We start from the raw sequence: 288,358 nt of genomic DNA, 5'->3' as shown, positions 1-288,358 counted from the left end.
AGTATAAGAGAGCCGATTTGCATAGCTCAATCTCTTAAATTCAGCATTGCTGATAATTGACATGTTGATAACTACAGAGTTTCTGCAGCTCAAACACTAGGTGTTGCAAGTCCTTTATTAGGAAGTGGCACACACCATGTCCCACACTATGTAATAAATACACACAGGAGCACCCTGTGTAATTATCTTAATGTATTGGCATGGATCTGTGCATGGTTTGTGCTCAGATTCCTGGCAACTGTTCCCTTCTGTCATTTCCCTTGCCATGAAGGCTCTCCAAGAAGCCCTTGAGTTCCCTAAAAATCTTTGCCTGCCATTCCCTTCACATCCTGGTGATTCTAGCATCCTACCATAAAAAGTCTGCCAAGAAAACATTGTGATGCAACGTCCCTCCATGGGTCAGTAATGACTCGGTGCTTGCACTCTGTACCTTTATTACAGAGCCCCGTGGTGCAGAGTGGTAAGCTGCAGTACTGCAGCCCAAGCTCTGCTCACGACCTGACTTCAATCCTGGCGGAAGCCGGGTTCAGGTAGCTGGCTCAAGGGTGACTCAGCCTTCCATCCTTCCTAGGTTGGTAAAATGAGTACCCAGTTTCCTGGGGGTAAAGTGTAGATGACTTGGGAAGGCAATGGCAAACCACCCCATAACAAAGTCTTCCAAGAAAACATCGTGATGTGACGTCCCCCCATGGGTCAGTAATGACTTGGTGCTTGCACAGGGGACTACCTTTACCTTTTACCTTACCTACCATGCCAGTAGACCTTAACAACAAGATTTCATTTTCTTTTTAAAAGAGCCATATGCAGGCCTTTACTCTAAAACATAGGAAGTAATCATAAAGAAAAGTGACCCTTGGCATGTGCTGAGTGTGTTCCTTGCATACTAACTAATCACACACAGATGTCTATAACAGAGATGAGCTTTCAGCTTTGAGATGAAGGAGTTCAGGCAGCCTTGATACCTTAAATTTTTCATTCATTTTTTAAAAAGAGAATGAATTAACTGCCCTTCAATAACAACAGTAACAACAACAACATTTGATTTATATACCGCCCTTTAGGACAACTTAACGCCCCCTCAGAGCTGTTTACAAAGTTGTTTTATATTATTCTCACAACAATCACCCTGTGAGGTGGGTGGGGCTGAGAGCGCTCCAAGAGACCTGTGACTGGCCCAAGGTCACCCAGCTGCCTTCAAGCAGAGGAGAGGGGAATCAAACCCGATTCTCCAGATTAGAGTCCTGCTGCTCTTAACCACTACACCAAACTGGCTCTCAGTCTGGCAATACTCATCCAATGCAGCCCTAAGATTGCCAACTTTCAGATGGTGGCTGGAGACATCCCAGAAGCACAACTGATCTCCAGGCTATAGAGATCAGTTCGCCTGGAGAAAATGGCTTCTTTGGAAGGTGGACTCTATAGCGTTACACCCAGATGAGGTCCCTTGCCAAACTCCACTGTCCCCAGGCTCCACCCCCCCACACCAAATCTCCAGGAGTATCCCAATCCAGAGCCAGCAACCCTAGCAGCCCTGGAACCCAGCTCTCTTGGGTGGAATGTGTGTGCCATGAGGGCTTGAGAATGCCCCTCTTAGCCATACGGAGTAGGAACAAAGCTGGCAAGGAGGCAAAGCATTGTGCAACAGAGTGGAGACTGCATCCAGGCCTCTGCAAGCCACTGTCAGTAGCACCTCAGCCCAACCCCTCTGTGTTGCCCCCCCAAATCCAACAGGCCTCTCACTCTGTGCTAGGGTTGCCAGCCTCCAGGCTGGAGATCTCCCTGAATTACAACTGGTCTCCAGGCCAGAGAGATCAGTTCACCTGGAGAAAATGCCTACTTTTGGGGTGGACTCTATGGAATTATGCCATGCCAAGGTCCTTTTCCTCCCCAAACCCCACTTTCTCCAGGTTTCTCCAGGTTTCACCCCTCCAGATCTCCAGGAATTTCCTAACTTGGAGCTGGCAACCCTGATTATATTGGTCTCCAGGTGATAGAGTTCAGTTCCCTGGAGAAAATGACTACTTTGGAGGGTGGATTCTATGGCATTGTACCCTGCTGAGGCCCCTCCCCACGCCCTGCACTCTCCAGGCTCCACCCCTCCAAATCTCCAGGAATTTCTTAACCTGGAGTTGGCAACCTTGCTCTGCTGCTGTTCTCATCTGTCCTCCCACCCCCATTCCTCTCACCCCACTTTCTAAGTTTCAGTTTGGTGTGCAACTGGCGCTGGGGGCCAGGCTGTCAGCTGGCATGTGGTCGTGGATGACCCCTGCTGTGGCAGCCTAGCTTGCTGGAGCACAGCGAACTAGCAGATCTGATAGCTGCCCGGAGCGCTTGGCGCAAGCTGGGGAACTGCGCTAAATATAGGCTTCTTGGGAACAGACTGCAGAGAGAAAGAGTAAAAAAAGAAAATGCTGTTTCAGTTTGTGTCATCACTGTTGCTGGTGATTGTAGGCCAGCCTCATAGTGCCCCCCACCCCACATGTGTCCATTTCATGCTTTGGAAACCAACCTTGAGCTTAGTTTGTCTGCTTCGCAACCTGGTTTCCATTTACGAAGTTGAGGGAAGCGTGATATGATGGAGAAGAAAGGAGCTTCTGAGCATGTGCAGAGTGTAGGTTTTAAAGAAAAAGTCATGCAGAGGCTCATCGGAGCTGGTCATGTTTCTTTTTTGGATCTCTATCTAAAAGGCAGTCAATCCCACATGCTGTGTGTGAAGTTATCCGGCATGCTGCTCTTCAGCCTTCAAGAGCACAAACACACACTGGGCTCAGCTGTAGATGGAAATCAGCCGATCCAGGCGGTGAAGAGTTGAAGGCTATGAATAGCTTGCTGCTTTCAGACAGCCACCCAAAGGAGCAAATTCAAAGGGGCTGCCATTTGGCAGTGGCCATTTTGTGCCTCTGACAGTTTGTGATGGGGTTGGGAGTGGCCTCAGACTATTGGGGAAAGCAAGAATTTAGATGCAAGTAGTCTGATACTTCTAAAGCTTTTTGATGCCTATATATCTATTGCTGAACTCAAATCTAGATCTGGAAAGGCAGGACACTGAAAGTACTATCCTAAGTACATCTACTCAGAAGTAAGTCCCATTGTTTCAGTGTGCCTGACTGTGGTCACAGAGCAACGAACCATGTCAAATACAGAAAATGCAGGGAAATTGTCCATTGGCTCATCGAACAGGATGAATTGGGTGAAAGTGGGAGGGAAATGTAGGTTGAAACCTCTTCTCTGTATTGATTGGATGCAAGAGCTCTGGTTTCATAATATTAACCTGAAAACACAGTCACCCCTGGCTAAGTTGCTGAAGCATTCAGAAATGTTTCTGTTGTTTGATGATAAAGATGATGATGACGACGACGTTAACTTGTGAGACTAAGAGAGTCTCACCACACGAGACAAAATACACTCGAACTACACGGGTAATTCAAGTGTATTTTGTAATTCGAGTGTATTTGAGTGTAATTTGAGTGTAATTCGAGTGTCTTTTGTCTCGTGTGGTTTGACCCTAAGGAACCTGGTGGAAGGAAGTGGTGAACAGAATGGAGAAAGCAACACCACAATGTTAAAGGAAATGTGTTTTGAAACAGAACATGGCATGAATAGGACTGTGTGTGTGCATGGTGCGTATGGGAGTATGAGCATGGCTGAGGTTGTATGTGAGAGAGAGCTAATGGTGGATCAACATGGTCGATACTAAAAACCAAAAACTCCTATGTGAATTTCTGTGAATTATTTTATGAACTAATCTTTATGAAAACAATTTTCATAACATTAAAATGTGCCACCATACACCATCAATTTGAAGTGGGTCTGCTTCTTAGGAACATTTCGTGCTTATAAACAAGAGTGCTTTAACATTTTCCTTTATATCTCTGCAAGTCAAAGAGCTAAAGGTGCTTTCTTTTTAAAATAAAGTTGCAAATAAAGGTCCTGATTCACTGGTCTTGCTCCATGTAGTTACAAGCCCCATTTTGTATTAAGCCTAACCTTAATAAAGAGTTCCAAAAAGATCAGCAACCACCTACACCTTGTAAAACTGGAACCTAATCCTTGACCAAGAAATTCTGCCAGCTGTGCCCTGGGGTTGGCAGGTTGCAACCCAGCATCTTCTGAAATGTTAAGTGATCCTTGTGGGGGCACACACCTCTCAGACAATTGTGCTAACCAAGTAATAACTGTGGGTGTTTTTTCTAGGGGCTCCAGTATAAAACACCCACAGTTATTACTTGGTTAGCTTTTACAAGCAAGCGAGGCTTGGCCTTAACTTGTGTTTCCTTTAAAGTTTTGGCTAACAGACCCATAAAAGAGTGTAGGAAAACCATACCAAAGAAATTATTTCATCCGCATCTTCTTACAGTCTCTCAATGTCTTGTGTTTTCCATCTGTATTTAAAGTGTGCATAATAAGGGCACACAGAGAAACATTCTTGATTCTTCATACCCCTGTGGCTCTCTTCCTCAGGAGATGTAGAAAACTCTGGACTTTAACACTTTCAGTAGTGCTGTAAAGCCAAAACAGATGTTGGCAGGGGGGGGGATACACATTTGCCCAGATCCTCATTCTGCCATCCTCTGCTTGGCTTTTGCAGCGAAATACAAACTGCTAACACTAAAAGCTTTTGTGCAAAGTTTTGGCAAGTGCCTTTTTTTTTTTTTTTGCAAAGGGAAAAACAGATCTTGGAGCAGAAGAGAACTTGCAAGAGCCTGATAAGGTAAGATAGGATCATATACCTTTTTTTTAAAATCAGGCCCCTTGTTAATTTGGCCTCTGTGGACCATTGATGACTTCAGTAGGGTTGGCATCCAAGGGGAACCAAGATGGAAATGCAGTGATTCAACACTTCCCATGGTCTTTATAGGTGTTACTCTCTAGGGGATAGTGAAGAAGCAGGAGTTGCAGCATCCTCTTTAAGCAGCACGTCTCTGTCTGTATTTACAGAAGCCTCCGTTCACTGAATATCAAACAAACACTAAAACTTGCGGTCCTGAAACCCAAATTGTGAACATTCCTAAAATGAAAACTCAGACATTATTTATACTTTGTAATAACATGGCTGTGATAAATCATGTTTAACGAATCTGTTGAAATGCACTCCTTGTACTCAGCATCTACAGAACTAGTAAATCTGAGCTGGGGCGACCTCTGCTAGGCCAGGTAGCATAGTTTTACAATTATTTATTAACGCTGTATCTAATAGAAAATTAGATGGCTGTGCTGATGAGGAAAGCTGCAAAGCCAGGCAGAAGGGGTTTCTTTATACCGTGGAGATTCTCCAGGTATGCAGAAAAATATGATTTGGCAAATTAGCTAAAAGAAAAAAACACACAGTCATACGATAACTTGATGTGGACTGAGTATGCTAATTGATTGTGGAATTTTGGAGGCAGCTGAAAGTCAGTTAAAAAGTCCTTTAACTTTGTGCACATATGTAAAATTTCCAAAGACTGTCCAGAAGGTGCAGTTGGTACAGACAGCTAGATTGGAGAGTGTTGACTGCAGTGGGTTGTAGGAACCATATCACTCCAGTCATATTCCATCTGCACTGGCTCCCAGTTTGCTTCTGGGCCCAATTCATGGTGTTGGTACTGACCTTTAAAGCCCTACATGGTTTGGGGCTGGCATACCTTAAGGACTGCCTTCTCCCATATGAATATACCTGTTAGTTCCCGTTATCTTTGGAGACTCGGCTTCAGGTACCCCCGCCATCTAAGCTAGACAGCTGGCAACCTGAGAAAATACCTTCTTATGATGGTTGTTGTGGGTTTTCCGGGCTGTATTGCCGTGGTCTTGGCATTGCAGTTCCTGACGTTTCGCCAGCAGCTGTGGCTGGCATCTTCAGAGGTGTAGCACCAAAAGACAGAGATCTCTCAGTGTCACAGTGTGGAAAAGATGTTGGCAGGTCATTTGTATCTACTCAGGAGGGGTGGGGTTGAGCTGAGTCATCCTGTAAGAGTTTCCCAGGGTGTGGAATGCTAATGGCGGGAGGCTTCACTGTATCCTGAGGAGGTTCTTTTGCATATGGATTGGGGCTTGATGTGCTAATCTTCTCTGCAGGGCTATTGTCGAGTATAGAGTGTTTTGTTAGCCTAGTGTTTTTCAGAACTGGAAACCATGCTCTGTTCATTCTTAAGGTTTCTTCTTTCCTGTTGAAGTTTTGCTTATGCTTGTGAATTTCAATGGCTTCCCTGTGCAGTCTGACAAAGTAGTTGGAAGTGTTGTCCAGAATTTTGGTGTCCTGGAATAAGATACTGTGCCCTGTTTGAGTTAGGCTATGTTCAGCCACTGCTGATTTTTCAGGTTGTCCAAGTCTGCAGTGTCTTTCATGTTCTTTTATTCTTGTCTGGATGCTACACTTTGTGGTCCCGATGTAAACTTGTCCACAGCTGCAGGGTATACGGTATACTCCTGCAGAGGTGAGGGGGTCTCTACTGTCTTTTGCTGATCGTAGCATCTGTTGTATTTTTCGGGTGGGTCTGAATACTGCTTGGAGGTTATGCTTTTTCATAAGCTTTCCCATCTGATCAGTAATTCCTTTGATATATGGCAAAAACACTTTTCCTGTAGGAGACTGTTTTTCCTTGGTTGTTTGATTCATCCTGGGTTTGATTGCTCTTCGGATTACATTTCTGGAGTAGCCATTTGCCTGAAGTGTATGGTTTAGATGATTAATTTCCTCATTGAGAAAGTGCGGCTCACGTGAAGTGGGCTATAAATTTTCACAAAGAAATAACAATGGAGGCGTGGGAATACCTGTGGAAAACGACTTTGAAGATTACGACATGTACAAGTATTAAAGAGAATGTCTACAAAATGATTTATCATTGGTACTTGACACCAAAGAAAATTGCGCTAGGAAATATTAACATGTCGAATAAATGCTGGAAATGTAAAAAACATGAAGGATCATTATATCACATGTGGTGGACTTGTGAGGTAGCGAAGCAATACTGGGCTGATATAATTGAAGTAATTAATGAGGTTTTGCAAACCCAAATAAATAAGAACCCAGAATTGCTGCTACTGAACTTGGGAATGGAAGATGTTCCAATGCAGTATAGAACATTGTTATTTTATATGATTACAGCAGCAAGACTTTTATATGTGCAGAAATGGAAAGTACAAGAAATACCAACTACAGAAGATTGGATTTACAAATTGCTGTACATGGCTGAGATGGACAAAATGACAAGAAAACTTAAAGATCTTGATCCAGGACAATTTAATGCAGATTGGGAGAAATTGAAACAATATCTAGAAAAAAAATGGGACGTGAAAGGGGAACTGTGGCAGTTCGAGAATTACTGAAATGTAATAGAACAAGAGAGAAGTGACTTTACCGGGAAAGGGGGAATTTAATTATTAAAATCTAAGCTACCATTGGGGTTATGATAAAATTAAAAATTATAGAGTATGAAATAATAGATGTTTTACTATGGATATATAAGATTAAGCTAGTTAGATATTATTTACAATATATAGCTTAAGTAAAGAGTATATAATGGATATTTGAGTATAACAGTTACCTTATAGACTTAAAGTATGCTTAGAATAAGAAATAGTAAAAGATGGGTGTGTAATAGAATATTAGAGTCTAAGCTAATATCAGAATCAGGATGATTGTGGAAAGTAAAGAGTTAAAGTAAACGGAAAGTAAACGGATACAATGTTATATTTTTAATATCTTGATTGCTAATATATATTATTATGCTAGCATTATCTTATGTAGAATATATGGTTTAAATGAGGTATTTAAAGGGAAACTTCTATTATAGAGATATTCCTAGTAGAGATTTAACAAGCTTAGAGAAAAGAGTATTAAGTGTGTTTAATAGAATATATGAGAAACTAATTAATTAAGTAATAAGATAGACTAAGGGTTGGAAAACTGTTGGAAGTCAACTAAAAAGGGGGGAGGAAAGGGAGGGGGTTAGAAATAGACTTACAAGGGGGTAATGTATGTGTTGAATGATATTATAATCTAATCCAATAAAAAATTTTATTAAAAAAAAAGAGAGAGAAAGTGCGGCTCACATATCCGTCTTGCGCGATCCACTAATGTTTTCATTATGCCTCTTTTCTGTCGGGGGTGGTGATTGGAGTTTTTGTGTAAGTACCGATCAGTGTGAGTTGGTTTCCTGTAGACCTTGCGACCTAACTGAAAGTTTGCTTTGCGGATGACCAAGGTATCCAGAAATGGGAGTTTTCCCTCGATTTCTTTCTCCATTGTGAATTGTATGTTCCGGTGGATGTTGTTGAGATGATTCAAAAACCCCATCAATTCTTCCTCCCCATGGCTCCAAATGATAAATGTATCATCCACAAACCGGAACCATACACTAGGTTTGTGCGGTGCTGATTCTAGAGCTGTTTTTTCAAAATGTTCCATGTAGAAGTTTGCTATAACTGGGCTGAGCGGGCTCCCCATGGCCACCCCATCCATCTGTTCATAGAATTCGTTATCCCATTGGAAAGTAACTGGTTGTCAGACAATGATGGAATAAGGCTGTTACATCCTCTGGGAAAATCTGATTGATAAGTGCAATAGTGTCTTTTACTGGAACCTTGGTAAACAGGGATACAACATCAAAACTGACAAGTATGTCTTGTGGATTGAGTTTCAGAGAACTGATTTTGTTGATGAAATCTGCTGAATCTTTGATGTAAGACGAGGTTTCATATGAGACGAGCTAATTCATATGTTGGTGACTACCAATGGCACTCACAATGGGTCGGAGTGGGACTGAATCCTTATGTATTTTAGGGAGTCCATATAGTCTGGGTGGCTGTGCTTCTGTCTTGCATAGTTTTCTGTGCGTGTCAGGATGTAGTGAGGAATTCTTGATCAGCGCATATCAATCAGATTTTCCCAGAGGATGTAACAGCCTTATTCCATCATTGTCTGACAACCAGTCTTTTAGTCTTTGGTTTTAGAAAGCTGGTGTTTTTGAGCAAATAGGAAGAAAGTATTTGAAAATGTCTGTATTAAATCACTGCTGGGGTTAGGGCAGAGCTGCTAGAACTTGCTCAGAAAAGAATCTGAGAACTAAGCAGAAAAGATTTGGTATCTGAGTGCTTTGTTAACAAAGCAACTTGACAAACTGGAGGGGAAACAGGAGAGAAGAGGATGACGTGACTGATTTCAGAACCTCCGGGGATGATGTTATGAGAAAGGATTTTAAAAACTAAAAACGTCTGGTGTGGCACATGGGTGAAGACATGAAAACATTCCATGTGGTTAAATGTCAAAGGAGGAAAGAAAACAGACTATGTAAATAATTATCTTAATTAATTAGATGTAAGGGCTTCATTCGAGCCAACTTCAGTGTCAGGGGGCCTCTTTTCAATGTTAAGACAATCTCCTGGAGGCTATAATAAGAGTGCTCTAGAACATATGCAGAATGCTTTCTCTCTCCATCCACATTCCTCATACATCTAGCTTCTAGTAACAATGCCAGAGGGGTAGTTACGTTAATCTGTTCTAGCAGAGGCAATCTTGTGGCACCTAAAGACTAATAAAATTTTATTTCAGCACAAATTGTTGTGGACTAGAGCTCACTTCTTCAGATGCTATGAGTAGATCCACTCATTGCATCTTTTTTTTAACTTTGAGAGTTTTTATAAATTAAAGATTTAATACAAGAAACGATAACACTCATTGCATCTGAAGAACTCGACTTCGTTTATTAGTTACTGAATGTAAGCGCCTCCTTTGCCCCCAATGAAGACCTCATTTTATCCTCACAGCAACAACCCTTTGAGGTACATTATGCTGACAGTAGATGACTGGTCCAAGGTCACTCAAGGCAGTGTAGGGATTCAAACTAAGGTTGCCAACCTCCAGGTGGGTACTGGGGATCTCCTTGAATTACAACCCATCTCCAGGCTACAGGAGAAAAGGGCAGTTTTGGAGGATGGACTCTATGGCATTATACCCCTCTAAGGTCTCTTCCCTTCATCTCTAAACCTTCCCCAGGCTCTAATCCCACAGTTCCAGGAATTTTCCAACCCAGAGTTGGCAACCCTAATTCAAACCTGGGTTTTCCAGATCTTAGTCCACAACTCTACGCACTACACTGTGCTGGCTCTCTAGTTCACTAAAGGTTATGCTGGAATAAAATCTTGTTAGGCTAAAGACTTGCAGTTGATTTCCAGGGCTTCCAAGTGATTCCCTCCAGGCAAGTGTGACCCCAGAAAAAAGGTTATTTTAAAAACAACAATAGCAACAAGAACTGTGCTCTTCTAAACTGATTAGTGTTCCACTCAGAGTGGTGAAGAAAGTCAGTGTTATTATTATCCTCCCAATATAGCTGGGCAGCTGGAGTTGAGAAAGTATTGTTCACAGCAGATGTGTAGGTTAGAAACAGGTGATGTTCTGGGTACGCTGATGGGGCTAACAAGAGGATGCAGAAAATGTTTGAATGTAACATGCAAGGAACACAGCAGACGTGACAACAACCACAAAGTCTGTAAAACTTAAAATGCATGCACAGCTAGGGTTGCCAGCTCAGGAGTGGGGGCGAAGCCTGAGGAGGGTACCTCAATAGTGCATAATGCCATAGAGTTCACCTTCCAAAACAGCCATTTTCAGCCATTAACCCTTCGGTCCTCCCACCTTGTTTTTCCTAATTGAAATTATGCTTTTTAGGAAAAATCTGTGTTTTCCAGCACACTGATCATACCTGAGAAACATAGGCTATTAATGGATGCTTTTAACTGAGGCATAGAATCGCACAATTTCTGATATTTCCTCATCACCTGGGACAATCTGTGCTAATGCCACCCAAATATAGGAAAGGAGCATGCAAAATTCCAGTACTTGCCGGGTACTAATCTGTTGGCCGGGAATATTTCATGGCATGCACTGTTACAGATACCCAAGCAAATCATAGTAGGCAGTAGGCATTCTATGGAGAAATGTTAGCGTTTTAAGGCTATGTAAAATTCCTCAAGTTGGCGCAGTTGCATTGCCTGCCAATACTGCAAATTCTTTCTGTGCAGCTGGCATTTTTGATGCACAATATTATCTAATATCTTCCATTTTAACTGTAAGGTGTAAATGATGTTTCAGCTTTCCTTTTGGATACTGACCATTAATTCAACTTGATTGCACCATATTGGATGATGACTGGAATGTGCAAATCGCCCTCTCCAAGCAGTTCAGTTATACAAGGAACACCAGGGTATGCACGAGGAAGATATAAAAATGCCCTGAGTATCGTGACAGGAGACTGCACATATTTTAAAGCCTCCTGCCAGGATTTTTAAAAAAATACTTTCATCTCTATTATTTAACAGTACAATTACAAAAAAAAGTTTGCATTTGGTATCAGTGGTGTGAAAGAAGTGAGTGCTTATGTTAAAACTTTAGCTGGAATGCAAGCAGTTTTCCAATTTGCAACCAATTTGTATCTTGCACAAGAATGCTGAGGTTCTTTGGGAAGAATTTAAATTTTTAAAAAGTTTAAACGACATTGGCAATAAGCAACAGTACTGGGACAAGAGGACTGTCACCTCCCTCCCTCTTGTGGTGTGTGTTTGGGATATTCAGACCCGACTGAAACGAAATCACAAATTTCGTATATGTGATCGGTCTGGAGCGGCTTTGCTAGCCGCATCCACTGTGGAGCACAGAGGTTGCAATTTGCACGATGCGCACGGTGCTTATGGTCCACTGAAACAAATACCATCGCAAATCACTTTTTCCCTCCTGAATAGCAAAAATTATTTTTTTTTTGCTCTCTTCGTCAGTGGGGCAGCATGAGGGTGGGTTGCATCCTGCGCGCGTGCGTTGCAGGGAAGGTCCTTCGCAACCCCCCTCCTGCTGGCGGAGCGAGAGGAAGGCAGGGGGAGGGGTCCTTGGCGGTGGTCGCCACTCCGCCTCCGCCGCCACGGGGGCGCCCGAGCCGGAAGACGCCCCTCGCCCGCCCCAACCCCCAGGTGGGGAAAGGCGCGAGGAGAGGCGGTGAGTCGGTGGGCGGGAGAGAGGGGGTCCCATTTGTGACCCTTGGGAGGTGAATCGCTCCTGGAGGAGGGCAGGGACGGTGTGGCTCCCTTGGCGCGCTTCAGAGGCGTCCAAAGGGGGGGGGTGCCGTCTATGGGTCCGTCTGTGGCCATTTGGACGGGGGTGTGGACGCGCGAAAGGCGGGCGACGGGAGACTCCCGCCCGATTCTCCCCTCTGGGCGCAGCGAGGGCGGCACCGGGCAGGGCTCGGCTCGTCCGCCCTGGCATAAGGCAGCGCGGGAAGGGGAGGGTCGTTCTCGTGGGCACCCACAGCGAACTCTTCCAGGGGCCCTCAGCGAGGGGGAGGTGGTCTGGGCGCACAGAGTTGCCAGGGAAGACAATCTCAAATCTGAGGGAGAAACCGGGTCAAAAGTGCTATATTTAGCACATTTTCCGCCTGCCCTTCTGCCTGAGAGCTCGGGGCAGAGTCGGCAGTTGCACTCTGCCCTCTCAACAACCCTGTGAGGTGGGTTAGGCTGCGAGGGAGTGATGGCCCAAGGTCACCCAGCAGAATGTAGTTTCGCATCTGGGTCTCCTAGATGTTAGTCTGGTGCTCTAACCACTACACTAGGCTGACTGTTTGCCCCATTTTTATCTCAGCCTTGCCACAAGGACCTCAGAGTGACTTAGGTGGCCCTCTCCTCACCATCACGACAACTCTGCAAGGTGAGTGGGGATTTGAACCCAGGTCTTCCCAGTCCTAGCAAAGGATCTTTACATAAGGAAGAAGAAGGTTGCTAGGATCACTGAGTCCAGTAAGTACTGCCCACTGGATACTTCATGAGTGCCCACAGGCAGGGCATATAGCCAGGAGCTGCCCTCACAGTTCTTTACCTCCAACACTCAATATTCAGTGACAGTTTAGCACCTATCCTATGCAGGTTTACGCAAAAATTTCACTCGAATACACTCAAATTACAAAATACACTTGAATTACCAGTGTAAATCGAGTGTATGTTGTCTCGTGTGATGAGACCCGTAGTCAGGTTAGCATGTAGGCTTTCAGTTGACCTTGGTAGATGTTTCTCTGCCCGCTGGTTGGTATCTTCAGTATTTGGAAGGTAGGGGAAGTGGTACTTACCTCTGCCAATTTCTAACTATGTGTATAGAAGTTCGTTAGTAATAATCCATAGCCCCCCACCCAATAGTACCTTTCATAAATTTTAGAATGCTGCAATATTAACATACATAGCAATTAACTGCATCACATAAGCAGAATGGTACTGCCATAGGCGTTAATTTGCTGTTCACATGTGTAACCTGCCATGATTGGTTGCTGATTCTTAGCACATATCCATGTGGGTTTACGCTTGGGTAGGATTATTACACATGATGTACACCCAGAGTAAATCTTGGAGGGTGCCAGAATTCAAAATCATATTGATGGATGTGAATGGAAATTTTAAAAGGAAGCCCTTTGAATTGGAAAATTGCTTGTTGAGTAATTCCTTCCCTCAGTTTCAGACTTACACATTATTTCAAACTAATCTAAAATTGTCAGTGAATGAATTGGGGGCATTAAACAGGATAGAATATGTGGAGTTTGTTTTCTGTAGCAGTACAGCTATACTGCCCCCCCCCCCAGTAGATTTGGCATCATATAGCTTGATCTGTTAAGCTGTTTTTAGGCTTCAATTTTTTTGCAGATTTTTGGCAGAGTGATAAATATTTTAATTTGGAAGTCAAGCCTGTCTTTCCATCGTAGTAAATATAAGCCTTTGTTTCAGTGGACTTATTTCCCTCCAACTGTCTACTGCTGTGCTTCTTTTAGGATAGCTGCTGTAAGAACTTAGAGGAGACATTCATTTAATTACAGGGGAGGAGGGGGAATAAAAAAAATGAATGGCATTTTTTTAATTCAACGGATTTTAATAAAATAGTCGGCTTGCCCAGTAGGGTAGGGGAGATTGGGAGGCCACAGCTGCAAAGGTATTGGACCACACATTTCATGTTCTTGTTGTTCATACAGCTCAGCCATGAAAGGAGAATCTCGTGTCTCCCTGCTGAACAGTGCATCGTAATAGGGGGAGGAGAAAAGGGCTGTACCGGGTTGTCTCAAACAATAGCAGGCTTGGAGCGTCTTTCTTCGGCTGTCAAAACTTGTTTTCTCATGGATGCCAATGGTGTTTGGTCTTTGCCAGAATGTATGTTGCCCCAATGATTATTTTGCCAAGTTCGGCAACATTATCATGACTATCATCGTTCTTCGTTACCTTTTTTTGTCCCACATCTCTTGATGTCTCCTCCCGTTAAGTTGGTTTTCTCCCGTCCTGGAAATCACTGGGAATTGTAAGTATTTGTGTTGCTATTCATGCACAGCCTCTTAAAAATGAAAAGGAGCATCAGTTTCTTGGGGGAAACTTTAAAGTCATTAGAATGAGTTCTCGTTTCCAAAACAGAGGAGAGATTTTGAGGAAGGAAAAACTGTAATTAGTTTGGTTTCTCAGGCAGTGTGCAGAAGGCTGCGCTGAACATTTCTGTTTGGAACTTTCTGGTATAAAACCATTAATTTCTCGTATAAAACAATTGAGGGTTGGACAAGGGGATCAAGCTAAGCAAACAAAGCAGGATATTTCTTGCAGGGCACAACTTTTGGAAGAAAGGAACTGCTCAGTTTCAGCAGATAAATATTCTGAACATCATCACCTTCATTTCAGGCTTCTGAATTGCAGGTGATTAGAAATTTTGGATGAGATCCTGACATTTTGCTGTCATTCCTAAGTTTGAAAGCTTTCTGGACTCTACTTAGCATAGAAAAAGGGTTTCAAGGAAATTGAACATTGTGGAAGCTTACCTGTTAAATTGTAAAGTATATGTATTTGCTGCTCTGTTAGGGCAGGTAAATAGGATCCAAAGCCAAGCTGGGCTCTTTCCTGGGTATCAGAGCCTGTCTGTCTGTCTGTTCCTCCCTCCCTCCCTCTAACAGGCTTCTGACTAGTCTGCGTGCTTAACTGTGCCTCCAGATAAAATAATTTGTGGGTTTTCCAAGTGCACTGTGCAAATGTCTGTGTATACACATGCAGACAACACAATCAAAATTTACATGTTAAATGTAGGAGGGAAAAGCAGCCAAACTGCAGTTTCCCCTAACACATTTGCTGTACTTCTCAGAGTCTGAAATGAGAACGACAGGAAGTTCTTTCAGACCAACAAATGACTGGCTGTGGATTGCATTGAGTTTAACATTTGATGTTCAATGTGCAACTTAAATGTTTAGGTTATATATTGTGTAGGTTATGTCCTTTCTAAAACTGTGCACTGTACGTATGTTTAGTGCTCCAGGCTTTCAGGTTAACACTTGGTTTGTAGTTCTAGAAAATGTTTCCAGTCCCTCCTGGTCTATAAGGTATTGCCTTTTGGTTGCTAATTGTTGTGTTGATAATTCTGAAACTATTATTTTGTGCCGGCCATGCTCTGAACACAGCACGTGGTGTGTAAATACTTATTTCTCCCTTCTTGGCAGAAAGGCTTTTATTTTGGCATTCTACTTAGGGGAGTGGGGAGCCTTCTTCTGGGATAGGAGGTTATTCCTCTGGTGGAGGAGGCTTTTCCTTTGGGGAAAATGCTCCATTTACTGGAGGAAAGCATCAGATGTAGTTGTGAAGAGTGGCAGAATACTACCCAGTTTTTCCCAAGTGTGTCATCAGTAAAAAGATGGGATCGTCTTACATTTGCATACAAGTTACAATGTCCAGTAATAATATTTTTTTAGTGTATAACATTTTTAAGGAGGCAGTTTTACATTTAGGGTACTCTTCCTTTTGAGTAAATGTGGTATTTACAAGGACGACTAAGCAGGTCAGTTTCATCTGAAAGCGTGAAATATCTTCAGATGTTGTCTTCTGCATTGCATGGAAGACATCATTTGAGTGGGATCCCACTGAAGATTTCCACGTGTGTAACAGGCCCTGTAAAGTGGTTGTACTAAAATTGGTCCTTGCTGTGCTTGTGTTAAGGGGAAGTGAATCTTTCCCCCACAGCCTTTCCCACAGGTGCAAGACAAAGTGCAGGTTTTTTCTTTCCAAGCAATTTTAAAACCAGTTTAAACAAAATCATGGGAACCATCCGTCATACCTTCCATTGCTTCATACTCACATTATCATTTCATTAAAAAATGATATTAAAGCAGTATAGCTGTTGTACTACTGCTTGCGCAAGCAGAACTACACTCAATACATTTTCTTTTCCAGTCATGCATCACTGGGCCCAACTCTGTAGTTTAATGTTGTTATCTCAGCAGAAATTTAAAAAATGTATAGATCTGTATGTATGAAATACACTTGGGACCCTGCACGCACAATAGTCACATACACTCAAAATCCACCTGTGACTGTGAGACCTTGGAAGTTTATTGTTTATAAAATAGGAATAAGGACCCGCTTCGCAGGGTTGTTATGGCAGCATATTTGGTTTTATAATCTCAGTGATAGCTATTAGTGTAGAAGTTAGTATGTAAATTTAAATCACTCATACATTTTATTTTACAATCTTTATTTGATTTATAGAAGGTATTTGAGGTGTTCTCAGGCCAAGATAAATTAACAATAAAGAGCTACAAAGCCCAGTCTTAATTACATATACTTGGAAGTAAATCCTCCTTGATTTAAAGGGAATTTATTCCAAGGTAAGCAGTGTACAGTGCTGCAGTTCTGCATCTCCATCCTATGTATGCCATTAAGTTTGCCAGGGTTTGCTCCCAGGGTCATGTACAGAGGGTGGTCACCATACTGCCCAAATAGTACTTGGGATTTCAGCCATGAAGCTCAGTTCTCTCCATGTTTATTCAGAAGAAAGTTGCACTGTGCGGCAGTATGTCTTGCTTCCAAGCAAGGATGCCTACGATTGCAGCCTTCATCTTAAAATTCTAAGGAAGGCTCAGTGAATACAAACTTAACACTGCAGTTATGCATGTCCCTGTAATATTCTGTAGCAGAATACTAATCTTTTATATTTGAGTATGTGGAAAGAAGTGTATGGTTTATGTGTTCTTGTGTGAGTAAAGCAGGTGGATGGTGGCTGTGCTGTTTTGATTTCCTTGAGTGCAAAGTTAGGAAATACATCTGAGCTTTGCAGAATAATTTCAGTTCATGGTTTCTTGGATAGTTTTGTAACAGGGACCCATCAAAATTTGCTGTTTAACAATTTGTTGATTAAATTTGTATCATTCCTGTTCTGGCAAGAGTACTTTATACCTTTTCATGTTACTAATCCCTGTTGGTTTGAGGAAGGCAATGCAGGCAGTTCATGGCAAACTGCAGCTACCAAGTCTAGAATACTTGTGACCCTGGGAATGAAGTGAATGGGCTTCAAAATTTTGTATGCCTGGTTGACACGTAGTAGTTACAATATGGGTAGACCAGTAGTACTCATGAGATACTCTGTGTGTGTGTTATGTGCTGTCAGGTCACCTCCAAACTATGTCGATCCTATGAAGGAAAGACCTCCAAAACATCCTATCATTAACAGACTTGCTCAGATCTTGCAAACTGGAGGACGTGGCTTCTTTTATTGAGTCAAGCCATCTCATTTTAGGTCTTCCTCTTTTCCTACTGCCTTCCACTTTTCCTAGCATTATTGACTTTTCCTGAGAATCTTGTCTTCTCATGATGTGACCAAAGTATGATAGCCCCAGTTTTGTCATTTTAGCTTCTAGGGAGAATTCAGGCTTAATTTGATCTAGTGCCCACTTACTTGTCTTTTTGGCTGTCCGTGGTAAACGCGCAAAACTCTCCTCCAGCACCACATTTCAAATGAATCAATTTTCTTCCTGTCAGCTTTCTTCACTGTCTAACTTTCACAATCATACATTGTAATGTAGAATACCATCGTTTGGATTATCTTGATCTTGGTACACTTTTAAAAATTCAAATGTACAAAAACTCCATAGTGCTAGAGATGAAAACTTTACCAACTGGCGCCATAGTGGTATGTACTTGATTTCTTCGACAAGAGGCTTGTGTCTTAACCACAGCAGCGGAAAGGTGGTGGGTACTGCAGTTGGGGAAAGTGGCATGGTTTGCCATTTAATTGTTGGATCGAGGGACAGTGGCATGGTTTGCCATTTAATTGTTGGATCGAGGGACAGTGGCATGGTTTGCCATTTAATTGTTGGATCGAGGGACAGTGGCATGGTTTGCCATTTAATTGTTGGATCGAGGGACAGTGGCATGGTTTGCCATTTAATTGTTGGATCGAGGGACAGTGGCATGGTTTGCCATTTAATTGTTGGATCGAGGGATAGTGGCATGGTTTGCCATTTAATTGTTGGCTCGAAGAGACTTGCTGCTTGTATGACTGGGATGATCCCCTGAATGCTAGATTTTTGATACTGCATTTCCCTTTTTTAAAAAAGTCTTCCTTTCCTTAATCTTGTGGGACTCACCTCTTGCAAAGCTACCATGTTTGAGAGTCTGACACTCCTCATTCACTTTTGTGCATCTGGCTGTGCCTACACAGATTTTTCAAATTCAACTGGATTACATTTGAGAATTCCTGTGAAGGGAATCACCTTCTTCCTCATGTCAGTTAAAGATCTGTACAGTTTCAACAAAGGTGGTTTCTTTCCCACAGTTCATGCTGAGTCTTAGCAGAATTTGTTGCTGAATGAAGCTTTGACAGTCATTTGCATAAATGACTACATAGGATTTTGTATTAAGTGAAGACTTGGGGAATAGACTGTTAGTGGCCAGGGGAACATGCAAAGCAGCTTGTGGAATTGATTGGCACACCATGTTTGGTGGGAATTGAGTATATATGGTGTCACAGAAAAGGTGAGTATGAGGGGGATAGATCTGGCAGAAGCCAGGTGCTATGACAGACATCATTTTCAGAGACAGAATATTGCACAGATACCTAAGGCTAGTGAGCATTTCCCCCACCTCTCCCAGCAACAGCCTGTGATACAGAGTAGAGAGTGGGCAAACACAGCAATATGACATGGGTAAGTGATACGACGTTAGATACATGTGCTATGTCTTGGAGGGCCAGAACCTGATGTACATCTGCAGTTTTCAGCAGTAGCCCCATGTTTTTTATGCGAATTTCTGCCCTAAGACAGTGATTGGGTTTAAATCTTGCCTCTGACAAACCAGTGAGCCTCCACCTGTATCATTTTAGTTTATTAAGTGGGTGGCTTCTGCCAAAAGCATCAGAACCGGGCATTTGGTAAAGGCTTGAATTTGGACTTTCTCTGAGATATGCAGATAAAGATGACTTTTTCAGTTAACTGAAAAGGTTGTGGGGGGGTTCACATTTATTTAACTGCATTGCCCTAGTTCCAGACAGGCCCCCAGCTTTCAGGTAAATAGTAGCAGTCTGATAATGCTGAGGTAATGTGTGTGAAGCAGGGCTTTATTTCAGCCGGAACACTGTGGAACGACGTTCCGGCACCTCTTAAAAATAACCACGTGACTGGTGGGCCCAAAACGGCCAGGAATGGGCTGCTGCTGGGTAGGGGAGGGTTCCCCCATGCGGTAACAGCCCGTTCCAGGCTGATTCAGGCCCAATCCTGGCTGTTTTGGGCCCGTTTCAGCCTAATTCAGGCCCAAAACAGCTAGGATCAGGCCGCTGCGGGCAGGGGAGGGTTCTCCTGCATGGCAGCGGCCGTTCCATGCTGATTTAGACCTGAAACAGCCAGGATCCGGCTGCTGCCGGGCAGGGGAGTGCTCTCCTGTGCAGTGGCAGCACGCTTCAGGCCAATTTGGGCCCGAATTGGGACCCCTGTAGAGCGCGGGAGTGCTCCTGGTGGCCACGGCCTGCATGATGGCATCACTTCGTGGAAGTGACGTCATCATGTGGTCCTGGTACCCAGTGAGTTCCACCTCCTCTTTTCCCAGAACAAAAGCCCTGTGTTACTTGGAAGTAAACATGCAGAGGATCAGTGATGCTAGCACTGTCCTGACCCCTGCCTTCCCTTCCATTAGGCTGGGCATCCTTAATCCTCACTATGTTGTATGGGAAAGCAAGTTCCTTTTATTTTATTTTAATATTTATTAGCTGCCTTTCCTTTTGATAGTAAGGGTTTCCCAAGGAGTGAATGGCCCCTTGTTTATGAATGGCATGAACCCACTTGGGCAAGCACTGCTGCATCTTCCTTCTGGGAAGCAACTTGGTCTCTTACCCTTTCCCTATGAATGGCTCATTATCCCAGGCCGCCGCCTCCTCTTGATGCCCCCCCCCCTTGTTTCCAGAGGCTGCCTCATTAATAAGAATGGCATGTTGACGTTCTGTTATGGTGACTCCACAGTGCGGAATGTCGGAAGGCCATCTCATGCTCCCAACTTTGTGTCATTTTAACATGAAAAGATAATGAACAGTATTGGCATGTATCCAACTGTACAGCTTGAAGACTTAAGGGTGCTTAAGACTTTGCAAGAGAACGTGGCAGTTTCTGCCAATTTCCCCCCCTTCCTCTGCAGACTTTGTTGAGGGCCTGCTGGGTTGGGGTGGGAGCACAGTGAGATATAGTGGAAGGGGAAAGTGGGACAGTCCACAAAGGTTGTGGGTAATTACATGCACATGCTTACCAGGAAATGCAAACTGTGGCATTCTAAAGAGCTGTTTTGCTTAGGCTATAGTTCTTAAATAGGACATAGTTCTTAAATACCAGCTTTTGACATTTGTATTTTGAATTTCAAAGTAATGAACTTGGAGTATATGATTCACCAAGAACAAAATGAAACTGGATCCCTGTTACAGGAAAGGAAATATTTAAAGTTCTTCAAAGACATTGCATGATAGTTATTTCTTGAGGCTCCAGTATCTGTCCCATGACCTACAGGAGATGCCCAGCTACTGCCCTTACGTATTTCTCACCCCGCTACCGTGTCTGCTGAAGCAGAGTGATGACTACATTCAAGTTGCAGCCAATGAAATGGGGGTGGTGGAATGGTGAATAGGACGGATGTGACTAGAGCTGTAACATTCAGTTGATTCATCGGATTTATAAAGTAAAAAAAAAAACTTTTGAATGACTAAAAACTGCCCCAAATTAATCAGACACAGGAATATTAGTTTTCTGAAAAACAAACCTGGGGGGAAATAGTTGGGATTTTGTTGTTTTTACTGTTTTGAAAAGCAGTCATTTGGAAGGAAATTGAAAGATGTGCAGTACTTATTTTCTTATGGAACACAAACTTATATTACTGCTTTAGAAATGTAAAACACATCATTTGAAGATGTGCCACGTTAACCGATTGGCTGGGATTTACTTTGAACCTGGACATACAATCCAGAACCTGTTTGGCTTATAAATTGGCCCAGATTATCAGTGTTTTAATTTAAAAAAAACCAGGTTTCTAAGTGGCCTAGATCTGGAGAGAAAAAGCAAAACATGAATACTGTTGTCTGCTTATTTTATGTAGTGGGAAACGGCCTGTTCTGCCTTCCCTTTTTCTAGCCAATGACAGAAGTCTTGTCTGTGATTGACAGGACATACTTTGCTTTCCTATTGCCTTGAGCCACTTCTTCTGTGCTTGCCATAATAGAGGGCCTGCAGCAGCAGCTGATAGCTCTGTCGGTGTTTTCTGTTTCCTAGTTTTTAACTACCTTCTATAAGTAAGTTTCAAGTGGGTAGCCATGTTGGTCTGTAGTAGAAGAGCAAAATTTGGGTAGTATCTTAAAGACCTACTAGATTTCCAGGGGAGCTTTTGAGAATCAAATCTCCCTTCGTCAGGAAGCTCTTGAAAGCTCAGACCCTGGAAATCTAGTTGGACTTCAAGGGGCTACTGGGCCTGAATTTTGCTCTTCTAGAAGTAGTAAGTTTAAGGTAAAGTATATCCTCGCCTGCCTTTTTGTGAATTTACAAATTATTCCAATAAAGAGCAGTAATGTAATAAAAAATGTAAAAGGGCAGGGCTGATAAATCCCTCCAAGCCCTATCTATAATGCTGAGAATGGCAGAAAAACAAAGTGAACATATGTTCAAAACTGGAAGATAATTTTAGATTGTACACTAGCAACTCTAAAGAAGACAAATTAGGTAGTATTGCCTAGTGGATGGGATGTGTACTTAGTCCATTCTGCTGTAATGCAGTGGTTAAGTGGTTGGGTTGCGAATCAGCATTCTACTGGTTTAAATCCCTCTAGTGTCATAAGCTCAGCAGGTAGCTTTGACTAAGCCACTCCTTTCAGGCCCAGCTCCTCAGCTGTATTGTGGGAATGATAATGACACTTACTGTGTTCACCACTCTGAGTGGGCCCTAATCTGTCTAGAAGACCAGTATATAAGCACACTATTGTTGTCAATAGTAGAAATTGGAGAGAATTTAACTTATCTAAAAATCTTAATAAAGCTACATGATGGGGAGGGGCAGGATTCAATAATACTCCAAATGCTTACAAAAAACTTTGAGATCTAGACTAAACTTTCTTGCACAGTAGTTGTATATTGGCAGTTCTCCATCAAAAATACTTCAAAGGATGAACATCGTTGCCATTATGAGATAATCTTCCTTATATGGATTGTCAGCTTATGTTTTGCTTGGGTCTCCAAACAGAAAGCATATTCAGGTTCTGCAAACTTGTGTTGGAGATGAAGCAGTTGTGGGCAAGGAATCTGACATCTCTTCTTGGGATGATATATTAATCTTGAGTTTTGTAGTCATTTTTTTAATCATTTGTGTAGAGAAATTCTTAAACTCAGTATCACTTCCTGTTGTTGGAAGGAGAGATAGAAAAGCCATGGGAGGGGGAACTCCAAAATCTTGGGAAAAATTGAAATATATCTGATACTTGCTTTCCCATCAAACCTAGCAACACAACTCAAAAAGCATTATTTGTATTTATAGATTTTAAAAGGGTAAATGCCTTTCCCCCCCTACAAGTAAAATTGCAAATATACTTAGTACTAAAGTGAGAGACTAGCAGACAGCTGCAACCTAAGCTGTTTTAGCACATTTCACTTATTCTAAAAGAAAAATCTTTCATAGTTTCCCCTCACAACACTTACCAAAAATTCCCAAAAAGTTCTGCATAAGTAAATCCTTGTCATAAAAATAATTCTACTCATTTTGAAGTAAAGATACTTACTGCAAGTTTTTTTCAGTGCTCCCTATAATTTCTCAGAAAAAAAAACAGGAAGCAATTTTTTCCTTTCCCCTTGTTTTTTTGGGGGGGTCTTCCCGTCTCTAATGGGGGATATTTGAAATATTTAAGGCTAAAGAAGTGAGGTCTGCCTCATGAAAGCTCATACTGGATTAAATGTTGTTAGTCTTTAAGGCGGCAGTGGACTTGCTTTTTGTTTTGCTGCAGTAAACTAACCAGCTACCCTGCTGCAATATGATGCTCTCTTACTTGGAAGCTAGTCCTATTTAAATGATATAATTTACTTCTGAGTAAGTTCCAATGGGATTTTAAGGATGAGGCCCTATTTTTATTAGAACACTATCAAGTAGGGTTTGTGTGTGTTTAATTGTCAAGGGTGCAAGTTTTGGAAGAAAACTTCCCATAACTTCCTACACAGGAACTAAATGTAGACCCATGTTCTGCTGGAGCCACTGAACCAGATCCCAGAGGATCCAGCTTTGTTTCTACCAATCAAGGGAGAGAGCCTGACATGAATAAAGATAGATTAACTTTAACCCTTCCAGATCTTCAAAGCAACTAGTAGACAACGCAACAGTTAGTGTGCGTGATGGGCTATCAGGATTTAGGGACCTTCAGTATGGGCAACCCTAATCCATTGTGATGTTGTTAGCGTATAACATTGTACTCATTGGCATATTTGTGAAATTTAAAAGTATAATTGTCTTGCTTACGTTCAGATGACACTACAAATATCCCCAATATGAAAGAGTGAGAGCACTGTTGGCTGCTTTGCTTTCTGCTATTGAGATTTGGGTCTTGACTATCAGGAAAGTGGGGAAAAATAAAACCCGAAAATAGAAAGCATGAATTTTGTAGTAAACAAAAGAAGTTGTATTATTTGGACTTAGAAACTGCCTCAATGCAGCAATAATTGTAGGGGCTATTAGCAGATTTGGATATTGAGTTAATCTTAACCCTCTAATAGTGCATTACTATCTTGCATGCAGTATGCCATATTAAATGTGGGCAAAATTAGACTCTTTTAAACAATAAACAATATATGATATAGATAAGCACAGGAGTTATCATTACCTTATGCTGTTGTAGATTGTTTTTCATTACAACCATACTATGCAGTTTCTAGAAAGTACTTTGAGTGAACGCAACCTTGTCTTAAAAAGTATTTAACTCATTCTAAAAGAGAAAATATTTCATAGTAATTTCGTTCAGCGTTCCCCAAAATATCTAATTTTCCTACAGGAAAAAAGTGAAATAAACGTGTTTGGGCTTAATTTTTTTAAACAAAATGCAAATATACACTGTAGTAGAGTACATCGTCTTGATAGGTACATCCCTCCTCTCTTACTCGGATGAGAATGCCTTTTTGAAGATAGATTGCAGCAGCACATGTATGCATCAACTAAAAATAGTTGCATCCAGATTAAATTAGCAGTTTTTCACTGATTCCTCCATCCTGCTGCAGACCCTTTTCATATCGTTCCTTAGGATCCTCTCTATCCCAGGAGCAGCATTTCATGGAGATCAGTGAGCTGCTGGAAGAGGGGAGGGAGAGGCAGGAAAATTCCGTTCTTCCATTGGAAAATGTAGTCCAGATCCAACCTAAAGTATCCTTTGCTTTCAAAACTGTTTTTCATAAGTAACTGGTGCAGAGCGGATTGATCTCTCATTTAAATCTCCCTGTTTCTTTCATTGGATGATTGATAGCCTCAGGGCTTATTTTCAGGGGGAACGCGGGGGAATGGAGTTCCGGCACCTCTTGAAGATACTCGGCAATAGTGCTTGAAAATAATATGATTTAAAAGAATCCCGTGTGTTTCTTCCTCATTTCCCTCTTAAGAGTTCTACCACCTTTTTTCCCAGAAAAAAAACCCTGGATAGCCCTATGTTCCAAGCCTTTGGGCAGCTCCCAGTCCCCTGCAATGTTGTCCATGGTAGACCCTCGGGCGCATCTCCTGGTAAATAACCAGTTTAAATCGATGTTCCGTTGCTTTAAAAGAAAGCACACAGCTTTTCCTGTTTCAGTTGTAAGCATTGCTTTTTTTCTGGCAGTAGTTGCTCACAAACACAGTTTATGTTCTTTGTGTGGCTTGTAGCTTGCCACACCCCAATTTGATCTCTCACTGTGGCTTTCACTCCAACCTTGTCACTTTGAGCTATCCAAAATTCTGCTGCTCACAAGCACATTCCTGAGATTTTTTTTCTCATTACATCTCAGTTGCGAGGTGTGACATATAGTGGCTTCATGAGGCTCTTAATGGCTAGGAAAACAGAGCAAACGGAAGGGCTGAAGCTCCTGTTCTCCATATGTGCTACAGTCCTAATCTGAATTGCACCTGCACGCACCTGGGAAGCATGCACATCCCAGTGCATGTGTGATCCAAAGTCCTAGTGGTGGCCACAAGGATTTCATAATGTGTGAATTGGCAAGAAATTATCTGAACCTGTAATGCAAATTAGTTGAAAGGGAACGGACCTTTGGACACTTACCGTGAAGGGTCCTTCTCCTCTGAGTGCAGGAGGACATCTTGGGTTGTTTCCTTTTGCCCAATCAGGGAGGCAGGAAGTCAAAAAAAAATAGCTCTTCCTCTTCCTCTTGGAGCCTAGGAACGCCCCCTTGTTCCAGTTCTGGTGACTCCACAAAGCAGTAGAAGAAAAAACTATCAAATACTAGAACTTTCAAGAAGAAAAAACTTGCACCCGACCCGAAAAAGGAAAAACTTAGTCGGTGTGCAGAACTATGTTAAGTAAAAAACAGTGAGAAAAAACGACTGCGGCATGTTGAGAGTAGAAGGAGAGACAGGAAATTCCAGCCAGAAAGGTGTTGTTTATAAGGAAGTATCAGAGAGGAGTAACAGGAGACGGGGGAGCCTGGGAGGGGCAAGATGTCCTCCTGCACTCAGAGGAGAAGGACCCTTCACGGTAAGTGTCCAAAGGTCCGTTCTCCCTCTGAGGCGGAGGACATCTTGGGTACTCCCAAAGCAGTTAGTCTTCTCCGGGTGGGAGAGGCTCCCCGTCGAACATCACGTGCTGGAGAACTCTCCTTCCGAAGGCAGCGTCCGCTGAATTGAAAATGTTCATTTTGTAGTGTCTGACAAATGTGGAAATTGATGACCAGGTGGCTGCCTTGCAAACCTCTTCCACGGAGGCGTCCTTGAGGAATGCTGCGTTAGTTGCCGCGCTTCTCGCCGAATGAGCAGTAATTCCCTGAGGCATGTCTCTGTTGCACGCCTTGTACGCTTCCGTGATGCAGGACCGAATGTTCCTCCCAATGGCTGCCGAGGACATCTTCTTCCCTTGGTTGGGAGGAGAAATATTGATGAAGAGCGAGTCGGAACACCTGATAGATTCAGTACTAGATAGGTACGACTTGAGGACTCTACGAACGTCGAGGGTATGCCAGTCCCTTTCCTTAGGATGAGAAGGGTTAGGGCAGAAAGATGGCAGATTGATCTCCTGAGCCCTATGGAATCTGGAACAGGATTTGGGAACAAAGGTGGGGTCAGTCCTGAGAACCACTTTATCCCGGTGAAAAATGCACAGGTTGGGCTTGATTGACAGAGCCCCCAGTTCCGAGATCCGCCTCGCTGATGTGACAGCTACCAGGAAAATAGTCTTGATGGTTAGCCATCTCAAGGAAATTGAATGGAGAGGTTCAAACGGGGGCCTGGTTAAGGCCGATAAGACAACGTGAAGCCTCCAAGTAGGGAAACGATGAACAACTGGGGGGCTTAGCAAGGTCGCACCCCTGAGGAAGCGTTGGATGTGCGGATGCCGGGAGAGTCGACAACCTTCCAGGACAGGAAAGACCGAAGACAGAGCCGCTACCTGCTTGCGGAGAGTGGCCGGCTTGAGTCCAGCTTCCAGGCCCTGCTGGAGAAAGTCCAGAATCATAACGATGGACGGGCGCAGAGGGTTAACCTTCTTCCTCCTAGCCCAGCGAGCGAAGGCCTTCCAGGTGGTGTTATATAGCCTAATAGTTGATTTCTTCCTAGACGCCAGGAGGGTAAGGATCACCTGCGGAGGGTACCTCAATCTGGTAAGGTACTGCCTCTCAATCTCCACGCGGTCAGACACATCCATTCTGGATGGGGATGCCACACCGGGCCCTGATGCAGAAGATCTGGTACCGTTGGTAGCTGCATCGGAGGGGAAATCGTCAGTGCCTGTATCGTGGAGAACCAGGGTCTCCGAGGCCACCATGGAGCCACTAGGATTACCTCCGCTTGACGTTCTGCTATCCGCCGTAGAAATTTGGGAAGAACCGGGATCGGTGGAAAGGCGTACAGTAGCCCCTTGGGCCACCGAGTAGAGAGAGCGTCTATCCCTTCTGCCTGGGGGTACAGGAACCTGGAGAGAAACCTCGGAACTTGACAGTTCGCAGGAGTGGCAAACAGGTCCATGATCGGTGTCCCGAAACGTTCCGCAATCATATGGAAAACCTCCTTCTTGAGTGCCCACTCTCCTGGGTGGATGGACTGCCTGCTGAGCCAGTCCGCTTGAATGTTGGTCACGCCCCTGATGTGTTCGGCTTGCAGAGAGAGGAGATTGGCTTCCGCCCAGTGTAAGATCTTCATGGCCTCTCTGTGCAGCTTGGGGGACCGGGTGCCCCCCTGATGGTTGATATACGCCTTGGCTGAGACGTTGTCGGTCCGTACCAGAACATCCTTGCCGACGAGGTCTTGGCTGAAGAAAGCGAGAGCAAGGCGAATGGCTCTGACTTCCAGGAGATTGATTGGCAGGACAGTCTCTTCCGGAGACCACGTACCCTGAGCAGGTCGGTTTTCCAGAACTGCCCCCCAGCCGGTGAGACTGGCATCGGTGAATAGTTGCAGCCTGGGAGGATTGAGGAACGACTTCCCCCACCGCAGGTTGGGTGCTGAGGTCCACCATCTGAGGCTGGACTTGACCTTCAAGGGCACTGTGAGTTGTCGATCGCATCTTAGTGCAATAAGAGATTGGAACGGTAGGCCACTGGCAGGATGTACGCCGCACTTTACTGGGGGGGGGGAAGGAGGCAGGGAGGAAGACTGGCTTGTTGCCTCGGGAGGGGGCTGGCACCAATGAAAAATCTCTTCCCGCATGGTCTGTAGGAAGGACATGAACTCGCCTCTCAGGAGGGAACCGAGGTCGCCCTGTACATTACCCGTCCCATGGGCTCCGGTGCCGATCGACTGCAGAGGCCACGTCACTGTAGAAGGGCCTGCAGGGCACTCTCCCGGCTGGAGGTTGGCGACCGCGGCACTGGGAGCCGCGCGGGAATCGGCGCGGGTGCCATCTTGGTTTCCCGCCAAAACCGCGGCTGCATCTAACGGGCTGCTGGTGGCCTGCTCGACTGGCCCTGATGCCTGGGAGTCCTTCTGCTTGCGTCGCGATTTTTTTGAAGAAGTACGCGGCTTTGCAGCCGGAAAGGTGCCGGGATGCCGTTCAAGCCTGGGCGGCAAGACGGTACCGGGTACAGCAGCCGATTCTGCCGCCGATGCGGCCGTTGGTGAGCTTCCCTCCTCACCCTCCATAAAGCTATCTTCGGAGTCCCTGGACTCCATCGTCTTGATAGACTTGGGCCCAGAGAAAAAAAGAGTTGAAGAGGGGGGGAGGAATAGAGATAAGAAAGGTAGAGTAGAGAAGAATAAGAGAGGAAGAGGGAAGGAAAAAACTAGAGCTAGGACAAAGAAGACAAAAAAGACAGGACTGTGGGCTGACAGAGAAAACTGTAGCCACAACTGCTCTCCCTGGAGGCAGGAAAGAACTGGAACAACGGGGCGTTCCTAGGCTCCAAGAGGAAGAGGAAGAGCTATTTTTTTTTTACTTCCTGCCTCCCTGATTGGGCAAAAGGAAACAACCCAAGATGTCCTCCGCCTCAGAGGGAGAATGAATGGGTAGCGACCTTGCACCTCTGGCCTTTGGTGCCTGAAGTTTTTTTTTTTTTAAGAAAGGGAAAGGAAAAGTAATAGTTGTGGAGTGTAGAATTCCTATCCAGTTCTAGTATGTGAAATTGAGCAGTGCAGTTGTGGCATACATAGACAGGAGACTAGAAGGGCCATTAATTGCTTTGTGGGTTTCTGATACAAATAGCCGTATTGGTATGCAGGAGAAGAGCAAGTTTTGAGTCTCTTAGCACCTTGAAAGACAAACAAGATTTCCAGCTCCTTTTGGGACTCTTTCAAAAGCTTATGCCCTGAAAAATCTTGTTGGTCTTTAAGGTGCCACTGTACTCCATTCTTGTTCTGAGACAAGTTGAGGTATTCTTACTAAGCTGTAAATAAATAGGTTGGCCTGTGTAGGGTGAGGGTAGTGACTGCATCTATGGATACTGAGATGCAATGGAACATTTGAATCAGATGAGTTGGTGCAAGGGGCATTTTCCTGTGGAGTCACTGGGCTGCAAAGTGTTTTATTTGCTTCAACTCAAACAGATGCTTCAATATGCTTGCAGAAGGAGCCTTTGTTCTTGTGATGCTTTAATGGAGGCAGTTTTCTCATCCCTGGGGTTTAGCTTACCAACACTTTCTGTTGGTTTGCTGCTCATACACCAGTCAAGAGTTGACAGGCTGCAGTTGCAGACCCTTGAACCAGGCAGAGATGGGGTTGTTTGTGAGGGGGGGGGGGCGGAAATCAGCAGTAGATCTCTAAAGTAAATTTAATGTTCTTTAAAGTGTCCCTGAGCAAAAAAAAAAAAAGGGGGGGGGGAACCCTCTTCATTATTGAAATAGGAGTTGGGTTGAAATGTTGGGTATTTAGTTTAGATAAAAACGATTTAATGGTGCAGTCCTAAACAGAATTACATCTTTCTAAATCCATTGAACTTGTGGTGACTCTGTTTATAATTACATTGTAATTATGACATGGTGTCGAGAGTGGATAGAGAGACTACTGACTGTCTCCTATCAGTGGAATTTGAGGTGTCACAGTAAAACTGACTGGCAGTAGATTCAGCACAGAGCCCACACAGAACAAACAGTTATGTCACGGACTTTTGAGTTAGATGACGAAGAGATAATCTTCCTGTGTTTGCATGCAGACAAGCTGAGAAGGGCCTCATATGATTGTGGATAAGCTAGATGATGTCACTTATGCCATATCTATGGAGAAGTCAACAAAAAGACCAAGGTTGTTCATATGAACATGTTGAAACTGTATGTTAACGGAAAAGATGGTGCTGAATGTAACCAAGAGGAGAGAAGGCGATGAGGAATCAGATGAAAGTTTAGTGGATGTTTTGGCTTACTTTTCCAAACCGGTGCAGTGGGAGGAACTGAAGTGGCCAGCAGATATGTCACCACAGGACAGGGAGGGAATCTGGCATTTTACATTCGTTTGAGGATGTTATTAGGAAGAACCGGGGAGAACGGATGTATCCAAGTACGGATGGGCCTGATGTGCATTCGGTACAGAGTAAATGGTAAGGTGCTGGGAGACATACAGAAAGAGGTGGAAGGTATGTTGAGGCTCTTCTTGAGCACATGGGTGGTTCCTGGTTTTGTGTGTGTGTGTGGCCAAATCAGACAGTTCAATTAGGTTCAATGTGGACTGTAGGAAACTCAGTAGTATCACAAAGCTGGATGCCCAGGGCAGATACACATGCTTGGTTCTGGCAGGATGATGTCCACAGTGGATCTTTGTAAGGGTTATTGGCAGATGAAATTAGAGCTGGAGACAAGGGCTAAATCGGCCCTCTTTACTCCGGGTAGTCTCTATGAGTTTACTGTGTTGCCATTTGGACTTAGAAAAACACCTACATCCTTTCAGAGGTTGGCTAATAACTTTTTGAGTGGCATGTCAGAATTTGTGGTGTCTTATATTGATGATCTTTTGCAAAGACTTAAATTTAGAGCATTTAGCGGAAGTGTTGGGTGCCATCCAGGGGGTGGGTCTCACCATCAAACTGACCACTCATCTCTACTACAGTGGTTGAAAACAATGAAGAATTCAATCAGCAAAATTAAAGGTGGTTTTGGAAGATTCAGGAGTTCGACATAAAAAGTGAAAACATTGCTGGGTGCAACAGTGTGATTGCAGACTTCGTTTCCAGGAGGGACATAAACTCTTAAAGAGAATGAACTCCTCTGTGTGGTTATGTGACTGATGACTTGCATGTAGATTCTCTAATGTATGGTATGTATTTTATAAATGTCTTATGACATTTATACAGAGCAACCTGCTGTAAAAGGGCATTCCTCTGCTAGAATCTTGGGAGGGGGAGATGTGGAGAAATGTTTTTATTTGTAGGTTTGGACTGCTCCAGAACTTTCAAACTTGTAGTTTCCTCCTCAGCTGGCAGGAGATGGGGGGAGGGAGCCAAATGCTTTCTATCCGGGATCTTTAGTTATGCAGATGTCCCACCCAGCTGAAGACAAAGGAGTGGCCAGAAGAATTTCTGTTAATAGCTTAACTTGGAAGTCTAAAGTACAAGAAAGCTTTCTTTTTAGGGGGTCCCTTTGACCTGCCCAGGCAATAGGCAAAGGGAAAGGATGTCCTCCTGGCACAGGGAGGAGGCTTTCTTTGGCTGACTTGAGCTGGAAGCTGAAGGAGCTGGGAGCTGGCCTGTTGCTGGTGACAGCCATTGACCATGTGGTGGCTAGAGGCCCAAACCATGAAAGGTATGAGCACTTCTCAGTAAGCCGGAACATTCTAAGATAGAGAGCTTGCTTTAAAAGAAGATCTAAGGTAGGTGTGTACCAAAGGAGGGAGAGAGAAATTGCGTTTTTACACATTTCTTTTGAGATTCCTTGCTTGCTTTAGCGCTGTGCTTAAAAGTGTGAGCGTGAATATTTTTCTTTTTTAATAAATGTTTTTAATTATTAAATACATTTAATTCTTAAACGCTGGTCTCTGTACCACATAGACTTCCACTGCTCAACCATGGGAAGATGATAGTCTGTTGGCAACTTTCTGATTCCCCAGTGGTGCACCACCACCCCCCGCGCCAAAAAAGAGCAGCAAGCAGTTCCTGCAGTAACCAGGTACTGGGTAGCAGGAGACTGGGCGCAAGGCAGGGCTCAGAGTGGCAAGCCTGCACAGGGGAGCAAGGAGTCTTGGTCCTCTGTGAGGGCAGTTCCCACAAAGGCTAAGTGGTGGCAACTGGTACAAGAGAAAAGGAGCAAAAACTTATCTGAGGGTTGGGGGAGCACCAGATGGGTGGCACATGCCAGGTGGAGGCTTAGACTGTCACTGGTTAATCCCAGACACCCCAGAGGGCATAAAGGGGCAGTGCTCACAGGTCATTGGAACTGTTCTGCCACACTGAAAAGGGGAATTTTGATTCTTGAAAAGTTACACCCTGAAAATCTTGTTGGTCTCTAAGATGCTACTGGTTTCAAATCCTGCTATTTGATTTATAATAATCATTGCCACAAGATGTGGTGATAGTACTATTAGCCCTGATAACTCAGTGTTCCTGGATGTCAGGAAGGGGGGCAAACAGCAGGGGAGAGCTGCTTTTAGGCATTTTCATACCCTTCTTGGGGGCTTCTCAGAAGAATCTGACTGGTCCCTGCTGGAAACAGGGTGTTGTATCATGGGCATCTTTGTCTTCCTGTACGGTTAGGGTGTTTCCTTTTCCTGCACAGGTTACTTGCCCCAAGTTTGATGCTGTTGAGAAGCGGGGTTTCCCCCCTACTTTTCCACAGCATCATCATGCATTTGTGCACCTCCTGAGTTTTCCCAGCTTTTTTCTGATCTTTCTTAAACCTGTTCTGCTTCAGAATTTTGGGAAAGGTACAGCAAAGCCTATGTTGCTACCATCTGGGTGGAAAAGTTCAGATCTTCCTGGCTCCACCCACACAGCATCCATTTCCCCTCTACTGCAGAAGTTTCTTTTTTAATCAGTAATTTAATAGCATTATATCAATATTCATTATACCAAAATATGCATCAGGTTCTCTGAATTCCCAGCTTTCATTAAAAATTACATCTCTGTCCCCTTACCTTGCAGAGATATATGGATATAAGTATTTCTCCACAACAAAATGGGCTCAAGACTTACTTTTTTTAAAAAAACACACACATCAGAGCTGGGAATTCAGAGAACCTGATCCATATTTTGTTATAACTGTATATCAATATAATACGATTAAATCACGATTTTAAAAAACCTACTGGGGAAACTTGTTGTGTGGAAGCCTTGTCACCATTGCTCTGTATTAGTAGCCACAGCAAAGAAATTACACAAGCCTGCTCCCTTAAACCAATCTGTGTGTCAGCTTTAGAGGTGTGCATGAACCGAAATATGAACCAAAGTTCGTGACGAACCGGGCCAGTTCATGGTTCACGAACTGGTGGTTCATGAGAACGCATTTTTGACGAACCATGACGAACTTTAGAGCAGTTTGTTTGGCTTGTGGTTTGTCACTTCCGGGGGCCCCCTTGACAGTCAGAGATGCCAACCTCACAGGGAGTCTTCAGCAGGCTCTCCTCCAGCCACCCTCCAAATTTGGCGAAGATTGGATTTTGGATGTCCAAGTTATATACCCCCAAAGCGGCTGCCCCCAGGCAAGTTCCATTGTCAATTGACTTGCATTGGCTCCATTGAAATACATTGCAGCACCAAAAAGTTGCCATGAAAACATGAGATGGAGTTACAGAATCTTCCTCTGAGGACAGTCTCTGGGAGCAGAAAAAGTGCTCTGGGTCTGGAATGATGGCCACCAGAGTGGAATGACTTACATCGGCTCCATTGAAATACATTGCAGCACCAAAAAGTTGCAATGAAAACAGGGGATGGAGTTACCGCGATCCCTGCTTGCACTACTTGTTCAGTAGTTCCCTCTGATGAAACACCCTATCCTCACTCCAGTACTGACACTGTTGCTTGAGTGAGCGTGTAAAATGTTGATTGGAATCACAGCCAGTTCAGAGATCTTGTGAATATAGTACAGAACATAGACATAGGGCCATACTTGTGAGGATACAGCACTTAGGCCACATGCTCATGCTCTGGTTTCCACTGGGAGGTGGCAAGTGAGTTTGTGTTTATTTAGATACTGAAACACTGCTTTTCTCCCTTTGGGGCCTGTAAGTGTCCCCTTCTTCATTTTACCCTCACAACAATCACCCCGTAAGGTAGGTTAGGCTGCGAGAGCATGATTGGCACACAAACACCTGCCAGCTTAACGGCAGAGCATGGTGTCAGATCAGCCAGATTTCTCTCTGAGACTCTAAACACAGTCAGGAACTAAATCCATGCAATCCCTTTTATTGGGACATAAAACATTGTGCAAGCTTTCAAGCTCACCAGATTAAATGCACATACCCCTTCACCCTTATGTGCCTAGGACAGATCTGCATTTAAACGAAGTAGTCTTCCACTAGCACGTCTAAGTTTGACCTTTTGGTTTTAAAAGACAGTTCCTGGACTATACAACGTCAGGGTGCAGATAGGCAGTTCTGTGTTTAAATGTTCCTCAAGTAAAACCTTCCCAGCGTATAAAAACCCTAACATGTCCAGAAATAGGGTTCAGCCTGGTCTTGTCTTGGATGTTTCTATATGCTGGGAGAGTTCTTTTCTAGTGCTGTTCAGACACACAGTAGTCTGCTGGCAGTGTGAAGCATTATTGGCCATGAAATTTTACTACACTCTGTTCACTTTACCACACTGCCTTTGCACTATTTCTTACAGCACAGTGCAGTCTGGGTTGGAAGGTTGGTGGTTGTTGTCTTTTGGGGGATGCTTCCAGGCGTGGGTGCAGAAACGTGCCACAGCAACATCTGCAAGCAGTGTAGGTGAGAACAGCACCTACACAGCCCTGTTCTCACCTGCTCCTCTCCTCCCGTTCTTATACCTGCACAAAAGTGCAGACATCAGGGTGCCTGCGCCAGGCCTCCTGAGGTCTGGAATCTCTCCTTTCCCTACGGAGCCATATTGCAACACACTAATATTGTTTGTCAGGAAGATGGGGGAAAGGTCTTTAAAAGCATGGGGAGTCGCACAGTGGTGAGCTGCTCAGTGCTGTTTTAAAAATGGAGCTTGTCTTGAAACACTGCCCCGCCCAATCACAGCTATAGGTGCAGACGTACATTTCTAGCCGTTCCTTGTGGGAATATAAGAGGAAAGGAATATCTCTGCAATGCAAGGGGCTAAAGGCATTTAAAAAAACCAAGAGCTGGGGATTCAGAGAAACTAGTAGATAGATTGTTATGATATTATACTACAAGCGGAGGACCTGCACAGAGTGTGGGGGCATTGCATTTTCCCTCCCCCACTATTTCCTATTCCTTCTCTGAAAACCCCCATAGCCTCTCTCCTTTTCCTGCTTCCTTTTCTGCTTCTTAACAACCAGCCAGCCTGCCTTTATCTGCTCCCCTCTCCAGCTTTCCTTCCTTTCCTCCCCTGGCAGCACCTCCTTGGGAAAACTGTGCAGTGCTGGCTGCCGGGTCAGGTCCAGATGCGAAATGGGAAACCCACAGGAGTTGCAGCAGACACCTCACTTTCTCATGTATCCCTCTTGTGGCATTTTGCCCCCTTTATGTGACCTATATATTGCTGCTTGCATCATTTCCTTAGTCTTCCCTTAGCTTTTCACTGTCACCTTCTCTCTTAATTTAACTTATAGGCAGGCTTAATTATAGAAATTAGTATGACAGAACAGTCAGCACATGGGGGTGGCTGTGAGGTAAAAAAGAGATCCTATATGCTAGATGAAACATGCTTGCTTAATTGGAAATAGTGTTTATTAGTATGTATGCCTAATGGTTACAGAGTATTTATAAGCATATTGGTTTCAGAATAAGTTCATAAGCTTGGTGGTTTCAAAATAGGTATAGATCCTTAAATGTTATTCACAGATTGAGCCACAAAGTCTAATTTTCCACACAGTTGCCACTTAGGCTAAAAGTAATAGAATCAGTCAAAAAGCCTTATTTCCCTCAGTTGCCAGTTAGACTGAGTTCATCCAAAAAGGTAGAACACAGAGACTTCTTCCCTCAGTTCTTCACTCATGGAATAAAAGAATAACTGCCTGCTCTCACCACTCAGACTTCCACACAGATTCACTGAACTAGACAGAATGAACACTTTCCCTCATAACTGTGATTGAAACCTGCGGATCACTTCACCCCCTTGGGTACAGCTACCATCCAGTAACAGCAGGCTTTATTTATTCGTCCAGTCACCCTCCTTCTTACTTCTGAGGCCTGCATTTTAGTAACAATTATTCAGAACCCTCACATTAGCCAGCAGAAACAAAACACAAACTATGGCAAAACATTACACCGCACCCCACCCTTTTTCCTCTGGCAACTTCCGTATCCTCTCCTTTTCTCCTTCCCACCCACCAGCCAGCAAACTTTCTATCTTTCATCTTCAGCTATATTAATTATTTACATTTCTACCCTGCCTTCCTCAACAGTGGGGACCCAAAGCAGCTAACATCATTCTCCTTTCCTCCATTTTATCCTCACAACAACTCTTGTGAGGTAGGTTAGGCTGAGAGAGCATGACTGCCCCAAGGTCACCTAGCAAGCTTCTGTGGGAATTGGAAACTGAGTCTCCCAGAGCCTAGCCTGAAACTAACCAGTACACCACGCTGGCTTTAATGGAGTGGCTCTTATTAAGTAGCAAGCAGCCAGGCCTGTGTGAGTCACATGGTAGCAAGTTGCCTGGTGGTTGTTGCCAGGCCTGGCCCCGATAAATCCTCCCTCAAAGGCCAAAACAGCCCTGGAAAGGGCCCTACTCCATCTTTTCCTGACAGCAACCAAGGGAGGCTGGCAATACTGTTGTATTTGCTTAGCAATGGCCACTGAGGTCATTTGTTCTTAAAGCTATAGATGCTTTAGGGTGTGAGGTGTTTTTCAGGTTTGTAGAAAGATCTGTCTTCTCTGTTGATGGCTCCGGAGTTAAGTATCCACAGATTAGGCTGTATTGAGAATTAGATACATTGATAGCAATATTCAGTTGCTGATATTTGTGTTGAAAAGCCTTCTGGTTGTTGATAGGAATGGCTGCTTTGGGAGATTGGGTCAGAGGAAATGGCTCCAGTGTGGATAGGCCTGAGAAGATCCCCAACTTTCCCTTCCACATGGGTTCCACCCTGGCTTTGCTGTGATCTTCCTAAAACATCACAGCGAAACAGATTTGAGAGAGATTGCAGAAAAAACAAAAATCTGGGAGGTGCAACAAAGGACTATAATACTGTTTGGGAGGGAACCCCACTTCCCACTAACAACCAAGTTAGAACAAACAACCTCTGTGTGAGTGGTTAGAGATTTGTGATGCACTTTGCCATTTGATAGATAATGTATATTGGAGATAGTACTTTTTCCATGTCTCTAAGCACTGGCTTAATGCCTCTGTAGGAAGGTTCATTTTGCAGTTTTGACAGCTGCCAGATCTGTCCCAAGAGCCATCTTTGTGTTGTAGCAACATAATTGCCGGTGGCTTGAGTCCAACCATCCATGCATGGAATGTAGAAAAACTCCATTCTTGTAGTTGCTTCTGACCCCTGGAAGAATCATCCCTGAGGTCGTGGGAGAAACAGTTATGTGGGCTGGAGAAAGAAGGCACAAGAGGTTGAAATCTCTCCTCCCTTTTCCACATATGTAGCTCTGCTGCGGGGGTGGGGGTGTCTCCTTGTTGCTCCTCTTTTCAGCCCTCTATCCCACATGGCAATTCCTTTGTATGGGTCCTGTGACCCCAGGAATGATTTTTCAGGGAAGAGGCTGCAAGGAACATAGAGAAACACAGGAAAATTATTGGGTGCCAACCATACATGGCTAGCTGGATCTCAGCCAGTGTTCTCAACAGGGCTGAACTAGACACACATTTGTATTGCTGATATAATGTGCCTTTGAGCTGGATTTTATTAGTGTTACTCCATTTTGAATGCTGGCTCATACCTTGTGAGGAGGCTCCATTGCATTTGCAGTGGCAATGAGAGCAAAAAAAGGCAGTTGTCCCCATGTGGAAACAACCTTCATGATTGTAGGGAGAGGGTTGTCAGTAATATGGCATCCTGCTACACTGGAGGTGCTGGATTGAGCAGGGTTGTATCTTATCACCATGTGTTTCTGGGACACCTGTTTAGGACACAGCATGCACATCTGGGACACACATGGCCTCTGCAGCCACAATGCAGGCTTGTAAACAGCCGGTTGCCTCTTGAAAGTAAAGATCGTTTCTAGGGAATTAAGTAAGGAACTTTGGTGAACTGGAAGAGTTCCATCTTCCCTTGTGTGGGTTGAAGAGAGCCACTTCCTTTTTTCCTTCTGGGCCACACCATGTGCTGCTTGCAAATGATACAGGTGTGTGCCCGCAAGTGGGCTAATAAAAAGTGTTGTGGATTTGTTTGCATAGTTTTCACAGTGGTTGTTGTCATGGGCAATAGTTTCAAAAGTGGAGAGGCCCTCATCCCAAGGTTGGAGAATGTGAGGTAAGAGCCCTTTGGAGCTTGATGGCCTGAAAGGGTTCAGACGGGGTGGGTGGGTTGCAGTTTCCGTTCAGATTTAATGTTTAACATGGGGGGAAATGCTGGAGGGTGTTGCTTTTTGCTCAGTTATACATATCAGACATAGTTTGAAATCCTTGAGTTAGTTGTGGGAAGAGGAGGATTCCACGCTGTCCCTTTCCTCAGGTTTCAGAGGGGGACAAACCAAAGAGATAGAAAGATAGAGAGGTCAGGGCACTCTGTTTACTGTTTACTGCTCTGACTGTCCTTTGATATATAGATTGCTATTCTCAGGATTTCCTCATCCTGACTTCCTCCCTCTCGCTTCTCTTCCTGGCATTGTTCCAGGCGCCGCCTCTCTCTCCGCTTCTCCTCTCTCCATCTTGGCAGCATGGATGCAGGCCTTGCTCTGCCATCCATGTCCATCCTTAGACTAGATAGGTAGTTAGGATCTGTCTCTCCTCCTTTCCTATCAGAGTATGGAGTTCCTACAATAAAGAACTCTTATTTCTTTTCTAAATACAAGCAAGTGTATGCTTTGTTATTTATTCTCCTGCACAGACAGCAAAACCAGCTCAAAACTACCTATAATCATGCTTCCTATGCCAAACAAAACTCTGCTAATGGCCCAAGCATGGAATCCTTTAATTAGGTTTCTGGGGCCTACATACAATTTATTTATCAGTAGTTTCATGTGAGCAAAGGAAAGCTACAACTCAGTCCCTCCCCCCACCCCATCATTCAGTCCATGTACTGTGCCCCCCTGACTTTTCCTTCTAAGGGTGAAAAAAGACAAATGCCAAATGCTTTTTGTGGCTAGTTCTAGCCTTTCAGCATGTTCAATACAAACATTTTTCAGTCCCAGGAAAAGCTCTTAGAAGCCTGGCTTTGCACATGTTCAGTGGGGTTCAGGCTGAAGGCGGGGAAAGCTGCTTAGGGAGCCTTGTGCAGCACTTGTGCCCCTCCCATCTCTGGGGCAGTTTTGCAGCTGTGTTTGCAAATTAATTTTAATGAGATAAAGGAGGAAATGCATGTACAGCAAGCCATATCTATACTATGTTCAGATACTGTTATTTAAAAGGCAGGTAACCCTGCCTGAAGCATTAGAGAAGGGGGCAACCTTCTGTCTATTGAAAGATAATGTCTGTTAGGCAAGTTGGGAAGCCAGGATTGCAGGTTGAAGCAGCTGCTATGACCCAGTGACACCTGGCTTTAGCCTAAGGTACGGTGTAGTCCTGTGAACAGAGGCTGTGCTGCTTGGTGTAGTGGTTAGTGTACTGGACTAGGAACTGGGAGCTCCGGTCTGAATCCCCACTCTGCCATGAAAATTGGCTAGATGACCTCAGGCCAATCAAACACTCTTAACCTACCCTGCCCACGTAACAGTTGTTGCAAGAATAAAATGGAGGAGGGAAGAATGGTGTTGAAAGCCACTTTGGGGCCCTATTGGGCAGACAAGTGTGGAAATAATAACTGTGAGCACAGCCCTGCCCTCTTGGTCCTCTGTAAATCACCACTGTGTTAAGCGACCTGGCTCTTTCAATCATAAGCTGCAACTGTCATTGAAAGGGAAGGCTTCCAAAATTAAATGTCACATTGGCTGCTTTTTTCTCCTTGGTACCTAGAGGGCACAGAAAGATTCCCTTGAATTACTAGTGCTGGACATGCAATTTGGGGGGGGGGGTTGTTTTTGTTTTCTAACAATCTATGTGGTTGGATTTTCTCTAAGAGCAAATACAACTAAGTTGACATCTTCATTATTTTGACAGCCCACAAACATCATAGCGGCCCTCCCATCCCCTAGATATTTGGCTGTCTTGATTATATACAGCACAGATCTAATAATTTCACACTCATTTTTATACTCTTGAGGAAAGGTTGAGAAGGGGATTTCACTGTGTCTTGTTAAAATGCTCAGGCTAGGCAAACAGAGTAAAGAAAGCATCTCTGGAGAAGCTGCCTTCAGATCCACACAGATGTCCATAGCGGTTTTTAAAACTCTCTTTATGTTTCCAGCCTATTGCATGAGACGGGCAAAGTCCCCTGTTACTTGGGAAACATTTGCCAAAAAAGAAGAGTAGAGTAGATTGAGATTCTCACTACACTGTTATATAAGAGCACCCAGATGTTCAGAAAAGTTATTCATGTAGAACTGGCATTTTTTGAATTAGAATTTAGTAGAACAGATTTAGAAGCAAGAAGTTTGAATTGCAAATTATTTGGGGGTCTCCCAAATGTGAATAACTGGGTCTTTAAGACACAGAAGTTGACAGTTCTTGACTGCTGTGAAGCTGTGGACTGCTTTCTGCTTCTGTATTAGCCCTTCTCGCATAGGCTGTCTCCTTTGGCTGGCATTGGTTCTCTGGATGAAAGAGAGTGTGCAGTTCTGTGCTTCATTTTCCTGAAGACTTTTAAAGACAAAATAATGTATTTAAAGGAGGACATGGCATTGGGGGAGGGGGTCTGTTTATATCTTTTCCCTCATACTTTTCCCCCCTGAAAAATGTCGCCACTCCCAGTCCCAACTGCTTTTTCCCATGCTGGGAAAAAAATGTGTACCCATCATTTCTCCACAACCAGTTGGGGTGTGGGAGGACAATTTTAGTTAGGAAAATTGTCTGAGGGGAAGGAATTAAATACCCTTTCTCCGCACACAAACGTGACTGATGAGTGCTGAGCCAGTGAGCTCTCCAGGCATTTCTGCCTCATTGTGGATACAAGTTCTAGACTTTTCCTCCAAAGGTTTGATGGATAGCTGAGTTCTGTTAAAATTGGAGGCCCACTTGCTCACCGCTGAAAGGTTAACTATTAATGGAATAGGAAGCATATCACCTGTCCTCAGTGTAGACTGCCTATTTAAAGTTCTATGGAGTTACTTCTCTGGAGATGTTTTCTGACTGGAGTTAGGCAAGTCTGGAGCCCTGATCCACACAGGGATTTAGGGATTACATTTACCCCCTAGCTTCCTCCTCAGGGCAGCATGCATAGGTCTCCCTCCTATTTTATTTTTATAACAATACTGTGCATAGGGTTGCCACCTTTTAAATTGATCCCTCCAGCCGTCCCTGTAACATGAGTTTAACCTGCAGCCAATTATCCGGCAATGATATTCAGCTCTCTGCCAGAGCAGAGTCCTGCCCCTGCCCTCTGCTCTTGCTCTTTTGTATTTGTGGCAAAAGTGCAGTTCAGCAGCAGTCAGCACCTCCCAGACCAACCCCCCCCCCTTTGCCCCATTACTTTCTCTTTCCCTGTTGAGAAAGTTGTGTGCAAGTTGCAACATCTAGAAAGGAGAAATTAATCAAATGTTTAGGCTTTTCTCTGCCAATGAAAACTTTGGATTTTGCATGCAGACTGTATTTTTTTGTTCAGATTTTAAGTTCATTCCACCAATACTGCTCAATATTGAGACCCAGTTTGGTGTTGTGGTTAAGAGCGGTAGGACTCTAAGGGGGGGAACTCTGGAGAACCGGGTTTGAGTTCCCCCTTCTCCACTTGAAGCCAGTTGGGTGACCTTGGGTCAGTTACAGCTTCTAGGAGCTCTCTCAGTCCCATCCACCTCATGGGGTGACTGTTGTGGGGATAATAACACACTTTGTAAACCACTCTGAATGGGCATTAAGTTGTCTTGAAGAGTAGTATACAAATTGAATGTTGTTGTTCTTATTATTAAAAGTAAAATATATATATATATTTATAAAATAACTGAGCCAAACTAACATAAACAATGAAGCATTTCCTGCAAATTAATAATTTCAATTGAGCTAGCAAGTTTTTACTATCCACAATGCTGCCATAATTGGAGGTTGGGGGGAGGAATGTGGCTCAATGGTAGCACATACCTTGTGCATGTAAAAGGTCCCAGGTTCATATTCCATACCTTCAAAAATATGGCCAGTCTTCTATACCTCTGTTTATGATTTTTTTATGAATGGATAAGAGTAGTGTTAGCAGCTCTTCAAGGGAAGAAATTATAATGAATGTTCTATTGGCAAACCTTGAGAACAGGTAACAGTGGTATTTTTCAAGACTCATTTTTGTTCCAGGGCAGAGCATCGAAATGGATGGTGTTTCCTAAAAGGAAGTGACACTGTCTGTTGGGCGCATACAAACACAGCCAGAATGAATGAACCTAATTGAATTGGGAAGAGGTAATCAGATGTGGCTGCTGCTGGAATGTCTCCCTTCCTTGCTGCCAGCATTAGAAAATTGCTCGTTTATTAGTTCTGCAAAATGCACTTACGAGAGCCCTTGCTCTTTTAAAGACTCTGTGTCCTCCCCTCCCTTTGCCCAATATGGACTGCATTTATTTTCAGTTTGTTACCTGTGTGAACAGAGAGGCTCAGTACAGAAGGCATTTCCCTAAGGTATTGATCCTTCTTTTCACAACAGTTAGGCTCAGAGATGCTGCTGATGTACACAGCCAAGGCAGCTCTGTGGTTGTGTCAAAGGCTGTTGGGTCTTGGATATTCTCTGGAATCAGCTGCTGGTGCTGGGGGGAGATACATGCCGACTTCTCCCATTAGAGAGATCCAGGGGAGGATCCATCCCTGAAGTTAGCATGGAGTTCTTCCCAACACATGGAGCCATCTCACAAGCATAAATCTTACAGATGCTGCAGGCCATGCAGCTGCCTTTTTACAGGCAAGCCGAGTTCGTAGAGACAAAAACTGCCACCTGTCTGTGACCCTCTTGGGAGATTCCCTTTTTCTTGAATCTCACATGGGCACAATTTTTGGTTTTTTAAATTGCTGAAATGGAGGTCGTTAGATCTCTCAGCAGCCACTGTTGGGAGTTCTGCAGTGTCTGCTGCACCTTGCTTGTTTGTAGCACTACTGAAATGTTCAGGAAGCCAGAGCCAGACCTCCTGCACACAGGAAAACAGCAGGTCAAAGAGGAAGGCTAGACAGGATCCTCCTCCCTAGGCTCGTTGGCCATCTGTGTGCCGCGAGGATTTTTACCTTCAAATATTATGCTCCCCTCCCCATGCACGTACTTCCAGGAGAGGCTTTGCCGTTGTTTCTGGTGATTGCCTAAACTGGCCCTTTATTTTTTGTTCTTTTCTGGAGACTTCTGACTTCCAAAATGGTGGTTTGCAAAATGGGTGCAACTGAAGCTGGTGGTTGTGCCGGCTTCTTCCCCATGCCCTCTGAAAAGCTGTTGCCATTTTCAGTGGCAGTACCCATACTGGATATAGATCCTGGTTTAGCTGCCCTTTGATGTGGTAGACTAGACTGGCTTAGGGGCTGATGTATGAATTAGAAGTCCCTGATTCAAATCTATGAACTTAGAAGTTACTTTCTCCAGCTCCCTGTATAATTTTGTTTATTTCTTGCTAAAACCTTTGTAAACCCAACGTTTCCATTATTCTCAAAGGCTTATTATATAGCACTAACTGTACTGTTGCAAAAATTTAAAACATATCCATAAGCGTTCAAACACAGACAACAGTCTGCCTAATATAGACAATTCCTCAAAACAATACAGTGGCAATCCCCACCCCACACCCACGTATCATCCATTATAAAATACCCATCGTTGAAGCCCTCCAAAGCCAGACATGCGTTGAACTCCTCTTAACCCTCTTCCGGGAGATTATTCCAGAGGAAAAGACTGAAGCCATGGCAGAGGACATAATAGATTCAAAGGAACTATCAGAAGAGGGCTCTGAGAAGATAAGAGGTGGCACACAGGTTTGTACTTGGAGAGATAGACCGCCAAATATGTGGGGTACCCCAAAAGTTGAAGATTGCATAACCTCTTTAAGGAGCTCGTTTCTCTGTAGAAATAATCTTAGAATTGGGATGCTGCCCACATAAATATAACATTTTACCTAATAGGGTGTATTAGCCTGTTTCCTACAAGATATTTTTGTCTTTTTAAAAGTACATGTGACTTCCTCTGAGCTCTATGGGAGATAAAGAGTCCAGGCTGAGGGAAGATTGGTCTTTGTGTGCCCATGTTTGGATTGTTTGTGGAGTGATGTTTTCCCTACATGTTTAAGGCATATCTAACTTCTTTAAATGAATGGACATGTTTCATTGAGGATAGGGCTGTTGACTGCTGTGATTTTTGTTTGCTACATATTATTATCCCCTTCCTCTACTGATTGGGGAGGCATATGTCTTTCCCCAGACCCTTATTCCTGTGTAGGAGGTTAGTCTAAGAGAGCATGGCCAAACCAGCGCTCTCCTTCCCCACGAGAGCTTGATGGCTAAGGCCAGAGGGGTATACCAGAGGTGCAATACCCTCTGCAGTGGCATTCCAGAGAAGAAGTAGATCCAGCTCAGAAGTTGAAACTTAGCACCACTGATGAGGAAGTAGGCCTTGGTTTCTCTCTTCCTTGGCCCTGTAACAGCTGATCGTGCAAATGAGCACATGCCTGGGGCTGAGCTTGTCTGTAAGGACCATGGATTTTTTATGTGTATAAGAGATAAGACAGAATTAACTCCATGTTTCTATACTTTTGGCAGTTAGCAGCCTTGGTGGAGGGGGAGGATGTGTGTTTATATTTCCCACTTTTACCTGGTCCCTGTTACAATTTGTGGGGGAGGAGGAAAGAGTATGTGGTACCTATACCTTCGGTGGAGCAAATTAGTAATGCATGTGTCTTTATGTATGTGTGTGCACGCTTGTGTGCTCACAGGCTGTTAAAGATTGGGAGAAACCTCAGGGTAGGAAGGATTTAAGTTGTGACCACATGGCTAAACCCCCTCCAGAGATGCTCTTAATGGGGGCAGGGGATGGACAGGAAGTCCTGTTAACAGTTTTCCCACATCATGTGTCTATGTTGAGAAATTTAAAAACAGACTCACCTGCACATATTTCCCCTCAATTATGTACACATCAAGAACGCAGGATGTAGACAGCTTTTAAAAGCTACTGGGCATATATTGCATATATTGTCATGATCTGTTACTGAGGCTTTTTCCAAACACAAAAACAGTTTTTGGTTTCTTAAAGCCTTGTAGGGTGGTGGGAAATTAATCAGTATTCGTTTTGGTTTTATCAAGATATTAAAAGTCCTCTTCTTTCCCCTCACTCCTTTTTTACTTTAGATTATAATTGCTGACCACCATGAGCTGGAGTTTCTTGACACGGCTACTAGAGGAAATCCACAACCACTCCACATTTGTTGGGAAGATCTGGCTGACCGTGCTGATTGTCTTCCGCATTGTTCTCACAGCTGTGGGAGGGGACTCCATCTACTACGACGAGCAAAGCAAGTTTGTGTGCAACACGGAACAGCCAGGTTGCGAGAACGTTTGTTACGATGCTTTCGCCCCACTTTCGCATGTGCGGTTCTGGGTCTTTCAGATCATCCTTGTTTCCACCCCCTCAGTGTTGTACCTGGGCTATGCCATTCACAAAATTGCCCGGATGGTGGACCATGGTGACCTGGAGAGGAAGATCCGAAGCAAGCCTTTCCCAATGCGCTGGAGGCAGCACCGAGGTTTAGAAGAGGCAGAGGATGACCACGAGGAGGATCCCATGATGTACCCGGAGATTGAGCTAGAGAGCGAACGGGAGAACAAGGAAAATCCACCCCCAATCAAAATGAAGCATGATGGCAGGAAGCGGATTCGAGAGGATGGGCTCATGAAAATTTACATATTGCAGCTCCTGAGCAGGACTATGTTTGAAATTGGCTTCCTTATAGGCCAATATTTCCTCTATGGTTTTGAAGTCAGCCCAGAGTTCATTTGTAGCAGGAACCCATGTCCGCACAAAATAGATTGCTTCATTTCAAGGCCTACAGAAAAAACCATCTTCCTGCTAATCATGTATGGTGTGAGCTGTTTATGTTTACTTTTGAATTTCTGGGAAATGCTCCACTTGGGCTTTGGCACCATCCGAGACACGCTAAACAATAAGCGGAAGGAGCTGGAAGACTCGGGAACCTACAGTTATCCATTCACTTGGAATACGCCATCCGCCCCTCCGGGCTATAACATTGCAGTGAAACCCGACCAGATTCAGTATACGGAACTGTCTAATGCCAAAATGGCCTACAAGCAGAACAAGGCCAACATTGCACAAGAACGGCAGTATGGTAGCAATGAAGAGAACATTCCCGCTGACCTGGAGAACCTCCAGCGAGAAATAAAAGTTGCTCAGGAACGCTTAGACCTTGCCATCCAAGCATACAATAACCAGAACAATCCCTCCTGTTCCAAGGAGAAGAAGGCCAAAGCCAGCTCCAACAAGAGCAGTGGTAGCAGCAAATCCGGGGAGGGAAAAACCTCCGTCTGGATTTGATGCTACCCTCCTGGGATTTAATGACTTGCTACTTTCCCCCTGTAGTTTATGGTTACGCAGAAACTTGTCGCATAAAGACTTTGTTAAATAAATATTTGGTTTTGTTTAACTTCAGGGACGATTTTGGCTGCCAATCCAGGGTGCAGGGTGGGGGGAGTATTTATGCTCACATCTTGATGTTTCTAGAACATTTATACTTGTTTCTTCCAGGTCAAGAGAAGACCCTGGTTTATTTTTTAAAAAATGGTTTACACTGTATGTACAGAATTATGGTACATTTTATTATGCACAATTTTTGTATTTGTACATTGGGGCTCTCCTGTTACACTTTTTATATTAAAAGCAAACGAAATAGGTAACTTCAGGAATTTTTGTTAAACTTTTCCCTTACGTTATGCACAATTTTTGTATTTGTACATTGGAGCTCTCCTGTTACACTTTTTATATTAAAAGCAAACAAAATAGGTAGCTTCAGGAATTTTTGTTAAACATTTCCCTTACATTTTGAACATGAAAAATAATTTGCTTCTTTTAGGTTTGCTTCAAAAAATGCAAGTTTTCTGTTATTTGGCGGACTTTTGGCCTGATCCAGCAAGGTGCTTTTTAAGGACTGTCACTATAACCATGCTCAGGCTGCATCTGCATGACAAGTATTCCCCATGTGGATTTTATTGCCACTGTGAATGCAGAGGTCCTAGCAGGGGCAGCAGAACATCCACACAATTGGTTGAGCAGTAAATTCCCACCTGGCTGTAGCCATCTTGTAGCGCCTCACTCCTTTCAAGGCAGTCTTCAGAAAAAACTGTACTTTTCCCTTTATTGCAAAAGACTAGAAACTTCTAAAAAATGAAAGCTGGGTATAGATCACAGCAGTAGATCTATACATTACTGTGCTGTGATGTGATAGCAATTACAGGTTTTTCCCCAAAAGCAATGGTCCGCTAGTGAAAACGGCAGCCATGAAGGCTGACAGATTGTGTCAGTGTGGGTGGGACCTTGGACTACATTCTTCAAAAATAGTCACAGCAAATAAGGTTTGCAAAAGATCAAAGCAAAGCAGGTGAAAACATGGAAAGCGAATGCGGAAAAAAGAAAGTGCTCCATTTCGAAAGCAAAGGTGGAGAAAATTGTTCATTTGGAAGCAGGCTTGGTTTTCTCCACTTCCAAGTCTGTTTATTTCTGTGATTTTTAGACAGATGGGGAGGGAAGTGGCTTGCAGGTTTTTGAAGCACTATGAAAACCTGGGGGTTTTTTTAGTGTGAGATCCTATAGGTGAAAATGACACTACCATACCGCCTTCATATGCATGGTCTATCATTTTGTTGTAACTGTTTCTTCACTGATGCTTAAACAGAAATGATACATATAGGCCAGAGAGGCTCCTCCACTATAAGTACAGAAACAACAAGGCAGAACACTCTGCAATTGGAGGTCCAAGAATCATACAACAAAGTGAAATGTAATGGAAGTCATTTGCATATTTACTGACTTTCATTACATTTCACTTTGTTGTATGATTCTTGGACCTCCAATTGCAGAGTGTTCTGCCTTGTTGTTTCTAAATGGAAATGATTACATAGTCTTCCCTCTACTCTTAAAAATCAGTTTCATGCTCTCTTAGAACAATATGGATTTGGGGAGTGGGGGTGGAATTGTTTTGTTTTTGTTTGGCTTTGGCATTCCATTTAAATGTATACTTAGACAATAGGGGAGGCAGAGCTTACAACCTTCGATGGCATCTTTTTGGCAAGGGCAAGCGAGAGCCCTGGGGAGAGGTTGATGTAGTGTGTACACTTGTTTGGATAATAATATTTATGATGAATCCTGGCCTCGGCTGAGCTGGTCTCACCCCCCTGTCTTGTTGAAGGGGCGCGGCTGTATTCCTCAGAAAGGTTTTATGATTTCCTCTAAGTTATGGAAGTCAGGCTGACAAGGCTGAAATTCCTGTTTTTATTTTATTTATTCCAAGGTGTCCAACAGCTTGCCTTGCTCAAAAAGTGTCTCAAGGCAACTCAAGTATATTAAACTGAAAAATAAAATTAGTAATTGTGTAATTTTCAGTGACACAAGTCCCTCTCCAGAACTTAAAAATCCAGCATTTTGAAGCGGTCCTGAAATGGACACTCTGGGACAGTCTTCTGCAGGCTACACAGGTGCCCCTTAGGTGGGATTCATTCAGGCAGGAGTGCCACACTGTTGGGAGCCATTACTGAGAATGCTTTGCTCTGTACTCTACTAGACATGACCAAATGAGGAGATGCTCCATGAAGCAGAACTCTCTCAGAGTTAATTGGGCAGAGTCATATGGGGAGAAACCACCTTGAGCATTTTTTAAAAAAAATGATGGTCCTTGTTTGTGCAAGTCTACCAGGACTATTTCATTTTTTTATATAAGGCAGCCTCATTTTGTAGGGAAAAGGGTAGCAGAAAATTGGACAAATATCATGGATTGTTAAATGCTAGGAACATACGTTCAGCCAGCCCGAGAGTCTCCCTAGCTAGCAGCATGCCGGGTAAACTGATCCTCAGATCATTGCTCGGTTTATTCAGGAACCTTTTAATGAGCTTTTTTCAACTGAACAGAATTCAGACAAGTCCAGGTAGTCAGCATTCCAGATCTTGACATATAAAGGGACCAGATCTGTTACAAAAGCATTGTGCTGTAAATCCAGGGGAGAGGGGAGAAGCAATTCAGCACATGCCATGTTTATACCTTTTGTGACCCTTATTCATAGGCAGTCGCAAAGAACTGTGTACAGGAAGCCTGTTAGAAGTTTTAAAGAACTAAACTCTGTCAAAATTCAGTGCAAGTGATCAACAAAGAATCTGTATAAGAAAGCTCATCTGCATAACTGAATATGTACAAGTTAATAACACTTATTGGCATGTAGATTAATCCATGAACAGCCAAACACTGGCTGTTGTGAGGTCTCACAGTAAGTAATAAATATATACAGGGCAATACCCTGTGCAATTGTTTTCAGTGCACCGGTATAAATTTGTGCATGGTTTGCACTTGTATTTTTGGCAGCATCTCTCGTTTCCCTTTCTGGAAAGCATCACCAGGAAGCTCTTGAGTCCCATAAAAATCTTTGCCTGCCATTCGTTTCACAATCTGGCCCTTCTAGCATCTCTCCTACCCCTCCAATAGTCCTTAACTGAAATATTTCATTTTCTTTTTTTAAAAAGCCACATCTGGCTCTAGAGCCGTATGTCACTGACATGATTAGATATATGAGGCTACATTTTCCTGATTGCATCACAAGAATGTAATCCCATCACAAACCCGTACTATTCTGAGACATGGAGGGTTGTGTTGCTCTGGTTACATGCTCATGCAGAGGCCCATGCACATGGGATTCAGTAGATCGGCCTCTGGCATACATCGCTTGGTGTACCCTAGTTCGATGGCTCTGAGGTCAAATTTGCATGCATAGGAGATGTATCTGGATTTACCTCTTTCATCCTTGTGTGTCTGTGTGCCTTTACATAACAAACTTACTTCACATACAGTGATGGGTGGATGGGTTCACGTTGCTCAAGTGGTTTTTACACTTCCAGAGAATTGGGGGGGGGGGCTTCTCTAGGGGAAAAATACAGCAGTAAAGCTTGCCTATTCATTCATTTAATTTATTAATTTATTTTATTTATGTCATTTACAGCCCACCTTTCTCACTGAAGACTCGAGGTGGATTACATAGTGAGAACAGCAGTCAAGAAGAACAAGGACATTTCAGTAAACAATGTCATAGAGTAAATAAATGCAAGTTCACAAATATATAACATTGACAAAAATCTAATACAAAGTTGAAGAAATGCTGAAACAGAACATAAGAAATTCTTGGACTGACATTAGGCAACACAGTTTAAGTTATACTTAAAGCAACAGGAAGTACAAAGGAGCACATACTTGAGCAATAGATGGTACGTGAGGCAACGTGGTGAAGTCTGTGGTCCTTAACTTGTCAATGAAGCATCTCTGAGATCATCTCCCTACAATACAGCCCTCCTGTGTAAAAAAGCCCTTTAAAAATGCTTTGTTCTAAATCCCTGGAGGAGGAGAATGTGCAATTCTAAGTCCAAATTCCATTGTTAAAGGAAATGAGATATAGCTGCTTGAAAGCCTCACTGAGAGCGTGGCTCCATAATCTCAAACATGTATTCATTTATACCCTCCTTTCCCCCCATGGGGACCCAAAACAACTTTCATCATTTTCCTCCCATTGATTGTATCCTTACAGCAACCACCCTGTGAGATAATTTAGGCTGAAAGTGTTTAAGTGGCCCAAAGTCACACAGCACGCTTCCATGGCAGCGTGGGGATTCCAACCGAGGTCCCAGTTCAATACAAGAATTAGCTTTAATCATGTGGCTAAAGGAAATGTATTCTGTGTGTGTACAGAGGCACTTTGTTATGACCATGTGACAGAACCCTAAGATTTCATATAGCTCAAGTGTGCCACCTAGAGGGTCTGGATTCTTAGACTCTAGTCAGGCTTACATGAGAATAACACTTAATGCTCTATTCTAAGTTGGGGCTACCTGGCCAACTTACCCTTTTGTGACAAAGGGCAACTGGTTTGGGCCAGATTCCCTTTTTGTCATGTTAGTGGAGAGCCATTAAAATGGCAAGACTATCCTGTAATAATTGATTGGTGGAAATAGTCTCTGACATCAGAGATGGAGCTTTGCTTGGGATTGGTTAGATTTGCTAATCAATTTTACTGAGGAGGCTGGCTTAGGTCAGACTCCATTGCCCATAAATGTCTCAGAGCTTTGAAATTTTCTTTGTCCCCACTACTGAACATCTGGAGAACCCAAGACCAGTGTGCTAAGGGTTAGGACTCCTCCGTTATCTTGGTACTTCAAGGAGCTCTCTATATGCTCTGAGGAACCTTCTACAACTTAAAGTGTGCTTAGCTGAGTTAGCTCAACATTGTTTTATTTGAGAGACACTGTGCTGTGAGATAGTGTGTTTTCTCCTATATTTTGTTCTCTTTTGAATCCACCCACCCTTTCTCCCTTTTTTCTGTAACAATCTTTCTATAAAGACATTTTTGGCTTCCTTGGTACAATATGTTTCTCTGGGATATTTCTCTAACTTTCTTCCCTATGTGCCAGACCTTTCGGGCACTACCTAGTTTGCTATAAGGTATTTTTTTCAGAGTTTTTTTCTACCCTATTTGTTATTTTGCTAGGGCTGAGCTGGAACGGCACCTTCTCAGCGGATCAATCGCGCTGTTCTCGGGAGTACCTGAGTGGTAGCCAGTGACTACTAGGTTGCTTTCCAGGGAAACCTTGGTCTAAGGTGGTTCCCAGCAAGGAAAGCCACCTTCCTCCTTTTCCAAACCATAATCGACTACATTACATTTCCCAAGGTAAAACTGAAAACATGTTCCATGTTGAAATCTTGGGTCTACAGTGGGGGAAAAAAATCATCCACTTCAAAATAGCACAAAAGTATACATAACAAACCCAAGACATTCTAAGAGTCTCTTGTGACATTTCCACAGCATGAAAGAGAAATTCTCACTTGAAGCAATAAATGCTCTCTTTGCCGTTTCAAAGTAAGATGAACCTGTCTTGCAGCTAAAATGAATATGAAACAGTTACAGAAATTCAAGATGTAATGGAATGCAAACTATCAAGTCCTGTCTATGAAAACTGAAAATGAACGTTGCCTGTTGCTAAAGAAAAGCCAACAACCAACAAGTCACCCTGGAAAGGGTTACCTAGGAATGCTAACAATCAAGGAGAAGAAAGGGGTTCAGCAGACTATCTCCATTTTGGACTTCTCTGCCATAAGCAAGCTGCAAGCTGGGGAGGATTCCAGAGCATTTCCCTAGATACACAACACACAAGCTCAGCTTGTTTGCCTTTCCACTGTCCTGTATAGGCTACAGAGCACATTATATACATGGCAACAGCACTCCACCAATGCTGCACAGTTGACAAGAACAGCCTGCCTGAGGAAGTCAGGAGAGCTCCTCTCTCCTGGCCTTCTGCAAATGATGCAAAATGGAATTATTCCAAGTTCTGTTGTGTAGGAATTATAAATATTAGCTATATATTCTTGATTTATTGAAATATGACAATTTTAATGGAATGGCAAAAAGGTCATGGGATTCTAGTGCTTATGGATTAATTTTTCACTGTCCTTCCACTCCAATTTGGAATGTTTGTGGAGTTCCTTTGACTTCCCTGCAGGATGTATCATGTGATGACTTAACATGTCTCTGCACAAAGAGAACACAGAAAGAGATGCTTCTGCAAACCTTTCCATCTTCTCAATGGAAGAACTAGAAAGAATTCATCGACTATTGTGTGTGGTAAAGCAACTTTTCTAAAGCTATTTAATGTTTTTTTCTGTGAATTTCGTATACAAAAGAGATTAGTCCTTTTTGGAACAAACTGCTGCAGTTTCAGGCTAGTCTCTAAATTCAGCTGCACAGTGGTGGGAAAATCCAAAGGGATAAAGAGGTTGGAAAATGTTCAACACCATCTTGTTCATTTATGGTGGTAGAAGAGGCATAGTGGCCACCACTGCAGTTGGTGAGACATGGACCTCACCATCTCTATGCAGAACACATTTGCTGCCAAGCCCAAACTGATGTGATCAAGAAATGCCATCTATAAAAAGGCCCAGAAACAATCCAGACATAATATTTAAAGAAGTTGACAAAGGATCAGTTATCATCATGGATAAATCAGACTATATTCAGGAGGTCAAAAGACAGTTCTCCAATACTACCTTCTACAAACAATAATCATCAGACTCCACTCAGGAATACCAAAAAGAACTAAACAGGATTATAAAGGAATTACCCACACACTTATAGGAACAAATCTATGTAGACGCACTATAGGAACCTCAACCAGACACTTTCTGTCTTCTGCCCCAAATATACAAACCCAGCAAACCAGGACATCCCGCTGTCTCAGGCTTAGGCACCGTCACTGATGGAAAGTCTGGAGGGATCCATAGACTCCATTCTCAGACCCTATGCCATCAATGCCCCCAGTTATGTGCGCAATGTCAGGATTTGTCCCGGGCACTGCTGTGCCAGATGCCCGGGTGCCTGACTCTCGCTCTGGGGTGTTGTTAGGGATACTGTGGGGTCCTGCTTTGTGGAAGGAGGGGAGGTATACCTCACCCTTACTCCCTCTCAGTCCACTCGCAGGCCTGCTCAACCTGACCCTGCTCCCTGCTCCCTCACTGACCTTCCTTTCCCTCCTTGCTCGCTCATACTCCTCCTTGCCAACCAACCTCCAACAACTCCTACACAACCCACCACAATCTCTCTCCTAAGACAGCCTTTGTAGGGTTTCCTACAACTTCCCCTGCCCTTCCTCCCAGGTTCCTTCCCACTCCTGACGCTGTCCAGCTGTGTATGCCCCCAGGTGTTTCTTCCCTCGCCCTAGTTTCTCCTTGCATGCCTCTCTTCTCTTGCAGGGCGGGGCTGGATGTGTCCCAGCTGGGACTTTTCTCAGGTGTGCCTCCTTTCTCTCTTCCCTTCTCTCTCATTCTTTCCTGCAGGACAGGGCTGGCAGGGCCCTTCCAGGTGATGCAGCTCGGCCTCCTCTGTCTCTGCTCATGAGGTGCTGTGCTGGTCTCCTGGGGTCCAGGCGGCTCTCCCAGGTGGCTGTTGCTGCTGGTTCCTCCTAGGGCTTCCAGTACCCCCATCCCAGTGTTGGTGTTGCTGGCAGGCTTGTGTGCCTCTTGCCCTTTGGGGCGGGGTTGGGCAGTGCGCACCTGGCTGGTTTCTCCCTCTGGCTCCTTTTTCCCTTCCCTTGCTGCTGTCTGGAGCTGAACCCCCTCCCTGGGGCTTCCTGTGCCTGCAGTCGGGGTTCCATCGGCCGTCAGGTAAGAGGTCTTTGGCAAGTCTGGGGTGCTTGGGGCACTCAACCCCAGACACGCAACACCACAAACTTTCTGAAGAAAATACAAACTGTTGACAACCTTTCAGGTAATTCTACTTTGGCCACTATGGATGTTGAGTCTCTATACACCAACATCCCCCACAAAGATGAACTACAAGCCATTAAGAACATCATCTCTGACAACAACACAGCTGACCTCACTGCCAAGCTCTGCCAGTTCATCCTCACCCATACTTACTTTAGATTTGGTAATGATTTATTCCTTCAGATCATGGCACGGCCATGGGCACCCGCATGGCACCACAATATGCCAGCATTTTCATGACTGAAGTGAGGCAATGCTTCCTCATCTCCCACCTGTATTAAGACCCCTCTTGTTCTTGAAATCTATTAATGACCTTTTTATCATCTGAGCACATGGGAATGAAGCACTGGAGGAATTTCACCAGGCTTTCAGTAATTTCCACCCTACCATCAACCTGACCATGAACCCACAACCCATTTTCTAGATAACACTGTACAAACACATGATTTGTGTTTGTATAACAAACCTGGAACCAGTAATAAATGTCTGCCTCACTTCTATCTCTGTGGTGTCAGAGATATCTTTTAGACCTAGAAAAAGAGAGTTGCATGTATACCTATTTGATTTTCTCAAAGCGAAGATGCTGTTGTCTTTTGCTTTTCACCTGTGTTTTTCCCCCTTTTGTAGCAATTTGTGCTGTATTCTTTAAGAGAAAAACCTTTCCCCCTAAAATTAGAGGCATTTGGTTCTTCCACGATGAACAGCCTCATGCTCTGGGCCATGCTTATCAACATATAGGAGAGAAGCAGGAAGTACCTGCTCAGCTGAGAATTTCCCTAACAAGTGAGATTTTGAAAATCCCCCCCTCTAAGATTCTTATTCTTGTAAAGGGTGTCTGGTAATCAGAATGCAATTCTATTTCTAACTGGATAGTGGGAACAAATAGTAAATCTTGCGAATTTAGAAGAACTGTAAACTGGAAGATATGAAATCCTCATTGGTGTTTAGCAACTTGAGACCTGAACTTAAGCTAAGCCACTCTCTGCAGGCTAAACAAGGGCCTTACCAACAGCATTACGGAGTCTAGGGGGTAAGAGGTATTTGTGATGTCATGGGTACTAGCCAATAGACATCCACCATACCTGCTGGTTCCCTGACATGCTAGGAATCAGCAGAATCCCCTGAACTTACTCCTTAACAAAAGAATGCCATTACGTATCACAGATGGTATGGCATTTCCAAACCACTTCCACTGATCTTTCAGCCAGAGTTGACGGACTTTCTTGGAACTCTCCCAAGGTGTCAGCAGCTCTTCCTTATTAAAGCAATCATCCTCATTCTTTCTGCCTGTCCCTTTGAGCTCCTTCCTTTCACCCTGAGCCCAGGGATTGGAATGATTCTGCAAGACAAGCTTGGAGATGAGATGTGAAAGGAAAAGCTCAGAGGGGCCTGTCTGCAGTTGCAGAACCACAAGGAAAGGAGAGCATGGGTGTATGGTTAGACACTGGAAGAGCTCTGAAGGCCAGACGGAGCAGGACCTTGCCAAGGACAGCAGGAGGAAGAGTGGCGCATTCAGGCTCCAGAATGCCCCTGAATCCACAGGCCCCCCCCCGCACTCCTCTGACTGGTGAGAAGTTCCCAGGGTAGTGCTTTACTTGGGAGAGACTAGGGGGAAAGCTCAAGGTGCTTCAGTACCAAAGCTATGTATTCCCAAAGTCTGAGCTCTTTAATCTCTGATTTGGGAATACTCAGACTCAGCTCTGTAAGAAACACAGTTGTCAGTCCCTGGCAGTTAGGGTCCCCAAGTTCTCCACAGTTAACACACAGGTGTTCCAGTTGAAGTAACTTTATTAGAGATCCATTCAGTACAAGGTGCATAGACAGTGGAAATTGGCAGAAGTGGCATAGGTAGGGCTAGCAATGTTAGTTATAGGGCATATTCCCGCCTTAATTTGGACTGTTAACCTGGGGGGGGACGCGTTTCGGAGTGAGACATTATTTAGAACAAGCAGTGAGAAAGATGGACTTATCTTTGGTTCTCAGGACCAGCACACCATGAGCCAGCTTCGGCTGACTGCCAAGGACACTAGGCATATATGACAGCAGTACTGATGGGAAAAAGAATGTTCCTGAACACATGCCAAAAGTGTTGGTTCTATTCAGAGGCATGTAAATTAGGACAAATAAGGAGTATGAAGATCACTTCACATACTATTATCAAAGAATAATATTTAAAACAGGTTTCTAAACAACTACTGAACTGCATGGCTGTGATGAGGGGGAAAAATTGAGGGGTGGGGGGGAAATGACCATTCTAGGTGTGAAACCGCCTCTATAAAATAACCGAAGCTGCAAGCACTGGAGACGGCTCAGCATTTCCATAGGGGTGGCTAAAGCCAAACCCAACACTCTCTGGCCCAGAAGCACGGGAGACTTCCTTGTGTCCTCCGTAAAGCAAATCACTTAAATAATTCAAGATGAGAACCAACCCCTCCTCAGAGGAGGGCACTTGCTGCATCCTTCAATGATTCACTGCTCTAGGCTTGCCACCTTCTCAACAGCCTCCACTTGACATGGGTTTACTTGTGCCACCCTATCTAATTTGTTTATGATTGGATCATGCAAAGATCCTCATTGCACAGAACTCTCACATAGAGAGAGAGACTGTTGTATCCTTGCAGGAGTTGTTGCTCCTCTTACTCAGGAGGTAAGCCCAGTGTAGCAACTCATGCAGTACAACAGGTGCTCGCTTCTGTGGGGTTTTCAGCAATGGGAAATGACTCGTGCAAGGGGGAAGAGTCTCCTGCGCCTCGGCAATTCTATTTTCAATGCCAAATTGTCTTGATATTTTTTAAATTGAATATCAATATCGGAAGCCGGGACTGTGAACACAAAAATATGGTGTGGAAGTGGCTGCTTAAACCTTTCTCTTGTTGCTGTTTTTCTGCTCAAAATTACTTCCCAAACTGCGGTTGTACTCTTAGTGAAAATCTATCAACTCTGGCTGATCAGTGGAAGTAGTTTGAAAGTACCATTGCCGTCTGTGATATGTACTGACATTCTTTTGTTAAGGAGTAAGTTCAGGGAAGTTTGCAGATTTCTAGCACATCAGGGAACTGCCAGATATGGTGGGTGTCAATTGGCTAGTACGCGTAACACAAATATACCTTAAACTCTGAAAGTTCTCCAACGGTTTTTAACCAAAATTTGTGTGTGTATATGCAAGGTATGTTACAAATGCTTCATGTGATGGGAGAATAATCCTTATGAACACTTTAAAAAAAACTGTATTTTTTTAACCTCAATTATTTTTGGAGGTGGGTCGCATGACTATGCTGGCATCCTGTCAAACTCTACTTAAACTTCAAGTTTCTAGTTCTCAGTTTTTCTGCCCACAATAGGGCTGATTCACATTTGACATTTTATTTAAACAGATTTGAGTATGTTAAGGCAGTCTAGAAACAAAAGCCATGCTATGTTTTTGGTAAAACAACCTCAGGCCTTTTGTTTTGACCACAGAGAATGAGAAATGTATTTAGCTGGTTCGAGTCTCTAGTTGCTAAACCCCAATGAGGATTTTATCTCTTCCAGTTTACAGTTCTTCTCAATTGACTTGTACGTACAGCCGTTACTTTTTACTCCCACCATCCGGTTAGAAATATAATTGCATTCTGGTAGCCAGACACCCTTGACAAGCATCAGAATCTTGGGCGGGGGGGGGGGGGGAATTCTCAAAACTCCACTTGTTAGGGAAGTTCTCAGCTGAACAGACAGACCCTACTTCTCTCCTATATGTTGATAAGTGTAGTCCAGTACATGGGTGCAGGGACTAAATGCATTTAATTTCAGTTTTAAAAGTTTTTCTCTTAAAAATATACAGCATAAATTGCTACATATGGAAAAAAACCCACACAATTAAATAGCAAAAATCTACAGCATCTGAGCATAGAGAAAATCAAATGGGGATCAGGGTGGATAAAAATCAATCATTTAAAAAAATCCAAAAAATTGGATTTTTAAAATTTAAATCAGATTTTTTTTATTTAAATCAGATTTTTAATAAAATATTTTTGAGGAAAAATCTGTCTAAAGATAGTTTACTATTTTAGATACATTATAGTCCAAAGGTTATCATCATGAAATAAGGATTAGTTTTTAATTATGTAGCATGAGGCTGTATATTCATGAAATGTTTAAATTCTTTGGTAAACAAATTCCATTAATACATTCACAATGTCATGCTCTTCCAGAGGTTTCTGTAAGAAAATTGGGCAATTTTTCTATCTAGAAGATATTATGACAGATGCTTGATTTTACAGTTTACAAAACTGTGAATTGGTGTCTGCAGAGATCTCGTCTCTTCTTCACAGCAAAAGGTTATAAAATAAACATACACAGTTGAGAAAAAGACCTTAATCCCATTGTTCCTTTGCAAATCTTTGTACACAGAACCAACGCCTTACCTCTTTAAGTGCTAAGTTTCAACATTCAATGAATAAGATCGTTGGGAGTAGAATAGATCTGCACAAGAAGCTAAGTGTGAGGAGACTTTATGTAAAAAAGAACAAGTCTTTACGTAGAACACGATGATTTAAATCTTGTCTTACTGATTAGTGATTTAAATTGATTTGATTTAAATTAAATCTACCCTGATAGGGATACATGCAACTTACTTTCCCTAGGTCTAACCTCATAAAGATGAGGCAGACATTTATTGGTTCCAGGTTTGTTATGCAGGCTTTGTTCTTTTCAGATCTTTTTTTCTCCATCTGGTGTAAAGCATTCTGGGTGGCTCCCAGAATGGCTTGTCTCCCCTTCTTAAAAGTATAGCTTCCCCCCGCCCCGCCCCAAAGCCCACCTGCAAAATAAACCAAGGCAGGAAAAGGAAAGCTTAAGACGATGGCTGTCATTGCCTGCCTGACCAGGCCAGAATCCCGCCTCCCCTTGCTCAGGTTGTATTAATTGCCAGCTTCTATATTATGGCCTCTTTCTTCAGCATGGAAACTAGAAGGAACCAAGATGGTCGGAGGGTGAGGCTGGAGCTACTCTTCTTTTTGACCAGACTATCCATCAGGGCAGTTTGAGCTTAATCCCTGAGCATTCACACAATGTAAACCCAACACTGAAAGCAAAGTAGACCCCCAAGATCAAGTCATCTCCCCTCCTCCCTTTTAAATATCCAGAATGATGAGAAGTTCTATTGAACACCAAAGCTTGCAGCCCGTTTTCTGTTATTTTGATTGCAGTTTTAATAAACAGTAACATGTGGCTTTGAACGTCAGTTTCAGTTGGTGTGTCATTTCTTTAAAAACCAGTTGGGTTGAACTAATTGATTTGTGAGAAATGGTCTGGTTCACCAAGGTCACAAGAAGAATCAACTTGCATTGGCATCAGCCAAACCTTTTTGTATGTGCCATTTTATTTTCCTTATTACTATGGTTGCTTCCATACAGGTTGCTTCCATTCTGCATTCGTTCCTGCTGTGACTGCAGAGGCATATACATTGGCAGTCGACCATCCACAGGGGAGTTTCCGGCTCACTCGCCTCTCTCAGCTCCGATGTTTCCAGCATTCGCTGACCCTCACCCCATGCCAGCTATGCCACCAGCAGGCTTTTAAAAATCCAAGCAGTGCGATAACACTCTTGCCTGTCCTGTTTCCAAAAAGATTGGGACAAAATAGGTTTGGGATGGGGGAAGTACAATTAGAAAAGGACATGGTGTGGATGCCCCTCATCCCAAATACTGCAGTTTGGAAGCAAAAAAAGAAAAAGAAAAATCTCCATGTGGAAGTGACCTCAGTCTGTAGTTAAGTTTATACACATTATTTCCCCCCAGGAAATTTTTTGAGATGAAAGGTCCCTGTTGTCCTTCTTTCAATATGCCCATAAATATGCTATGGAATGGTGGTAAAGCCCCAGAATGGAGTCTTTCCTTTTACTGTCTGCTTTTCTCTTCCTGGTTTCTATTTTACCAAATGGGGGCACATTTGAAAAAAACAAGTATGGAAGAATCAGAAGATTTCTTCTTGACATGTTGAGAATTCCTCCTTTTTCAAAAGACTCCATCAGGTCTGGTTGGCTCTAATAAAAACTATTACATGACTTTTGTTTCTGGATGCTATAGGAGCTGAAGTAGCCTTGAGAGTGGGTGAACGTCAGTCTGGCTTGCAGTAATGAAATTCTGCCTCCAAACCAATTGCTTCTCAACAGTTAAGTGTGAAAATACAGAGTGCTTTAAAAGTCTAATAAGCAAACATCTTTTAAACTATACCTGCTGGCTTTTAACTGATGTCCTATTAGTCATTGATTGCAAAGGTGACCACATACATTTATAATAATTACTAAAGATGACTTGGGAATGAAAAACATTAGTTCTCGAACTCTGGAACAGGAAAGTGGGTTGGGGCTTATGCAGACAGATTGGGAGACCAGGTGAGAGGAGGACCAGGATGAGCTGAGAATGGTGGTTCTGGGAGACTCGGTGGCAAATGTGGATTTGGCCTGCTTTAGTTAGAGAAGTTATATGCAATGTGCAAAAATGACTGTGCCATGAAAGACAACCTGCTGCTCAATAATGTGATATATTCATAAATATTAAACATGAAAAATAAAATACAAAAACTTACTACATGTTAATAGGTGTGAGATTCCTGCATTTTGGGTTGGGGAGAGGGAAAGTGGTGTAGAATTACTTTGCAAGTCACTCCCGAAAATGATGTTAGAAATGAGTTCCACTTCAAACAGTTTGAGACCTGCTGTTCCGAAGAAAGATGGCCATTTCCCTTAAATGCACCAGAATTACTGCCTCTGGAGTACGGGAGTGGCAAAGGGAGACCTTCAGTTCAAATGGCACCAGCCATCAATACAAATGTGTGTAAGATAAATTCCAAAAAATTATCAGCAACATTAGATTTTGCTAATTAAAAGACAGTTTCAATAAACTACTCATTCTTTAAACAAAGTACATACGCTTTTGAGTATGCAAGATTCAAGTCCAGTGACACCTTAAAGACCAATACAGTTTTCAGAGTATAAGCTTTCAAGAGTCAGAACACCCTTTTTCAGATACAGGTAGGAATGGAGCTACCTGAGCCTTGCAGGTAAGTAACCTTGCTGTCTGCAGTAGAACAGCAGGATTTGAGTCCAGTGGCACCTTAGAGACCAACAAGATTTTCAGGCTGGGCAGCCGTAGCAGGCTAGGGACTCCCCCCCGCCCCAAAGGGAAGCCATCCAATTGAAGAGAGTGTCTGGAAGGAATGGTGCACAATTTCTTGATCCTGTCCATCTTGGTGCAATTCTCCTGTGATCAACTTGTCAACATCCCAGCATTTTTTTTGCACTGTGCCACCTTAGGTTAAATTTGTAATTGCGATAGTGTATAGCACTATAATGCTCTACTGCAATAATGCCATAAGGCTTCTATTATAGTAAGAAATAATAAGTGGCAGTGTATCTTTGTTGCAGTTGGGGTTCCCATTCCTCCAGTGGGGGCGAGGATCCTCCGCTCCCAGCCAACTTGCACTATAATAATTACCACTTATGTTTCTAATTCCAATAGACCTGTTCTAGTGCTTTAATGCATACACAAATAACAAAATAGACCTGGTATTATGTTGTAGTTGTTTCCTTTGATGGACAGTGGAAGTTCTAGGTTGGAAAGGTTTATGAGAAGCACTTTTGGAAGAAAGTTCCCATTCTCCAGTCTTTGCTGCTTCTGGACCAACCCTGAAATTAACATCATCCCACCCGAACCAGTTCTCTAGTCTGTATGCTTATCTAGTTTCCAAACTGCTTATTGTTCCTATTTAGCTGTAACTTTCTGGTACAGAGGCAGCAGAGTTACAGCAACAAGACAGATGCATCAATAACTAAGTTTAACAAAGTTTTTCTGGCAGAACGTTTTGGGCTTTCTTGGTTTGATTTAGAATTTCATCCAGTTTTTCAGGGAGGGGACACTAGAATCTCAGGATAAATCATTGTTCTCAGAAGTCTTTTTTGGCCTAAACGGCAGCTCAGTTGGTGGAGTTAAGAAGTCTTTTGATTTATTCCTAGCAGCTGCTTTCTTGGAATTTCTAGCAAACCGCTGCAACAGAGGCAGGAAATAACCTGGCCCACTTCCAGCTCCCTGTGCAGCATACAGAACCTTGACCTTTCAACTCCATCTTGGGTCTTCAGCAGGGATTTCCCTACTGCTGGACTGGAAGGTGAAACAAAGAGTCCTTTTTGAAGCAGCCACTGGAAGGCCAGCTGTTCTTCTATTAGTGAACTGAACACTGCAGTCACCAAAAACCATCCAACATAAATAGAGACAACTCTGCCTAGTGGCACTACAAGATTAAGCTAATACAGGATCAATTCATTATACAGGTGCTAAGAGATACCCCACATCACAGCCAGCTACAGGGAGTAAACAAGCTACTACTGCCCTGATGTCCAACCTGCAGAGCTGCAAGGAAGGGCCTAGAAGGGAAGCCATACCTGCCTGTAATGGCTTGTCAAACAGGAAGAAGGGGTACAAGCACAAGAGATCCTCTGACCCTACAGCCAGTGAGGCTTCTGTGCTGCTGAGGATATGGACACCTGGCCAACACTGCTTGGCTCCGTTACTTTGCATCATTTGTAGTTTAGGACAGTTGAACCCAACTGTCAGGATGTCTCCTGTCATACTCGGCAAGGTCCCGTGTATTGCCTGTACTCTGCAAGGCCTGTGTACTGTTTGATTCTGATTGACTCTGATGTTAGAAGCTGAAGCTGCCTGGAATGTGCCTGCTGTTCTCTGCTTGAAATGTGAGAGCCTGCAATTATCTGTGCGGTTTCTCTTTCGCCCGGGAAGCTGGGCCTTATGGCCTTGGAGTTTCTAACACGTCATCTCTGCTTTGTCTTGCTGCTCATCTATTGAACTTAGCTGTTTCCTGAAGGGGGTGGGGACTCTGGGGATTAGGCTGTGTTTAGAATCCTATATATGTTATGTGCTTGTAGTGAAACACCATTCCTGGCAAGGAATGTAATAGGGAATGATACTAGTAGCTTATCAATAAAATTGCTTTAACTCATGCAGTTCGTGGATTCATGCAGTGAAGTCATTGAGAGTTACTTGGCAGAACCTTACACCAACTCCAACGTTACTGTAAGCAATTGAGGCCTGAGTGCCCAGCGAATACCATTTACAGCATACACACTCACAGCTCTGCTTTTTTATTAACAATCTTGCTGTGCCAAACCATGAAAAGGAACCAGATAATTGCATAGTGCAGAACACACTCCTGCATTGAAGAAGGGTCTCAAGATCTCTTGCTCCAGGATGAATGCAAGGAGGGGCTTCGTGGAAGCTGGGGGTCAGCCCTGAGGCCAACTAGGGCCAGGTGCAAACCCCCCCCCCCGCCCTTGGACTGCAAAGCGTGGCAAACACATTTGAGAGGCAAACCACAGGGTTTGACAGCCCCAATCACCCACAAGGCTGTCATCATAGTTTGCCTGTCCACTGCCTGCCTCGAATGACTGTCAAAAAGTTGGGGTGCTGGGTTTCCATTTTTTTGCTTTGGGGAGGTCTTTGCATCTGTACAGTAGGCAAGACTACTCAGAGTCAGGTCAGGTCTTTCGATGACATGGATAGGGAATTATGACTTCCGCTTTCAACAGGGTTCAGTTGACCCTTGCAGACTCAGTTAAAAGCCTAGTGGATATACTGAACTGTGGGGGGAGGGGGTGGACAGGGATATAAGATCTGGGGAGGAAAGGAGGAAGGCTTGTTCACGCAAACAAGAGGGCTGTGCGGTAAAGAAATGGTTTGGAGAGATGCATTGGGATAGGTATCGTAGACTATACTATTGTGTATTGTCTGATGCTGCACAGTTCTGCACCATGTAATACGCCATGTCAATTTGCTTAGGTTTTGTTTCAGCATCATCTCCAGCTCTGTACTGGATTTCTGCTCCTTTTCAAATTTCTGCAATCCTTACCTAATTGTACTCTCCTAGCCCCTACACTGCAGAATCTGCCTTGAGCCTCAGCAAGAAAGGCAGACAATAAATAACATGACCAAACAAGGCCGGGCAAAATGGACGTGCATGGAATAATACTAACACGGACTTGAACACCAAACTACAAGCTGTAAGGATTTGTAATCACTGACTGATTTACTCACTATCTATTTGGGGAGGATAATGACTCTGTGGGAGGAGGGAGGAGGGGAAAGAAGACTCCAGTTGGCGTGAGACTGTGCATGCATTAAACACTGACAATTGCACGGCACCATTTTGTCTTGAGTATAAGAAAAGACCCAACAGGTCTGAATCGCTTGACAAAACTAACAGACCATGAGCAGGCGCTTGAGTTTCCTTCATCGCAGCAGTGCGCCTGGGATCACATACAAGGTGCATTTCTCTCCCTGATGAATGAGCACAACCCACCTGAGATGATGTGAGATGATGAGTGAGTGTTCCTAACCTAGAACTAGCACATAGGGTTGAAGCTCGGAAATTCTTTGAGGGAGCAATACCTTTTCTGAGCTGAGCTGCTCGACTGACGGCCCAGACTTTCATATCTTTAGAGTGGAAGAGTCTGGGACAGAGCAGTCGCCGCTCAGGGCAGCTTCTGTTACACTGTAGAGAACCCGGATGCAAGTTCCACTCCAGCAGGAGGTCAGCTTCGCTAAGCATGGTCCGTCTCCGCATGCGTGAGTAAGAACACGCTTCCTCATCAAAAACCTCCTTCACTACCGCACCTGCCACTTTTAAAAATCAATCATTTATTGGATTTTTCCACATGAACACACACACAGCATCAGAATTTAAAAACGAACATCATCTTCTGCCCCCTCCCCCATAAACAGGGGCTCTGATCAGCAGAGAGGAGGGGAGAGAAAAGACTGTGGCTGCCCTGCATGGGGGGCAATACATGCGGAGAAGGTGACACACTGGGAGGTAGCAGGTAATGGTCTTCAACAACTTCCAAGGGCCCCAAGCAGCACCATAGGAGGCTCAGCAGGAGAGACTGTGCCCAGGCGCATACGGGCAAGTAGCCCGCTCCAGATGCCAACCCAGTATCAAATTGATTTTTTTTTTAAAACAGTGCATGAAAAAGTTTGCAAAAAAGCAAAAGAACCAAGGTTAACAGCAGCAAAGCAGAAGACTTGAGCCCACAGAGCTGCCTGGCAGAAACAGGTCAATTTTCTCAGACACCAAAGAGCAGTCTTGATTCTAGTCACAGACTAGTCAGGGCAAAACATTAAGAACAGACTTGTAACTGTAGACAATGCCTGTGCGGAAAAGATGGCTCCCCCTTCCCAACCTGTAGGCCAATGCAGGACAGCAGAAGTCCCACCCTACCCAAGCTGAACAGCAACTTAGCAGAAATTGCTCTCACGTCTTGTGGTCCTCCCCGGAGAAGCACAGCTCACTCCAGCTTGAATCTTGGGGTAAGCACACCCCAAAAGGCACTTCACAGCAATGGGAGTGCTTGTGTGGAGTGCGAGGAGAATATATCGACATCCCAACGGAGCGGCCCATTCCGAAGGCACTGCAACCCTGAGCGGGAGCAGCGGAAGCCAGAGGGACAGCAGTGGCGTTTATCAGAGCAGCAAGATCCCTGGTGGGCGGAGAGAAGAGACGGAGGCAAAAGTTACTTCCTGGAGGAAAGAATTAGGAGTGTGTGAAGTCTGATGGTTTACACATCAAAGGCAAAAGGGTGACTCTTTTATTGAGGGGCACCTGGAAATGTGTCAAATGTCTACCTTGCCATTCTGGCTTACTGGCATCCTTAAAGTGGTTTCCCATTTTTTTAAAAAAAATCCACTGAAACAGAAAAGGTGATCAAGAGGGGGAACAAAACAGCTATAAAACATCTAGCAGATAATATGTGAGGAACAAGGCCGGTTTGGAAGAAAGCGGCCAACACTGCCAAGCCCACATGAGATGTAGGATTCAGTTTTTCAGGGCCAAAAGCAGCAAACCAAAATACAGACACATTTGCCATAATCTTGGATGCTGTACTACTCATTAAGAAACCACTGTAAGACAATCAGCAAAAAGGAGCATTTGGGCCAGTCTAGATTCAGCACCCCACAGCCCACTTTTGCTCAGAGCAAAAGCACAGGAGGGAGCTGACAAGGCGCCAAAGAGCCTCAGAAAGGGACCCCCCTGAACTGGGACCCCCTTGCCAGGGCCACAGTCTGAGGAGGATGCTGATGCCCCACAGAGGCTGGGCTTCCTCCCGTCTCAAAAGCAGACAAGGGATTGTCTTCCGGGTTTGCCCAGTCACCCGCGGGGTCCCAGACAAAGCCCCATTAGAATTGGGGTAACAGTGGTGCTGGTCCAGGAGGGGATGACATACCTTTGGGTGGGGTGACATTATTATGAACTGGCCCTGTCCCTCGCTCGGTGAAGCTAGAACAGGGAGTTCCTGGAATTCCCTCTGCAGATGTGACTTTTGCTCATAAGATCTGGACACTCGTGGGGACCCCTTAGGGCAAATGGGCCATGTACCAGCTCATGAAAGGACAGAGCATCTAATGATAGCATCTGGTTGTGGCCCAAGATGACAGCAAATGAATTTAAAGGAGTTCGTCTGACTGCAAATGGCAGAACTGGCACCAGAGTAGAACCTGCAGGGGACGCCCAGGTGGAAATGCTTTGGTCCTGGGAAGCTGCTCGCAGAATTGCCCACCTTAAACCTTCTTCTAGATTTACAGCCCCTCTTTTTGTTAAGAGATCCATTTGCAGCCTGAAAGCTCCTCCTCTAGTTCTTCTCATAACTCTCAATCTTTTCCTAACTAAATCAGGCCACCCTCCTTTTATCCCAACTCCGGCCCAGCCATCTCCCACCAACCCTCCTCCACAGCCTGGGTACCAACCTTCTTGTAAGGGCAGCACGCCCATCCACTGGAGCTGGTCATGCAACAGGTTTGGCCATCATGGCAGTAGTGCTGAGCATCGCAGGGCACATCGCGGCCGGATGTGGCAGCACGCGAAGGACTCAACGGGACTGAGGACTGCACTCCTTCAGCGGCTAGGGACTGGGGCTGCCGCTTCTCACAAGTCTGGGCTTTCAGGTTGCAAGTGTAGCCCGAAGGGCAGCAGTGTCGGTGGTCCTCACAGCAAACAGCCTGCAGGGGACGAGAACAAGAGAAAAAGAGCCCTAGCTGTTAAAATGAGGGACGTCTGTTTCCAGGCAGTCTCAGCATCCCCCATTCAGAGGCTGCTCTTCCTCAGGAGGCAGCAATTCAAGACAGGCTTTAGGATAACTACGGGATGCATCCTTTGCAAGTCCAATTCCCTGGCCTCTTCGGAAAGCAGCAGAATGAAAATGCTGCTGCCACTCAGGGTAGGTGGTTGTGGGTTACACAGGCAGAGATCCAATGGCCTGAGGAGACTCCAGACACCCACAGCGAGATGCCAGAGGAGGAGCTGGGACTGGAGCCGGAGCGTCTGACTGGAAAAGAACTCGAGCCAGGGCTTTGGCCACAGGGCTCAAACGTGTGTGAGCAAGGCCTGAGGACGTCTCAGAAGGTGGCTTGGCAGGCCTGCAACGATCAGGAAACGGGGCTTTGAAGCATCCGCTTTTGTCCACTGCTATCCAAATGAACGATGAGAAAAGCAACATTACCTTTTCTCGGTGCTAAATGCACACAAAGTTTTAATTGTTTTACTGAAAATAATGAAAGCCCCTTGTGCAGCTGATGTCCTGCGCCCGCTTTCCAGTCAGCCCCACAGCCTGCCTCTTATCAACTGCCATTCCTTTCTCCACGTGGAGGCTGCCACGGGCTCATCTCAAGCAGAAGCCAACAAAGAATACACAGACACCACAGGCCAGCAATGCAGCAGCGCCAAGTGGCACATGCAAGCTTCCCTTGGCTTTCGGACTCAGGGACACACCCGGCATGGAGTTAAGTGTTGCATCATGGCTGCACTCACGTTCGGCAGCTGGCAGCAGCTCCAGGTGCCCGCCACGCTCTTACAGCAGGTCTGCCCTTCCTCACAGCTGGCAGTGTCATTGCAAGGGACATCGTGGCTCCGTGGTGGGTCAGCAGGACGCTTGAATCCCCAAGGAAGGAAGTGCTGGAGCTTGTTGCAGAGTTCGTGGGCTGTGTCACAGGTGTAGCCATTGGGGCAGCAGTGCACATGGTCAGAGCAACAGACAGCCTGCAAGAAAGACAGCCTCAACATCCCAGCGGGTAGGAGCAGGGACTAGGGGGCCTGGGCAACCATGGGCTGAAAAGGTCCGGCTTTATGGTTCAGATCAATACACGGGAATCCGTACTCCCCTCTGCCTATTTGATTCATCAACTCTCTGCCTAGGCTTGCTAGGTGCCTGCTGATGGCGGGAAAACACCCAGTGATTTGCCTCTCTGCCTGCTGATCAGTGATGATCACCAGGAGAAGGCAGGAAGTGCCCCTGCGCCCTGACATCACTTCTTTAAGAACTGGTCCCAAACGGGTGTGAACAGAAGTGCTGCCATCACACCGAAGGATGCACATCTTCCAGTGGCTGCCAGAGGGAGGCTGCCAACCCCGTCTCTGTCCCATGCCCCCCACCCCCACCTGCTTCCAAACCATTCCCTATACCCAGCTGGATACTCTGCATGGGTCTTTAGATCCAAGTACAGAACACTAGAGAGAGCATTCTAGTCCCATCACACCCGCTCAGCAAGACCACCCCCACCCTGCAATTGGCTCACCTGTGCAAAAGGGCAGCACCCCCACTCGCCTGAGGCCTGCCGGCAGCAGGTCTGCCCATCAGGACAGCTGACTCGGTCATCACACCTGACATCCATGCTTGAGGAAGCGACGTGCACAATTGCGGGCCTTTTCTCCAGCCAAGGGATGCTCTCACCATCCTTCACACAGGTACCTGCTTCTGAGCCACAATGGAAGCCACTGGGGCAGCAGTGGAGGTGATCTGAACAGCACACAGCCTGGGAGGCAACAAGGGAAGACACTGGGATGCAAGCTGCCACTGGACTGTAGGGCAACCTCTCTGTCCTACACAGATCTCAGCCAAAGCCCGGCTACTTAAGACTTCTTAATAGGGCGGCCAGCTTGCCTATTGTCCCCTGCTACTCAATAGGGTGCCGGGGGAACCTTCATTGTGCAACATTACTTGTGTCCACATACTCAGAAGCAGGTCACCACTCTAGGAATTTCCCCAATCTATGGTTTTTAACCATAGAATTTCAGAGCAATCTTAGAATGATGTGGTGACATCACTTCCAGGTACTCAGCCAGAAGTGACACTGCAGCATTACACATTGTTTATTTATTTATTTACTTTAGATTTTTTTTTCTGCCCTCCCAGCAAGCAGGCTTAGGGCAGATTACAACAAGTTAAAATCCATCATATAATTTATATATAATATAAAATAATAAACATTTAATAATAATAATTTAATTCAGCAAAGAAAAGTGCAAAAATATGAATAAAAATGTCAACAGTGTGGTTCAACATAAAAAGTACCATGTTTTTAAATGTTTTACATGAAATGTTTTAAATGTTTTAATGTTGTTATCCGCCCTGAGCCTGCTTGCGGGGAGGGCGGAATATAAATACGATGAAAAATAAATAAATAAAATAAATACCCTTATATATACACGTAGGAAGCTCACACATATACAAGTATATTAATACATTTTATCTCCATTTGTATAGAACCAGGCGTGTTTCAGCCCAAAGGCCTTCCTCAGTGGTATATATTCATACAAAAAAGAGAAACGAAAATTTGAATACTTCTGACCTGGCCTAAGGAGTAAATATTTATTCTTCACATTTTTTTCAAATTAAGTACATTTGGAAAAAAAACATTTTGGATTTGGATTCATTTGGCATTATTTTTATGTGCATTTTAGATCTATGTGCAAAGGAAAAATCTTCCATCTGAATGTGTTACCCATACTGCACTTTAAGCTATTTCATGGGAGCAACTGAATACATTTACTCCACAATTTTTTATAAAGCATCCTTGTGCAAGTAATTTTATTTATTATAATCATATGTATTTTACATTTTAATTAGTTTTGATCGCTACAAAATATCTAGACAATAATTATTAAAACAATGTTATTTTTTTCTTATTTTAGGTCAGTTTTGTACAGGGTCAGACACATGTGAGCTTACTAGATGTAGATATACAAGGGTATGCTGCTTTTATGTTTATCCGCCCTGAGCCTGCGAAAGTGGGGAGGGCGGAATAAAAATATAATAAATTAAATTAAATTAATTAAATGTTCAACCCACACTGTTGACATTTTTAATCATATTTTTGCACTTTCATTTGTTGAATTCATTTGTATCACGTTTGGAGTTACATTTAATTCACCTTTTTGTTCCAACTTCTTTCGTTACCCTTCTTCTGCAGGACTTCATTTTTTTCTCCCCTTTACTGTTGTCCCTAACAGGCTTTTTGGAAGGTACACCCCACCCTTGGTAAACCCCTATATAGAGGAAAAGTGGTAAGGCCACCGCTTCCCCTCTATATAGAGCCTGAGGATCATGCTAGACGTGCCAGCAGCAGATCTGGGATCTGCCATAATTATACAGAAAGCTAAGAATGGGGGACCAAATTTAGGGAGCAAAGGGAGTAGATTGCTGAGCACCCAATTCTACAAATAGGAAACTGAGACCAAGAGCAATTTCAGGATAGCTAGGCTTGGATTTGGACCCACCTCCCTCCCCCATCCAAACCCCAGATTAATCCAGAGGAGCCCAACAACAAATATGAGACTAGGCTAGCAAAGTAGGCCACTGGGGGAAGAGAATGTTCCTCACTCACCTTTGGCAGTGGGCAGCACCCCCAAGCACCTGTTGGTAAGCGACAACAGGTCTGCTGATCCGGGCAGGAAGTCTGGGGATCACATGGCACCACAGAGCCCGCAGAGGTTGCTGCAATATGCACAATACTCGCAGAAGATTTTGCCAGCCAAGGGATACTCTTGATGCCCTTATGGCAAGCACCCTCTGCTAGGTCACAGGTGTAACCCTTTGGGCAGCAGTGGATGTGATCTGAGCAGCACACAGCCTGGAAGGGGAAGAACCACCATTAGAAACCTCCTGGAACCACTGGCTTGGACAGCACATATGAAAAGGCCTTATGCCGAGTCAGACCACTTGTGTATTTGAGCTCACTAATATCTGTGGTGAGTGGTAACCGCTTTCCACTGTCAAGCCAAGATCCTTCCCAGCCCTGTGCCACAGACTGAACTTTAGACAATATATGCAAAGTATGTGCTCTATAGCAAGCCCTTGATTGTATTACCCAACTGCCAATGAAAGAGCCTGCATTCCTACCCCCTAGGGGGCAGGTCCTCTCACCTCCTCCAGGGGGCAGCATCCCCAGTCGCCTGAGCGCTTCCGACAGCAGGTGTGGCCATCTGGGCATTTGTGTTTTGCATCACACTGTACATAATGAGCTGCAGGAAGAATAACACCAAGGGTGAAGGAGCAGGCCCTTCCATCATTCCAGCTCTCCCCCTCAAGCGTGCCTTAGCGTACGTAGACCCCCATAAAAGCACCATACACAAGAAGCTGTCTTATACTGAATCAGGCCATTGGTCCATCAAGGTCAGTATCATCTATTCAGACTGGCAGCAACTCTCCAGGATCTCAGGCAGAGGTCTTTCACATTACCTACTGCCTGGTCTTTTTTAACTGGAGATGCTGGGGATTGAACCTAGGACCTTCTGAATGCAAAACAAAGGTTCTTCCACTGAGCCACACCACCTCCCTACTCTAAATGCTGCAGGAAAACTGAGGCATATGATGAGGATGGGAGAAGGGAAAGAAAGATGCTTCACTGCCAGCTAAGGGCTGGTCCAGAATGAAACTTTCCTGGGGAAGGCTACACAATCAACTCCCTTACAGTCGTGTCCTTATTCAGAGATGTACACATCAACACCAGCCAAATTCTGTACTGAGCAAAGCTGAATTCTGCAAGCTGCATAAATTAAGCAAACTTCATCTGAATTTTATTACATTTTTATCCCACTCTTCTTCCAAAGAGCTCAAGGAGGTGTCAGTTATTTCCCCCTTCTCCTGTTTACCACTGCCAGCACTGACAATGATATGCTGCTTCTCCTGGTATGCTGCTTCTCCTATAATATCTATAATATCTAAAGTAATGGACAGATTGCAGAGTTTGGAACATAATTATTTATCCTTCCACAGGGGAGAGGCAAGCAACACAGCAGGCCTATCTGCTGACATCTGGAAATTGTACTTGAGCTACTCTCTCATGCCCGAGACATCACCAGGCATTGTTTGGTGTAGTGGTTAAGAGCGCAGGACTCTAATCTGGAGAGCTGGGTTTGATTCCCCACTCCTCCACTTGAAGCCAGCTGAGTGACCTTGAGCTAGAGATGGGCACAAACTGAAATACGAACCAAAATTAAGCACGAACCAGGCTGGTTTGTGGTTTGCGAACCAGTGGTTCGTCAGATCCCATTTCTGACGAACCGCCACGAACTTTAGGCTAGTTCATTTGGTTCATTTTTTGGTTTGTCACTGCAGACAGCCTGGAGCTAATCAATCAGTTTCCTAGGCAATGGGATGGACTTCCTGCAGACCTTCTGCTGGCCTGGAAGTGAACTTCTGCTGGCCCAGAAGTGACCTTCTGCTGACCTGGAAGTGATGGTTTTCTGACCTGGATGTGCCGTTTTCACGAACCAAACGAACCAGTTCGCAAACCAGGGGCAGGTTCGTGAAAGTTCATGGTTTGTGAAATTTGACAAACCATGAACCACATGGTTTGGGTTTTTTTCGGTTCGTGTCCATCTCATCACAGCTCTCTGGAGCTCTTTCAGACCCACCCACCTCACAGGGTGTTTTGTTGTGGGGATAATAATAACATACTTTGTAAATTACTCTGAGTGGGCATTAAGTTGTCCTGAAGGGCAGTATATAAATCAAATGTTGTTGTTGTTATTATTATTATTATTTTTTCCCAGCACGTTTTGCTGCCTTAAAATTTGAAAAGGTGTTTTTCAGTTGTTTTTGAGTAAAAGGAAATTAAGATTTAAGGAAAATGAATTTTACATCCTGTGGAGAAATGCACTCCACCCTAGAGATCACATTTCTATTATAGTCATTGGGACTCTATCTATGAACTGGAGCCTGGTTGCAGTTTGCAGCTGGCAAAAGAGAAAAGGCATGGGGTGGGTCATCAAACCTAAAGTACCTCCTCCTCACAGGTCAGGAAGATCAGGATTGATGCCAGACGGAGACTATAATGAAGTCACAACAAAGATGGTCTCTTTTCTTTGTTTGTTTCTCTTCCAATGGGTACAAGCCACAAAGAACTAAACCTTTACCTAAGGACTCCATCTTGACATGCATTGAGGGACAATGGGCAGAAGTCCCAGACTCTGAGAACTAAGGTGATTGAGGAATACTGCAATTTTAAAAATTACCAGCCTATCCTAATTTTAACATTGTTTAGGATAGGTATAGTTTAGGCTTTAGAAGATTGTGTATTTTAACCTTTTCTTTATATGCTTGCTTAGCCAGATGCTTGAACATGCCATGTGTACTTTTTAATGTATTCAACTTCCTTATGTTTTGAATACCCAAAGCCTGATTCTCTGTATCCACACCACACCTATGTGATCCCGCTTTCCAAAGAGCAATAATGGGGAAGGGCAGCAGTTGAGTTCACCATTCCTCGAGCACAAAAGTGCAGTAGATTGTCTCCATTCTAGCTAGCAGAAGCAAAACAGGAAGCATGGCGACTAGGCAGAGCCTTTAAACAGCAATACAGATAAAGAGTGCTAGATATCCCCTTTAGCAGGAGATAGTCTTTCATATTGGTTGGTGGCAGCAGCTACTATCCAGAGAAGCTGACATACTTGGGAGCAAGGAAAGGGGCAACCTCACCAGGTGGAGTCCAGGGATGGCTGCGGGAGGCTTCCAGGCTCCCAGACTAAGAAGGGACAGGGCTTGCCAAACCATTTCCTCCAATCCCCATTCTATACTTTTCCACACTTTTCTTGAATCATGGCAGCTTTAAGCAAAAAGCCAAAGTTCTCAGTAGTGCAAAGGAACACCCCTTCCTCTACTGGATGTTGGACAACATGACACAAAGGCCCACACTCCTGGGCTGCTGGTCCTCACTGCCCAAACTGAGTTGTTTTTGCTATATATTCTCACCATATTTGATGCACAAACCCACCTCTGTGATTCCTCCACCTTCCCAGCATATTCCACACCCCCTCTGCCCCTCCCTTTGACCGAGCTTTAAGACCTCCACACCTTTTTGGAGGTCCACAAGAAGGCGGGTGATGGGCCATGACCAACGAGGGGTCAAGGTGCATTTCGAATGTGTCAGGTCGCATGCGGTGCCCTGAGGACAGCAGTGGAGGTGGTCACTGCAGCATACAGCCTAGTAGAAAGAGGGAGAGAGCAGGCATTGTGGATATCCGAGGCAGGACAGATGTGCCAGTGGACACCCAAGCCTAGCACATAAGTGGGATGGCTCAGGCACAGATGGTGGGCAATGCTCCTTGCCAAGGTTTATGGCACACCCTGCAAGATGGGCCACAAGCCCGGAATTTGGAATGTGCTGCACAGGTTCCTGGCAAATGGGGCTGGTGATATTCCAAATCTTTCCAAGATTAAGACAAGAACAATTAAGCGTCTGGTGGCAGTCGTCAGGATCCTAGGATAAAGCTGGAAAAATCTGATGGACAGTCATATATGTCCTAGTAGGAGCCCTAAGTGAAAGGGCAGCTGGGAGATCATTTCTGGGCTCTTTCCCCTCTGCCCTGGTCAGCAACTACCTTTAAAAAATAAACAAACTGGGGCTACATTTTAAACTGGGGAAAAGGCCTCTTCCTTCCCTGCATGGACAGTGACAAGCCTTGGCACAGTGCTGCTTCTGTGAAATAGATCAACTACTCATTGCGAGAAACAAAGGACTCTTCCTTGACTCGGGTCTGTGTGAACAGGAAAATCAGCTCCCACACATTCCCAAAGCCTTCGAGGTACAGGCAGGACGGACAGCTTTTGCTGCTGTATGCTGTGAGGAAGAGGCTCAGAAGAACTATTGCCCACAGCAGAGAATGTGCCAAGAGCGTAAGAAGGATTAAGGAAATATCAGGGGGATGGAGTGAACCCAGGGTCTCCAGTTGCCTGCCCCTGCCTCCCCCTTACCCAAAACTTACGTTCTGTAAGGGGCAGCAGCCATACTGGCCGGTTGCAAGTAGGCAGCAGGTGGCAACGTCTGGACAGGTTGATTCGTTGTTTGGACAGATACTTTTCTGAGGCAGAACTGAGGGGGAAGATGAAGAAAAGTACAGGAAGGGATGAGGATTTCCTACGTGAGCTGCTGGCCTCCAGCCAGCACAGACGAGCCGAACGGGGAAAGAGTTACCCCACCATCACACTCAGGCCCCACTTTGTACCCAGCACTGATGCTCGCTTCCTGGCTGGGAACTTCGTCCGAAGGGGCTCCTCCCCAGAGGCAGACAAGCACCGCGAATGAGCCGTATCACAAGTCGTCGCGTGAGGACAGCAATGAATCTTGTCTGCACAGCAGGATGCCTGCGAGAGAACAAAGTGATTGGCATTCCAACTCTAATCCCACCCCTTGCCAGAGTTAGGCAGGGCCGTGCAATTCTGCAGCTCCATGCTTAACACAGTATGTGACACCAGGCACACAGTTCAGCATCTTGAAAACCCCTGCTTTCTTCATTTTTTAAGCACACCCTCAAGTTGCTAGTCCTTATGCATTCACAGGCAGTACTGACAACTTGTAGAAAATGCCTAGTGAACTGCAGCAGCTAAGTGACATGGCTCCAGGGTTTAAGGAGGGTTTCATTGCCCTGCACAACTTCTACCTATTGATGGCTTAGAAGAAACAAATGAATATATAAATGCACCTAATGTTAAGATTATTGAGCATGAGTTGGAGCCATGTGAGGATCTGGAGGGCTTGCCCCACCTCTGCAAACACTCCATTCCCCTCTTGTTACTGTAGTGGCAAGGAAAGGCACCAGCATAAACAAACCAGGCCCAGAAGTTGCACAGAGTCACCAGGAGCCATTTGTCTGGCATGCCTCTTCCTGTAATGCATCTGCTTTGCACTGCACACAGTCCCCATTGGGGGGGGGGGACTTTATAAGTGGCATGATACACCCAAAACCTGCTCATAGGAGCAGGAGGATTTAGCAAGGGTCTGTTCAAGTGCACCCAATTCAGGTAGCCAACTGGGCCACAGGCTGTCAGGGCTACAAGTGATGCCGCGTGCCCTGAGAAAGCTACCTCCAAAATTTCCTTTAACATACAAATGCTGGAAGCCACCCATTTCCAAGCCTGTCCGTCATTTCACTAGGAGGCAGTGGCTCGAGGCAGGGGGACTTTCCCAGCTCTGCTGCCTGGAGAACCTATGGACCAGAAGTGGGCTCTGCTGGATGCCAGGCAGGCACAACATTTTCAACTGAACTCAGCCTGAAGGCTGGGCACCTTCATGAAGAAGGACAAGACATTAATTCAAACTGATGGGTACTGGCCAGCAAAGAGCTCATGTGGGGCTGATAGCCGGAGAAAGGGCAATCTTTTTCAAGGCCCTTAGCATTGCCTTGGGAGCAGGGAAAGAGTGCAGTGACTCCCCTGGGGCGCAGAATACAGTAACAGGCACTAACCTGAACTTCCTGCAAACCCCAGACTTCGTTATAAAGCACACACACATACACTCATGCTTCTAGTCCTGATTGCTGGAGATCTTTTTCAAGGCCTGTGTGATGACCACGGCAACTGTAGAAGGCAGGATGGGGGCTGGCCAGGAGCTGCAGGTGGGGCTTCAAATGATCCCCCTCACTAGCAGACTCAGGAGGAATTATGCAAACATGAGTTATGCAAATTTGCATATATCATGAATTCTGCTTTTCTTGGCATGGAAGCAGGATTCCCTTCGTAGTGGATTTTAGATGCTTTTATACAGGAAGGACACATTGCAGTACTTCACCTGAGCACCACCAACAAGGCATATCTGAAGCGATTTGCTGGGCAGGTATTGGATTCCTCCAGTGTTCTGCTTTTGAACACTGGGGAAGGGGGAGGGGCTTGAGGCAAGAGGAAGGAGAGGAATTTGGAGGCCTTCAGACCCCTAATCTAGTTATTCCATCCCCCTCCCCTCAAACATGGGACAACTGCCCCTCCCCTTGTCCAGCCACACAACAGACTCCTCGCACCTGAGGAATTGGGCAACAGCCCCAGGACCCATCAGTCATCAAACAGCAGGTGGACTCATTGGGGCACTGCGATTCTCCATCCGGGCACTGAACAGCATCCAGGGTGGCAGGAGGAATGAAATCTACAAGCCAAAGGAGAAAGCAAACACAAAACCCTGTTGGCTCCAGGCATTTGTATGCAGATCAGTTTCCTGCCTCTATGAAGAGTCCCAGTGGTTTAGCTCACTGGCGAAAACAGAAAGCCCCTGTCCAAATCATGGAATGCATTTGAGAGAGTAAATCTAATCAAGTCACTAGTTTGGTGAACACAATACTGGTCTAAAGAAAGGCATCAGCGGTCCATTTGACTCTTGGCTGAGTTCAATGTTGTACTTTACTAGGGTTCAGCACACCTCCCTAAGGCTGCTTCTCTCTTCTACCTGAGCAAACACACATGGCCTCATCCTGCCCAGCCCCAATACCTGCAGAAAAAATGAGCCTTTGCCGTAAGAGCTAGAAAGCAGGGCCTCATTGATATCATGCAAGTCTCTACCAAGAGAAGTCTGCCTTAGTCCAGCCCCAGGGGATTTAAGAAGACCCTTCTTTAGAGCAGAGCTTTTGGCAGACCCTTTTCTGACATTGCTCAGTAGCTGATTTGGTTATTAAAATCACTGAGAGATAACACACTTTTTATTTATTGCAGAATTTCATTTTAATCGTTGCTCCCTCTTCCCGCCATCCTCACCTTGGGTCTGGAAGCAAGATCGTCCATCAGCACTGCAGTGGGAGCCACGGGGGCAGCAGTGGCGGCCATCGGCACAGGAAATGGCCTGTGAGAGACGGGGCAAGGGCAGACACAACCAAGACGCATTCAGTACGGCAGATGGGGTTCAAATTGAAAACCCACATGAGGCACGGCCTTCACCACCCCAAAAAGACATTTCCACCACCCATCATCCTTTCTCCAGGGGTTCATTTCTCACCAAAAGAGGTGTGATGGCTTAAGACTCTTGGTAACCTGTTCTTTAGGTTATTTGAAATGGATGCAGAATAGGCTTTCCCCCCTCCTCTGCTCCACATGGAAGATGGTTCCAGTTAGACACATCCCCCAGGTACAGAATTCAAGCCTCAGGCTCTCTTTTCTTCTCCTTGGCTTTCCAAGGCAGACTAGCCACAAGCTCCTCTTGGGCCTGTTCCTGTGCCTACTACCAGCTTGGCTGGTAGCCATCAGCAGGAAAAGCTCATCACAGCACAGGGATCAGCATTCCTGAGTGCTAAGGCCTGTGGATCAAGTTGCTAATAAAGGCAGAAAAGCAGGGGCCAGGAAAAGGTTGGCAACTCTGCAATTGGCTGAGAAGCGCTGCAGTCACGGTTGGGTAACAAAAAAGCCTTTTGAAATAGTCTGTTCCCTGCAAAACTGATGAAAGGCCCTCGGCCCATCTTCTGGATCCCCCCAAAATAGGTGGGTGTGGGAATGATCCTGGAGCCACCTGCTCCTTGCAAAATCCCCCCTCCTCTTCCATGTCCCAGTTCACCTCGCCCCACGGGCAGCAGCCGTAGGAAGCATCTGGAGTGCGCAGGCAGGAGTACTCCTGTGGACACAGACTGCCATCAGGGCATGTAACACCAGAGTCCTCATTCAGGAAGTTTGGAGGCAGCATGCGCAAGGATACTCCTGGGAACTGGGAACAGAAGAAGGAAGCATGAGAATGGGAGGAATCTCTGCGTGCTTCTTTCACTCCCTACCTAGAATCATGCACACCACAAGCCCCAACACAAAGCCAGAGCTGGAAAAGAAAGAGCAGGGCAGAGCGGTAGTGAGCAACAAAAATGGCTGCCAAGAAGTTGGTATTCAAGTAGCTTAATGTTTCAGATTCTGACTCAACAGGTATAGCACACCACACCAACAGTTTCCCCTTTCACATCGACTGGTCTGCTAAGGACCCTCTGCATATTGTGAAGGATTTCTGGAAAGTTTTGCAGGGCCATGGGTTGAACAAAAGTGGTTATCGAAGGGCAGTCACACATTTATTTCTGGCAATAATCCCGGCACAGACCCACTTTCTTCCCTGGGCTCACCATACGACGCAGGGAACTTGAAGGGTTTCTGCCAGACACGAGACACAAATATAGATTTCAAGGGGAGGAAAGGGCTGGTGTTTTTCTTATACCACTGATCAGAAACAGCAAGGCTCATGTTACTTACAGCTTTGCTACAGAGGGGGGGAGGTGAATGCCGGGAGGAAAATCAGAAAAAATTGGAACACGAACATACCACAGCATTAGATGTTGATAACTCTGATGTAGACATATACATCATATTTTCAAAGATGTATTTATTGTTTAAACGTGAATACTTCTGGCAACAAAATGTTATATTGTGCTTGATAATGACATTGTGAAAGAATCCAGAGTTTTCAGAGTTATAAGATATCATTTGCTATCCAAAATATGCTGGTAATGCTATTTACTGTGATTGTGTGAGACAATTTATGTTCAAATACTAGAATCTTTTTTTGTTTACTATCAAATTTGCATTCTAATTTCAATTTTTATTTTTTTCCTCTCAGATGGCAGAAATTAAGAGATATTTGCTAAGGAAGCACAGGGTGCAGCAGTTTGCACCTCTCTCTCAAGTACCGACTATATTTGCAGTTTTGCTTGTAGAAAACAAAGACATTTATACTTTTAAGTTCCATAAATATGCCAATTAGTACAATTATAAATTATGTATTTTATGTTAAAGTAATAAAATAAATGTAGGCTTGACAGCAAAGCAAGTCCTGCATATATTTCAAGTCTTCTCCTCTCCCAAGATGTCCAAGTTTTATCCCAGAAAATTTGGAAACTTCCCCGTTTTTCCCCCATGGCCTCAAAATTTCTGTAAGTTTTACATCTTTAGCCAGAGGTCAATGGATTCTGGCTGGATTTAGATGCCAGCCCAGATCTGTGCTTATCAATAACCAATTGGCGCTCTCTAGAAGTTTTCTAGAGGAAGCGAAGAGTGCCTAACCACATTAAAAAGATGGGATTGCTTGTGGCATCTGTGGACTTCTAGCTTTTTCCTCAGTGTGAAGTGAGGGACTAACCTTGTAACTTTCCGGAGTTCTTGGCACATGCTAGTGGATTTGGGGGAAGGTTGCCAAGGTTTGTGGATCCAACACTCAGGCCACGTGGAATGCTGTCTAAGCTTTCTGGCTCCACCACCTTGTGGGAAATGTAAGAGTAACCTAACAGCCTCCCAAGACTGGGCACTTCACAGAGCATGCTAGGTAGTGTTTATTGAGGAACCTCTGATAAGTATCAAGGAATGACAGCGAACGAATCCCTCTCACCGAATGACCATGATCACCCAGTCTCAGTGTCGGCTGCTACAGGAACAGTAAACTGAAATATTAAATTTCAGGTTTTAGCTGAACAAAAGACTCCTTTGTGCTTAACGAATAATCCATTGCCAGAGTTGTCTATTAAGGGTCCAATCTAGGGAGGGGCCCACAGGTCAGTGGCAAAGAATCTGCTTTCCATGCAGAAGGCCCCAGGTTCATTCCTCTGGAAGCTGCATGTAATGATTCCAAGTAAATGTGTGCATGTGTCTTTAAATGCTTGGTTTGAGCTAGGTGAAGAGTGGGGGTGAGAGAGGGAAGAGTGAGTGATATGATTGGTTGACGACTGAGAGTGTGGGCGGAGTGAATGCAGTTTAGACTGACAGAGCAGAGAGAAAGGTTTCAGTCAGCAGCCTAGCTGCGTGCTGCCTGAGTATACTGAAGTATTTATGAGAGAAATATAACCTGTGTGGAACCTGAACTGAGCATGTTTGTGAAAGGACACTCAGTCAGGGAAAGAGAGGCCAGCTGTGTGCTGCCTGAGCAGGTTTAATATTTCTGTGAATGAGAGTTAGAGAAAGAGAGGCTAGCTGTGTGCTGCCTGAGTATATTGAAGTATTTGTGAGAGAACTATTGAGTCTAGTGAAAGAGGCTAACTGTGTGTGAAGCCTTAGAAGAGATCTGTGTGAATGAGTTTATAGGAAGTAACTTTAAGAACCGAGAACTACGTTTATGAAACCGATACGCTTCTTGACTAAATAAAAGTTCATTTTGTTTTGTTATATCCCAGTGCAGCTGTCATTGCTATATCCCATTCCTATCCTCAGGGCCACATAGAACCACGAAGGAGCCTGACGCTTAGGAACGTTACCAAAAGGAAAACTTAAATAAAATATATTGGAATATAATATTCCTGGTGGCAGCAAACTACCCAGAGGGTCTTAAGGGAAAGATTAAAAGAAAAATCTATTCAAAATAAAGGTCATAACAAGTGGAGGCACAGCGGTGGGATCTCAAACATCCTGAGGAGAAGAAAATATTTTAAATGGGATATAGTAGCCTGGGAGGAAGGAACATTCTGAGAGAAAGGCATTTTGAAGGGACAGATAGCCAAGGAGACAGAGTGTTCAGTTAAATCCTATGAGGAATATAGAACGGTTATAAAGGAAAGACACAGAAGAACTAGTAGGATTTATAAGAGAACATAATCTGGTGAAGTTTAGTACAATTGTAGAAGGAAATGAAAGTAAAAGAGAGGAAAATGGCAGAGTTTATGGGGATGAAAAAGGAGGCTCTGATTCAGAAGTGCAGAGTTAAATTTACCTCATGAGGGGAAAAGTGTAGAAGAACTGAGAGTTATACTGATACAAAGCAGTGTGGAGCCAAGTAGAACTGCAGAGGAGAGAAACCCTGAGGGAATGTACAACCCTAGCCCAGAATATTTAGAGTTTCTGAGAGAAAAGTTGAAAGCGGAAATAGAACAAAAAGTTTGAAAGGGAAGCCGAAATAGAACAAAAACAGTTTGAAAGGGAAGCCGAAAAAGAACAAAAACAGTTTGAAAGGGAAAAGCGGAGAGTTGAAATAGAACTTAGAACTCAACAAGCTAGTTTGGAAGCAGAAAGATTACAATTAGAAAGAGAGAGACTTAAGATTGAGGACAAAATGGAGGGAAACTCTGAACCCAGAGCTGATTTACCTCGAGTTACCCCAAACGGAGAGCATCTGCCATACAGAGGAGACAAAACTGATCTTGGTAGACTCTCAGTGCAATTTTACTTTGGATTGTACTACCACATGGTTCTAACTGAATATAAGGCAAGTTCACATGCATTCAGTGGATTCGCTAATTTATGATCTAATTCTACTGCAAGAATATTATATTCCACATTCCAATATTACTTTATTGGGATATATCAAGTCCAAATGTCAAAATGATACATCAACGTAATTGGAACTAAATGATAAGAACAATTTTTATGTAGCACAGAAAAAATGTGGGGCAGAACCAGTATGATGGAAATAGTAAGTTTTGTATGTGAGAAAAACTCTTCAGGAAACCTGGATTTGTTCATGCCACCCACTATATACAGAGTGGAAGGGATTCTAAGAGGAATTGGGAATTTCTTTCCCTGAAGAATCGCTCAAGCTGACGCCTGTTCATCTTCCAGAAGGAGCCTGAGATATTTTCTCAAAGGTCTTTTGGTGGCGAGGGTTAGGAAGGAGAGTTAGCATACTATTACCAACCCTGAGCCTTTTAGGATCAAAAAAGCTGTAAAATCAACTAAATAAAAAACAAGCTGTAAAATCAACTAAATAAAAAACACAGACATCAAACTTAAGGATGAGGGAGACACAGTGGTATTTTTCAGTTACCTCAGAAAAACCATTTTTCAATTTAAATAAAAGTGTTTTATTGGGAGTAAACACGACCTCTTTCTCACACTGGGAAATTGCAGGATGGAGTTCTTCACCCCCTCTTTGAACAAACAGCACTAAACCAAGCACAAAAGGTCACTCAGTCATGATTCCCACCTGGGGTTGGTTACAGCAGGCATATCCATCCCCCCCAGGACGCCTGCAGCAGGTGTGGGATCCTTCACATTCGAGTCCATCAGGGCACCGCTGAGAAGAGGCTGCCACACTGAGTGTCAAGCACACCACCAAGAGGATCCACATCCTGGCTAGGAACCTGGAAGAACACAGACACATCTGTGAATTACACACACAAAGAGATGACTTCCTGTGGACCTCCATCCCTACTGTGAAATACTCGAGACCAAAAGCAGACCCTTTCCAAAGTCATTGGTCATAAAAGTGTTTATTTATCCCTTATTCATACCCTGCCTTTCTCCCCAATGGAGACACAAAGCATCTTACATCGTTCTCCTCTCCTCCATTCTACCCCACCCCCAACAACCCTGTGAGGTAGGTTAAGCTGTGTGTGTGTAACTGGCTCAGGGTCTCTCACTAAGCTTCCATGGCAGAACAGGGAATTGAAACTGAGACTCTCAGATCCTAGTCTAAAACTCTTACTATACCACACTGGCTCACAATGTGTCTCTCAGCATGCAGCGCCGGATGCTAACCCACAGCAACCTCTGGTGTCTCAGTTATAAAGATCATCCTGTGGGTGAACTTTGGGTGTGAAGATTGCTGGATAACAGAGGTTTAGAAAGGTGTGTGTGGGGGGGTGTATGAAATCTGTTTGGGGGCAGCCAAGGGACCCACCCCTGGGTTGAAGCCTCCCATCTGCTTAGGAGGAAGCAGCTGGTGTGGTAACTGCTGGGTTTCCTTTTAGACAGAGAGCTTTGCTGCACAGCTGCATAGGAAAATTTTGCAGTCAAAGAGGATGTTCACAGGTGGTGCCCCCAAGCTCAGAGCAGAGATAACTTGACAGGCGGTCACAGCCCCCTGCAAGAGTGCAACCTGTCACATTTTCATGCACCATCTGGAGCAGTTTGTATGGAACCACACACCTTTCTGTCTACAAGGCACTGAGGTCCGACTTGTGTGGTAAGCCTGTGTAGGGACCGACGGAGGAATCTTGCTGCAAGGGTGAAGGGAATGACAGCCTCTCCGACTGACAAGGGATTTCACACATCCATTAGCAAAATCTGTTTCGCTAAACAGCTCAATCTTGATTCTGCACAGGAGCTCACAGTGGGGAAATCCCAGTAGCATCCTTGCCTCAACATACTCACAAAGAGGAACCAGAAAATCAAGAGGGTGTGCCAAGGTAGAACAAAGGCAGTGAGGCAGCATCTTTCACAGTACCGTTCCTCTCTTTAACAGGAAGGAGTGAGAGAGACCAAATGGACAAACGGCTTGCATGGAACCAGAAACTAGACAGGGCTACCAGGTGGGCATCCCGCTGCCTGAACACAGGCTCTCCTACCCCAACTTTCTCCTGGCTCAACATCCCTTAGAAAGGATTACAGAAAGAGGGGTCTCTGAAGGAGAAAGACAGAGACCCCAAAATCAGGCAGGACAAAAGCTAGCCCACCCAGCTATTCCTTCAGAGGAAACTACTAGCAGACACAGCACTTCCATCCTGATGTGTTCAGGGCAAGAGAGTTTCAGGGCATCACCCACGTACTCTTCAATACAGAAATTAACATCCAAGTTAAAAACAGTGTCTGAATTGACACTGCTCTCATCCAGTCTTTAACTGGTTCTGCTCTCTAGTTCCAAAGCCTCTTCTAGTCTTCCCACCTCCAGGGACATAAAAAACATCTCTTGAGACTGAAGCACCTTCCCTATGAAAAAAGGCTAAAGAGACTGGGGCACTTTGGCTTAGAAGAAAGATACTGGAGAAGGCCTTAGCTACTGGGGGCAAAAAACAGCCCGTTTCAGTTTTCCTGCACAAAGCCAAGATTGGACAAAGAGCCATCTGCCCACGACAGAGCAGAATCTGGCCCTCAGTCCCCCAGTTCCTTTAAAGGTACAGATCAATCTTGAGAACATCCCTGGGGTTTGAATGCATGAGGTGCCCTGAAAGAGACTTCGGACCTCCCCAACCCATTTATATCCACACAGCCAGATATCCTACCCCAAAATCCAGCTGTGTACAACCTGCTCCTGAACCTTGCACTTGAAGGACAGCCATAAATAAAGGAACTGAGACTGCCCACTTCAAGTTCTCCACAGAGGGGGATGTGGGCAAGTTGGTTTGACTGTGTGTTTCACAATGTTACGGTGGCGGGTGGAAGGTGAGAGAAAGCAAAATCCGCCACCCCTCAGTAAGAGCCGCTGTTGCAAAATACCCAAATCAAAGCAATCACATGCTTACCAGTTCCTCTTACTCAACAAAGGAGCTGCCCTGTGGCCAAACAGTGGCCGAAGCGCAGCCAAAAAGCAGGAAGAGTTGGTGCTTCAAAGTGGACCCTTCACTGGACGCCCCAAGAGTGAAATTCAGCCTCCCCCTCTGCCCTCAAAGTTTGGCAAAGCAAAGGCAACCAAGGTGGAGAAATTGACTAGAGCTGCTGTGGAGGGGCAGCCTCTCCTCCCCAGAACCCAGCCAGAAAGCAGCCGCTGGGAGCAGGAAGCCATGAGCTGAGCAGATGCTGCGGGCTGAAGAGTTCCAAAGCGCAAGAGGAGGTTTGCAAGAGCTTCTCTGGGCACAAGAAGCTCAAAGGAGACCCAAATCTTTTGGATGACAGTCAGCTACATGGCAGCAGGAAAGGGACAAGGAAGACGCCTGCTAGAAACAGACACCAAAGACTGCCTGGCCAGTAAAGCAATGCCAGCTAACCCCACAAGCCAAACTCAGCCCCCAAGGAGGGCTGTCTGCCCCTCATCTCACTGCCCTTAAGCATTCCCCCTCCTCCTTCTAATGCTCTGAGCTTCTGTCTTGGGAAACTGGAGGGAGACTGAGAAAGGCAATTTTTTAAAAAAATTCTTTATTTTTGAAGTTTTTAACAAATACAACACGTACAGGAAGTGAACAATAAACTTTGATGACTGAAACAATGGGGGTGTAAAATTTTCAATGACAAAGAAGATTGTCCAACAATGTTTAATAACTTGTATATTGCTATCACTCTAAGGTTATCAGGAACTAGTTTTAATTGACTATTATTTTGTCGCACGAATTCCAGAAATGGATGCTATTTCTCAAAAAAGTCTGAGCGAAAATAAGGATTTTCTGAGAGTGAGACACAATCAGGTATTTTGTCCATGATAAAATACTCCTATACTTTATTAACCCAGGACTGAATGGGTGGTAGAGCTTTTGCTTTAAAAATTTTGAGATGATGGCTTTAGCTGCTATTATCATAATTGAAATAAGCTCTTTGTGGATCGCCAGAATCTGAGAATCTTCCCATAAATTGAGGAAAATTATTTCGGGGCATAGTGGAACACAGTGTCCTGTGATTTTAGTAATCATTTTGAGTATCTTTGACCAGTATTGAGCAAGGGGAAAGGCAATTCTTGACCCTGGCCATTCTCTCCCCCCTCCCCCTGCCAGCAAGACTGGCTGGACTTGCCATACTCCTTCGTTGGGTCTATCTTTCTTACAAAAAGGCACACAAGTAAAAATTATTTGCCAGTTTCACACCCCATCATACCCTGCACATTTAAGCAAACACATGTGCACATATGTATATGCTTCACATTATACCTGCAAAAATATTTTATGTATGCACTGAAAAACGTAAGTTGTGAACATCTCCAAACATGTATTTTGTGTGCCTCATTCAAGTGTAGTTCCTAAGGAAGCTGGGACTGACTGCAGCTTACAACTCCATACAGGCTCATTCTCTCTTTCGTTCTCTCTTTTCTCTGGCTGGGTTCAGACCAGTAGCTAAGGTGCTGGAGTGACCAGAGAATGTGCTGGCTTGGTCTAGCAGCTGTTTGTGTAAATTCCTCTGGCTCACCTCAGGCACCTTCATCCAGGCTCACCCACCTTTTCCAGAGGAATTCCAGGACAGCAGGAGTTAGCCAGAGCATTTGTGCAAACCACAAAAAGAGGGGACCAGGGAATGGGGTGAAATGGCTTTCATGCAAAAAGCTGAGATGCCTTAGGACTTCTGAAGGACCACTGGAGATGGCCCCCAAAAGCACCCACACATGGGCACAGAGCAAACAAAGGCTCAGAGGAGGAAGAGAACTCAAAAGTAATTCAGATCCAGAGAAAAGAGACTACTCAGCCGTTTCACGAGAAAAGAAGTCTTTGGGTCCAATGTCTGAGCACATGAGGAAGTGAAGATGAAAAAGAAGCAGTTGTACAAGAGCCTGAAAGGGTGGGGAGCAACCATTTCAGGAAATCACGAGGCTTAAATGGGGCGCCACTGGGCCAAAAGTACACAGAGCCCTTAGGCAACCACCCCTCCCCCAAGGCAGACCAGAGCTCATTCTCTTTCACCAGCACAAAAGTTTTTAATTACTTTCAACACAGCCAACCTAAGGACATGCCTGCTCGCTCACCTCAGAGAGCTGGAAGAAAGGAGACCCTCTGGGTATGATCCCTTCCATTTCAGCCAGTTGATGGGGCCAAATCTGACTTCATTTACAACTTGTGTGTATGTCTTTAACTCGTATTTCATGGGGGAGGGCAATGCCCACCACTGAAAACCGCAGCTAGGGCCAGGTCCTGCCTTAACTGCCAGGTGGAAAAGAATGGAGAAGAGACTAACACCTTGCATGCCCTTCAGCCAAATGTGTGTGTGCAGGAGGCGTGCATATGGGGAGATCAGTACACCAAAGATTTGCTGCCTCAGACCACGAGCAGCTCAGCCTCCTGCTTCCAGCGGGGTCCAGCCAGAGGGGTCTACTAAGCGGGACACGGGAGCAGCAGCTGCGCCATTTTGCTTGCCAACAGCCCGGTGCAGACTGCTGCTGAACCTGGAGGCTCCACTGAGCTCCCGGGAGGAGGGAAAGAACCTTTCCTCCTCTCCCCCCGCAGCAGCTCTAACCCCGTATCTCCTCCTCGGGCAGCCGGCTCCCTCCCCGCACAGGGACCCCCAAAGCAACCCACTCACCCACGCAGCAGCATCTCCTTCTGCCTGCACAAGAACATCCACACCGCGCTTCCTCGCAGCCGGGACAGCCCTGTCTAAGCGCAAGCTGCGCCCCCTCGGACAAGGATTGGTCGAACCCTTCTTCCTGCCGCCACACGATTGGCTAGTTTTGCTCACAGGGGCTGTAGAACGTCGGGGGGGGGGGGGTTGATCCGTTCGTTTCTTCGCCGTGCCGCTCTCCCCTCCCCTCCAGTTTCCTTTGGTCACGTGGCTGAGGTCATATGATCGCCCCGTGAGTCAGTTGCCCAAGCACTCACATGATCCCAAACCTCCTTTGCTGCAAATTTTTGCAAAGATCATAGTAAAGCCTGTATGGCTGCCATGTGGATAGGAAAGTTTGAGTTTTTCCAATCGTGCCCCCGAGGCAGCCATTTCTCTGTTTAGGGTGCCAACCTCCAGAGGGGGCCTGGAGTTCTCCAGAATTACAACTGATCTACAGAGATCCATGCTGCTGGGGGGAAATGGCAGCTTCAGAGGGTGGACTCTATGGCATCTGAGCTCCCTCCCCTCCCCAAACTTTAACTCCCCCCTGCTCCACCTCCAAATCTTCAGGAATTTGCCAAGCCAGAACAGGGACCTGTAGTGGGCCTTTCCTTCCCCCACCACTGGGGGCTTTTGTTTTATTATCAGAAATTTAATATTATATCAATATAACAATCTGTATACTAGGTTCTCTGGATTCCCATCTTTCACTTTTTAAAAAAGTACGTCTCTATCCCCTTTCATTACAGAGATATAAATGGAAAGGCATATCTCTGCTATGAAAGGGGATAGAGGGGGTTCCCTGATGCACAGACTGTGACATCATTATAACAATATTCGGTTGACAAGTTTTGAAAATAAAACTGAAAACACCCTGATAGATGGGGGGGGGGCACACCTGCTGCTAGGGGACTGCGCTGTGGAAGTCCCCACTGCCCTTTGTTGTATTGCAACCGCAGCCTCAATCCTCCTGTGAAAAACCACCCTTTGTTTTCTTCAACTGCCAAAAACCTTCTGGCTGATTAACTGGAGGCTATGCTGCTGCTGGCCACTAGAGGGAAGATGCAACTTGAGTCATGCCAAGGCTGGAGCTAAGTGAGGCAGAGTCCTTCTGATGCTGCTGTGTTGCACCAGTAAGGAAGACATCCCCCAGAGGCAGGGGAAGACTTTCCCATTAGGGCTAACCTACTAAACATAACACCATTTTCTGCATTGTTTAGCATACCAGGTCTAATGGAGGAAAGTACTCTCAAGTCACAGCCAATTTATGGTGGATCCCCCCAGCAAGGGGTTTCAGTGAGAAACAGTTGGTTTGCTATTGCCTTCCTCTATAAAGCAACCCCAATCTTTCTTGGTGGTCTCCCACTAACCAGGGCTAACCTTTCTTAGCTACTGGTATCTGATGGCTAGCCTGGGCCATCCAACGCAGGGCACCATGTCCAACACCTTTTAAATTGTCCCAAATTTCTGTAATCGCACTTTACCTCTCCCATTATGAACCCCCCCCCCCCCACCTGCTTCATTCATCTTCACAGTGCTTGCTGGTGGTTCCCGGCTCCGAGGTGATATGACTTTCTTCCACCAGGAAGAGGGCCTTTACAATTTACAAAGCCAGGATAATGCAAATCACCACTTTGCAGTCAGGAAGCAATTATCCCTAGGACATTTTGGCTAGGGATCCTGATGGTGTTTTGCCATCTTCTGGGCATGGAGCAGGGGTCACTGCTGGTGTGTGTGCGGAAGATAGTTGTGAATTTCCTGCATTGTGCAGGGGGTTGGACTAGATGACTCTGGAGGTACCTTCCAATCCTATGATTCTATGATTGTCGTGTCCTCCCTTTGGAATGCACTGTCAGAAGGCACTCATGCCCAGCAGGACCTGTTGATGTTTTCGAAACTCTGTAAGGCAGAACTATTCCAGCATGCCTTTGCTAACTAATATGAGGCAAATAGCTATGCATTTTTATCTACCTGCAATTTCTATGTTATTTGCCAGGTTTTATAGGCTGGGGTTGAGACTAGTTTTTAATCATTGTATTAGGCTGTCTTATTGTGATTTTATTGCATATTATATTTTGTATTCTTTAAAATTGTTGTTATAGTTGTGAACTGCTTTGAGATCTTCTGAAGTGGTATAAAAACTGAATAAATAACAAACAGAAAATGTGCAACTTGGAGGACAAACCTAGGCGACCACCCTTTTCATTGCCATTTTTTCATTGTCTGTTTGCAGGGACTCTGTTTGTTTGACTGGAGGAGCATTTAGCCACCTTGCATTGGAGTGGTACAGGCAGCCCTGATGTGGGTTGACCTTCCTGCCAAGCACTTGGTACTTCTCTTTGAAGAGCTTCCTGCTAATAGGAACTCTGATTCAGCCATCAGAAAATACACTTTCAAAAACTAACAGGAAGAACAAAGCAAATCAGTTCAATTTCCAACAACAGTGCCGAGGACTGATAACTTGGGATGAGTTACTTTTTCCTTGACTGCCCCACAGAGAAGCCAGGGTTTATTTTCTTTGTAGGTACACTCAGATGCTCTTGTTAGTACATTTTTGCAGTCTAATATTTTATATTTTGTGAATTTATTTGTAAGAAATAAGAAGTGAGAGAATGTGCTTGTTCAATACTAAGCATAGGTTTTGCCAGCTTGAACTTGGGAAATTCCAGGAGATTTGGAGGTGGAGTCTGAGTTTGGGTGGGGAGGGAGTTTGGCAGGGATAGAATTCAATGGAGTCTAACTCTGTAGCTGCTGTTTCCTCCAGGGGAACTGATCTTTGAAGTCTGAAGATCAGTTGTAATTCCAGAACTCTGGATGCCAACAACATATGAAAAAGATTAAAGCAAAACCAGAAAAACCGTCAAAAGGTTTCAAAATGAGCAGGTCACTGGTGTTCCTTAAATGATTCTAATTTTGTGTTGGGTTTTGGTACCATATGCTATGGTGATTCCCCCCCCCCCTTCATAATGGCTATGGGCCTCTGCTCAGCAATGTTTAAGCCTTCCTTTGGCCTAAGAAGCCATCTGCTGATGGTGGAAGAGCTATCTAAGGAAGGCTCCTTGGCTTCAGGGAAGCTCCGAACTGTGCAGAGTGAAATGGCAGCATACCGTTCACAGCAGGCTGGGTTCAATGATTTCATAACTGAGAACCTGAAATTATACCTAATGGGTGAACAGCAGGATTATCTTTCCCAGCCATTGCCCTCCCTCTCCCCATTGGCTAGCCTAGAGGTTAGGGCTCTCCTGAGATACAGGGGTACAGACTAGGAACTAAGGGAGTGGAGCCAAGTGGAGTACAGGAAGAGGTCTAGTAGCATGTTCGAGAAGGGGGCAGAGCCAGGTGAATGAGGGATGGAGCCCAACAGACCTCGGGCAGAGAATGAAGCCAATACCAGAATCTCAGGCTCAACAGGAAATAATCTCTTCCTTTGATTCTGCATTTTAGTCACCCCCTAAAGATGCTAAGTAGGAAGCAAATACCCTGAAACTGCAGGGCTCACCCCCCTCCGGCTGATTCAGCAGCTGAACTAATTGTTGGGAGCAATCCAAGAAAAGTTGGACATGGTTAGAGGAGCTGCTTGGCCCAATCATCTTCTTCTAAATCCTCCAGCTGACCAGGCAAACTCCAACCCTACCATCAAGGAGTTTATGAATTGGGTATACATAAAATACCTGGAACTCCTCAGTAGAACAGTCAGGGTAAAACATTAATTAGCAAAAGCAACGTTTTCTTTCAGGGCTCAGTAGGTGGTATGAAGTTGTTGATCTGGCTTTCACCTTCTGATCTAAAAAGGAACGTAAGAAACGTCAACATTTTTATTTAGGCTGTTTTTGGCACCAGGTAACAGCCAGGTCTGGAATACTAATGATAGTCATAAAGAACTGAACTTCTGAGTATTGCCAGAGTGCCTTTCCTTCCCCCTCCAAATACTGGCAAAAAGCAGGGCTTCCCATGATCAGGCATAGCGTCCGAACAAGGTTGATGCCACCAAACCCTTCTTCGTAGAAGTTAGTCTTGATTTAAATGCTATGCTTGCAGTCAGGGGTTGGGGGAACGCTGTTTATCTCTGTTATTTGCTGGGTCATCAGTGTATTCAGTGGTAGGTTTTGTGCCTGCACTGCAATTTGGAAGCTCCAGGGCTATTTTTAAGGTGCAAAAATCCTCTACCTCCAGGCTCACACTCCACTGCACACAGGGAGGCGTTGCATCCGTTCTTCCAAAAAAGTAACATCACAAGTTAAAAGCAACTGTTGCATTACACTGAAGGGAAAGTGCTAACAAGCTGATGTATCTGGAGGTGGGTAGATAGGTGGCAAGTGTGTGAGTATAGACCTTCTGAGCAATGCATCTGCTCCAGCACTGACATCTGGGGGCAGACCTTGGTGGCTGCTCTGCCGAGATCAGGCAGGGGCACCCCTTTACTGCAGACTTAAGAATTGGCTGCAACTCCTGTGGTGAGAGCTCTGATTTGTTCATTTTTCATTTGTCATGCAGTTTCTTTTTGGATACTGCAGTTTGACTCAATTCTTCACACATCCTCCTTGAAAAATCTGATTCAAGGACAAGCGTCTGCCCAATTCCTTTGACAAATTTATCCACGATTTTCCTATCACCAAAAACAAGAGGCTAAGAAAGATGGGGAAACTGGAGAAAAGGAAAAATGGACAGCATGTGTGTACTGTGTGATATTTTTGAGAAAAACTAGCCTACAGAGAAGCATCTGAAGAGTTTACTCAACTGAAACAGGAATGAGTAAGAAAATGAGACACCTTCCCCCTTGGCAGTCATGTCTATAGCCCTAGACACAACTTTTCCTAATGCTGACTGAATGTGCAGGGAGGGAAACGGGGCATGAGAACTCTGGTCCATCCCCCGTGTGATCACCAGCTCATGAATAAGGCACCCTCACATGGAACACATGTATATTTCCTGCCTGTGATCAACAACATTCAGAAAGCAGCATCCCTGTTTTCAGTCTATGCACAGTGGGGGCTGGATGTACAAGCCTTGTACATCTGAGGGGGAGATACAAATGTCTGAAATCAATCTTCGCATACGCCCAAAGCCCATTAGTGTGATACACAGAGAACTTGAAGATGAACTAGCCCACGTGACTTCGCCCATGGCCAGTGCCTCATTTAAACTGGGCTGCTACCTGGGCAAAGCAGCTCAGCATGCAGTATCAGCATGCCAGTGCATTATGCTTCTGAGCTATGGCTCTCTGGCATCACTTGAGGACCCAATGTGCTGTCTCTTGCCTGCCTGTGGCAGAGTTAAATTGGGTCTTCTTAATAGTAAGACACAGTGAAAGCATTTGGAGTGGACAGTGCATCAATCACAAATCCAAGCTATAAAAGAAAAATTGAGGGCAAAAGAATGCAACTGAACTAGGGTTGCCAGGTGCCTGCTAAGGGTGGGTAACTCACACCCTTGCCCTTCATTCGCCATCTTCACTCAGGTGAGTGGTGGGGTGGGAGGAACGGAGGGGCTGGAATGGTGTCCTGCAATGTCCTTTCCAGCAGCAGAAATGGAAGTGACATCACTGCAACAAAGAATCTCTAAGATTTCTCCAAACTTTCATGGTTTTTACCATAGCATCAGGGAAATTCTAGTGTGCAGTGCACTGCAGTGACATTGTGTCATTATACAACCAGGAATGACATTGTGGGATGCTGTTGCAGTGTCTGTTCCCCCCCCATGGTTGGCAACACTAAACTGAACTTAGAGGGGGGGGGGAGATCTCCCTCTTCCTTGGAAGGACATGAGCTATCTGACCACAGCATTCAGGGGCAGATGGGTGGGACTGGACTCAATGACCGACTACCTCCTCTGCCACACCCACTCCTGGCTCTGCCAATGTGGATGCAAATGATTGAAAAATCCCACCCTCTCTATAATTAGAATTCAATTAAGATTGGCTTTAATAAAAATTGGATTATGGATGACTGTTTCTCTTTGTCGTCATTTGGGCTTCAGTGTCCTGGGTAGGGGGGCAGGCAAACTTGGCAAGCTGCATTTCAGTAGCTCATTTTACAGTAAGCCCGTGTGTTCAACTCCCATAGGAAAATTTGGCTGCTGTCCTTACCTGACTAGCAGCCTCCCCAACAGGCCCGCTTTTAGTCCCCAGTGACATTTTCCCTTCACTGTGCTTTTTGGCCCCTCTAACACACCTGCAAACTTCCTCCTTTAAAGCCCTGTCCATCTTCTTCCAATCTCCTGTCCTCATTTCCAGGATATTATGAAGCATCTTCCCTCCTCCCCTTCACAAAGCAGAATTTTTGTGAACAGCCTGTAACGCCACAGCAGTGAGAACAATTGCCTAGAAGGGGTTTCACAGAGACCAAACTCATTTCTTCTTTTTGTATGAGCACAGCCCATCCCAGAGTTTAAAAAACTTCTGTGGCTTAGTGCTTGAGCATCACACAGGCACAGGCACTATCGCCCCCATTGCTGGAGTCTGCTCTCTTTCCCAATATAGCTCTGCTTTCATGCCCAGGATTGGTTCAAGGTCTTTTGGCACCCCAGCGAAGCTATGCCCATCCCCTCCAGGGCTCAAGAGGCAGCTGGCCAAGTCCCTGCAGCAACAGCTGGTGCTCACCTGGGCTCAAGAGGAAATGCTGCTGATGCCTCAGAGCAACCCAACCTCTGCGTGGTTCAACGCCCTCCTTGCTGTCTGACTCCCAGCGGACACTTGAGTGATGTGGCCAGAAAAGTGGTCCTGTGAATGCTTCATACAGTGTAGAAATTAGAAATTGTGTGTGTGTGGGGGGGGAACACCCATTCCCAGGAAAAGCTGCAGCTGCTGGAATTCCTCTCATGCCCTTGCTAAAGCAACACACAAGCTCCGCAAAAAGGACTGTTGACCCACAAACTGAACAAATAAGCCCAGGGGGGTTCCCTCTCTTGGGTCAGGAGGAAGGGCCGCTTCTCCTCCTGCCCACCCACCCCCCTCACTTAAACAAGCTTGGATGAAAAGCGAAGGCTACCCTAGGAAGTCAAACAACTTCTGCACAAAGACACCTTGGTAAAGTCAGAGTTTTTTATATATTAAGACCATTCTAAAGAACAGGTATGAGGCTTCAAAAACTGTAAACGCCAAGTCTCCAGTTTTGCCAACCTTCCCCCAATTTTAATTTTTTTTTTAAAAAAAAAAACGCCCGATGTTGATTTCACAGACGGTTTGGGGTCCTTGCAGAAAGAATGGTGTAACAGTATCACAGAGACTATCCCGACCCCACCCCCACGAACACCCTGCCCTGTTGTATGCATGAGGTTCTCTTGACTATAAAAAAAGAGTAGAAATCTGCGCTGAGAACTGGAGGTGGAGAGGTATCCCTGTTTTGGAGTCCTGCTTGTGTGTGGTTCTGCCACTGCCTCCCTGGGCCTGACCAGAGCACTAAGAACATAAGAACATAAGCAAAGCCATGTTGGATCAGGCCAGTGGCCCATCCAGTCCAACATTCTGTCACACACAGTGGCTAGAAATCCAGTGCCATCTAAAGGACTGTCAGTGAGGCCAGGACACCAGATGCCCTCCCACTGCCTTCCTTCCAGCACCAAGACTGCACTGCCACTTTCACATAAAGCTGCTTTTTAGCAGGCATGCCTCATCCTTAGATACTTCACATTGCAACAGTGGTAAATTCAAACTGCTTTGGGAACAGGTTCTCTAGTATAGATCAGTGACTCAAAGTGACCTGAATTTGGGCCCTTGGCCCTGCACACAGTGAAAGTGGTGTGTCTTTCTGCAGTGGTGGTGAAATGGACCTACCACCTCCCCATTCCCAATACGCCCCTGAAAACATATGCTACATGATCTTTAGGCATGCAACACATTGGGCATGATGTATGCAAATCTGAAATACTTCGGAGTGACCATGGGATGATTAAGGTTAGTAAAAATTCACACTGCAGACCGTTCATTATGGCTCAGTGGACTCCCTTCTGTATGCATCAGGCCTGTATGGACCATCACCAGCTCCTGCTGTGCTGAGCTGGTCCCAAGCATACGGGGCATGTTCACTGCCCACCAACACACACAGCCTAGCTGGGGAACAGCTTCCCATACGGAAGTCTCTGCATGCACATGTTGTGAAAGAGAGTAACACAGTTCATCACAAGTGTGGACACCTGACACATGGGATTTTTCCAGTTTTCTATGCAGACTTCCATGCTGGAAATGTCAGGCTGCTTCATGGGACTCTTGGTGCCCCATTGATCCCCACTCTTGGAACATGTTGATCTTGCCACCAATCACATCAAGTAGCAGGGAATTATACAGTCCTCTCTAAAGCTGTTAATTCAAGGAGGGCAGGGGATGCCACAAGCCTATAAAGTACGGAAGGCAGCAAGAAATGGGAACAATGGCACCAATGTGGGTGAGACCTGCAAAAATGCACACTTTTCTGTCCACACAGAATTCAAAAGTGCTTTGACTGCAATAATCATAAAAAGGCCCTCTCAAGTGCAACAGAGGCCAGGGCTTCTAAACTGGAGCATGCGAGGCCTGATTGGGGGGGCGGGGCGTTCCTTGAGATGGTTTATGTAGTTTTCAGTGGCTCAGGGATAAGGTGTGTGTGGGGGGGGAATTACCCCTGCGTCATAAAACTTTCTGACCTAGTCAAACTCCTCCTCCCCGGGCTAAAAATGTTTGGGTTCAATTCAGTGGTTTTCTACAGAAGTTCTACCATCTGTTAAAAAAAAAATCTAGAGACATTTACATTAATCTTTGCAGTTGACAGCCAGGTCTCGGTCTCCTCCCATGTTCATGGTAGGCCTGAGCCACACTGTGTGGGGAGGGCCAGTGATTCCTCTTCTGCACCCCCAAACAAAACCCGCAGGTAGGGCCCCCAATGGAATGGCCCAAGACACCTCCAAAAATGCCTTCCTTAAATCTATTTGGGACTCTCTAGGGGGCACTTCTCCACTCCTAGCGTCTATAGGTCAACACCCCCCTCCAGGAATGGTTTAATCCCCTCCCCCCACACACTGAGCACTCTTTGTCTGGGAGGGCTGCCACCACAGCTGGCTTAAGAGCATCTCCTCAGACACTGTCTGCCGATGGCTTATCGGGGGGGGGGAGCTGGGATGCAATGCTGACCGACTTTTCCTCTGGCACACCCCCATTCCACCCCCACCACAGGAAAGGGATTAGAGAGCAAGGAGGATTTTTCTTCTGTATTCCCCCCACCCCAGCTATAGCAATTCTGAGCAGATGGTACGTCTGTACCCCTCCACGGACACCCAAGTTGCATTCACAGCTGCCAGGGAGGGGCAGCAGGGCCATGTTGGGACAGGAAGGCACTTGGAGGAGACGGAGGAGTTGCAGGCACGAGGGAAAAAAGGGGGGGCAGAGCACAGAGGTGACTCCACAACGGAGCTGGTTTGGCAGTGAGGTCAGACACAACTGACACATCCTACCCACACATACACACCCATGGCTCAGACTCCCAGCCCCGCCCCCAACACACACATGCATGCACACACCTATGTACAAATAGTCACACCAGTGCCCCCACCCCTACCCCAAACCCACCATACTTGCCTGGGATCTATGCTGTCACCTAGGTTGTTGGGGCATTGAGGCACGACAGGCAAAAAAAAGGTATCAGCCTACAGCCCTTGGGCACTTGACCCTTCCCCACCCCCCACCCCAAACTGTGCCACAGCTTGGAAAATCCACAGAACTGAATTTTTAAAAAGGAACTGTACAAACCCCCACAAGGGTACAGGAGATGAGAAGTCCCAGTAATGCCTTCAATTTCACTTCCCAGAGTGCCAGGGCAAGAAGCCATAGTTCTGGCCATGCCAAGCTTGGTGGGGAGCAAGGGATTCTGGGAAGTGGATCTGCAACCACATAGGCTAATCTGTGTCCTCCTCCTGGCCATGGGCTAGAGTCACACTCTTGGCAATCCCTGTGCCCCACATTGCCTGGCTCAGACTGGCTGGTGTCAGTGAGAAAAGGGGAAATGGTCAAACTTTTAGGCAGCTGGCACGGTGCTTCTTAACCTGCTTTAGGCATGACAAGTGTAGTGAGCAAGCGCACGGCATGCTGGGACAACAGTGAATGGCTGGGCCACATTCTCCATCCTGTTTTCTTGTTTTGTCTGTTTTTCTCTGCTGTCAGATGTCCTGGTTTTTGCTCTGCCAAGCCTTGACCAGATGAAGGAAAGAGGAGGCACGCCGGACTCATAAGTGAACTCTGTCCTCCACAAGCCCCACAACCTCTAACTCCCCCCACCCCCTCACCACACAATGAAGGTGAACCCTGTTTGCCTGCTGGCTATTTCACATTGAAGACCATAAGGGGCCGCTCCTCACGCTTCTGCCAAGGGCTCTTCTTGTCACCCTGGTCATCCGTCCCTTCGGAGGGCTCGTTGCTGTCGTCTTCGGGGCTGGTCATGGAGTCACGCCGCAGCTCACTATTACTGTTACTGCTGCGAGAGCTGTTGCCGCGACTGCGCCCACGTCGGGGAATGGTAGCAGCACGGTGGTCGGTGTTCTCATCCAGCAGAGGGGTCAGCGAGTTGTCCTCGGGAGAGCAGATGGCAGTGCGGCTCTCGCTGCTGCTTTGCTCTGTGTCAGCATCGGCAAAGACCAGTTTGGAGTAGGCAGGGGCCATTGCAGATGCCATGCGCTCCTCCTTGAGGCGCTTAGGCGGCTTGGCTTCGTTGACATCCACGCCTGAGTCAAGGCTTGCATCATTGCTCCGGCTCCTCTCGTTGCCCTGGAGGTCAATGTACGAATGGCGGACCTGTGAGGAACGCCCGTCCAAGGACACGAACCATGCTCGTGGGTGTGGCTTCACCCCCAGCTCCAGCAGCTTCTTCTCAGTCAGTGCCTGCAGTTCCCCGTTCAGCTGGGCCATGGTGGACTCGTTCAGCAATACTGGGATGGTGACAGAGCCGCTGACGGACTGGGTGTGGGGGCCCCAACCCTTACCCTCCACCTCTTCCGATGAGTGCTGCTGCAGCTGGAACTGTGGGTGCTGCAGTTGCTGTTGCAGGAGCTGTTGCCGCTGCTGCTCCTGAGGCCCAAACTGGTGAGGCAGCCCCAGGCTAGCTGGGTCCATGTCTGGCTGGTTTTCGGAGCTCCCTGGAGGCTGCTCTGATGGCGCCAAGCGCATGTAGTGGGCAGGAATGACGAGGGTTGGCATGACGTTACGATACATGGTGTCCTTCATGTGGTCGATGGAACCGCAGAAAATTAATTGCCCAGGCTGGCTCAGGGAGGTGGGGCGAGCAAGGTGGTCTACAGACTGGGACAGCATGTAGTCAGGGGGCTTGGTATCCCCTTTGTGGCCCACATAGTGGTCAAAGGGTGGTGGAAGAGGGGGTGGCGAGGGGGGCTCCTGGACATAGGCCTTGCCGTCACTGCGCCCTTGCTTGCGCTGTGTCTCGGTGCATTTGTCTTCCATGCGCTGGTGTGAATAGCTGCGCTTGTAGTCCTCCAGAAGTGGGGGCTCAAGTGGGCCAGGGACATCCATAGAGCGTGCTGCTTTGAGTGAGTATCCCTCCGTCACTCGAGGATAATCATCCTTGGAGGTCCCCCGCTGGCTCAGTGTGTCTGCTGTGGAGGCCTTGCTGGCATGGCGCGTCTTCTGGCTAGATACTTGCTTGAAGAACTCCTCGCGAGAGCTCTCAAATTCACGTGAGGAGGAGAAAGCTGACTTGAGGACAGGTGTGTGAACGTCCATGTCCCCATTGGACGAGGCTGTCTCCATGTGGCTCGTGCAGATGAGGTTGATCTGGGACATAGATGTGGCCTGGTCTTTCTTGGAGGCGTCCAGCGCACCAGAGAGTTGAAGCTTCCGATGCTGCTGCCGTGGCTTCAGACACAGTCTCCTGGAATAGGAGGGAAGGTAGAAAGTAAACACAGAAATCTAGAGGGGAAGCAGAACTACCATATTGTAATGGTAAATGCAAACGCCTTGGATTCATTCCTCAGCTGAAGGCTCTAACGTACAAACTACCTGATACAGTTGGACATGAGCTGGGTTGGGGTTTTCCTAACCTGATTTGTATTCCCTGCAGGCAGGTAACAGCTGTGGGGAACTTATTTCCCCAGGATCTGACTCGGACCAGGTCTGTGGTGCTGGGAGAGGTGCTTCAGCCCCCACCCGCAATGTTTTCCTGAGCAGAAACAGCCTCAAGGAGGCATTGGCATTAATGCACATGAAGTAATCAAGGCATGTGCAACCTCCCCAAGGGGGCTTTTTTGAGTTGAGAAAATGTTGCTGGGAGGGAGGCTGGCTATCCCCTCTCCCGCCATGGTCCCAATCTGAAGCAGGCCCTAGAGGGCCTGGGAAATATGTTCCCCACAGCTGGTATCTGGCTGTAGGGAATGAGTCGGGTCACTGTCTAGATTTGCATTGTGTAATAGTGGTGTTTGGACCTCAGGCAGCAGAGCTGGAAAGTTTCTGCCTGCCTCTCTCAGGCCTTAACGAATTATTGCCTGCCAGATCTGACAACACTGGCCTACCCAGAACAGTGGCTGGGTGAAGTGTAAGCATTGAAGAGGGCTGCACCAGGTATGGAGCATGAAACAAAGAAACAGTGGTACAGAAAGAAAATAGTTTTGCTCCTATATATTGCCCAACATGTTTTGCTGATGCTTCTTCAGGGGTCTGTATAATAATGTCAGGTGCCTTAATATTATCTTCTACAACGTGCCCCTTGTAGAAGTGTCAGTAAAATGCACAGGAGCATTATATCTGAATAAAACCACCTTTCTCACTGCACCACTGCTTTTTTGTTTCTTGAGCAAAGTGTAAAACAAGCAGAGACCCTTAATAGTATCTTAGATGAAGGATAGGCAAGTTGGAGCCCAGAGATCCTAGCCCAGCTCCTGGAGCCCCGAGGATTCTCCTCCTTCCCCTGCCCATCAGTCTTTATACACGTCAATTGTTTCCAGGATGGAAGGAAGGGCTCTTCATTCAGCCGGTCCAATCTCATGTGAACAGCAACAGATGAGTTGTTCTCCTTGGTTGCACTCTCAGCTGCTTACTCCCTCCTAGCTGAGGTGCACAGGAAAAGTGCTCTGCCCAACCTTCCCTTATGGCTCATGCAGGACTGAGTCAGTGGGTGGGATCCTAGCTCTTGCTCCATTAATAGCATGGCCCCTATCAAAACATTAGTTGACAGCCCAGGATGTGTGGTCTATTTAGATGCCTGCTGGTCCATCATCCTCTCACTTCTTGTGAACTATTATTTTTCCTGTTTGCCTCGTCTTCTGGAGCACCAGGGATACAGGATTTTGGGGACAACAGTTATGGCTGAATGACTGGCCAACCTTCTCTGACTGATCACTGTGTTCTGTGTTTGGGAAGGAATCGTCTGTGTTACTCAGTGTGCCTTGCTTCCATGAATTGAGCAGACCTGTTCTTGGTGGCACTCGGGAGCCTGGACTGGGTGGACCACACAGTGAGGTTGATCTAGCTGGTCTGGGTAGCCTTTTCTGATACTATGATTCTGTGAAGGAAGAGAGCAAGGATACTGCCTCCACAGTATTAAATCCCACACAATATTCTGTTCAGGAAACTTACAACTGAGGGAAATAAACCCTTTCTTGGGATGCAAGCAAACTGTGCTTGAGCCCTGCCATTAGTCATGGGGTCACCTTTAATTTTCAAATCATAAAAGCTACTGTGCTAAAGTATTCCTGGAAGGAAGAGCTTCTGACTTCAGACACGCTGCCACCCATCCATGGCTGAGTGCATGGCTGCTTCCCAGAGTGGTGAAGGCACTCTGAGCATGCTTAAGGGTTCTGTCCTCTTGATTACACAGAAATGCCCACTGAGGTGTGGCAGAGGGCAAAAGAGAAGAGGCACTGGGAGAGGAGGGGACAGGAACAGATCCGTTACTAATCAACCACATTTGGCAATGGCTGGTTTAAAAATGCTTGCAACAGCTGTCAAATTCCAGGGATGATCCCTGCAATCTTTTGCTCAGCTGCCTTTCCTCATGCAGAGCCCCTGCTACAGCTGAGCATTTGGAAGAACGCTGACATTTGTACGGTGCAATTCATGTCCCGTCATCCCCAGTTCGGCTTCCACTGCTCCCTTCTGAATGGTGCAAATGCTGGTTAAAATGGAGTCTGTGACATAGCTGAGCCCCGAAGCCAAGTCTCCCAAATCCAAGACCACTCTGTGATCATTCCACTGAAGAACATGTGGGCGAACCACAATGTGGATTGTAAAAAAATGGACTGTAAACAAAATGAAGCTTTTGCAAAGGCAATGAGGGAGAAATAGAAAGATGTTCAAGAGATGGAATGGGGGAAGACAGATCTGGGGGAGCAGCACTCACCTGCAATAGTAAATAAGGAGGCAGAGAAGAATGAGGACCAGCAATGCCAGGGCACCAAGGATAGTCAGCAGAATGAGAGTGTGGTAAGTGACAAGGTCCTTCATGCCTGCTGCTCCACTGGCCAGCCCTGCAAAGAAGGCAGCTCTTACCATCTTATGGACAATCACCATTTCCCTCCCCTGGAGCCTATAGCCTCTGCCCCAGACAATCACCTATTCTGCAGTCGCTCCATTGATTAACGTTACCAGGTACTAGTTCAAGGTCCTGATTCTTACCTACAAAGCCCTTTATGGCCTTGGGCCCACATATCTGCAGAACCGCCTTTTCCAAACTGCTCTGCTGTGACAGCTTCACTCATCTGAGCAATGCGTCCCTCCTGCAAATGGGTAGGATTCACAGCTGCCTGTACTGGAGCATTCTCTGCGGTGGCTCCTTCCTTTTGGAATCCTCTGCCAGAGGAGGTCAGGAAGGCTCCCACATGATCGTTTCACAGAATATGTAAAATGGAATTATTTGGAGAGGGCATTTTTATTAAAAGGGCTATGGTTTTAACGATTGAATATCTTTGGAATTTTTCATTACATTTTTAAATGGATTACACTGTTTTATGGCACTGGCCTCCAATTTTGCAACTCTTGTTTTATTGTACTGTTTGTTGTATGCATTATACTGCCATTTTTGCATTTTTTCTTAATTTTGCAATCCAGTTTTAACATGTTGCTTGTATGTATTATTTTATTGCATTGATTTTTAAATTGTGCAATGCACCTTGAATGCAGTGTCCTAAAGTGGGGGGGGGGAGTCCTCAGGGAGTTGACAAACTACTATGCCAGCATATCCCCCGAGATATGCTGGTGTAAGTAGGAGTTGCTCTGGTGTAGTGCCCTGGCGCTGCCATGCCAGTCCCGGTCACCACTGCAGCTCCACAGCAGGCGCCTGCCAGTGGGACACAAGTATCAGGCCTTGTGCCAGCGCTGGAAGGGATGGACTTAGCACCTGGCTGATGTTAGTTGGCTCCTTAAGTGGCTCCAGCCTGGGAATGCCCTCCAGCAGCAGCAGAAAGTTATGCCGTCAAAAAAGATGGTGTAGCCCATAGGCAACCATTCAACAGAAAAGGCCAAGCACCCCTGCCCCCCCCCCGGCATGGCCCCTCCCAGAGGCCTCGGTGGAGCACAGGATGCCAACTATAACCACAGCCAATCACCTCCCCCCTAGCCACAACCAAACCCCCTCTCCAGCACCCAATTTCTGACACCCCCCCCGCCCTACATAAACCCCTGCCAGAACTCAACGCGGCAACCATGTATAGACAGGTAAGCAAGGACTGGGAATCAGGCTGCTCCAGCATGGCTGTCCAGTGTCTACACCCACCTCCTCTGTTCCCTTTACCTGGGGCTGTGTGCGGCCCCCACAATCCTGGCTTCCACAACAAGTTGATGTGGAGGTGGCCTGAACCAGCCCCTTCCAACGCCATAGCTCATATCATGCAATGGGGCAAGCCCACAGCCAAAGAGATGGCTCTCCAGGTCTCCCTTTTGCCATTTGCAAGGGTGAACAGTCAGCCTCAGGGCTTTTGCCTGCCTCTCCCTTCTCCCCATGTGGGGATGGAACCAGAAGCCACAGCCGTGCTATCCCAGTGGCTTTCTATTGGCCTGTGTCTGTCTGTGCCATATTCCCTGCCTGGCCCCATGTGGTGCATAGTGATGTCAGGGTTGCAGCGGGGTCTCTACTGCTTGCTGTCATCTCTCTTTGGAACTAACCATTCTGGCACTGCAGTCAAGGGACTGCGGGTTTGCACTTGGCCTATATCTTTTTTTTCTCTTTTACTTTTCTGGGGGAAGGGTGCCTGTGGCTCAGAGTGGAGATGTTTGCATGAGGGTAACACCTTTGCTGCCAGCCAGACCCTTGCCAGGGAAGGGATGGGCATCACATATGGGCTGGGGAAGGGGCCTCTCGGGCCATGTACCTCTGTTGGGGTTTGCTGTTGCAAGGTCTTCCCTCCCTGTCTGCTGGCTCTCCATGGGGGGGGGATTGGGGGGGCAGTGGCCAGTTCAGCAGGCAGTCATTTGCTGAGCCTGTGTGCTCCACTCATAAGGGTGTCATTGGCTGCCATTGTCTGACTGGCAGATACTGCCAGGGTTGCTATGGACTCTGGCAAGCTTAATATTTTATTTTTTATTTTTTTACTTCATTTATACCTCGCCTTTCTCATTCTCCTCTACTCACAACAGCCCTGGGAGGTAGGTTAGGCTGAGACAGAAAGTGCCCATGGCAGAGCAGGGATTTGACTCTGGGTTGCCCAGATCCTAGTCCAACGCTCTACCCCCTGTGCATGTCTGCCTGTGCTTGGCAGGGGGCTGTGCGTCATTTCCCCCATGGAATATCCATAGGAGATGGACTAACAGCATCATGATTACACCGATGGCGAGACGCCCCCAACTCAGTGGCCTTCAGTATTGGGCTGCCGTTCTTAGCAAGAAAAGTGGGCAATCGATAAGTAAATAAATGAATCTGGATGGCTTATGATGGCAAAAAGGTGAGAACGGACTTGTGGACCAACCTAGCAGGACAATTCTCTTCCAATCTTTTGCAAATCTGAAATCTGACTATTTTTTTAATTCTATTCCAAAACTTTCAAATTTACTTATAAGAGGGCTGTTAAAATGTTTATGATTGTGCCTTAAAAAAGTGAAGTATTAAGGCAATGTAAAGTTCATTAAACCACTAAATATTTTGCATGCTGTTTGCTTTTATTAAAACCACAAAAGAGTGAAGGATGGGGAGGGGATCACATATAAATTCAAATTTTTGCAAACAATGCTGCTTCCACGCCAGAGTGATTTTCTGCCATAGTCTAGGTTGCCGATACAATTTTGAGTGAAATCGCCCTCGCAACAGAGATTCCAGACAGCCAGGGCAATCCATTTTCTCTCCATTTTTAGCTGTGGTTTTCCTTTCACAGAAAACTTGAGGCCAAGCTACAAGTGACAAATGACACTTGAACGGCAAGTGAACAGACTCACGTGTATTCCTCCCTGTTCACCTGTGCTCCACTTGCGCTCGCAAATGGAACGCAAGTGAACAGGGGGGGAATACACGTGAGTCTGTTCACTTGCCGTTCAAGTGTCATTCGTCACTTGTAGCTTGGCTCATAGATAGCACCCTGTCCAGGAAACACTGGGTTTTTTATGAGTTTAAAATAAAGCAGATTTTTCTGTGGAAAAGAACAGGCTGTTAACAGTTTGTGCAAAGAGGATACCTGAAAACATGAAGAAAAAATCCCCAGCACCAATGGGGTAGCTGAAATGTGAGATATCCTTGATGTGGAAGCACTCATATTTCAGCAAGGAGGATTTTATTCCCCACGTTCATTTTGCTTCTCTCCAAAAACACTTCTCCCTAATCTGAGACCTATTACCAAAACCAGGCCACTCATAGACAACGCTGGGATTTCTACATATTCGAGGGATATTCAAACAGGCAGAAAGCATACAGTAAGTTAACCAAAATATACAGACACCAAAACATTAATCTGGTGAGGACTGAGCAAGACACAGGATTATGAAAGTGGGCTGAAGGGGAAAAGTCTGAGAGGAGGTAGGTAGGAGAATCAGTCCATTCAAGATCCTGAGAACTTACAGGATCCTACAGGTGGAGATTGGGGAGGGAGCAAGAGTGTGAGTGCTGCTTCATTGTCCTTGGGCTTCTAATGACAAATCTCTTGGTAAATTGCCTATCACAAAGCAGGGAAGGGGGCCCAATGGGAGACATGGAGGGTTCCCCAAGGATGTAGTAAATTATACATTTTAAAAAAAAGATATTCCTCTTGCTCCTGCAATGAAGACTGATAAGAACTAAGCATGATCTTAGTCCTCAGAATGTTGAGAGCAGTTCTTTAAAAAAAAATGAGGAGATGGGGAGGGGCCACAGGTCAGTGGTAAGAGCATCTGCTTTGCATGCAGAAGGTCCCAAGTTCAATCCCTAGCATCTCCAGCTGAAAGGACCAGTTAGTAGGTGATGTGAAAGACTTCTAAGGAGCCACTGCCAATCAGAGTAGACAATACTGATCTTGACGGACCAAGGGTCTGATTTAGTATAAAGCAGATTTGTGTGTGTTCATGAGCGTTCAAAAACTCAAGGCCCGAAAAGCTAAAAGGAACTAGAGGAGGTAAGCTTGGACCAGAGGGAGATTCCTCAGTGTCCTATCCCTCGATTCTTCTCTGGCTTTCCAGCTGGTTTTTGCCCATTTTTTTTTTAAAAAATGGTGTCCAGTTTTTCCTAATATGCTGCCCACAGCAGTTCAGATTTTTATTCAGGCCATATACTGAAGAGATGCTAGGGGTGTTGTAACTGGATCTTCCCAGCATAGGACTCCATTTTGGACCAGAACTCAGGGTGGGAGGTTAGCTCTTTTACCCCTGCACAGTTTAAGAGGGGGAGACAGTTGCCACTGCAGATCTCTCCAAGATCTCTTGTTTGATTAGATCCTCACAGAGAAAGTACGCCCCGCATATTGAGAAGCACTCATTTCTTAAGTAGTCAGGATTCTTGGGATACCAGACTCCCAACAATTCTTGCTGAGATGTGGAGAATTTGTTCCTTAACTAACTCAAAGGACTTTTCTGACGATTCCTCAGCTTTTGCCGATGGTGATCTTACCTGCTGATGGGGACAGCGTAGCAGCTGCCCAGTAGCCCAGTTGTGGAGAAGAGAATGTCCAGTAAGGCTGGTTCCCTTCCTTGCGAATGAGACCAGTCCCATTTCGAACCCACAAACCTAAGAAAATGGTTGAAATGGACATGATCAGAAAGGCCTGTCTAGACAAACCCTCTGCCAAAAGTGACACCCAAACAGTCTTTTCCTCAGAACAATCCACACAATCCTCTTTGGCCATTGAGGGAAAGAGGATGCTGGACTAGAAGGACCCTGGATCTGATCAAACCAGGTTCTCCTTATTTTTATTCAGAGCACCAGAAAAACAGAAAGAGAAAACACACTGCTTAAAAAGCAGCTGCAGATCAGAGAGCTCCTGGCCAGGTTTGTTATGCAGGAGAAACTCAAGAGGAGGCCTAAAGCTCATTTTGGCCCCCAGAACATTCCCCACCCCTCCATTATGCACCCCTCACACCAAAGTTGACACACAGACTGAGGGCTCTCTATCTAGCCTATCCATCCCAGTATGGACAGTAACAGAGGCTCTGACAGAGTATTCCCTTTATGCACGTGCAGATGGGAACAAGCAGTGTAGGCAAATGGGAGTTTTTATTCAACACTGAAGAGATCTTAAAAATAAATACATGCTAATAATAATAGTAACATCCCCATCTCTTTTAACTAGGTTGCTGGAGGGGGTGTTTGACAGGCAGTCTCTAAATTGGAACGGCTGATGGGAGGAGAGGGGAGCATCAAGAACAGGACCAGAAATTAACTCAAAATGCTTTCACCATTATCAAGAACTTTTCCTAGGAACACAAGTCCCTCTGTATCAGGCTTCCATTAAAAGAAAATACATGATTCCAGTTCCCCCACATACAACATCAGTTCTAATCATTTATTTACTTTGTTTATACCCCAACGGGGACCCAAAACAGCTTACGCTATTCTCCTCTGTTTTATCCTCACAACAGCCTCGGAGGTAGATTAAGCCGAGTGTGTATGACTGGCCCAAGGTAACCCACCAAGCTGCCATGGTAGAGCAGGGATTCGAACCTGGGTCTCCCAGATCCTAGTCTGACAATCTAACCACTATATCACAGGGGTCCTCGATAACCTCTTAGGCAGCTTAATGAGACCACGCAGTGTTTGGATCCACAAGCAGAGGTGGTGGTGCTTGCAAAGTGCCTCCACCCAAAGACCCTCGTTTGCCCAGAAGTCAACGTTGAGCACTCCCACCTACACCCCTGCCTTGTCCAATTATAAATATGCGATACAATGCAAAGAAAAATGCAGGACTCACCACTCTTGAGGTCAAAGCGCCAGGCTGGCACACTGGGGACTGCTGCAGCACCTGAATCAGGCGGGAGTGGAATAGATAGCTGGACAGGGCCTGACAGCTGGACTTCTGTTCCATTGCCAGTGAAGAGGTGGACACTGACAGCAACAATGGGCACCAGCTCTAGCCAGGGATTGTTGGCTGCAGGGAAACAAGGAATTAGAATGAGAACACCCTGCCTCTGGAGATAGCGCCTGCCATTTTGGCACCACGGTTGCCAGCTAGCCTGGAGAAAAGCATCCTTTCCCTTTAACTGAGGCTTAATAGGTTGTGATGTTACTTACATCCATGCCATGATAAGTGTCAGCTGCTCATTTTCATACATTAAACATCTATTTAAAAGACAGGATGTTTTTTCACCAGGCCTGTTGGCAACTCTACTTAGTGCCCAAGGCAAAACCTCCAAATGGCATTCTCTCCCCTATGAACATCAAATAGCAACAATGGCAACTAGATAATTAACAAGGTGACGCTACTTCTACTTTGCACAATGCCAGGCCCAGCTCTGGTCCCCCAATCTACACCTGCTCTGAACTCCACCCATACGCTGATCCCAACCCATAGCCTCTTACCACTGCCGTTGCTTTCCATCCCAATAAAGGACGGGAAACCCCTCATGTCTGGCCCGCTGCTGGCAGCAGTCAGAGAGGCTGAGAGCTGGCTGTATGTCGAGTTGCGGGGCAAGCGGGCAGATTTGCGTGGAAACTGCGCCCATGGCTGGTTCTTCGCTCCTGCAATAATAAACCATCTCACTTCTTGGCAGGACCAAGACAAGACCACAGGGCCAGCTCAACCCATCAGTGGTTTGATATAAGCCCCAAAGATGTGACACAGAAATATAGGAAAGCATATTCTGAGCATGCGCACATGGTTTTCTGCAAATCATAGAATCACAGAGCTGAAGGGACCCTAAGGATCATTTACTCCAAACCCACTGCATAATGCACAATGCAGGAAACTTACAGCTACCCCCCCACTCCCTCAGTGACCCCTGCTCAATGCCCAAAGGAAGACAAAAAACTTCCAGCAATCTGGCATGCAGGAAAATTCCTTCCTGACCTCAAAGTGGTAATTGGCATTACCCTGGACACATAATAAAGGACCACAAGAGCTGAGCATTGGCTCATCCCCTCCTGCCCTCCCGCTCACAATCTGCCTAAGTTCATACTTAGTCATAGAATCAGCATTGCTGACAGATGGCCATCTAGTCTCTGCTTAAAAACCTCCAAAGGAGCACTTACCACCTCCCAAGGAAGCCTCTTGCACTGAGTTACTACTCTAGTCGTCAGGAAGTTCTTCCTAATATTTAGCCAAAACCTCTTTTGATTTAATTTTAACCCACTGGTTCTGGTCCAACCCTCTGGGGCAACAGAAAACAACTCTGCTCCATCCTTTATGTGCCAGTCCTTTAAATACTTGAAGATAGCTATCGTATCACCTCTCAGTCATCTCCTCTCCAGGCTAAACATACCCAAATGATTCAGCAACTGCAGGCAACTGCTTGCTGTATGTTCACCCGGTAACAGAATTTGTCCCTCAAAACAAACCCCTCTCATTTTAACCCTTTTACCAGCTTTAACGGGTTAAACCTGTGTGATATCTGGACTTCTGGAATCCTGCACAACCTTGTGTGTGCACACACAAAGGTAGAAGGTGGTCTTCAGTTCAGAATACATAGAGAGGCTCAAAGCCCGTAAGAGCTAGAGGCAAGGCTCACAAGAAAAAACTAGTGAGGAAAGGGAGGGCTCTTGTGTGTCCTCCAAGCTAGCAGAAACTAATTGGAAATGAGCAAAATGGGGCAAATTTGTTTCATTTGGCCCATCGGAACAGTACCTCCAACGCCTACCAATTAAACCACTAGAATGGAGGCCAGTGGCAATCAGCCCCTAGAGACAGTTCAAAGCCAAATACATGGGGAGGGGGGACAGGCCCTCCTAGTTTTCACATGCACCACTTGAGAGCCCAGTACACCATTTCTGCCCTCTTGACTCTTGTAGCACCTTTGCTTACAAACTTGAGAAAAGACTCAGGAGTGGACATTGGCCTATCCAGCCTCCTCTGATTCAATAATTCTGTGCTATCCTGAGGGCATCTTTCTCAACTGCCACTTTCAAATCAGTAAGGTGCATCTTTGTGCAAACAACCATCTTCCCTGCACCATTCCCAAGAGGTCCACACAGAAGTGTAGCATTTGCAGGAACCAGACTGGCCTCCACACTAGCCTCTCTGGCCAGAGGAGTGTTCTGGTGTGTGTGGGTGCAGGTGTGTCTGCACATACAATCTGAGGGGGCGGGGGGAAGGCAAAGGCATGAATGACTGCATGTAGCTCACATGCCCAGAGTGCTCACAGCACTCTAACTTTGTAGCTGACTCTTGGGCACCAGCCACAAGTCCTCCATTCCCTGGGAAGTGGGCTGTGGGACTTACCTGGAGAGCTGAGAAGGATTTGCACCACATCGTCATACAGGATGAGTGTTGCAGGCCGCTCTGGAAGCAGGTAGAGGCTGACAGAGGCATAGACTGCTCAGAAATGGGGGGGGGGAGGGAGGAGAGAAAAATCCTAGTTACTTGAAGCCCTTTTTACCTAGAAGTGAATATTTTATTATATTGGAGGGTGAACCTGCCTTTGAAATAGAACTCTAGAAGTCGGGGGTATGTGCTTCTGAAATGGAAGTGGGGAGAAAAATTTGGTCAGGCTGTGGTCTCTTACAGTGGATCAATCCAGACATCGGCCGTTTTCACACATCTTACCTGCCGCCGGAACATCGTGGAAAACACCTGGAAGACAGCATCTTCTTGCGCGAAATCATGCCAGGAAGACGTGATTTTGTGCAAAACTCCTGGATGACAGCGTCTTCCTGGCACGATTTCACACGAGAAGACGCTGTCTTCCGCGTGTTTTGGGCGATGTTCCAGCGGCAGGTAAGACATGTGAAAACTGCCATTATTAGAGGTAACCCTAGTTTAGCATCCAAGCCATAGTTTGAGCTTTTAAGGACACAACAGGCAAGCCAAAGTTTAAAGCTTCTTTCAGCAACAAATCAGTGGTTTGTTAACTCAGAAATCCTATTAACCCGTAGCAAGAAAAACCCACTATTTCTGATTCTGATTTACCAGTAAACCATGGTGTGAAATGTTAATGATACAATGGATAATTCATATCTGCAATTTTCTTGTCCCAACGTAGCAATTTCATCACAAGTCTCTGCGTTTTATTTATTCAAAATAGTTCTACTTCACAACCAAGGTTCTCAAGGCAGCTTACAACGTTATTTAAAAAAATAGTATTTCACAAAACAGAAACAAACAATTTAATCAAAAAGTAAAATACAGGAATGCTCAATCAGCAATAATTTAAAACAGCTGCAGAATTCAACTGACAAATTCACATGGAAGATCCAGGTCAACAAAACAGGATTTTTAACTAGTTCCTAACTGGATGCTGTTTGAACAGAAACAGGATACCACCATGGAGAAGGACCTCTCTCTGGCCAACTACGCTTAGTGACAGCATTAATGCTACATGCAGATGTAATGCTTAACACGAATACATTACAGCATGTTATCTCACCTGTGGGGGGGTGCATTCCCTTCAAAACAGACATGGGAAAATGATGAGTCTCTTTGTCTATTTCAAAGCAACTATCTAACCACTAAACCACAGGGCTGTATTGAAATGGCTGTTCTCTCCCACAACCTCTCTTACAGGCTAACAGCCTTCTGACTGGATACAAATCAGAAGTCTGCATTATTCCTGGTATCAACTGAAAACCTTGTATCCCAGCGAATAATTACTCAATGTAGTCTTTTAAAACTTTTATTTAAAACCAGTCTTATCACTCTTGAAATTATCATATATAAAAAGTTCCCAATGATACAGAAAACCCTTGTATATGTCAAAGATATCAGAAATAAGTTTATATGTCATCTCTTATCTTACCTATATTAAATCTAAAAAACAAAATACAATTTCTGTGATTCTCATGAAAGCACTTTCAGAATAATTAGGGTTTCATGCAACCCAAGTCTGAGACATTCAGGGGTAATTTGGGTGTGACTATCTTATATGGGCTCAATTTTGTGACATCCTCATGACTATACTAAAACCTTCCAATTTGTCACTTGATGGTATGAGGTGAGTACTTCTCTCAGCCTAGAAGAAATTTCCCATAGAAATATATGTATCAAAACTGTATACTGTAAGCTTAATTTGTTCAAAGATTTTTCTAGGCAAGCATCCATCTCTCTCTCTCCCAAGAAAGAAACAAGGACAACATTTGCTGAGACAATAAACTTTCCAAATGAATATTTGGAAACAAAAGCAAATGGTCAAGCCTGCTTTACCTTCAATCAATACCTTTAACAGACATCGGTCTGCGATAGACAGAGTTGGGAAAAGGGGAGCACTGAAGCAAGAGACAGGAGGAGTGATTGAGATGGAGAGAGTGTGCCTGAAGAGATTCTGATCTCTTAGCCATGGCTTAGCAATCAGGAGCTGTTGCATCTGCACCAGGCCAAACATTACTAATTGCTTAAGCAATCAGATACGGGCCACGGCATCACACACACACTCCCCCTCTCTTCTAGATCACCACTTTCCACCACCAAGTACAACTGTGGCTAGCTGTTTCATTATTGGTGGTTACAGAGTCCTCAAAGCTTTAGTAGATAAGCTGCTTGCAGCCCTGTTGGTCCAAAACTAAAAGCCAAAAACACCATTCACATAATATCTTTAGTAGGACTAACCCAATGATCCATAATGGTGTACAAGCTTTTGAGTTCCCCAGAACTCTTCATCAGGCCAGATGCTACAGAATTAAAAAAAGAGGGGGGGGGAAGCAGATTTTAAGCAGATTCTTCAGGAATCTGCCTTAATTGCTGTTTCCCAGGTATGGGGTTTCTCCACATACCCCTTCAGTTAGATATAATACTGCCCATTTGGCTTCCATCAACCCTTTTCATGAGGCATCATTTCACATTAATCTCCACTATTGACAAGATAATTGCTTCCATTGTCAATATAACTACTGCTCTCATCAGCATCTTAAGGGGTGCGTGTTCCACTTGAAAGAAGAGAGGCGTATGATCAATTCCTTATTTTTTATATTTTCAGCTGGAAGCTGCTGTTCTCCCTTCTCATTTCCAGAAAGAAATGGAGCAGCCTGATACCACCTCCACCCACCATGCGCCATCATATCTCTTGGCCCCAGCATTCTACACAGGATGCTAATAGGAATTTCAGATCAGGGCCGGAAGCATCTTGTTTTTCTACTCACCCACCCCCTTTTAATATCTGTTGTTCTACAGAACTCAAAAGTCTACACACTGTTTTGTACTCTTTTGGGGGGCTTTAATAAAAGATATGACATGGCTTGTGTTTTTGGATGTTTTAGTATAGTTGCAGGAACAAAACTGAGACAAGTAAGCTGGAATCCCAGAAGCATAATCTTCCACTTCTTTAGATTTCCAGAAGGTGGAATTTCAAACCTCCTATTTTTAGTACTTCAATCCCTCAGACTCACCAAATGTTTTCCCAACCATATCCTGGAGAAGCCAAAGCCCAGGGCAAGAAACGCTTTCTCTAAAGAAAGACAACTGGCTGAGATTGAGGAAATGGTGGAGCGATAGACAGATGGTTCTGCCAGGTGCTTCTGTCATGGCCTGCCCACTCCCACCCCTCCCCTCCCTCCCCACGATGGCAGCCGGACTACAACTGCAGCCAAATCTCAGCCTTCCAATCTGTCTTCAGTTTGAGAGCTCCACACTAGAACATGAGAACTCTTAACAATAGTCCACAGAATAAAAACAGCACTGCTGGACATGTGCTAAGTGCTTTTCCTTGCTGAAACACAACTAGCTCCATTCATGTCCAGGGTTTGTGCATGTGTGTGTCTTCTACATTAAGGAGTTATACTTCCAGTCTGGTACTCTTTTTACAGGGATGAAAACGCTGATGACAAATTGGCAACTTGTGATGGTAGCAAGACAGCAGGCTTCCTCAGAAAAACAAGGCCCCAAATGAGAGTGGGGTGTATGTGGAAGTAGCAGGGTGAAAGGGCAGCTGATTTTTTTAAAATCCCAGACAGATCTTATATTTTATTTTTTGGCCTATCAACTTGAGAAATTATTGGGGTTTTTTTTTAGCTCAGATGCAATGGATAATTCTAAATACATATATATTAAAATACAGTTTGGTCAAAGCAGTTTTTTTATTGCTCAGTCTTCTATTAACATAAATAATATAAATAATATGAAGGGCAAACAGGCTCTCAGCCTCAGTTTCTCTTTCCATAAAATGGATTTTAAAAAAGCTACGCTCCCCCCTGCCCAAGATCACTATCGAACTCAGAAGCCTGTTCATTTTCCCTGTTCCCCCCAAAGTGTACACACACATACAAACTCTCCCCCAAGCTTGATGTGTGTTTTCTCTCTATCCATTGGTTACTTGCTTGCAGGCAGAAATTACTGACAGCTTTAATATGCCAACTAGGACTTTTGGTTCTGATCCTCGGTATAAGTCAATGATGTGATCTTATTATTAGCGCTGCTCTGTGTGTCAGCGCATGCAATGGTGTGTAGGAATTCTTGCCCCTCATTAAAGGTAAAGGTAGTCCCCTGTGCAAGCACCAAGTCATTACTGACCCATGGGGGGAATTGCATCACGGCGTTTTCTTGGCAGAATTTTTGTTACAGGGTGGTTTGCCACTGCCTTCCCCAGTCATCTACATTTTACCCCCAGAAACCTGGGTGCTCATTTTACCGACCTCGGAAGGGATGGAAGGCCGAGTCAACCTTGAGCTGGCTACCTGAACCCAGCTTCTGCCAGGAATTCTCCCCTCGGCGGCCATATTATTTTCTTTATGTTGGGCAACATTTTTGAAGCAACTAAGAACTGATATCTATGTGGGTTGAAAGATGTCCCTTCATCGGCCCAGCCGACCCCTTTCGGAAAGTAATAATCTAGTTGAACCCCCCCTCCTTTGAAGCACCCTTGATTCTGGAGCACAGAGATCACCCTATACAACCCTTTCTCTCAAACTGATTAAACCACTTAGTAGTCAGACCTCTGAGAGTTCATTTTTGGCTTTAAAGGTAGGAAGTTCAGAGTAAAATCGATTTTTTTACTGTCCGAGACAAGCATCTTGTTAGAGTGTGATACTTTTAATTCTGTCCATTGCGTATATATTCACCAGGTTTAGACAATAAAAAAAGATACATTCATTTGACATTAAACAAATCTGAGGTTCACCATCTCTAACAGTGGTGGACAGCATTCTTGTTACGGATCAAAAAATTCACAAGCCGGCACCCGCAGTTGAGGTTTGAAAACATTTTCTTAAAAAAACAGCAAACATATAGGCAGAGATTCCTGCACATGTGTAGATATTATAAAGTGACCTACAATAAAACCACCAGCCCATGCAAAGACATTTTTTTAAAAATTAAAAAGAGAGAGATTCATCCAGAGAGTAGAGACGCCGGGAGAGCTGGTCATAGCAGATGGGAAAACCTGCAACTGTGTTGGCAGCCAGGGATGAGAAAAAACAGGGAGACTGGTTGACTGGGCATGGGGAAAGAGAAAAAGACCCCAGCAAGAAGAGAGGAGGGAGGAGAATGGCGTCTCCCTGTAAAATTATAATGAGCAAGCCAGGTGAGTCAGCAATTTTCTTGGAATCTAATAGTTTCCATCCCCAAACAATTTTGGAAATAATTCACTTCAAAATACTCTGCTATGTAGTGCCACAAATGAACAAAGTCATACTCTGATGCCAGGCAGTCTATTTTCATAGTTGTACTATATGTTTTGCTTCCTAAAAATCTTCCATTTTTAAATGGGGCTGAGCTTTAACATAAAATACTCTCCTCTCTCACTCATCCATATTAGAGTTCTGTAATTTGAGTCTGAGTACATTTGCACTGCATTATGGAAAGAGGCTGGATTCGCTTCCAGCTCACATATAGGACACTCTCCCACCACAAAAGCCTTTCTCCCATTTTTGAAGGTATGGTTTAGTTGCATTCCCACACTGTTGGGAGAATGGCAACAAAACCATTTAAAACAATTAAACATTGGGCATAAAGATCACTGAAGGAATGTCAAACAAAACAACAAAGTCTTCACTCACTTGCAGACGGCAACAGAAGGGTACAGACAATCGTCTCTGGGGAGAGAGTTCTAGAGTTAGTGCCACAACCAAGAAGGCCCTCTCCTGGTTTGCCACCTGCCTAACCTCAGAAGGCACGGCTACTCAAAGCAGGGTCTCCAAATTTGATATAGAGCTTTGTCTGGAGGCGGAGCCCCTGCCCTGCCTGGACGAAGTGCCCACCCCATTTGATGCTCACTGGTATTCCCTGACCAGCAAGCACCTCAGTAATGGAGTGTGGGGAAAGAAGGTGCAGGGGAAGAAGATGACGAAGTTCACAGCCAGGACGGGCAAGTGAAGCAATGGACAAAGTGGCGTCTCCCATGAAAATTGAGGCAGGCACAGCAGGTGAGATGGCACAGAGGGAGAGTCACGCCCACACGAAGACCCAGCAGACAGCCAAGCCAGTGGGCAAGCAGAGCCACACCCCCAGGAAGATGCAGGCTACACAGGCGCAGACAGAGCCTCCCTGACCCAGTCCAACCGAGGAAGCAAGGGCCATAAATGGAATCAGCTGGACAGGGGAAGGAGGCAAGCAGCTCTGGCTGCAGCTAGCACAGGTGGTGAGCATCGCACTAAGGGCAGGAGGGTGGGGCAACCAGGGGTGGAAGTGGTGAGGACTGGGAGGTATAAAGGAAGGGATGTCAGGCTCAGGAAGGGGGGAGGAGAAGAAAGGGAGGAGAGCGGGAGAGAGAAGCAGCGGAGGGAGTGATAAAGAGAAGAAAAAAGGAGAGGCTGGCCCAAAGTGGAAGGGAAGCAGCGCTCTCAGGGGCTGACCACCCGGCCTTGCCAACCCCCGCACAGATGACTGTCCTGAAGGCTTGAAGGCAGCCCTTCAATGGGAACGCAGGACCCCGATGGAAGAGGGTGACCCCACTGGGGTGGACAACAGAGTCGAGAGGTGATCAACCTGGGTGGGTATGGAGGAGCGTGACAAGCTTTAAAGGCCAACATCAGTACATTGAATTGCCCCTGGAAACAATCTGGGAGCCAGTATAGATGGGCCAAGAATGGATTGTTATGGTCCTTGTGACCCACTCCAGTCAACATCCTGGCAGCAATGCTCTACACCAACTGGAATTTCTGAACCCTTCTCATGGGCAGGACTATGTAGAGTGTATGACACTAGATATAACTGTTTTTAGCTGACATGTATGTTTTGTACACTTGTGATGACCTATGGCTATTGACAATAAAATGTAGAGTGTATTGCAGTGATCTAATCTAGATATAACCTGGGGATACACTACAGGGGCCACCTCTTTTCTTCCCAGGAAAAGGCCACAGCTGGCTAACCAGACAAAGCTGGTAAAAGGCACTCTGGGCCACAGCTGCCACCCGCTTATCCAGCAGTAGGCTCGCATGTCTTCCTTTTTTACCAACTGAAGTTGTTTATTTTATTTTCACTTACTTCATTTATACCCCACTTTTCCCCCACCAGGGACCCAACGTTTCTTACAACAATCTCTCCTTCTCCATTCACTCCTCAAAACAAACCTGCGCAGTAGGTTAGGCTGTGTGTGTGTGACTGGCACAAGCGAGCTTCCATGGCAAAGCGAGGATTCGAACCTAGATCTTCCAGTCCACCATCAACCATTCCATCATGCTAGCAAATAAGAGACTCTAACTTCTCCCCTGACATTGTGTGTTATTCAAAATTTTGTATGACCCTACAGCAGCAGCAATTACCCTCATTAAAAGTTACATTTCTTTTGCCTGCCGGCTCCTCTGAAGTGCCTGCTGTGCCTCTATTCTCCTGCCCTCTCAACCTACCCTTAACTTATGGAGACCAGCAACTCACGTGGCAACTTGCTGACGCGCCAAGGAACAGAGTTTGTGACGAAGCCACGCTTGGAGGCTGTGACGAGGACCCAGGTTCCCAGACGATAGCTGATGGGCAGCATGCTGACTCCCTCTTGGTCTGTTGCACCTGAAGCCAGCGAGGTCTGGTTCCCATACACTTCCACGGAAGCCTGAGGAAGTGGGGACAAGTCGCCATTCTCATACACCTGGACTTTGATCACCACCTCTGTAGGAGTAAAAAAACATGGAGAGGTGAGTGAATAGAGAGGACATCTTGCCCAATTCAGCTGTTTCTCCATCTGGAAGTGATTCACTTGGTTCTTCCATGCTTTCTCAACTATGTTGGTATAAAATCCTCCAAATTCAATTCAACTAAAGAAAAACATAACTGATTCATACCAGAATTCATTCCACCCCTACGTCCTTCACACCCAACTTTTCCCCAGCCACCCCTGTCTCTTTGGTGTCTTCCTATCTGACTTTCCAGCCCTTGGCCTTCCTCTCCCTGTTTGGTTCCTCATCTCTTCCACCAGATCTTGACAACCACCACACAACCTCCTATCAATCCCTAAGCCCATTTTTTTCTCAGCCAAGCTAAACCTCTCATTCCCTCTCTAAAGCCACATGGTCAGCCAAGATTGTGTGACTGACAGTTCTCCTTTGTACAATCAGTAGAAAACATCCCAACAGCTAAGAAATGAGGATCTTACAACCATCAAGCCAACTTTATATGCAAGACAGGCAAGACTCCACAAATCCAGTTGCCAGTGGTGACTGCCCCTCTACCAATGGCAACACGCCTCCCCCCATGCCTAGCACAAAACATCCTCTCCTCTCCCCTGATTTCTCTACAGACGGAAGGTGGCTTGTTATGACAGAGGCAATTTCTTTTACTTTCCACAGGGGGGTTGGAGATGGTCAGAACCATGCTTCTTGGAAATGTTACACCTAAATTGTGTTTTTCTCGTTAGTCCAAATAAAACAGCACACAGGACTAGGGATAGAAGGTTGCTTAAATCATTTAATTAAATGGGAGGAAGCCTGGTCATTCAGAGGACCCAAGTCCCCCTTTGACCCAAGGCTCATCAAGATTACAAAGCTTGTGCAAGACATTTTATACCCCTTGGTTCATCAAAATATTAGGCTTTTAAATGGTTTAAGTCTTCTCTCCTCTTTTGCTGACTTAACACTTATAACATATTTTCCAAAGCTACTTGTATCACGTAGGTTAAAACTGCTTTCTGCAAGCTTTGTGGGGCAAAATACTTTCCCTCTCTTAAGTATGCGAAAGGTCACTTACTTTCACTATCTGGGCTCTTTATTCACTGTCCTGGATTGCTCTGCATATCTAAGCCAATTCTATGAGCTCTTCTCTTTCTCCCTCTCTACTATGTAGAGACAGGTGCTTTCAACTTTCTTTTGCACCTGCTCCTTCCCTTTTCTTTGGGTTAGTATCGTGGCTACATCTATTGTGTAAAATACATCTATTAGTAAAAGAATTATTTCCATTTGTTTTAAGCATATAATTATGTGTCTATGTATGCAGTACAAATGCATTCTTCTAGTAGCAAGCTTCCATAGTAAACATGTCTCTTCTCTTGCAACATTTTTGCAGGCACATCTTTAGGACTCCTAGTTTCAAGTACCAGTGTTCCAAGAAATGTTGTGCATCTGTTAGTGCTTATACCTTGCTTTTAGCTGCATATCACTCATAAAATTGCATAGTGTTAATAGAGGCACTTAAAATATCCTGTTCCATTACATTCATCCACATCAGAAAGGACATCTGCTATTTGTGGCCTGCTTCAAAACCCTACCTCTCCACAAAACTGACTGATGAGGGAGCTGGTGGTGGCCACAGATAATAGGTAGTTAGTAAACCCAGCCAAAGTTTATGGGTCCCATAATGCAAGTTAGGCCATATTATGAAAATTGTTGTAGCTTTTAATGTTGTTACTATGAAAGCTACAACAAGCTATTATGAAAGCTAGGAGAGACCCCACTCTCCTAGCTTTCTGCAAACAATGCAAAACCAAATTATTCAAAAAGGCTTTTGTACTGTAGGGAGGGGCTCTCCGATGCTTTGCTAATGAGTTAAGGACCATAGACTTCACCACTGTGTTGCCTTACATACTACCTGTTGTCTTCAACATGTGCTCTAATCTCAGGCCATGTTCCGTTTCAACATTTTTTCAACTCTGTATGGATTCTTACTAATGCTATGTCTTTGTAAACTGGGTTTATTTACTCCATGGCATTGCTTATGGAAATGTCCTTGAAACTGACTGTACTAATCTCACACTGTGTAATCCACCTTGAGACTCAGTGAGAAAAGGTGGACAATAAATGACAAATAAATAAATAAATAAAATGACAATTGAAACGATTGTTTTCTCAAAGAGTAATGAGCTAGTATTGTCAAGCTTTCTAAAGGCCCCCTTTTGTGCCAAAGCTTGAAAGATTTGTGTAATTCAACGCCCTTTGACAGAAAATGCTGTTTTGATGTGGGGGAAGTGGGAAAGCAGAGCTGAACCAGCAAGGAAGGGCCATAAGAAACCAAGGGAAAAACTTCATTAGGCCTTATCTGATCCTTAGCGGCTCAGGAAGGGGATGGGTGCATTCTTTCTTTCCCCCCAGAGCCGTCTTACTGCATCTGCCAGTTCTTCTCTTGCCACAACTCAAGCACCATGCAAGCTAGGCAGAGCTGACTCCCACCAACTTCATTCATTCCAGCAACATGCAAACATGAGTATCAGCCATATCTACTGGTTGCTTGCCTTCCATATTCTTTCCATCGTGAATGCAGACGGAAGGAAGGCTTGGATGCATTCAACTCTATCTAATGCCAGAACTCAATTCCCTACTGGAGAGGGTGCTCTGGCTGGATGAGGGCCACTGCCTCCATCGAGAGTTATCCCCTCTCCTCCTTCAAGGTAGCACCCCACTACCAAAACTGAGAAGGACAACCAGAACAACAATAAAATGCCACAAACCCTAGAAAAGCACCAAGCAGATAAAGGTTATAGGAAGCAATAAAACAGTAAGGATACTGAAGGCAAAGTCGACAAGAGTAACAACTGAAAATGGCCAACAAAAGGGATATTGAAAAAAGAGACAGGAGGACTTATATTAGCCGCACAATAACAACAACAACATTCGATTTATATACTGCCCTTCAGGATGACTTAACACCCACTCAGAGCGGTTTACAAAGTATGTTATTATTATCCCCACAACAAAACAAAACAAGAACAGGCATTATGAACAAGCAAAAATTGAAAAGACCACGAATGACAGCAAATGATACCTCACTGACTTCTAGATTCTTTGACAAAATCTGAGTCGGTGAAGGACCAAAAATGTCCAGCCCAAACATCAAATAATAAGCAGCAACTACATATACTGGCTTTATTTGCTGCAGAGTCATGGTGGCTGAGGATTGTTACAAGTAAAACAAATAGAAGAAGAAAGTGTGCTGAATGATTACAGCAAGAGCAAAAAAGAGAAGATGCTGGCTGATGTTTATAGAGAAAGCTAAGAGTACAAAAGATGAATTTAGGAAAGAAATGTTGGGAGGGAAAGACACAAAGAGGCATGACAAAGTAAATCACTGCACTGCTGATATATGAAAAGGTACCAAAAATTCAGTGTAGGACCCAAAATTCCAGCCCATACATCTGGTGGACTGTGAGAGAAATCCTAAGTATCCAATTACTTTCTGGACTATGATACTTATTCCCAGGAAAGAGACTTTAGGATTTCACCGTAATTTCCCCTTAATGGGAGTCCGCTGTCGTAATCCTAATCTGGGCCCTGCATGCCTGAAAATTCTTTTTAAAATAGCAGAGTTCCATACTTAGGCCTCCTAGTGGAGAACAGATCCCAAGAGGAAGAACAAAGGAGAAGCCGGGCCACAGACCTCACGCTGTGGCATTCTGGAGTCTGACTGGATCTGCATGGGCCAAAGCAGATAATCTTAGCCTGTTCCGTCAGGCATATGGCTGAGGCTGGGCTAGGCATCTGCCGGCCTTGTAGGGGGAGGTGAATGATTAATATATAAATTCCCCCATCAGACCTGCCTACCACCCTGTTTTTACTGTTCAGTTGTTGGTGAATATAGCCAAACAGTGACTGCTGCCATCTTGGAAACTTTTTTTATTACTGTCATAAATTGAGCATGAATTATACTGTGTTTTTAAGGAACTTTTTATGGATGTTGTGAAATTATGTTTATTGTTTTTGTTTTCAAATGATGTGATCTGCCTTGAGCCCACTTGCAGGGAAGGTGGAATAGAAGTTTAACAAAATAAATAAAAATCATCCCTAAGAGCAATTCTGAACTTCAGGCAAAAACAAGCAAAAAAACCCCCTGCAACCCTGTTGGCATTTCTGTGCAGCACTTTTTACTCTGTGGTTCTGACTGATGGTGAATTGCTGTCAGCTCAGCAGGGATGGAAAAAGGAGGTTGGGAGCCTTTTTTTTTTTTTTTGCTGCGCACAAGGCAGAGGACTGGAAGTGCAAGGCCTGGATATAGCATTGTCTGCCATGAATTTCTTCAACCTGGAGTTGACAGCCCTAGGGGTAAATCTGGCTTCCAGAACACCTTATGATCTCCTTACACACACTCATGCTGCCACTTCCTCTTAGGTAACACTGCCAAGCTCTGAAATCCAGAATTTTGGTAGCTGGGCAGGGCCTGGTTTTTTTTAAAAAAAGTAAATAAATAAGGCAAGTCTAGGGAGGAACCCAGTGCAAAATCTGTCTGTGCCACATGCAGAGCTTTATTATCTATAAATTTGAGAGGTGGGGAGAAAGAGGAAGAGGAGAAGAAATAATTGGCAATGAACAGTTTAGGTGCTTAAGGGAAAGGTTGTTGCTGACCATGCTGGGGGGGGGGGGTGGCTAAGGTTGCCAACTCCAGGTTTGGAAAGTCCTAGAAATGTTGGGATGGGGGAGCCTGGAGAGCACAGGGTTTAGGGAGGGGATTGACCTCTGTGAGGTATAGTGCCATGGAGTCCACCCTCCGTACAGCCATTTTCTCCAGAGAAACTTATCTATATCATCTGGAGATTCGTTGTAATTTCAGAAGATCTGGAGGTTTTCAATCCCCTCGGGGAGGTCATTTATTTATTTAAAATATTTCTAGTCTGCTTTTCTGTTGCACACACAAAGGGGCCCAAGAGCCCCTTGCCTACATCTCAGTTTGTGTGGCTCACTCGTCTCCCAGTTCTTAGCTCAATAAGCATCAACTGCCACCCTCAGTTAAAAAAAAAGCCGACCCTGGAACGAAGAGCAACCAGCAACTCATACATCCCCAACGGCAAGGCTTTCCTTTTGTTTCTTTTTACTTCTCAGCACATTCACCTGACATAACCCTCCCCCCCCAAAAAAAACCCTGGTGATTTTCTGCCGTATAGGCCCCAGGCCTTCCCCATTTCTGGGAGAGCTGGCCAGTCACCGGGGCAACGGCCTTATTTGTCCCACAAAGTCCCCTCCCCCCTCCAAGCTCCACTTAGGCCTATAAAGAGGCATAAACATTTTCTCTACCAAAGCAGATGTAGACACCTCCTGAGTAACCCCCCTCCCAGTTTGTTACCATGGGGACCATCTACAGCGCAAAGCCTGGGCCACATCCTTCAGCAGGCCCTGGGTTGCCAGGGCAACTGTGCTGACCAGAACTCACACACAGACACCAACTACGACTTAATTTTAGTGATCTTTTAACACATTTTTAACCTTCTTGTACTCACAACTAGGTGCCAAAGGGGGTATATTCCACCACCACCACCTCACAATATAGTATCACCGTGGTTCAACAGTATGGTATCTAGGCAAGTTTGAATTCAGTATCATCCCCCCCCCCTAGAAAAAATTCAAATCTCATGCGAGAAAACGCAATCTTCCGCGTTTTTTGCGCGATGTTCTGGGTTGTTCCGAGGGAAGGTAAGCAGTGTGGAAATGGCCAATGTCTCCATTATACATGGACGTGTCTGGAATTAAGGGGGCAGAGTTTCTGGAAGAGAGTGGAGCTTCTAGCCACTGTTCACAAATTCGGGGGTGGTGGTGGATGGGGTGGAAGGGAATCTCACCACTTGGAACTGAAAGGCTGGGACCAAAAAAGCTGTGAGCTGTGCTACCTCAGGACCTATTCAATTTTCCACAGCTGTATACTTGCACCTTTTCTCCTTGCTTTGGGTATGGCTTTCCTGCCAAGGAACTCAAAGAGGCCCATGGAGGGTGCCTGTCTTTCCTTTCCTAACAGCATCTTGCAGGGGGAGAAGTCCTGATTGGGGGGACCATGCAAGGAAAAGAGCTCGTCAGTCCCCTCCCCTGCTGCTGATGGCTGGGAGCCAGCTGAGCCCCTCCCCGTGGAGCATCAGCAGCCTCCTCGCTGGGCTGCCCCAAGTGGTTGCCTGGGTGGCTTAGCCAGAGAATCAGTTGTGGCCTTGATCCAAGCCAGGCCCTTAGCAGCTGCCTTTTAAGGCTAAATTCCACACACGCATTCTGGGAGATCAGATCATGGAACCCTGGAGTAAAGTGAAGTTTTGCCTGCAGCTGCCTCAGAGAGGAGCATGAGGGGATAAACAGAAGACGTCAAGCAACTTTGCAAATTCTTTATTTAATGACAATAAGAAATCCTCAGCACCCTCACAGACAGATCCTTGCAACAAAACAATGGCATTACAGCTTTCTACTATTCCTGTGCAGCTAGGGAAAACGTCACGTATCACAGCTCCTGCGGCAGGAACAACAGAACCAAATCTAAGAGGTCACCCCTCCTCACAGACTACTCAGTACATGGATTCTTTGCAGGCAGCTGAGGAATGTTGTTGGATCCAGATGCTTACCAGATGTTCATCCCACTCCCACCCTCTACACAGGGACGGCTGAGAGTGAGCAAAAAAATGGGCATACAGCCTGCTCCCTGTTCCAGGCTCTGGAGAGGCCCCACCCTGGGTGGGATGGAGGACACTCACTTCCCCCTCACATTCTGAGGCCAAGTACAAGGCCAGCAGGGAAACAAGGAACAGTCAAGAGTTGAATACCACATACAAAGCAGCTGTTGCCATGTAGGTCTGATCCCTGGCACTGTCCATCAGACATTGTGTGTGCCCACAGCAAGAGCTCTCTTTTTGGTGGGACTGCACAGAACTTTCAAGAAAGGCCTCTCTCTTCCACCCTCCTCGTTTGCCTAGGAATAAAGGAAGGCTGCATACATGACCTGTGAACTTTTGACCCACCAAACTGAATGCACAGAGCACAGCCAACAGACTCACTGTACACCACTGTGGTGTAGAGGCTAGAGTGACAGACTAGGATCTGGGTGACCCAGGTTTGATTCCTTGCCCTGCCATAGAATCTCGCTGGGTGACCTTGGGCCAGTCACGTATTCTCAGCCTAACCTACCTCACAAGGTTGTTGTGAGGATAAAATGGAGGACAGGAGAATGATGTAAGACGCTTTGGGTTCCCAGGGGAGAAATACAGGATATAAATAAAGTAAAATAAAAAATAAACAGTTCTCAGTTTTGTTACTGACTACAAAAATGGGGCTGAGATCAAGCTACCAATAAATCATCTACAATACAATGCTGGTTGGAGGCATTCCATTAAGTGGATCACAAGTTCTGCAACCTTCATATAAAGGGAGGAATGGGATTTGCCAGCAACCAGCCCTGGTATGGACACATCACCTTCTTAAAACAGCTCTTTGGCAAGATGAGGTAACTATCAGGATCTCCAACCCATCTCATCTGCTAGAGGAAATCTTGTCGAACTTGCTGGCCGTCTTAAGAATCCAGACACAGCTGTGAACAAAGTTGCCTCCTAAAACTACAGCTGTTAACTGGCTGAATGTTCAGGAATTCACTAGTACCCTGAGCCACACAGCCACAGAGAGACAAGGCTTCAATATTGTTTGAACTGCACTTTCCTCCTGTTCTTCTCAATTCCATCTCAGGAACTACTGAATGCTTATACATTCCCTGAGGTCTCATTCACAAAGGTTACCAACAGTTTAGCAAAACCTGAGTTATTAAAACAAAGCACAACTCCTTGTATGAATCGGCTACTCTGCAATCTGAGGTGTGTAGAACAAATCTTCCAAAAAGTCAATTACATTATCATATTCCATAGGCAATGCTCCTTCCCTTTCCAAAGGCTGGAGCCAGGCTACACTCCATTTTAGTTTCAGGGAGAACTTGAAATAGTGACAAAATCATTAGTATTCTGAACAAGTGCAGAGCACTTCTCAATCTCTCTATAAAATTACTCCAAACGCCTCCAGTGCAAAGACAGAGAGAAGACTTAAGTCCTCAGGGGAGAGGTAGGGTCAGTGGTAAGTACTAATACTAGGGGTTAGTAAGGCTACTCAAAATGCATGGACTCCTAACTCAGAGTAACGTCAGAACGCATCTAATTCGAGCAATCACGTGGCAAAGCGTGGAGCTTCCAAGGTCCAGCATCTGTAAACTAGACAGACTTGACCATTTGGAAGTTGGCACTTTTGACCCACCAAACTGAATGCACAGAGCATTCAGTTTGAAAGCAAGTCAAATCATTTTTATTTATGAACATTTATTGTGGGGCTTGTGTTTAAAAGCATACACACACCCCTGAGATTTTAGGTTCAGGATGGATTAAAAATGTCAGACACATTTTTAAAATTAAGCCCTGATTATCCAACCTCAGCGCACACAGACAGCAAATGACCAGTTGGGTATCTCCAGGCCATCCACATAGCCCATAACCATGCAGTCAATAGATAATTGCTTATACTACTTCTCTGCCTACAGCAACTGTGGCCTAAATTTGCTAAATAGTTTGTATGCATGTTTATGGCAGCCAGCCTGGATTGGAAGAAGGCTGGCTGGATGAGTTCTGGGTTCCTTGCAATGTTCCATCACAAGGCCAAAAGGTCACATGCAGTGATTGTACAACCTCTGCTTCTAAAATCTCCTCACTATTCCCAGCCACATCCCACTGGGCAGAAGAGCAGTCAGCTAGTAGTACAGTGGTTTGCTGCAAGCAACTTTGTACTTAGCAGACCAACAAGAGCAAATTGTGCAAAGCTAAATCAGGGCCAGGCCAAATGTGTGCTGGCAACTTCACAATCAGTGTTAGCTTAGGTTTCAAGAGTACAGGGCTTCCAGCATGTGTCTGGTGGGCCCCTCAGGTCCATGAACTGGGTCCAGAGATAATCAGGAGAAAGGCAGACAAATATTTTAAATAAAACTTATATAAAATATATAAAACCACAGCAGAATGCGTGAAACTTAAAAGACAGAATCTCTTCAAATCCAGAAACTAAAAGTTTCTCCGAACAGATCTGGGGGACGTTTGGAAGTCGTCTGGGGGCCAGCTATAGGTAAAGCAGAGAAAGGTCTGTCTTCAAAGGCCGAGCATAAATCTCCACGTTTAACAAGGGCCAAGATGAAGTCAGAGGATGATTTGAAAAAAGCCGGATGTAGCTAAGCTGGCTTCGGCCTGGCCTGGCCAGTGCCTGGCTTGGGAGACTGCCCGGGAACCTCGTGCTAACTGACTGCTCCTTGGAAACCCGCCAAACAAAAGGAAAATATAAGTAGAACCAGAGTTTCATTTTCAGTAAGAGATACTGAAACAAAAATGTGTCAAAGCCACACCCCCTTCAGCAGCTCCCCCCGCCCCACACTTTGCCACAAAGGCTGTAGTTGCTTGAAGGGAAAAGTAGGAAGGGTAAAAACGCATCCTTTCAAAACCACCCGTTATTACTCCAGCATGGCCCAGGTCTGAACCCTGGTACAAAAAGCATATTCAAGAAAGGGGCACAAATAAATACCTGGACAAAACTACGCCTGATCTAAGAGAGGAGAGGGATCAGCAGATGTGGCGATATCTCTGTGGAGAGCCACTTTGGCATAGTAAAGAGTGCAGGACTCTAATCTGGAGAGCCGGATCCCTCACTCCTCCACTTGAAGCCAGCTGGGTGACCTTGGGCTAGTCACAGCTCTCTGGAGCTCTCTCAGCCCCACCCACCTTACAGGGTGTTTGTTCTGGGGATAATAACATACTTTGTAAACCGCTCTGAGTGGGCATTAAGTTGTCCTGAAGGGCGGTATATAAATGGAATGTTGTTGTTTTGTTGTTGTTGTTGTTATTAGATCCCCCCTCAACCCAGCTCACTCTTCAGGGTGGAATCTGTCCTTTGGGGACCCAGTAGTGACTCCAGCATGTAGCTTTGATATGAATGCTAAAGACTTGCTGCTCTCTTCACCTTCTCCATAAGCCTAGGAAGAAATTTCTTCACTGTACACCCACCATCCCAAGGATTCCACATTTTCCAACTTGGAAACCTAAATCCTGCAGTCAACCGAAATTGCTACAAATCGATTTTTACAAACACTTTTAATTGACAATTTTGCAATGTCCACCACCAACAGTTAGAGATGTTTTCCAGGCAGAGAATCTGGAGTTGGGGCAGACCATCCCACCAAAACACATCTTTATGGGAGAGCTGAGCAGTTCTAAAATATGCTTTTAGTTCCTAGAATGAGTCTCAGCTGGACAGTTACAAAAAAGAAAAAGATTCCCCACATCACCAAGTCCACCTATGTAGGGCTAAGGTCCAAGACTTTCAAGATGGACGGCAAAGGTCCCAAATTTCCTAACCTCTCCTTGAAAACAGAGGAAGGTGAACCAGAGGTCAGAAGGGACAAAGAATGAGCCACACAAAACAGGACAGAAACGTGGCCTTTAGAAGCAAAATTTAATTTAATTTGAAACTACGATCAACAGAACAGTCTTCAGAAGAAGAAACGATGGTGGGCAGCATTGCTAGGTGTTACCAGATTAGGAGGTAAAAAACTTGGGCCACAATGTGCCAAACTGTATTTTCTTCTTTTTTTAAAGGCTTAATTTAAAGTGAAACGCACAGCAATATCTCAAGCGTCAAAGAGGCAATTATACAACCAAAGGATATAGGTATTAGGAATATGATGATGTTCTAAACACAAAGACAACATAGTAATCCATCCTGTTAGCCTTCCTATTTTAAATGTGACCAGCACAGCAAGAGTCGCCACCACACCTGGCCTTCTTCCCTGTGGCCCCCATACAAAGTGGCCTAGTACAATCCATGAGGTTTTTACCTACCTTACTGACTGGATAGTGTCATTAAAGATGCCTCCAGTATGTTGACCTGTTGAAGAGGCTACTTAGACCGGCAGGTGCATGGGATAGGCAGATCTCCTCCCACCCCCACCCTAAAAAAGTGCACAAAAGGGCCTTTGGCCTTCTGTGCCAAGCCAATCCCTGTCCAGTGTCTACCCTTCCTCTTCAGTTTCTATTTTCTGCCCGTTCATGCAAAAGTTTACAAAGACAAAAGGCTGCAAAAATGCCTCCCCCCACCCCTGGCCGAGCAGGACAAAGTTAACCCCAGAATGAACGTTCCAGGAGAGACAGTCAAGTTTCACAGTCCACCCAACCTTAAGGGAAGATGAATGAAGAGAGATCCCTGCAACAGACAGGGAGGGGCTGCTGCTTCAAACCTTCTCTCACCACAATCCAGCCCAAGAATTCTCTGCCACCTTTCGACAATCACGCAGGACAAAGAAACCCACTGTGTCCATTCTGCAGTGCAGACCCAGGAAGAAAAACAACAAGAACCGGCGAAAAATTCAGACAGGGTGGAGGAAGATCTATTGTGAAAAACAGAGCTGGAGAAGGAGGCACCTGCCTGGCACATCCTCGCACCAGCACAGGCCCACCTCTCCCTAGGCACCCTCGCTGCCATCAGCCACCACCAGAGGGAGATGCCTCCCTGCTGAGAGTTTGCTGCTTTGGTATTCTCGAGGGCCCACATCATGCTCCAGCCCAGGTTCCTTGGGGAAGGTGCATGGCGCCAAGAAGGTGCTGAGGATGGAGAATTAAGTCATTGTGGAAAAATACAGCAGCAGGTACAGGGGAGGCCTAGATTAAGGCTCATGGAATGGGGAAAGGACAAATACAGAGGGCAACGGATGGGCAGAATACATAAGAAAGAGACGGGTAAAAGTTTGGGCCAGATTGTGTGTGACCTGGGAGATCCATCATCCAGATCTGCCATCTTTTCTTTGTTTGCAAAGCACTGGAGGAGGGGAGGGATCAGACAAGGCAAAGGGTTTTTTGCCTTCCTGGCAGCACCACTTCCCCTAAACTAAATCACACACCCTCCAAAGCGGCTGCAAGCAGGGATACACACACACACAACTGTCTCTACCTAGGCTTTTTCCTCTCCAGCAAACAGCACTTTGGGTGGAAAAGAGATATAGATTGGAGATACTGTAAGGTGGGTGCAAGGAGTTCACTATTTCCATCCTTATCATTGGATCATTCCTCTGATCCAGTTCAGGGGCCTCCTTTGACTATTTTTTTTAAAGCAGAAAATCCTGAATAGAGATCTCCAGCCTGACCCTATAACAGAGAATATATAGACCCCGCCAGGATGGAGACCTAAAAGAGGTCTCACTTACCAAACGTTACAGCGAACGATTTTGTGCCCCCCTCCCTCAAATGCCACACTTCATAACGTTTGGGTGCCAGTCACCGGGCGAATGACGTTATATGCACGTATGAACTCATGCTGGCAAATCTCGCACATTTGCAGAGCAAAAGCCTTCAAGACAGAGGGGAGGGGAGCACCGAACAGGGGCGTCAAGGAGGAAGACCAAAACCAGAGCGCCATCCTAAGCGGCGTCACACCCATCCAAACCTCCTGTCTTCAACGGCCTTCGAAGGCGTAACTTGGCCAAGGATTGCGCTTGCGAGCCTGTGGACCGTTCCATTGTGCACAGAATAGACGCAAAGGGCTACCGATCCATTCTAGAGGGCGTAAAGAGAGGAAGCCGGACGGAGAGCCCGGGAAAGGGACGGGGAGCGGGGCGGCGGCAACAGCCAAGCCCCGCAGAAAAGGGAGGCCAGAATCCCGGCCAACGCCCCCTCCGACCCGAGGCCAGCAGAAGAGCGCGGGAGCCTCGAGCGCGACGGGCCACCTCCAGCCTGCTCCCCAGGAGCTGCCGGGCGGGAGGCTGCCGGGCGGGGGGGGGGCGCCCTCCAAGCAGACAATGAGCGTCGGCGGCGGCAAGGAGAAGCCGAGCCAGCCGGCTCCCCTCCCCCGCGGGCGCCGCAGCCCCCCGCCAGGCCCCCTCCCCATCTTGGGAGCCCTCATCGGAGACCCAAAGCTGCCAAGATGGCCAAGGGAGGGAGGGGGGAAGAAATGCTGTCACGGTGCAGCGATCCCCCCGGCCGCCCGCCCACCCGCCTGCCCAAGGGCGCCCCGAGCCTCTTGCCCCGCCGCCCGCCCCGGGGCTCCCTGCAGCCTTCCCGGTGCTGCGCCCGGCGCTTCACTCACCCTGCGGGCTGGGAGGCTCCCCCGGCTGCGCCTTGCCTCGAGCCTGCCAGCCGGAGCCGACGAGCAGCGGCAAGAGCAGGGCGAAGCGCATCGCCAGAGCCGGCGCCCGCAGCATCCTGGCCGGCTCCCGCTAGCCGCCCATGGCGCGCCCGCGGAAACGCTCGGCTCGGCGGCTGGCTGGCTGGCTGGCCGCGGCGAGGGTGGCGCCCACTCCCCGCCAGCCCCTCCAGGCCGGCTCGCAGACCCGGAGAAGCTGCGACGGCTCCACCTGCAGGAGCAAGCCGGCACCTCGGCTCGGCTTCCCGGCACCTCCTTCTTCTGCTCCAGGGCGACGCCCTCCGCCTGGCAACCGGGCGCCAATCTGCACGGCCGGGGCTCGAACCTGCTTTGGCCGCGCTGGGCGCAACCGCTGACTACCAAGGCCCGCTCTTCGGACCTACGTGGGCTGGCACAAGCAGGCGGGAGCCGATGCCCAGCGGGGGCTCAGCACAGCGCCACAAGAGCCAGCTGGCATCGGCTCCTGGGCCGGCACCACCGCCACCTGGGCCCAAGCCAAAGCTCAAGCTGGCAGCGGCTGCAGCCTGGCTTAGAGAGAGAAAATCCCTTGACCTGTTGTTGCTGCTGGGCACAACTCATTGCTTCCCCCAGCATATTCTGGTTATCTCCCCCCACCCAATTGTCGTTGATTAAGAGTTACAGACAGCTTTCATAACTTTTGTGTTGCTACAAACATTGACCCTCCACTGAGGATGAGAATTTGGTGGAGGCTTCCTCCTGCCAGTACCTGCAGTTCACCTAGCCTCAGTATTGCCCCATTGAGGAGCTGGCCTCCTGGCAGCCTGCAGTGTCCTTCCTCCCCAGCCCTCTCTCCTCTCTGGGTTTTAAAATACCGCCATTCCAGAGGTCACTCTTGAGGCCATTTCCATCCCCCATCGCTGCCTGGCATGAGTGTTCAAATAGCCATTGGTTCTGCTCACCCATCACAAAACTGTTTTTAAAAAATCAAGCAGTTCCACTGTTGGCAGGCAACTTAAAGCTGTTGCATGGGTTACTTTCCAGAATTCAAACTGTACAATACAATTGGCATTTCACACCTCCTGATACTCACACAGCCCAAATGGAAGTCCTAGCGCCTCCCTCCAATCTATTGTTACGGTGCAGTGTTCAACATTTGTTTAAATAAAGACTAGGCAAAACAGTCGGTGAAAAATGAACACGTTTTTAAAAAAAATCTTACTGGTTGGTGTTAGTTATCAACATGATTTTGAACATGCGTGTTTTTTCAGAGCCTTGTGGGAGTCATAGTTCCCATTCCCCAGATCATTTAGTTCTGACCCAGCCATCCATGATTTGGGGACAAAAATTGCTGTGAAATTCACAGCGCCTGTGCACTGCACCTGTGCAACAGTTAGGAACTATTGCTTTCCATATATTGCCTGCTGACAAAAAACCAAAAAGCCTGACATGACCCATAGGTGATGTTGGAAAACACCCACCTTCTGAAGATGTCTGAAGAAGGGAGCTCTGACGTTCGAAAGCTTACATTATGAAAATCTTACTGGTCTCTAAGGTGCCACTGGACTCATATCCTGTAGCACAGTGGTTAAGTGGTTCGGCTGCGAATCAGCACTCTACTGGTTCAGATCCCACTACTGCCATGAGCTCAGTAGGTGGCCTTGGGTAAGCCACACCTCTCAACCCCAGCTCCCCAGCTGTATTGTGGGAATAATAACACTAACTTGTTCACCGCTCTGGGTGAGGCACTAATCTGTCTAGAAGAGCGATATATAAGCACAGTTATTATTTATTATTATTCAAAGATCAGTCATATTCATCTGGATAGAAACTTTGGTGCTACATTGGCTGTGGTCAGGATTTACTCTGATAAACCATGGTCACAAGAAAATGGAAAAGCCTTCAAAAAGCAACAAGGGCTTGGCAGGGAATGGTCAAATGTATAAGCCAGAGAGGAGGCCTGGAAACGGCCCCAGAGAGAAAAGCACCTCTGAGTATATGCTGAGTTTGGAGTTCTGTTGGAACAAGGACTTGCTGGGGGGTCCCCCCCCCCCCAGAAATGACATTTAGCTCTGGTGCTCATGAAACAATCTTAAAATGTGCCTATTAAAGCAGTCTGTCTCAGCTTTTCGCTGCTGGCTGCCATGCTGTGTGCACATGGCAGAAGGGCTCTAAACACATACGAAATATACATACCCCACCTCGTAGTCACAACTAATTTCTCAGGGAGCTGAGAAGACTTCTAATGAATAAAAGCGGCTTATAAAGAAAATGCTTGTGCATTCATTTAGCTTATTTCCTGTTTGCCTTTCTCACTGTGACTCAAGGCGGAATTCAGAGAATCAAAAGCAGGTGGATGGAAATACAATCCTAGAGCATAAGACAGCCAGAGAACAATGCAATAGGATGGGGCATACAAAAATTAAAAGACAATGTGAGCAAACTGCCTAAGGCAAAGAGCTGTGTGAGCAATGCAGAACGTGGGATTACAACATGGAAGACAATACAGAAAAAGCCAGGTGACACCTACAATAATAGATGACCCCAACAGTAAGCAGGATAGAGAGATGGAGATGTCCTTCTGGGCATGATCTTGCTCATGTTCTAATTCAGTTATTAGAATGCCGTCCTAAACATTTTTGCACATATTATAGAATGATGGTACCACGGGAGCCTTCCTGGCCTCCTCGGGTAGGCCCCATTCCAAAAGGAGCTACCACGGAGAATGCATGCGAGTGGGAAGTTGCCGATAGCAGGGGAGGCGGGCCTGCAGGTATGTGGGTCCCAGGCCATGGGATTTGTAAGTGATTATCAGTCCCTTAAACTGAACCCAGTAACTAAATGGTAGCCAATGGAGCGACTACAGATGGGCCTGTAGATGCAGGTGGTCACCTGGGGGCATCATACTTCTCCAAGACAGCAGTTTCAACGTGGTGTTCTTGAGGACTGTTAGGAGTTTCATCCTGCATTGGGCAGGGAGTTGGACTAGAAAGTCTGTATGGCCCCTTCCAGCTCTGTGATTCTGTGTTTTACAGAGGCAGGGCTGGTTCTAGGTATTTCTTGCCCCCGAGCAAAGTATACCCACACTTCTAGGAGGACCCACACTGCCATAGGCGGGCAGCAGATGTGGGCCCTGGAGGGGTGTCAGTCACCTCCTATGTTACCAATGATGGGAAATGAGTCCATTCCTTGCAGGGCATCGGTACCCTCTTCATTGCGGTACCCACCTCAAGCACTCATTGGAGAACCGGTCCACTTCAGTAGATTTGTAAATGAGAAAATTAGCTATGGTGGGCAAATTTCTCAGCAAGGCAGTTTGTCCAATACCACTGTCCTCTGCAACTGATCCTCACAGGCTGTTGTAGAGGCCTGCATTCGGTCTACATGGTCAGTAGGGCCACTCAACAATCATGTGTGTGCCATAGAACAGGACCGCAATTCTCTGCCCTGCTCAAGGCTTCCTTGGAAATAGGGGAGAGAAATATTGGGATTCTGCTGCCCATGTTCATGTGTGCAGTGTTCAAAATGTGACATTGGAAAGCAAAACCCAAGTATTTTGTTCATGAAAGCTCTGGGATCCTGCAGATTATGCATCTCCTGAATAACCACTCAGCCGGCTCCAGCATCCTCATTCTCCCTCTCCAATCTGCCATCATGCATAAAAGATGCTGCCTCTTGAATACTAACAAATGCCAGCAAACGTGAACTGCCTACTACATGCACTGGAGGGCCCAGAAGTGCAGTATTCTCCCCCCCCACACACACACACACACCGCCTTTCCCAGAGAAGAAAAAAATAGGGTAAATGTTCATGTACATATGTTTACCTATTCAAATAAAAGCTGCAAGCTTAATTCAGCAAACTAATGCAACTGGTGAAGAAAGCTTTGGTCATAAAGTAATGGACTTCACCACATTTGTGGGGTTGACAGCAAAGGCTTCAGAAAGACCCTCATGCTTTTTAAGACACACGGAGCTGCAGCTCCCTCCTCCCCTTCCCATTTCAGGTTTGTAAGAAAAGAAGATTTTTAAAAAGATAATGTTTCCTTGTAGCTTATGTCCAGTTTGCCTTCTGGCCTGAAACGGCTGTGGTTTTTCTGCTCAAAATAAGCAACTGAGGTAAACCAAAATCTGCACCTTTCGCAATACTGATGGGCCTTGAACTTAACGTTTTAAAGCCATTTTGGCTCCCTGTGTTGAAGAATTCAGAATAATAGTACAGTAAAATCAGTGGCTTCTTTCAACAGCAAATGGTAGCTTCTGTTTATTAAACAGCAAAACACTTCATCATCAAGGTGAGATGGCCTTCTGTAGTCCCAACAAGGAACCAACACTCAAGATGGACTCAGCAGCGCCCCCCTCCGCTAACTTGCACAAGTAATGAGCCGATTCTTCCAACCCCCCTTCCTAGCTTGGGCGTGAGCCCCAAAATGATTCCCATCTCCCTTGGCCAGGTATAGCTGTAGACATGCTCAGATGTTTGTAGGAGACACCACTGAACATCTGCAGAAAATTCAATCTTATTGGAGAGCATTCAAAACCAAAAATGTCTAACTGTGGAAGGAAGATCGATTCAGAATCGCTCTGAACACTGAAGGAAATCCTCACAGCCGGGGAACTGTTTGGATATGAATCAGGAATAAATGCACTTTCTGAATTGCAGGAGACCACGAACTGTCTCCAGGAGAGCTCACACCCTTATGACTTACATTTAAGGGATAATTTTGAAATGGCTGAAGGGAGCAGCTTGCCATATTTATTTATTTAAAATGTTATAATCTGCCTTTGCAAAGTTGAAATAGCATGAACTGGCCAAATGAGAACAAATAAAACAAAAGACTGAAAACGTGTAAGGCGTGAAGGATGCAACAATCCAATATTTAGATTTTCTTCTACTCTGTTGCTGATGATTTAATGGTTGTGTGAGATTACTTTATATGTGTCTGGTGTACATGGCATGGTTTTACAGATGTACTATCTGTTTCTACTAGGGTTGCCAGCTCCAAGTTTGGAAATTCCTGGAGATCTGGGGGGTGAAACCTGGAGAAACCTGGAGAAAGTGGGATTTGGGGAGGGAAAGGACCTTGGCATGGCATAATTCCATACAGTCCACCCTCCAAAGTAGCCATTTTCTCTAGGTGGACTGATCTCTGTGGCCTGAAGACCAGTTGTAATTCCAGGAGATCTCCAGCCACTACCTGGAGGCTGGCAACCCTAGTTTCTACAAACTGTGGTTTACAGTCCATTATAGCCCATTTTCCCCCTGCTTTGTGAAAATCAGTAAGACTGGCTGGGAGGTGTTTAAGGAAGTCAAACACCTCCCAGTTAGGGATGATTTTTTAGGGTGGGGGTAAAAAGGAATCACCCTACTGTTCTCGGGTTGGGTGCTGGAATTATCATCTCCCCCTCCTAGATGTAGCTGTTGCTAGGAGGGGGAGATGATAATTCCAGCATCCAACCTGAGAACAGTAGAGTGATTCCTTTTTATCCCCACTCTAAAAAATCATCCCTAACTGGGAGGTGTTTGACTTCCTTACCAAGAGATATCAAGAGATGAAGGCCTGAAAAAAGATAGTATGGCCAAGAACAGAGGACAGGCAACTGGTTGGCATCTTCCTGGCACTACTGCTCCTGCCCCACAGGTTGTGCTTGGGGGTCTTTTGTCAACTCCTCCTCATCGTCTGTGGGGGGGCGTGTTCTCTTGAAAAACCCAGTCTGCAAAGAAGCAAAAAAAAAAGTGGTAGGTGTAAGAAAAAGAAGTCAGCAGAAGTCACATACAGATTACTGTCCCTGATGCCAGCAAAAGCATCTAAAAGACACAGCAATTTATGCTTCTGCAGCAACTGCATATACATTTAGGCAGCTGCAGATGTGTTGGAAAACATCTCCCACTGCCATCCATCCAAATGTACCCCAGCACATCTGGCTATCAAAACATTACCAAAACTAGGGCTGGAAGAGATGGGGCAGGCACAAATTTGGTAATCTGAATTTGCGTGCCAAAAAAAAGGTAGATTTTTAGCCACCTGGCTTTTTAATGAAGCTCAACAATACTTTACCAGATTTTTTTTTTGAAACACATACACAAGAAAAAAGGGCTGTGAAATACTGATTTGGAAGGAGCTCATACCTAATATTGTTACCTGGAAGCATGTCAAAATTTTAGTTAAACAAGATTTAGCAAGATTTTAGTTAAACTGTTCCTCAAAAGTCAAAGCTGGAATATGAAAACTCGACAAACTTAGTTTTTTAAATCAAAATTCTAAAACCCTGTACAAATTTCAAATGTGTACAATATTTTGATTTCAGCTCCCGAAGAGACATGCCTTCTGACCTTGTCTTAAAGATGGATGTGTGAATGAATTGACTAGCAAACCCTATCCCTTAAAGCCAAGCTACAAGTGACAAATTACACTTGAATGGCAAGTAAACAGACTCACGTGTATTCCTCCCTGTTCACTTGCGCTCCACTCGATCGCTACGTGAGTCTGTTCACTTGCCATTCAAGTGTAATTCATCACTTGTAGCTTGGCTCTTAGCGTTCCCTGGACTTTCAAAAACCTTTGACCGTCCCAAATCTCTGCTTGGTGGACTCTGCCACATTCCATTACTCCTGAGAGGGGTACAAGATTGAACTGGGTAATAACTGCTGCCACCAGCAAATCTGAGAGTATTTCCAGCTGGACAGATTTGAACAACCAGCTCTCTGTACCTGCGCTGCAATTAAGAGACTCACCTAGTTGCTGCATATCCTACTTCCTCCTACCAACTTAGCATGGGAATGATCAATTGCACCTTCAAACTTAGCTATCGCATTCATGGGATGGTGAACTTACCTGCTGCTCCTTGCCTTTACTACTCTTTAGATAGCAAGCCTGTACAAATGTAGTAGGTTTACAGCAAACAGGCTTCAAGCATTCAAAATATAAAGAAATGTAATGCACAAAAATAAAAAGTACACACAGTCTGTTCAAACATCAAGCTGAGCAAGGATAAAAGGCGAAAACACACATCCCTCCCCCTCTCCCTGAACTCAGTACTTCTTCTAGCTATGTTGTTGCTGGTTATTGAAACTTGAAGTTGCAGCATTTAAAAGTTCACCATTACATTAGCTCTCAGAGTTAGGATTTCTCCCTGGCCATATCGACAAGGTAGAGTTCCCAGTTACTAATTTAGGTCTTCATGGCCAAAAGATAAAAGACAGGTTTTTCCTTGTGCCCCAAGAATTTAGAATCTCCCTTCTGATCGTCCTGCCTCAAGAGGAAGGAATTACTATCTAGTAGTAATTTGGCTGTCTGTGTCTCTGTCCCTTGATTGTGACATTCTAGCAAGATGGTAACCCCGATGTTTTACTTCAGCCAGTGCCATTAGCATCTGTAAGTGCTAACGTGCTTTGGCTTGATGACTCCTTCCCTGTCTCTCTCCTTCGTTGTTATGAGTCTGCAACCACTTACGGATGGTGTATAGTCCTAATGATTGAATTATTGGGGTGAATTCAGAATTTAGAGTAATACAGCATGTAAGAAAAGCAACATTGAAAGTGACCTTCCAGACACGGAACACAAAACATGAATGTGGCTGGCCCCAAATATGTGCTGTGTTTCCACCTTCCCCACTCAAATGCCACACTGCCTCTTAGATGGACAGATGCGCACAGCATGGCTTAGCCAGAAATTTACTCTGGTCTGGACTCACACAGTGTACGTGTGGAGGGGTGGGGAGAGACAATACCCTAGCTTAACCACTGACTGGACTGGATAATTATTAAGAGTGTTGAAAGCCACAAAAGAGGTCAGCCTACCCAATGAAAAGCAGAAGACTGCAGACAAGACAAGACTAGGTGTGTGAATTCAGCACCTCAAGCAAACAAACCGAGCCACAAGCAGCAGCCGCTTTAAAAGCAATTCCCTGTTCTGGTCTCATTCTTTCTCTCATATTTCTGTCCTTCTCTGATCCAATGAGCTCAGCACAGAGCAATTCCATTTCAGTCCTCACCACAATACAATGAGGTCACTCAAGAAGCAGGCAGGCAACCTGTCTGGGGCTATCCAGGAACCTGCATGGCTGCACAGGGCTCCCTGTAGGGTTGACAGGTTCAGGTTGGGAAATTCCTGGAGATCTGGGGGGTGGAACCTAGAGAGGGTGGGGTTTGGGGAGGGGAGGGGCCTCAGTGGGATATAACGCCATAGAGTTCACCCTTCAGAGTAGCCATTTTCTTCAGGGAAACTGATCTCTTTGGCCGGGAGATCAGTTGTAATTCCAGGAGATCTCCAGCTACCACCTGGAGGCTGGCAACCCTAGCTCCCTGTCCAACTCTGTACATTAATTACCCTCTACCGACTCTCCATGCGGAGTGACTCAGAGTCAGGGCTAATATACCTGTCACAGCAGTCTTCTGGACTCCTGGTTCCAGGCAGGAGCCTCAACGAGCCATGCCACTTACCACACAGAGCCTCTGCAACTTGTGGCGGATCTCTATGCCATCACTAGCTGTTGCCAGGAGCCAGAGGATCCACTGCAGCTAGTGCTACGGCCCCTGCATGCAGTCCCCCCAGCCCAGGCAGAACATTTCCCAGCAGCAACTCCCCACTCCAAGGGTGTAATTCCCTGAGATTTTGGCCGTGATCAAGGTCTTTTACAGGGGTCCCCAGCCTTGTACCCATCAACAATTTTTCTGGTGCCTGCCAAGTGTTTATAGAAATTGGGTTCAGTCACATGGGGCTCTTGCCCTCCAGAGCTTCTGATTGTTTGTGCAAATTAAAATGATGTTTCAGCAGCAGCTGTAGAGTCGCCAGGACCCCTTACCCTCCCAGCAGGGGGAACCCGGCACTTACCTTTGCAATTTCCTGGGGGTCCTTCTCACGTGCGCATGATGGCATCGCTTTCCAGAAGTGATGTCATTATCACAAGGACACAGGGGCATGCGCAACCGCTTTGCAGTGGGGCAATTTGAGCCCCAAATGGGCCTGATCTGGCCCGTTTGGGGCTCAAATGGGCCTGCTGCAAAGTGCGGGAGCACTCTTGGGGTGGCACGATGACATCACTCCTGGGAAGTGACATCATTGCGTTGCTCCAGGAGCATGCCCGGGAGGCCCATTCCCGTGCCTATCCCCCTGCCAGCCAGGTGGCGGGGGGCAGAGGGTAGAATCAGGATCCCTGCCCCCACCAGGGGACCTGAGATCCCCAAGCGCCTGCCACCACAGCATTTTTTTCTCTTACTTCTTTTTCCAAGTGTATTTTTCAGTTCCCTCTCTTTCCTTCTGCGCTTCAGCTTCCTGTGTGTGTGTGGCACTACCTCTTATGGCAGCCATTTTGTGCATGCACCCATCTTCCTGTGTCGGAATTCCAGAGGTAGCCATGGATTCAAAAAGGTTGGGGACCCGTGGTCTACTTAATGCTTAAGGTTGGGAGAGGCATCTTCCCCACTCACATTCATTTATTTTACTTTATTTACATCCAGCAATGTGGCTTACATCGTTCTACTCTCATTCATTTTATGTTCACAACAACCCTCTGAGGTAGGCTAGGTTGAGTGTATACAACTAGCTCAAGGTCATCCAGCAAGCTTTCATGGCAGGGTAGGGATTCAAGCCTGGGTCTCTCAGATCCTAGACTGACATTCTAACCACTACACCCCATTTGACTCCCTGAAAAGATGTGGTGGTCTAAGAGTGGAACTACAAGTGACAAAAGGCACAGGTTGGACACTTATCAGCTTCCCTCAAGTTTTGATGGGAAATGTAGGCAGCTTAGCAGAATGTTGGACAAGTGACAGTTGAAAAGTCCATTGGACAGCAGTCAGAGAGCCAAGCTGCAAGACTAGGATGCCTACATTTCCCATCAAAACTTGAGGGAAGCTGACAAGTGTCCAACCTGTGCCTTTTGTCACTTGTAGTTCCGCTCTAACTTCCTGCTTTTCTTAGACTGCTTTCATAGATACTCAGTAATGTACTTTCAATCCACTTTCTATGCCCTTATTGATCATTTGCAAGTGGATTTTCCCCAATTCACACCATAAAATCCAGCAGCAAAGTGGATGAAAGTGCATTATTCCGCATGTGTGAAAGCAGCCATAGTCAAGAATGGGTCCACTACCAAACCATCCAAGGTCAGTGCCAGTCCAATTTTTCTGCTGACTTTGGCAAACTAAAGGGAGGGAGGGGGCTGTGCCAGCCAGCAGCACACGAAATAGCAGATCTCCCCCTGCCCATTACTACTGTGATCTCCTGAGTAGCCAATGATGCTCAGAAGGCTCTACCCTGTCTCCGGAAATGTGGAGGCAGGGGGCTTTACCAACCATGGAGCTACTAGGAGGCCTGCCTCCCCCACCAGACAGGCAGAATGGTGCGCTGTCTCTCTCCAAGGGCTTGCCACTGGCATAGCTGAGTCAAGTCGCCCTTGGGGGTCTGGCATCCCACTTTGCCTCTGTGCTCGGCCAACCCAGCTCACTCACCTTCCAAAACAGGACAATGAGGGCAGCAAGGAGAAAAAGGCCGGCCAGCACAGCTGTTACAATCCACCAGACAGGGATGTTCTCGGCAGTAGGATCCAGCCTCTCCACCAATGTCTCTGCCTGAGGATGAGGGAAGCGGTGAGATGCTGCCAGGAACTGACCTCTCTTGAAGCAATCCTCTGCATCTGTTCCTGAGGACTGGAAGGTAGCTAATGTTGTCCCCATCTTTAAAAAAGGTTCCAGGGGAGATCCGGGAAATTACAGGCCAGTCAGCCTGACGTCAATACCGGGTAAGTTGGTGGAAACTATTATCAAAAATAAAATTAGTGGGCACATTGATGACCAAAAGCTGATGAGGAAAACTCAGCATGGGTTCTGTAAGGGAAGATCTTGTCTCACCAATCTGTTAGAGTTCTTTGAGGGAGTGAACAAACAAGTGGACAAGGGAGACCCGATAGATATTGTTTATCTTGACTTCCAGAAAGCTTTTGACAAAGTTCCTCATCAAAGGCTCCTAAGTAAGCTCAGTAGCTATGGGATAAAGGGCCAAGTCCTCTTGTGGATCGAAAACTGGCTAATTAATAGGAAACAGAGAGTGAGTATAAACGGGCACTTCTCACAGTGGAGGGTGGTGAGCAGTGGGGTGCCACAGGGGTCGGTATTGGGTCCAATGCTTTTTAACTTGTTTATTAATGATTTGGAATTGGGATTAAGCAGTGAAGTGGCTAAATTTGCAGATGACACGAAATTGTTCAGGGTGGTGAAAGCCAGAGAGGATTGTGAGGCACTCCAAAGGGATCTGTCGAGGCTAGAAGAGTGGGCATCCATGTGGCAAATGAGGTTCAATGTAGCCAAGTGCAAAGTAATGCACATTGGAACCAAAAATCCAAAATATAAATACAAGTTGATGGGGTCTGAACTGGCGGAGACTGACCAAGAGAGAGATCTTGGAGTCATGATAGATAACTCACTAAAAACGTCAGCACAGTGTGCGACTGCCATAAAAAAAGCTAATGCTATGCTAGGGGTTATTAGGAAAGGGATTGAAAACAAATCAGCCGGTATCATAATGCCTCTGTATAAATCGATGGTGAGGCCTCATTTGGAGTACTGTGTACAGTTCTGGTCGCCACACCTTAAAAAAGATATCATAGCACTGGAAAAAGTACAGAGAAGGGCAACTAAAATGATTAAAGGGTTGGAACACTTTCCCTATGAGGAAAGATTGAGGCGCTTGGGGCTCTTTAGCCTGGAGAAAAGACGACTGAGGGGAGACATGATAGAGGTTTACAAGATAATGCACGGGTTAGAGAAGGTAGAGAAAGATGTGTTTTTCTCCCTTTCTCACAATTCAAGAACTCGTGGGCACTCTATGAAATTATTGAGCAGTCGGGTTAGAACAGATAGAAGAAAATACTACTTTACACAAAGGGTGATAAACACATGGAATTCGTTGCCACAGGAGGTGGTGGCAGCTACAAGCATTGCCAGCTTCAAGAGGGGACTGGACAAATATATGGAGCAGAGGTCCATCAGTGGCTATTAGCCACAGGAGATAGATGGTATTCTCTTTGTGGGGAGGTGGTGCTCTGTTGTCTTGGTGCTGGAAGGAAGGCAGTGGGAGGGCATCTGGTGTCCTGGCCTCACTGACAGTCCTTTAGATGGCACTGGATTTCTAGCCACTGTGTGTGACAGAATGTTGGACTGGATGGGCCACTGGCCTGATCCAACATGGCTTTGCTTATGTTCTTATGCTTATGTTATGTTCTTAATCCTGACAACAAGACAGTCCATGGCTGTGCTTTACATCCAAGGCAGAGTATTAAAATCCTGCTCGGGCTTCCTTTCCCAGATTCCAGGAGACAAAATGCCAAGGAAATCAGGAGTCCAGCGGCTCCTTAAAGGCTAACAAAACTTATTCTAACATAAGCTTCTGCGAGTCAGAATTTATTTCTGCAGATGCATTGGAGTGAGCCTTGATTCAAGAAAGCTGCTGCTGGAATAAATGTTGCCTGTCTTTAAGGAGCCACTGGGCCCATGGTTTATTTTTGCTGCAACAGACTCACACAGCAACCCCAATGAAAATGTCAAGTACTTATCTTCTTCCCATCTGGTCTATTTCGCCTCAGTCAGATCTGGCAGCCAGTGGTGTAGCATGGGTGGGCCAGAGGGGTGGCCGCCACGGGCACAAAATTATTAGGGGGCACCAGCCGCCGAGGAGAGCCTGCGTCATGTCTGTGGGGGCCGGGAGGCCACTCGTGCCGCCTCGGCCCCCTGCTGCACCAATGGGATGGCTGGCCCACTGAGCACCGAGCTGGCCCAGAGCACGCCGAGCGAGTGGTGGCAGCGCAGGCAGCTGCAACAAGTGGCTGCAGTGGAGGGGTAAGGGACAGGGAGGCAAGTGGCCCCGAATCGCGGGAGCACTCCTGGGGGGGAGGCAGCTGCGGTGGAGAGGTAAGGGCTAGGGAGGCAAGCGGTCCCGAATTAGGGGAGCTCTCTTGGGGGGTGATCGCACCCTATGTGATGCCATCACTTCCTGGAAGTGATATTATTGCACAGGGGTCCGGGAGTGCGTGTGTGCTTTGCGTGCATGCGTGGTGCCACAGGCACCACCTCCTGCCAGGAGTTGCCCTGGGTGCTCGCAACCCACGCTACGCCACTGCTGGCAGCTGGTTTGGTTGACCAGAATGAGTCTTCTGAGCTAGCAGGCTTTGGTCCCTGAAACAGCAAAGCCTGCCCTATGCCTTTCCCACCACAAAGTCACCAGCCTACCAGCACCCACCCTCAGCCCCTGCCATCCTACTACCATTCAGGGTAGGTTTTCCTCAGCTTCTCCTTTTTTTAATTAGAATATTTTATAAATGAAAGAATAACGCATAGCAGAGAAGTTACAAAACAAAGGAAAGAGAGGGAAACTATATAAACTAAACAGAAGCTTCCAATTTTCTCTGTGACAAACATAATTACAAAGTCTTCTCTTACTCTAAGTTTACAAAGTAAAACTCTCTGTTTTCTAGTGTCCAAATTTCTTATTCCCCAAACCCATAAATCATTATTATAATTATTATCATCATCATGAAACATTTGTTTCATGCAAAAAGTCTATAACGGGTTTCCAGTCAGCAATAACAACGAACTTTTGTCTTTCCTCTAATCAATTAAGTAAGTTTACCCATCGCTGTGAGCTCCAGCACTTTCACCAACCATTCCTCTATCATAGGCAATATTGAGCTCTTCCACTTTTGCACATATAATAATCTTGCTGCTGTTGTCATCATAGATAAAAACAAAGTCCCATGACTTCTTTCCAGCTGAGTGTCCATTAATCCCAAAAGGAAAGACCCTGGTTTCAACTGTATATTTATCTTTAAAACCTGAATTAATAAATTGTATTTGTGTCCAATTAATAAATTGTATTTGCTTTCTTACATGTCCACTACATATGGTAAAATGTTCCTGATTTTCCTTAACTTCTCAGTGCAAACTTATGAGTGAATTGGAACTCTTAATCCATGTAAGCAGTTCTATAGATATAAATACAGAACTAGGCCAGGGGAAGAAGGCTGGTTATCCAAGATTAATTCATACCAAATTAGAGGGCTCCCATTATCTTTCAAGAATGCCTCTCTCTCTCTCTCCAATAGATCAAAACTTTAACAGGCCACTGCTCTCATAATGTGCAGTGGGGAAGCTTGTGGTGGGTCTGTACTGCTTCCTGCCCACCGCACATGGCCAAGAACAAAAGGGTTGCCAACCTTCAGGTGGGGCCAGGAGATCTCCCAGAATTACAACTGATCTCCAGACTACAGAGATTAGTTCCCCTTGAGAAAAGGCTGCTTTGGAGGCATTATACTGCTTGGGCATTATATTGCTCTGAGGTCCCTGCCCAAGCTCTTCCTTCCATAGAGACAGATCAAGATGGGTAGCCATGTTAGTCTGTCTGTGGCAGTAGAAAAGAGCAAGAGTCCAGCAGTACCTATAAGACTAAAAAAATTGTAGTAGGTTATGAGCTTTTGTGTGAGACAGCTCTCATTTCTTCAGATACAGCTGTATCTGTATCTGAAGCTATATCTGAAGAAGTAAGCTGTGGCTCATGAAAGCTCATACCCTACCACAAATTTTGTTAGTCTTATAGGTGCTACTAGACTCTTGCTCTTTTCTACCTTCCCTAGGCATTGCCCCCCAAATCTCCTGGGGCTGGAGCTGGCAACCCTAACCAGATCAGCTGTCATCAGCCAGGAATTTCAGGATGTTACGAATACTATAGGTCTTCCATCTCAGATTTAAATACCTGCATTTACCAGCATTCACACTGCCACGCAAGTAAAGGAGTGAGGACGTTCATAATCAATCTTTGATTAATGAAACAGATTCCTGAAGGTGAAAGAAATCTAGGGGAACAGAGTTCTCTGTGAGCAAATATTATCCGCCCCCCACCCCAGCCACTTTCTCACGGCTGCTGGTGGATTCAGGTATTCTAGAAACAAACAACAAACTATAAAAATATTACATTAATATTAATTTAAGGAAACTAGAATGTGCCATATTTAAGTATCCCTCAAGTTTACATTTCAAAATCAAAATCTGAAAAATTAAAAACAATGCATTCTAACACTTTTGGAAGCTGTATAAAAATTCCTTGCAGCAGCACAAATTTCCAGACGTACCAGGAAGGTCCCGCTTGGTAGAGTTTCTGGCTGTATGCTGTACGGCATTCCTAAGGCACTGAACAAGGCCTGGGATTGGATGAGGAACTGCTCCAGGGGATGCTGTAATAGGAAGGGGGGAGGGCACAAACATCACATGAGTCGCATTAGGGCAGGGATCCCCAACCCTTTTGAGCCAGTGGGCACGTTTGGAATTCTGACACAGTGTGGTAGGTGTAGCCACAAATGGCTGCTACAGGAGGCACAACCAGCCACAAAATGGCTGTCTCACAGTGAAGATCCTTGTGCTGTGGAAGCAGCTTCTACCTAAGCAATGTTTTAAAAAATCTGCACAGCCAATCAAATCTCTAATGGCCAATCGGAAACCATGCTTGGCAAAAGTCCCACTTGGCCCCAGCCACTTTTTAAAAACACTTGACAGGTGCCAGGAAAAATGTTGGTGGGTGCAATGGTGCCATGGGCACCATGTTTGGGACCCCTGCGTTAAGAGATACAAAGGGGAAGGGGAAATGGTGGCTCTGCCCTGCGGCTCACAGAAACCCCTCACACTTAAGTGGAAGGCCAACTTCTTGATGCGACACCTCCACACCTACCTCAGAGAATACCCGCCCTCTGCAGGTGTCCCCATAAAGTAATGCATACAACAGCTAGTTAGTTTCTGCTGTGTAAAACACTTTCAAACAAACGCTAATCCTTCACGAAAACAAACAAGGCTAACACATGAATTCAGACACTCCCCTCTTATTCTTCCAGCTACAGCTATTGCTCAGACTTTGTGGGAGGCAGCTGGAGTTCAGACACACACACACACACCCCATTCCAGTGCCTACACCACAACGGTTCCATCCTTCCATTGTCTTTAGCAGTCCTTGAAGTCAACTGGAGAAATGGTGTAGGGAGGAAGGAAGGAAGATCAAAGGTGACAAAAGTAGAAAAGGCAGGAGGGGGAACAGGATACAGGAAGCATTGCTCGATCCCTTCTGCTTGGCAGATCATTAGTGAACTCACAGCAAAGGTAGCAGAGCCATGTATGTGGCCCAGAGTGCCAAAGCATCATTGTAGGAGTGCTTTAATTTGGGCACACTCCTGGAGGAGGAGAGAAGCAGACGGAGCCGTGGCAGCCCCTCCCCACTGCTGCCACCCCATCCTTACCTCCTGGAAACTCTGCAGCCACAGCACTGCATGGATGGTGACAGAAGCTCCCTGACCTCTCTCCAGCGCCCCCACCTGGCAGTGGATGGTAGCACAAGCCTGATTGCTACAGTTCTGCAGGAAGATTTTAAAATTGTTTTTTAATTATAGTAATTTATAGTCTACCTTTCTCACTGACGTTCAAGGTTGATTACGTAGTGCAAGTCAATATGGTCAGTGGCTGGGACATTCAACAAACAATACAATAGGGTATGAATTGCAGAATTTGAAAAAAAAAAGCAGAAATCTGATACAGAGCTGACACAATGCTGAAACAAAACACAAGCAATTTAACATGATACATTAAATGACGTGGAAGCTACTCAATAGGTGCATGTTTACAGTGACACACAGTAGTACAGAGCTTCTTGAATAATTATATTTTGCACAAAGCTGGGGGGAGCTGCGGGGGGAGCTCTCCTAACTTCTTTTGGTAGGCCATTCCATAAGGTGGTGGCCACCACAAAGAACGCATGTGTACAGGCAATTGTTGATTTTGTCCATTGCAGGGTGACACTTATTGAAGGCAGTGTGCAGATGAGCAAAGCTGACGTGATGGAGCATAGGGAGAGAGGCCGTTCTATAGACATGAGGGACCAAGGCCTTGAAGGGCTTTGTATGGGATAGTCAACACCTTGAATTGAGTCTGGTAGCTGACGGGTAGCCAATGGAGTGACTGCAGGATGTTCCATCTAGCTCCTGATAATAATCGAACTGTGGTATTCCACACCATCAGGAGTCTCTGAAATTGACTTTGAGGAGATACCTGTGTAAATTGCGTTACAATAGTCTAACCTCAATGTTACCGTGGTATGAATCCAGGGGGCCAGATCAGCCATGTCAAGTAGGGGGCCCATCTTCCGGGCTAGTCTGAGTTGGGAGGAGGACTTACTTGCTTCTCTAGTAGTAGTGCTGGATCCAGTAGAACCCCTAGACTCTGCAACAATCAACTGAACCCTGTCGAAAGCGAGAAGCAAAATATCCTACAAGATCTTCGCCTTCCCAACCAGCATCACTTCTGTCTTGTCTAGGTTCAGTTTCAATTTGTTTCCTTTCAGCCACTTGACCGCAGCTCTCAGACAATGACTGAAAACCTCTGTTGCATCACCAGGGATTTGAATAGTGAGATATAGAGTTGGGTGTTATTTGCATATTGATGACATCCAGTTCCACAGCTATGAATGATTCCTCCTAGAGGCTTTACACGGAAGTTGAATAACATGGGGGATAAGATTGTGTCTTGTGGTATCTTGCGAGAGTTCTCAAACTGAAGATAGCTTGTCTCCAACAGCAACCGTTTTGAGTCTGTTCCATGAGGAGTAATTTAAACCAGTCCAAGACACATCCCATGATACTTACTTCTGCCGCTAAACACCTCAACAGGATGACATGACCTACTGTGCCAAAGGTTGCAGATAGATTCAGAAGGAGCAACAAAGAAGTATGGCCTTTGCCAACATTCAGAAGGAATTCATCAGCTACAGCCACCAGAGCCATCTCCATCCCATAGTGCAACCTGATCCCAGACTGAAAAGGGTCCAGAGCACCAGAGTTACCCAAGAAGACCTGGGGTTGGTCTGTTAGTGTCTAGAAAGGGCAGATTAGAGACTAGGTGAATTGGCCACATTATTTTTGTCTAGAGATTCTTTAGCGGGCTGATAATCGTCTCTTTGAGCGGTTGAAGAAGATGCTTTGAGTTAGATTTGTAACAGACATCAAGGGCTCGTTAAATGGTCCTTACATGAATTTAGCAGCCAAGATGGGCAAGGATCCTGCGTACCACTAGTGGTCTTCACAACTGCCAGGATCCTGTCAATATGCATAACTGTAACTGGGTCAAAGTGGTCCATAAGGGGACCAGATGGTGTACTAAACATTTCTTCTTCCTCGCATATATTATAGCTGGCATCCAGAAGGGAGCATTTTTGTGCTATTTTGTCAGCAAAAATGCTTGCAAAATTGTCACAACTAATTGACTATTCCTGAGTCATTACAGGTACTGATTTAGGAGACAGAAGATGTAGAAGTACCTTAAACAATTAGAATGGTTGCAAATCTTGCTGATGTAATAGTAGTAGAGAAATAATGTTTCTTTGCCACTATTACTGTCACTTCATAGGTGTTCCAAAGGGCTCTGCAGCATGTTCTATCAGATTCAGCATGAGTTTTCTCCCAGTGTCTTTACAGACATATTCCAGCCCTCTTTAGGTCACCCAGCTCCATAGTAAACCACAGGGATGGCTTCTACTGCAAGGACAGGAGAGATCGACGAGGAGCAATCTTGTAAACGGCTTCAAGGAGCTTCATGTTCCAACCTTCCACTGCAGCCTCAATGGAGAATGTGTTGGGAATGCTAAAATCCCGCAGAGCATTTTGGAATCTAGAAGGATGCATGAGCCTTCATGGGGGGGGGGGGGGTTATTTTAATGGATCCTTCCTTTTTTTCATAGTGTTGGGGCCATAATCATCCTTGCCTTCAGCAGATAATGGTCAGACCATGGTTCAGGCTGAATTTCCAGTCCTGAAAGAAGACCTCTCCTCAAAGGCTCAGTGCAAAATAATAAGTTCTCTTTCATGTGTGGGGCTTGCCATCATTTGAAAGAGCCTCAAGGCAGCCAGAGAAGCTATAAAATCCTGGGCTAGCCCTAATGAGGAGCATTCGGCATGAATGTTGAAGTCACCCAGAACAATCAGCTTAGGTGTTTCTAGCACCATGTCCAAGAGTACCTCTGACAACTCAGGAAGGGTGCCTACTGGGGAACTAGATGGCCAGCAAAACAGCACAATTATCTAGGGATCCCAGGTCCCTTGGTGGGGGGGATCTCCCGCTTCCACCCTCCATCCCCTGCCACTGCTCACCTGGCCGAGGGGGAGAAGGCCTCCCGAGTGTGTCATCATGCCGCCCCAAGAGCACTCCCATGCTTTGCACGGGGAAGTGATATCATCGCACAGGCGTGGGGGGCGCACCTGTGCTTCGCACCTGGCCAATGAGGGTGGTGCAAAGGTGAGTGCCAGGTTCCCCCCTCCCATTGGGAGAGTAAGGGGACCTGGTAATGCTATACCTAATGTATCCTGCATACAGTCATACAGTTATGCAGTCATACAGCTATACCAGGAGTCTGTATAAATTGAAGAACTCATGGTGGATTTAAAAATGTTATGCCGGGGAGGGGGGCACATTCCAGTTTCTTGTTTCTTGTTTTGTTAGTTCCCTCAAAGACCTTTATGAGATATAAATATTTTCATAAATTAATAGATATTTTGTATGAAGGCTCCAGTTGGTACAGAATGCCATGGCTTGATTATTATCAGCAGCTAGGCAAAGCATACATATTACTCCCATTCTGCAGTCACTCCATTGGCCACCCAACAGTTACCAGACTCAGTATCGGCTATCACACAAAGCCTTGGTCTCTCATATGTGCAGCACCACTTCTTTCCTTACGTGCCAGCTTTCTATTATATAGGGTAATAGAATGTGCTATAAGGAAATGGTTCAGGGAGATGAAATGGTACAGAGATAGGGACTATAGAGTATACTACTGCATACAGTCTGTTGCTGTAAGTATGCTCCTACTGGATAGTTCTGCACTGCTTAATATGTCACATCAATCTGCTTATGTTTTGTTTCAGCACTGTTTTTCGGCTCTGCATTGAATTTTGGCTTGTTTTCAAATTTCTGCTTGCTCTATTATATTTTTTTAAAATATCCCAGCTGTTGATCATATTGACTTATACAATGTAATTCGCCTTGAGTCTGAGAGTCTCTCTGCATGAGACATCTGACACATGAAGAACACGTGTCAGGAGATGCAATGTTAGCTGGGAAGGGTAGTTTTAAAAGACAGAGCTGGCAGCAGGGCAAAGGCTTTGCTATACGCAGGAGCTGTGTGAAGGGGCTGTGAAATGCCAGAAGGGAAATTTCAACACCTATAACCTCTCCTCTCAAGGTCAAAGCCTGGCTCTGTAAGGCAGCTCCAGCCTCCAGCCCATTTCAATTCCTCGCTGCCCTCTAGTTCCAATCTCACAGTTTTAGACTGGAGAGGTGAAATTGACAGAGCCTTCCAGGTGAAGATGAAATTAACAAATCCTCTGAGGAGTGATCTCTGCCAGCTCTGCTTTTTTAAACAACCCTTCCCAGCTAACATTCTATCTCCCTACAGTTGATGAACACATGCCAAGGTGTCTCGTGTAGAGAGACTCTAAGTGAGAATGGCGGACTATAAATACCACAAAATACTATAAAAATAAACAAATAAGTAAATGAAATAGCTTGGCTCTCCCCTTCCAACTCTTTAACTAAGGAATTCTGGGTCATTAAGCATTTTAAAATGAGCAAGTTTATAGACCTCATGGGTACAAGGAAAGTATCTAGATGGTCATTTCATCCTTTTTAAAAAAAAAACAATTCTGCAACATGTATCACTTGTCTTACTTACAATTCAGGCAAGGAATTTAAAACCAGTGGGCAATTCTATGCCAGATTACTCCAGTGTACATCCAGTAAAACCAATGGGCCTAGACTGGAGAAACTGTATCAAACTGAACTGTAAATCTAGTAGCTTTTGATGGACTACACTATCAAGTTTGCCAGATTCCACCAGAAATCTCACCACCACTACAGGTCCCTGCAATGTTGCTGAGTCAGCCTCCACCATCACATCACGTTTCTCACGCCACCGTTGCAGCTGAACAGTCCCACTTTGATTGTAGGCAGCTGTGGGCTCCAGAACCTCAAGCTACAATGGAAGAACAAAGCTCAGATGAAATGCAATTTGCTACATCTCCTGGGGATTAGATCAGTTTCCCTACAAAGAAAGTTTTTTAAAAAAAATATGTGGAGTGGAGAGAGAACATTCTCTCTCCCTCCTGTAATTTTATAATTCAAGTTCCCGGAAAGAGATAATGGCAGGGCAAACTAAAGCAAGAACTTTTTTCAAACAATGTATAACAAATTTACGGGAGACACTCCCACAAGATGTGACGGTCATGGGCTTGGATGGACTTTTTAAAAAGGATGGGTAAGTATCATGAAAGATAGATCTATCAACTGCTGATACAGAACTTCCATGTCGAGAGACAGTTTATTACTGGGTACCAGTTACCAAGGGCAACGGTGAGGAAGGGATCTTGCCTTAATGGACTTCTTGTGGGTTTCCTGGAGGCATGAGGTTAGCCAATGCAGGGGACACATAGATCTTGTAACACTGGCACTGCCTGCCAGTTTGTTTCTAAGCTCAGCTTAAGCAGCTGGTTTTATTTTTTCAAGGCTAACCTGCCCTGCGGCCCACATACCTAAAGGACTGCCCCCCACTATACCAGCCTGCATTTCAACTGCATTAATTGTACCAACTTCTCCCCTCCATCCCCTCCTATAGGAAAGGGAGGGCCAGGATTTAGAACAGAGGATCTGGAACAGGAATGCACCAGGGGAGATGCTGGCCACACTCTCTCTCCAGGTTTTCTGCCAGTGATGTAAATGGCCTTGTTGTGAAAAGGCCTTTAATCTAAATTCACATCAGCCAATTAGCTACCATTCAGGTTTAGTGGTCCACTGTCTTTAGAATGTTGTCTTTTATATTTTGGGTATTTAAAAGTTCACCCTGACCTGGATAGGCCAGGACACCCTGATCTTGTCAGATCTCAGAAGCTAAGCAGGGTCAGCCTTGATTAGTAATTGGGTGGGAGACCTCCAATGAAGACCAGGGTTGCAGAGGCAGGCAATGGCAAACCATTTCTGTTAGTCTCTTGCCATGAAAACCCCACCAGGGATCGCCATAAGTCAATTCTGAATTGAGGGCTGGATTTCATTTCATTTAAAGGTTCAGGTGCCATTTTATATTGGTGGAGTAAGACATTTTAAAGTTTACTGCAAGATGGAGAAAGGCAGCTGATCTGGGAGACAATCAGGTGCAATTTATTTAAAACATTTCTACCCTGCCTCATCTCCTTAGACTCAAGGTGGCGAACAATGCAGAAACCAAGCTGCAAGGACGTGAATAATAGTGAACAAAATTAAAACACATTAAAACACACAAGTTGCCAATTTAAAAGCAAATGTATTGTCGAAGCAAATCTCCATTCTGCCATGGAAGCTAGCTGGGAACCCTTGGCCCAGTTCTCTCTGCCTAACCTACCTGGCAGGTCAAAGGCTTTCACGGATGGAGAACGATGGTTGTTGTCAGGGCTTTTTTCCTGGGAAAAGAGGTGGTGGAACTCAGGACCACACAATGATGTCACTTTGGGTCAGCTGGAACAAGGGGAGAGTTTTTTAAAGTTTAAATTACCCTCCGCGAAAATGGTCACATGGCTGGTAGCCCCGCCCCTGATCTTCAGACAGGGGGGAGTTTAGATTGCCCTCCGCGCTGCTCCAGCGGCGCGGAGGGCAATCTAAACTCCCCTCTGTCTGGAGATCAGGGGTGGGACCACCACCCATGTGACCATTTTCAAGAGGTGCCAGAACTCCGTTCCACCGCATTCCAGCTGAAAAAAAGCCCTGGTTGTTGTAGATTTTCTGGGTTGTATGGCCGTGGTCTTGGCATTGTAGTTCCTGACATTTCACCAGCAGCGGTGACTGGCATCTTCAGAGGTGTATCACTGAAAGACAGAGATCTCTCAGTGCCAATGTGTGGAGAAATTACCTGCTAACATCTTCTCTACACATTGACACTGAGAGATCTCTGTCTTTTGGTGCTACACCTCTGAAGATGCCAGTCACAGCTGCTGGTGAAACGCCAGGAACTACAATGCCAAGACCACGGCCATACAGCCTGGAAAATCTACAACAACCTACCTGGCAGGGTTGTTGTTGTGAAGATAAAATGGAGGAGAGGGAATGAAGTTTTAAACGGCTGTGGGTTCTCATTGGGGAGAAAGGCATGGTATATAATTCTAAAAATAAATGCATAAGAAACAGGATTCAGGACTGGATTGTCCTTTGGCCTGATTCAGTTGGGCTGCTCTTACCTTCAGGGGGTTGGTCTCATTGGAGGGAGAGCAGCTGATGCTGCCTTCAGTGGTCACCCTTGAGATGTAGAGTAAGAAGCTTCCCCGAAAGCGGTTGGGAAAGTTCACAAGAAGCTCAGATTTGGAAACAGAGCTTGGGCCATCATTCTGCAACTGAGGCAGGCAAAGGGGAAGAAGAAGGGGTCAGCAAGTGATAAGTCAGGGACATGGCCTCCCTCCTCCCTGTTATACCCAACCCCAAGAGGAGCATCTCTGTACCTGATAAATGTGCTCCACTCGGGGCCCATAGTCCTCCACTTTCTTGCTCTCATTCTTGGGCTCCCCAGAGACCAGGGGGAGCAGAACGCTGGCTGGGGCAGAATTCCTAGGGGAGACCAGAAAGTAAGTGGGCATCCAAGGCTCCCCCCTCCCCTCTTGCCTTGGGACATGGTTTTCTCCAGGGGAAATACCTTCCTCACAGTTCTCTCCTGCAGCCGCTTTCCCCACTGACCTATTTGGCACATAAGACCATACCAACTGAGCCCACTTTGCAGGGTTCATGTCTTACGCATTGGCTGAACCACAAGGAAGAGCTTTTCACAGATCGCAGGCTGCATGTGCACCTCTCAGGGCAGTAATGTCTGAATGCTTTCCCCATGAAAAAACATGGGGAAACAGCACCTCCAAAAAGGAGGCTCAAGCCAAACCCCTTACTCACCCCCAAAGCTCCATCCTTGCAGCAACCTTGACAGGCACCTGCAGCACCTCCATGTTGCTGTTGGGGTTATCTCTGTTCTTGCTGCAGGAAAAATTGGAAGTAAAATCCAGGGTGCCAAGAGAGCGCCTTAGTCAGCCAGCTGCTCTTTCCAGCATCAGGGGCCCAGCCCTGGAGCTTGGAAATCTCAACAGAGGAGCAGCACAGAGGTGTGGTAGAGAAGCTGGTTACACCAGCCAGTCAGTTGTGCACAGCAATCCCACCAGGAAAAAAAGCTGGCAACTCACACAGGAGGAAAGGGTTTGCATATATGGGACAGATTCTCCTCCAGATTAATAAAGATCCCCTTCCCACCAATGGTGGGCATGCCCACAGGCACAGCAATACTTATAGAGTTACTGAGATTTCAGGGTGAACCATCCCTCAGCTTTGTGGAGGGGGGTGTTTCAGGGAGGGATGGGTTTGAGGGGCCTGCCACAGCAGTGAGATCCAATTTCATGGACTGGATCCAGGGGACTTTGGCAGTGAGGCAGTGTTGACCATTACCTCTTCAGCTGTACTGTGAAATTGATGTGGTCACCAGCCTCTTCCAGCTGGCTAACACTTACTTCCATGTCCACCTTGATCTGTAAGCAAAGGTGGGGTGGGAAAGAAGGAATGATAGAAAGAGAAGTGGGGATAGGCTCGGGACAGAAGCGGAGTCCAGGATCAGCAGTTATGCCACCTGTCTTATGAGTTGACTTGTTTCCAATAGGCTCTGCTTGAACACGTATAAATAAACAGATTTTACAAAAGAACCCTAAAATCTCAGTGCACCCTTTCATTACAGAGCAACTGCAAAGAGATGTACCCCTAGAACTTCTCATCATATGGGGAAGTGGTGCAAGCCCCTCATTTTGTAACCAAGACTCTCTCCCTTTGTCTGTTCCTGCCTCCTTTCCGAACTCTCTTTTCCCAAATGGTCTTTCATGAACCCCACCCTCTGTTCCATATTCACTACTCCTTTTCCTTTAGGTTAGGCCAGAACAGAACTGGGGAGAGGGCTTGCTTGCCCTCTGAACATGCAGTTACCTCTTGCCACCTGTAGCTACATGAAGCTTTCTAAGCAAGGCTTACCTCTGGGCCATTCCAGCATCACCCCCTCTTCCAGTCAGAGCTGAGGGTCTCTTGACCCATCATCCCATAACCAAACCTTGCCTTTATTCTCCTGGCGCATTTTGGCACTAGCTACAACTGACGTCTATCTCGCCCCTCTGCATTGTGCAGTGCCGAGTCTCCAATTTAGTAAAAGCAACTGACATAATCATCCTTCTTCCATAAAGGGCAGGATGGATTTGGGCAAATGTGGGGGGAGTCGTCTGAAGAAGGGAGCTCTCGCTCTTGAAAGCTTACATTTTGAAAATCTTGTTGGTCTCTAAAGTGCCACTAGACACAAATCCTGCTATGGGGGAAAGGTTAACGTTGGGAAAAGAGAAAGAATGAACCACATGCTGAGAGTTTTAAAGAAAGAGGAAATCCTGTTCTAGGAGCAGTTGAAGCCTGAAAAACAAGGCCCCAGAGTGCCCTCTGCTCATTGCTGAATAACCACTGCTAGGCCTCCCTCCAAACCTGGGGCAGATCTCAAGGACCAGGCAGTGCAGCTCCCTGGCACGTGTAAGCCCACAGCTCTCCTTACCTCTGTGTTGGGTTTCATAGGGTTGCCCATTTCGCAAGCCACCAGGCGGGTCTCATTTTCCTTGTGGGAACTGCAAATCAGCTTCTACAGTCAAGACAGTGAGGGGAGGGGAGCAGGGAGGGGATCATTGTTGTTGGAAAGGGAATAAAAATCAGGAGGCATTGTGGGCGGCCACCTGTGCTGCAAATGTAAAACTTGCTCCAGGGCTGCTTATACAGATGTTCATACCCATAATGGAACTATGAAAAAAGGCACTTCTTGCTGCGGTTTGGTGAGCCAGTTTGGTGTAGTGGTTAACTTAAGAGCATGGGACTCTAATCTGGAGAGCCGGGTTTGATTCTCCGCTCCTCCAGTTCAAGACAGCTGGGTGACTTTGGGTGAGTCACAGCTCTCTGGAGCTCTCTCAGCCCCACCCACCTCACAGGGTGTTTTGTTGTGAGGATACTTTGTGTGGCATACTTTGTAAACCGCTCTGAGTGGGCATTAAGTTGTCCTGAAGGGCGTATATAAATCAAATGTTATTATTATTACTATTTGAGTTGTGAAATCAGTCTAGTATTCAATGGATATGGCACAGTCCAAATCATTTCCAGGATAGCCCAATTCTGAGCCAGAGTTCCTTTACCAGCTAGTTAAGATAAATGCTGTTAAACAAGGCAGCAGACCTTACAGGAGTGCCACATTGGCCAGAAAAAAATTCAAATCTGCCTTAAAGTAGGACAATACCACACACACACACACACTTCACAGCATGCTTTAGAAAACAGATGACTGTACAGATGAAACAATCTGCCCAGTTTTTCCTGACTCAATTCTGTTCAGCAGCAGCGACTGGAAAACTTCAAGTTCACTGTGTGGGGATCTCTCTCTGGATTCCAGGGCCCCATTACCTGAGAGTTGCTGCGAGCTGTTTGGAAGTATGCTCCACTTGGCAGCTCTACTACCAGCTCAGCCTCGTAGGCCCCTTCGCCAGCATTCACTGCAGTTGCCTGAATGAGGACCACGTTCTCCTCCCCGATAAAGAGAGAGCCTTCTTTCCTAAGACACAGCCCATAAGAGTGCCTCAAGCCTTGCAGTCACAATGAGGAAACATTTATTTTACTTATGTCATTTATAGTCCACCTTTCTCACTGAGACTCAAGGCGGATTACACAGTGTGTGATTAGTACAGTCACCATTCCATTTCCATAGACAATGCCATAGGGTAAATAGACACAAATTCACAAGGATATAGCATTAGTGGGGATCTAGTACAATATAGTGGTGAAGTCTATGGGTCCTAACTCATTAGCGGATCATCTGAGGTCTCCTTCCCTACAATACAGTCGTCCTATCTGAGTAAAAAGCCTTATTGAATAATTTGGTTTTGCATCGTTTGCAAAAAGCCAGGAGATTGGGGACTCTCCTGACCTCCTGAGGCAGGCCGTTCCACAGGGTAAGGGCCACCACAGCGATAGCCTGCGTACAGCTGCTGTTGATTTCACCCATGAGCAGGCTGGGACCTGCAGGAGACCCTGTTTGGAAGAGTGAAGCTGCCGTAGAGGAGCATAGGAAGGGAGGCGGTCCCATAGGTTTGTCGGAACAAGGCTATGAAGAGCTTTGTAAGTGATAACCAATACCTTGAACTGAGCATGGTAACTAATAGGTAGTCAATAAAGTGATTGCAGGATGGGAGTAATGTGCATTAATGGGATCAGGGCTTTTTTTCTGGGAAAAGAGGTGGCGGAACTCAGTGGGTTGCCCTCGGAAAAATGGTCACATGGCTGGTGGCCCCGCCCCCTGATCTCCAGACAGAGGGGAGTTGAGATGGCCCTCTGTGCTGCTTGGTGGCGCAGAGGGCCATCTAAACTCCCCTCTGTCTGGAGTTCAGGGGGCGGGGCCACCAGCCATGTGACCGTTTTCAAGAGGTTCCGGAATTCCGTTCCCCCACATTCCTGCTGAAAAAAAGCCCTGAGTGGGATACCATCCATTGAATGCCAAGACAAGACTGATGGCTCCAGACCATAATCAGAGCTGCAGTACTCCAGAGGAGCATGGGAGGCAGAGAAACCAACCCCTGGTCTAGCACCGGACCACAAGAGAGCTCTCCCCTACTCAATGGCACCACTCTAGGAGCCAAGAGAGTGACATCCCCTCCTTTGAGTCGTATGAATAATGGACGGGCCACTCTGCATAGTCACCCTTAAAGATTCCATTTGATTTTGTCACCAGCCAAAGAGCTATGCAAGTCATTAAAAAGTATAATTAAAAACTGCATGAAGACTTGGTTTATTTCTGATGTAGCCTTACTCCCTGTTTCAGCCAAATGGGCTTATAATATTACAGTTTTTTAAAAAATTAAACAGAACAGCAAGGGGGACAACAAGTCCTAAGAGTCCTGGAAAGATCATATCCCTTCTAATATTTATAATATTCGTTTTAATTTAAAGTGCTGGTGCAAAAGTGTACAGATAACTTTAGTTCAACTGTTCTCTCAAAGAACCCCAAAATAACTATTAACAAATCAGACAGTATTATAAATCAGTCCAAACCAATGCATAGTCCACAATAAATATCACAATTCATCAGATGAGTGCAAGAGTACATCCAAAATTTTTGCTTTGCTTTTTCTTTTCCTTTCTTTGTAGGCAGAAACCCATCGTGAGAAGTCTATGACGGGGAGCAGAGTCTCCGGGAAGTTGTTGGGGGGGGGGGAAGCTCCTGGGCATTTGGCAACGGGTGCACCAGCCCTAGTACATCCCGTTTCGAGTTGCTTTCGCAAGCCGATCTTTATAACTGCTCATATACACAAAACAAATCCTAGTGTGCACTGGTGTTCCTTCCAGTGAAATCATTCCAGATGTTGGTCCGTTACTGTCACCTCCACCATTCTATACAATATTAATAGACTATAAACCACTAAAGAGTCAGACTCTCATGTTGGATTGCCTTCATCTCCCTTATGACCACTTTCAGCGCAAAACCCCAGGGCCCTGGTTCAGAACGACTGCCAAGATAGACCATTGCAGCTGCTGTTTGTGCAACAATCTTGTACTCATATTAGGTGGAAAGGTCTGCATGCTCGCCTTATGGCATACAATAGGACATGGTTTTTAGTAGGGCCCAGCCTCGGAGCATGTGAAGGAAAGCGCACCTCAGCATGGCCAGAGTGCCTTGCCATCGCACCTCACAGTAACCCCAGGCAGACCCACATTGATTCTCTTCATTTTTGAATTTTTGTTATTTTTCTTAGCTATTTTTAAAAGGTGATGGTTGCTTTGGGCTGGGTTCTGTTTCTTTGTTTTGCATGATTATGATGTTGTATCAGTTGCTGCTGGGTATTGTTTAAAACTTGGGGTAGAAATGTTTCAACAAGCAACAATTTCTGGAATTATTGGACTGAGGCCCAAGGGAGATTTCAACACAGGAGCCTCTCTTTGGGGACAGCGGCCACAGCTGAGACCACCAGGACTGTTTTCTGTATGAGACTAGAACAGCATGCCGCTGGAGAGACAAAGGAACAGGCGCTTACATGCAAGCAAAGAGCTTGAGGTCCGGGATACAAACGCTGTCCTCTCCACACTCCAAAACAATACGGGTCTGCAGATTGAAACAAACACGCAAAGCTGTAACTGGAGGAACATGGCTTGGATCCTGCAGGTACCTCAGCAGATTCATGCTTACAGTGCAGAGAGCTCGCTAAAATCCAGAAAAGCACCCTGGCCTCATGATATGAATCTAGAGGGGAAGCAGCACAGAACTTGGAGCCTGAATGATCTTTTCACTGGTCCCGGTTAACCTCATACAGAAACCTCCGCCACAATTACCCACATCCTTTTCATTGGAGAACTCCTTGGAGCTGAGATCCAAGCTACAAGTGACGAATGTCACTTGCCTGGCAAGTGAACAGACTCACGTGTATTCCTCCCTATTCACTTGCCCTCCACTTGTGCTCCACTTGATCACATAGTCTGTTCACTTGCCAGGCAAGTGTCATTTGTCACTTGCAGCTTGGCTCTGAGTTAAGGAAAGGGCTCCCCCTACAGACAACTGCCAGAGGAAAAAAACACATAGTGCATTTCAATGCACAACAATGTTGTTTGATTACCTTTACTTCATTATGAAAAAGTAGCATTTTCTTGTCACTGGTCATGGGGTGTCTAACAGCAGCCAGAGCTGGGAATAGGGGAAATGAAACCCACTCCCCACGCCCACTGTGCCCACTTGCCTACCTTTCCTCTGTTACTAAATTCAGAGGTCTCAAAATCATAAAGGAGAGACGCCTCTGAGCATGAGTAGAATGAGAATGCAATTCTCGGCGCTAGCTCGCATTCCAGGGATCAGCCCTGATTAAAATTTGATGCTGCCTGAGACAAAAGCACTCTCTGCCAGGATTTTGTACCCTTAGACTGTGCAGCTGCTGTGCATGAGTAGCAGCTTGCTTTTACAGAAAGAACACAAGGCTCCCAGGGGAGTCTTTTGGCCTTTCCAGCAGCACCTTGAAATCAAGCCCAAGACACGGAACTGCTAGTCCAGGGTTCATGGCTTGGCTGCCAACCTCTCTCTTTCTCATGTTTTGCACATGGTGCACCCAGATGACAGTACAGTGCCCCTTTAGAGGACAGCAGGGAATCTTACCTGCTCCCGGATCACTGTTTGGCCAGACAGCACGGGCAGTAGCTCCCCAGCTCCCGATGCAGATCCCAAACTAAAGTTGAAGCTCACAACAATGGGGCTCAGTTTGTCCTTGAAGTCGGCCTCATCCTGCAGGGCAGGGAAGATATTTCTCAGTGCACCCCCTCCCCCTCCCCCGGGTGGCCTGCTTTTCTTTCCTGCGCAGCATAACAAGGAGACATTCAAGAGTTTTCCCAGAGAGAGGCAAAGCATGTGTGTGTGTGTGGGGGGGGGGTATAGCTGCGCTGGCACCTGTTCAATTGCTGCCTGTTGTGCTGTGGCTAAAGGCACAGGTGCCTCCCCTTTCTCCTCCCCCCATCCTGCTATCCCACAGCTGGCATCCAGCCACTCATACACATGCTGACAACAGCCATCCGTTCTCCATGGGGAAGTTTTGAGAAAACATATTTTGAAGTCTGTCTAACCCATCTAGAAGCCACCGAATGTAATTCAACAATACCTTAAATAACACACAAATGAACATGGAACAATAGAATTTTAATTTCAACTTCAGAGGCCTGCCCAGAGCTCAGACTGATGCACGTTCACGTCCACTTTGCTGTCTCTGATCCTAGGATCCCCCAATGCCCCCCTTTTCATGTCATTCCTTAGGCTGTTGCAAAGTTCAAATGTAAGAGGGAGAAAGCAGGTGCATGCACCACCCTGAGCAGATCTTTACTAGTAGATGCAAACAGGCACTCCTACAGCAGGCAGAAAAGCTAGTGACCAACTCTCAGGGTCCTTTGCGCCTACCCCATCTGCTTCCATTCCAGTGTCAGCATCTCATAAGAAGAGCCTGGCTGGATCAGACCAGTGGTCTGTCGTGGGAATCATGGAGTTTGGTTCTGAAAATCCCAGAGGTTTCCATCCTGGAAGCCTCTCAGCCAGGCTAAGCTCAGTCCAAGGGACCCTTGCTTTTGTCATGACTTAGGTTAAGTATTATAGCGTTAAGTGTGCCTTATATCCATAAGTTTAAAGTGTTAAGTTGTATTCTGACTTAGAGTATAATGTTAAGTGTTCATCTTTGTATAGAATTGCTTTGTGGTCTTAGCCTCTGTAGAGAATGTAAAACTCAGTCCTTTAAGCATTATATTAAGTGTGTAGTCTTAACTTTCTTAAGAGGAGAGTGAAGGGCACCCGTCCGGGGTCACCCGTGCTGGGGAGCCACGGAATGAACCAAGAATCAACAGGATGTGACATGGTCTGCAGCTGCTAGAGGAGGTAAGGGCTTTTTGCCTTTCTTGGCTGTGGTGGGTTAAGCTGAGAAGCTAAGGGTGGTCCTCTCTAGCTTTGGGGCTTTTTGTGTGTAGTTTTGTGTTGATTTGAATGTAGTTTTGAGGCTGAGTGTGTTTGGGCTTGATTGTGTTTGAGGGTGAGTGTGTTTGTAAGGCTGCTGGGGGTTGCTGGAGTACAAGCCACACACCCCCTTTGTGCTCACCTCCTGTGCTTAGCAGGAAGTGACCTTTTGCATTGAAAAGGCAACTGCTGGGCAGGGGCGCGAGCCTTTGGCGCGAGCCGAAGGGCGAGAGCTAAAGGGCTCTTGGCCTGTGGCTCTTAGCCGGGGGATCATAGCCGTTTTCTTTCCTCTTAGTGTGTTATTCCTAAAACAGATTAATGAAGTCAGAATGCCAGCAGGGGGTTGGGGGCTTTCCAGTGTATTGCACTGAGTGTCACATGTATGACTATCTGCCTTCTGGTCAGAAGTCCTGGATGTGTGCTCGCTGCAAGGAGCTCCTGGTTCTCAGGGAACGAGTACGTACCCTTGAGGCCAAGGTGGCTGACCTGGAGAAGCGGAGACAGTTAGATAGGCACGAGGACAAGATTCTCAGGGACAGGATAGATGTGTCCCACTCTAAAAATGGCAGCGTTCTTGTTGTCAAGGAGAATGAGGATCTTGTGGAATCAGGGCACCGTACTGAGGATAAGGGGAACATGCCCTCAGAAGGGACCTCTTCTTCAGTTGGTGAGCAGGTTTCCCTTCGCATCAAGGAACCATCCCTGGGTGGGGCGGGAGGGAGGCTCTTGGTAGTTGGTGATTCGATCCTTAGACAAGTAGATAGCTGGGTGGCACAACCGCGTTCTGACCGTATGGTGACTTGCCTGCCTGGTGCGAAGGTAGTGGACATTACGCGTGTTATAGATAGGCTGGTAGATAGTGCTGGGGAAGAGTCAGCGGTCGTGGTCCATGTTGGAACCAACGATGTTGGGAAATGCAGTCGTGAGGTCTTGGAACAAAAATTTAGGCTGTTAGGCAGGAGACTCAAGGCCAGGACCTCCAAGGTAGCCTTCTCAGAAGTGCTACCTGTTCCACGCGCAGGGCCAGAGAGACAAACGCAGATCAGGAGTCTCAATGCGTGGATGAGACGATGGTGTAGGGAGGAAGGGTTCAAGTTTGTTAGGCACTGGGATTCTTTTTGGGACAAGCGGGAGCTGTACAAGAGAGACGGTCTCCACTTGTCCTGAGAAGGAACCCGGCTGCTGGCACTTAAAATCAAAAAGGTGGCAGAGCAGTTTTTAAACTAAATGCTAGGGGAAAGCCGACAAGAGATAAAGTGTCTCTGGTTCAGGATGGTTCATCTCAGAGAGATGAACGGCTAGGTATAACACTTCTACAGGGAGATAGATTAGAGTTGTCAACTGAGATGGAGACAAACAGTGCAGATGACCTAACTACGTCTCGAGGCAAAGTGTGCCGGGGAAGTTACAGGTGTTTATATACAAATGCTAGAAGTGCCCGAGGTAAAATTGGGGAGCTGGAATGTTTAGTGTTGGGCGAATCCATAGACATTGTGGGCATATCAGAAACTTGGTGGGATGAGGAAAATCAGTGGGACACGGTGATTCCTGGATATAAATTATATCGGAAGGATAGGGAGGGAAGGGTTGGTGGTGGGGTGGCTCTATATGTCAGAGAAGGTATACATTCCAGTAAGATTGAGAAGGTAACTGAATTAGATTCGCTTCTGGAAATGCTATGGGTTGAAATTACGGGCCCAAATGGAAACTTAACTGTGGGAGTTTGTTATCGCCCTCCAGATCAGAAAATAGAGGAGGATTATAAAATGATGACAGGATTAAAGATGGCTGCTAAACAAAAAAACTGTGTTATAATGGGTGATTTTAACTACCCACACATTGACTGGGCCAATGGGTGTTCGAATCGGGGGAGAGAAAGTGAGTTTCTAGACTGTCTCAATGACTGTGCTATGGAACAGATGGTTACAGAACCTACTAGGGGAGAGGTGATCCTGGATTTGGTCCTCAGTAATGCTGAAGACCTGGTGAGAGACGTAAATGTGATTGCACCACTTGGGAACAGTGACCATAATGTTATTGAGTACAACATATGTATAAATAGGAAATTGCCAAATAAGACCAACACAGCCATGTTTAACTTCAAAAGGGGTAACTTTTCTGAGATGAGAGGGTACGTGAAGAAGAAACTGAAAGGGAAAGTTAAAAAGGTCAAAACACTTGGGGAATCTTGGAGACTATTTAAAACTACAATCCTGGAAGCTCAAATTAAATATATACCGCTGGTTAGGAAAGGCACAAATAGGTTTAGGAAAAGGCCAGCATGGTTAACAAGCAATGTAATAGAAGCTGTAAAAGGTAAAAAGGATTCTTTTAGGCAGTGGAAAACTAGTCGGAGTGAGGTTGATAAAAAGGAGCATAAGCTGTGGCAAAAAAAGTGCAAGTCTGTGATCAGACAGGCAAAAAGGGAATATGAGGAGCATATTGCAAAGAACATAAAGAAAAACAATAAACAATTCTTTAAATATATTAGAAGTAGGAAACCAGCTAGGGAGGCAGTGGGGCCCTTGGATGACCAAGGCGTAAAAGGATTACTAAAGGGTGATAGGGAAATGGCCGAGAAGCTGAATGCGTTCTTTGCTTCTGTCTTCACTGTGGAAGATAAGAAGTGCATGCCCACTCCGGAAGCACTGACTTTGGGAGGGGTTTTGAAAGACCTGAGTCACATTGAGGTGACGAGAGAGGAGGTTATGCGACTGCTAGATAATTTAAAAACTGATAAATCACCGGGCCCAGATGGCATACATCCAAGAGTTCTGAAAGAACTCAAGTGTGAACTTGTAGATCTCCTCACAAAAATATGTAATCTGTCATTAAACTCTGCATCTGTTCCTGAGGACTGGAAGGTAGCTAATGTTGTCCCCATCTTTAAAAAAGGTTCCAGGGGAGATCCGGGAAATTACAGGCCAGTCAGCCTGACGTCAATACCGGGTAAGTTGGTGGAAACTATTATCAAAAATAAAATTAGTAGGCACATTGATGACCAAAAGCTGATGAGGAAAACTCAGCATGGGTTCTATAAGGGAAGATCTTGTCTCACCAATCTGTTAGAGTTCTTTGAGGGAGTGAACAAACAAGTGGACAAGGGAGACCCGATAGATATTGTTTATCTTGACTTCCAGAAAGCTTTTGACAAGTTCCTCATCAAAGGCTCCTAAGTAAGCTCAGTAGCTATGGGATAAAGGGCCAAGTCCTCTTGTGGATCGAAAACTGGCTAATTAATAGGAAACAGAGAGTGAGTATAAATGGGCACTTCTCACAGTGGAGGGTGGTGAGGAGTGGGGTGCCACAGGGGTCGGTATTGGGTCCAATGCTTTTTAACTTGTTTATTAATGATTTGGAATTGGGATTAAGCAGTGAAGTGGCTAAATTTGCAGATGACACGAAATTGTTCAGGGTGGTGAAAGCCAGAGAGGATTGTGAGGCACTCCAAAGGGATCTGTCGAGGCTAGAAGAGTGGGCATCCATGTGGCAAATGAGGTTCAATGTAGCCAAGTGCAAAGTAATGCACATTGGAACCAAAAATCCAAAATATAAATACAAGTTGATGGGGTCTGAACTGGCGGAGACTGACCAAGAGAGAGATCTTGGAGTCATGATAGATAACTCACTAAAAACGTCAGCACAGTGTGCGACTGCCATAAAAAAAGCTAATGCTATGCTAGGGGTTATTAGGAAAGGGATTGAAAACAAATCAGCCGGTATCATAATGCCTCTGTATAAATCGATGGTGAGGCCTCATTTGGAGTACTGTGTACAGTTCTGGTCGCCACACCTTAAAAAAGATATCATAGCACTGGAAAAAGTAGAGAAGGGCAACTAAAATGATTAAAGGGTTGGAACACTTTCCCTATGAGGAAAGATTGAGGCGCTTGGGGCTCTTTAGCCTGGAGAAAAGACGACTGAGGGGAGACATGATAGAGGTTTACAAGATAATGCACGGGTTAGAGAAGGTAGAGAAAGATGTGTTTTTCTCCCTTTCTCACAATACAAGAACTCGTGGGCACTCTATGAAATTATTGAGCAGTCGGGTTAGAACAGATAGAAGAAAATACTACTTTACACAAAGGGTGATAAACACATGGAATTCGTTGCCACAGGAGGTGGTGGCAGCTACAAGCATTGCCAGCTTCAAGAGGAGACTGGACAAATATATGGAGCAGAGGTCCATTAGTGGCTATTAGCCACAGGAGATAGATGGTATTCTCTTTGTGGGGAGGTGGTGTTCTGTTGTCTTGGTGCTGGAAGGAAGGCAGTGGGAGGGCTTCTGGTGTCCTGGCCTCACTGACAGTCCTTTAGATGGCACTGGATTTCTAGCCACTGTGTGTGACAGAATGTTGGACTGGATGGGCCACTGGCCTGATCCAACATGGCTTTGTTTATGTTCTTATGTGGTTGGGAAATAGGCTATGTCCGCTTGCCCAACAGTGGTGTGCAGGGCTTTTTTTCTGGGAAAAGAGGTGGTGGAACTCAGTGGGTTGCCCTCAGAGAAAATGGTCACATGGCTGGTGTGCCCCGCCCCCTGATCTCCAGACAGAGGGGAGTTTAGATTGCCCTCCCATCTAAGCTCCGCTCTGTCTGGAGATCAGGGGGCGGGGCCACCAGCCATGTGACCATTTTCAAGAGGTTCCGGAACTCCGTTCCCCCTGGAAAAAAGCCCTGGTGGTGTGGGAATCAACACTTGCCCCCAATAAAATTCATCCCAACCCATCGGTGAAGCCTATAAAAATTCACGCCACATAGTCCATCGAGTCCAGCATCCTGCTCCACACTGTGGCCAACCAGTTGCTGTGGAGGGCCAACAACAGGGCATAGAGGCCTTCCCCTGAGGTTGCCTCCTGGCACAGATACTCAAAGGCTGACTGCCTCTGAAGACAGAGATTCCCTTTAGTCACCATGGCCAGTAGCCACTGATAGACAGATTCATAGAGGAGAGGTCTATTCTTTTAAAGCTGTCTGTGCTGGTGGTCATCACTACGTCTGGAAGAGAATTCCACATCTTGACCACTCATTGTGTAACAAAGTATTTCCTTTTGTCTGTCCTGAATCTACTGCCCATTAAGTACATTGGATGCCCTCGACTCGACTTCCAGTATTACAGGAGAGGGAGAAGAAGGTCCCTTAGTCGCCTCTTTTCTAAACTGAAAAGTCCCAGACTCATCAGCCTTTCCTCAGAGGAAAGGCGTCCCGACCTCCTAATCATTCTGGTTGCCCTCTTCTGTACTTTTTCCAGCTCTGCAATGTCTCCCAGATCCTAGTGCGACACTCTAACCACTACACCATGCCACTGGTCCTTGTTAACATCAAAGCACGGTTTGTAATCTGAGAGGTGCTGGGGCTGAGGCCTCTGAGCAGCTGTGTTCTGTGACTTGTGTGTCCAAACTGAGTGCAAGCTGGTTGAGCCCTCAGTGCAGAGGGAGAGGAAGGGCAGGCACTCTGCTTACACTCTTAACTACCCTTCCTTTGTCTGCACAGGCATTCAGCACAGCTTCCACCAACTCTTCCCCTGCAGTCTCATACCCGCAGATAGGCAGTGAAGTTTCGACAGGTTTGGGGCACTTTTTCTGACAGTTCCAGGGGAAACACCTGGCTGGACTGGCTGGTTTGCTCCAGGAAAACTCGTCGCCAAAATTTCTGCTTCATGCGGTCTAGCTGCAGTTCTGCTTCCAGGCCTAGCAGAGCCAGAGAAAAGGGGAAGAAAGCAATGGGCGAACAGTGAAGACCCAATTCAGGTTCATTTGGTCCCTTTAGCTGAGCCAACTCCCACTCGATCCTGATCCTTCCATTGATTGTAAAACATTGAAGCCCTCTGAAGCTTACTAACTTTACTTTGTTCTATACAGCCTCTTAATTTATTGCTCGCAAGGGCTGCTTCTAGAAATAGAGAAGAAATAAACAGACTCATATGTGTTAAAATTCTTTTAGGCACTAGAAGACTGCAAATTCCTATCCTATTGAAAGGGCTTTCTCTAAACAAGTCAGAAGACCCGTGAAATCAACTAAACCAGGCACTGCTGGTCTAGTTTATTTCACTCCTAAAGAGGGGGAGGGGAGAGAGAGAGAGAGAGAGAGAGAGAGAGAGAGAGAGATCTTCTTGCATGCCAAGATGTTATGATAGATTGAAATATCACTTTGCAGCCTACATCGGCAGATAAGTGGATGTGTGTGTGTTTTCATATACTTAAAAATGCAACTTTTTAAAAAGTAAAAGAGTCCTTCAAAAACATTTCTGGACATAGGGGCATCTGTCCCGTTCTGGACAGAGACGGGTGCATTATCCAATTAAACCTATGATGCTTACACCAAAAATTACATTCACATTTACTATTATAGTGCTGGTTGCACTGGTAGAGTTATCTTTAGTTGGATGCTGTTGAGAAGTGTTTTTTTCCTTGCTTCCTCTCAGCATCATTGTGCTTCCAAGCATATCCAGAGTTTTCTGGTCTTTCCGGCAATCTTTCTGCTTTGCTGAAATGTTTGGGGAAAGATAATAGCAAAGCCATGGTGATGCTGGCTACCATGTGGATGGGAGAGTCTAGATCTTCTATGTTCTGCCCACATTGACCCCATTTTCCCCATCCCAGGTCCATGCAGGACCCATTTAACTCCTGCCCTTTTGTTGCAGAAGTATGCCTTTCCCCTTATATCTCCACAACAAACTTAGGTTTTTTTTTTAAAAAAAAATGAAAGTTGAAAATCAGAGAACCCAGTAAGCAAGTTGTTAGAATATTATAACACTACAATAATATTCAAGTGCTGACCTTAAAAAAATAAATTAAAAGCCCTCAGTTGAACAAGAGGAAGCAATGACAACTGCTAGGGGACTGAGGCACAAAAAATGTGAAACGTGGCATGTGGAAACACCATTGCTACTGTGCTGAATTGGTAGCCACATCAGCAAAGGGGACGCTTGGGCCAGACCAATCAGCCAGTGCTCTGCAAGGAAATCTGGCTCTACAATCCTCACACTATGAAACGGCTTTGTTCTAGGAATGTCTGAGTCCTTAATATAAAGGATCTCACTATTGGTAAACTTTGCCTCCACCTCATCCATCCCAATATGGTAGCCACTTGACCTCTCTCTCTCTCCCAGCAACAAGGGCAACACTCACCCATTTTCTTCGGAATGTTTTTCCCTGACACTCCAACACACATCTGGAAAGTGAAGCTGTTGTAAGGAACAGGAAGGCAATTAGGGTCATTTCACACATTAAGAGGCATCAAGCTTGGGTGTATCAATCTGTGTACACTTGGAAAGGGAATGACAGCTCCCTGATGGTGTACTTGATCGATACACATGTTTACAAACACTCATTGGTTGCATTTGCACATTTTGCTTTACAGCAGAATTTGAAGTGGCCCTAAGTGATCTTGGGGAAAAGAGAGTAGGGGATGGATTCAGGCAGGGAGGATTTTTCAAAGTAGCAACTGGACCCTCCATGTCATCCGGTAACTTTTGTCTGTTCCTGCCCCTTAGTACAGACCACTCCCTGCTCCTGGCCCTGCACTTTCTTCCCCACTGCCCCAAGTTCATCCTTCCACATAACTGAGAATTTCAGTCGTGTTCTTTAAAAGCAGCATGTCTCCAAGTCTCCTGCCCAGGGAGGTTCCTGGATCAATGCAACTAAACAGCCTGGTGGTTCTTACTTTAAACTTGACAGGCAGGAGCAGTTCAAAGGACTTGGTTGCCCCAGAAAGGTGTAACCAGTCCATACCACCGCCAACCAGGTCCATGTCACCCTTTGGAATTCTGACACTGATGGCTGGGGCAGCACTCTGCGTTGTGCCACCCCAAGCAGGCGCTTGGCCAGAGAACCAGGCCTGCGATGTCAGGGTCTCAAGTGGCACACAGTCAACACGTCTATTATCTTCAAACGTCAAGTTTGAAAAACTGAACATGCTGGTGTGTAGGGGCGGGGTAGGGTTGTCAGCTTCAAGTTGGGAAATTCCTGGAGATCTGGGGGGGGGCGTGAAACCTGGAGAAACCTGGAGAAAGTGGGGTTTGGGGAGGGAAAGGACCTTGGCATGGCATAATTCCATAGTCCACCCCAAAAGTAACCATTTTCTTCAGGTGAACTGATCTCTGTGGCCTGGAGACCAGTTGTAATTCTGGGAGATCTCCAGCCACTACCTGGAGGCTGGCAACCCTAGGGTGGAGGGAACCCGAACGGCCAGAAAGACAACTAATCAAACCAACTGCATGTCTCTGGGATATAATTCACTTCCTGCTCAACCTGTAAATAAATCTTATTACTACAAAGATTTTAGTCTCACCCAAGCCTCTCCTCCTTAACTACCCTTTACTTGGAGAAGGAGGGGCCGGAAAGCAAATCAAAGTATCATTCATTTTACTGACATGCTGGACTGATTTTAACCAAAGGACTGGGTTCTCCTTGGCAGGGGCTGGAAGACTGATTATTTGCTTTTAAATTAAGGAAAGGTTGTTCCCACCAGCTCACCAGCTGACTTTCATTTTTGACACGGTGCACCTTTTCTCTTCTGGGTTCAGCGCATCTGGCACAACCACTTGGGCTTTGATTACCACCACAGGCCTGGCCCTGAAGGGAACCAAAAGAAGGACAGGTGAAATAAGCAGCAAGCAGGCTGGACACATCAACACAGAGCAGGGAAAGGAGATGGCCTTGGCTAGTTCTTTTGTGATTGTTTCATGATTTTAACCCAGGTGCTGATGGATGGGCTATTACCCCACAAGAACATCAGATCAACCACAGGTGAACCACCCAGCTGAAAACTCACGAGCCCTTGAAAGACAGAACTTGAGGGGCGGGAGAGTCCAGAAGAGGGCATGCAAGATGACTCAAGTGGTGGAGCACCTTTCTAAGCAGAAAAGGCCAAAGTCTTCTTGGACTGTCAGTTTAGAAAAAAGGTGACTAACTGGGGACATGATGAAGGTTTATTAAATTGTGCATGGAGTGGAAAACGTGGTTAGAGGGGGCTGTTTCTTTCTTTCCAATAATACTAGAACTCGGGGCACCCAATAAAGTTGATGGGCAACAGACAAAAGGAAGTCCTTCTTTACTGAGCAAGTAACTAAATCTTCTGGCAGCGGGTGGCTGTGATGGCTGTGAGCAGAGTAAGCTTTAAAAGGAGTCAAGATCACAGGGATGATGCCAAAGGAATGTTTGGGTGGCATTTGTGTTTTCCAAATATTTTATCTTATTCTCTCATTTTAAAAGACTCCAGGTTTCAGTAGTCCTGGGTTCCCCAGGAAAGGAAGAGAGAGAGAGAGAGAGAGAAAGCAATGCTGAAGCCTTGAGCTGACTGGCAGGAGAACTTCTAGACAGCCGGGTGATGGACTGACCGTACAACAGGAGTACAATTGCTTCCCTGCTTGCGTGTGTCCTGTATCCCCAACCTGTATTTACATTGTAATAACAGAGCATGCACCCTGAGTGTCCCGTACTAGACAAGTGACCCTATAACTCGAGTTTCCTTCGCTCAGCAGGGACATGTGGGAAACCCACCAAGCTGCTAACATTAAATCACCCCAATTGAGAACCAATTTGCCTCTTGGACGGTCCATCCCCCACCCATCCACCTAATTTTCTCAAATTCAAGAGTAATAAATTAGGAAATAAAAAGCCCCGTGGCGCAGAGTGGTAAGCTGCAGTACTGCAGCCCAAGCTTTGCTCACGATCTGAGTTCAATCCTGGCAGAAGCTGAGTTCACGTAGCCGGCTCAAGGTTGACTCAGCCTTCCAACCTTCCGAGGTCAGTAAAATGACTACCCAGTTTCCTGGGGGTAAAGTGTAGATGACTGGGGAAGGCAATGGCAAACCACCCTGTAAAAAGTCTGCCAAGAAAATGTCATGATGCAACGTCCCCCCACGGGTCAGTAATGACTCGGTGCTTTACCTTTATCTAAATTAGGAAATAAAAATGAGCAAGTGGCCATCTCTCATGGTCTGCCTGGGACCTCTAATGATGGCATAGCACAGAGTGAATTACCAATTCCTTGTTCCCAGTATTTTGGCTGAAGGGGGAGATTATGGGGACTCCCTTTAGTGCCAGCTAAAATGGTGTCTGAAATGGAACCCAGAGGGTGGGGCAACCCCTCCTCACTCCAGAGGAGCAGGGGCACACGGGAGCGCAGCCTGGCCCTCCTGTGCCCAAGATTGTTCTGAATCCCAGTGAAAAGAGATTTTTAAGCACTGCTTGTGCAATAGAGGGAATACCTCCCCCTCGGTCTGGGTCTGTTTCTCTCACCTGTACACAGCCACCTTACTGGCCTCAAAAGCCCCAACCAACACATCTGTGAGAGAACAAGCAGAGAGAGTTATTAGAATCAAGTGGGTAGCTTTGGTCCCCCGGTTCTACCCACTCACCCAGTGTTATTAAGGTAAATCCTGCAAAACCTGAGCTTCTTTTCATGAAAGCAAAACCCACAACATAACTTCACATCTTTTTGCAAGCTACTTAAAACAAGTCTTGCGAAATCTGATCACAGCTCAGCTGAAAACTTTAGCGTCTGCGCAAGATCTCTGAAATAGGCAGTGGGGAATATGAATAGTGTTACCAGAACTGCTCTTTATTATAATGGGGAATTAGCTGTAGCAGTCTGTAACTTAAAATTAGCGCGGATCTTAACCTATGTCTACGGAGGTCCCGATCCCAGACACTCTAGTGAAAAAGAGGCAGACTACAAATAGGTTCCAAACACGTGTATTCAGTGTGGCGTAAGCCTAAACTTGCACAAGCATACAAAGAACATACAAGACCTAAGAAATACAGAGTAGGAAATATAGAGACTTTCGCATTAGCAGGTTCCCAACGATGATAAGGGAAATACTCACAATCCTGGAGCGAAGCAGAGACACAGCAGCGAGGGTGGCCCAATGCCAGCACTGGGACCACAGACGGACAGCAAGGAATTCTGGATAGGAATGGCCTAAGCACCGAGTGGTCTGGGAGACCAGCTTAAATACCCCAAAACGTACCCTGGGGCTGGTGCTGTACTTGGTGGTTCTCACAGATTAGGACAAAGGGTCTAATGGGCTACTGAATGGCTTGGATGGGCCACTTTAGTAATCAGATTGTGATAAGTGACACCTCAGGAAGAGGGGACAAAAGAGGGAGGGGGAAATCCAAGCGGGCTGAAAGGATGTTCCAGCGGACAGGGCTTGTCCTGATGTCATCAGCTCTGGAATGCGGAGGTTTCTTTGAGATGCATTCTCTAAGTGCTTGGGATGGTCGGCACTTAGTTCTTCTCCTGGGCGGCTCCTAAGATATGCAGAGCGGGGCGAGGTACTCTCGCTGCGGACGTGGTGTGCCCGCTTCGCCGAAATGGCTTCCCAAAGCAGTCTTTTCCTCTGGGTCTTCTGGTTGCCTAAGAACATGGATGCCAGCTGGGCATAGCTGGGCTGGATAGCAGGCTGCCCGGTAGCGAGGGCAAGCTTGGGGACCGACCCGCGGGAGACTCCAGGCGGGAACTGACCAGGGAGCGCCTAGCCAGGCTCGCTGGAGGTTTCCCCGGCAGGCGCCCGGCTGCTAGCAGCGGCTTGGGTCCATATGAGGCAGGCTTCCATGGAGGCAGGGGGAACAACACTTTAAAACACAGTCCAAAGCAGGGAACAGGCACGGTCCGTGGCAGATGGCAGTGCAGGCACGGGGCACACTTGTAACACAGTCCAAACACACACTAGGAAGTCCAGATACAAGTCAGGGCAGGGCTGCCCAGAAATAGAGTCCTTTGTATAGTTATCCAAACATGGAGTCAGGGAACTGCACAGTCTATTGCAGCAGCAAGGTAATTGACACGCAGGCAGGAAACTGACACGTGTATTAACACACACACACCTGCAAAGCAATCTTTGTGCAGCAGTGAAACAGTAATGCAGGAAACTTTAACACAGTTCATGGCAGGCCTTAAAGCAGGGGAGGGGGCCTACTTGGCAACAATAGGCAGATAGCTCAATCATGTATTACCAGAGTAGCCATTGGCATCAATGTCTGAGGCTCCACGCACGGCAAAACCAAAGCCAGCGGGTCCAGTGAAGGGATTCTCAAGGATCTGGTCAGGAGATGCACTCAGACCACTGCTCTGCCCACGATAGATGTACACACGGCCACCTCCATCCTGGCCAGCGAAGGGCGCTCCTATAGCTATATCTGCAGAGGCAACGTGCAGGGACAAGTCAAAAACAATCCATTTGGTCAAAAGGAGCGTGAGGGGCAGGGATCCGAAGACAAGCGATGGAGACACACAGGAATGGGAGCGGGGCTAGGATCTCTTCTGCTGGGCCAAGGCAAACTTCCAAAAGCAGAGAGATGATGAGGGGTTCACAGGGAGAGGCATGCAGGTGGCAAGTGAAACTGAGCCCTGCCCAGTCAGTATGGTGAGGAGAATGTTTTCTAACAGGGTCAATAAAGATGGCTCATATAGAAGGAGGGGGGCAGTTAGGGTCTGAGGAAGATGAAGTGGAAGAATGCCATCCTGTCCCTGGACAGAAAAGGGTCCTGCTTGGCAGTCGCCCATCAACAACCTTTGTGAACCAGGACTCTACCTTGAAAGTCATCATTTGGGCATAATAAAAAGGGCATCTGACCATGTCCAGAGGCCATTTCCATCTCCCATAAGAACTCTCTATGACCACCACCTTCTGTGCTGAAAGGCTGAGCCTGCCGGCACCGGCTACGCAGGGCGGTTCCAATTACTATGCTGCCAAGCGCACTCCTCATCTCCAGAGCCCACGCTGCTGCAGGACGGGTCCAAGGTGTCCCAGTGGCATGGGCACAGGAGGGCATGCCAGTCACCCCCTATGCGGGTACTCCACACCTTCCTCATTGTGCTGCCCCAAGCAGCTGTTTAGGGTGCTTGGCTGGAGAACTGGCCCTGCAGCCATGGAAACGCCCCCCCCCCCTTCATTGCTCCTTCAGGGACAGTTAACAGGAAGGAGGAGGAAGGGAGAGGACACAAGAAAAGCAAACTGGGATTTTGCAGAAAGTCTAACACACTCCCTCCACTTACCAGAGTATCCATCCTGGTCCATATCGCCCAGGGGTGCAATTGCCATGCCAAAGCGTCCATAGACATCCGTGCCAGTCAGTTTCTGCCAGGGGACGCTGAAAGCATGGGAGGTCTTCCGCTGCAGGTACAAGTAAGCTCTTCCCACTTCATACAGTTTGCCATCCGAGTGGCGCTCCATGAAGAGGGGGGCCCCTACAAGAATATCGTCTTTCCTGGGGGTGAAGGAAGGATTGATTTAGGAGAAGCTTAACACAGCAGGGTCTCAAATTCCTCCCAAATGCACATGGAGAGTTTGGTGTCCACTGCTTTGATTCTCGAAAGCTCATATCTTGGAAATCTAGTTGGTCTTTAAGGTACGATTGGACCTGGATCTTGCTCAGACCAACACAGCTACCCACCTGAAACTATCTGAATTTTAAGTGTTCATACAGAGTGATTTGTAGAGCTTCAAATGGGATTGTAACACAGACTATGAATGCATAGATTGGCACGGTGCTATTATCTTGCCTTCCACAGTGGGGGTGGGCAATGATGTGGCTGGAGATCAGAGGACCAGTTGAAGGCATTGGGTCACCCACCCCCTCCCTCCCGGGCTTGAGCTATCTTTAGTCAGTGGCTTTAGCTGGCATCTGGCCAACAGTGACACAGGCCCAGGAGGGAATGCCAGACTCCTCCTGTGGTGTGTATAGCTGAAAACAAGCCAAAAATTTGATGGTGGCTGGCTGTGCAGAAGCTGGGTGCCTCAGCACCTGCCTGACTGTGCTGCTTTGGTGGCTTGGCCAGAAAACCACCTGGGGTATCATCGTCTCCCACGCATCTTTCTGCATCCAAGTTGCATGACGTTGGGACCTGCACCTTTGCTATCACCTTGCTCTCTGTGAGGTCCCTTCTACCACCATTCATGTCAGGTCAAATTGATCCTAATCAAAATATGGTGGGAGTTCACTGAGGCAACTCCCTGGCACTCCACTTCCATAACTCCAGAGCTCCTTCTGATCTCTGCAATAAGGCCATTCCGCTCTGCCGGAACAGAATTCCTGCCAGCGCTAGCTTTTTTTGGAAAAGCAGAACAGTGTAAAGGCAGACTGTTAATACTTGTCTGCTGAGTTGTGGTGCTTCTTCACACAAAAAGGTATGTGGTAGAAAGACAAGGGAGCATTGCAAATTCTCAGCAGCATGTATTGTCGAAGGCTTTCACGGCCGGAGAACGATGGTTGTTGTGGGTTTTCCGGGCTGTATTGCCGTGGTCTTGGCATTGTAGTTCCTGATGTTTTGCCAGCAGCTGTGGCTGGCGAAACGTCAGGAACTACAATGCCAAGACCACAGCAATACAGCCCGGAAAACCCGCAACAACCATCTCAGCAGCATCTTTCTGCTTTTTTAATCATGCAGAACAACATTGTATGGAAGCATTTTTGTCCATACTTTAGGGCAAGGAAAAAAAATACAGGGTTGGTGTGCCCTTGTGCGGCCTCTAATATGCCCACCAGGAGCGTGACCTCTGCTGCATGTGTAACGTTGAAAGGGGCTTTGGAATGTTGGCAGGAAAAACAACTTCGCCTCTGGAACCGGAGTTAGAATTCTACTTCAGAGTGAGCTGAGGAAGTGGGCTTTCTGCTTATTGGAATGGGGTGCTAGTGTAGAAGCCGTACAAGGACTGAACTCCTCCATTCCATGAGTGTTTCTATAACATTAAAAAGCAGAGGTGGGGTGGGACCTGGGCCGTTTCCACATGGCTTACCTGTGCTCGTCACATCCCGGTAGATCGTGCAAAAAATGTGGAAGATCCCATTCCCTTGCGCGAGATTTGCATGATAAGCCATGTGGAAAGGGCCCTGGACTGAGGCTGCTGCAGCACAGGGGACAAGGGAGATTAACCCAATCCTCCCACATTATCTGCTGAATAGAAATCACCCCGCACAGATGCTATTTGGCCTAAGAGGGGGAAAACAAGCTTCAACTTGGTGCCTGGATTTCCCCCCTATACTAGGGCTAACAACATTTTGGGTGTGTGTATTAAACTCATTCTCCTCCGGCTGTGGCTGGTTTGTATTTTTTTTTTTTTTAGTATGGTGGGAGTTCATGGAGGTTGCACACAAGGCATGGTTCTCAGACTGTGATTTGAGGGCCCAAAGCAAGGCTGAGTCTCTTGCAGGGAGTCACAAAAGAAGGGAGGAGGAGAACTGGTGATCTGGGAGCACAGAAAGCTCTGGGAGGCTTAACGTTAAAATTTGGGCTTCTCTCAATGCATCTGTGCAATAGCTGTGAAAGGAAATCTGCTGGTCAGTAAATCTATGTATTTATAAAACCTAAACACAAAATAGAATATAATAAACTTGTTTGGAGTTAACTGATGAGAGATTTCTGGGTGGGGGGAGTTGCAGAGTTACTCTGCAAACGGTGTTACGTTTAGAACCGAGTGCCTCTTCCAAACGCTTGGAACGGGGCATTTCAGCCCCAACGTCAGGGCAGAGGCCGGCTTGGTGTTCTGGAATTTCCCCAGGCTGCAGTAACGGCCAGCCGACAGGCGAGGGCAGCAGACGCCAGCGATGGGGAGCTCTGCCGCAGGAGAAAGGAAGCCTGAAATGGGAAGGCAGGGAAGGCCGCCGGTTGGACTGGAGACGCTACAAGCTGCCCCGCCAGAATTCGCGCGTTGATTCGGTACTGTCTAAAGAGAAGCGGAGTGGCTCCCCGTTGGATCTGCGTTGCCGATTCATCCCCAGCTGGGAGTGGTTCGGACTGGACTTCGTTCTCCTCTCTGCTTATATGGCAACGGAACACGCGGCTCTCCAGGACTACTGCGGCTTCTAGCTTCATCTTCTAACTGTTCCTTCCCTCCCCTGCTGCTACCCTTCTGTTTTTGATCTCTTGTCTCCTAACAGTGGATTACAAAAAGATGGGTTCTCTGGCCCATGAAAGCTCAAGCCAGAAAGGTGCCATCACACCTTGTGCTGGATAGCTACAGCAGTATCTTCCAGTATCTAAATAATAACAAATCTTCCAAAATTCTGTTTTGTCAACAAAGCAATGTGCTCGCTTTCAGGTTTACACAGCACTCTTCCTCTAAGGGTGCATTTGTCTTTTCACTAACTCTGACACTATTCAACAACTACTGGATGACAATTTTAAGAAGAGGGTGTCTTTGGATGACTGCTCCGAGTCCCAGCCACCCACTTTGGCCTTTGTTTTAGCATCAGCAGCCCTTTCAGGGTGGAAAAAAATCTCACAACCATGGCATATGCCTTGGTAACATCTAGGTTAGATTACTGCAGTACATGGGGCAGCCCTTGAAGATGGTCTAGAAGCTACAGCTATGCAGCGGCCAGAATGATGACTAGAGTGGGTTGTAGGGACCACACCGCTCCAGTCTTGTCCTATCTACACTGGGTTCTGATAATGCTTCTTGTATGAATGTGTGATGCTGGTGTTGACCTTTAAAGCTCTGTATGGCTTGAGGGCAGAAAACCTAAAGTGTACCTGAAGAATACCTTGGGGTGCTTCTGCCAGCTAAGGCGAGACAGGTGGCAATTCAAGAAAGTTGTGGTACCGAAACAACTCCCTCTGCAGAGGCATTCATGCGTCTCCCTTTATGGTTACCTTTTGCCAGCAAGTGAAGATGTTTATGTTTTGTTTGGCATAACCCTAAATACTTGCTATTCGCCCTCCCTTCCTGGTTGTGTTATGTGTTTGTGTGTTACATGTTTTTATTTAATTGTTTAAATATATAGTTTCAAATGCTTTTCTAATGTCATAGATGTTTTAATGTTGAAATGTTTTAACATTTTGATGTTCTCCACCTGGGGGATTGTGATTGGGTGGGAAGGTGGCATGGAAACGTTTTGAACAAATTAATTACATACATCTGATGCATGTGGGATGGGAATTTTCAGGGTTCCAGTTTGGCCTAAGCCCACCAGTGTATATGCCTCCTAGAACATTTGTCCATGATTTAGGGCAGTGCATAGAATTGAATGCTGAGAACCAGGTCTCGGGTGCCAGGCCTCCGGCGGCCACCGACTGCCTTCTTCCTGCAGCACCCCATGGACTCCTGCCAGGCTCTCTGGCATTGCCTTCATGCTCCCCTTGCTGCTTCCCCTGCCAATTGCTTGCCTACTTAAAATGATTGCTGTGCACAGATTCACAGGGCAAGTGGACCAGAGCTTGTGGAAGTAGGGAGAGGGCAGCTTTAGGCTCCAGGGCCATTTTGAGGTATTTTGTCACCCAACACAAAGTATTTCCCATCCACCCCTGGGCCTGCCCACCAGCACGGCCCTAGCCAAGTTTGGCTAGCAGGTGAGTCCAGGTAGAGATGCCAGTCACCTCACTGGTTACTGATGGCTGGGAGTGAGCTCAGCCCCTGTGCTGGATTGGTCCCCTCCTCAATTTGCCCCACTATCTGTGCCTCAAGCCACAGGCAGAGAAAGGCCAGGTTACTGAATAAAGGCAAAGAGAGGGGGAGGCAAGTCCTCTCACACACACACACAGATTCCCCCCCCCCACCGCCTCCTCTTGGGCAAAGGCAGTGGGGAGGAAAGGGGGAGGGGAATCGCTTTACTTTCACCGGAGCAGGGCCTTCTGCAGATGGGCAAGGATGGCAACTGCCGTACACGTGCCTTCTCTGTAGTGGCCCCCACCCTGTGGAACGGCCTGCCTGAAGAGGTCAGGAGGGCTTTTCGCAAGAGATTGGCCCAGGGAAATACACTGCGTTTCTACATTTAATACCATAACATGCCATATTGAATGCTTTGTTCAGACGAGAGCTCCCTTTCACATTTCTACAATTCATAGTCCTATTATGTTGCTTATTAGATGTATCATCCTCTTTTGGATTGCATCGATTTACATTATTCATCTGCTGTGAGTAAATAAACCTACTCTGAAAGCTACACCAGGTCTAAGCCTGTCAGTCCCGATGCCCCCCTTCTCCACTCCTTACCCATCTCCATTGATATCAGCCACCGCAACAGTGTGCCCAAAATATGAAGCCATCTGCAAGAGGCAAGGGGGTTGAGAATGGGGAGGGAGAAATGTCTGCTTTGCTCAAGTCCAGATGAGGAAGCCCCCAACCACACAGGGGAGGAAGCAGCATCAGGGACAAGTTATCAATATCCACAACATACCAAAGGTCGGCTACTTACTGTGTGCGTGACCCCTGTCTGTCCCAACTTTTGGCACTGTGTCTGGGCCCAGGAAAGCAGGTAGGGTGAGAGAGAGGAGCATGAGGGCATAGTGAGGCTCAGGGGATATTACCTGTTCACTGGGAAGGGTCCACAGGACTTCCTGGAAGGACAAAATTTCTACCTACCATGGGAACAAGGAGAGAGACAGGGAGATTAAAAACTTCCCTTGCATGAAGCACTATGCCTCCTATTTCTCAAGAAGCTGGACTGAAATGGGGAACAGGACATAGGAATTCTGCCAGAAGCATCTACAAGGCAGGGGAAGAACAGCATGGAGGGAGCCCCTAAAATAACAAGGTATCAGCAGATGTGCTCTCAATAGCCAACCCCTATGGCATGGTTGTACCAGGACACGCTTGCATCCACAGAAACTGTTGAGTAATTCATAATACTAATACCCCTCTGAGTGTGCACAGAGGGTGTTGAGCTGCAGTTTAAGACCAGGTGTTGTACCTGGTCTTATTAGTCAGTCTCCGAAACCAAGAGCGCCTCTGAGAATGCACAGCTTGTAGCATTTACTCTGAACCAAGCCTGGATCCAACGCCAGGGTCCTCTCCCTACAAAGCAAGGGCTGTGACATGCAGAAGGCCCCAGGTTCAATACCCAGCACCTCCAATTAAAAGGATCAGGTAGGAACTGATGAAAAACACCTCCAGCTGAGACCCTGAAGACAGTCGTCAGTCTGAGCAGACAATTTTGACCTTGATGGGGAAATGGTCCCATTCAGTATAAAGCAGCTTCAAATGTCCAATGCTAGCTAGTCCGGAATTGGTTGGAGGGCTTCAGTCCATACCCCCCTCTCTCTCTTTAAAGGTTTAACACTGTGCCCCTCCCATCTTCTAGATGCAAACCAGACACCAGGTGTGCTGCCCGCCTTCCAGCCAGCCTCCTGGACGTATCCTGTACTCACCACTCCTTTTGTCAGATTTTTGTTTGGAACGCCCACAACATATTCTGCAAACAGAAGAACCATCTAAGAGGCAGAGGAACCCCCACGAGACCAAGTTCTCAGCTGTTTGGATGTGGGCCCGTGTTGATCCCTACTACGGAATTAACTATTGGTGGGCACCTGAGATTAGGGTACCATGGCTGAAAAGTGTGTGTGTGGGGGGGATCTTAGCATCATAAATATTCATCATGTTGAGAGACTGGAAACTTCACCTTACAGGTAAGCTCTAACGTTTTGGGGAGTCACCGGTTCTTAGAGCAACCCTGCAAAACATGCTGATATCATACTTTCCATTTGATGGAGAGGGTGGGAGGCTCCTCTGGATTAGCAAGAGAAATCTCAGCAAAAGAGCAGCAGGAGGAAGACTCTTGCAAGGGCCTTCCCCAGTCCCCTTGCCTGTGCCCTACCCCAATTTTGCCCTGGCAAAGAGGTCCATTCCCTTACCTGGTGACTGCGAATCTTCATTAAACTCCCCGAAAGCCACTGAATACCCTGGATGGGAGGAAGGACTGGGAATGGCTCCTGTACTTTCCTTATGACATTACGTCTCCCCCTTGATTTCTCCATAGTGCTTGTTTTTGCCTGTCTAGTGAGGACCCGATACAAGCATCAAAGAAAGTTGGCTCTGGTCCATGAACAAAATGTTCAGTCTTTTGACGGTGCCACAAGACTCTTGTTTGTGTTTGTTGCAACAGGCTACAGATCCCCAACCTTGTTGATCCTGTGAGCACTTTGGGAATCTTGGCAGCAGGTAGGGGGCACTACTACAAAACGACTCCTTTGGGGAGGAAGGAAGGGGGTGGTGGGCACCAAGCTGGAGACTGCTGCAATGGACTGAGATAGCATCTTTGCACAGCAGTTAGTGTTTTGGGCTGAAAGTGGCATGTCCCCTTGTGTTCATTTTGTTTCTTATTCAGAATAATAGAATCAGGGTTGGAAGGGATCTCTAGGGTCATCTAGTCCGGCCCCCTGCACAGTGCAGGAAATTGATAACTACCCACACTCTCAGTGACCCCTGCTCCATGCCCAGAAGATAGCAAAACACCGTCAGGATTCCTAGCCAAAGTGGCCTGGAGAAAATTCCATTCCTTGGGAAAGGGGAGCTCAGCTGGGGGTGCCTTTGTCCTGTCTCCCAGATCCAGCACCAAAGGGGCATGGTTGCACGGGCAGAGAGGCGCACAGGCTTTCCTCCTTGCGGAGACTATTCCCTCTGGAGACCCTCTTAGCTAGCACCACCTCTTCCCTCCGCCCCCAGCCCCTTTAGGGTTTGCAGAAGAAAATGACTGCAAACTAACCCCGGTATCCATCCTTGGAACTTTTTTCAGTGTAGTCGGCTGTTGCTTGCTCTCCCCTAACTGTCCACAGCAAACGAGGAAGTTTTGGGAAACTTGTGACCACTGCTGAGAGGTTGACTGAGAAGATCATACCTAGAAGAGAGGTGAGATGTGAATGTACTCCCGGGCCCTGAGGCAATCTGGCTGGGGACAGACGGACAAGCAATCACTTGTGCTCTCTGTGACCCATACATGCCCGATCAGCCCAAGAACAGCTGTCCTTTCACAGAGCACCAGAACATCATCCACTTCACCTGGCATGACTATAGCTTAGAATCAGGCTGAATGCCCATTTGCTTTCCTGTTCCTGCCCCCGCCCCCAGCTCACAGCGTGCTGTAGGAAAATCTAGGGACTTACCTCCAAAGAAATATCCACCAGGTGCCCCAAGCAACAGCCTCCCAGACTGCGAGAAGAAGAGAGGTAGTCAGGGCACAAGGCACTGCCAGGAAGTCACAGGCACCCAGCAGAAAGCCAGCGTGTCTTTCTTGCCTGGGGCATTTTACACAAATGTTGGTGAAACCTAACAGGTCAGCATCTGCCAATGCATGCCAGACCCAAACGCTTTTCCTTCTTGGTTCTGAACTCTCATGGGACTTATGCCAAAAGTAAACGTGCACAGAAATGAATCCTAAGCTGCCCTCCAGCGTACTGCTTTCCTTCCCACAAAGTTTTGGGCAAACCATTATCTCAGGTATATTGTACTTCTGTAAATGGGCATAATCATGATTACCTTGTTGTGATCGTAACCTCCGGGAGTGGCTGTGGCTCAAGGGTAGAGCATTTGCTTTACACGCTGAAGGTCCCAGGTTCAATCCCCAGCAACTCCAGTTAAAAGGGTTATGCGACAGGCAATATGAGAGACCTCTTCCTGGGAAGCTGCTGCCAGTCTTAATAGACAATACTGACCTTGCTGGACCAGCTGGTCTGATTCAGAATAAGGCAGGTTCACATGTTCAAGATGATCAAGCCCATAGCCAGCAATCGTATGGCAAGGGGCATAATGGAATACTGCAGGGTGTGTGTGCGTGCGTGGAGATGTAAATCACTGAAACTGCAAAACACTAAATATAACTCTAAGATGTTTAAAGCTAGCTAATTTATTAATTTAAATTGAATTGTAAGTGTGGTGGTGGGGAGCAGGTACTAACAGAGGACAATGGTTCTAAGATGACCCACTCCCAAACAGCGATTGTGGGCGTTTTCACACGCTCAATGCCTCCGGAAGATCGTGCAAAACTCACGGCATGAAGCCGCACAATCCTGTTTAATTAAAGGGGATTGTGCTGGGAAATCGTGCTAGGAAGACGCTTCATGCTGTGAGTTTCACGTGATCTTCCAGATGCTTGCGGGTCTGTGTGAAAACGGCCTGTATCCATCCTACATAGCATTTTAACACTCCCAGACAAAATACAAATTAATTTGGGTCAGTAAGAATATTTCATCCAGCAACATAGTCAGTAACCGAGGCCGCCATCTTCCATGTACATACATGGGCGTGGGTCTCACATGGGCGCGGGGCTTACTTCTGAATAGACATGCACTGGATTGTGAGAGTAGCCTAAACAGCTAGAAACCTGACAAGGGTAAATGCATCCTAGCCTACAGACACATAACACTATTTCTGCTCCACCCTAGCAAAGCTGAGATGTGATGAGAATTCCATGCCCAGCATTTTTTGGAACTTAATTGTCAGGCACATGGTGGCCCAATTTGGACTGGAACCACATGGTACATGTGGCTTGACCCTAGCACTAGACCGTCCTGGGAATGCCAATATGGTGGTATGTTCATGAATGAAGCAATTGCTATAAGGAAAAGAATGCCTATGAAGAAGAGAAAGGACGAAACGGGACTGGACAACTTATACTGGCAAAACCTGTAGGCGTGGCACTTGTAAGCTTCATGGCTCTACAGACATCTGCAGGCAATCACACAACAAGTCCTATTTGAACTTTATTACTTGGGTCAAGTCATTGTTGGACATTGTGCACTTTAGAGAAGACTTGATATTGTTATGTATTGTAACTGTACTGCTTTATATTGTTTTGATTCTTTCATGAGTGTACATGAGATTCTTTCCCACCAATTGGATTTTTGATATTATATGCTATTGATTATTATTGCTACTGATGACTAATTATTGTGATACAGACTGTTGATTCATATTGATAAAACTGAGCACTGGTTGCACTTTATATAAAGTTTACTCTATTGTAATAATGGTCCTTGTTGAATGGGTACTCCAGAAAAGTGGTTTTGAGTTGGTAGCTTCTGAGATCTGACAAGATTAGGATCTCCTGGTCTATCCAGGTCAGAGATTGGGGCTGATATAGGGAGCCATATTATGCCCCCCGGGGAGCATTCTAAAGCTCCCCCACCTTTCTCCTTGCAAGACTCACCTCTGAGACGGCAGAGCTGAATCCAGCTTCACAGTAGCGCTTATCATCTCCTGAGAAAAAGAAGCAGAGAGGGGGAAAGAAACAAAATGATCAGTCTTGGGGCTGAAGGAAAGGAAGGGAATCCCTGCAGAGACAAAGGGACACTTTATCCAACTAAGGAAAGTGTGGTTGGCTTGCATTCCTTCCTGTTCTCTAAAAGTTACCTCTGATTCTGTTCCTATGGTAACTTTGGAGTGGGGGGGGGATACTTGGCTTTCCGAGCAGGGCATTGTAATTATGTTGGAGAGAGTAAAATATGTGTGCACAGCACACCTCCCCGATTTTGCATAGGCTTAATACAGAATTCTGGGAACTGCTGCCCCACAGCTGTCTGAGCTGGGTTGGCCTTGATGCTAGCCCCAGAACTTGTTTTGAATCCCTGCAGGGTAAGACAGATTCAGTGAAGGAAGACATGGCTCCTGACCCAGGGTTGTGGATTACTTGCACCTGCCTCCTCTTTTCCAAAAAGTTACCAAGAGCCAGGATTTTTGAACCTGCCATTTCAGAGTTTGGGGCTCCTCTTCAAGATCTCCAGGGGAAGGAGTCAAATCTAAATGGAAAGGGTGGTGGCAGCTTTGGCTTGGATGGAGAATATCTGCATTGAAGCTCCTAAATGATTCCCTGAGAATATCTGCTCCTCCCCCATCAGGATTTACTCTCTCCCACTGAGTAGTAAAGCTTTGCCCCCAGAGCCTCAGGAGAACCTCCACATAGCTGTGACTCAGTGACATCCTCTCCACTTTTGTGAGCTACGGCCTTCACACCCTTCCCCTTTTCAACTTATTTCACCTTCTGAATCCCTCTCTACAACTTCTCCACTGGTGAGCATACAGAGAGCCCCAGGCTTATCCTTATACTTGCAGCTTGCTGTTGCGGATCATAAGGATCTATAGACTATGCTGACATGAAACGGTGGCAGGCTTCAGAGGTTTGGAGGAGAATGGGTGCTGTGATTCCACATCAGCCTGCCCATATTACCCACAGCTCACTGGTGAATCAGACGATTAGGATGAGAACCAGTTCAGTTGCATCCACATGGCCATGATTTTTCAGATTCCTTCCACTGCTAGTGTTAGCCACAGAGTATCTACATGAGAGTTTTATCCATAATGTCCTTGCCCCACCTCTTAAAGCCACCACTCCCCACCTTCACCTCATACCACCAGAGGGCTTTTCAAAAAGTCAGTAATTGATATAGCACTATAGCATGGAGCTACCGTGATATTTCTTCTTGATTTTAAGCTATAGCAGTCTGTCAGTGACATAAAGGAAATATCGCCGATGTGGGTGGGACCTGCAAAAATGCACGCTTTCTCGACCATCTAGCATGCAAAGGTGCTTTTTAAACTGCAGTCTTCTCCAGAAGACCATACCAAACCCATTCTGAAAGATCACAGCAAAATGGGGAAAGACATAGAAATTGGAAAACCAGGGCTTTTTTTCTGGGGAAAGAGGTGGTAGAACTCAGTGGGTTGCCCTCAGAGAAAATGGTCACATGGCTGGTGGCCCCGCCCCCTGATCTCCAGACAGAGGGGAGTTGAGATTGCCCTCCGTGCCGCTGAGCGGCGCGGAGGGCAATCTCAACTCCCCTCTGTCTGGAGATCAGGGGGCGGGGCCACCAGCCATGTGACACTTTTCAAGAGGTTCCGTAACTCCATTCCCCCGCATTCCCCCTGAAAAAAAGCCCTGTGGACAACTAAGGGACAATGTTGTGTAGATGCCAGTTTAGACACAGAGCTAGAGCAAAACCTCCATGTGGAAGCAGCTTTCATCAGGACCAGAAGTGGACGACAAACAGCCTAAAGTCATCTTACAAACAAAGCTGATGTGGGAATATGTAATTAGGACCACATTTCTAAGGCAAAAGTTCCAGAGAGCATCTCTCCCTTAAGGCCTGGTGTCCCCCTTCCCTCCCCACACCCATCACTACACTCAAACTGTACTCACCAATTTGTGCATCCCTGTACACTAAGTCCACTTGGGTTCCACGGCATGGGGAATATTCGACGAAGTGCTGGAGGCTCCTTGTGGCTACAAAGCAGCTACCCACAGGGGTCTTGGTGGCCTCGTTATCGCCATCAATGGCATTCCAGTGCAGCAGAGGGGCACAGGCCTGGTAGGGGGGAGCGGAAGCAAGTCGCATCATGTACCATACAGCATCGTTGTCATAGACAAAGATTTCAAAAGCTTGTGAATAAAGTACAAGTCCAATATCCCTACCAATTGACAAATGTTGTCACCTGCTGTCTCCAAACAGGCAAATTTTTGACACAAAGATTTAGATCTTCACAGATATGCATTTTGGCATACAAAATGATCATGCAAAAGGTTAGAACATCCTTGTGTCCCAAGGTCCAGTTTCTCCCATGCCTAGGCTCCTTCCCTGGGATCCAGGCCCTCTGGTTTTGGAGGATATATACAGGCTATGTGTAGACTCCCCCCTTTTATGTGGGGAAGTTAGCACAGGGTCAGACTTAAGCCCTGCCCCTGCATTGGAAAGTGGTTCAAAGGAGCCCAGGAGATACCACCTTTCAAAATACAAGATGAGAAGAGCACACATTCAGAAACAGCTGCCTCCATTGAAGAGGGGTGCTTAGTTTGGAATGTCCCAATAGATCATGGAACCTCCCAACATTATACAATTGGACCAAAAGTACATGGCAGCCATTTTGTGACTGCATCCTCCCCATCAACCATTTTGTGGTGCTCATTCCCTGATCTCAAAATTCTGGAAGTGCTTACAGCCTCTACAAAGTTGGGGGACTCCTCTAGGGAAACATGCCTTATGACATGTTAGCAATAAAAACAGACCTCACAGAATATGCAAAAGAGCAGGCTGTACCCTGCAATGGCCCCTTTATTCAACAAAGTGCTGTAAGGCTCCATGTGTGTTCACTACAGAAGATGTGCTTGCCCCACCTCATTTGCACTTGAACATCTGGAGACCCAAGGGATGGGGGCTGAATCCTAAAGTGAGGCAAAATCTACCAGCTCACAAGGCAAGACTGATAAAAAAGCATTGTCAGTATGTCAATACCCCAAAAAGCAAAACAGGGAGTTTCTCTGGAAAACAAAGTCAGCTGGGTGGTGTGCAAATTCACTGGGAATTTCTCCTGCAAAAACCCATTAAAATGAATGGAAACTGTGCAAAAAAGGCTTAGACGCCAATCCACAGTCTGAATGAGCAGTGGCCCATTCTGGCCTTCTGACCCTTCTTGGTAAGTGTAAATAAATTTGCAAAAGGAAAAATATTCTTATGCAAACTTATGGTTTGAACTTGCTCCTTTCCCACTGCAATGTTCTCCATAATGGACAATGTGGCATTGCAGCTGCAGGCAGATGAACATTTTAAGCATGGTAGGACTTGCTTAATAGCACAATCACCAGCAGCTGGGAACCCTTTTTTTCTTCCAGAGGAGTTAGTCTGTAGTTGCAAAATAGTAAAGAGTTCAGTAGCACCTTTAGGACTAACCGACTTATTTGTAGCATAAGCTTTCGAGAACCACAGCTCTCTTCATCAGATGCATCTGACGAAGAGAGCTGTGGTTCTCGAAAGCTTATGCTACAAATAAATTGGTTAGTCTTAAAGGTGCTACGGGACTCTTTACTGTTTTTTTCTTGCCTTGCTATAGGCACTGATCAAACTAGTTCTGTTTCAAACTGAACTAGGGAAAACTCGATTCCTCCTCTCGGAAGGGGCTGAAAGTTAATTCAACAGTCATATGTGTGGCTGTTGTAGGTGGCTATTGGCTAGTGCCATGGCATCACTTCCCTGTTCTTTCCTCACCACATAACACCACCCCCAAGCAGCCTTTTAAAGGTTTGTAAAAGCTTCGGATCAGGGGTCATTAGTAGAAAAAGAGCTGGAGGAACTCATTAGCATAACTCCTTAGCATATGCCACGCCCCTTGACATCATTGTCAGTGTGTCATTAGCATAACTGATCTGCATATGCCACACACCTTGACATCACCTATCCTAGCTGTTTTGGACCCAATCCTGGCCATTCAGTGCTGAAATTGGGCCCAAAATGGCAAAAAGGGGCTGAAAATGGCTGAAAAGGGGCCCAGAATGGCCAGGATTGGGCTGCTGCTGAGCCGAAATGGGCCCAAAATGGCTGAGAATCAGGTGGCTGGGGCCACCTGTCATGTGACCTCTTTGGGGAACTTCCCGAACTGCGTTCCTGCGCATTCCCCCTCAAAATGAGCCCTGCTTTGGATATTCTTTTTGTAAATGCATATGCACCTTGAAACCCAATTAAACAATTTAAGATAATTTAAATATGTTCAATGGAAATTATCAATTGGCTCAACCGTTTATTTCAAGGAAACTTCTGGAACAACAGAAGTGGGGGAGTGGGCCAACGTGCTCTATTGAAGAATCCTCAGCATCTCTTCAAACTTCAGTTCTCAATCAAATATGCCAGTAGCATAGTGGTTAAAGTGTTGGTCTAGGATCTGGGATAGCCAAGTTCAAAACTTCACTCTGCATGGAAGTCCACTGGGTGGTTCTTCTTCACTTAATAATTGTTCTCCTTCATCTAGCACTACTGCCAATACAAGTGTCAAGAAAAAAGGCTCCCTTCCCCAGAGCCCAGCTTCCCCTCCTCCTTCATTATGCTGTGGGACAGGATTTATTACAAGAATATTACATCAGCAGTTACCCTTAGAGCACGCATCCTTTCTCCAAACCAGATAAGAATGTCCAAACGGACCCATCAAAAACCTTTCAAAGGCAGATTTTCATCTCTTTTCAGAACATTCAGGTGAATTTCTGATTTGTGGCAAACTTTTTCTCTCTCCTTAATGTCACAGTTTCTTGGAACTGACCAGTTTGTAATACCCACCAAGATGTTGTCTTTCCAGGTGCTCACAGATGCGCCAAACCACTGCTTGGATTTGAATGTTTTCACAGTAATGATTCTACTCATTGCCTCGGTCTGGTCACCTAGTTATCAGCGGCAGCATAGAAGCGGCAAAAAATGAATAAGGGAAGGCAGACCAACAGACCCCATGCCCTTTTCTCTCAGAAGTGGCCCATTCATGGACGTTCTGAGTGACCCAAGAATGCAGAACCATGTGACCCGCCCCCGTCATTTACCTATCCAGCCCCCCCTGCACATCCTCATGTCTACTTCTCATTTGTTCTTCCGCCCCCCCACACGAAATAAATCCAACCTAGAAGCTTTTTAAATTCAACACAGAACAGTAACAATCTTTAAATAGTAACAGTAATAAAAATCCAACAAGAAAGTCCCCAAAAGATAATTTCAGACAACACACTATGGGCTTGGATCCAGCCAGTTTTTCCACTGGAGATAGAGGAAGGAGGGGATCCGCTTTGACCACCCAGAGCTTACGCTGCAGCTCACAGGACCTGTGCAGTCCAGAGCCACATAGGAGGGAAGCTATAACAAGGAAGGGAACTGGGCAAGATGGGGAGGAAGCTGGCTAGACCCAACCCACATGCTGCAAATGCTGAGATTAACAAGGGACACTAGAATTATGACAAATATACCATCTACTGGAATACTTCAGATATACTAACTCAACTAAATGACTCTTGCATTTTGTCAGCATGTTCCTGGAAGTACTTTCTTCCCTAAATTCAAGTCTGAAGAAGGGAGTGAAATTCTCAGAAGCCTGACATTCTGTTGCTTCCAGGCCTTTGCCATACTGGGATGCTAGCCTTTTATGAGGTCAGCTTAATAGACTGCTTTGAGTAAACTGGCTTATTTCTAGACTTCTAGTATTCAGTATGTTTGGAGTTTGTGGCACATCACACCTCAACTTTTAGGGTGACTTGGAAATCCTTTGGCTATTTTGAAGGTGCACTTTACATCCTGTTTTGAGCAAGAACTGTACACATGCCCTAAGGCCAGGTTTTTCAAGTAATCTGGGAGTTGTGGGTTACATGTGTACCAGCTTTCATCTTCTGCTCATGTAGGATGACTCTGAACCATTTATGGGCATCCTTTGAATCTCCTCTTTTGGGAGAGAAATGCACAAAAGTCTTCATTTCAGAATTTGACTACTGGGGGATGGGTGAGTCTTGGATTACATGAGCACTAAAATTCAGGTCTCTGCACCATTGAACAGTGCCCCAACATTTTTCATACCTGATCAGTTACTAGAAGCTCATTGTCTTTGTCTAGATGCACGAATGCAACAATAATTTGCAGATAAGGGGACTTGGAGCCCTCGATTAGTTTCTACTAAGATAGGAATTTTCTGTGGGAGGAAGGAGTTGTTATTCCAGCAGATGATTCTTTTCTTAGGGGAAGGAAACTACTAAATCCAACCCGAATTTCTTAATGTTTCTCAAAAATAATACCTAACTTTTAATCAACTACATAAACAAATTAAAGACAATTTGAGAGTGGTAATTAATGCAGTAGAGTATTATGAAAAACATCCAGAGAAGGAGGCTGGCTTTTTTTTTTGTGGACCCAGAGAAGGCATTTGATAATTTGAACTGGGACTTTATGACTGCAATTATGGAAAAAATGCAGATGAGCAAGGAATTCATTTATGCAGTGAAAGCAATATATAAAGATCAATGTGCAGCAATTGTGGTAAATAACGAATTAACAAAAAAATTGGAGATAAGAAAAGGCACGAGACAAGGATGTCCACTATCGCCATTGTTGTTTGTAATGGTATTAGAAATTCTATTAAGGCAAATACGGGACGATGACAATATAAGAGGCATGAAAATTAAAGGTTTCTCATATAAAGTAAGAGCATTTGCTGATGACGTGATGGTCATAATTGAAGATCCAATTCAAAATATGCCGAAGTTGCTAAACAAGATAAAAGAATTTGGAGATCTTGCTGGGTTCTACATTAATAGAAACAAATCTAAGTTGCTATGTAAAAATATGACTAAGCAAAAACAACAAGAATTAATGAAAATTACAAATTGTGAGGTAGTACATAAAGTAAAGTATTTGGGGACTGAGCTCATGGCGAAGAATATTGATTTGTTTAAGAATAACTATGACAAGTTGTGGCAGCAGATAGATCATGATATGATTAAATGGAACAAATTAAACTTGTCATGGTTAGGTCGAATTGCGGTGATTAAAATGAATGTGCTGCCAAGGATGATGTTTTTGCTGCAAACAATACCAATAGTAAAAGATAAAAAGCAATTTGAAAAATGGCAGAGGAAGATATTAAATTTTGTGTGGGCAGGCAAGAAACCAAGAGTGAAAATGAAGATCTTGTATGATGTCAAGGAAAGAGGTGGACTACAATTGCCTAACTTGAGACTATATCATGAAGCAATTTGTTTAGTTTGGTTAAAGGAGTGGATGACATTAAAGAATCATAAACTACTGGCGTTGGAAGGTTATAGAAAAATATTTGGATGGCATGCGTATTTATGGTATGACAAAGTCAAGGCAGATGCTATGTTTTTGCATCGTTATGTGAGACGGAATTTATTCATTGTTTGGCAAAAATATAAGAGGTACTTAAATGAAGAAACCCCATTGTGGATTGGACCAGCTGAAGTTGTTAACTCGAAAATGGCGAGGAGTGGTTGACTTATAAAGAAATCTTGAAATTGGAGCAAAAAGTAGTTATAATTAAAGCAAATGAGGAACTACCATTTTGTTATGGGTGGTTCCAATATAGACAAATTAAAGATTTATATGACTCTGATCGCAGGAAATCAGGATTCAGAACAAAAAACTCGGAACTAGAAGAGTGTTTATTACAAGAGGGGAAAAATGATATCTAAAATGTATAAAATTTTGTTAAAGTGGTTTACTGAGGATGAAACAGTTAAAGTGCAAATGGTAAAGTGGGCTATAAATTGTAATAGAGACATCACAATGGATACATGGGAGTAGTTGTGGAAAAATACATTAAAAATATCAACATGTACTAATATAAAGGAGAATGTATATAAAATTATATATAGATGGTATTTAATGCCTAAGAAATTAGCTTATGGGAATAGGCAAATGTCAGAAATGTTAAAAACAAGAAGGTTTGTTTTATCATATGTGGTGGACTTGTGAACTGGCTAAACAATTCTGGGGAAATATTGTTGAGGTTATGTCAGAAATATTGCAGAAAAAAGTGAACAAAAACCCAGAGTTGTTGTTGCTAACGCTAAGCATAAGTATAGAAGAGTTTGCGATCCAAGATAGAACACTAATGTTTTACATGACGACGGCGGCAAGGATGGTATATGCACAATTATTGAAGACTCAAGAAATACCAACAATAGAAAATTGGATCCAAAAATTGTTGTATATGGCTGAGATGGACAAGCTGACAAAGAAAATGAGAGAACAAGAGTCTGAAGAATTCTTTATTAACTGGGGGAAATTTTAATTGTATTTGGAAAAGAAGCGGGATGTCAAAGGGAAATTATGTATATTGGAGAATTTTTAAAGGGGGGGGGGGTAAAGTGATCTTTACGGAGGGAATATATATTTGCGAGTTTAAGATAAGAGAATGGTATTAAGAAATAACATTCTATTTTAAATAATATAACAATATATAGTAGATATAATTAGATAAGGGTTGGAAAACTGTTGGAAGTCTACAAAGAAAAAGGGGGAGGAGTGGTTGGGGGAAACTAGGATATGGGGGATAACAGATTATGTATGAAATGACTTATGTATTAACTCACCCAATAAAAATTTATCAAAAAAACCCCTACATAAACAAACATGAATCACACAAGAATAAAAACTGGCCAGGGGAATCTCTGCTCCTGGGTTTTCTGTCCAAAGCTCTCACACACCTTCCATTCCTTGTGGGGAGGCTGTTGTGAGGCCAGGGCACAGTGTGGTGGCATGTACACACGCTTTGACCAAGTGCACATGTGCTGTGTTTGGGCCCCTCTCTGATCACTGCAGTGTTTGGTGAACTTTTCTGTCTATGATCACTGTGCATGTGAATATGGTTTATTTCCTTGATCCCAATTCCTTCCCTCTTTTAAATTTGTATTTATTTATTGCAAATGGCCACATTCTCACATACAGTGATCACTCAATGCCCACCACAAGGCTCCCTTGCAATCTCAGGATCCGGGGATAGCTCATCCCTGCCCATACATTGGGAGCCTTGCTGATGCCACCCGAGAGAGCCGCTTCTTGTCGTCTGTTTTGGCCTTATCATTACTGGAAAGCATCCGTCTTTTCTCCTGAGATCACTCACCTTTGGCATCAAACTGAATGGGGGTGCAGAGGCTGCCACTGGCCTTCCAGGGACACAGGTAGACAGCACCTGCCTCCAACACTCCAGGCTGCGACGTGTTGGCCCGAGGGGCCCCCACAACTACATTCATGCTAGAACAAAAAGACAGACCAGCATTGGACTGCAGTTCATCTCCTCTTTTGCTCAACTGGCCATAAAGCTTCAACAGATCTGGACCCGTTGCAAGAGGTTTGCATTAGAAAACAGGTCAAATTCTAGAGGAAAGCTGTGCTGCTTTCCTCCAAAGTTGAAGAACTTTGGTCTTCCGAAGTAGATTCCTTTCACAGAATTCTCCTCTCCTAGAAAATACCTGGTGGTTCAAATGGAAATAAGCATAATCTTTTTTATTGAAAATTTTATATAGCAGATTAATTTTTTTTTTTTTAAAGCAAGCTGTGAATTTGTCCACATCAGTTGGGACTGTCCGCTGGTTCCTTTTTCTTGATTGAGATGGCATGTAATCCACTGGGCCATAGCACTTTGTAAGTCACTTGCCTCTGGGAGGAAATTTGAGGGGTCTGCAGTTTATCAATGTATTTTATGCAGTTTATCAATGTATTATCTGATAAATAAATCGTTATCTAGGCCCCAGAAACCTAATTAAAGGATTCCAAGTTTGGGCCGTTAGTAGAGTCTATTGTTAGGCATAGGAAGTGTGATTAAAGGTGGTTGTGAGCTCGTTCTGCTGGCTGGTGTGTGTGCAGGAATGAAATTAATAAAAGCAGGGCTTTTTTTCAGCTGGAACGCAGTGGAACAGAGTTCCAGCACCTCTTGAAAATGGTCACATGGCCGGTGGCCCACCCCTGATCTCCAGACAGAGGGAAGTTTAGATTGCCCTCCACGCAGTGACATGGAGGGCAATCTAAACTCCCCTCTGTCTAGAGATCAGGGGGCGGGGCCACCGGCCATGTGACCACTTTCGCCAAGGGCAATTTAAACTTTAAAAAACTACCCCCTTGTTCCAGCTGACCCAGTGATGTCATTGTGTGGTCCTGAGTTCCACCACTGAGTTCCACCACCTCTTTTCCAAGAAATAAAGCCCTGAATAAAAGCATACACTTGGTTTATATGTAAGAAAGAAATAAGAGTTCTTTATTGCAGGAACTCCATACTCTGATAGGAAAGGAGGAGAGATAGATCCTAACTACCTATCTAGTCTAAGGATGGACATGGATGGCAGGGCAAGGCCTGCATCCATGCTGCCAAGATGGAGAGAGGAGGAGAGATGTTGCCTGGAACAAAGGCAGGAAGAGAAGGAGAGAGAGGGAGGAAGTCAGGAGGAGGAAATCCTGAGAATAGCAATCTACATATTAAAGGACAGTCAGAGCAGTAAACAATAGTAAATTGCAAACAGGGTGCCCTGACCTCTCTATCTTTCTAACTCTTTGGTTTGTCCCCTCTGGAATCTGAGAAGAGGGACAGCGCTGGATCCTTCTCTTCCAACATTATCTCCCTCATGAGAGGGAGAACAATTTGTCTTTTCTTCCTCAGACACCAAAATATCTTGGGCCATCTCTGACCAGCTATTGGAGAGAAAATGAACTAATGCATTCACCAGGCAGCCTCGCCCACTGACGGAACACCTTGCGTTGCTTGCTACGCCCAAGCCTCAAGGAGCCATGCTGAGGCAGTGAGAGCAAGTCCCTAGAGAACATTGTCAAAATGATCTGCAGCTAAACAGTCCCAGGGACTGATGAGGCATGTGGTAGCTTTATAGACGCACGTGTGGCCAGGGCTTTTTTTTCTGGGAAAAGAGGTGGTGGAACTCAGTGGGTTGCCCTCGGAGAAAATAGTCACATGGCTGGTGGCCCTGCCCTCTCATCTCCAGACAGAGGGGTTTTTAGATTGTCCTCCGTGCCGCCAAGTGGTGCGGAGGGCAATCTAAACTTCCCTCTGTCTGGAGATCAGGGGGCGGGGCCACCAGCCATGTGAGCATTTTCAAGAGGTTCCGGAACTCCGTTCCACTGCGTTCCTGCTGAAAAAAAGCCCTGCGTGTGGCTATATTAATTACAAACACACCTAAAAAGTCAAGTGATTGTGTCTAGCACGAGAAAGGCTTTTATAGCTGTCTATACTTTGGAAAAAGAGAGTGGGTCCTAATTTTAAAAAACATTTAAATCAATACATAAAATGTAAAAACTCTGAAAATACTGTAATGAAGTTGTTAGTAGCCATTAAGAGGAAGTGAATGTTAAATGAAAAATGTAATAATGCGATCTTCTGCATACATCACACCTCATTGAAATCCAAGGGACCTAATCCTGAGTAAACATGCATAGGATTGGGCCTGCATACCTAATAAACAGAATAAATTATTAAATATATTTTTATCTTGCTGTGTCTAGAAACCAGACCCAAAAGCAGTGTACATAGCGTCTCAAAACAATTCCACTAATGTACAATATAAACATTAAAAATCAAGGGAATCAGCCCACAAACAATAAACCAACTAACCCAGGGTACAGTGAGTTTCAAAAACTTGGTTATACAGCTCTGGAGGAAGTTGTGTAAAGAAGTGCTGCTAATTAAAAATCTCTCTTATTCGCCAGATCACGCTGTTAGAAAACACTGGAGCAGTCAGAGAAATGGCCAATGCTGAGGCAGATCTTGATTAGAAAGCATTGCTAAGAGGGCCAGGAGGTGGTCTAGCACAGCATTCTGTCTCTAACGGGGCTGAGAAAGATTATCAGTGAAGTAGGAAAGCTCACACTTGGAGGGATCAGTCGGTCTGAGGTAGAGAATTAAGGGGGGAAGAAGGAGGGGGGACCCTGTGGACTCCCTTGAGGTGCTGGAAGAATGGCAGGATATAAAGAAACTCAATAGGACAGAACTGAAGAATAAGCCAAACAGAGAATCTTATTCAGGGGATGTTGCAAACGTAAACACCTAAAATCAAGGCTGGTTCTCTAGCCAGGCCACCCAAGCAACAGTGAGAAGGGTGCCAATGACGCAGGGGGCTGGGCTCTCTCCCTGTTGTATGTGGTCTATTATTCCCTCCTGGGCCCACATCACCACCATCTAGGTCCAAGCTCTTGCTGTGTTGCCACAACGATAACAGTTGAGCAAGCCTGGGAACGGATGGGACCTTGCTTGGGGAACAAAATGCCTTGAATCAGCCTCGCCTAAAAGTTGAGGCATTTTAGTGTGCAAAAAAGATCGTATGTATTTGCATGTATTTATTTATCTCCCACTTTTCTCCTCAGTTGGGAACTCAAAGTAGCTTAGAACATCCTTCTCCCCTACATTCACTCACAACAATCACCCTGTGAGGTAGGTCAGGCTGTGTGTGTGACAGGCCCAAGATCACCCACCAAGTTTCCGTGGCAGAAGTGAGAATTTGACCCTGGGAAGTCATGGGAACAGAACTTGTTCACACAATGAGTCAGGAGGCAGAACACAGATCTCAGTGGCCTACTCTATCCCAAGTTGTTTCTTCTTCTTTGGAGGTTCCCAAATTCCAAACGGAACATTTAAAGTGAATTTTGCATCAGGCCTACCCCGATCTCCATTACTGCTCGTACCTGCCTCTGTTGTCCTGATAGAAGTCCAAGGCAAACCCAAAATAGCTTCTGCTGGGTCCAGAGAAGACTGTGGGATTATCTGTGTGCAGGTTGAAGGTCCATATAGGGGAACTGAGGAGCAAGACCCCCACCAGACAGAGCCAGAAAGGGGCAAGAAGTCCCAGGCAATCATGACCTGCAGTCATCTTCAAATGACTCCTCCACCAGGCGTTCCACTCCCAGCACTAACACAGGCTACCACACCTATTTAAAAACCACCATCATGACACACTTCCTAAATGCCTTCCTGTTCACCACGACTGCTGAAAGCCATATATCTTATCAATAAATGCACAAGTTTCCGGGCAGGCCTCCCCTCCCTCAACCAACATGCATCAATTACATGTCAGTTGCCACCCAGCAGGGTCAGGCATAGATGCACATGTTACTTTTCCCTGCTATTACACATCTGTGATCTCCCATGTACACTAAGAGCATGAGTGACAGGCACAAGTTTCGCAAGTATTTGTGGGCAAGGGCTACTAGGGCTTAACTGCTTTTGCTTTGGCAGCCTCCTTCCCCTAAAGACAGATATTTTGAAGTTGGGTGTTAATGCAGTGAAAGGGGGAAGCAAATCTGTACATTATTTTTTCCTATGCTGAAGGGCAAAACGTGACAAAACAGCTCCCTGGCCCTCTACCTTATGGAACAGCTTGTTTGAAGAAGTCAGGGAAGCTCCCACTTTCCTAACTTTCCACAAACTATACAGTTATTCAGGAGGGCTTTCATACACAGGTAATAGGACTGCACTAAAGAGGTTTAGATTCAGATTTTTGTATCCAAGCTCTATTGCACTATTTTATTGAATATCCCATGCTGTTGATCGTATTTGATATACACTATGTAATCCACCTTGAGTCTCAGTGAGAAGAGTATAACATAAATAAGTACAGGAACCTCGTGGCACAGAGTGGTAAGCTACAGTACTGCAACCCAAGCTCTGCTCACGACCTGATTTCGATCCTGGTGGAAGCCGGGTTCAGGTAGCCGACTCAAGGCTGACTCAGCCTGCCATCCTTCCGAGGTCGGTAAAATGAGTACCCAGTTTCCTGGGGGTAAAGTGTAGTTGACTGGGGAAGGCAATGGCAAGCCACCCCGTAACAAAAGCCTGCCAAGAAAACATCGGGATGCGACATCCCCCCATGGGTCAGTAATGACTCAGTGCTTGCACAGGGGACCTTTACCTTTTTAACAGAATCCTTAGCCCTCATTGGAACCAGTTTCTCAGGAAATGCCCATAATGCTGGGCACAACTCTGCCTCACCAGTGAGCACTAGAAATCCTTAGCACCCACCCCCTGCTTTGTACTGGTCTAGAACCAAGCCTGGCTCGGCTCTCCTTACATGTCCAACGAAGTGGGCCCATGCACACAGGAGTTCACCTTACAGTGCATTTTTAAAGAAGGGGCCACAAGACTTTCCCTGTGCTTTTGTCACGAGGCTGGCTCTTTTCACGCCTAACCTTCATAGCCTCAAAGGATAGAAATGTATCTGGATCTTCTAAACAAAAGCTCAGATGCTGGATGCTGAATTCTGCAGCCAACAACCCTAGTTTGAGAGATTATGCAGACAGGAAACAGCACAAGGACCTTTTTAAATTCTTGACATCCCGGAAAGTTCTCTGAACTCATTTTAACACTGAAACCGCCAAATATGCAACTGCTCTTGAGAGTAATGCTTAAATGTAATTCTGTGTTTTTGAGTTAGGTTAGTGGACGTTCAGGAATTAAACAGATCCTGCATTTTTGCTTACTGTGGTTTTCTGTCCTCCAAGAAAATGCAGCTGCATTCCTAAACAAAACTTCTCATAATCACATCTCGTAATATTTACAGACTGTCTTCTGAGCAAATGTACAGGACAATGCCTTATACTGAGTCAGACTATTGGTCCATCAAGGTCAGTATTATTTTTTCCCATACTGCTGAAGGGGAAGTTGAGTGAAACAGTGCCAGGTGTATTGACAAATGCGAAAGGTGGTTCAATTTATCTGTAAATTCTATTTCTAGCTCACAAATGAAGAAAAATCTTGTATCACCACTCTGAAGGAAAACCAATACTATCACACATTGAAGGCAATGCAATCAGTTTCCATGGAATTCCAAGAGAGGCCTGGGACAGTAGATAGATGTCAGCTATGAAGCTCCTAGTTCTAATCTCTGCCATGAATTTGCTAGGTGGCTTTAAGAGATTGACTGTTCTCTCAAACTAAGATTCTTTACCTGCAACACAGGAGCATCAATAATAATGATGCATTTTCTTGGTGGAAAGAAAAGTGAAGTGGGCCATGATTGCAGTTAGTTTACAAGCAACGAAATGTTTACAATAAAATCCTACAGAGTTACATCCTTCGAAGTCCATTCAAACGGGCTTAGAGGAGTGTAAACCAATCTAGGATTGGACTATCAAACTACCAAATAGTTCCAGCCAACCAATTTACTTGAACAGACCTCCCCCACTCCACACACGTCATCAAGCAAAAGAGAGGATCACCTTGAATTATTACAATTATGACCAACAGTAAAAAAACCCCCAGTGTGTGTATCTCTTTTGTTATTGTTGAGAAATCATCTGACATTCAGAATCGACTTCCTTTGGGGTGAACGTATTTCAATATAGAAGGCCGAAGAGATGCCTTTTCCCACAGGACGTGTGTGTGGAGACGTTAAGCAAAGTGGTGGATGCTCCATGTGTGTTTTATTTAATAAGCAAGTATAGGAGAGCACGCTCCACCTAAAAGTTAAAACATCCCCCCAGATAGTTTTTTTCCCTGTTAATACCTGAAAACAGTTTTTAAGGACTCAGTATCCCAGTCCTATGGAATGAAACAGAGAAATTATTCCTCTAAGCAAGCACAGAATTCTTCTCAGCCCATTTAGGTTTATATACAAAAAAGGTTACCAAGGACCTTCTGCCAGTCTTGGTTACTCTGCAGGAGGGCATTAAGATCATTTCCGGCTTCACATAAATTAAGAGAAGCACCTCTTATCAGTCCGATTCAGCTGCCTCATCCCTGGATGCTGAGGAAACCAAACAGGTCTATATCAGGAAACACAAGAACAGCCACAGCACTGGGAGTGGAGATGGCAACAAGACGGGCAAGAGGGTCAGATCCTCCCTTCGGACCCGTTTCTTCCATAGCCCCACTCGCGCCCTTTCAACCATCATGGGATAGAGAAAGAACCTTCAGCAGGCCTTTAAAGGGCAACTAACAGCATCAGAGCAGGTACCCTGCTTATAAACGTTTCTCTTGCCATATCATTCTTTCAGAAGCCACAGGGAAAGGCTAAAGGGGCAGCAGCACATGTGCAATCACTCAGGAGCCACTGAATGGGCAGAATTTTTTCCTCCAATCATGAAGGACCGAAGCAGATGGGTCAGGAGAACTTGCCGTATCTCACAAGATGTCAATGATAGTTTTGCTCAACCAAAGTTGCCATTCATGCGTACCAAGGTCCAGGAGCATGATGGGAAAAATCAGAGCCACGAGAAGCCAAGAGAAGATCAAGTCACAGTACACATGGGAGTTGGGGGATAGATGGGAGGCCTTTTCCGGACGCAAGGAGAGGCCTGGAGGGGAGTGAGCAGAACAAGGGAGGGGGAGAGAGAAGCAAGTTGAGCATGTCCTGAAAAGCAAGTCCATGGGCCGGAGGGGGGGAGGCAGACTAAGAGGACTAGAAACTTGACACTGATGCTTTGGGAAAGAGACACATACAAGCTTGCCCCCAAATTACTAGTTTATTAGAAAGTTTATTTTCCTTATTTTTACAGCATATATAGATATATTTATATATATACTTTTATGTGACAGTTAAATACAGTCTGCAGATACTGAAGGAATAGTGTGTTCTCTTTGCTGTAAGCATTCTTGTAGAAGTCCATTCTCATGAGCCCCAGCAGGATGCTGCATAAGCCGCTTAAACCTCAAGGCTAAGGAATGAAGCACTGGGACATTAATACTGTTATTTGTTGTATATCTACAAGCAGCTAAACACAACAGAGTCCCCTTCTTGGAACACTAATTTCCAGTGCTAATTCATCTGCCTCTCTGTAGCAAAGGGGGAAGTTTACAGCAGTTTAGAGCCTAGGTCTCTCATTTCAGGGCAACCAGGACAGGAAGAAAGAGGACGGGGATTCTTTAGTTTTTTAAATTTGGGAGATGTAACAGGTTGTAATGCTAGCTAATGACGCCCAGACCAGAGCAGCACTACTGAGACCCTCTGCACAAAACTGGCTTCTGTTTGCATACTCTCCATTTAGACGTCCTAACACAGGGTATGATAAAGGCTAAAGGGGACAGCTACAAAGTGAGGGTAACTCATTAGGAAAAAAAAAAGCACAGAGAGCTCAGAAAAACACACCACTCAAAACCTCTCTCCCGAAACAGAAGGCACGTATGAAAATAAGCTTTTAAAAGAAAAGAAAACCAAACACAGCACACAACTAGAATTTATGTCACAGCAATGTCTCAGAACAAGTGGGTGAACATAAGGAAAAAACAGCTGGGATCTCTTCTGTGGGTCTCACCCTTTCTGACTGGCAATTGACTTCTTACCTGCCGTGCCAAGCAGCCATTGCTCCCCAAGTGGTGGCCTAGTGACTGGTATCACACATACAATGCCTCACTAACCCTCTTTTCACAGAAGCTGTTTAGGGGGTGCTATTCCATGGGGTGGAATTCATTAGCTGCAGGTCAGGGAGAAGGGAGAAGAGGATGCACGTGTCTAGATCACTGACCCTTAATTTAAAACCTTCTCATCTTTTCTTGTCAGATGAAAAAGTCTTCTTTTGTTTTTACATTTCATAGTACATAAACACCCCATTCTGCAAAAATACATGAGCTCAATAAAATATACATGCTTGAAGTCATCTTGCACCCCAGCTGAAGCTAGGGATGTTGAGCCTCTGACAAGAGTCTTCTTTCCCACTAAATCAAAACATATGGATAACCAAAGCCACTGGAACGAGAACCACTCAAACAACGGCTGTCAAAAGTGTTATTGCAGTATATACGACCTATGTGGAACAAGTGTCAGAGAAGCTGCAAAAAGCAGCATTTTGACATATAGAGTTCAGTGCAATTTTTTAAAACTTTTTTTCTTCTTCTAAAAAAAAAATCATAAGTTAATAAGGAACCATCAATATTACAGAGGAAAAAGTACAATTTACAGAGTCGTGTTTAGGACATTCACAGGGCTCCAGTCCACTATATTGCTTCAAGGACTGAGAGGGACGCACTCTCTGTTCTCTCTCAGCAGCGTCATGGAGTGTGTCTGAAAGGACAGTACCACCAAGCTTGTCTGACACTGGGAATGAGCCGTCTGCAAGCAATTCTGGCGATATGACGATCGGCACGCAGCTCTCTAAATGGGAGTGGGCCGCAAAAGAGGGATGGTCCAAGAACTGAACTTCTAGATTTTGCTCAGCTTAACCTTTAAGGTGGCCCCAAATGATTACTTTCACTCTTTATATTAAACACAGGTAACAAAGTCAACGTAAGTTAGGTTTTATCTGCTTAGTTTTTCAGAGTGGATTTAAAAAGTGAGCGAGCATCAGAAGTTATGGGTGGGGACAGGAGCACACCTCGCAAAGAACCTTACACCCAGAGAAGGCACCCACACAGATGCAAGAGACGCTCTCGACAACAGGGCTTTCCCTTCTCCCAAAAAGCTGCTTCACTTGCGTTCCTTGAGCCTCTCTTGCCCTGCCCAGTCTGGCCCTTCTTTGGCTATTCTCAGGTCTTGTCCCTCTCAGTGACTTTCCAGAGTTAGAGACAGACCAACATCCCCTCACAACCACTCTTATTCCCTCCCCCCACCCCTGACTGAGGCAGCCTCTCTCTTGCTCTCTCATGTGCCGTGGCTTGGGGGATGCTGCAAGTCCTGTCCTGAGAAAATGGGGTGCAGGAGGGGGTGGAGGTGTAATGCTGTGGCAGCCGCTGCTGTAGCTGGCCGAGGTGCTAAAAGGGTCGGGTAGAGGGCAGCATGAGGGACGGGATGAAAAGTGAAGGGGCCAGGGTGGATGGCAGAGGCAGGAATGATATGGATGGGGTGGCTGGCCAGGAAGGTGGCAGGATGCCCTGGGATGATGGAGTGGGTCAGGTGGGACAGCGAAATGGGAGTCAGATGGGGCTGGGGGATGTGATGCACTTGAGCGAGGGGCTGGGGGTGAGGGTGTGGGTGGATTCCGATGGCTGCAGCAGCAGCGGCGGCGTGATGTTGAAGGATGGCGTGCTGTACAGTGGTAATGGACGTGGCGGCGGCAGCTGCCGGCTGCTGGATGTGGATGGGCTGCAGGGCAGGGGCTGCCGCAGGAGCCAGAGCGGCAGAGGCAGGGAAGGCCTTGACCTGCTTGGCCAGGAGCTGCTGCTGGATGTGCTGCTGAGCTGCCTGCTGAAGCTTGCTGTACTTCTCCATCTCCTCAGGGGTGAAAGTAATGGGCTGGCTCTCTAGCGGGGCCAAGGAAGAGTCCTCAGTGCCCTCCAGCTCTCCACTGATAGCCGATTCCCCGCTCTGTGGCATGTAGCTGGGGAAGTGCTCGACGTCAGGCACTAAGGGCACTATCCTATTCTCTATGGAGACAGGCTGGTTTCCGCTGTCCAGAGACTCCAATGCTTCATTTGTGCTGGGATCAGAGAGGAGGCTTTGTGACACAACCAGCTCACCCGATCCGTAGGGCTCTGGGAGCCCTGGGGGCTCAAGGGGAACAGGGGCCATCTCTGTGGCTGCTTCCTCCAAGGGCTGGTCTCCAGGAAGGTTATCCTGAACCCCCCTCACTGTGGCCTCTTCCAGTGGGGGCTGGCTTGTTAGGACCGTCTCCCCCGCACCATCAGGAGTGGCATCTTCTGGCTCTGACAGTTCTGCTTCCTCTCCTCTTTCTATCCCAGACTCCTCACATCTCTTGGCATTTGGTTTTCGGACTGTGGGAAGCTTTCCGATTAACGGAAGGACAGGCTTGTTGCCTAGTGAAGGCGGGAGCTTTGGACCAAAATAACCTTGGGGGGGATCCTTCAGCTTTATCCCAACCTTGTGGGGCCCTGGGGTATCCTCATTCCCACCAGCCTTCTTCTCCACTTTCCTGGACTGAACCTTTTCCAGAAGCAGCTTGGCTGTAGCAGAGTTCTTCTCCTCAGAGTTACAATTGCTTCCCAAGTTGGAGCTCCCACTATTCTGGAAGAGACTGCTGGTCCCTGAAACTTCATCTCCTCTCACTTCCTCCTTTCTCAGAGGCCCCTCCCCTTGTCTGGCTCTAAAGTAGTGAGGAGACTGTGAACGATAGATCTTGGACCGGATGAAATCTCGCCGTCCAGATCGCCTCTCACCAGGGCTCTCGTGGCCTCGGGACCCCTTCCTGGAGAGGGATCTCTGTGAAAGGCTTCTTGTGCTCCGGCTGCGCTCCCGGCTGTAGCTCCGGCTTCTCTTCCAACTGTGCCCTGTTCGGCTGCGGCTCCTGCGTTTACTTCGGCTGCGGCTGCAGCTGCTGCTGCGCGTCCTGCCCCGACTTCTTGTCCTTGACCTTCCCCTGGTGTGGGTTCGACTCCTGCTTCGGCTCCGGGTCCGGGTCCTGCTCCTGCTGTAGTCATCTTCTGAAGAGGAATATTTGTGCCGTTTAGACCTGCGCTTGGAACGTGTATAGTCTGAATCATCCTCCGAGTCATGGGAGCGTTTGGTGCAACTCCGTGACCGGTCACTGTAGTCACTATAGCTGTCCTCTGAGTAGCTCCGCCGCCGGCTATACCGACTGTGGTCTGAGGAGGCATAGGAACTTGTTGAGTATGACCTCTGCGATGACCGTCGGGAGGAATGCCTCCGACCTGACCGGGAGCGGCTCCGTGAACAGTCACTGCCAGAGTCGTCATCACTGTAGTGCAATGCTGATTTCTGTCTGAAGTGCTTGCGGCAGAAGTCCTCATCGCTTTCATAGCAGCCACTGCTCTGTCGGGCTTTATGGCTGAGGCGGCCTACAGTCAAGGCAGATGGCCGCCTCTTGGTGGTGGGCAACACCTGCTGTGGGTCCCCTTTATGTTTTTTGCTGCTGTGCTCTTGGGATGAGGTGCCACTGTCCTCTTTCTTGCTGCTGCTTCCACCTTCTTCAGTAGAGACAGACTTCCGCTGAGAGTCCTGAGGGCACCACTTTCTTTTCTTGGGGTGGCCAACATCTTCGATCCCTTGTACCCGCTCACCCTCAGTGGGAAAGGAAGACTTGCTCTTTTTGTGTTTACGTTTCTTTCGCTTCTTGGATCTCTCTTCTGCCAGGTCCCCTTCCCGGCTTTTCTCTTCTGCCTCATCCTTGTGTCGACGTTTGTGTTTGGTGGATTTCTTGTGCTTTTTCTTCTTTTTGTGTTTGTGGGATTTCCCCAGCTTGTCTTTGTGGCTAACAAGGTTGCTTTTACTGCCATCTTCTGCACCTTCACTCCTGTTGGTGCTCATAGGGCTGGATTCCTGCTTACTGCATGCTGGCAGGGACTTGCTTTCTGGCATGGTGGATGAGCTGCCAGGGAGGAGGGCTGGTTCTCTGCTCTTACTTGCATCCCCACCTTCAGCAGACGGTACATTTTCTTTTGAAAGACTGGCTGCAGCTTTCGGTTTTTCTGCCCCTTTCACTTTATTGTCTTTGTTTCGAGACAACTTAAAGTCAAAATACAAGGGATTGCAGCTGTATGAAACTGAAGGCTCTGCTTTGGTAAAGATCAGCAATTCTGAAGGCCACTGGAGGGTGGTGCTCTCATCTTTACTTAGCACAGGGAAGAAAGGCCCTGTTAAATGTTTAGGCCCATCTGTGGCATCTTTACTAGCTGGTGTCGGGTGAGGAAGGTCTTTCAGGGCATCCAACTCTGTAGCGCTGCCTTCCCGGGCCTGTTTGCCTTCCAGTCCACTTGCATCCTCCAGAATTTCTTTGTCTTCCATTTTGTTGCTTTTGTTGATGGGACTGGTGGGGCTGGATTCTTTCAGTTGGTTAGCACACTCAGTAACTGCCACTTTATCACCATTCTTTGCTACTCTGGGCTTGGGGGAATTACTCTGCTTCCTTTCACATGCCACTTTCTTGCTCACAGCTGCTGCTTCCACTTGCTCCGTGGCCCTCATAAATAGCAGGAACTGGAAGTTGGGTTTCACCTTGCAGTGGGCTGGTGGGATATAGTGGTAATACTCTGGTTCTACGGCCATTGGCCCATCCTCTCGTTTTACCTTTTTCAGTTTTGACAGTGGGGTGCTTGCCCCTGCCCCATCTTTCTCGTGCTGTTGCTCCTCCTCATCTCCTTTGCTGTCAGGGCTATTTGTCTCTTCTGCTTCCCCAATTTTCCCTAGTGCTCCAGAGTCTGCATGGGCTCTATCATCAGGTTTGATTTCTTCAGGAGAACCAGTCTCATCCACATGGTCTTTGAAGACAGAGGCGATGGACTCTAGCTTCATTGGGGCCTTTTTGGCAAACGAGAAAGACACCCCTATCTTCTGAAGAGGGTTGACTCCAAGTCCAATGGCTTGCGGCGTCTGTACAGGAATTTGCCCAAGGCCTGTGTTGCTACTGGCCTGCCCACTGGAATAAACAGTGCTCTTGTCTATGGTCACGTTGATGGACTGTCCAGAAGCTGGAGAGATGGAAGAACAGCTACTGGGAGCTGCCACATCTGCCTCCTCCTCCCCTCCTTCCTCGTCTACAGCCACAGTGGTGGTTCTGAACATCGGCCCACTTCCTGGAGCACTGTGGGGTTTGGGGAGGTGGGAGAGAGAGAGAATGTGCTAGTTACAACTTTTGAGATATTCTTTTACATTCACCTTGCATTCAAGTGCCTCTTTCCACCCCTTTTAATTTTCTAGAATTACTTTGAGAGCCTGGGACTTTTTAGTGAACAACTACGTAAATACCATGAAATCTGGAAATGGCTGCTGTGATCTAACCAGTATATCCTTGAAAAATGAATATATGTTAATTTTTAAAAAACAGATGTCTAAAAGATTCTAACCATCATGGTTGCAGAGAAATAAAAAACAGTTGCTGGAATCCAGAGCTTCACAAGGCTTTTGATGCAAACAGAGCTTCCAGTGAGGGCTATTTTGCTCCCCTCTGACACACCAAATTGAGTGACAGCGATCCTACTCACATAGATTCAACAAAATACTTCCCTTCTGAAATCTGTTCTGGAAAGGAGGATGAAGAAAAAAACTTGGATTGGCAACTGCTTGGATCAGGGAAGTCTTCCTTTTGGGACAAGATATGTCTCAGGGTTACCAGCGGCCCAATCCCAAACAGGAGCAGAGCATTGCAAGGTGTGACTCGGACATAAAAGGGACAATGACTGCACACCACCTGTTTATCTGCAAGGTGAAAGACTAAACGGCTAGAAGCGGCCTGGCACTCCCCTACTGTGCCTGGACCCAAGTGCCAACTGACAATCCCTTCCCAAGGAACAGTTACATTGAGTGCTACTGTTACTAGAATGTGTGTTTTATTCCTGTGATCAGATTTGGGAGCCAATTTTGCCTGAAACCTAAAATGAAAGTATAATGAAATACTTAAGATCACCATGTATACCATTCAGGCTGCTTTCTTTGCTCAGCCAGCTCATGCAGACGCCGGAGGGCTTTCTCTTGCTTTCGTTCATCTTTCCGGGATCTTGATGAAACATTACGAGCAAACTCTCTTTGCTTGAGATCCTTCAACCTCTAAAGAGAAAAAGAGTAGAAATGTGATTATTTTTTTTAACAAAACCGTTACACAACTCACCTTCCCTAACATATTCCACACTTAGCCATTAGACAATTAAGGGAAGGCCCCTTCATCTCAGGTGAAAGGTGCAAGACCACAACTGAGATGTTAGAGCTGCTGCCAATTACAGTAGCCAGATAAATCAGATTTGGTATAAGGCTTTGCCAGGTAGACTCCCCAAACCGCTTATCCCCCAATAAAATTCCAATGGCATAACAATTTTGTCCCACAGATAGACAGTATTATGGCTCTTTCAAACAGGACAATCCCCATCTAAAAAGCTACAAATTGCAAACAAAGAAGCTGGAATATACATGAATTAAGAGAAGGAGTTATTGCATCCTTAGGCAATCCCTCTCTGATCTCAGTGACGTGAAATTCATAACCCAGTCCTAGATGTGCTTATCTGGAGCTGCTTCCTAGCAATGATGCCTAAAATTACAGGGAAGACTTAAATACAGTGTAACCAGGACAAAAGGCTACAGAGCTGAATTTGTTAAACCTGACCCCAAATTTCCAGGATCTGAACAAATATTAGATGTAGCATTCTGGCTACAGAAAGAAGCAACCTATTAGAATACGTCTTATATTTAGCAGCACAGCAATTGTTTAAATTCTATATTATGTCAAGGTGTAGCACAGCACAGCCATCAAGATGTGCTCTTTGCATTCTCATCAACATTAGTAGTTACCCCCCACTATAACTTGACTCACATAAGAATATATTTAGGAATGCATGACGCACTGCTAGCATTGCCTTCAGCATGTGATTATTAGAGCAAATCTATTAACAATCCATTCTGAACTTCAAACAAATGGCAGCACGCTTGGAGCTCAACTAGCCCCGAACAGAAAACACTGTTGTCATCCCAAGAGGCACGCTGGTTTGGCTTTTCATTCTACACTTCTCCCAGCTTGCTGGAGTACAGTATAACAAGCAAAATACATTCAAGGAGATAAGCAAGGAAAACCATATGAAAGAACAATTTAAAGAAATGTGCATGATGAAGTCTGAATTATTCCATGGTCCCAACAACAGAGTTCAGTTGGTGTAGGAATTAACCACGATCAGAATCAGTATGTCTTCTACAGAATGGAGGGCATCGCCTCTGAAGTGAAACAAAGGGATTTCCCCTTTTAGAATTTTCCAGAAACTTTCCTTTCAGAGAGCTTTCCAATTAGCAAGACACTGAAATTGCAACAGTCTTGTAAGTTAAATGAAACGTTGGGGGAAATAACCGTGCTTACGAAGCGGCATGGATCTGACAGTGGAGGGGATGTAGAAAAGGTCTAGCATGGACTGCCTTCATGCTTGGTCCTTTCACAACAGAATCACCACAGCTCACCACCACCAATTCATTGTAAATTTAGAGAGCAAGAGCACATATTCAGGATCTCTTAAGGAATATCTAATTCATGTTCAGTGATCCTCTGTCTTATGCTCTAGATTAAGAACACCATCAGACCAGGATCCACCAAAAGTCAAGTAGTGGTCCAACCATTGGCAAGCTTCAAATGACCTTGACTACCCTACTCAAAGTAGCAGAGTATTTTATTCCTGAACTAGGCAGTAGTTGTTGGGCTGGCCAAGACACAGAATAGTTAAGGTGCTATCTGTCACTTTAGACCAACTTTGTGTTCCTGTGACATGACCAGAGCATTTAAATCTTGCTCAGGTAGGCCAAGGCCTGCGTAAATTTGATTACAGGTTGGTCTGACAGATACATCACCCAATACCAATGTCCCTACATGAAAACTTAAAAAGAAATTACTACACAGCAAGGCAGTTCCAGTGTTTTTACCGACAGGGAGGCTCGGGGAACTAAACATCCGACCTGGGAAAAAGGCAAGAGGAATTCAAATCTAAATCCACCTCCATGATGATCCCACTGGAATGGGAATGGGAAGAGTCAGAGAGAGAGATTAGATAAAGTAGAGAACGACACACCATGCGTCAGAGGGAAACCCACAGAAACAGCCAAATGAAGCTACAGAATCCTGTTGTGTAATATAATGTATGTAGGGTGTTGTTCTAACGTTAACTTAACTTTCCTTATTGTAGGGGTGGGAGAGGGCCAATGATGAAGGCTGCTGCAGAGAGAGGATTACTTGGGTTTCCCAAGTATCTCATTGTCAGTTTCAGCCTGAGGCCACATGGGTAGGATCCATTTTGTGCCTGTTTGCCATTGCCTTGAGCTTGTGGATGAGGACTGCTTGGTTCTGCTCTGTGATGTATGTTCCCCTCCTGGCTGAACCCACTTCTTGGCTGCTGTGAACGACACTGGTTCTGTTGGGCTAAGTTGCAAGAGTATCCCTTGCTTCAACTTCGTTTGGTTGAAATGGACGTGATTCTCTGGTGTGAAGTTTGTCCCCTTGCTTCACTTTGGTTCTGAGGGGATTCCATTCCCTTGTTTCAGCTTTGGACCATGTGTTTCTGCAGTGGAAGTCAGCTTGGAGATTTTCCCCCACAATAGAAACAAACGGACTGGCTGGGAACACTGTGTTCAGGAACCCATAGAATTGGACCCTGAGGTCTAATCTCCATGAAACTTGGGGGGGGGGGGGGTATTAGAGGACAGTCAGGAGTAGGTCTCCTGAAACTTTGGTGGATTTTGCTTACAAAATGTCACACACACCCCAGCCCCTTGGATAGCCTCCAGATAGTTTTCCCCTTAGGGTTGCTGGGGGCACCTTCTTTGGGGGGGCATAAAATGGCCTCCTGGGATCCAATCTTTATGAAACATGGGGGGGGGGCACTAGAGGACTGTTAGGAGTAGGTTCACTGCAAATTTAGTAAAATTCAGTCAAAAAATGACCCCCTCCCCCACAAGCCACTAGAAAAAAACCAAATTAAGTTTCCCATAGGAAACAATGGCCGAATCTTTCTGAAGTCGCTCTGTAATACCTAATCGAACTAGAGAATCGATTTGGTATTCAGGGAATACCAAATTTTTTTTCGAGGTCGGTATTACCAAACTGAATTTACCAATATTTTTCCTGTGTACACCCCTATTTCTCTACACTGGAGGTGTCACTCAAGTGAAAGTGGAAGCACAGGTTAATTGAGCTCTGCAGAAGTAACCAGAGAGAGGAAAATAAAAAAGATGAGAGAAAAACAAGATTCAAATCCAGTAGCACCTTAAAGACCAACAAGATTTTGGATGAGCTTTTGAGAGTCAAAAGCTCCTGATTGTATCTGAAGACAGGAACTTTGATTCTTGAAAGCTTATATCCTGAAAGTCTTGTTGGTCTTTAATGTGCTACTGGATCAGAATCTTGCTGTTCTACTTCAGACTAACATGGCTACACACCCAAAACTCTCTTCAAGAAAGAAAAAGACAACACTCAGCCATCTAGATGGAATCTCAACTGCCCATTTCCCTGTCAAGTTCCAAAATCTTAACCTGAACTAGAACTTGCTTTCAAGGGTTAAGGGTCACCCTGAAACACTCCAGGCTTCAGATTATAAGGATGCCTCTTCCTCTATGAACTTTCCCACTCATGGAGATCTTCAGGAAGGGCTCTGCTCAAGATGCTTTCCCTACCAAAAGAGAAACTGCCTTCTCTGCAGTGGCACCCATGCTGCCCTGGACATTCTGCACAGCTAATTCCCTCCTGCTTTTTAGAAAGCCATGCACGGCTTGGGACTCACTCTGCCCTTCAGACCACTAAGTGCATTCCTTAGTAGCTCAAACCATTGAGTTAGTTACCAGTCCTTCCTGGGAAGCTTTTAAAGAGATGGCCCCAACATGGTATAGTGGTCAGAGAACTGGGGAGGTTCAAATTTCTATGAAGCTGTGGTCAGGGGGGAGTAGCATTCTCTCAGTCTAACTTGCTGTACAAGATTGTTGTGAGGATGATGTTGGAACTGAGAGGAGATTGAGGGGGAACATTATTGCTCTTTAAATATTTGAAAGGTTGTCATTTAGAGGAGGGCAAAGAGCTGTTCCAGTTGGCAGCAGATGATAGGACTGGAAGCAATGGGCTTAAATTACATGCAGAAAGGTACCGGCTGGATATTAGGAAAACCCTTTTCTTGGTCAGAGTAATTCAAAGGTGGAATCAGCTGCCTAGGGAGGTGGTGAGCTCCCCTTCACTGGCAGTTTTCAAGAGGCTGAATGAATATTTGGTCAGAGATGCTTTAGGCTCATCCTGCATTGGGCAGGGGGTTGGACTAGAAGGTCTGTATGGCCTTCCAACTCTGTGATTCTGGAATCATTTACACTTCTCTAGGTTCCTTGGAGAAGAGGTAGCAAAAAAGTTCAAACAAGTACATTTTATACTCACTGCCGGTCTTCAGCAAACCTGCAAGTTCCAACTCTTCACAGCCTTCTTAAAGAAGCTGCCATTTTTAAGCCTTGTTTTCTATACAGTCCTACACTTTTTCAAAGAGTGAACCAATTTTGCATCAGCCTTTTGGAACCAATGAGCCACAACACTGTGCAGATTAACAAGGTTGCCCAGATGGAGTATAAAGAGTTGGGCAAGGAAAGCCACTGTATTATTTTCTGTCCCCTGGCATGGCTACAGTTAGTTAAGTGCTTGGGAAGAAATCTGCTCCTGGCTTCTTCTGTGGTTACTGCTGCATTCTGGAATTCCCAAGCCAAAAATGTACACAGAAATTTGTTTTGGGTTGTTACTGTGTTTCCATTAAACAGATCCAGAATTCTTAGGCACTCCCTGAGCCCCCTCCTACAAATTCCATGTAGTCTTTTGTGTTTGGGTGCTTATCATCATCAGGAGCAGGAATTTTTTTCTCTTTGATTTCTCAGGCAGTGGAATTTCTCCCTTCTAATCCGTGTCACCCAGCCCAGAGAGGGCACTGCAAGGCAGGAGCAGGGCTTGACTGAGCTACAAATCTGGCTGGCTCCTTCTCCTTCCCTCCCTCCTTTGTGGGGGCAAAGCCCTTTTCCAGGGCTGTTTTTTTCCTTCCCAGTTTGCACCTCTGCAAGTAGAATGGCTGGAGCACCTTGCTCGGGGGCCCACAGAACTGGACCCCTTGCTTGAAACTCTTGACAGTCTTCAGTGCACAGGCAGCACTAGCTCCCCTGCAATTTCTCTTCCTCCCCCCAGGAATAATGGAACCTGAATAATTCTGGCATCCTGAAACAGTACTAGGGGACCCCAATACCACTGTGTCATGGAAATATGGATTAGAGCACATTATACTTAGCAATACATATGTATTCTAGTGAACTCTGTATGAACTTTACTGTAGTTGTTTTCTAGCATGCTGTATAACTACACAAGTGCTCCTTCATCTTTGACAGCCAATTAAAAATAGTGGAAAGTAGCAGATAAATGTTCTCTAATTGTAGAACAGACCAATGATGATCTGCTCACTTAACTTTTCCTGTCATCTTTACTGATTTATATATCTTACCTTGTAGCTGGACAGTGTCACTTTTTGTCTACGTAGAATGTCACATAAAGTACCAATCGTACTTTATCTGTTTTCACATGAAAAAGATCTTAGATTTCTGCATAACATATAAAAGTGCAAACCCAGATAGCAGATCAGGGTTTGGGCTGATCTGAAAGAAATCTCACAAAGATCTAGGTGAGAAACTTACCTTTATAATGTGTTATCCTGCAGAGGAATTTCAAAGGGAGATTAGAAAGAGAGACTGCTGAATTGCAACTGACAACAAAGCTGAAGACAATGGATCCACCTAGACTGAATCTTGACATAGGCTTTCTGTCTCATTACCAAAGATGATTTCTCCACACCCACTACCCCTCTGCATACCACACCCTATTTAATCACAGCAGCTATTGTCATTTACTGGCTATTATCATTCAGCCTCTGTAATCACTCCACTCTCCAAGATATAAGGACGGATGGACTCACATTTTAACTGTATCTGAAGAAGTGAGTTGTAACTCAATAAAGCTCATACCCTACCACAAATTGTTAGTCTTATAGATGCTACTGGACTCTTGCTCTTTTGTAATGTGTTATGAGGACCTTAATGCATTTCATAGTAAATCTGATTGATTTAAACTTAGGTTTAATTGATAAATGTTAGGAAACTTAGTTTTTGTTGCCTTTATCTGTTCCATCTTTGTAGGTTTTATCTTAAAACGCATTTATTTTGATATCTTGCTTTATTTAAAAGATTAGAGTTTATTTTAATAAAAGAAATTATTACACTCTTAAGAGGAGTCTCTGTGTCTTGATGGGGAGAGTATGACAAGAATAGCCCTATAAATTATTTTGTGCTGACAAACAGTTTTTCTAAAAGGAGTAAAGGCTGTTTTCAGGTCTCACATCACGGTCTTAAGCTATTCAGGATTTATGATAAAATCTTCAGTCTGAGCAGATAGAAGCCTTAATGAGACACAGATAAGCAATCCATTACAACTGAACACCGATATTTATGCCATTTCCAAAATCCAAACCTGAAAAATACCATTCTTTTTTCCAAGTATTTAACTTTTAAGGGATTTTTTTTCCTTCACGTTTTCAAGTTACTTAGTAGTTGAGAATATTTTGGGTACAAAGGTTACAATTTTAAAAAGTCAAAAGTAAACAGAAGTCTCCTAGGGTTGAGAGGGGTCTACCGTTTGGGAGGAACACTTAAACACCCTTAGAAAGGCCCGAGGGAGAGGGAGAGAGACAGTTGATGGGACAATCGTTAGGAACATCCACATAGCTCTCAACTGAGGTGAGTGGTACCCTTCCCAAGCTTCAATATCAAGGGGTTCTTCAGAAGCTACTAATGAAGCTAGGCCAATTTTATAACATATATGAACCTGAATGATATGCTGGGTTCTTTTCGACTAAGCCTGTGAACTACTTGCAGATGAGACTGGACAATATACTCTTCCTGGTGTCTACAGACCCTTTGCTTTCAGGCTGGCTGGGCTATGCGACAAGGACTGCCCTGCCCTGATGACCTCGATCTGAATATGGAGAAAGGCCATTTTATTTATCTACTTATTTAAAACACTTTCTTCCAATTCTGTTTAGCCCAGAATATGGTTCCTTACCTGAACGTGGCCAATCTGAGTTGTCAGAGTTGTCTATGTCACACATCAGGACTAGACTATTGTAATTTACTCTACATAGGTCTCCTGTCAAAGTCAACTTGGAGACTCTGGTTAGTGCAGAATGTCATAGTACGATTATTATCAGGATCTAGGCAGAGCATGTATATTACTCCCATTCTGCAGTCACTCAATTGGTTGCCCATTAGTTACAAGGCTCAATTCATGGTACTGGTTATCATAAGGTCATTTATGGCCTTTAATTCTCATATCTGCAAGATTGCCTCTCCTCCTATTCCCTGCCAGCTTTGCTCATCTGAGCAAGGCCTTCTGCAGGCACCATCAAACAAATAGGTAAGATCAACAACTGCCCATACATGTGCATTTTTTGTAGTGGCCCTCTCCTTGTGGAATGGCCTGCCTATGTAAAACAATTGTTCAGGAGGCCATTTTTATCAAAGACAATTAAGGCTCTATTATGATGCAGTGGTTCCAAAAAGATATTTAATAAAGAGAATGAGACTGTGGGCTACATCAATACCTTGTGTACAGTATAAATTATCTATTTACCACTCTCACACTACATCTACCAATGTAATTCCACTTTTGGGCACTGTTAAATATATCATGTCTAATGCTTATGCTTTGTTTTCAGGTTTCTATAATCTTAGTCCTACTGCTTTGCTTATCATATATTTTTCTGTGGACTGCACTGACTTACATTGTTTAATCCTTCTTGAGTCTCAATGAGAAAGGCTTACTATAAATAAAATAAATTAAATAAATACAGCTAGTTATCCAAATCTGGCCAGGCTCCCCTCCTCCAGTACTTTGCACAAGAAAGCCTGAGCTTGCCAATTAGACATGCTGAAGAAACAGCCTATCTCCTACGACTTCAAGGCTTCCAAACCACATTCTGACAGATGTGCAACAAAGGAGTAAGGGGTAGATCTCCCAAAAAACTTCTCTCATTAATGAAAACCTCAAAAGAGCTGGGTTGATGCACGATTGCACGATTTTTAATCTGGTTAGCTCTAAGGAAGGCCTAATATTGACTTAGTTCAACTACATTGTACCCTGACTGGATAGCCCAGGCAAGCTTACTCTCGTCACATTTTGGAAGTGAAGCAGGGCCAGTCTTTATTAGTAATTGGATAGGAGACCTCCAACAAAGATCAGGGTTGTAGAGGCTGGCAATGGCAAACCACCTTTGTTAGTCTTGTGCCATGAAAACCTCACCAGAGGTTGTCTTAAGTTAGCTATGACTTGATGGCACTCTCCACCACCACAATGAACTCATAGACCAGTTAAGTTCTCTCATTCCTATTTTGAAGTGTAGCACCTTCATATTCTGTATTAAAAGCAAAGCAAAATACAACAAATATATCTAGGAAAGCTCTACCTTCCCAAGTATGAAAAAATGCAAGTGTGTGGGAAAACGGCATCGAAATGTGCAGCACCATCTACAGCTGTAAGGCTCTTGCAATAAAGTCTGACAGCTACTACAACAGCTACTACATGAGAGGGGCTGAACCCGCCAATGTAACTATTCTCAGCACTCTACTATTAAAGAAATTATAGTCCACTGTTAATGATGGGCCACAAAGACAACTTCTGGTTTAAGTGCTTAGACGAACTGTGGGAAGTGTTGCAAAATGTGCTCATCCTTAAAGGATGGGCATGAATTGTGGCATGATTTAAAGGCTGTGCTTGTGATATTGGATGACAGAAGAGGGTTTCTGTGGGGGTTTGTTTTGAGTTGGCAAGCCTAGGGTGTCCAGGATGCCTTCAGCTACACAATTAGCTCTGTCAGCATGGTACATTTTCGTTTGATGCACTTAAGACCTTGTTATTGCTAGGAGTGCTATGCATACTCTCAATAAAACAAGCCCTAAACGTGGGCATTTCTTCATGGCATACTGCTAACTGCTCTGTTCAGAAACATTGCCAATTATTTATTTCCTGCTTCATGTAATGATCTTGAGATATTTGATGACTGACTTATTCCTAAGAGGACACAGATGCGTTTCCACCTTTCCTGAACCTGAACCCAAGGTAACACTGTGGATGTGTTTTACATACTGAAGTAACTGGCAAGCACACACTCAAGTCACACAGTCTTATTGCACTGAGAATCCAAATCAGAAGGGGGGGGCATGTATGAAGGAGGTTCTCTCAATTTTTTGCTTGTTTCCACTTGCTTCCTTTGGCGTTAACTAGTTTAGTAGTAGCAAGTGGGGGACTCTGGACAAATTCAGAGGCAATCCTGGATGGAATTGCTGTCAAGAGCACTTGAATATATGAAAGCTGAATGTGTTGGAGATACTAGTTTGGCTTGAAAACAAGCCTTTACATGCAGTCTGCCAATGAACAGATGATGTGGGGGACAATTTCCCCCAAGGAAAATATTTTTGCTTATTAAAATACACTCTTCTTATACAGAAGCTGCCCTTCAGAACAGGAGAGAAACTGTCATGGGCCAGTCTGGGCTCACTGAGAGTGAGGACTCCTCAGGAGGAGAGGAGCCTCATGTAGCCAGCCCTGACTCAGCAGAAGCCAGTGATCAGGAAGAACAGCTGCTGGCTAATCAGAGTCCACAGCCAGCAGCTGAGCCAGCTCCAACACCACCAACACCGGTAAAGCCCAGCCACCAGTTGCCCAAAGTCCTCAGTTAGCAGCTGAGTCAGAGGCACCAATGCCTTCTAGCTCCAACACCACTGGTGAAGCACAGCCAAAGATGCCCAAACCTCCAGCCTCCCCCAGAGAGTGCTGCAGACAAAAGCAGCATGTGAAACTACAGGAAAGGCGGCAAAGTGCATGCCTCCTGGCCTGACGCCAGCTGCCTGTTGGGAGCGATGACAGCTCCCAAGCAGCTGGCTGCAAGCCCAGCCTGTCTATAAAACCCAGGCACAGAAGACCAGGAGGTGTGGAAGCAACATGTCAGAATCCTGCTCTGACCGCGACCACTCTGCTGAACCTCGCCTTGCTCTTGCCTTGCCATGTGACCTGTGGACTGCACCTTGACCTTGTTTCTGGATCACCCTTGCTCTGATTGGTAACTGACCTATGGACCTCTTGACTTGGCTCGCGGATTCTGGACTTTGAACTTGGTATTCACTCCTGGCTTTGAACCTGTGCTCTGACCTCAGACTGGACTTGGACAACTCTGCTTGGGCTGTCCTAGCTCATGACAGAAACATTGTCACAGTGGAATCAGAGAAATGGGGAATGTAGTTTCCAATGCACATTCTTAAGCAGCTTAGCTTTCAAGTTTCTACTGAGTAACTGAAGAGAAAAACCTGTTATAACTGTCATGAAAATTCTCTCTGACCTTTGATTAGAAGGACAATTAGAACAAGAGTTTGCAAAAGTTGATATCAGTAATATGGGTGACTTAGCAAATTCAAATTTATTACAGTCAAATGGGGGGAGTTTTCGGGATCAATTTTTTTTCCTATACAACAAGCAGCAGAGGGAGGTGGTGATTTTCAGAGGTGGAGTAGCCAACTTTCCTTGCTTGGGGAACTGGTCACATCCCCCAATTTCCTCGTAATGATACTTCTGACTAGCCTTTTGACTAACCCACCATTAGTCCAGCAACTATTCTTTGAATCTGAAATGTACATTCCAGTCCAAATACAAGGGTTTTTTTTAAAGTTCAGAAGCTTTAACCCACTTATTACAAATGCCTTCCTCAAATAACTGAGGCTGGTCTTTGCTGACTCGCTTTCAGCAAGCCTATCTCAAAGGAGATTTTTAAAAAATTGTATTGAACAGTCAAATGACCAGCAAGAAAAAGATCACATAAAAAGACCACCGTTCCTATTTACATAAAAAGAGAGAACAGATTTAGTTAAAACTGTTATTATACTCTGCAGATAATAAATCCTGAAAAGTAAAACTATCTTCAATCTCTCCTTTTATTAAAAACTTCCGCTTGTTTATGACCAAAAACCAGTATTTTGCTACTGTCAAGGATACAGTTTTCTTAGTATCTTCCAACAAATATTTCAGTAGCACAGTATCTGCAGATTCCAAATGATTATCCAAAGATTTAAACTTGGAGAGTAATGGATTTGCTAACTGCTGCCTCTCTTCGGAATACAACTTACAATGTAAGAGAATATGAGCAACGGTTTCAACTTTCTTCTCTGGGCACATGCAACATCTTTGATGAACAGGCCTGCGAAGAAACCTTCCCTGCAACACATTAGAAGGGAAGGCATCAAAACGTGCTCTAGAAAAGGCCCATCTGTACTTTTGGTGCATAATGTTAGAGAGAGATATGGGGCTGCTGCAAATCCAGACCATGATTTAAGATTACTGTACATACTAGGTAAGAGTGCTCCATCTGTTTGGACCTCTATGTCAACCAAACGTTGTTGTACCATAGATTTGGGTTTACTTAGACCCATTTCCAAAAGATTTTCTGGGGATAGCCCAATTGTTCTCAATTTATCCATTATCCTAATGGACCAATCAGGATATGGAGAGGAAGTTAAGAATAGAGGGATCAGTCCCGTAGGCTTTAGGTGGATTCTTAACCAACAACATATTACAGCTTTCCAGATATTCAATTCTACTCTTGGTATCCCTGCCTCTTATCTTAGGACCACATTAGGCATACATTTTGGTGCAGAAAACAGTGCCATGAGAAATCTGGATTGTACCTTCTCTAGCTCTGTAAAGTTGTTGTCGCTACTTAGAATTACTTGCATCCTGTAAGTAAGTTGGGTCAGTACTTTAGCGGAGAAGAGCTTTAAAGCTGCCGGAACTAAACCTCCACCTTCAGTTCTAATGAATCTGAGGATAGCGTTGGCGCTTCTCTCTGCTGTGTTGGTTATAGAGGTTATATGGGCTGATGGACTGCCATTATATGTATAGGCTACCCCCAAATATTTATAAGCTTTAACTTGTTCGATGTTCTGGCCATTGATTTTCCAACTGTGTTTCTTATATGCTCTACTAAAGTGTATAATCTTTGTTTTTGAAAAATTTACATTTAGTAATTCATCATCACCTTGTTTTATAAATGTCTTCAAAGCACGTTTTAACCCAATTCTAGTTTGTGAGATGAGAATGGCGTCATCTGCATACGTAAGTATTGGTACAGGTCTCCCTCCCGCAAGGTTAGGGGCATGAACATCTATCCCTTGTAGACTCTGTATCAATGAGTTTAAATAAATATTAAATAAAAAGGGGGCCAGAAGATAGCCTTGTCTAACTCCTTTTTGTGAAGGGATGCATCTAGTTAGCTTACCGTCACTGCTATATCTAATCTGCAATTGAGTATTCTCATGTAATTTAATTATCAGAAGTAGGAGCCTTTTATCTATGGTTGAACTTCCTAATTTTGCCCAGAGCCTGTCCTGTGACACCATATTGAAGGCCGCCTTAAGGTCAACAAATGCGACAAAAAGAGATCTCTTAGCTGATCTTACATACTTTTGGATGAAATAGTCTAAAATCAAGCAGTGGTCCAAAGTTGAGCGCCCTTGTATGAACCCTGCTTGCACCATTTCTAAATACTTCTCTTGATCTAACCAACTACATAATTTCGTACAGAGATGTTTCATATACAGTTTACAAATAATATTTAGGAGACTGACTGGTCTGTAATTATTTGGATCAGCTGTGCTATTTTTCTTATATATGGGTACAATGATTGCCAAACCCCAATCTTTTGGAATTTGGGCAGTTTGATCAATATAAGAAAAGAGGTTAGCCAGGATTGGAGCCCACCAATCTATGTTTGCTTTTAACAATTCAGGTGGAATAAAATCACTCCCCGGGGCCTTGCCATTTTTTAAATGATTGATCAGGAGAGTGACCTCTCCAGCTGTAGTAGGAGGCCATAAGGGAACGCTTTCCGGTGGGATCTCTATCGGTGATATAGGTCGCGGGTCGTTATATAATGCTGCAAAATGTTTCTCCCAAATCTCTGCAGAGATAGTGGATGCCATTGCTTTAGTTTTATTTCCATACTTTCCAGATAGCAGTTTCTAAAACCCCACATTATCATTGTTCTTTGTAATCTCAATGAGGGTCTGCCACTTAGAACGCGTACAGGCTCTCTTTTTTAGCTTTAATAACGCTTTATAAGCTTTTTTTCTTGTCCTGCATTTCGACTAATGTTTTACTATTTGAATTTTTTTTGAATGCTTTAAAGCTCTCAATAAGTTTTTGCTTAGCCTGGACGCATTCCCGATCAAACCACCTTTGATTGGGTACTTTCCCACTTGGTTGGGCTTTACCAGATCTTGTTAACAGTGGTTTGAGTTGTGAGATAAGACGATTATAAGAATTTAGGGGGGCATCCTCTTCCTCTAGCAAATTTGTTATCTTATAGTAGAAAGCCTTACCCTCTCTTGATTGTGTGGGTGACTTAGCATTATAACACTACCATCTCAGAAGCTTAATGTTCATGTTGTGATGAACAAGCAAATATTTAGATTATGAACTGTTACTGTAAATTTATGCTTAGGATCGCATCTGTTTTTTTAAAAAATCATGCTACCTAATCTTGTGAATCTGAAATATACTCGTATGAGACCCTATCTGAATAAACCTGCCACCTTCAGGCTTTTCCACCCTTCATGCACTGATAAGGCACTAAAACTAGATGATTCCAAATATCCGAAGTGCTTTTCGCCTTCTTTCTTATAAAGGCCTTGGATCATCAGAATGAGTTCCACTGGCCTGAAGTTGTATAATGTGTAGCTAGGAACAGTCATATTTGTAACTTAATCCAAAGTATCATTCCCCTTTTCTTGGTCATAGTACCACATTTCTATAGACTCAAAAGATCTGAGAGATCTAGTTCAATAATCTAACTCAGGGATAATCAAACCACTGAAGTGAGCTTTAGCAGATTGAAGTAGACTGAGTTTCTACACATCCTTCTGTTCACAAACTATACTACAATCAGCTCCTTTATTCTGATTTTTATACTACTTATTTCACACTTAGTTATGGAGGTGCCACTTTAAGATATTAAACTTTCCTTCTGATTGCATACTTTTTGGCATAAAGGAGAGCATAAAGGAGAGCTCCTCTCTAGCACAACACAAATTTTGCAGTTTAGGAATACATTGAATCTCTCTTCTGAATGTGAACATCAATTCAATTGTTACTTGAGGAAGAAGCATCTATGTATGATGTGGAAGGCTCATAAAGCATGCTACAGACATAAATCTTGCAAAGAAAGGAAACCTATAGTAGAGACACTCCACAGGGACACTTTAAAGCAGTTATAGTAATGACTAGAAGGGAGGTGGAGCTCAGTGCAACATAGCAAGACAGATAATATATTGTCAGCGTCCACATCATTGTTTTGCCAAAGCTCCCAAAGGTATAAATAGCTGAACCATGACATTTACAGCCACCCACCTCTTGGGAAAGCTGTAGCAGTTATAAATGTTGCAACAATATCCTCCCATTGCCTTCTTTATAAAGTGACACTAGAATCAAAACCAGATGAGAAGTACTACTAATGGTATGATGGGCTTTCCCCAAGTTTGAAAGTCTCCCTTGATATGTAAAATATCATTTTAAAATTTGTCATCATATTAAAGCACAATGTGTTCTACCTTTGATTAAGTACTACACCCCATAACAATTATTATCTTTGAGTTTTCTGGAAGAATTTAACACTGTAACCATCGTGGTGAAGTGCTGTCAGGTCACGGCTGATTTATAGTGAGCCCTGCTGGGATTTTCAAGGCAAGGGACTAATAGAGGTGGTTTGCCATTGTTAAGCTCTGCAGCCCTCATCTTCTTTGGAGGTCTCCCATTCAATTACTAACCAACGTCAACCCTGCTTAGCATCCGAAATCTGACAAGATCAGGCTTGCCTGGACTATCCAGGTCAAGATACTGTAAGCTGTGATCTCTAGGAAAAATAGAGTCTGTGACCATATAACTCAGAGATGCACTTTAAACATAGTGTTGGAATTTTTAAAAAACACTTTTTTACAGAATGATATAACCCAGTCTTCAAAATACCAATAAACTTTTGAAATCACAATTCTTTGATCAAAAATGGTTCTTTACATCGTGAAACAACGCACCCAAGAACTAGAGCACTTCTAAAAAAAATCCCTGCTGAATCCCCTTCTTTTCTCTGATAACTGCTGTCTGCCTCTGACTCAACTTTGCTTTCCCTAAACTGAACTTGCAACCAATTCCTTCAGCTTTCCATAGCACTGCCTTGTCCCTATGATCCTCAGTTGGTTTTCTCCAGAAATCCTTCCAATGACATGCTCAGCTAAGAACAGGATGGATTTATTTGCAACATCTACGTTAAATGTAAGAAGTCATTGGGGATGCTGGGGGAGGGGGGAGACTTAGCTTGCAAAATGTCATTTTGGGTAATCCTGTTTTGAGTGCTATGGCATTCACTGTACTTCTTAAATTAAAAAAAATCAGACATTTCAAGGAGTTCCTTGTTGACAGTTACACTATTAAAAGGATGATGGTGGACCTGGACTTAAATGAAGGGGTGAATGAAACTGGCCTAGAATTCCCGTTTTGCAATAACCAAGAGGTTCCTCCTACAATACAAGGAAGTATTCTTCATACTGTAAGAGTAGAAGTGGGTTTCTGGGATAGTAAAACTACCTTATACTGGGGACTAGTGGTCTTGAACAACAGAGTGGTCATACTGGTATGTTCTCCCATACTAGTACCTCTCACAAGCCAAGACGAGTAAAGGCCAGTCTTTTTATGACTGTAAAGTGGGTCTTCACCCGCTCATGAGCCAAAACTGTGAGGCAGTATCTAACCTACACGCCTGCTGCTTCTGGTGGCTTTATTGTGTATGTGCACCTGCAGAGGATGCAACATTAATGGGTAGGGATAGAGGCTTAGCAGGCTGATATGGCACATCTGAGCAACAAATAGAGATACTAGGAATACTACTCAAATGGTATTTTTTTTAATGAACCAATGTTAAAGTTAAGGTGCACCTGAGGTTTACAGGCACACAAATTCTTGAAACAGGCAGAGAACACAGTAGTGCCCTGTGTGGTAGCAGGGGTCCAGGAATCACCTTTGGCCACGAGCTTGCCAAGAACTGCTAAAACAAACCAAAACACCACCATATCTAAAAGGAAGGCATTCACAAAACACAAAGATTTTTTTTTTAAAAAAGAGAGGAATTGCAGGTACATAATTGCCCTATAACCATTACACTGGAACCATTCTGGCAGCGCTGGCTTTTTGCCCATATTTGTATGGCATATTAGTATGCCCACTAATATTGGTCCAATTAAAAGCAGCCCATCTGTCATTTTTAAAGTACCCTCAAAAGAGCAATCAGTCTAGTGATCAGACTGTAGGACAAGCAGTAAACATGAGGGGGGAAAGCATGGCTGAACAACTGGTGTAAATCAGGTCTCCATCTCTAGTTTCAGTCTTTATCAAGATTACTATATATTCAGAAGTCTCCTACAGGTATGCAGCTGAAATGAATAATGGGGTACTGCAGAGAAGGCCAATGGCTGTAATGCACAGTTTCCACTTGGTGAGTGGCTGAAGATTCAAGAATCCCTGAGCAGGAGTGCTCATTGTGTTTAGCCCCACTCTCTTAAATGCCAAGATCCTTTAAGCAGCCCTGAACATAACTTACTTATATATGAACTCCTTTTCCTTTCCTTTCCTTCTTGAGGCAGCTGTACTATATTGCAGAAAAGCCTACAAAGTGTTGCACCTGTGATCAATTAATCTCCACCTAGCCTAGCAGTCCTCTCAAGGCCAGCTTATCTGGCTAATAATAACCAAGGTCATTACTGCACATTCCAAAAGGGGATTTGCCTGGATGCCTGAGCATGCTTGCCTAACAGATCAAGGATGGCTAGCCCAAAACTGAATCCCAAAGCAGGTATATATCACCTTATTTATTATGAAATGTGTGCTCTGAGTGGCTAGAGTTGAATTCAGTTAAAAAGCAGGTAGCTAACAATTCATTCGTTTGTCAGTTTGTTAAACCATCCATCACATATAACTATCCTTTAAAGCACTTTGGTGGCTCTTCAGCTAAAGAATTTGGGGGGAGGGAATTTTAAATAAACACACAAATAAATGTTCCACAGCAACAGATCAGAACCCCTCTAAACTACTGTGGTCCAAATTAAGCATTGGCAAATTAAGTTTTATTTTGTTTTTTTGGTGAATAGGGTAGGTGTTGTGGCAGAAAGGGATATAAGGGGTAAGTGTTGCATCTATGTTGAGTAGTGGCACAATAAATACTATCACCACTAGATCACACTGTCAGTACAACCGAGAATGCTATCCAAAATGATCTTCAGCTCTGCTAATGCAGAGTAACAAGTTGGCCATTGCTTTTCTCTACCTTACAAATGCCCTGTAAAGCCAAAAAGGAAGGATGGCAGCAAAATGCATCAACATGCTCAATAGTTCCTGTTCATACCATAAAAACTTAACAAGACAAACTGTTACCATCTTGCTTTATTTTTGTTTAAACTTCTGCTCTGAATTGCACAGACTGAGGTTTCAAGTCAACTAAAAAAGGGTGTTTCTAGTGATTCACTATTAGGCCTAACAGAGATGCTGTCTCATTTGTTTTGTTTCATATTCATAATTTAGTCCTGACTGAAATATTTTCCACATGCAGAAGCCTAAGAGGAGCATTGCTATTGCCACTGATACAGGGAGATTAAACACCAGCATGGTCCAATCTCGCCATGTACCCATGTCTTAAGACAAAACAGGGACTCATCCTATTGCAAATACATGCACAAAGCCAGCCTTTCTGAATAAGTATAAGCAAGTTGGCTGCCAGTGTGAACACGAACCCTGGCAGGAGGTTTGCTTGAAAAGATCGATGCTGCACAACAAACATGCATTTCACCTGCCATTTCAGGGACCAAGTTACTTGGTTGTCGAGATCCTGTAACTTCAATAGATATTCCCTTCCCAAACATTTTTATATTATTGACACATTTCCAAACACATAGCTTAGGCATTACTATGAATGTAGGCCTCAAGTTCTGAATACATTCTTATGCCATATAGCTAATTTACAAACAGGCTACATTATAGCTACATTTACATACAAAATGTATGGAGGTATTCCATACATGCAGCAGTCATTACATGAGAAATGGCATGTAGACCAAAACTTGAAATTATGTCAAATTTCAGCTCCTATACTATAGGAAGTAAGCCAGAACTGGAATAGGCCATTCAATATCCAAATTAAGAAAACTACATGGCAAGAAATATTGTATAATGTTAAACTTCTGCAGGCAGATTTCAATTAATACAAAAAAAAAACCTTTCTGAAATTATTGGACACCTAGTAGATTCCTTAAAGTAGGATTCTCAGGCTGGGATAGGTGAAGATGTAAGCAGCCAAGACCAAATTTGACACATGTTGTGGGTATGTCCGAGTATTATACCATTTAGTTAGAAATTAATTTTATGCTAAAATATTTATTTATTCTTAATCTACATTGGAACCTCTCAAAAGGACAAACGCTCTGGATTTTATACACTTGGTAAAAGCTAAACAAGTAATTCATCAAACGTGGAAAGCAAGAGTTATGCCGCATATTGAAATATGAAGTGAAATAATGTTAGATGTTTCAGTCAACGAAAGAGTTGCTTTTAACAGATGAGAAACAAATGGGGCAGAATGTGGACAGAATATGAGGATTTGGATATTAACATGTGTGCGCATTAGGTTTTTTGCAGTATGAAATTAGCTGTTTGCTTCAGGGCCAAGCTTTGTGCTGTACCAGCAGGCTTATGCTTATTTAAGTAGATCTGGTTAGAGTAGGCTAATAAGGTCCTACTCTCGGGTGTCAGGTGTGAAGCTGGCAGTAGAACTGGCTCAGGTTCTGAACCAGGGTGGATTCATCCCAAGTTTTGGTTACCACTTACTAGAGCCAATTTGTATCAGAGTTAGGGTTCTTTATTTGAAAATAAATGAATAAATAAAAACTTAGACTAAGATGGGTAGCCATGTTAGTCTGTCTATAGCGGTAGGAAAAAAGCAAGAGTCCAGTCGTATCTGTAAGACTAACAAAATTTGCAGTACGATATAAGCTTTCATGAGTCACAGCTCACTTCTTCAATCTGAAGAAGCTGTGACTCACGAAAGCTCATACCACAAATTTTGTTGGTCTTATAGGTGCTACTGGACTCTTGCTCTTTTCTGCTGCAAATAAAAACTTATCTTTGGTTATTTTTTAAAAGTAGTTTTAAAATATATGAAATTTAAAAAAATTAGGCAGGAAAACCTGTGGAACACCTTGTGGTATCTACTGATGAAGGGCATTCTCCTAAGCCAGCTGTTTGACTATATGGCCAGGGGGGGCGGGGGGAGGGGACTCTCTTGGTGCTGGGCAGCATTCAATTGAAACCTAGCTGCTGTACAGCATAGGGGGGGGGTGCTATTGGAGCTCAGCACCTCTTCGTCGTGGAAATATGGATTAGAGCACAATATTCCTTAGTGATACACATGTATATTTGAGTGAACTTTGCATGAACTTAATGTAGTTTTTTCTAACAGGCTGTAGAACCACACCGATGTTCTTTTCATCATTGACAGCCAATTAAAAATAGTGGAAAGTTGCATATAAATGGTTCTTTACCTGTTAGAATGGACTAATGATTATCTGTTCACTTAACTTTTCTGGTCATCTTTAATGATTTATATAACTTTATCTTGCATCTGGACACAGCATCACTTTTTGGCTAAGTAGAATGTCATATGATTGAAAATCTGAATAATTACCTAAATCTTGAATCAATCTTAATTTTATATTGTCATGTGTAAAAGAGCTTTCTTCACAAGATATCATGTGTCAATTACTATAAAAGATGCTACATGGGTAAGGAATTAGGATCTTGCTGGAAGAAATCTCATGAAGATATAGGCGAGAACATTGTAATTGTCTTTCTATGCTGATGGAAATTCAATGCATTTCATAGTAAACTTGAATTTGAATCAATCTTAGATTTAACTGAGAGATGTTAAGTGAATTAATCTTTGTTGCTTGTACCTGTTTCATTTTTATTGGTTCTATCTTAATAGTACTTTATAGTTTGATATTCTTGATTTATTAAAAAGATTAGTTTATTTCAATAAAGAATAAATAAAACTAACTAGAAGTCTGTGTGTCTTGGTGGGGAGATTACAAGCAAGAAGAACCCATATAAATCATTTGTACTAATTAACAGGTTCTCACAAAGAGATCTCTGTTTTAGGTCTCAGTTCATAGGGCCTTGAAAATTGTTCAGTTATGATATAAATCTTGACACTGAACAGTTAGCAAGCCCTAATGAGATGCCAGCTAAGCATTCTGTTACATCTCAGTACAAATCTGTACAAGAAATGAACTCCTGAACTGTTTAAAAATGAATAAAGAACAGTGAGGGAGACTGGACAGTCATTTTTTAAAAAAACTCAGCTTGTTGTTTTCCAACTCAAGTTTCCTAAGGATTGAGATATGTACCTTCCCCCTCACTATGTACGTACATGTTATTTAAAATGAAGCCTCAGTCCTGGGACTTATTTATAATGACAGTACTTGGAACAATTTGAGTGCCTTTTAGTATGTACAGAGTTTGGATCTCTCCCCGCTACATCTCAGCCTTATTTCTCAATACTTGTCAGAAATTTAAGGTTTAAAACAACATTTTAGCCGCAACACTTCTTTTTAAACTTATCCAAGGAATGTACTTAGCAAAAAAAGCCCTACTGGGGCACTCTACCTGTTAAACAGCCTGTTGGCTTTTCAGAAACAATCAAAATGTATTCAGTATTCTAAGGAGGAACTCTTCTCATTCTACTTGAGGAATTCTCCTAAGCAAATGCAAAGCTTTTGAATGATTTCTCTCTCACATGTGAATTGGAGGAATCAACCATTCAAGGATTTTTTAACTGCGAGGCTGTGATATCTTCCAAAAATTAAAAACCTACTATTCCATTTTCTAGCTAATTAACAGGCAAATAAGACACCTTCAAGTCCTAAAAACCAGCAAAACTCCTTTATCATCCGGACAAAAACTTCTCACTTGGGTTAAGTGCAATAGCTATCAGCAAATACAACCAGACGAAGGGGCTCCAAGATATTGTTGCTGGAGGCAAGGGGGGAGGGATAGATGAATATGGTAGAGCAGACTGAAGAACAGCCACTGTATGGAGAAAACCACACAACAGCAAAGGAGATAACATGCAACACTGCCTTTTTACCTGTTTGTGGGCGTGGTCATAGGAATTTATGTGGTTGTCAAATTCTTGATGCTTCTGGTACTGTTTATCACAGAGTTCACAGTAGAAGTTAGCTCGAAGGTCTTCAAGGGCCTTAGCAATTGCTTTTTCTTTGTCCACGTAATCCTGCAGCAGCAAAAGGAGCCAAGATTGCTAAACCTTTGAAAAACTTTTTTTGGAAGGGCAAGGACTTATGCTTTTACCTTTATTTGAATCAAACAATCTACTCAGTGTTATTGCTAGTATTTCCCAACAGCTGGACAGGCACAATACCAAAGTGATTCAGTGCCAGCTCAGGAGACTTTCCCAAGGCAGAAAACAAGGGGGCATGGCACACAACTGGGACTAATTAGAAATGATAGTTGGCACTGAGGAAACTGGTGGCAACTGAGAAGCAAGCAAGGTACCTCTAGTGGGAAAGGCTTTCCTCAGAATGCAAGGACTAAGAGGGAAACTACATGGGATGCCCAACACATGTTCTTCACATGTCAGTTTCCTGCAAGTTTCCATGGCAAGTATAGTGAGAAAGAACGCCCACTCTATGCGATTCTCTGCCAGGGAAGAGGAAGAGAATCCCTCCTACTGCCTGAGGATCATACTGAGGAGGGCAGCCCAGGAAGCCAGCAGCCAGCCTCCCGCATGCCTGCCTCACCATGTGGCAGTGGTGGCCAGCGCTCCCTCCTCCTCCTGCCCCAGCCAGGAGCACTTGTGGCAGCCCCAGCCACCAGCTCCTGCTCAGGGACCAAGCAAACACCATGAAATGCTCTGCCGCCTCCCTAGGACTGAGGGCTGGAGCATAGTCCGCTCAGCTCCCTCTGGCTGCTGCTGGTGTGCTCCCCTTGCTCCCTTAAATACACTCCAAGCTCTGCAAGGAGAAAGAGCACCACTGGCAGCTAGAGGATCTGGCTGGCAGGAAGAAGTGGGCTGTTCAGGGGCCTGCTATGACACTTTTGTTCAGCATTTTGCAGATTAGATCTCTCATATCTGTTTTGACTTGGAATCTAACATTAGCAGTGATAGAGTCAGACAGTGCCTGGGTGCCAAACTATTCAGTTATTTGGGATAATTTTCAGTTTATTCAGTCTGAGGATATGGACAGGATGCTTGGAGATCTGAGGCCTACCACTGCTTGTCTATCCCTTGCCCTTCCAAACTACTTAATTCTGCAATGAGAGGCTGACTGCCTGGGTCCAAGGAGTAGCTAAAGTCTCTTTGAGAAATGGGGTGGTTGCCCCAGCCTTGAAACAGGCTGTGGGGCATCTGCTTCTTAAGAAGCCTACTCTGGACCCAGGAGATCAACTATCAACTGGTCTAAAATGTTCCATTCTTGAGCGAGGTGACTGAATAGGTGGTGGCTGGATAACTATTTAAATTTTTTAAGTTTTGGGGGAGGAGTGTCCTTCACTGATCCCTCCTTCCTGCCCAGCGTTTTATTAGTTGTTTTTAATGTTTTTGTATGCATTTTACTGCTGGTTTTAATTGTTTTAATGATGTGCTTTTGTTGGTTTTAATGGCTTTTAAGATAATAATTTTATTATGTAAGTTTAATTGGCTCACTGCCTTGGTGGGGTATACATTTTGTAAAATAAATAAAATAAACTGCAGCACAGGGACAGAGTTCATTTGGTACCTTGTATTTCTGCCTCAGCTCTTCCGTATCTTCCTTCTCCACTTCCAAGACCCTCCTCCGTTCTGTAGCATCTTCAGCATAATCAAGCTAAACAACCAAAGCAAACAGAAACCAGTCAGCCAGACATTCTGGGCATTACACAGCTGGTAAGAAAATGTCACACAAAGCAAGCCATCATCTAATCTCTCAGATGCTCAGTTCATTCCATCACTAAGAACTAATTTGCTAATTTCCATGATGTGAAGTTCCCAGCAGGGACAACCAAGTAAATGCCACGTAAAAAGTTTTATATGGGGGAAACAGGATGCATGATACATACATATGTGCAACCACAGATGCATACAACACAACATACAATGAACAACCTGCTTACCTCCATTTCCATCCGTCCCATGCCCATGACGTCATACTTGACAACGATGGGAATAGGATCTGTCCTACCTACAAGAGAAGCAGACCAACTAGATGAGTGGGGGAGCAGAGAAATAATCAACTGTGGCAGGTTGCTTGTACACATTGGGTTGGTTAGAGATCTTGCCTTGAAGTGCAGAGACCAGAAAGCTACAGAGAACCAAACACAAGCCATTCTCACAGCTTACAACATAAGGTAGCACATCTTGAGCACCAGACTTGCCTTTGGCGCCCTGTATCTCTCAGCACAGATACTTTAACAGGTTAATATTATACTCAGAAACATTCTAATGCCAGAAGCTAGAAATATTTTTTAGTTGCAAAAACAGTTTCCTTGAGACCACAAAAATGGAATTAGGAACTAAAGGGGAATATTAGGCATTCATGATCCACATTGGCAGATGATCAGAAATAGCACAGTCCTTACAAATGAAAGGCTTAAACTCCCAATAAGGCCAAATTTGCTTGTTGTCACAGGAAGCTGGAATTCGCCTGTCTGCAAAGCTAGGCTTTAAGACTTAGCCCTAAAATATGACTCCTGGATGCTGCCAGTCTGACTGCCCTATTCTTGTAAGCTGTGAAAAGGACTAGTTGCGAAGAAAACTGACTTTGAAACTAATCAAACTATGCTGAAGATTCCGTACATATTTTTAATCCACTCATAACCAGCCAAACAAAGCAAAATGGGGCAGACAAGCACTTTGACTACCACAGCCTTTGGGTGTTGTTTATTTTTACATCACAACATGCACTGTGAGTTGTGATGTAAGGCCACTGGGGGAAAAAAGGAATTACTTACCTTATCCGATGCATACCTTGAGTGAGAAAACAGAATGTTTACTTCCCTTATTATTGGTCTTGAGGGGGTTGGTGTCAACATTTTTTTCTCTGTTACACACATACACACATACATTATACCCTTGGGCCAAAAGATGTCCACTTTTGATTATGCCAAAGTAAAAACACTGGATTTATAAATGGTTCACATGGCACAGGAGGTATTGAATGTCTCGATATTTTACAACTCTTTAACATTTTGGAAAGAGAGTGTTGTCCAAGTGATAGGGCACCCACTTGGAGACCTGGGCTTAAAACTCTGTCAAGGATTCCACTGGCCTTGCCTTTGTTCTCTGAGAAATTGAAGTAATTATAACCTTCCTCACACTAATGTGAGGGTCAAAAAAATGCAGTGTTATTTGCATTCCAAGTGTCATCAACATAAAGAAAACCAATTCTAGACACTTGCAGGCATCAGCTGAACTTGAGAATAAATTTTAAAATTATTCCAAATCATACAAGAATTTGGAAACCTAAGCCAAAAGATGCAAAGTTCGGCACACCGACTATCTTCCTGATAGCAATGTTTTCTAATGCAACTTTTACCTAGGTATATACATTTTCATTATGAAGGAGGAGGGAAAGAAAGGACCTTATGCCCAATGGTATAAGAAGCAGTGACTGCAGTTTTGAGCAAAAGGACCAAATTCACAATAACGTTGTAAAAATGATGCTAATCAATTCCCCCCCACCACCAATTTTGAGGTTTGACTTTTTCAAGAGTTCATAATTGTTGTGCCTGGCTTTTTGATAGTGGCAAACTCTGCAATACTAAACATGCATCAGTACTTTTGCTTTCTAAGGCAGTCAAAGTTTTCAGTTAACTATAAAAATTGCAGTAGCAACTGCTAACACCCACCATGTGCTTTGGGGGGGAGGAGGAAGGAGGGGGAATCATGTTTGGACAATATTAAAAATTTTATATTTGAAGTGATTCTCCACAAATTTTTGGTAGTTCTAACACAAACATCCCTTCTGAGCATTAAACCCTCAATGAACAAGGATCAGACATGGAAGAGTGCATGAAGAAACAGAAAGGAAAAAAAGGGAAATGAAAAGACCAAGCAGAAAGGATGAAGGCTACAACAGAGAAAAGTAAGCCTAACATATTTGGTGCTCTGATGACAAAAAAAGGAGTAAATTCAGTCTGAAAATTAAAAATTACCACTAAGTTTACCATCACCACAACAAGTCCCGGTTCATTATGCTGTAAAAAAGAAACACCATTTGTTAGGCAGAAAACCGTCAGGGGCAGAAAACAGGCCCTATGTAGCAGGCAGGTAGGGATGGGGAGGAATGGCACCTAATTTCTGCCCCCACCCACTAGAAATAATGGGCAAGCAACTATGGCTTTTCCCCACCACAGCTACATAAACTGACAATGAAATGAGGCTGGCTGGGAGTCCTCAAAGATGAAGCTTGCAAATTTATTCTGGGGGGAAATTCATAAGCTAGGATTGACCTGCAAATGAACTAAGGAGTGAGGAACAGGCCTTGCATGCAGCACTTCCCAAACTTCTGACAGCAAAGATCTAATTCTCAGCGAGGCAGGGAACTTACATCTGGGCTTTGTCATTTCCAGCTGCAGATGCAGGCACACGATGGAATATTACAGCAAAAAAACCACACCTACAATTACATAAATTTGCATCAGAAGCAGAAGGCTCAGCAAGCCCTTCTTCTTGATACGTTAGTTTTCTATAACCAGGATATCATTTTCCACTATATGGAAGAATATTCAATTATGTAGGCCTGCATCTGCATTCTGAAGAGGCACTGTCCAAAGACAGGCATTCCACTTCAGTGATGGCCAAACTAGACAAGATGTTATTTGTCCTGAATAACAACTTCTCTCCTGGGGCTGGTCTCACTTGGAAAAATAGCATGGAGGATTAGGGAGACCCTCCACAGTCCCCAGCACTGCAGCCTTGAGCTAAACTGGGCCCTAGAGTGCTTGCAAACCAAGTAACTTTTAGCACTGACTGGAGTCCAGATGAGGGAACAAAGACCTGACTTGCAGCCAAATATCTTGTTTAGTTTGGCCCTAATTGAGCAATTAGCTAAAGGCACACTATTTTTCTGAACTCAAACAGGATAAATACCACTCTTGACCCTCCTCCCCCACCCATGACTGGAAGGAGACAAACCCAGAACAGAGACTCATGCAGAGAGTCAGTAAGCATCGTTCTCTGGTGCGTGTCTGCACCAGGTGTGACAGGATCATTCCATGACTACTGATACAGAAACAAAGCAGGACTCCTTGCCCTCAAGGCAGGCTCAACAGAAAGAGGCTCGTCTAGAGAGACAGGCCAAGTTTTGATTTCATTCATTTCTCAAGACCTACTAGTGGCTCAAACTCATCAGCATGAGTTCAGGGAACCATCTGGAAATGACTTCTCCATGCAAGAGATACTAAGAACCTGGAACTTCTATTAAAAGAGAGATGTTTCCTGCCCTCAATGTCATGAATGTGTGTAATTTATTCAGCTTTTCATAGCATTACAAATCTGCCGAAGTTGTAATGCATAGTACACACACTTTTGGTTATATCCACTTTGCTTGTAACAGCTGTGTTGGGTAAATATCCTATCAAGGACTGGGACACTATCGTACTTAGCAGGATAAATTATTAATGCAAATATATGAATATATGACGTTGCAAAGTCCCTGCCCCAAAATGAACCATGGGTTATACTGCCATGTGTGACTAGAAAAAAGAGACCATAATGGTTAACCATAACACTAAACCACCTCCATAAAAACCCCATCCAGTAATCAAACTGTAAACTGTTGCATAAAAAAGAAAGACCACAGAAAATTAATTCATTACAAAGATTTATATGCCAAATTCTTATTGAATTTAGTACTTCAGGAGGCTTAGCAGAATACTGTCAAGGTAAGATATGCAATGTGTTTTAATTCCAAACCTATTCCTAGAGTGTAGATAAAAAAAAAAACACAGAAAAGAGAGATATTTCTGCAAATCTGGGGAGAAACCCAAGTCTGCAGAAAAAATCTCAAAAGTAAAAAAAAGAAAAATGAAGAAAAAGGGAAGAGGAATAACCTCCCAAACAGAGGAACAATGAACACACATCATACTTTAAATAAAAATAAGAACTAAGATCTCATGGGATCACACTTGTCATGCTGGGGCTGCCTAACTCCCTAAATAAATATTTAAAGAGCAGCTAAGGAAAGGGGGACAAAGCAGAGGCAGGAGGGTCGGGGGAGGGAGAGAGAAAGTGGCAGCAGGGCAGGAACTAGACAGTGGTGGTTAGGGGGGCAACAATGGGGGAGCAGAACATGGGGAGCCAGCAAGAGGAGAGGAAGCAGGGACCAATAGGAGGCTAGGATTTTCTTCCCCATCATAAGTTTGTCTCTGTTCTCTCCACAAGTAAAAACCTAACAACAAAAAAATATGCAAAGGCCTTAAAAATAACAGCAGTCAGCATCATTCAAATACTGTCATGTCACCACAACTCATCCTTTGGGTCCTATCTACTCTTGGCTTAACTTCTGGGGTAAGTTTTGACATAGCAAGAATGCCATGACAAGAATGCCAAGAGCTCTTGGTACAGGATGGGACTCCACTAGCTTGCAGGAGGAGTTAATTCTATTGTATTTAAAAAAACATGATGCTTGTCTCTTAAAACAATGTATGCAGTATTTTTACAATGTGATGTTCTGAACTTTAAATACTTACAAAACCACAACATTCATGACTAAAGCAGTAGAAAGAGCAAGACTCCAGTAGCACCTATAAGACTTACACAATTTGTGGAAGGTATGAGCTTTTGTGAGCTGCAGCTCACTTCTTCAGATACTTCTTCGGTATCTGAAGAAGTAAGCTGTAGCTCACGAAAGCTCATGCCCTACCACAAATTTTGTTAGTCTTATAGGTGCTACTGGACTCTTGCTCTTTTCTATGGCTACAGACTAACATGGCTACTCACGATGTCTAAGGCAGATGCTTAACCTTTACACTATATCTACAAGCTGCGTATCAAGAAATATGGAGGTTGGAAAGCCAAAGCAGACTGGAATGAGGCCTACATCTCAATCCCAGCAGGTGTCAGTTCTTCTCTCACTTTTCTTTCACATATATGGGGATTTTAAAAAGAGAGAACATGGTGCCTTTCTAACATATAAGCTTCATGACTGGGAAGGGGGATGTGGGCACATTGTTAATTATAGGTGGAACAGGGTCCCTGCCAGACTCTGAAAATGCTCAGCATGGAAGCCTTAAACTGTGGTGTGTATGTTGCAGCTTCACAGAAGTCCAGTAGTGCCATGCTGACATCGCATCCATATGCTCACTAATATGCACCAAACACTATTTTATTAATTTATTTATTTTATTCGGCTTCTATTCCCCCCTCCCCGCAAGAGGGCTCGGGGCAGATCACACCATTTAAAACACAATACATAATTAAATATGGTTCCATAAAAGCACCTAAAAGCATTATAAAAACATCCAGTCTGATACAAAAATTACAATAGATAGCTTCCCCAGTGGCAGCCGTCGCTGCTTAATGAATTTTAAAAACACCCGCACAACAGGGTGGTGGACAGATCTGATAAGGAGGTTAACTCATTCACCTCCTCCTCCTACACCGTCAGAGGAGGCCTGGCCCAGCCTCAACCATATGCCTGGTGGAACATCTGTCTTAACAGGCCCAGCGGAAAGATAACAAATCCTGCCGAGCTCTGGTTTCAACAGACAGAAAGTTCCACCAGGTCAGAGCCAGGACCAAAAAGGCTCTGGCTCTGGTGGAGGCCAGGCAGGCCTCCCTGGGGCCAGGGACCACCAATAGTTGTTTCTCTGCTGACTGAAGCATCCTCCAGGGTATATATAGGGAGAGGCAGTCCCGCAGATACGCTGGTCCCAGTCCGCATAGGGCTTCATAGGTTAATACCAAAACCTTGAACCTGATCAATACTCCACTGGCAATCAGTGCAGCTGTGCCCCATTCGGGACTCCCGCAATAACACGCGCGGCTGTATTCTGAACCAGCTGTAACTTCCGGACCAGGATCAAGAGAAGCCCTGCGTAGAGCGAGTTACAGAAATCCAATCTAGAGGTGACCGTTGCTTGGATCACTGAAGTGATCCAAGCTAAATGATCCACTACCCCAAGCACCAACAGAAGGGGGGTGAATCAGAGACACTGATGCTGTAAAACACCGTGACTGGGCTGGAGGGGAGCAGGGGGAGAAAAGGAATCTGTATGATGGGTCGAAGAATGGGAATGAACGTCAACCTCAAAGACAGCTGCTGAGCCCGATTTCCTTCATGTTATATTTTGAAACAAGCAAAATGTGCTTTAAAAATGCAGATAATCTTGTCCAGCAAGTTTTAAAAACTTGCATTTTAGCTAGCAGCAAGATCCAGTACTATGGTCTGTACAGGTTCCAGTTTACTCACTGAATGACTCTGAGCAATTCATTCGTTGTTTATTTACTGATCTATGGTCTGCTTTTCTCACAGAAGTTCAACCTGGTCTCCGGGCATTTCACATATCCCTAGATGTCACACCATTGTCAGGCTCTAACAATCATTCACCTCCTGAGCTGTCTTGTCCACACACAAAAATCCAGTTGTGAATGACTGTTACAGCACAATGATAGTACAATATCCAACAATGTGAGGATGTAGCCTCAGTTCTCTCATCTTTAAAATTAACAATGTCTTTCACAGAGTGGTGCAAGGCAGAGATCAGAAGAATCAGCGAGTATCTCTGGCATATTTCAAGTACAACAGAAATGCTGTGTTATCAGTACAGGCTTTACTGCCTACTGAAAGCTCACAGCTTTAGCATGGACAGCGTCTTGCTTCAATGTTTCAATCACCTGGGGAGTTAGACATATTCATAAACTCAAGATGACCTGGCCTTGCGATGCACAAATTAGTACAATCTGCAGCTGCCCTGGTCTTCTCTCACCAGAATAAACCTGACTGAATAGGATAGGACAACACAGTTCTTGGCTGTGTATGCTGAACAGATTAGAGTGTGGGTTGACTCAACAGAGGGAAGTTATCAGAGCAGCCAAGTTTCTAGTATAAGAATTTCATTCAAACATTTAAATGAGGATTATGAAAGGAAAGAGATACTGCTAAATTCCTCATGCTACATGCCAGGAGAACAATGATACAGAGAAAGCATTGTCCGCTGGGAACAAAGGTCACACATGTGAGTCCTTCAACAGCAGCTCAGTTGGAATCAGGGGTGTTCAGTCTCAAATACGGACTTTTGTTCTCACTACAAAAAGAGGTGTGTGTCCACAAGAGACAAGCCATTTTGGAACTGGTTTGCTGGCCCATAAATCTGATACAGCAATGCTAAGCCCACATAGGAAGACAAGATCCTCTAAGAGAGCAGTTCAGGATCAGTTATGTGTACCAAGCCTTGAACAGACTCATCATGTATCTCTCCCAGCTAAATGCCTTTCATTTAAAGAATTCCCTAATAAATGCTTGACTAACCGTTTTCTTTAAAGTTTCCAAGGAAGAGCCATTCCCCAGCTCCCCCAGGAAACTTGTTCCAGTTTGTTTCACCCACACTTTCCAACTATTCTTGGAATTTCTACAGTGTTAGAGCCAAACTAAATGCTACCAAGGTGATATATGGCTTGATCTAAGGTTTTCCCCCACCCCCACACCATTAGCTACAAAGGAAGAAGAGGACAGAATTAGATTTGAATTACAGCACTGGATTTACTCTGGCACACTTATGTAACCAAGAGACAGGGGGAACAGAAGAGATTTTGAAAAGTTTATGCTTCAAGCATTTTGAATGTTAGCTGCTTCAAGTAACAGATCACTCCACTGACAGTTTCTTGTAAAAAAGGGGGAAATACAGTAACTTCTGTAACCGGGTCCCTGTTAACCATCATGCATCTGAGTTTAGGAACTGCATGTAAGCAAAGTCTTGCCCACTAGAGAAAATGCTACCCTACTGATAAAACAACACTGTTCCTCCCTAGTGAAAGTATTTGCCTGGATGCTATTCCTTTCACTCTCTTGAGCTGCCACTTCTCCCAGGTCTTATTAACCCTTTCTTGCATGTGTTTGCTTCATTATGAATAATGTACCTGCTTCTTGCACAGGGGGTTCCATATATGAATATGATGCCAATCATACGCCCTTTTCATACATCTGTATTTTGTTGTTCTTCTAAACTATACCTAACAAATGGTAAGACTGAACCCAGTTCACTTTCCTGTGCCCCACTTGAGACAAATTCACCACCCAGCAGAAACTGAATTAGATTTTTCTTAACAGTCCTTACTTCTGTTCTTCCCGTTTAAATGAGACTTTCAGCTGTCTTCACATGGGACTTCCTCCCTAAGGTATGCTCACTTACACTTCATGAAACTCATTCTAAATGCTACTTGTTAAAAGAAGTTTCTATTCCCTCCTGCGTATAAATTATAGGAGCATATTGCAGTGTTCTAAGTTCTGTTTCAGCTACTCCTTTTTCCTTTACAGCTGAAAAAAGAACTTCACAAGATACAAGTGACACCCCCCACAACATAAATGGTATATTGCAGGAGTCCCCAACTTTTTTGAGCCTACAGGCACATTTGGAGCTCTGATAGTGTGGTGGGCAGAGCCACAAAATGGCTGCTGCAAAATGGCTACCGCAGGAGGCAGAACCAGCCATAAAATGGCTGCTACAGCTTACCTTCAGTCACATAGTGAAGATCCTTGTGCTGTGGAAGTAGCTTCTGCCAAAGTAGTGTTTTTAAAAACCTGCACAGCCAATCAAATCTCCCAAAAGTCAACCAGAAGCCATGTTCAGCAAAAACCCCACCTTCCACACACATTTCTAAAGACATTTGGCAGGCACCAGGAAATGGCAGTGGGTGTAATGGTGCCCACAGACACCATGTTGGGGACCCCTGGTATATTGAATTCAGTAGTACTCTTCAGCAGAAGAAAACTCTACGCCTTAACCAGTCTCTGATAGCACAAGTTGGCCCTGTTAAGGAATGTCATTCCAGTCATCCACAGCGCATTCTCAACTGCTAACTTGAAGTAACTGGGTCAAAGGTGTGTGTGTTCATTTTTGCAAATCAAACTCCAAATCCTTTAATGTTCCCTTCTTAGAGAAAAGGGGTTGTGGACACTGAACCAGCTATCCATTACTTACAAAGTCATCACCTACCTATGCTCTCTAGAAAGCAGTTTTGCTACAACTTTAGTTAACAAGGACAAAATGTTGCTAAGCTACTAAAATGGCTCTATCTGGCTTTCCAGAAAAAGTTGCGTCACTGTTTCACCATGTAACATTACAAGAAAGGAAGACAAAGAAAGCACTCTGTGATGTATATGCATGTACATGTACAAGTGCAGAGAGGAAAAATGCACCCAATCTTTCACAGCCCTGCTCTGCTGGCCTATTATTTCTGAACTCAGTTCTGCTGAAATGGAGCAACACTTGCCACTCTATGTGACACTGTGGGGGTTTTCTGCACAGGTTTTTCCTGTCAGTTTTGGCCCCATACGGCTTCGATTTATCCCCGATATATTTTTTTTGCCTTTATAATTTTCATTTCAGGCTTCTTTGGTCCCCCACTCCTCTTTTTTTCATTCTTTTGATACTTATCCCAATCTTTTTCTAGTAGCTGATTTTTTTCTCATGAATAATGTTTCTTTTGGGGTTTTTAGGTCCTGCCCCCTCCCATCTACCTCCAGTCTACCTTTTGATGACTGGACCTTTGTCATTGTTAAACCACTCCTTCCACCCACCTAGTTTTGATTTCTTTAAAAAAAAAATCATTTTCATAGTGCTGTATCAACCTACCATTGTAATAATACATGCAGCAGATGCTCTGAATCCCAGGTTTTCATTTTTTAAAAAGAGTCTCTAGCCCAGTCCATTGCAGAGATATGCCCCTTTCTTTATATCTCTGCAAGAGAAGGGACAAGAGGCTTATTTTTTTTTAAATGAAAGGTAGGAATTCAGAGAATCTGCTGCATCTATGATTACAATGATAGGTCAATATAACACTACAAAAAATTTTTTGTAAAAAAATGTGAAAGCCCTGGGGGCCCAGGGGAAGGGGGAATGGCCACATCCGGTGCCAGAAAAAGCAGCACAGTTTGAAAAGCACATAGCTGCTGCTGCTCCATCCCAAGAAAGATCAGTTTGCCCTGTGAGTGCCAGCCTCCACCCCCTGGCTCTGGATCTGCCCAGGCAGGGCACTCTGGTTGGGACTGCGGGGGTGGGGGTGGGGGCACTTAGGTATGAGTGATGGAGCTGTTCCTCTTTTAAGTTTCCCCATGCAAAGACTTTCTCATTTGCAATCTTTTTTTTTTAAAAAAACAGCCCTTATATTGATATAATTTTATAAACATGCACAAAAAATAAAGGGGGGGGGGAACGATGCCACCAATGGCAACAGCACCCTTGTTTGAAAATCTTGGATTATTTAAGGCAAGTGCAGAACAAAATAACTTCCACAACTGTAAAAATGCAGAGGACAGACATACAGAAAAACTGTATCCGCACTGATTCCAATCCTTGGGGACTGACTAACAACAACAACAACAACAACATTCAATTTATATATCGCCCTTCAGGATGACTTAACACCCACTCAGAGCGGTTTACAAAGTATGTTATCATTATCCACACAACAACAATCACCCTGTGAGGTGGGTGGGGCTGAGAGAGCTCTTAGAAGCTGTGACTGACCCAAGGTCACCCAGTTGGCTTCAAGTGGAGGAGTGGGGAATCAAACCCAGTTCTCCAGATTAGAGTCCCACACTCTTAACCACTACACCAAACTGGCTCTCTAAGAAAATCTGGAGTAAATAAAGTGTGTGGAAAAGCCTTGTACAAGCACGACAGTGCTTTTGCCACTGCAATGCTCAAAAGCACAATATAACAGTGGGTGCAGAATGCAGCACCCTGAGAAGTACATCTTTCATCTGCAGAAGTCTTGGATTGAAGATTTCTTCCTAAAATATTTCTTTAACGGCCAGGCTGATAGTAGACCTTTATACCTTGCCACAACATGCAGGAAGCAATTTAGAAAAATGTTTTAATTTTCCAAACAATTTCAGTTGTTTAAAATACTAAGTTCAAATAACCTGTACTTTCTCTCGATCTTTCTACATGGAGAAGGTCAGGAGATTAGTCATATGCCAATGTTTAAAAAGAAATATATACACTTTTAAGTTCTAAATATTTAATTTGGATAACCAACCTCTTGCAAAGCTTACCTTAAAGGTATAAAACTCAATCCTGCTTAATTAAAGGTAAAAGCAGCTATTCAAACAGTGTCAGACAATCAGACATGCTTTGCTGCAAATTCTAAAGATTTAATTAACCTGTTTTAAAGGAGGTCAACTTACTGCATAGGTCAGTCTTAACCAGGCTTACTCAAATAATAAACTTAACTCCCATTCTCTCTTACCAACGTGTGTCATTTTATGTCTCCTGCACATTGTTTCCTCACTACATCCTAACATATGCCACTCTCTCTAACTCAAAGGAGAACAAAAAGGAAAGCCTGGGGGACATCTAGCAGACTACTGCATTCACAGTAACTTGAGCTGGGGACAATCCAGGAAATCAGAGTAACTAGTGTGTCTCCTCTTGGATAGAAAGAGTCGGGCAAAAGTCCACTTTTCAACTGGCAATTCCATATTCTCCAAATCAATGCAAATGAGTATCTTGGGACACTTGCTCCAATGTGTGCCTAAAGCATGGTACAAAGCAAAGGGAAAACAGCAGTAATTTAACCCTTATTCAAGCAACCACCTGAACACAGTGCAGAAGCTAAAGAGCTGAAGCTAAAGAGCAAGTAGAATAGTGCTGCTTGAACAGAAAGTGTAAATACACCCTAAATTAAGTAGCTTGGGAAATTCTCCCCCTACAATCTACCTACAAGCATCCTACGCTATCAAACTGGAGCCCCAATTCTCCCCTACTTCCGACTGATGGGTGATTTAAGTTACACTCACTGAGCTCCTGGAAAATGTGCAAAAATTGGCCTAGGATAAAAGAATGTGAGAGGGGAAGGTTCTCTGTCGTCCATTACTGCTAACTCTACACAACAAGCCTGAATATTTCAAAATCCTTGGTCATCAACATCAAGATTTAAGAACAAATCAGAAAAATCTCAAAAGTGTGTGACTCTCACAAGAGTGTAGACACAATGTGACTTTTAAAGGGATCTGGTAGTTATTGTTAAATTCCGATGACAATCAGTTTATATGGCTATTGTATTCATGAATACAATAATACAATGAGTACAATAATGAATATATAATACAATGCATTAATCAATGAAAATCATAATTAAAAGCAGACTCCCTAAAAGACATCAAATTCCCAAAAGCCAGCTAAAATATAAAATTGTGTGTATGCCAGCAGGATAAAGCAGGGTTACGATATAAAGAAGAGAATAAAAGCATAATCAAAATAAAGACAATAGAAAACGTCTGGACAAGGTAAAATATTCAGCTACACTCCACTTGACCTCAATGCACATCCAGGAAAGTGGTATTCAGATGCTGCAGGACAGACAACAAAGAAGGGGACGTGCAGACATCTATGCTCCATATGTGGTGGCTCTGCTGAGAAAGCCCTGGTATAGTTGCTCACCAGTCTCACTTCTGATCGTACCAGTTCCTGCAGCACAGTTGCACCGCCTGATCTCAACAACCAGGCTGCTACATGCAGGTGGTCCTTCAGGTAATTTGCATATCATCTATTTAGATCAACTTCATGAGAGCCCAGAAGGAAACTGGGAGCTGCTACCCTTTACAGAGCATCAGTGACACATGTTTAAACATGCAGCAACCAGTTAAAATTCTGACTGTTGTATTTTTCACTAATGAAGTTACTAAGTCTTCAAGGGTAGCTCCTTGTAGAGTGTGTTATAGTAGTCTTGATGCTACCACAGCATGTGTGACCATAGCCAGGTCTGCTTTTCACCGAAAATTTTGCAGTTGATGAAAAAAACCTCTGATGGCAAAAGGCACTCATGCCCACCTTCATTGCCTGCTTATGCACAGCAAAGAATCCAGAAGCACCCTGCAGCTGGTCTAATCAAGTGGTACAGGCACACTGGAGCCCCACACTGCTGGGATGCCAGTTATTAACTATTACAAAAGTGCCCTTATCCTTGATCTTCAGGGTATATTGGGCAGAAGAAGTCAACTCAGTATGCAAGAAGTAATAAAGAGAATTTTTTCAAGTCCTTTCATACAAGTGGCCATTCAAAAAGCACACAAGGAAAAGAAGATTACTCAAAGCCTTGCTGGGAATGCCAGAAAGCTCCTAACAAGAGGCCATGAAGTAAACATTGTTTACCAGCACTGTCACATTCCTTTTACTACAACCTCCCTTCCAAATGTCTAAAATACGAAGAGAGGAAACCTAATGAGGTCTACTCAGAATCTCATGAGGTTTATTCAATGGGGCTTAGTCCCACGGAAGGGTTCTTAGGAGTGCACTGTAATGCTCTTTGTCATATTAATGGAATCAAACTGCAGTACTGATCACACTTACTGCCACATACTTTAATTTTTCACTCTCCACAAAAGACTGGGGGATACAAAGAAACATTCTTCAACTGGTCTTTATTACAACAGAATGTGTGCCTTCTAGGGAAAGATCCAGCAGAAGAGACCAGAATATTTTACATGACAAACAAAGCTTTGGTTTGTACTTTCCAACAAAAGAGATATATAAATACTGTAAATTAAGACAGCGTGGGATTTCAAGATATGTTAATGGGTGTGTGTGTACAAAACTGTAGTCTGGCAAATGAGATGAGGGCCTTACAAACCTGGGGTGTTAAGTGGCCACAGTGCCTAGAAATTTCACTGTGACCAATCACAGTGGTTGGCCAATCAAGCCAACCTGCCTGACTATCCTCAATTCCTTCAGCACTACCAGAGAATACTCAGCTAGCCCCATCCTGACTGTCAGAGGCAAGGTGCTTTCTGAAGCCAGCCGTTCCCCCTCTGATTATAGTTGGGGAAGAGAGTGGGCAAGAGCTGTTAGGAGCAAGCTAAGAGATAGTTTGCATTTTAAAAACCCTTCATCACTTAACTTGGCAGCTGCTGCTCCTGCTGTTACCCATTCTCCACCCCCCACCCCAGCGATAGCACAGCTTTCTGTAGGTATAAGAGTCACTCTGAGTATGGCTTGGAGGAGGGAGTAGACAAGAGCTTGAGCAGCCGCCGCCAAGGTAAGAGATAAAGGGTTTTTTAAATGCAATCACTTTGTCTCTTAGCTTGGCTGTTTGCAGAGTCCAGGGTGGCAAGGACAGCTATTCATGCTGGCCCTCTGCAAGCAGCCATTGCAGGAGAATGTGAAGTTTAGTCATTGAGGCTGGCTCCAAAGGATGGCAAGACTGGGTCCTGAAGGGGCAGAAGGCCCACTACGAAGATCTATGGAAGAACAACAAATAAAATATATTACATGGCCTTCATTTTATTACTAGCACTGTTGACATCAAGGGCATTAATGGTATGGATAATGGTAATGTTGCTGACAAGCAGATTAGCTGCTTGCGTAAGTCATTTGGCAGAGCCAATACACTCTGTTCATATGCCCTGTCCCCTTTGCTCCTTGCTGCTTAATGGTCTCTTGAAGGAGAGCCAACCTTGTTTCCCCACGGTAAATGCTGTCTTATTCCGCATTTCAGCAGAGTGCCTTATAGGCACGAGGTACAACTGTTTTTTTTAACACCATGCTTTCAGCAATAGCCAGATACACAACTGCTCTGCAGGGCTTCTATCAATAGTTGCCTCTAGCTTGGAAGTCTGTAAATTTTGCATGAGAGAGACTGGATGAAAGGGCAAAGCATAGCATGGCTGGTCTGGGCTATGTGCTTGGAAGCCACTGCATCATGTACCTGTCCTGCAGTCCCACATGCAGTAGGCAGGCTATTATTTATTTAAAGGACACAGGAAAAACTAGGTCCAAATGACAAGCAAGAATAAGCTAAATGTTGTTGATCATACCAGCCTAAACTTTGTCCTAGATTTCCAATTTGTTTTTGGAATTATTTTCTTAATTGCTGTTCACAATGGTATATATTCAATAGAACCAGAGAAGCGCATCCCTAGGAGACCAGTTTCCTTCTCAGCATCCTGCTTCCTTGCTTGAGAAAAAAAAACTGCCTCCTACTAAAGGGCAGAATAGAAATCCAAAGTACATAAGTAAAAAAATAAATACTTGGGTCAGCGTTTAGATCCAAAGAAAATTTGTTAATGCCTGTGATAATTAAAATTACGTAGCAAAAAATTTAAATGGAAAGTTCTCAAACAGTTGAGTGGGTGGGAGAACTATACATAGTTTGGGGAATGAGCAGGTTCTGTAACAGACAGAACCTGAAAGACTTTCTTTCCAGAAGCTAATAAACCTCAGCTATCAGAACTGCCACACTAACAGAAGAAGCTGAAGAAATGCATGGAAAATACAGACATTTGGGGCATAACAGTTCTTCCCTATCATTTTAGAGAAAGAGGCTCTGTTCTTCTAATGCCAGTTGGGGTTAACACATCAGAAAATCTTCATGCTATTCCCCTGTAGACATGGGCATGGAACAGAAAAAGACCAAAATGAGAGTTTCATGTTTCATTGCCATCCACGAATTGCAAATCATGAAACTTCACGAAATTGACACATTTGCCAAAATGATTAGTTAGATTCGTGATTTGTCAGAACCCTGGGCATTTCAACAGTCCCCTTCATACCCGGAGATGCCAAACTCACAGGGAGACTTCAGCAGGCTCTCCTCCACCCACCCTCCCAGTTTACAATACGTTGATCGGGAAGGGAAGTGCTGCCAGAGTGCATGACTGAAACAGGGACCGGGAGTTGCTGGATCAGAGGAGGACGAAGGACCAGCCGTGGTGGAGCTGGGCCGGGAAGACAGAATGAGAGGTGGGGTGGGGTGGAGGAAAAAAGGCACCTTCACCCAAACACCTTCCCACAGCAAGGCCAACAGCTGGAAATAAGAGGCTTCTTTCAGTCTCTTTAAAGCAGCAGCAGCCAAAAGCACAATTCCAAATCCTTCCATACACTCTCCCCACTCCAATCCCAGCAAAACGCTGACATAGATCAGAACAGGAGGTCTGTGGTTGGCTGACAGACCTGCCTAACAGGGTTGGGAGGAGTAAGATTGGTGTGCCCATGGCTACAGAAAGGCCACCTCTTTGGTTGCCTAGGGGATTGACCCCCAGCTCCTGGCTGTATAGGGCAGAATGGAAGCTCTCTAGATGGCTAGGAGAGCTGCCAATCAAGGGTAAGTGGGATATGATTGGGGTTTCCAATGGCAACAAAAGGTGTGGGCCCATTGTTGCCTAGGGAATCAATGGATTGGCGCCAGCCTGTCTGCAATTACAAATCGTTCATGAAGCTAACGAAACAGGCCAAAAAGTAATGAATTTCGTGATAATTTCATAACTGCGGCCCCACAAAACGCTGTTTCGCAACACATGAAATGGCTCATTTTGTGACGAAGTTTGCTTTGTATTTCGATTCGTGCCCATGTCTATTCCCCTGTAGACTCTGGCTGACCTTTCAATTCAGGCATTATGTGGAGAAGGGGCCACATAAAAGCAAGGGGAAGGCTGATGAGGGCAAGGCCACGCGCAAATTCTAGTGAGTCTGGGCTTCCCCTTGTCTTGAAGTGAGTGGTATTAAATTGGGGGAACACTGCAATAGTAGTTGTCTATAGAAAGCACCCACCCAGTAAGAGGGAAATGGATCACTGTCGTATGTCGCTGACTGATAGTGAGCCAGACGACAGGTCTATAAAGGTCAGTATTGTCAACCCTGTTCTCCAGAATCTCAGGCAGAGGTCTTTCACATTATACACCACCTGATCCTTCTAACTGAAGGTGCCAGGGATTTAGCCTGGGACCTTCTGCATGCAAAACAGTTGCTCTACCACAGACCCATGGACCCATTCCATGGACTGAGAAAACAGTGACTCTTCACTTGCAACTGCTGCATGGATTCTGCTTTCAGAATGACCCTGCTCTTTGATCTTTCTTGCTGCCTGTATCATTCTCTGCAGCTGAAATGCCCCACTGTGCAATAATAATTAAATTACTAAGAATTTGGAATCCAAACATGATGCTTCAAAGCTCAAATACACTACAAACACACACACCACATAGACATTTTAAAATGGAAGGAAAACAAACTTCCTTAGATTCATAGAAAAAAAACCCTTTTATTATTCTAATAAAGTTTTTTTACACATCTCAAGAGGCAATTATCAGCAACTAACCACATTACAGCAGGATCCTTTTACATATGCAAACCATATATGCAGTCTTGAAGCATAATGTTGAGAGTGGCATCCTTTAGGCAGAAGAACCATTCTCTGGCTAATTGATACAGGTTGTCATCTTTCCCATCTGCTTTTTAGCTGTGTTTTCATCCACAAACCAAAATCACAGTGGCCCTACATCCCCGCAGCTGAGGTCAACAAGGTGATGCACAAAACGCCCATGATGAGTATGTTCCACTTGTCCTGCCTGCTTCAGTTTAACACCCAGCCTTCAGCCTTCCTTAAATAAGACCTGGCGTACAGCCACCTTTACCATCAAACACCCCATGCTGGACCTGTATGTATCAATAGAGACTGAGTGTGTTATGATGAATGTAAAACTCAATAGGTACAATAGGACATGACGGGGTTGGAGGAGAGGAGGAATCTGAGCTAGAAACATAATAAATAAAATGAGCATTTTAATGGATGAGCTTCTTACTTACCCTGGAGAGATTTCCCCAAACCCTGGCCCAGCTTCCAACCATGCTTCTGTAGCAGGCGGTGTCCAATATTATCCTGACAGACAGAACAGAGAAACAAACCAAAAATATTCCAATAATATATTCTTCCCTTCCCAAAGACATTTAAACACATGAACAAGAAAATTTTCTACATATATGCATGCAAAAATAAAATAAGCTACTGATGGGCAATATATGCCCAAAGGGGGAAATACTGATATAAATAAAAAGGAAAGAAGCAAAAAACAAAAAAACAGCTGGCAAGATTTTTCCATAGTAACAGGGTTTCAGGGAGGGTCATCACACTTTCTGATGGTGTGCTGGGCAACTTTTATGCGTAACGGGGAAAAAAGCAATGTGGGGAAAAAAAATGACATTTGAAAAGCATGAAATCAAAACTACTTATACAATCATATCCATCACCTAAAGAGCACCACTTGATTTGTGCAAAGAAAAACAGTGAGTTTAGTCTATAATTTTACTTGCTTGTGCATCAGACTTTGAGAAGATCAAGTTAAGTTGTTAAGTGTCAGACTTGCCCCCACCACTAGAAACCAAAACACAATCAGAGCAAAATCCAGGCTAGACTTGATTGGGTTTTTGTTTTGTTTGTTTGTTGTTTTAATATAAATAAATATATATATAAAATATATATAAACGAGCATGCAGCCAATTAAACTAAAAAGGTACAGTGAGGTTAGTAAAAACACAAATTTAAAATATAAACCAATTAAAAGAAACCAAGAAATTAAAAGTAAAAATGAGCTCAAGCACAGACTGAGTGATGCATTTCACATATAAGCTAACAGAAATACTAAGATGTTAGAATGGAACAAGCCTAGCAAAAGGTTAAAACAGCAAGGAACCATTAGTGCATGTAGGGAGAAAACACAACAAGCATAATGTCTCATCTCCCAAAAGGAAAATCAAAATGGACCAAAATGAATGCAAGTAGAGGGGAAGTGATGCAGCAACTGAGTGTCAGCTTTTGCATAAGAGTTAAATAAAATAAGGTTCTAAACTTATTAAGGGCTGGATTTATAAACACAAAGGTACTGGGTTTCAGGTGTGACTAGGAGCCATGCTGCTAAACTCAGATACAGGGGAGTTGTTTCACCAGTTTAGTGGTGAGAAAACTGCACTCTGCTCATGGTAGGATTTGCTCCTTTTCAACTAGTCCACAAGCATAGCATTAAAACATCCCCAGATAATCTAGGATATTGTAACTCGCACTTATAGAGGAAAATTAGGAAAGAACTAGAAATTCTGAGGGGAAAAAATGCCCACTTCATGTTTCCACTCTGTTAAAATGGGGGGGGGGGGAGACCTGGAAGAAAAAATTAGTGAAGGAAATCTTAACCTTTCCAATGCTTGTCTATTCTCCCTCCCTGCCCCCTTGCTGCCATGGAATTCTTTCTCCAAATACGTCCCACAGCTTGAAGTAGGCTCAAATACCTAGATAAAGAGTGCAGAATTTTCCAGCAGTTTTATTTTTCCATGGAAAACTTTTCCATTTCTAAAAAGAAATTGGTGGTTTTATAAAATTAACAGCAATGAATGGATGCCCTGGCCAACACAGTATTAGGCAAATGTAGCAGTTTCAAAGTTGTAATTAATATTTTTCAGGTGAGTACCCCTGAATTGTGCAAGAAGCAACATCGTTCAGTTCTGCCAAAGGAACGGGACATGGCTTTAATCCTTATACCTGTTGCTTCTGTGAATCTTAAGCAGTGATTTATTCAGCAAAACATTATGTTTAGAGTATATAGGACATCACAACACCTTATTAGTAAAAGATTAAGTACATTGTCCCATTGTTGGTGTTGTAACTTGCAAGATGCATCTCTTAAGCATATGCTTTGGACATGTCCAGTTACTCAGTCCTTTAGGGAGCAAGTCTTTAGTCATATTAATTTTGTATTAGCATACTCGTTTATTTTTGAGGCTGTTTATGTACTTTTAAACTATTTACCTATCTCATGGAACCCAATTGTCCATGTCCTTACAGTCAGTAAAAGACTTAAACTACAGCATTTGAAAGACAAAAGTCCACTTCCTGTAATTCATTAAATTCAGGATTTATAAACTCCTCAATGTTTGAACCTACTGCATATAGATTACAACTGTTCATGAACTTATTTTTAGTTATCTAGAGACTTTTTATAGAAGCCTATATATAGATCTGCCACCATATTTTATTTTTGTTCTTTTTTTTCCTTTTTGCTTTGCACAAATAAATATTTTTATTTTTAAAAAAATATGTTTTCTTGGTTTTTTTAATCGAGGGGGGATAAAACCATAAATACATAGAATAATCCATATTAAAAATCAGACTGAGTTTTATCTGATTAGCTGTGCAGGGTAAGCCAAAACTAAAATTATTTTTATGTCTTCTTTTGCATGGTGGATATTGTAATCACTAATTTGATATGGAACTAATGCAAGTGTGAAAAGAGACAATGTGAAACTAAGTTTCCGCAGTGACTTCTGTAGAACTGGAATATAATGAGGCTATATATTTTATTGTCTATATACAGATTTTTTATTTGTGCATAGATAATGCTCTTAAATTGATGTTGGCTGATCTTTGATTGCAATAACTGAAACTGACTTCCATGGAAGAGTTAAATTCTGATCAAAGATGAGTGAGCAACCACATCCATGGCATATTATGCACAATTCTTTGGATATGCTAAAATCACAGTGCAATCCTAGTCCGAGTTCGTCCAGTTTAACCCACTGATTTCAATGGATTTACAGTGGAGTAGCTCAACATAGGATCGTGTCGTTAGTGTACTAACATTTTTTCAGTAGATTTGTTTTTTCCTTAAATTAGCAATATCAGGGAAATACATTGTCTTCAAATTTTACAAATATTATTATAACAAAATAATTTCCACATAAAGCTTTGAAGTTGTTTGAATTTAACAGTCAAACCACACTTGACTAACTTTTTAAAAACAAATCTTTCAACTCAAATATTTCTTGAAATTGGGACATAAAATTAACACGGGCACTTTTAAATGATTGTTCACTAAACAGAAGTCACAATAAACATTCTAAAATCAGATCAAGATTTATTTAGGGCATTTTCAATTCAGTTTTTCCCAGAACAACCACATCAGTGCCCAGGCAAGGGAAAGAAAAATGGCTTGGGAAGGCAAGAGAAAAGGGGGCATTTTGAGGGAAGTATCAGTGGCACTTGAGAGGCTGACCACCAACAACTTCAGATGTTCCTCCCCACTGCATCCCCATTATCTCAGCAATCAGAGACCTTGGAACATGCCTATGCTGAAGCAACATATAAATTCACTCTCAGTCCTAGCACAGACCTAAGCAATGAATCTGATCATGAATATATCTGCAAAATAATTTATAGAAAGGTGGTAAGTTGACAGCTGTGGAAATTTGTCTCTTTAGACAGGAAAAAAAGGAGATTGGTATAATCTCTCATACATTTTGGAATTTAGCAACAGCTGTAATTCAGCTTCATGTAGCTTATAATTCTCACCCAAAATAGAGAGGGGGAAAGGTACTCAACCAGTGAAGTTATCTTCAGATCAGTATTTACACCCCCTATCAGGAGGAAGTTTCCAGAAGTGCTGTGGCTGCAACAGAACTGCAATATGGCAAATTATACTTCTGTGTGTCAGTCTATGAAATACTATTTTAAGCATTGGTCAAGCTATTGGAAGATGTGAGGGAGAGGCAGAGATCTGAGGCCCGAATAAAGAAAAAGTGTTTTGTGCAGGGCTTATTATACAGCTTATGCAGACCATGGACTCTTATTACAGCTTGGCCACAGAACTAGTCTTAATAAACAGAACAAAAACTGGTGCTGTCCTTAAAGGCAGAATTAAGCTACAACTACTCAAGTATCATATTAAGCCAAATAAAACCTGCAAATTGTGCCACTGACATTTTGTTTAGGTTACAGAATGTGGTTTTCCCCAGAAATTGTATGCCAAATGACAGATTAAAAATAAAATTAATTCCTAAAGGCCTTACCTGGCATTCTGATTAGGTTTCATTTTATTATTAAAATCGCAAAAAGTAATTCATTTGGTGGAAAGACAAGTTTAGCTTTCTTAAATAACAGTTTTAGAAGAATGTTTATATTAATAGGAAAAGATAATAATCTATTCTAGTTCTAAAGCATGATTATCTTGAAGGTACTTGCTTCTTTTTTCTGATGACAGAGCATTAATGTCAAGTTGTATATTTCTGTTGTTATCCAAGTACAAATGCCAACTGGTTGGAGCCTGGAGAAGGCTCCATTAAAAAAATTAAAATTAGTTTAAAAAATATAAATAAGCTTCTTTTATTTAAAAAAATGTTTTCCTAGCAGCACTAAGTGGAATTTAATTTTTTTTGCTATAGGTTTCAGTCCCACCAGCGATTTACTTGTTCACTGCACCAGCTATTTTGTTAAGTGTCCCCACTATACAAAACCTTCCTTGTGGGTTGTTTTATTCCAGATCTTCAATCAGACTTACTATTCAAAGGCTCAGATTTTTCCTGAAAGGAAGGGAATCCAGCCCATTCTGCATCCAACAGATAATTCCCAAAGTATTAGCTGTCTGACAGAGGCAGAAAATGTTGAGAACCTTAATGCCATTATATAATTTTTGATAATAAACCTCATTTTATGGAATGTCAGTTCTTACAATTGTCAGACATTTGAATTGGGGTTAAATTCCAGGTTCTCCTGAAATATGAGCCATGACTCAGTAACAGACCACAAGCATCTCCAGCAAAGAGAGTATCAGGAAGCAGGGCTGGGAACAACCTCGGAGACCTTGGAAAACAATTGTCAGACTACGTAAAACACAGCTGGGTGGGCCAACAGTTTCACTAAGTATAATGCAGCTCCATGTGCAAGTGCAGGAATGGTACATATATACTGTAATATAGTAATTTTTGACAGGACTTGCTATTATTCAGATTGTAATCACGGAAGTTTGCTTTTTTATTTGTCATAGACGTTAATATTACAAAACGCAGCAGCCTTTGGCTAAGCTGTTGAGTAGTTAGTTGACAAGAAATGCTGGCCGAAAACAGCTGCGTTTATATCCCGCCCTCCCCGCCAAAGGATAGCTACTACTCAGATGAGACATTGTGCTAACTGTGTTGTGTTATGAATGCACTAAAAGAAAACAGACAAATGAAGCCATTATGCTATTTCCAAAAGCGGTGCAGGTGGAGTGAAAGCATTTCCATACGAACCTGGCTTTAAAAACTGGGCTGTCAAAAGAACAGTTAAATGTAACACAAAGTAAGAAACTGTCCAACCAACTAACGGTAGTTTGTTTTTTTTAATTTGTTTGCTGTGTTTTCAATTCACTACTTGCAAGTAATGTATTTATTAAAGAACAGAAAGCATAAAATAAATGCAAGACCAGCGGGGAGTTGTAAGAGTGCTGTGACTGACCGGGGGGAGGAGCTAATGTTAAAGAGAGGCAAAGGGAGAGAAAAAACAATGAGGGTAATACACATTAGCACCACGCTTACCAAGCCACTCAAGAGGCTGTGCATGCTTCATATATACGAAGCTAAAGCATCAGCTCCCAGCCAGCAGCATCCCATTTCCAAGGTGTCTCTCTCTCTTTAAGGAAGTATCAGGCACACAAGGTATTGGGCACTAAAGTAGCAAAAGGGAAAACTCACTGTCTTGCAACTGCTACCTTCCCCATCTTTCAAGACCATTGCCAAGGTTTTTTGAAAAGCAACTTTCTCTTAATATTTATGGAGGATCATCTGCCTCTTGTGAGGTCAAACAAGAGAGGCCGGACGTGTCATATACTCAATTACACCAGGATACCCATGTGGGTGGGTCTCTTCTAGGGGCATAGTAATGGGCTAATCAAGAAGGGCTATCCAGTGATGAACAAGCCTTCACGTAGTAAGAGGAGAGAAAGCTACTGTGGTTTTTACAGAAAAGGCTGTAAGCATGGTGGCTTAATTAACACTTTCTTAAGACAGTGGTGAGTGGCTCCCCACTTTCAGTTAGGTACCTAAGGGGAAAGGGGGAGAAGGAGGAAGGCACATGAATGCAATTGATCAAACTGATTCAGATCAGGATCAGCAGGCTATATCATTATCCCTTGAGTGGCTCCATAAGGGATGCTGACTGTGCATCAAGGAATCCACAAGCAGAAAGACGAGGTGCTACAGAGGGTGATACCATGCGAAACAAGAGACCCAAAAATATATATATAAATAAAAAAAAGATTTCCCCCAAATCTAGAGCTTACTGTAGATGACACAGTGAAGGCAAGAGAGAAAAGCCCAAGAGTAGTGCTACACCATTCAGTGTCTCTACATTGCACAGTATTTATAGTGTTCAACCACATCCAGGCTGCTGCTAAATGTCAAACTGGCAGCAGAGTCAAGTTACACACTTTGGAAACAGGGGAGTCCACAGATCGGTATAGATATGCAATGTGTCAAAAAGCCAAGACTCTTCATCTATTACAGACTCCCTCTTTTGCTCTTGCTCCTATGCAGGGTTGAAAGGAACACATTCTGACCAGCATTAACTTGCCCGCAACACTCAAAGATACAGCACTGGGGCATCTTAATGGGGTGGGGGAGAATGGAACTAGAAAACTTCAACTAGTGGGCAACAAATCAAACCATTTTTCCCACCTGAGAAGGTGGGAGCCTGTTTTAATCTTTGTGGTATAGCAAATAGAATGTTCAGAAACAGTTTTTATCCAATTACTCTAGGCTTTTACTATTCGATATTGTCATGACTATACTGCTGCAAAGTGCAGAAAACTGGAACCTGGTTTGGGGCCAAGTCAGAGTTTTAGATAAGATCTGAGAATCCTAACAAGCTTTCATTGCTGGGTCATAGCTGTTGTGGTACAATGCTTGCAACCTGCTGGCAGGTCAGGAAATAACTCAGAGGATATTCATAGCCAGACACAGCAGGACACAAAGTGAAAAGGACAGGGAAGGAAGGGAGGTAATGGAAATAATGGTCATTTCTTCTACAAGGGGGTGGCAGAAACTGCTCTTGTAATCTATATCTCAATCTAATGGAGAAGGTAAAACTAACAGTTGAAGACAGTGCAGTAACTGGAGCAAAATTTGCCATCTGCCAATGACACTGGGTGTGTTCATCTCTAAGAGGAATCCATGGGCCTTACAATATATGGGTCCTACCATGCAGCTCTCCCAGTTGGGATCGGTTCGGAGGACCACCAGACATAATTCTGTCTGTGCCCTACACCATGACAGCCAGTGTGGCATGGTGATAAGTGTTACACTAGAATCTGCGTAGCCAAGGTTCTAATCCCTACTCTGCCATGGAAGTTTGCTGGGTGACCTTGGGCCACTCATACCCTCTCAGCCTGACCTATCTCACAGGACTGATGGGAGAATAAAATGGAGAACAATGCCAGCTGCTTTGGGTGCCCGCAGGAGAAAAAGGTGGGGTACAAATTAAGTATATAAAATAAAATAAATGTGGCACTGAATGACCCCTGAATAGCTTCTAAGTCAGCCCTGAGCAAGACTCTACTGCCATGTTCTCCATGACAGCCCACCAGTATTTTATCATTGTTTCATACCCTGAGTGATATATCCTACGCATCGCTTCCCCCACTGATGGGCATTTTCCAAGTTTGATTCTTGCAAATGTGCTGAGGCCTTTACTGTTTTGACCTGACCTCACAACTCTGGTCACAATTAATTCCATTTTATAAGGGGATGCAAGTGAAATGTGAAAGGCTATCCACAAAATCTGGGGGTGAGCCTGGTTCCTAGAAGCCTTGATGCCCTAACAAACATATCCCAAATGCAGGGGGGAATTCATTCCACAGTAAAGTAACTGTTGAAAGATCAATCACTTAGCAGCAGATGAGACAATGGTGGTGTAGCACATTAGGTAAGAGGATGAGCCAAGATCCAAGAGGTCATTGGTTCAAATCTCATCTTAGCCACAAATTCAACACATGTCCTTAGACAAGCTACTCTTTCTCAGTCATGCATCTACAATGCAAGTTTAACAACACTGACCTATCTTACAGGGATAAAGTAAAAATTACTGCAATCGACTGTGAAGTCCTTTAAACAATGATATACAAAATCTAAGTATTATGATGATGATGATGAGGGCCCCCTCCACACTCCTTTAGGCAATTCTTGAGAAGTGTGTCCCAACAACTGAAGGACAGCCCTTGGGGGCTTTTAGGGAGTGGGGAGGCTCCAAACTGCATTTAGGATGCAGCAGTGTAACAACAAAGATAGGGCTTTCTGCCAGAAACAGCAAAGGTTTGCTATAAGCTAGCAGCAGACCCATAAGCCTGACAGAACTAGAATCAGTCCCAAGTGGAAATCCCAAGTGGAGAGTTGCTCTCTCCTGTTCTAGCCACTAAAATAATATTCTCAACTAGTGTAATGATCTGTAGACTCCCAAACAACATTTTCTTTGTCATCACCAAGTTCCATGTTGTAGCAATACAAGTCAGCATCCCCTCAATAGATAATGCTGCAGAGCCATGCGTGAATTCAGCTGTGTTCCCAAGCAAAGCCATTCCCCAGAGAGGTTTCAAGGAGAATCTGTGCTTCCTCTTGGGCATTTTATAGGTTTTGGAGCCTAACCCCCCTCCCCACCCCCAAGGCCTCAACAGCTTTTTAGAAACTTAAATCCAGTTATGTTTTAGTACGCTTTACTTACTACAATTAAGCCCTTACGAGAAATCCATTTTACATTTCCAGCTGAAAATTGGATTTTATTTGCTGCTGGAAAGAAAAAAAATGAGTTTTCAACATTCAACAATAAGAGGCAACATTCTGTCCTTAGCTGCTTTCCTGAAGGTGAGCAGAAATTCTTAAAGCATCATTTTCTTTAATTTAAGAGCATTAGGGCAAACTTTATAATTGCAGCTGCAATTAGAGCATATTCTAATACTAAGCCTTTGAAAATGTTTAATTTCTCCAGAGTTATAGTTGTGCTGGAAGACTAAAAATTACTCAGTACACTGTCCAGAGGAGCTGAGAGATAACTGTCAAACATACCTGGCTAATAAATACTTTGAGAGCGTAAAGACCAAACTAGATGTTACAGCAGCCACAGTTCCGACTTGTGGCCACCAAACCTATTTTAGAGAAAAATTTAGCCATTTAAAAATGCTGTCGGGGAAGGGGGCTGTTTCAACACTTGAAAGGGTGCAAGAGTGGACAAGATCACCTAGTCCCTTTATGTCAGGCCCAATTCCTCACAGTATTTTTAAATGGTAAAATTCTTCTCTAAAATTACATCAGAGGCCATGGATCAGACCAGCGGCTGCCATAACGTCTAGTTTGGCGCCGAGATTTCCCACTTTAATTGAAAAAACTGCATGTTCAATTACAGTAGAGAAATCTGAGCACCCAGGCGTCTGTAGGCATCATCACTGGGATTCTGTAGGTCATTGCCACTGGGAGCCTGGAAGTTCTCTGAATTAATTGCATATTTTATCTCTTCCCTTTGCAATGTCCAAAAAATTTATCTTGAGACTTCTCGCAAATGTTTGCAATTGTTCCTGAGGTACACAATAGTTCTAAGATAACCCAATGGTAGCCTTCACCCCCTTTCCCCCCAATAAAATCCAGTTATCATCATGTTATGACATCAACAGAGTTTCGCTCCCAGAAATAGGTGAAGCAAGATTATGGGCAGCAAAAGAATCCAATATAATCCCATGGCTAAAGTAGGCTAGAACTGAATTCATACTCCTTGGACTCTCTGGACAGCCTTGAGCAATTCACACTCCGTTCCAAAGATGAGAATCTATTATATTTTGGGGACAAAAAATCTAGGTTGCTGCTCTAAAAATCAGCAAAGCTAAAACATGTTGCACACTGAAAGGACTACATGATGATTTTCAAGTCTCTGCCCATAGGCATGTCATTAATAAAACTGAGATATCTGGTCTATTATGCAGACCAACGATCAAAAGATCAAACAAAATCAAACATATAAGCAGCTGGGATTTTTCCACGGCTGCTGTGCACACTGACTGCAATGCAATGAGACACCCTACAAGGGCTAATTTGCTTGTGTTGATTACAGAAGGGGACTATCATTCACAGTCCCTTCTGCCAATAGGTAGTAGTCGATGCACCATAAACATGTAAGATGTGAATCATAGAGTAACTGTATTAACATCTCCAGCATGGCATACAATAGCACTCCGATTCGAACTATTCCATGTGACATTTGTTTAGAGGGGATCTGGCTTGGTATTTCTATTCACATATATATTTTTGGCAAAAAAAGCTGAATAATTCTACAGAATCAAATGCAGCTTCATCACCACCACCCATCCTGCCCCCTCTGCAGCATTATTTCATGCGTCATCAATGACCGCCATGCCTATAGCTTCATGCCAGCACATTGACAGATACTAAAATGCAGTGTTCACTGGACCAGAAGAACAGAAATAAGAAGGGAGGGGAGCAGGAGGAAGGAGGAGGAGAGAGGAAATCCTAGAAAAGAAATTAAAAATGCAGACCATGCAAATACAAACCAGGTCATGGCTGCTTAGCTAATTTGGGCCAACTGCTGTGGAAGAAAAAATGTCGAACACCCCAAGTTGTGTAAATTTCTGTGAACATCTTAACACGCACACAAATACGTACGCAAACACACCAACCTGTGTAGAAACACAGGAAAGCATATATATATATATATTCTTTCCTACTGCCACAGGTTTAAAAAGCAATCATAAGCACAATGGGAATCAAAACTGTTTATATTCAGAAGTCTTCAAGCAAAGCATTAACAGGGCTGGATTAATGGCACAACTAAGAATTCTCTAGAGCAGAGCCAGAGCTGTGTGAGTTGATGATTCAAGAGTGACCCAAGTGACCCTGTTTGGAAAACAAGCTAAATAAGGACATAGCGGGCCTTTCCCTAATAAAGGGCACAGGAGCAAGAGCTGAGTCGTGGGTGGTACCAACTCCTAGGATTAGAAACACTACTGGAGATGGGTCCCCTGGATGCCAAAGTCCTACATCTTCCAACCCCTAAGGAGAAGCTTTTAGACAAACTGGCTTTGCCACAGCCGAGAATGGGGAGGAAGAATACTGCTTTCAGACATCCACAGTTCCCAAGCAGCTTAACAAGAATTCTAAGATGTAGAGATGTTGCTTTTTTGTACGTTCTCCTAAGATTTTTCAACAGTTATGCTTTCCCAGTTATATACAGCACTCCTAGCAAGCACCAAAGAAAACAGGAGGATTGTAAGCACTCTCTCAGTGCAGGATTAGGTCAACATTGTTCAAGTTATGGAAGGGGTTTTACTCAGCCTCTAACACACTATCCAATAGCCTGCCCTTGTTCTATTGCACCTGCTGCTCACCACAGTGGTCAGCAGTGCAGTCTCAGCTGCCTTGCCTGTCTACAATACAGCTCATGCCCTGACTACAGCTGCAAACTACAAGAGTGATAACAACAGAGTGGGGGAGTGGAAAAGCATGATTCTGCCTAGAGGCATTTTTATAAGGACAAATGCAAGGAAGCAAAGGGCCTCTGCAGTCCCTTGAGACAGGAGTGTAGCATATGATTCAGGGGATGGAGCAGAACCAAGGGATGGGTTCAGAGACAGGGCATATCCATTAATCCAGCCATGAAAATGTTGTTTGTTTTCATTTCCACAGCCTTACTCATGATACTTGGTGTGCATCCATCCCATTTCTTTTCAAACTGGTGTTCCAATGAGATTATTGCCAAATGTAAATTTTAAATACTGAGCCTTGAAGAGGCATTTGGGCAGCAAGCAAAACAACAACTGCTGTAGGCCTGCCACCACCACACCAATGTGGCCTGGAGCCTGGATATTCTTAAAAGGAAAAGGGAGCAAAAAATTATTGCTTTCTTTTCCTATTTCCAGCCTCTCATCAGTTGATTCAGATAGAAGAGGAATCAACCAAAGTTTTTGATATCTCATCACCACCACCAATCTTACTCCCACCTCCTTAGAGTGAATTCTTTCTAATGCTGCCTTGTCTCTTTGTTCTAAACTTAACTTCATACCAAGGAATATTTAAACAAAGGAGAATCAAATCCCATTTCCCTCTTTAGCTCCTTTCAGGGCCATAAATCAATTTTCTTTTTTCCCCTCTTTTTTAAAGTACTCAATATTTAGCAATAATTGTCTGCTACATCAAGAGTTTAGATTTCTCTTTTTCAAAAAATGCTTCTTGGATGATATAGATTAGTATCTTTTCTCACATCAATTTTAGCACAAGACATGCAAATATACTAGAAAACACTCCTAATCTGCTTTGTCTACAGTAAGAGTCTAAACTTGTCTTGCGAAGCTGCACTCATTGCCGTAGACCAGCGGTGAGATACTTGGCCTGTAGCGGATGCTGAAAGCAACAAGTGATTTCTTACCGATTCTATAGGCTTGTCTAAGGATGCCTGCTCAATCTCCAAGTGGCCTTCTTCATACTGATCAAAGTGATTTCCCTGCAAAAGAAGACACACACATTATTTTCTTATGGAGGCAAAACTTATTGCTAAAAGGATGCATTACAAGTTAGGAGCAATGCTCTGTAGGCACATAGCAGGGAGGGGGAGAATCATGTACACCATTCTGAACTGACAAAAAAAGTAATAGATACAGAATCCTAATCATGCTATATTTTGATATTTGCTCCACATTACTACTATTTTTTATTTTCATTTAACTCCAAGGGCATCAGTTGGAGATACCAAAAGAGAAGAATGGAAGAGGTCCTAGCATCAAGGGGGGGGAAAACTCACCTTGTCAGCTAGTCTATGATGAGAAGACTGCTTACACTCATTTAGAAGTCTTCAAGGACGTATGTCTTCTAGACCCTGAATGCTAGTACTGTAGAAACAAAACTTCCCCTACCTCAGCCCCTACTTTTTATTTTAAAAATGTATATTCTGCCTTTAGCGTATAAACTCTCTTAAGTATTATGTAGATTTTCAAGGCAGCAGTCATGAAGGGACCCCCCCCCCCAAATATGTTATCAGGCCTACCCTCCAAAGCTAGATGTTTTCATTCTCTGCTAGGCTGGGGTTTCTTGTGCTGCTTTTGAATAATTTTAGCAATAACACCTAACCGTGTATCTGATGAAGGAGGCTTATGACTATAAAAGCTCAGGCTACGATAATCTAATCAGTTTAAATTGCATGTTGGTTTTAATAGTCAAGAGTATTACTGCATTTATAAAATGCTTATAAAAAAGAAAAAAAGAGGCAACAATTCTGCAGAGCCTGCAAGGACTGAAGATATATCCACTAAAAGCCTTGAATGGTTTGCCATTACCAAGCAAGCTTATTTTGGCATGACTGGTCTTATTAATGGGGAAACTAGCCTGAAGCTCCAAGAATTTTACCAACTGTTCAGATCTAAAGTGCTGGAGGGAGACTTCAGAATAGAATTCTTCATGTAATATGCAAGCAACATGCTTTCTGAATTCCAGGAAGTTACATGTGCATGCTGCTTATGCCACAGAAAGCTAAAGAAAGACAAGGTCAACCACTTGGCTAGCTTGGGGCAAGTAAGACCTCCCTACAAAGAATGCCCATTCTCCCTCAAGCCTTAAAATGCAGCTGGCCCTGCATTTTAATGATAGCAGGAAGAGAAAGGTAGTAATCATCACACAGCCTTACTCAATATTAAGCTGCTTTCTCCCCTATTCAGACTCACAGAGCAGCTGCTATAAGCACTCTCTGTGGAAACACAGCATAATGCTAGTGGCATTTCGCTCATCTCATCTCCCACCCTGCCTTTTGGGAGCACAGGGTGAGTAGCAGAGGCTTAGGCAAATGATGGGAGGAGGAGGGGATCCCCTGAACTGTTATTTACAAACTGAAACAATGCTAAGCAAGTGCTTCAAAGCTTCACACTTTTACTTACTGGACACTGGGAAGGGAAGAGCTGCTAAACAAAATTAGGAAGAATATCAAAAGGGAACAGGATACTGCACTGAAACAAAACCGCTTCAGGAAGTAAGATACAAACTTATGAAGCACCATGCACCTGTGGTTAAAAATTGGATCAAGCAATGGGAAAACAAAATATGGCAGGGTTAAGAAAAAACAGAACCAAAACCCAACTGGAGCCTCTGGCTAAACTTTCGGCCTACTAGCTTCCATGTTTAATTCAACAGCCAGTAAAGTAAGTCATCTTGTCCTTGCTTGCATCCCTGTCGAGCATCATGGTTAATCTGACCTGTCCGCCACTTGTCAGTGCCAACTTCACAAGGAAAAAATGCTTACATGATAGGCTCCTTAACAATGATTTGCAAATTAGACAAATTTAAGCAAAATAGCATACGCACTGAATGCGATTTCAGTTCTCAACAAAGCACAACACAAAACCAATCCTCAAACCACAAACAACATCTGGCTACTAAATTCATTTAGCTGCCAATCTGTTAAGAAAATAAAACAGTTCAAACTTATAATGGGATTCATTCTTTTGCGCAGTACTTACCATAACAAGAGTGCTTATTACTACATGCAGTTTACATACAAAAAATAAAGAGTGCACATGGTTTGTAAAACAGAAATCGAACACTACCCATGGCCCTGTTGAAAATTATTTTTACCAGGGACAGGCCAGATGCTAGGGCCTTGTAATATGATCGCTATAGGGACTTGAAGCAAAACGGCAGCTCCAAGTTACTTGTGAACCCAATTCTGAAGTCCCACAGGGGCCTGACTCAGATCACCACTGCATTTGGGGGGGGGGCCTTCAGCCTTCCTCCCTGTGTAGCTTTCCTGACCCAAAACAGCACAGAGGCTATTATTTGTTAGGGGAGGCAGCACATGTAAGTATTCTGTGCAAATAATGCCTCCCCAACCTGCCACAGATATAAGGATTATAGTATACTAGGAACAAAGCGCGTTGTGGGGAAACAATACAATGGGCTCTAGAAAGAGCAGAGTGAAGATTTGTTTTCCCTCACAGAAAAATTAGCTTATGCACTGATCAAAGACTCCTTGACATCGAGATTCAGAATCTCAGGAGTCTTGCAATAGGCAGATGTTCACCCCTAGGTTTGGGGGTTTTACCCCATGAGTATAGGGCAGAATATCTCACTTGTTTAGTGGCCCCACATTATTGCAGAGCTTATTCGTTAGCTTGGTTTAATGTGCTACCTTATGCGATACTTTATGGGAGATTCCATAAAACGCCATATGCTAACAGGTTATGCACTTGTGTTCAGCGAGACACAGAAACCCTGGAACATGTGTTTTTGTATTGTACTTATTACTGTGATATACAACCCACACTCATTGACCTGCTGTTGAGAGAGCAAATTGGAAAATATGATAAACGTAAAGTTATTTTCCTATTGGCTACTCAGAACCAAAAAGTTATCGAAACTGTAGCTAAATTTTTGTATCTTGCATCTATGAGGTGAGTTGTGCATTTGTAGACTGAGTTCTGGTTGCGTCTCGTGTTTTTGTTAACATGGATGTAATGCCAATAAAGGTTGCTGCTGCTGCCAAAGAAAGGGCAGGGTAAGCAGGCAAGACATTGCCCCCTCTGCCATGCCCTGATCAGGGTGAGGAGGGCAGGGAAGCTGGGCCAGGCACTGCCCCCTCCCTAGTGCCCCGATTGGGGGAGGGCAGGGTGGCTGGAACTGGCACTGCCGCCTTCCCAGCACCGCGATGGGGGAGCAGGCAAACCTGGCAGCCACCTGATTCGGCCTGTTCAGGGGGAGGGGAGCAGGCAGTGGGGTACTGCTGTGCCTGCCAGCCAGTAACCCGGTGAGGCCCCATTCAGGATCGGACTGGAAGCATGGGGGGGGGGGGGAGGAAGCAGACAGCTGGGCGCTGATGCACCTGCCAGCCACCCCGAGCGGCCCCATTTGGGGTCGGACTGGGCAGGCAGGCTAGAGGTGCAGGGAGTGTTGCGGGGAGGAGAGGAGCTGTCAGCGGGGCGCACTCCTGTGCCTGCCCACCGCTAGGTTCAGCCCCTATGGGGCTGAACTGCTCAGCTGGAGGGGGGAGGGGAGCAGGCAGTGTGGTGTGCTGTTGCGCCAGCCTCCTGGGCAAGCTGTTTCCAAGGACTTGCCTCTTATCCCTGCTGGGGGCGTGCAGTGGAATAGAGGTGAATCGTCTTGAACACGCTTACCCATTTATGTAGTAAGATTAAAGTGAGCAATACACATGCACTCTAGTGAACTTTCTGAACTCTGCATGAATTCTGGTAGTTTTTTCTTACTTCTTGAAAAACAACATAGGTGTACTTTCATCTTTGATAGCTAATTAAAAGTAATGGACAGTATCTAGATTAATGTCCTCAAATTATACAATGGACCAGTGCTGATCTACTCTTGTCTTCCTGTCATTTTTCACAGATGTATAGTTTTATTTTGCAAGTTGTATAGCATGTCACTTTTTGGCTCATTAAAATGTTATACAGTAGAAAATATGAATAATTATTAAACCAATCATTGTTTATCTATGCTATCACATGAAAAAGATCTTAGATTTTTGCATACCATAACCTATAAAAGTGCCAACTCAGATAATATGTCTGGGTTCTGACTGAATGAAATCACATGAAGACCTAGATGAGAATCTTACCTTTGTATTGTATGCTATGAGGATGCACTTCATAGAGGCTTTGATTGTTTTAAACTTAAGAGTCAATTAGGAAATGTTAGCAAACCTTATTCTTATTGCTTTTCTGTGTTCCATCTTTGTAGGATTTATATTAATAATCATATATGTTTTGATAACTTGCTTCTTCAAAAAGATTAGACTGTATTTCAATAAATGAAATATTTAAACTCTAAAAGAAGTCTCTGTGTCTTGGGCAGGGAGGGGAATAGCAAGAAGAACCCTATAAATAATTTGTAGTGATAAGCACCCTTGTTTAAAAAGCAAATACTGTTTTGCAGGATGGCAGCTGTGAGTTCCCTGTAGAAACTTAATTCTGAATTGTCATATTGTCCTGATTTGGATCAGAAGAAGGGGCTTCAACTGCCCTCCCCTCACCCTGGAGCTGTTTTCTCAACTTGAAATGGGTTTGTAACGGATTTTTATCTGCGTCTAATTAAAGCTTTCACTGTCTCTGACTTTTCTTTACTCTTGGACAGCTTTCAGCACTTAAGACCTGATTCGGGTTCCAGAGATCGCTTCGGTATGCTCCGTGAAGATCTGGAGCATACTGAAGCAAGGGGGGAACTCCCCACCACCACCACCCACCCCCCTGGGGAGACCCCTCCACCCCCCCACCCAACCCTGGGGAGACCCCTCCACCCCCACCCACTTACCTGGTAGTGGGAGGGTTATCAGCTGGGCGGCAGCGGCGGCAGCACAAGGCTGCACGGCCTGGAGCCAGCTGGCTCCTCTGCTGCCACCCGAGCCTGCGGGGTGGTGGGAAATGCCGGAGCCTCCTCCTCTGGCCCTTCCTGCCCCTCAAATGGCCATGGCGTGCCAGCACCGCGGCAGCCATTTGAGGGGCAGGAAGGGCTTTCTCCACTTCCTCCGGCCCTTCCTGCCCCTCAAATGGCCGCTGCGGCACCAGCACGCCGCGGCCATTTGAGGGGCAGGAAGGGCTGGAGGAGGAGGAGGCTCTGACCTTCCCCACCACCCCGCAGGCTCGTGTGGTGGCGGCGGCGGCAGAGGAGCTGACCCAGAGCCACCACAAGGTAGGTGGGGGGGAGGTGGGGGGTTGGTGTTTAAAGGGCTTGCAAGCAGCGGCAGGGCCCCTTAAACAAGCCCCGAAGCTTTGCTTCAGTATTCTGATTCAGGTTACCAGGGTTAACCGAATTGGGTCTGCTTTGGGTATTTTTACCTGAAGCAAAACCCGAATAGCACAGCCCTACTCAAATCCCATCATCCTCTCAGTTCCACCTACCTCACAAGGGTGTTGCAAAGTGTGGGGAAGGAGGGGTGAGTAGAGAAGAGAACTGTACAAGTTGATCTCTGGAAAGGAAGATCAGGCTATAAGATACCAAAGGTTTTACTTTGAACATCTTGTGTTTTGTAGACTGAAAAACGGGTGCTCTGTAGGCTGAAAAAAATTTTTCCCAAAACTTTTGCATCAGAACTTTAATGCAAGCTGCTGTTTTGGCTCATGGAATGTATTTTTGGCTCACAACACTGCACAGCTTAGAGGGCACATTGGTTATCACTGAATATGTTGCTGCTCTATGTTTTTATAACAAGACAATCCATCGATCTTCAAAGGTTACATCTTTAAGGGTACATCTCAGGGGTGCACATCTGAAAGGGCTCAAGCAAGTCTGAACAAATACTTTCAGATTCCTAGGCATTGGCTTAAATTGTTGTACACCTCAATAAGCCAGCACCTGGGATTTTTCCAGTTCTCACAATCCTGTTTTACTACTCTGTATCACACAGTAACTATCTCAGGAAAAAGCGAATGTCCCCTTTCCCTAGTATGCCTCACAGGAAGTATTTAAAACCAGACATATAGATTTAACTGGTCCTAGGATGGTCCCTTTCAGCGACAGAGAGTTGTGGGGACCAGCAGAGACTACATATCCAGACTAGAATCTTATACACATGAAGCTGCCTTATACTGCATCAGACCACTGATCCATCAAGGTCAGTACTACCTACTCTGGTAGAGGCTCAGGTAGAGGTCTTTCACACCACCTACTGCCTAATCCTCTGAACTAGAGACGCTGGGGAGTGAATCTGGGATCTTCTGCACGCCAAGCAGCTGCTCTACCATTGAGCCATAGCCCCTCTACTTCTACAGGCATTGTCCCTTCACTGCCTTAGAACTGGGATCCCGAGTTTCCTGGATGGAAAGAGACAACACATCTAAACAATCAGAAGTACCACTAGCTTCAGTAAGACAGTTTCCCATCAGTTCTCTGATGGATAGCATTTACTAATAACAAGCTCAGTTAGTTGAAAAGTTATTCAGAGTAAAAAGGTTCTGTTAGGCAATAGCACCCAATATCCAGGACGTATTCCTTTTAGAAACAATAGAATAACACAAAAGTTGTTGAATGTTTCAGTTTACAATCCCTGTGGGAATCAAAAAGATCTAACACTGCATTCCATGATCCGAAAGATTAGAGACAGTCAAAACAACCTGAAAAACACTTTGTGAATGAAAAATCAAGCAAAAAAAGTCCAACAAATCTGCTCCTTTCTGCATTCATATTTGGAGAGCTCTTTAGAAGGTTTGTTGTTTCTCATGCAATTTATGGAGAGTCTGTCCAGCTGAGAAACTGCTGAAACCTGGAAATGGTTTCCCAAAAGCGAAGAGACAACATTGTTTTCCATTAGTCTCAAAATCCTGTAAGCATTGCATACGACTTAAGAGAGAGCCACATGGGAACTAGCCCTCCCAACCACCAATTGCTGCTAATGTATACTGCCTCAGACCCCGAGGAAGAAGGCTGGGGAGGGGCCTTCTTCCATCTCATAACTCCCCAAAGCTGAGTCAATGTCCTTATTTAGAACAGCTCTGGATTCTCTGCAGTATGTATACAGCACTGTATACCTACGGTGCAGAAACATATCTGAAACGAGCAAGTTTCCCAAGGCAGAATTTAGTAGCTGCCATAGAGTCATGAGAATCAAATTTCAGATTATCTCAAAAAGCTTCAATTCCACCTGAATACGCTGAACAAAAATGAAAGCTATGTACAGGTATATACATAATTTGTTAGAAATGAAGGATATAGTGCAGCGATTGGCATCCTAATGGAATACAACCTATCCAAAGAGTCATATAATTTCCCACATGCTAATAACATTGTAAGATGGGTCCTGTCAAGCTCACAAATTCATAAAGATAAATTTATTAGTTTCACAGAACCTTATGAATGCTTGCTTAATATATTATTACTAGCAGGGTTCCCAGGACTTACAGGGCCCACTTCCCCCCTGTATCCTTTCCTCTCTATCCTCCTGGTGGCTCTGATTTCATGCCCCATTCCCCTGCTTCCTTCTCTACTTCCTGCTCAAACAGCCTTTCTTTTATCAGACCCCTGCTTTCTCACAGCTTGAGGTATGCTAGTTGTTTCTATGTAACACTAATTCATGACCTAAAACAGGTGAATCATTGGGGCAGGAGACTGTATGCAGCTTAAGAGTCTGCTACCAATTTTAGGATATTTATTAGTAGCCTCTGGACAAGATATGACCCTTTCCAATACTTTAACTGCAGAATTTGGTCTTTCTGGTCACATGAAATTTCAGTTCTCCAAGATACAGACTATCTACAGCTATACCAACAGAAAAAGAATTCTCTCAAATTCGCTAAAAATGGAGCATCCATTTATTCCCCAGTCTGTATACTTCCTGGGGAAAAGACTGATATTCCAGCTTGTTTGTGGACAGTCACAACTTGCTTAAGCATCTTGAAAGGCCAAAAGTATTTGCTTTGCTCAGCACTGTTTCCATGAAGTAATATAACTCTGGTTTCTGACAACCACATCCCAGAAGGAGAAATTAATATCCAAAGGCAACAGCATCCAGGAGGGAAAAACAACAACTGACTTCACTATTTTAGCAAAGTCTCTTGCATGCATAGAAAACTATCAATTTCAAATAGCAGACAACATTCTTCTGCATACACAGAAAATCATCAAGTGAGGGAGTTGACACATTCTGTTCTCCAATTGTACATGAAATCTATTTTCTTACAGATAAAGTTATATCTTAGCATATGTGACATAAAAAGAAGCAGCTGAACTCACCAGATTCCCACAAAAATGTTAATAAACAGTTCAGATTAAGGGGAAATATTTGATTGTATTCTGCAGAACTATTTAGTTTCCTCCAACAGAACACAGGAAGGAATGGATCTACATTGTCACCTGTACTACACAAACAATACAATAGTGTAGCCTACTGCAAGATCATTTTACATTTCTTAGAACACAAGAAGAGAACAGATATTACAAGCTGAAATTTAGTAAAACCAAGCACAGGGTGGAAGGGAGAGTAAGAAGAGATAGGCAACCTGCCCAGCATACTGCCACTTAGTTGAAAAATGAAGTCAATCAAAATATACTCAACTTCAGTTTCTCACCAGAATAATATTTCAAATGCCTAGGTAAGGACATCAGATCTTGGCAAAGAGATTTCCCCCCACACTGTATACTGGTAATTCCTAAATCGTGAGCTTGGAGAAGACACATTGGAGTGTTGCAAGAAATAAATTTAAAAGCTCTTATGAGCCAAAAACACTCAACCCTAGAAGAGGCAGACCAATCCATCACCATACAACCAAGTGCTCTGATTTGCCGTCTTCCAATTACTCACTGGGGGTGGGTAATCCTGCCATGCCTTAATTGAGCGCACCAGATCAATCAACCAATCTCAATCAAAATAACTGCCCTCCAAGGAAGTTGCCCATTGTTCTTTTCCACTTCTTTTTGCCTGCTCACAGAAAAATAAATATTTTTAAGCGATGGGGTAAAACATGCCTCCAATTTAAATGCAGAAGAATGTATGCTTCAACTATCAGATGTGTATGAAACAGTCTTTTACCCTATTAGTAATGATAAGCAGGAAACCTGAGACACTCATGGGGGAGGAGGATTCCACCCCACCCGTTCACTGAACCGCCCAATTGCCAGGCAGCCCACATGCCTGCAATGCGGCTGCTTCTGCCTGCCTGGCTCATGCAGTGGGGGCATCTTCTCTCCTCCCCTTGCAGTGCCTGGCTCACATGGCAGCCACAAAATAGGCTACTGCTACCTCCTCCCAGTAGCATCCCCACAGGGATTTGAAAGAAACTCACAGGGGAATCCCTGTGACAACAGTGCCCCACTCGCTCATTCATTCACCTGCCCCTTCCCACCACTCTGCCTGGCTGTCTCCCCCGCTACTCATGGTACCTTTATGTTTTCATTTTTTTAAAAGTTCTCATTTTTCTGCAGACCTGGGGAACTCCCATTAATCTGAAGGAAGATGACCCCCCCCCCCGCCCCAGGTCTGCAGAAAAATTGCCTCTCTCAGTACACGGCACCACAACTGGAGTCATGTTGAGAATTAGAAATAACAAGCAGGGAATCACAAAATTAATGAAGGGAATCCCATCCTCTTCAGACTTATCCCCCCTTCACCACCTACTTGCAAACTAGCCTGCCCAGGTTTGTGTGGTGGTGGCTCCTACTGTCCTCCTCTCCCCCATCTCCATGCAGTATGGTTTCTGGGGAGGCGACAACAGCACCATCACCTCTGGCTGCCTGGCTCACATTGTGTTCAGGAGCTGGCTCCTGCTCTCCCCTTCCCCCACATATCTGCCGCTCTGGGAATGCCACAGGCATCCCTGGACTTAATGGCTGATTGGAAAAGAAGAGGAGCCAGCAGGAGCCCCACAGTAGCAGCCAGTCCAGCTTTCATTCTCCTGGGGGGCAGCTCAAGGACAGGCAGAGCAATGCCCACGAGAGGCCTAGAGAGGGAAGACTGGCTCGTGCACCTGCCACCACCCTTGAGCAGCCCCGGCTGGTCACTTCTTCATTCCAGCTGCCACAGGACCAGTGCCAAATCTGGCTGTTTAAAAGGATACTGCAGCACCAGTGGCCAACCCTGGGCCATGTTCTGCCCCTCTTTTGGCACTCCTGCTACCACTGCTGTCTGTGAGGAGAGCAAGGGATTGTTGGAGCCTGCTGCTCCTCTAAGCATGCATACAAAGCAAGGGAGGAGCACAGCACCTTTGCCCTCTGGAGTGTGCACTAGCAGCAGGACCTTCAGAAAAGCAGCAAAATATCTCACCTTTACAGCGGCTTGCTACAACCTTCGGGTCCAAACTACCCTGCTGAAAACTACTGATAAAAGGGTTGATGATCTAACAGGAGGCTGAATTAAAAAGTCATTTTTTCATGTGTAAGCAAACCTATGAATTTTACAACTGCCCTTTTTGACTGTAAGCAGATAGGGCATGGACTACACAACCAATTTAAATTAAGCTCTAAGGTCTTATTTGCAAACAAGGCTGGCCCAGGGTATTTTGCTGCTTCACACACGTATACTGCCTGTCACGGGGGTGAGTCAAGACCAGCACTACTAGCAAGGCAGTAGGACTCAGATTATACCCAAACAGAAGCTAAAGGTGCTGGCTACAACTGTTATCTGGTCCCATGCCAATGGTGTCCAGGAAGAAGATAGGGCCTCAGTTTGCCACTGAGTGGCACAAATCCAGCAGGTCTCAATGGCACAAGCCATGTCCCTTGTTGTCTCTTTCTACATTGCCAACAGCCAGAAGGAGACTGAGTCCTAGCAGCACTGCCAATGCCTCTGGAGTTCACCTCTGTGTATTTCTACAGAGGTAAATTAGTTAAAGCAACTGCTTAAACTATCAAAAATCTTATCGTGTAAACATTAACAGGCTGACAATGTTCTTATATATTACAAACTCAGTTCACAATCCTAGAACGTACAGGTAAACCTCTGCCAGTTTTCTTATCTTATATATATTTATTCAAAAGTCCCTTTTTATTCAATGGGGCTTACTCTCAGGGAACTATTCATAGGAACCCACCCTGAGTTACAAGTTACTTCATAAAAACTGCACTCCCATTAAACATATTTTGACAAAAAAATATGCTCTACTTTTGAATAACGAAAATTATTTGGGTAACAGTTTTATGGGGAGGTGGAATACAATATTGAATAGAACAATTATTTTTACAACCAACATCTTCCTCATGTATTAATCTGAAGGAATTTTTACATGAATTACTTCACTGCTAGCATTTCACAACTTTATCAGTAAAATGTAAGACTAACAATGGTACATTATGAAATTAATGCTAGTGATTTTGGGACAGATGCTGCTGCTCACATGACTATGTCCCTTTGTGACTTTGGCAATGATCTGAGGAGTTGTGAACAAAGACGGAAAGGTAACTCTTTCCTTCCTTTCCTCAGGTAGCAATACTGAATGGTTTGACAGGCATATCTGAATGTTTAAAATAAAAGTTTATAGGCAAAAGGGAGGAAACACAGGAGGGATCTGTAATAAGTTAAATCATAACTGAGGATTTGACTCAAGCAAAATACAAAGGCAAAAACCCAGAAATATACCAGCCCGGATATACCAGCCAGTTTGGTGTAGTGGTTAAGAGCGCGGGACTCTAATCTGGAAAACCAGGTTTGCTTCCCCACTCTTCCACTTGAAGCCAGCTAGGTGACTTTGGGTCAGCCACAGCTTCTAGGAGCTCTCTCAGCCCCACCCACCTCACAGGGTGATTATTGTTGTGAGGATAATAATAATATACTTTGTAAACCGCTCTGAGTGGGCATTAAGTTGTCCTAAATGGCGGCATATAAATCAAATGTTGTTGTTGTTAGCATAATTTTAAAACCTAGTGACTGCTGGTATAAAAATGGGTTGTCCAGTTTTCCCGCTTGCTCTGCCTTTGTGGATAGGGAAAAAATAAAGAATCAACATCTGAGAGGACCTTTTTATAGATTATTTGAATTCTAGAGCCCAGTAATCCCAGTGGCTTATTTCCAGTGAAAAACTGGGGACTCATTCCCTCACCTAGATTCAGGCAGGACTCCATATTCACAACAAGATGTGTGTTGTGGAGCATATGCAGGATGTTCATGTTAGCTGGCCAAGGGTATTGTGCTGACTGGATGTGACTGACTTCTGGGCAGTTACACCATCCATGGATGGCCCATCCACTTACACATTCAACACCTATGGATAAGAGGGGGCGTGGCTCTGCTTCGGATGAAGACAGTTGCAGAAACCTGAGCTCTGCTCCCCCCTCGAGCAAATTAGAAAAAGAAAGCAACTCATTTAAGCAAGAACGCTCAAATAATGGGCAAGAACAATGCAGAAAAGAAAAATGCAAATGGCAAGTCAGCTAAAAAGCTCCAGGATTACTTTCCCGTGCCTTTGCAGCCTGAGACTCAAAATGACGCTGGAGAAGAAGCACTCAAAATGGCGCCTGAGGCAAATGCAACAGGTAAAACTTTGTCTGAAACTAATTTGCCCTTGTTGCTGCAAAAAATGGATCAAAGAATCTTGTATAAAATTTCAAATTTAACTGACCAGATCTCAGATATAAAATTGGACATTACTAGAGCCATTCATAAGGCCGATTGTGCAATGGATCTGAGTACTTCATTGCAAAACGAAATCCAAGCCTTGCAAAAGGACAATGACTTAATGAAAAGCAAAATTCGATCCCTAGAACTTTCAAATCGCAAGCTTCATCTTAAATTTAGAGGGATTGAAGAAAATGAAGCAATAAATGAAGATCCTGCAGCTTTTTTGAACAAATGGCTAACAAAAATTCTAAACCTCAGAGATCATACTGCCCCTCTAATCACCACAGCACATCGGCTTGGTTTGCCAAATAATCCACGAAGGAAAAGCCCCAGGGACATTTTAGCAACTTTTTCAGATGGGAGTTCAAGAAAAAAGATCTTAGAAATGGCCAGACAACAGAACTCACTTACTTATAATGGGTCTTATATTGCTGTCTTTGTTGATCTACCAAAAGAAATCCTCAACAAAAGAAGAGAACTTAAACTGATCACAGGAACTCTTAGAGAAGCAGGAATTGAATACAGATGGTCAAGCTTTACAAAGCTCCAGGTCACACACAAAGGGAACACTTATCTGGCAGAAGACCAAGATTCAGGTTTGACCCTGCTGAAGAATATGGATCTGGAGATACCCAGAGACCCAGAGACTATATCTCTTAAAAGGAAAAGATCTCAGCCTCCTACCCCACAAAAGGGTAGTAAAATTCCAATCAGACATACTTAATAGTCATTTTCCTCATTGTAGCCTGCTTATAATTCTAACTTTTCTGCATAGAAGCAGCTATATATATTCTAACAAATACAATGTTCTAGTTTACTAATTAAGGTTCGGGGGTGGGAAAAGTTAAAGCATTATGTCATTTCAGGTTCAGCTCCAGGAAGTATTACGGCTCTTCTACCTTGGTAAGTGATACCAAGTACCTGAGTGGGGTATATACCCACAAGGTACAGAGAGCTGTTTAAATAACATAATCAAGTGATTTAACTGTAATTCTGCTCTTTTTTTGTTTAGTGCATAACACTTGATTAGTGAATCTAGCAATTTGTATTTATCTTTGCAGGGGGAGGGGGAGGTTAGGGAGGGAAGGTTTGTTAAGGATGGAGGGGTGGGCAATTTCAGCAGGAGGGAGGGTAGATAACTGTTTACGTAAATGTTAAGGCATGTTGGTAAAATTTTCCAAATTATTATTTTTCATAGCTCTAACTATAATCACTTTTAGATGTAGAATCCTTGTGATAATGTAACGCTAAAAATCTTTGTACAATATCTTATTTTGCTATTGAATATCTTCCCTTTTGTTGTTATTGAAAAAGTTAAAAATAAATTTAAAAAAAACCTATGGATAATGTGAAATCCATAATGTGAAATCCATAACATTTCATGTTCTCCACCGGCACATCTGCAGTGAAGAATAATAAATTTTATTTAAATAGTTTTAAGATTGTCATAATCATTTCTTAAAATTAACATAGCTTACATGGTATCTGAATGTAACAGAAATACTGACATCCACAACAAAATCTTAAAAGTGAATTCATGACTCTCTAACCAACATACTGTAAGCAATGACCTACAGGAGGAGGTGGACTGCTCTGCAGCCCATTGCAATAATTTTGCTCAACACTTTGTAGACAAAATCTTTCACATGGACAGAGACCAGAACTTGGTAGAGTACTAACTCAGTACTCCATTTTTAGGAGTCCTAGTACTTCTTTAACACAGTACATGGTGGGAGCTACTGATTGTGTACTCTGAGAGCCAGTTTGGTGCCGCGATTAAGAGTGCGGGACTCTAATCTGGAGAGCCAGGTTTGATTCCCCACTCCTCCACTTGAAGCCAGCTGGGTCACCTTGGGTCAGTCACAGCTTCTAGGAGCTCTCTCAGCCCCACCCACTGCACAGGGTGATTGTTGTTGTGAAGATAATAATGGCATACTTTGTAAACCACTCTGAGCAGGCATTAAGTTGTCCTGAAGGGTGGTGTATAAATCGAATGTTATTAGTAGTAGTATTATTATGAAGTGAATTTGGTCCAGTGGTAATGCTGCAGCACGTAGTTACCTACATAACCTAATTTCCCATGTGATCCCCTGCTTTTGCAAGTGCTGAAGTAATGGAAGAGTTAGGGAGTCTCCGAAGGCACCGGGCACATCACAGTTCCAGTACTATCTCAAGGACCTCCTCCTTCTCTATGGGCTTCTTCAGGCACTTCAGTCATCAGAGGCATTTCTGCAAATACCTCCACTGTGACAAGAGTGGGCCTGTGCAGTAGCAGTGCTGTACTTACAGTATGACTTTCTAATAAATGTTTATCTTTCCCTCTCATTATTGGTGTCAAAGTTAACAGTGTACTCGTCCAAAAGGTTTGTGAAGCTTGAACTTGCTGATTTATTTGATGTAATTATATTTTTCTCTGATCCTTTATGGAGGTTGCTGCTCCCCTCCTCCAGTACATTTCTGTGGCACTTACTTTTTTTTTTAATGTAAGCTATCCCACGGATCCTTTGATGGATGCAAAGGCAGAATACAAATATTTCAAATGACACACCAAGTCACCTTTTATGGCCTTCCAAGGTAAAACAAATGCAAATACAATAGGATGTTCCAGTATTAAACCAGAACGTGCTTTTCCTTGGCTAGAGTAAATCTATGACCTTATGCAAGTACACTGAAAAAGAATATACAATGTTCTTGGGACGTGTGCCTATGTGCACTGATGCTCGACTTACATTTAAAATTTACACTGCTGCAGCTTCCTACAGAGTTCAAAGTGTTCCTCTGCCAAAAAAAGGCTTACCACACGAGGAAGAGGGATGGTGGTAAAACTTCTCCAAAGACAGAGGGCAAGATCCTCAACTACCCTAACCTCCAACAGCACTGCATCAAAATGTGGTAATAACCTCAAATTTGCCTGGAATATAATTAAAAAAAAAGTTTCCTAGATAACAGGAGGAAAAACACCATTGCAAGAAGCTTGAAGTTTAATTTGAAGTATGAGAATGAGTAGTTGGTGCTCCTTTATATCATCACTAGTATTACAGTTTCTGCTTGCTCTAGAAAAAAGAGCACAATAAGGCCTAACACTGCAGCACTTTAAACAAAGAAGCGTTCCCCTGCAAGTTATTAGGACATAAAACCTACAAGCAGATCCTCTGGGAGCCAGCCTGCAATTTTCAATCTGAATATACAGATCAATGTCACCGTAAAAGAGTGTAACTCCTCTCTCCCCACCTTCAGCTGAGTTTAGAAGCTCAACGAACAGCAGGGAGAAGGCACAAAAGGAGCAGTGGCAGGAAGCAACTTAGTCCTGAGTGCTTGCACACCAGAAAGGGAGATGAGATGAAGGATAGTTTAAATGAGAATTGACCTTGATTGAGTAAACAAATATCAAAATGTAGGTAAGTGGTTGTATATTTTTGTTTAAACACTGATTGCTTACAAGAGTGGTTTACTTATAAGCTGCTTTGCATCCCGTGTGGGAGAAAATTGAGATAAAATATTTAAGTGTAATTCTAGCCAGACATCACAAATAGTTTGACATTTATTCATGATGAATACAACCCTTATTTATTTCCAGGATTACATACACACTCTTCCTTCTCATCTCGTCACACACAGAATCATGACTGAAGACATCCTGGTTTAGAAAGTCTTCAACCAAACTTTAATTTGTTATGTCCAAATATGCACACCTTAAGTTTCTTCATCATAACCAGATCCCTAAATTATGGTTTAATGTCTGTTCAGACCCAGTTAATGGAAAAAGAAACAAGATCCTTCAGACACCATAAGAAACTGGCATTAAACTGAAACTAGGAAGTCTTCAATCATGGCTCTGCATATGAGGGGAGTAGGGAATGCATGAGCCCAAAAATCAAATCATGATGGTGAATGCAACCTAGTTATGACACAAACTGGAAGATTCCCATGGCTCTGAATTGAGAAACCCCCAGAACAAATGTTTGTGCATCATTTTTGCAAAGGAAATCAAAGAATCCTTGCTACATTGGCAAGGGGTGTGTGCGTGAGTGAGTGTGTGTGTGTTTTTTTACATGATGGCATCTAAGTCCCTCCCTACAGGAGGTCTTGAGATTCTTCCTCACATAAAAAGCAGAAAGCTGAGGCACTGGCAGCCAGTACAAGCAATCACACAATTCAGATAACCCAGCCACAAGGCAAACCAAGCAGTGGAATTCTATACAGGTATAATCGACTAAACCGACTGAAATGAATGGGTTTAACTTGGAATAACTTGGCACAGGACTGGCACTTTAAAAAAAATAAGTAAAAAGCAGGCTAGCAGACCTCTAACTGCCTGCTCAGCTCACAAAGGAAGTTGTTCTGTTTTTCACTTTTAGGCCACTAATGTGAACTCTGGTATGCCAGGGCAGGCAAAATATTCAATTTCATTTACTTATTTTTGTAAGATTCATAAAAAGCCACATTTAAAAGAGAGATCTTTCGGAGGCAGCAGACATTTTCAAATTAGGCAACAGACTGCCAAAATAATGACCACAATAATATTATAACTCAGAAAAATGTTCAGAATTGATGGGCATGCCTGGTGAACTATGCCGAAACAACTGACTTTTGCAACTGTAGGAGAGGGCAGCTAATACTTCTGGCCCTAAAACAAGTACTTGCAATATTTTAGGCCTACCAGCTAGGGTTGACACCAGAGCTGGACAAATATCTTTTTTTTAAATGTTCTAATAATGCTTTAGAAAGAATTGACAAAAATCTTTGACCAGTCAAATGTTTTGTCCAAGCAGGAGAACCACAAACTTTATCGTTATTTACATGGCATGCTCAATGTTCTTTACACAATAAAATAAGCCAAAGGGACAAGTAACTTGCAATGTGTACTTCAAGAAACAATGGGGAAGAAAATAGAGAGACTGAAAGGGAAAAAATCATGTATGCAAGTAAACGCTATTAGACATAAGCATTTAGTTGTCATGAAAAAGTCAGATTTTAAAGATGAATGAAGAGAAACCGCAGAATTTAAGCATCCAAGGCAGAGTTCCAGGCATAAAGGAAAGTCAGAGAGAACAAGGAGGGCTATTTGGTATGAGGTGGTACATTTGGAAAACACATATACTGAGCATGTTGAAGCTTAAACAGATTTGAGTCCTGTTCATGTTTGATAGAAGACTCCTAGGAAACCTGCATTACGCCACGTTGAGTTCCATAGGAAAAAGGGTGGAATATAAATATAATAAACACACAGCATGAGGCCTCCGGACAATTTAAAGTGGAAAAGATGAAGAAGTAAAGATCATGGACAGAAATACTGAAAAAATGAAGGAGGACCTGGAGGACAAGGCTGAGAGGAGCTTTGTAAATAAGCAAGAGGCATCTGAGCTGGGTGAGCAGATGGGATGGCCAACTGTACTTGGACTCCACATACTACTTGGGGATCTCATTTTTTAAAAAAATGTATACATTTTTATCTCACACTTCCTTCAGGGAGTTCTGGATGGTCTCCCCTCTTCCGTTTTACCATCACAACCCTGTAAGGTAGGTTGGGCTAAGAGATGGTGGTTAGCCCAAAATTACTCAGCAAGTTTCATAGCAGTGTAGGGATCTGAACTTAGTCTCTCAGTTCAACATTCCTGAACACTACACCATGTTTTCAGATGGTATTCCTCACTCCATTTACTACCCTCTGTCTTCAGACATCTGTTCATGCAGCTTCATTCTTAAAAGTATAAAAGTGACTCATTATTTTCTTTTCCAAGTCACACAATCCTACTGTAGGTTTCTGTTAGCTTGGTTTGCCAATCCTTCTTCTTCTCTCTTTAAAAAAAAAAGAAGTAAGATTGTATTTTACAGTGTACTATTTTAAAGCTGAATACCTGAAGCAGGAATCTACATGAAATGGAGACGAGTGCACAGGACGTATTATGTTAAGCGTGATTAACATTTCAAACCAGATTACACTAAGTCTCAGGAACAATTCGTTAACACACACACACACACACAGAGTACATCCTCTGTGCATCCACACACTCCATTTCCATGCTAGGTGCACACAATCATGAGCCTGAAGACTCACAAAACACCATTTTCCAGGTCTGACTCTGCTGTCTTCTCCATCACTATTTGCAATTCCCTTTTAAGCCCCTTTTATTGCGGATTTTTCAACAGCCACTAGTAGGCCCACTTGTTTTCTGCTGGAAGGATTCATGGCCAAACATAGACCAGTAAATGCTTTAATGGGTTAGCAAAAGTTTTAAACCACAGAATCCCTGCCAAGGTAACAGCTAATCTACACACATTCATCATTTGGAAGTAGCAGCATATTTTAATCAAGTTTCCAACCAGTAAGAAGGGGGCAAGTCTCTATGCTTCCTTCTCAATTCTCCCATCTGTTACATAAGAATAATGACAGTCTCAAGGACACACAAAACAGAAATGTACTTTGCACCTTAAGTCCTACGCAAGTTCCCTTTTAAACTACAATTATTTCCTTGATTGCATCTAGCAAGCACAAGTCATAACAATGGTCATACAAGATCACATCAATGGTATTTCTGGTCTAGCATCCTGTCACAAAGCAGTCACCCAGTTACTCTGGAGGGCCAACAACAGGGCATAGAAGCTAAGGCCTCTCCCTGATGTTGTCTCTGGCTCTCAGTTACAGAGGTTTACCTCTTCTGCATGTGGAGTTTCCCTTTAGTCACCATGGCTAGTAGCCACTGATAAGACTCCATGAATGTGTCTAATCCCGTTTTAAAGCCTGTGGCCATCACTACATCGTCTGGCAGCAAATTCCACATTTTAATAACTTGCTGTGTAAAGAAGCTTTTCCTTTTGACTGTCCTGAATCCACTGCCCATCAGCTTCATTGGATGCCCTTATGTTCTATTATGACAGGAGGTGGAGAAAAGCTCTCTCTCCCACCATCCACTGTCTCTACCCTATCCTTGTAGTTTACAAAATGAACTTTTAAAAAAATAACCGCTGATTGAAATTTCATTTTTTAAAACGTATTGTCTGTATTACTTTTATTGTATATGAATGATAATGTTGTTTATGTAAGAAATTCTAATTGCACTTTGTTATTGTTTGTATGTTTGGTTGATTGTTGGTTAAAATTTATATTTAATAAAATGTATTATTAAAAAAACTTATTGTCATCCCAGGACCCTGTATTATATCGCTCCAAAATAAGGGTGTGTGTGTGTGAAATGTCAAGCCTATTCAAGCAGACCAAACCATAAATAAAACCAAGCTGTTGTGGCACCTTAAAAATTAACACATTTGCAGTGCAATCCTATGGAGAGTTACTCCAGTCTAATCCCATTGACTTCAATAGGCTTAGACTGGAGTAACTCTCCATAGGATTGCACTGTTATTGTAACCTAAGCTCACAGAGGCTAGATAGAGCCCATTTCATACCCAACAGAAATAAACAACAGATCAGAAATGAAGCTGCTATCCATTTCACTGCTAAAAGGGGTCTGAGGGACTACTACAGAGGAAGAGCATCGTGTCTTATTTTACAATTATCCATGCTACCTACATTTTTCCATGTACTGCTCCAGTTACCTAGAACAGCCACAAATCCCTCTTAATTGGGTTGCTAGAAAGACTGCTATTTTCATAGAATTCCAAAGAATTAAAAAATCCATATGTATCAGTATTCATCTCCTGACCCAAATTTCTCTTGCCAGAATGTGCAACAGTAATGCAGCACTCTCTTTCTATACTGTAAAATGGTTTGGTTTTGTCCAGGGAGCAGAGAAAAAATTACTTATTATTCAATGTTTTTCCACATGCTAATATATTAAAGTAAAGATGCTCACAACTAGCAAATGCCAACAGGCAGAAATCTGAAAGGAATGACCAGCTGAAACAATTTTGTACTGAGTACTTTTTTCAAATGAGCTGATTTTGTTTATTTACTATGACCTTTTTTGGCAGCCTATCAGGAAGTAATTTGCAAGGCCCTTTGGCAAGACTGAAATCATCAACACCAGCAGCCTGCAACTCTGATTATGATTTCCCTATAAAACAGGCTATCAACTTCAATGACCTTAAGCATTTGAAAAGGTCAACTATCACCAAAAGTGCAAGCTAAATGCAATACATTTAGTAAGCAGAAAGGAACACATCATCCAACCTGGACAGGCACACTTAGCAAATATACCTTAAAATCAATTCAATTATTCTGTCTAGCCAGACAACGAATGCATAGGCAGACACCTTCATAGAGATACCCTGGGAAGGAAGTTGGGCAAGCACAGCCCATCCTAGATAACCTGTAGCAATCTACTATTCTGTGCTAAGACAACAAGAACTAGAAAGGGATGTTACATTCTTTGGAGCACAAAATTATCAAAACAGTAATGTGAATAACAATTCCTCTCACTCTTAGCTAACCAATATGATGGAGACTTTTTCACTTATTTGTTTGTACATGCCCATCTCATTCCATACACTGAGGGGAAGAAATAAGAGACTTTAGAAATTATACTTTCAACGTTCCTTCCTCTGCCTCCAGATTATTTTGAATTGCTTCCTCTCTCCAACCCAACACAATGATTTAGACCAGGGATAGGCAACCCTCAGCACAAGTGTCAAATAGTGACACACAAGACTACGCACTTGATTTTAGCCAAAAGATTGAGAAGCGATTTCTTTAAAAAGAAATTGAAGTACTTGACCCTTCCCAGTTCTTTATGAGTAAGACTTCTGCTGAGTAGCCTTTGCAAAAACTGCATTGTGGACGTGGCAAACTTTTGTTTTACAGTTATTTTTAATTCTTAAATTTTGTTTTAGTGTATGGCCTATGGGCTGTTAAACTTGAATAAAGAGCCAGTTTGGTATAGTGGTTAAGAACAGCGGGATTCTAACCTGGAGAACCTGATTCCCTGCTCCTCCACTTGAAGCAAGTGGGATGACCTTGGGTCACTCATAGCTAGGGTTGCCAGCCTCCAGGGCTGAACATTTCTCGGAATTAGAACTGATTTCCAGGTGACAGAGATCAATTCCCCTGGAGAAAATGGCTGCTTTGGAGGGTGGACTCTACGGCATTATACCCCACTGAGGCCCCTCCCCAAATCCTACCCTCTCCAGGCTCCACCTCCCAAATCACCAGGAATTTCCCAAGCTGGACCTGGCAACCCTAAGTCACAGCTCTTCCAGAGCTCTTTCAGCCCCACCAACCTCACAGGGTGATTGTTGTTGGGATAATAATAACATACTTTGTAAACCACTCTGAGTGGGTGTTAAGTTGTCCTAAAGGGCAGTATATAAATCGAGTATTATTATTATTATTATTAAACTGAACTGAAGACCACACCATGTGTGGGCAAAGCAGCTTCCTTGCTTCACTCCAAATGTGCCAGAGCAGAGTCCTAGGACACTTTTTTGAGGGACTACTGATGGCATTACGAAACAAAACTCTTGGTCCCACCTCAAGTGGGTACCACCAACCCCTCGTTATTGGTGGGTGCTGTACTGCACAGGGATGCAGTGCTGGAATTAAATATGACATATGCCTTGTAAGTAGCCAGCTGCATATGTCAGCTGAGAAGCAGAATCCATCATTGCTGCTACCCCCACTCAAGTAAAGCCACCTCAGTGGTCATTAGGGTCCAGTACTCCCTAGAGCAGCAAGAGAGGAGGCCATTTCCCACCCTCCTCAAGCCCTTCCTGGCCATCACTATGGCTCCATTTGGTCACCTGGTACAATTCCGCTGGACCACTAGAGAAAAAGGAGGAAGCAAGTCTATCACAGCCTCACCATCATTCAGTGCTCCTTTCCATAAGATTTGGGCAGCTAGTGGGAATTGGGGGGGTGGGCAGGCCAAGTCTAGTCTTACATCACTGCTAGGAGGCAGAAGGCAGGAGTGGAAGCCAACAGAATCAAGAGAAGGGGCCCCCTTCACATAGAACAGCAGTTGTTTAATACTGTGTTTTGACTGTAGCAGTCCTGAGAGTGAAAGCTGGACTGTAAACTCTCTCACTGGCGCCCCCATATCCCCTTAGGATGCTGCTCACAAAGCATCTTTTATAATCAGACATTATGCAAATTGTATACTCATCCACGGCAATCATATTTTAACTGTGTGTAATATAAGCAAATCTGCTAATAATTCATATACCAACATGTCTATATTACTCTTATTCTAGTCCCGTCCAAAAATAAAACCAGCCGTATATCCAATAGAACGTCTCTGAAAATATGGCAATGGCAAAGGATGGGGAAGTTAAACGAAGTGCTCTCATCTCCCCCACCCCTCACGCTCCGTTCAAGTAACCAGAAGGCGAGAGTGCCCGAGTTGTGTTAGGGGGGGTGGGTGGACCCAATTTGTTTGGGACAAACGGGGCGGGGGAGTGAGAAGCTAGTGAGCATCTCCCACCCGTGGAATAAACCTGAAGGCAACGGAGGCAAAGCCCCGCCCCTTCCAACAAGGAGACAAATTGGGGGGAAGCCCAAATGGAGAAAAGGCCTTCGTAACCCTGAGGAAGAAATTAAAGGGGGGCGCCGGACACCCCCACTCGGACTGGAAGCGAGCAAACGGCATTCACGACCCCAACAAACCCCCGCAGGCCGCCAGTCTCGAGCTCGCTCCCTGACGTGGACTGCGACGGTTACCTGGAAGTCCCTGTCCTCGTTAAAGCGGGAGAACCTGTCCGCCATTTTCCTTCGCTTCGCCTCGGCCTCAATCCGTCAAGCAGGAGGCGGCGACGAGGGTGGGCCCGATGCGATTTACGCATGCGCGCGCTCCAGACCCTGCCCATTACTAGAGAGGTCGCAAGAATGGGCCGTACGTACTTTACGCGTGCGTCCTCATTTCTACGAAAGAGCCGTTCGTGCTCGACGTGCGCGCACCCGACGGGTTCGGCCCCTTCTCCCAAGCGTTTGTCATTCGACCAGAGGATGCGGCAGGAGCGCGCATGCGCACCTTCTTCCTCACCTCCCTTACGCCTGTCAATCACCAAAGCGCGCAGAGGCAGCCGCGGCTCCTCTTCCTTTGGTCCTAGCTGGTCACTCGGCCGCTAGAGGTCGCCCAAGAGACAGTAGGGATGCTCTTGTACAGATGCCCCCGGAGCCTGACTGTGGCTGGTCCGTGTGTTATACACGCATGCGCACTCCGCCTTAGCCCCGCACGGTGTGTAGCCCCCCTCCATGGCTCTTTCTAGGAAGGAGTCCTCCCGGAGCCTAAAATGACTGTAGGGTTGGGTTGAGCAGGAGGCAACTTGGGGATTTGATGAAGAGAGCTGGAGAAAGGCAGGTTGCAACTTTCATTTGCATACCAATCAAAATAATGAGGACGAAAGTAAGCATATACTTGTGGGTGACATCAAGGGAATTTTAAGTGCTTATTTTTTTCATTATTAGAGTGTGCAAAATATTTTCCCCAATTAAATAAGGCCGTTGACTGTATGAATTTTGTTAGTTGATCAAATCTTCATAAAGGGGCACATGAATGAAAATGATGCTTTGGACGTAAATGGTGCACTTTTTTTACAAGAATGCCCTTCAAAGCTCTCTTTTTATTCACATAGGACAAAATCTGCAGACAGTCACTTTTCTGTGTGTGTGTGTGTGTGTGTGTGAGAGAGAGAGAGAGAGAGAGAGAGAGAAGAAGGACAGTAACATTTATTTAGTTTCAGGTGAGGTAGCAGTATTGGTCTGTAGTGGAAGAGCAAGATTTGGGTCCAGTAGCATCTTAAAGCCCAACTAGATTTCAAGAGTGAGCGTTTGAGAGTCAAAGCTCCCTTCATTGGGTATCTGACAAAAGGAGCGTTGACTCTCAAAAGCTCATACACTGGAAATCTAGTTGGGGTTTAAGGTGCTACTGGACCTGACTCTTGCTCATTTATCTATCTGACTTACTTACAGACTGCCTTTCTCACTGAGGCTCAAGGCAGAATGGTGGTGCAGAGTGCCCTCAAGTCAGAGTTGACTTATGACAACCCCTGCTGGGGTTTTCATGGCAAGAGACTAACAGAGGTGGTGTGCCATTGCCTGTCTCTGCAACCCTGGTCTTTGTTGGAGGTCTCCCATCCAATTACTAACCAAGGCCAACCCTGCGTAGCTTTTGAGATCTCATATGAACAGGCTCACCCAGGATATCCAGATCAGGGCCAAGGCAGAATACAGAGTACAGAAGGGGGGGCAGGATACAGTCATAAGAGGTGGCACCTGTATGACTGCCTGATTTATTAGCAGTACCTTTTAGAAAAAGTTTTTTAACCAGTTCGGGGTTGGAGCCCCACTTTTGCCCTTATGGCATGTATTGATTTATATTTGCTGCCCATGCCATGCCAAAGCACCTCCAACATAACAAAACA

The 288,358-nt window shown here is 44.7% G+C and overlaps 5 protein-coding genes across 6 annotated transcripts; 1 reads left to right on the top strand and 4 right to left on the bottom strand.

Annotated features, from left to right (window-relative positions):
• The first annotated feature begins 14,114 nt into the window (after positions 1-14,114).
• Positions 14,115-47,093, top strand: GJC1 (gap junction protein gamma 1). The gene is made up of 2 exons (XM_054995651.1): positions 14,115-14,290; positions 45,480-47,093. Exon 2 carries the CDS (start codon positions 45,499-45,501, stop codon positions 46,678-46,680), a length of 1,182 nt encoding a protein of 393 aa, XP_054851626.1. The 5' UTR covers positions 14,115-14,290; positions 45,480-45,498; the 3' UTR covers positions 46,681-47,093.
• Positions 47,094-65,314: 18,221 nt separating this feature from the next.
• GRN (granulin precursor) lies at positions 65,315-88,627 on the bottom strand. The gene is made up of 14 exons (XM_054995358.1): positions 88,542-88,627; positions 83,593-83,749; positions 79,273-79,419; positions 78,483-78,567; positions 77,759-77,880; positions 75,971-76,109; positions 75,731-75,837; positions 74,820-74,949; positions 71,889-71,986; positions 71,350-71,595; positions 69,262-69,498; positions 68,498-68,725; positions 67,438-67,689; positions 65,315-66,173 (listed from the first exon to the last, which is right to left on the bottom strand). Exons 1-14 carry the CDS (start codon positions 88,577-88,579, stop codon positions 66,027-66,029), a joined length of 2,133 nt encoding a protein of 710 aa, XP_054851333.1. The 5' UTR covers positions 88,580-88,627; the 3' UTR covers positions 65,315-66,026.
• A 6,960-nt stretch (positions 88,628-95,587) lies between these two features.
• FAM171A2 (family with sequence similarity 171 member A2) lies at positions 95,588-132,287 on the bottom strand. The gene is made up of 8 exons (XM_054995631.1): positions 132,173-132,287; positions 118,806-119,033; positions 111,288-111,380; positions 109,433-109,591; positions 108,825-109,001; positions 107,528-107,644; positions 102,869-102,995; positions 95,588-100,405 (listed from the first exon to the last, which is right to left on the bottom strand). Exons 1-8 carry the CDS (start codon positions 132,285-132,287, stop codon positions 98,845-98,847), a joined length of 2,577 nt encoding a protein of 858 aa, XP_054851606.1. The 3' UTR covers positions 95,588-98,844.
• A 5,394-nt stretch (positions 132,288-137,681) lies between these two features.
• On the bottom strand, positions 137,682-199,628 carry ITGA2B (integrin subunit alpha 2b). 2 transcript variants are annotated; one of them, XM_054995604.1, is made up of 30 exons: positions 199,429-199,628; positions 195,869-195,999; positions 191,536-191,636; positions 188,637-188,802; positions 186,651-186,700; positions 184,609-184,654; positions 184,212-184,343; positions 183,361-183,408; positions 182,878-182,921; positions 182,038-182,088; positions 181,724-181,776; positions 176,788-176,999; positions 175,746-175,928; positions 174,027-174,072; positions 172,260-172,358; positions 170,913-170,968; positions 169,321-169,472; positions 162,451-162,576; positions 161,345-161,412; positions 158,724-158,871; positions 157,834-157,917; positions 156,705-156,784; positions 156,162-156,242; positions 155,723-155,828; positions 155,465-155,617; positions 153,112-153,237; positions 148,460-148,573; positions 147,308-147,409; positions 142,641-142,760; positions 137,682-137,902 (listed from the first exon to the last, which is right to left on the bottom strand). In XM_054995604.1, exons 1-30 carry the CDS (start codon positions 199,611-199,613, stop codon positions 137,810-137,812), a joined length of 3,156 nt encoding a protein of 1,051 aa, XP_054851579.1. In that variant the 5' UTR covers positions 199,614-199,628; the 3' UTR covers positions 137,682-137,809. The 2 variants fall into 2 exon arrangements, with proteins under 2 accessions (XP_054851579.1, XP_054851580.1); XM_054995605.1 differs by lacking the exon at positions 142,641-142,760.
• Positions 199,629-203,187: 3,559 nt separating this feature from the next.
• Positions 203,188-286,714, bottom strand: GPATCH8 (G-patch domain containing 8). Its single transcript, XM_054992598.1, has 8 exons — positions 286,656-286,714; positions 263,444-263,518; positions 251,035-251,107; positions 233,404-233,471; positions 233,031-233,117; positions 231,383-231,526; positions 209,998-210,128; positions 203,188-209,166 (listed from the first exon to the last, which is right to left on the bottom strand). Exons 1-8 carry the CDS (start codon positions 286,698-286,700, stop codon positions 205,314-205,316), a joined length of 4,476 nt encoding a protein of 1,491 aa, XP_054848573.1. The 5' UTR covers positions 286,701-286,714; the 3' UTR covers positions 203,188-205,313.
• Positions 286,715-288,358: the final 1,644 nt, after the last annotated feature.

This window comes from Eublepharis macularius, chromosome 12, assembly GCF_028583425.1.
Source record: "Eublepharis macularius isolate TG4126 chromosome 12, MPM_Emac_v1.0, whole genome shotgun sequence".
Classification (NCBI taxonomy): domain Eukaryota; kingdom Metazoa; phylum Chordata; class Lepidosauria; order Squamata; family Eublepharidae; genus Eublepharis; species Eublepharis macularius.
This window is presented reverse-complemented; position numbering and strand designations above follow the sequence as displayed.

What these genes read in the sequence shown, in the direction of transcription:
- GJC1 (XM_054995651.1), top strand. Translation starts at nt 45,499, where the DNA reads ATGAGCTGGAGTTTCTTGACACGGCTACTAGAGGAAATCCACAACCAC.
- GRN (XM_054995358.1), bottom strand. Translation starts at nt 88,579, where the DNA reads ATGTTCTTGTGCAGGCAGAAGGAGATGCTGCTGCGTGG. An exon ending in GCTGCTGCCCGTGGGGCGAG is followed by an intron (nt 78,568 to 79,272) that starts GTGAACTGGGAC and finishes CGTCTCTCACAG; the next exon opens with GCCATTTCCTGTGCCGATGG. An exon ending in GCTGTTGCCCAATTCCTCAG is followed by an intron (nt 76,110 to 77,758) that starts GTGCGAGGAGTC and finishes GTTCTCTCGCAG; the next exon opens with GCATCCTGCTGTGCAGACAA.
- FAM171A2 (XM_054995631.1), bottom strand. Translation starts at nt 132,287, where the DNA reads ATGCTGCGGGCGCCGGCTCTGGCGATGCGCTTCGCCCTGCTCTTGCCG. An exon ending in GGAGCCTCCCAGCCCGCAGG is followed by an intron (nt 119,034 to 132,172) that starts GTGAGTGAAGCG and finishes TTACTCCTACAG; the next exon opens with AGGTGGTGATCAAAGTCCAG. An exon ending in GCGCGTCAGCAAGTTGCCAC is followed by an intron (nt 111,381 to 118,805) that starts GTGAGTTGCTGG and finishes ATTTCTGAGCAG; the next exon opens with TCTATGCCTCTGTCAGCCTC.
- ITGA2B (XM_054995604.1), bottom strand. Translation starts at nt 199,613, where the DNA reads ATGACTGCAGGTCATGATTGCCTGGGACTTCTTGCCCCTTTCTGGCTC. An exon ending in GTACAGGGATGCACAAATTG is followed by an intron (nt 186,701 to 188,636) that starts GTGAGTACAGTT and finishes TCTTTTTCTCAG; the next exon opens with GAGATGATAAGCGCTACTGT. An exon ending in AAACATTCCGAAGAAAATGG is followed by an intron (nt 169,473 to 170,912) that starts GTGAGTGTTGCC and finishes TGGCTCTGCTAG; the next exon opens with GCCTGGAAGCAGAACTGCAG.
- GPATCH8 (XM_054992598.1), bottom strand. Translation starts at nt 286,700, where the DNA reads ATGGCGGACAGGTTCTCCCGCTTTAACGAGGACAGGGACTTCCAG. An exon ending in AGCTGAGGCAGAAATACAAG is followed by an intron (nt 231,527 to 233,030) that starts GTACCAAATGAA and finishes TTGCTGCTGCAG; the next exon opens with GATTACGTGGACAAAGAAAA. An exon ending in ATGACCACGCCCACAAACAG is followed by an intron (nt 210,129 to 231,382) that starts GTAAAAAGGCAG and finishes TTTTCTCTTTAG; the next exon opens with AGGTTGAAGGATCTCAAGCA.